General features: G+C 44.2%; 5 protein-coding genes across 12 annotated transcripts; 2 read left to right on the top strand and 3 right to left on the bottom strand.

Annotated features, from left to right (window-relative positions):
- Positions 1–5,277: 5,277 nt before the first annotated feature.
- gramd1c (GRAM domain containing 1c) lies at positions 5,278–55,841 on the bottom strand. 2 transcript variants are annotated; one of them, XM_059970558.1, is made up of 13 exons: positions 55,505–55,841; positions 39,252–39,367; positions 28,362–28,533; positions 25,962–26,142; positions 23,483–23,626; positions 20,310–20,428; positions 16,136–16,278; positions 15,819–15,922; positions 13,809–13,958; positions 12,927–13,005; positions 8,605–8,724; positions 7,710–7,812; positions 5,278–6,291 (listed from the first exon to the last, which is right to left on the bottom strand). In XM_059970558.1, the coding sequence occupies exons 2-13, from the start codon at positions 39,338–39,340 to the stop codon at positions 6,214–6,216; spliced, it is 1,482 nt and encodes a 493-aa protein (XP_059826541.1). In that variant the 5' UTR covers positions 39,341–39,367; positions 55,505–55,841; the 3' UTR covers positions 5,278–6,213. The 2 variants fall into 2 exon arrangements, with proteins under 2 accessions (XP_059826541.1, XP_059826539.1); XM_059970556.1 differs by having other exon boundaries at positions 55,592–55,840.
- Positions 55,842–73,889: 18,048 nt separating this feature from the next.
- On the bottom strand, positions 73,890–119,707 carry atp6v1ab (ATPase H+ transporting V1 subunit Ab). The gene is made up of 15 exons (XM_059970555.1): positions 119,600–119,707; positions 100,812–100,903; positions 100,147–100,275; positions 98,894–99,108; positions 98,522–98,659; positions 98,020–98,171; positions 97,359–97,521; positions 96,541–96,649; positions 95,654–95,776; positions 89,733–89,847; positions 88,143–88,206; positions 85,591–85,794; positions 83,968–84,062; positions 78,372–78,543; positions 73,890–76,958 (listed from the first exon to the last, which is right to left on the bottom strand). Exons 1-15 carry the CDS (start codon positions 119,674–119,676, stop codon positions 76,866–76,868), a joined length of 1,941 nt encoding a protein of 646 aa, XP_059826538.1. The 5' UTR covers positions 119,677–119,707; the 3' UTR covers positions 73,890–76,865.
- Positions 119,708–120,557: 850 nt separating this feature from the next.
- naa50 (N-alpha-acetyltransferase 50, NatE catalytic subunit) lies at positions 120,558–171,481 on the top strand. 4 transcript variants are annotated; one of them, XM_059970559.1, is made up of 5 exons: positions 120,558–120,706; positions 139,898–140,034; positions 148,399–148,518; positions 150,097–150,163; positions 170,830–171,481. In XM_059970559.1, exons 1-5 carry the CDS (start codon positions 120,573–120,575, stop codon positions 170,999–171,001), a joined length of 630 nt encoding a protein of 209 aa, XP_059826542.1. In that variant the 5' UTR covers positions 120,558–120,572; the 3' UTR covers positions 171,002–171,481. The 4 variants fall into 4 exon arrangements, with proteins under 4 accessions (XP_059826542.1, XP_059826543.1, XP_059826544.1 ...); XM_059970560.1 differs by having other exon boundaries at positions 120,614–120,672; positions 139,901–140,034; XM_059970561.1 differs by having other exon boundaries at positions 120,670–120,811.
- A 3,867-nt stretch (positions 171,482–175,348) lies between these two features.
- LOC132394422 (basic helix-loop-helix domain-containing protein USF3) lies at positions 175,349–216,366 on the top strand. The gene is made up of 6 exons (XM_059970554.1): positions 175,349–175,896; positions 190,598–190,661; positions 193,196–193,224; positions 202,983–203,065; positions 203,563–203,659; positions 203,906–216,366. Exons 2-6 carry the CDS (start codon positions 190,618–190,620, stop codon positions 209,623–209,625), a joined length of 5,973 nt encoding a protein of 1,990 aa, XP_059826537.1. The 5' UTR covers positions 175,349–175,896; positions 190,598–190,617; the 3' UTR covers positions 209,626–216,366.
- An 8,178-nt stretch (positions 216,367–224,544) lies between these two features.
- Positions 224,545–258,769, bottom strand: si:ch211-214p13.8 (uncharacterized). 4 transcript variants are annotated; one of them, XM_059970548.1, is made up of 7 exons: positions 258,609–258,769; positions 254,964–255,070; positions 241,588–241,899; positions 238,038–238,079; positions 232,104–232,247; positions 231,960–232,012; positions 224,549–225,422 (listed from the first exon to the last, which is right to left on the bottom strand). In XM_059970548.1, the coding sequence occupies exons 3-7, from the start codon at positions 241,865–241,867 to the stop codon at positions 225,156–225,158; spliced, it is 786 nt and encodes a 261-aa protein (XP_059826531.1). In that variant the 5' UTR covers positions 241,868–241,899; positions 254,964–255,070; positions 258,609–258,769; the 3' UTR covers positions 224,549–225,155. The 4 variants fall into 4 exon arrangements, with proteins under 4 accessions (XP_059826530.1, XP_059826529.1, XP_059826531.1 ...); XM_059970547.1 differs by lacking the exon at positions 254,964–255,070 and having other exon boundaries at positions 224,545–225,422; positions 232,104–232,193; XM_059970546.1 differs by lacking the exon at positions 254,964–255,070 and having other exon boundaries at positions 224,548–225,422.
- Positions 258,770–288,358: the final 29,589 nt, after the last annotated feature.

Genomic DNA, 288,358 nt, shown 5'->3' with positions numbered 1-288,358 from the left:
CCCCCCAACCCCAGTGAGTTCTGAGTTCCATTCAGGCAGGAGGCATTTAGACTGATGAAGCCCCTTGGTGCATAATTGGTGAGCCTGGAGTTTCCCGGTGTCAGGGGTGTGTCTGGAGTTTGAGGACCAGTGGCAGGGGTCCTGTCTGGAGTTTGAGGACCAGTGGCAGGGGTCCTGTCTGGAGTTTGAGGGCCAGTGGCGGGGGTCCTGTCTGGAGTTTGAGGGCCAGTGGCGGGGGTCCTGTCTGGAGTTTGAGGGCCAGTGGCGGGGGTCCTGTCTGGAGTTTGAGGGCCAGTGGCGGGGATTCTGTCTGGAGTTTGAGGGCAAGTGGCAGGGGTCCTGTCATCGGTGTCTGGAGTTTGAGGGCCAGTGGCAGGGGTCCTGTCATCGGTGTCTGGAGTTTGAGGGCAAGTGGCAGGGGTCCTGTCTGGAGTTTGAGGGCCAGTGGCAGGGGTCCTGTCTGGAGTTTGAGGGCCAGTGGCAGGGGTCCTGTCTGGAGTTTGAGGGCCAGTGGCGGGGGTCCTGTCATCGGTGTGTCTGGAGTTTGAGGGCCAGTGGCAGGGGTCCAGTCATCGGTGAGTCTGGAGTTTGAGGGCCAGTGGCAGGGGTCCAATCATCAGTGTGTCTGGAGTTTGAGGTCCAGTGGCAGGGGTCCTGTCATCGGTGTGTCTGGGGTTTGAGGGCCAGTGGTGGGGGTCCTGGCATCAGTGTGTCTGGAGTTTGAGGGCCAGTGGCAGGGGTCCAGTCATCAGTGTGTCTGGGGTTTGAGGGCCAGTGGCGGGGGTCCAATCATCAGTGTGTCTGGAGTTTGAGGGCCAGTGGCGGGGGTCCAGTCATCAGTGTGTCTGGAGTTTGAGGGCCAGTGGCAGGGGTCCTGTCATCGGTGTGTCTGGAGTTTGAGGGTCAGTGGCAGGGGTCCAGTCATCAGTGTGTCTGGGGTTTGAGGGCCAGTGGCAGGGGTCCAGTCATCAGTGTGTCTGGGGTTTGAGGGCCAGTGGCAGGGGTCCAGTCATCAGTGTGTCTGGAGTTTGAGGGTCAGTGGCAGGGGTCCAGTCATCAGTGTGTCTGGGGTTTGAGGGCCAGTGGCAGGGGTCCTGTCATCAGTGTGTCTGGAGTTTGAGGGCCAGTGGCAGGGGTCCTGTCTGGAGTTTGAGGGCCAGTGGCGGGGGTCCTGTCATCGGTGTGTCTGGAGTTTGAGGGCCAGTGGCAGGGGTCCAGTCATCAGTGTGTCTGGAGTTTGAGGGCCAGTGGCAGGGGTCCTGTCATCGGTGTGTCTGGAGTTTGAGGGCCAGTGGCAGGGGGTCCTGTCTGGAGTTTGAGGGCCAGTGGCGGGGGTCCTGTCATCGGTGTGTCTGGAGTTTGAGGGCCAGTGGCAGGGGTCCAGTCATCGGTGTGTCTGGAGTTTGAGGGCCAGTGGCAGGGGTCCTGTCATCAGTGTGTCTGGAGTTTGAGGGTCAGTGGCAGGGGTCCAGTCATCAGTGTGTCTGGAGTTTGAGGGCCAGTGGCGGGGGTCCAGTCATCAGTGTGTCTGGAGTTTGAGGGCCAGTGGCAGGGGTCCTGTCATCGGTGTGTCTGGAGTTTGAGGGCCAGTGGCAGGGGTCCTGTCATCAGTGTGTCTGGGGTTTGAGGGCCAGTGGCAGGGGTCCTGTCATCGGTGTGTCTGGAGTTTGAGGGCCAGTGGTGGGGTCCTGTCATCAGTGTGTCTGGGGTTTGAGGGCCAGTGGCAGGGGTCCTGTCATCGGTGTGTCTGGAGTTTGAGGGCCAGTGGCAGGGGTCCTGTCTGGAGTTTGAGGGCCAGTGGCGGGGGTCCTGTCATCGGTGTGTCTGGAGTTTGAGGGCCAGTGGCAGGGGTCCAGTCATCGGTGTGTCTGGAGTTTGAGGGCCAGTGGCAGGGGTCCTGTCATCAGTGTGTCTGGAGTTTGAGGGTCAGTGGCAGGGGTCCAGTCATCAGTGTGTCTGGAGTTTGAGGGCCAGTGGCGGGGGTCCAGTCATCAGTGTGTCTGGAGTTTGAGGGCCAGTGGCAGGGGTCCTGTCATCGGTGTGTCTGGAGTTTGAGGGCCAGTGGCAGGGGTCCTGTCATCAGTGTGTCTGGGGTTTGAGGGCCAGTGGCAGGGGTCCTGTCATCGGTGTGTCTGGAGTTTGAGGGCCAGTGGTGGGGTCCTGTCATCAGTGTGTCTGGGGTTTGAGGGCCAGTGGCAGGGGTCCTGTCATCGGTGTGTCTGGAGTTTGAGGGCCAGTGGCAGGGGTCCTGTCATCGGTGTGTCTGGAGCTTGAGGGCCAGTGGCGGGGGTCCAGTCATCAGTGTGTCTGGAGTTTGAGGGCCAGTGGCAGGGGTCCTGTCATCAGTGTGTCTGGAGTTTGAGGGCCAGTGGCGGGGGTCCTGTCATCGGTGTGTCTGGAGTTTGAGGGCCAGTGGCGGGGGTCCTGTCATCGGTGTGTCTGGAGTTTGAGGGCCAGTGGCAGGGGTCCTGTCATCAGTGTGTCTGGGGTTTGAGGGCCAGTGGTGGGGGTCCTGTCATCGGTGTGTCTGGAGTTTGAGGGCCAGTGGCAGGGGTCCTGTCATTGGTGTGTCTGGAGTTTGAGGGCCAGTGGCAGGGGTCCTGTCATCGGTGTGTCTGGAGTTTGTCAGTGGCAGGGGTCCTGTCATCAGTGTGTCTGGAGTTTGAGGGCCAGTGGCAGGGGTCCTGTCATCAGTGTGTCTGGAGTTTGTCAGTGGCAGGGGTCCTGTCATCAGTGTGTCTGGAGTTTGTCAGTGGCAGGGGTCCTGTCTTCGGTATGTCTGGCGTTTGAGGGCCAGTGGCAGGGGTCCAGTCATCAGTGTGTCTGGGGTTTGAGGGCCAGTGGCAGGGGTCCAGTCATCAGTGTGTCTGGAGTTTGAGGGTCAGTGGCAGGGGTCCAGTCATCAGTGTGTCTGGAGTTTGAGGGCCAGTGGCAGGGGTCCTGTCATCGGTGTGTCTGGGGTTTGAGGGCCAGTGGTGGGGGTCCTGTCATCAGTGTGTCTGGGGTTTGAGGGCCAGTGGCAGGGGTCCTGTCATCAGTGTGTCTGGAGTTTGAGGGCCAGTGGCAGGGGTCCTGTCATCGGTGTGTCTGGAGTTTGTCAGTGGCAGGGGTCCTGTCATCGGTGTGTCTGGAGTTTGAGGGCCAGTGGCAGGGGTCCAGTCATCAGTGTGTCTGGAGTTTGAGGGCCAGTGGCAGGGGTCCAGTCATCAGTGTGTCTGGAGTTTGAGGGCCAGTGGCAGTGGTCCTGTCATCGGTGTGTCTGGAGTTTGAGGGCCAGTGGCGGGGGTCCTGTCATCAGTGTGTCTGGAGTTTGAGGGCCAGTGGCGGGGGTCCTGTCATCAGTGTGTCTGGGGTTTGAGGGCCAGTGGTGGGGGTCCTGTCATCGGTGTGTCTAGAGTTTGAGGGCCAGTGGCAGGGGTCCTGTCATCAGTGTGTCTGGAGTTTGAGGGTCAGTGGCAGGGGTCCAGTCATCAGTGTGTCTGGAGTTTGAGGGCCAGTGGCGGGGGTCCTGTCATCGGTGTGTCTGGAGTTTGAGGGCCAGTGGCGGGGGTCCTGTCATCGGTGTGTCTGGAGTTTGAGGGCCAGTGGCAGGGGTCCTGTCATCAGTGTGTCTGGGGTTTGAGGGCCAGTGGTGGGGGTCCTGTCATCGGTGTGTCTGGAGTTTGAGGGCCAGTGGCAGGGGTCCTGTCATCGGTGTGTCTGGAGTTTGAGGGCCAGTGGCAGGGGTCCTGTCATCAGTGTGTCTGGAGTTTGTCAGTGTCAGGGGTCCTGTCATCAGTGTGTCTGGAGTTTGTCAGTGGCAGGGGTCCTGTCATCAGTGTGTCTGGAGTTTGAGGGCCAGTGGCAGGGGTCCTGTCATCAGTGTGTCTGGAGTTTGTCAGTGGCAGGGGTCCTGTCATCAGTGTGTCTGGGGTTTGAGGGCCAGTGGCAGGGGTCCAGTCATCAGTGTGTCTGGAGTTTGAGGGCCAGTGGCAGGGGTCCTGTCATCAGTGTGTCTGGAGTTTGTCAGTGGCAGGGGTCCTGTCATCAGTGTGTCTGGAGTTTGTCAGTGGCAGGGGTCCTGTCATCAGTGTGTCTGGAGTTTGAGGGCCAGTGGCAGGGGTGCTGTCATCAGTGTGTCTGGGGTTTGAGGGCCAGTGGCAGGGGTCCTGTCATCGGTGTGTCTGGAGTTTGAGGGCCAGTGGTGGGGTCCTGTCATCAGTGTGTCTGGGGTTTGAGGGCCAGTGGCAGGGGTCCTGTCATCGGTGTGTCTGGAGTTTGAGGGCCAGTGGCAGGGGTCCTGTCATCAGTGTGTCTGGGGTTTGAGGGCCAGTGGCAGGGGTCCTGTCATCGGTGTGTCTGGAGTTTGAGGGCCAGTGGTGGGGTCCTGTCATCAGTGTGTCTGGGGTTTGAGGGCCAGTGGCAGGGGTCCTGTCATCGGTGTGTCTGGAGTTTGAGGGCCAGTGGCAGGGGTCCTGTCATCGGTGTGTCTGGAGTTTGAGGGTCAGTGGCAGGGGTCCTGTCATTGGTGTGTCTGGAGTTTGAGGGCCAGTGGCAGGGGTCCTGTCATCGGTGTGTCTGGAGTTTGAGGGCCAGTGGCGGGGGTCCTGTCATTGGTGTGTCTGGAGTTTGAGGGCCAGTGGCAGGGGTCCTGTCATCGGTGTGTCTGGAGTTTGAGGGCCAGTGGTGGGGGTCCTGTCATTGGTGTGTCTGGAGTTTGAGGGCCAGTGGCAGGGGTCCAGTCATCAGTGTGTCTGGAGTTTGAGGGCCAGTGGCGGGGGTCCTGTCATCGGTGTGTCTGGGGTTTGAGGGCCAGTGGCAGGGGTGCTGTCATTGGTGTGTCTGGGGTTTGAGGGCCAGTGGCAGGGGTCCTGTCTTCATCATCGACGATAACCGAGGATTGCAACCCAAAGGTTAATCAGAGGTCTGGAAGTCATAGCTCGATGGGTCTAAGTGTTTGTGAGTCCACTGGGGAAATGGAGGCCGGAGGCAGCTCGTGCTGAGGTTGGAGGAGTGTGAGTGAGTGATTGTGGGGCTTGTTTTATTGCTGCTGCTGTTGTGTGAACATGGTAAACAGGCTGCACTGGTACTGGGAATGTGTGGCAACGTCTGTGGGCTGCCACCAGCACGTCCTCATGTTGTGTTGGTTGCTAAAGCAAATGACATATTTTGTTATGTTTCTATGTATGCGTAATAAATTAATCTGAGAGGTACATGATCTTCTGCACTCAATAAACGTCTCTAATTTTCTTCAAATACTTCCCTTGCCCGTTTGCACCTCAACACAATGAAATCAAGTTACTTGAAAATGCTTTATTTTTTCCATTACATGTAGTGTTTTGACAATGAGCCTTCATGACTTTAAGTTAATAAAAATATTGTTCATTGTAATGGACAAGAACCAGTTAATGCATCTGTTTGACATTCCTATGGGCACCAGCGGGAACAAGTGTCTATCCTTTCTGGTGCCTGCTCAAGAAGGGGGAAAGTAAAAAGACCACAGCAGAGAGGTGTAACCTCAGCCCTCAGCTATCAGGAGAAGTCATTAAAAATATCTATGCAATCACAGGTGTCCATATTGTATGTGGTAAAATGTAAACAGTATAACAAGAAACCCTGATAATGCTACTTGTGAAGTCATTCATATATAAAAACCTTTGTTGGGTGATGTGCATCAAAAATAACCTACGTATATATATTTTAAATATAGATTTTCTTTTATAAATTGCATTGGATTTAATCCATATTAATCTGGAATTCAATTAATTTCAAGTATGTACAAGTTCATCTAGCTTTTGTGTGCAAAGGGACGTCGGTTCCTACAGTAAAATTAAATAGCCTTAAGAAAGTGAAGCAGCGGTGTTTAGAAATTTCCAGGGCCAAACAAGTCTTGGAATCGTTAAAAAGTGGAAAGTAAAGTTGCTATAAAGAACAGCTGACACTGTTATCAAAGTGCAATAATTGAATATCAAAGCACTTAAAAAACATTCGGTCCAGAAAATTTACAAAACATCCATTACAGTCAAATATGGCTCAGTAGAATTTCCATTCGATACAGAGTTTGTGTGCTTTGTGGTGCTGGGCATCAGCTTGGCTGATGTGGAAGCACACTAACCTGAGGCAGAGGCTGCAGATTGATTTATAACTGGGCACAAGTTTCCCGGATCGCCCCTGGAGGCAAGGGCACCGTATAAACATGTAGTTCAATTCTGTGTCTTCACTGCTGATGGCTGTTCAGATTCCACTTGCGCTCATCACGGTCTGATTGTGGAGTTCAAAACTCTTCTGAATTGCTGCTAGGGAATTTTTCAACTGCAAAACAGAGAGGGATCATGACCTGACCCTGTGCTCCGAGCGCCCCTCACTTTAGCTCAAACGTTCTGTGAAGGTTTGCACCGGTTCATGCATCGCCACTTCCTGCAACACGCTACACACGCTCTGCCCAACCCACACGTGGCAAGCAGTAGTTCATGTGGCAGTGTGAACGCTGGATCTTAGAGGAGATTAATTTCATCCAGTCTGGGATGTAATCCCCCATCAAGAGTGCAGGCTTAAGGGCAGGAGACGGAGAAGGATGTGGTCCAGGGAGACTTGCTCCTTTACACAATGCAGGCCCTTCAGCTCACCACACCGTGCCGGCCTTTTAACCTACTCTAACGCTTTCCTCTTGCATAGCCCTCCAATTTCCTTTCATTCATCTGCCTATTTAGGAATCCCTTAAATGTCCCGAGGTGTATCTGCCTCTAGCACCACCCCCTGGCAGCACGCTCCACTCACTTTCCGCTCTGTGTGTAAAACATTCCCCTACACTTATCTCATCATCTGAAAACTATGCCCCTCATGCTAGCCATCGCCACCCTGGGAATAGAGCTGTCCACTCTATTAACACCTCTTTTCATTATTCACACCTACTCTCGTCCTCCACCACTCCTTAGAGGAAAGTCCTTGCTCGCTCAACCCATGAGGAAGGCCCTGCCTGGCTCACTCAATCTATCCTCACAAGACATGCTCTCTAATCCAGGCAGCATCTTTGTAAACCTCTTCTGCACCCTCTCTAAAGCTTCCACATCCTTCCTATAATGGGGCAACTAGAAATGAATACGATACTCCAAGTGGGGTCTAACCAGAGCTGCACCATTGCCTCGTCACTCCTGAACTCACTCCACCTCCCTCTGGATAAACTCAGCTTGGGGACTTGGGGGGATTAAAAAAAAGTGTCAAGGGAAATGGAGCAAAGACCGGAGCTCCATTAGTCTGTGCAATAGACCTTGGCTCACTGTTGTGTCATCTCCTAAATCAGCAGCTGGCCGTGATGTTTCTGGAACTTCCCAGTTATAGTCAAATACACCAAGAGTGTAATCAGCCCAAGAGAATCCCTGACACACACAAGGTAGTTAGACCAGGGACCACAAGCATGTAAAAGAGCAGTGAAGCTCTGTGTCATGTGCCTGGGACCTTGACGCTCAGAGGGTTCCAGGGCTGGAGGAGGTCACAGAGACAGGGACGCAAGGGACACCTAATTTAAAGGTGCAGTAATTGTCAGCTCGGAAGAATCCACAACTGAACCAGTTCTCAGAAACCCTGGGCCAAGCTGTTATTCTGAACTCTAAATAATCAAAGGAACCTTGAACTACGGTGACATGCTGATTATGGGATGCTGGAGCGGTTCACAGATCACCTCGGCATTGACACAAAGGGTGGGCGGCCTCAACTGTTCCACGTAGTTGTACCTGTTCCAGCAGAACAATGGAATCATTGATCACCGCCCGCAGCTCCTGAAGTTGACGAGGACTCTTATGTTTTGCTTCCTGCTCTAGCGTCTCGTGATCCAAACTGTGGAAAACCGGAAAGTAGCGTCATTTCAGTGAAATACAAGCGGGTCTCCAGTCGGAACTTACTCAGGACACAGGCCAGTGCATTCTGGGCACCTGCCACCTTTCGTGTAAAAAGAAACCTGCCCCACACACCTCCTTTGAACTTCTCTCTCTCAGCTCAAATGCATTCCCTTTGGTATTAGGCACTAAGACCCTAGGGAAAAGTTACTGGCTGACTACTCTGTCATTGTCCCTCAATCTTATAAACTTCTGTCTGGACCTTCTCAGCCTCTGCTGCTCAGAGAAATCTACCCTCGGTGGATTAATGTTACATTAGCACAATTGGGAGTTGATGGTCAGCAGTGGCTCAATGGGCTGAAGGGCCCGATTCTGCACTGGGCATCCCTGAGCTTCTAAAAACCTCATCCAAACAGCAAGCGTTCAGAAACTGGGATTACAGTTGATGCAGTAATCAGAAATAATCAAAGACAAGATGTTGCTAGCTGTCTAGAGGGACGGGCCACACAAGTGTAGTAGTGGGGGGGGGGGGGGGGAATGGTCCCAGAGAGTGGTGTGGGGGGGCTGGAGGCTGTAGGGGGTGCCACAGAGTAGTAGGGTGGGTGGACCCCAAGATGAGAGTATGGTAGGGTTTTCATACCTCATTACTGGTTAGGGAACAAAGTCAGCATAAATGGCTTTTCCCTGAACCCACCGGGGCCGGGGTCAGGGTTGGGGGGCATAGTGAGTTGAAAGGCTGTGTCGTTTGAAGTCCTTTCATTCAATGCATCATGTCTACTGGAGCACCACCTACCTGACACTCAGCTTTTCAGGAATCTTCAACTTGCTTGACAAATGGACCTTTTGGGCCACAACTTCTACATCCAGAAGCTTAAAAAACAGACCCAAGTTCAAGGCAGCTAGGATAAGCAGGCTGAAACACAAGGACATCGAATCATATAACACAAAACATATAAACACAAGATGCAACTCAAACACCCCTTCTGTCTGTCCATCCTTTATTCTCCCAAGTTAAACACGCTTTTAACTTCAATTTACATTTACTACCCCACACCATCTCCACAAAATGTCCAACATACACAAACCTTGCTTGTGATATTAGCAGGCCAAGCAATTACACTGAACCATTACTGATGGGCGGAGAACAAAGTTAAGAGTTGGAATAATGTGCCCAAATTCCTGAACAAGTCCCCTCCAGGATGACGAAGGGTCTTGTCCCGAAACATTGACTGCTTCTTTCAACGGATGCTGCCCGACCTGCTGAGTTCATCCAGCTTTTTTTGTACCCATCAAGGATGAGACTCCATTTAGGAAGCAATATGTTGTGTCAAGAAGTTTTGAACTGGGTGCTTGTCCAAAATACTGGCGTCGCTTCTGATTTCCATAAGATCATAAGACACAGGAGTTGGTTTAGACCATTCGGCCCATCAAGCCTGCTCCACCATTCAATCATGGTTGATCCTTCCCCACCCCAATAACCTTCGATGCTGTGTCCAATCAAGAACCTATCAAGCTCTACCTTCAATACACCCAGTGACCTGGCCTCTACTGCTGCATGTGGTAATAAATTCCACTACCTCTTCATCCTCTGGCAAGATAAATTTCTCTGAATCTCTGTTTTAAATGGACACCCCTCTATCCTGAGGATGTGCCCACTCGTCCTAGACACCCCCACCATGGGAAACATCCTTTCACATCTACTCTGTCTAGGCTTTCCAACATTCAAAAGGTTTCAATGAGATCCCCCTCATCCTTCTAAATTCCAGCGAGTACAGACCCAGAGCCATCAACTGTTCCTCATACACAGCCTTTCTTGGAATGATCCCTGTGAACCTCCCCTGAACCCTCTCCAATGCCAGCACAACTTTTCTTAAATGAGGAGCTCAAAACTGTTTACAACACTCAAGGCGGGGCTTCTCACAGTGGTGCCAGGATAACAGCCTCTCCCTCAATGGCCAGAAAACAAAAGAGCTGATTGTGGATTACAGGAGGAATGGAGACAGGCTCAGCCCAATCAACATTAATGGGTCTGCAGTTGAGAGGGTGATTAGTTTCAGTTCCTCGGTATACACAGCACCGATGATCTCACCTGAACTGTACACACCGGCTTTGTGGCAAAAAAGCACAACAGTGTCTCTTCCACCTGCATGAACCCCCAAATCCTCAAGACCTTCTACAGAGGCACCATTGAGAGTATTCTGACTGGCTGTATCACTGCTTGGTAAGGGAATTGCACCAACCTTGATTGCTGGGCACTGCAGAGAGTGGTACGGACAGCCCAGCACATTTACGGATGTGAACTTCCCTCCATTGAGGACATTTACAGCAGCAGAAGGCCTGGAAGATCATCAGGGACACCAGTAACCCCAACCATAAACTGTTTCAGCTGTTTCTGTCTGGCAAATGCTACTGCAACATTAAAGCCAGGACCAACAGGTCAGCTTCTTTCTACAAGCCATTAAACTTATAAATTCACATGTCCGTACATTGCAACGGTGTCATAACGCAAAGATTTTTACTCCCTCACGTTGTGGCATGGATGAAAGATTTAAATAAATTTATCAGTGCCTTCTGAAGCCTCAGCATCACATCCTTGCTCTTGTATTCTAACCTCTTGAAATTAATGCCTTCCTCGCCACCGACTTGACCCGCAAGTTAACCTTCAGGGTGTTTTGCATAAGGACTCCCAAGTCCCTCTGCATCTCAAATTTTGGAGTTCCTCCCTGTTCAGAAAATAGTCTGCACATTTATTTCTACAATCAAAGTGCATGACTATGCATTCTCCAACATTGTATTTCATTTGCCACTCTCCTGCCCATTCTAATCTGTCCAAGTCCTTCTGCATCCTACCCGTTTCCTCAACATTACCTGCCCCTCCACAAATCCTCATATCACCTGCAAACTTGGCAACAAAGCAATCTATTCAATCATCTAAATCATGGATATAGAGCATAAGAAGTGGTCCCAAAGTCCAAATATACAACATCCACTGCATTCCATTTATCTATCCTACTTGTAATCTCCTCAAAGAATCCCAACAGGTTCATCAGGCAGGATTTTCCATGGAGGAAACCATGCTGACTTTGTCCTATGCCACTGAGTACTCTACAACTCATCCTTAACAATCGAATCCAACATCTTCCCAACCACTGAGGTCAGGCTAACTGGTTTATAGTTTCCTTTCGTAAAGAGTGGAGTGACATTTGCAATTTTCCAGTCCTCTGGCACCATGCCAGATTTCAATGATTTTTGAAAAATCATTACTAATACCCCTACAATCTCTAACGCTACCTCTTTCAGAACCCTAGGATGCAGTTCAAATGGTCCAAGTGACTTATGCACCCTTTGGTCTTTCAGCTTTTTAAGCACCTTCACCCTTATTAACTGCACTCACTTCTCTTCCCTCACACCCTTCAACATCTGGCACAGAGTATCTTCCACAGTGAAGACTGATGCAAAATACTCATTTGGTTCATCTGCCATCTCCTTATTCCCCGTTATTATTTTTCCAGCCTCATTTTCTGGTGTTCCAATATCCACTCTCATACTTATGATCCACTTTGATATTGCTTGCTAGCTTGCTTTCATATTTCACTGTTTCCCTCCTAATGACTCTTTTAGTCACTCTCTGTAGGTTTTTGAAAGCTTCCCAATTCTCTGTCTTCCCACTAATTTTTGCTTTGTTGTTTTTCTTTAGGTTAAGGTCTGTCCCTCTAGCCTACACCCACCCCTTTCCTTTAACACTCTCCCAGGCTGAATCTGCTTTGCTTTTCTGTCAACTTGTAACTTTCACCATCTGGTTTACCTGCTCGCACCTGTGAAATCACGCCCACAATCCGGATCACTCACTTTCCCACAGTAGTCTTGGGCTTTCTTACTCTGCTATCTATACCGTTGCTCTCTCACTTTGGTCAGAATTTAATTTTTGCTTCATAGGCAGTCAAAGATGAGCCAGTAGTGAATAATGACTGCAGTATCAGCAGTTCCTCCAATCTGCCAAGCCCTGGACATCCTCTCTAAATCACTCCAGCCTCACTCATACCCCACTGATACCTTAAGTTGCTCTCATTTCACAGAACGTTTGGTGGCTATATTCAACATCCCTACATCCTACTCAACAATTCAGTTTCATAACTTCCCTATGGAGTGCAATGCGGCGTCGGGGAATGCAAGGCGGAATGCGGAGTGAACATGGGGAGGGAGTTTCCTATATGGGTGAAATCGAGGTCTAGAGGGCACAGCCTCAGATTTAGAGGGATGGACCTTTAGAACAGAGATAAGAAATTTCTTTAGCTGAAGGGTGTTGAATCTGTGGAATTCAATGCCACAGACAGCTGTGGAGGCCAGGCCGTTGGGTATATTTAAAGTAAAGGTTGCTAGCTTCTTGATTTGTAAGGATATCAGTTTATGGGGAGAAGGCAGGGGAACGGGGTTGAGGGATACAAAAAAAGCCATAATGGAAGACAGAGCCTAATTCTGCTACTAGATCTGATGAAATGCCTTGGTCTACTGTTATAAGCTCAGTGGCTACTTTATTAGGTACAAAACATGGCCACTGAGCGTATTTCCACATGCTGCAGTAGCTTATCCACTTCATGGTTCGAAGTGTTGTGTGTTCAGAGATGCTCCTCTACACACCGCTGTTGTAATGCTTGTTATTTGACTTACTGTCGACTGGAACCTGACTTGCCATTCTCTGCCCTCTCTCATTAATGAGGCGTTTCCACCCACAGGATGTTTTTCTGCTCTTTGCACCATTCTCTGTAAGCTCTAGAGACCGTTCCGTGAGATCAGCAGTTTTTGAGAAACTCAAACCACCCCGTCTGGCGCCAACAGTCATTCTACGGTCAAAGTCACTTAGATCTCGTTTCTTCCCCGTTCTGATGTCTGGTCTGAACAACAATTGAACCTCTTGACCATGTCTGCATGCTTTTATGCATTGAGTTGCTGCCTCATGATTGGCTGATTAGAGATTTGCATTAACGAGCAAGTGGCCACTGAGTCTACATTAAGCTGCCACATCACTGATAATGGTTGATGTTTCACCACGAGATCTGTAGTTTTCAGCCTCCTCCGTGCTGCTCATGAAGACAAGCCTTCCTTAAACGTACTTACATCACACTCATGCTCAACACAAGCTTTGACAGCTTCCAATTCTGCTTTGTTGGTTTATCTTCCAAATTATTTCCTTTATCTGCAATAAGAGGAAAAGGAAAAGAGAGGAGGTCAGGAAACCTCACTGCGATCCATCACCAACGTACCAAAAACCCCATCAGGACCAGCATGGGAGAGCAGGGGTATAAACGCAGCTTCTAATCTGCAGACCCGCGATCATTTGGGGCCCATTTTCTAATGAACAGCTGTGTCCATAAGCCCCATCTCAGACTCCAATAAACCCCAAACCAGACCCTGAAGTCGAATTTCTGTAATTCTAACCAGCAACGTCCCCTGTAAGGTGTGTGTGCGTGGACACACCCCTTTGCTACTTGCGCAAAAAGGAATTTAAACTGTGCACAAAAGGTTGTCGTCCTCCACCTCGTTGGCATGTTAAGTATATTTCACGATGGTACACAATCACATTTCCTTTTCCGGTTTCTGATGCGGACCGTGTGGACAATCTGGGGTCTGTGACGATTTGTCTGCCGATTTTAGAACTGGTTTATTTATACTGTTTTTAGTGAAGAATTATTCGTTGCGCACACATGAATTTGCACAGCACAAGATTTTTGCACATATTGGTCATTACAAATTAGAGGGGACATTACTGACCAGAATAATCCAAACCTCAATCTTGAATTAAATCCTAATAACCCCAACCCTGACCCTAATCACCCCTACAACCCCCAACACTGATCCCAAACCCAATAACTCTGACCGTGACAACCTTGACCCTTGCCTTGACAGAGGCAGCCTTTTCTCACATTGAGGTTTCAGGTAAAGTACCAGTCACCTGTGCCACAAGCCGCCCATGCAGAATAAGGGTTACCAGCGCAGTACCTGCATAGCCTTCCCTCGTGCCAACATCGCGGTTCGGAGAGAGGTCGGCAAGTCCCCGGTTGAAGCCCCTGCGGCGGCGCCGATGGCCCGGCTGACCGGGCTCAGCGGAGATGGGGTTGTGTAGAACCTCCTCAGTCAACAGGTCAGATTCTGTGGAGAGAGAACGCCCAGAGCTGAAGCCCTTTGCAGATTTTCAACTGTTACGAACCCCGTAACTGGGTTACTTATCAGCAAAGATAGAGAGGCCCATTGAAGTCTGATGGTACTATTTTTAAAAGTATTTATTGAAAAAGGGGCACAAAAGTAAGATTAATGCAAACATACAGATAATATACGTCGTCAATACTAAATCTAAAAGCGCGGGTATAATAACAATCAAAAAGAAATAGTTCTATCGTTGTCTAGGGGATAATGTATTGTCCGATGGAAATATAAGTCATTGTTAGTTCATTCAAGCTGCAGCATTTTGGGTTTAAGAGAGAGACGGTTTAAACTTGCCCAGGTCTCTTATGATGTCAATCCTTTGAGTCGGGGGAGTAGGTTTCCCCGCTGTTAGCTAAAAGCCGTTTTCCGTGGTACCAGCCGCCAGTCCCAGGCAATGGAACTGAACGCACGTGGCCCCCTTCAAAATGGCTTCCCCAATTACGGGAGCACTAACATTTCTTCTGGTGTGTCTGAGGGGCTGTTCCCACAGACCCTCTTTTATCCTGACTCTCAGGGTCGCAGATGTCAATCAGGTTGGGGGTGATGCAATCTCTCCCTCAACCAGCCCACGTAGTACAGTCTCCAATCCACAAAATTTGCCTTCCGGAGACAATGGCCATGTCCCGTAGCTTTACATCGCCAGGGGAACGAGACATTCCGCACGTCTCTCTCTCATTTCCTGGGCCCCCTGACCCAACCCAACAGTGAGCCTGCGATTCTCATAAAGGAGGGGGCTGCAGGCGTAACACAACCCAGGAAGCTGGTGGCTTGTCTGTTTCTGGGCTGGATCAGACGTGACATCCGTGAGCCACAGTGGATCGAGGGGGAGATATGCTGGGGTATCCTGGTCCACCTCAGCACACAGGCTGGGTGCTCACCCAGCGCTTGGACCAGGTTACCCAATAATACGCAGACTGCGCACCTCACCCGGTTCAGGTACGCCTGCCCGTATCTCACCAACGGGGCCCGGAGTCAGCGAGCTCGGCAAAGCTCCAGGGTGCAGGGGTGGCCAAATTCAAGCTCAGTGGCACAGGAGTCACTGAGCTATCAGTCAGGGCCAGAACCCAGGCTGATCGCCCAGCTCACTCCAATGGGTGCAGTCGGGAGCAGCCGGCACCTCTGGTCGGTGTAGGCGAGATGTGGGCAGGCAAACCTAGAAGAGCTTCCCTTGCCAAGAGCTACTTCGTCACTTTATCATTTGCTGCCAGAGTCACCTTACGTTCAGATGCTCCTGCACCTAGCGTCACTCTACGCACATACAATCAGTCCACGTACGGAGCTAACCTTACATAATCAACCACACTCAGCAGTTACCTGTAGTGGTTTACCAGATCGTTTTTATATTTATTGTGTTTTTAATACTTATTTTTTGTATTTTTATGCTGCATCGGATCTAGAGTATGAATCATTTCTTTCCCCTTTATACTTGTGTACTGGAGAATGACAGTAATCCCCAATCTGGGAGAAGTGTGTACTCCAGGTAACCCATCGAGGGCAGGTCACGGCCAGAGAACCCTGATCTCTTTTGGAGCAGACTCCATGGGCTGCGGGCCCAACTCTGCTCCCCTGCCCTATCATCTTAAGATTTCCTCTGAAAACTACTTCCCCCTGGTGCCGGGAATTTCTTCCCGTGTTTTTCCACCTTCCATCTTGTTTACAATGGGGTAACGTGGTCCAGACTCAGTTGGGTGTCCAGACCGTGCACCAAGGTGGACCAGGTCACTCCACAAAATCCACAGGCTGCTTCCATTCAGCCCGGACCTACCAGCTCTCCTGACTTACTACGTGACAAAACAGAATACAGACCCAAGTGCTTGAAGTAGTCCTCCAATCCGCTCCAGGAGTTTTTCTGTATGAAGGACTTCACCAGTCCCCAGGGCTGCTTCCTGTAACAGACGTCCGTCGAGACTCTGAAGCGAAAGTAAAGGGAGAAGAAATTACTCGAAAGTAAAAGACCCAAAGGCGAATCAGAGTTGTACTCTGCATACATACTTCGATAATAAAGGTCCCTCAGCCTTGGAATATACAGAAAGAAAATCCCTGAAGTTGGGAAGTAAACAGGAATGCAGACGAGGCAGATTAAAGAAATGATATCCTCTGTGGACAGTAGCAAAGCACTTTACCTGAGTCTACACTTGCGCTTTGAGGTCTGAATGATGCAGTATCTGTTGTGCGTGTAGAAGTAGTCATGGTAAGGCACATCATGTGTGGATACCTCTGCATCAATCACATAGTACTGGCCAGGCTGGCTGTCTTTCGACATGGTCTGCAAAACCAGAGAGACACCGCAGTGATCAGTTACTGACTGATCCCAGGCAGGAGCAGAGGTCACGTCGCAACGGCAGTGAAGGTGGAGGAAGGCTGCGCCCACCCCATGCCACTGGACCCCATCGAGGAGCCTGTGCGTCAGCCTCCCCACATCGAACAAAGTCATGCGCAGGCATTCTCCATTAAGGGAACCCACACCAACACTCTGGATGAAGCTCTGTGGCGATCAGCAAGTGGCACCAGCCACCCGAAGATTCACCAACGGGGCAATTTACTTAGGAGAACAATCACACTACACTTGAGTGATCACAAGACTACTACTACAGGCTGCAGCCCAACCTGCTGTATAGCCTTCCCACTCCCCTCCAAATATATATCCAATATCCTTTTAAAACACCGTTTTTGTTTCCAGTACTAATTCCAGTTGGATCCACACTGAAAGAAACTATACTCTTGGATATGTTGATTGCTCTTCTGTACTGATGTACAAACCTTAAGAAAGCTTTCTGACTTAACAACTTGAAACACCAATTGACCACTTCAAGCAGAACCTCTCAAAATCTATCGACAAAGTTTAGTGTAAAGTTGTAATTGAGCTTCCTTTCCTGGTATCACCTGAAAAAACTTTTGTCACCATGTTCTCTATAAACTGGACTATTTGCTCGCTGACCATATTGTACTTTTCCCTCCCAATTTATAAAGGATAAAGATCGATTTTTATTAACTTTGTATTTTCACCCGAAACGTATGCATACACCCAACTTTGTGGTCCTGTACGTCTCTTAATGTACTTTGTGTATACGTTTTGCTGTCAAAGCATTGTACTGAGAATGATTCCAGTAGTTTCTTTGACACTTAATACAGTCAGCCCTCCTTATCCGCCGATTCCGTATGCGCGGATTCAACCAACCGCGGATCGGGAAAACCCGGAAGTTCTTCCCCCAGCATTTGTTGCTTAAGTATGTACAGAATATTTTTTCTTGTCATTATTCCCTAAACAATACAGTTTTACAACTATTTACATAGCATTTACATTGTATTAGGTATTATAAGTAATCTAGAAATGACTTAAAAGTACAGGCAGTCCCCGGGTTATGAATGAGTTCCATTCCTGAGTCTGTCTTTAAGTTGGATTTGAAGTCAGAACAGGTACATCCACTATTATTTAGCGTCAGTTAGTCAAAAACGTTTTTCTTAGTATATAGTACATATTTTACTTTTCTATTCATATAAAACACTTAAGAAACATACGTATTTCAATAATTAAACCACTGTGTTGCTGCGTAATAATTGTAGCTTTCATTGGGGCAGGGCCTTTCACATGCTCCATTAAAATTGTTCCAATCATTGACCGACTGTAGCCTAACGCTTTTCCAATGGCTGATGGTGTTTCACCTCTTTCCGATCATTCTATTATTTCCACCTTATTTTCAATCACGATCATTTTTGTGAACAGAAACACTGCGGATTCAGAGCTGCACCGCCAGGTCCCAATGTCCACCGCACGGACAGATGTTAAATAAAGTCTGGGGTTCTGCTGGGTCCTAAAGACCACCTCACTGATACATGTTAAATAAGGGACTTGAGCATCCGCGAATTTTGGTATCCACGGAGGGGTGGGGGTCCCCGGAACCAATCCCCTGCGGATAAGGAGGGCCGACCGTACACTGGTTTTAACACATTTCCACCCTCAAAGGTCCTTGGCCCACAACATAGACCATTTCTCTCCCCACAGTTGCTGCCTGACCCACTGAGACACCAAGACCACCAGGTTGATACAAGATGCCCTGATAAAATTGATCAATACCAGATTGTTGCACAGACTCAGTTGGTTCGGGGGAGACCTGTAGTTCTTCCTTGCTCTAGTTTGCATGTGACTGCAGGCCCTTCTGTTGTTGGCCACCCTCTGACATGACCTTGTAGGATCGACTATCGGCTGGAGGAGTGCAGTGGGAGTGGCCAACTTGTCTGTGCATGCACCATCTACACAATGCACTGCATACACTCATCCTGGGCCACTGACACAACCCCCAGCCCAACGAGAGGACAGGTGAGTGTATGGGAACTCCAGCTATGCAGGGAGGTCCAAGCACTTGACTTTTGGTTTCTGGTCTCAGCAGCACCTCTAACCGAAGCTTTTACATCTCCATTGTTTTTACCTTCTTTCTCTAATTACCCCTCTAACCTGTTAGCCGGATGGTACCACGAGCGTGAGAGGAAAGTCACCCATTAAAGGAAGGATGTGGAAGCTTTAGAGGGTGCAGAGGAGATTTAGTAGGATGCTGCCCGGATTACGAGGAAAGGTTGAGAAAGCTGGGGCTTTTCTCTTTGGAGTGAAGGAGGATTTCAGGAGATATGTCCGTACATGGCCTCCTCTACTGCCGTGATGAGGCCAAACTTGGGTTGGAGGAGCAACACCTCATCTACGTCTGGGTAGCCTCCAGCCTGGTGGTATGAACATTGAATTCTCCAATTTCTGGTAATTCCCTCCCCCTCCCTCTATCCCAGGTCCCTCTCTGCCCTTTCAACTTTCTGCTCCTTTATCTCTACAGTTCTTTCATGCTTATCCCCTCCCCCCTTTATCTTTCCTCTGATTGGTTCTCCACCTGGCACCTCTAGGCCCTACCCCCTCCCCTATCTCTATTACTGGGCTTCAGCCCCCTCTTCTCCCCCATTCCTGATGAAGGGTCGTTGGCTACTCTTTTCTCACGGATGCTGCCTGGCCTGCTGAGTTCTTCCAGCGTTGTGTACGTATTCCTTGATCCACAGCACCTGCAGCTGTATTTTTGTGTTTGGATTTCAGGAGACTTGGTAGAAGTGTACAAGGTGACAAGAGGCATAGACTGAGTGGACAGCCAGTGCATTTTTTCCCCCAGGGCAGAAATGGCTAAAATTGGAGGACATAATTTTAAGGAGATTGGAGGAAAGTACAGGGAGGATGTCAGAGGTAGGTTTTTTTTTAAAAAAACAGAGAACGGTAGATGTGTGGAGCGTGCTCCCAGGGGTGACGGCAGAGGCAGATACAGTAGAGACATTTAAAAGACCCTTAGATGAGCACACAGATGAAGGAAAGACAGAGAGCTGCAGTATTTGGGAGGGAAGTGTTAGAGCAGGTTAAAGATTGGCACAACTTCACAGGTTGAATGGCCTGTGCCGTGCGGTACTGTTCTGTGTTCTGTGAACTTCAGAGTCGGCTGGGCTGCATTCTTACAGAGGGACTTCCTTCGTCCTGCCCATCCCTGCTGCCTATTCCGCAACCCAGACTCTCCCAGTTCACGAGGAGCCTCAAACCCGAAACCCCAGCCTGCTTCTCTTCCCACAGAACAGTCAGCGCTAGTGTGCGGCACTTTGCCGAGGAAGGAATTCCATCAGACTTTGATCTGAAGGGATTTGTTTAAAGACAGCAAGTAGGAAATAGAAAGTTCTGATGCTACAAACACCCCATGTGCTGTGCCACTTGTTATTGTCACCAACACCAAGGAAGCATCCACCTGCCTTGGGAAACAGCTCTTTGAAAAGTGCACCGTCCCTTTGGTGTTGCAGTGGGGCATGTGTTCAAAGTATTGTCATTGGGCTTGAGTAGACTGGCAGTGGCAGAAATCTTACCCACTCAGTCTATTCTAGTGCTAGATACCAGCGCACTGCCTGGATTACAGGTCAGGAGCCATTAGGAGAGGATGGACAAACCCGGGTTGGACAAACCCTGGAGCAGCGGATGCTGGGTAGCCGCCAACCTGATGGCATGAACATCAGTTTCTCCAACTTCCAGTCATTTCTCCCCTCCTCCTCCTCTTTTTCCATTCCGTCTCACCCCACTCACCTGCCCATTACCTCCCTCTGGTTCCCTCCCCTTCCTTTTATTCCACACCCCACTGTCCTAGATTCCTTCTCCTCCAGCCCTTTACCACCCATCACCTCCCAACTTCATCCTCCTCCCCCCACCGATCCACCTGCCCCCTTACCCGGTCTCGAGACCAGGTGTGCCTTAAGGTCAGCACTAACCACAGGCCACTGATAGGAGGCCAGTACCTGACTCTCAGTTGCAGTGGAGAACTTGCCGATCAACGGGTTTGTGATGGTTATTACGTATTTCAGAGTCCGTTTCTGGGTACCATTCACATCTCTCTCCCATGAACCCATGACGAAATCTGGGGGAACAAGATTATATCGTCAGTGTGCTTGGTAAGTCACAAATAGATTCCAGCCATCTGGATGGCACAGATGTGCTGAGTCTCTGTGAGCCCTGTAAAGATGCAGAGACACTTCCCTACTTTGAAATAAGAGCCAGCCCTCCGTCTGTTTCCCTGCGACTTGCATGCTAGCTTACTGCATCTCCTGCACGAGGGCTTCACAAATCGCTTTCAGCTGCAGCTTCCTTCTCTTCAAACACTTCCCATTCTAAAATGAAAAGCAATTCCCACTCTTCACACCATTTGTCTACTTCCTGCCCACAAACTTCGATTTCCACCCTAAACAAGTACACATCCCCCTCATAGTGGCTCTCCCCACCTGTCTTTTGGTCATCTGCACCATACTCACTTTCTTCAGGTCATTAATCTACATTGTAAGACTGTTGTCCCAGCTCTGATCTACATGGTACAAACTGACCCCTCATCCATCCTTGCTACTTCCTGCCTGTCGATTGGTCAGTCACTTCCAACAACATCTCGCAACATCACCTTCTGTTCACCATCTTCTCAAAATCCACTTTCAATCTGGACACCGGCTCCACATCTCCACTCTCAGAACGCCGTCTGAGCCACACTGACTCTGCTCAGCTGACTTTCCAAGCTTCCAATCATTTCCTGGATTCAAACATTTTGTCGGCAAAGGAGGCCGGGCTATTTGGCTGAAGATTAACAACTCCTTTTTGTCTTCCCTTTTTGAACGGGAGAGCCACACTGGCAGTTTCCCCTCAATCCTCTGACACTTCTCAGGGGGTCAGGGAGTGCTGGAAGGATGATGTGTAATGCATTCACTGTACCAGAGGCCACGTCTTTTACAGAATCAGGATGCAGACCGTCCACACTTCACAACAAGTCAGCTTACCTAATACCAATCCTTCCATGATGGGGTGGGGTGGGAAGCATCTCATTCCTCCCCAGCATTATTCAGGGACAGTCATAATATTCCACATTCTGATACAGAGTATCTGGTTAATGCTCCATTTCCCAGTGACCATTCCCTTTCTGACATGTCAGTCCATGGCTTTCTCTTCTGTCAAGACAGGACCGTTCTCTGGTTGGAGGAACAGCACTGAGAACATTGACTTCTCCAACTTCTGGTAATTTTCCCCCCCTCCCCTCTTTTTCCATTCCCCACTCTGGCTCCCCTCTTACCTCTTCTCATCTGCTGATACCTTGCCCCCTAGTGCCCCCCTCCTTCCCTTTCTCCCATGGTGCGCTCTCCTCTCCTATCAGATTCCTTCTTCTTCAACCCTTTACCTTTTCCACCCATCAATTCCCAACTTCTCACTTCATGCCCCTTCTCCACCCACCTATCACCTTCTACCTTGTAGCCCTTCCCTGCCCCCATCCTTTCCTGTCCTGAAGAAGGGTCTCGGCCCAAACGTCGACTGTTTATTCCTTTCCATAGATGCTGCCTGAGCTGTTGAATTCCTCCGGCGTTTCTTGTGCGTTTTTCTGATTAACGCCTTTGGCCGCCACTCCTTGCCTTGCCCCTCATTCTCCCAGGGTCCCAGGTTCACTTGGACCTCCTCTTCCTGTTATACGATGTAAAGGAACTCTCCCTGTTGGTTTCTTTACCCCTCTTTACTTTGCCCCCATTGTTTATTTTCTCTCTGCTACTTTTCTCGTTCTCCTTTGGTGAGTTTATCCCAACGTTTGGGTCGACTGATGACTTCTGCCTCCTTGTTTTGGAGCTTTAATCCATCACCCCTGGCTGGTTCACCCTTCCTTTGTACTGCTCCATCTCACCGGGGGACAGTATTGTTCAGCTCCTTAACTGCAGGCCCTGGCCCTGGCCTGGTCTTTGCTGCCAGTCTACTGGCCCTGTACACACTAGCCAACTCTTTGTTTCCTGCATGAGATCTAACAGTAACCCACGATAGCCTTGAGCTGCTGCCTCACCAGCAGCTGCGGTCTGTCCACGCTCAAGGACAATTCCACATTTAATTAGTCACAGACTGGAACAAACGTGGCACTTCCATGCTGACTTTTTTTTGACCATCTACACAAATCTCACGCGCCCACATCAGGTCGGTAACCTTCTGTGCCTCGCCTATTTAAGCCATTGTCTACTTTCACCATAGTGATTGTACCTGCCTCCACCACCTCCCCTGGCAGTGAACTCCAAATACCAAACACTCTCAGTATACAAGAATGAACTGCAGCGTAGTGAATATCAACGCACTTGCTGCTGTCTGGGAGGAGTTTGCATGTACTCCCCGTGACCACGTGGGTCTCCTCCGGTTCCCTCCCACATTCCAAAGACTAGTGGGTTAGTAGGTTACTTGGTCGCACATGTGGAATTAGTCCTCACGTTTTGAAGATGAGAAGGTTGAGAGATTCAAGTGCCCAGGCGTGAACATTGCTGTTACCCTGTCCTGGTGCAAACTCGTCAACACCTCCACTTCCTCAGTAAGCCTACAGAAATTCAGCACGTCCCTGTTGACTCTTCCCAATACCTAATCGATGCACCATACTGTCTGCATGCATTATGGCAACTGCTCTGCACGTGACCACAAGAAGCTTCAGAGAGTTATGGACATAGGTCAGCAAATCACAGGAACCAGCCTCCTCTCCGTGGACTCTGTATATACCTCTCACTGCCTCAGTGAAGCAGAGAGCAGGATTATTAGAGGGCCCCCCCCCCCCACCATACAGACACTCTCTTCTTCCCTCTTTCATCGAGCAGAAGACACAAAAGCCCTAAAGCACCTATCACCAAGCTCGGGCAACTTCTATCCTAATCTAATCGTACAGTAAGATACACTCTTTACTTCACGATCTACCTCGCTACGATCCTGCACTTTGTTTACCTATGCTGCACTCTCTTGGTAATGTTTACACTTCATTCTGCATTGTTATTCCTTTATTCTAACTCCAATCACTATGTAATAATCGGATCTGTAGAAACAATATGCAAGTTTTTCATTATATCTTGGTAAAAGTGAGAATAATAAACCAATATCAATATGCATCACCTTACACTTGTCAGTAATTATGCAAAATTGCAGTTACCTGTAATTTTTCTGGCATTTATAAAATTCTGTAGAAATTGAGAGTAGCTGAAGAGAAGCTCAAACATCTTGTCTGCGTTCATGTTGAACACTCTATTAATGTAAAGTTTACCCTGGAGATCACTGCAAGAGGTTCCTTCTTCATCTGCACAGAATCAAATCATAGTCATTAAAGAATTCCCCAAGAAATATTTCTTCATTACAAAGCACTGTTGTATAAAATATAGATTGCCTTGCACATGACGTGTTACAGCTGGAATGTAAAAACATTACACATCCTTATGGTGTGAATTCCTGTACAGCCCAGGAGGTGGCGCTGTTGTCTGCCTACTCCAGCTTCCTCCCACCCCCGGGTCATCCCACTTTACCGCTGACAGATTCTCGAAAATGTGCCCTTAATCCTTAACCAGAACCTGATCCCGGGAGACGCTCCCTGTTTAACTTGTTATTAGCACCACAACTGTACGCTGAAAATGCTGGATATTCTCAGCAGGTCAGGCAGCATCTGGGAGAGAGAAACAGAGGTGATGTTTCAGGTCGAGAAGCTTTCAGAGGGTCCTGAAATTTTGTTCTTCTCCTTCAATAGTTGCTGCCTGACCTGTCAACTGTTTCCAGCAATTTTTCTTTGCACTTTGATGTCCAAACCCTTTAGTCTTTTTGAATCAAGTAACATGGTGATCACTGGTTAAATCCTGGAACCCATAGACTTGTTACAGCATGGGACCAGGCTATTCTGCCCATCTTGTGCTTGCTATCTCTGAGAAGAGGAATCCCCTCAGTCCCATTCCTCTGGTCTATCTATTCTCCATAGTGCTGATCCAGAACCCCCAGTCATCTCCAAAATGCTGGAGTAAATCAGCAGGTCAGGCAGCATCTATGGAAATTAATAAACAGTCAATGTTTTGGGCCAAGAGCCTTTTTCAGGAGCAAAAAGGAAGGGGGAAAATGCCAGAATAAAAAAGGTGGGGAGGTGGGGAAAGAGGCTGGCTGGAAGGTGATAAGTGAAGTCAGGTGGACAGGAAAGGTCAAGGGCAGGAGAAGAATCTGATAGGTTCTCATCACTGCTTCTGGCAGTAACTTCCGTTGCAGAACAGAACTGGTCATTGCATAAAGACGTATTGGAAGATATCTCCTCAGCTCATCTTTCTGGCTGCCCCCATTGTCTGCTTCACCTCACCATTCGCTGTCCCACACAGGCAACACCACAATGCTACTGTGCTGCCTTACTGATTGATGGAGGTTCAATCCTGACCTCAGGCGTCGTGTGTGGAGTTTGCACACTCTCCCTGTTATTGCGTGAGTATTCCTCCCCCACCCCCACGTGCTCCGGTTCCCACACACGGGGTAGTCATTGGCTACTCCAAACTGGACTTGTGTAGGTGAGAGGGAGCAGAACCAAAGGGGATGTGATGAGGTGAGAGTATAAACTGCAGGGAAATTGGGGGATTCAGGGAACCGATGGGCTTGCTGTGACCTGCTAACGGGCCACGGGCGACCAGCAGTGTTTGGGTGAAAGGGCTGCTGCACTTAGTCACAAAGCTTGTCAACTCCACACCCTGGACAGGCCGCCTTCTCATCACTACCATCGATCAGTAAGGCCGCACGGTAGCATAGTGGTTAGCACAACGCTTTACAGTACAGTTTAATTCCCACTGCTGCCTACAAGAAGTTTGTACATTTCTCTCTGCACACTCCCCCGGGACCACGTGGGTTTCTCCCGGGACCACGTGGATTTCTCCCGGGACCACGTGGATTTCTCCCGGGACCACGTGGATTTCCCCCAGGAGTTCTGATTTCCTCCCACAGTCCAAAGATGTGCTCATTAGTAGGTTAACTGGTCATTGTAAATGGCTAGGGTTAAATTGGAAGATTGCTGGGCAGTGTGGATTGAATGATCGGAAGGGCCTATTCCGTGTGGGATATCAATAAATAAATTAACCCACTGGTTCAGGAACCTGATGGTTGAGGGGTAATAACTATTCCTGAACTTGGTGGTGAGTCCAGAGGCTTCTACACCTTCTTCCTGATGACAAAAGTGAAAAGAGAGCCTGGCCTGCACGGTGGGGGTCCCTGATGATGCTTTCCTGCAACAGTGTCCCATGTAGATATGTTCAGTGGTGGGGAGGGCTTTACCCGTGATGGACTGGGCCGTATCCACCACGTTTTGTGGGAGTTTCCCTTCACGGGCATTGGTGTTCCCATTCCAGGCCATGATGCAGCCACTGTTTCCCCTTTGCACCAGTTATTTTTGGAAAATTGCATGTTTTAATGTCTTGCCCTGTGCTGCTATTACAAAACAAGTTTCACAATATCAGTGATAATAAACCCAATTCTGATTCTGAAGGTCCACATACACAAAAAAAAATTGTATGTGGGCAAGAAACTGAATGAAATAAAACATAACTGAAACCTTAGACCTTATGACCATGAAGAATAACGTCTAACATCAACACTATCGTTTGGAAATGATTGGCCACTACCTTCTACCATGTCAGGTGTGTCAGTCCTGTCCATGTGGGGCTCCTCATTGCCGTTGTGGTCCAAGCAGGAGGGTGATTGGATGGACAGTCCTCTGTGGCGCCCCCTGCTGCCACTCCTCTCAGACACCCCGGGGGCATGACTTCTCTCACAGTTCTCGCCTCTGGCCTCTTCTCTGGGGGGCTGAACACATTTAACAATTTCACTGTCAATTTCGTGAACAATCATCAGCTCAGCCCTTTTTTTTAAAGGCGACTCTGGGGAAGGAATGCTTGGTAACTACTGGTCTGGACATGCACGTGTAGGAGTATTCACTTGTCTCGCTTCTCCCTTTCTCATGCGCGCTGAGCACAACACATGCAGACAGACAGAGTGGGGAGCAGACTTAGCCGTGGCTCTAACCAGGACAAGGAAAGACAGTCTCACCAGGATGGAGACTGCAGTCACGTCTCTAACCCTGAACAAGGACAAACAGCACCACCCCCACCCCCAGGACAGACCAGTTGACAGAGATGATGCCAGTGGAACTGGAACACGAGAGGACGATAGTTGTGTACTACAGGAACTATAAAGGGAATTTCAAACACTGGATCGTAGAAGAAAGCCGCATCAAAACAAGGCAGTGCACATGGTTCCACGGTGAAGGAGGTCTCAGTGGAGACATTAGGATGCCAGTGGTACAAGGTCATGGTTGTGGGAGCACAGGGAAGCTCACTGGGGCAACCGTCAACGTTCTGTATTCCAGCCCGGAACATGGGCAGTGGGCGACGGAAAGTGCCAGGTGGTACATGGTCTGCAGGCTTTGGCCCTCAAAGGAGATGTAAACACGGGTCTTGTACTTTGTTCGTGGGACTGAAACTCAGCTGAAAGAAGTATGTATAGATCTGGTAACTGAAGGCACCCATTTCATTCTCTGAAGCCCAGATCTGGGCGGAGGTTCAATTTGGGGAAGGTGCTGAAATTGACGGTAAAAGGCCAGGCCTTGTCACTGAGTACAGAACCCCTGGTCCAATGCAGGAAAGCTTACACAGTTGAAGCATCATCAGAAGGAGTGGAATTACCGGTCATGAATGAATGCCAGTGGCAGAGGCACAGACACGAGGGGCATTTAGGAAACTCTCGTATAGGCCCATAGATGATAGCAGTATTTCTATTTTCTGAACGATGGCCTGCCAATCTGAGACAAATGCCACTGCATGCCCAGTTAAACCAACCAAGAGACATGGGATCAGAGTCAGACCATCCCTTCCAACTCTTCTGTTAAAAACGAGGCCTCGTAGGACAAGGCAGTTGTCTGAGCACTGTCGTGGTAACCCTAATGATACGAGTTTTATACTCCATAATATTTTTATACTCCAATAGCACCAGCCTGGTTTCGCAATCCCAGGAAACTGTCCGACCACATACGAACCCAAGATGGCATGGGGTTGCAGAATCTATCAAGGCTGTGGCTCACGTTTCATTGTTTCTTTTTAGGTTCATAGGGACGGTGGGGGGGGGGTAGAAGGTCATTTGTCCACGTTCCTCCAACAACTCACTAACCCTGGGGGGTGGGGAGGGGGGAAGGAAGGTGTGGAGCACCAGCCTCACTATGCTAACCTGTCGGACTGACATCCAACCACAGGAGGAACACGGACCAATGACCACCCCCGCCCCCCCCCCACCCACAGGCTAGGTTCACGAATCAAGATCTAGTGCCCAGGGTCCCAGTGTCGGTGAATTCAGAGTTCAAGGCCTGGTGTTTGGTGATCGGTGGGTCCTGGGGTCAATGCCGAATGGTGAGGGTCAAATAGGAAGTCCAGAAGTTGAGGCCCGTTGGCCGGGCCAGAGTCTGTGAATCTGCTGAGTCTATAGGGGAAGCTGAAGACTTAACATCTGCAAATCAGGGTCGAGCGGAAGCTGAAGATGCCCGTTCTGGGGTTAGAGGGCTGTGTACGTTCCTGGGTGGGAGGGAGGAACAGGGCTCTGTGTTGTTCGGCCAAGCATTATGGGCATGCCATGTTGGCACCAGAATGTGTGGCAACACTTGCTGGCTAGCCCCTGTTGGTGGTTAACACAAACAATGCATTTCACTGTATGCTTTGATGTACACTTGGATCTTCATTTCTCCGAAAATCTAGAACCACAGGGCAGGAAGAGGAGCTGAGGGCAAAGGGCAAACGTGCAAAGCACGAACACTCAATCTGAGGGATGAGGATCATTGACCTCGGAGTGAGGTCAGTTTCTGAAAGGACCAGAGCAGTGATTGCAGACAGATTACAGACACACAGGAGAAGTGCAGGAAAATGGTTAGAAGGCTTTGTTCTATCGGCTCAGCAGCGACTCACTCCATCGCTAAGGAAAGAGGTCATAAGATCCGGGGACGGTGGAGAGTAAGAGGGGGGTGGAGAAGACTTCCTTACCGTGGCTGGTCCATTGTCCTGGGTCGTAGGTGCAGGGATTATAAATGTGGTGTCTCCAAACGGAAGTGGGGTGCTTGAATCCTGAGCACACACGTTACTCCAGGGTACTCTGGGAGTATTTGCTGAAGACCCTTTATCATTATGGTCGGTGCAGACATCTTTTCCCACAGGTCTAAACAGGAACAACACAGTCATGCACCAGAAAGGGCTTCAACACATCACCTTTCACAACGCCTCTCTCTCTACATCACATTGCAAATAACTATATTCCGAACGGACAGGCATTCTTCTCTCAAATACCCATCATTTTTGAAACGGGGAATGTCAGATTTAATGCAATTGGTTGGTCCTATCTTCCCAATTAGTTTTGCAGTAATATTTGTATTACTACTATCGGAGAGGACGTACAAGGGGTCCTGACCTGGGGCTCACAGGCCCCTCGGTTAATGGTAGTGGCCCATGGCATAAAAAAGGTTGGGAACCCCCGATCCAGAATCCTGAGAAACCCAACTCAACAGCGTCTTCCCCTCTCCCTTCACATTTCTGAGTGATCCACAAACACTACCTTGTTATTCATCTTTTGCTCCATTTATTTTGTAGCTTATAGTAATTTTTACATCTTTGCACTGAACTGCTGCCACAAAACAACAAATCTGATGACGTAGGTCAGTAATAATAATTTTAAAAAACAGAATATAGAACACTACAGCAGAGTATGTGCACTTTACCTATTCTACCAGTATTTCAGGGTCAAAATAGAAACATAGAAAACCTACAGCACAATACAGGCCCCTCGGCCCACAAAGCTGTGCCAAACATGTACTTTCTTTAGAAATTACTAGGGTTACCCATAGCCCTAAGCTCTATGTACCTTTCCAGGAGTCTCTTAAACGACCCTATTGAATCCACCTCCACCACCATCGCTGGCAGCCCATTCCAGGCACTCACCACTCTGAGTAAAAAAGAACCTTACTCCTGACATCTCCTCTGTACCTACTTCCAAGCACCTTAAAATTACACCCTCTTGTGCTAGCCATTTCAGCCCTGGGAAAAAGCCTCTGACTATCCACACGATCAATGCCTCTCATCATCTTGTACACCTCTATCAGGTCACCTCACATCCACTGTCACTCAATCTGTTCTCATATGGCATGCTCCCCAATCCAGGCAACATCCTTGTAAATCTCCTCTGCACCCTTTCTATGGTTTCCACATCCTTCCTGTAGTGAGGTGACCAGAACTGAGCACAGTACTCCAAGTGGGGTCTGACCAGGGTCCCAGCTGCAACATTACCTCGCGGCTCCTAAACTCAGTCTCACCATCGATGAAGGTCAATGCACTGTATGCTTTCTTAACCACAGTCAACTTGCGCAGCTCAATAAGCCTTGCATGGGGTAACTTATCAAATGCATTGCTGAAATCCATATACACTATATCCACTACCCTACCTTCATCAACATGTTTAGTCACATCCTCAAAAAATTCAATCAGGTTTGTAAGGCACAACCTGCCTTTGACAAAGCCATGCTGACTATTCCTAATTGTATTATACCTCTCCAAATGTTCATAATCCTGCCTCTCAGGATCTTCTCCATCAACTTGTCAAACACTGAGGTAAGACTCACTGGTCTATAATTTCCTGGGCTATCTCTACTCCCTTTCTTGAATAAGGGAACAACATCCACAACCCTCCAATCCTCTGGAACTTCTCCCGTCCCCATTGATGATGCAAAGATCATCACCAGAGGCTCAGAATCTCCTCCCTCGCCTTCTACAGTAGCCTGGGGTACATCTCGTCCGGTCCCGGTGATTTATCCAACTTGATGCTTTCCAAAAGCTCCAGAACATCCTCTTTCTAAATGTTTATATGCTCGAGCTTTTCAGCCCACTGCTTGGAATTCCCTCCCAAACCGCACTGTGGGTGTACCCACACCTCAAGGGCAAGTAGGGATGGGCAATAAATGCTGGTTTAGCTGGTGATGCCCACATCCCGTAAATAAATAAATAAGGTACCCAAAAGCCTCTTAAATATACCTAATGTACACCGTCTATAAAAAGTATTCTCCCTCCCTTGGAAGTTTTCATGTTTTATTGTTTTATAACATTGAATCACAGTGGATTTAATTTGGATCAACTGAAAAAGACTCTTTCTTGCCAAAGCGAAAACAGATCTCTATAAAGTGATTTAAATTAATTACAAATAGAAAGCACAAATAATAGATCGCATAAGTATTCACCCCCTTTAATATAACACACCAAATCATCACTGGTGCAGCCAACTGGTTTTTGAAGTCACACAACTAGTTAGACGGAGATCACCTGTGTGCAGTCAAGGTGTTTCAACTGATTGTAGTAAAAATACACCTGTATCTGGAAGGTCCAACTGCTGGTGAGTCAGTATCCAGGCAAAAAACTACACCATGAAGACAAAAGAACATTCCAAGCAACTCTGAGAGGGTTATTGCAAAGCACAAGTCAAGAGATGAATACAAGAATATTTCAAAGTCACTGAATGCAGTCAAGTCAATCATCAAGAAATGGAAAGAATATGGCAGAACTGTAAATCTGCCTGGAGCAGTCCGTCCTCAAAACCTGAGTGACAGTACAAGGTGACCGGTGAGGGAGGCCACACCGAAAGACGTACGACAACTCTGGAGGAGTTACCAGCTTCAGTGGCTGAGATGGGAGAGACTGCGCGTACAACAACTGTCGCCCGGGTGCTTCACCAGTCTCAGCTTTGTGGGAGAGTGGCAAAGGGAAAGCCATTGTTGAAAAACACTCAAATGAAATCTCAGCCAGAGTTTGCCAGAAGGCATCTGGGAGACTCTGAAGTCAGCTGGAAGAAGGTTCTCTGGTCTGATGAAACCAAAATTGAGCTTTTTGGCCATCAGACTAAACACTATGTTTGGTGTAATCCAGACACCGAGTATCATCAAAAACGCACCATCCCTACCGTGAAGCATGGTGGTGGCTGCATCACGCTGTGGGGATGCTTCACTGCAGCAATCCCTGGAAGGCTTGTGAAGGTAGAGAGTAAAATGAATGCAGCAAAATACAGGGAAATCCTAGAGGAAAACCTGATATGGTCTGTAAGATAATGCAACTTGGGAGAAGATTTGTTTTCCAGCAAGACAATGGCCCAAAACATAAAGCCAAAGCTACACTGGAATGGCTTTAAAACAACAACGTTATTGTCCTGGTGTGGCCAAGTCAAAGTCCAGACCTCAATTCAGTTGAGAATTTGTAGTTGGACTTGAAAAGGGCTGTTCACTCGCGATCCCCATGCAATCTGACAGAGCTTGAGCAGTTTCATAAAGAAGAGTGGGGGAAAATTGCAGTGTCCAGATGTGCAAAGCTGATCGAGACCTATCCACGCAGACTCAAGGCTGTAATTGCTGCCAAAGGTGCATTTACTAAGTACTGACTTTAAGGGGGTGAGTAATTATGCAATCAATTATTTTGTGTTCAATAATTGTAATAAATTTAGACCAATTTGTAGAAATTTGTTTTCACATTGACACCAAGGAGCCCTTTCTGTTGATCACTGTCAAAAGAGCCAGTTTAAATCCACTGTGAATCAATGTTGTAAAACAAAAAATATGAATAAGCACTGTATATGCCTCCCCAACTCTCCTGGCTGCATGTTACACACAACCCCCACCCCCCCATCATTGACCATGGGGTCTGTGAACCCCAAGATGGAAACCCTTAAAACTATGTTAAGAAATGTTAAGATGAGAAATTCTACAGATGCTGAAAATTCAAAGCAACACACACAACATGCTGGAAGAGCTGGTGTCAGGCAGCATCTATGCAAATGAACAAGCCTGAAGAAGACCTTGGCCCGAAACTTTCACAAACATCACAAAAAAAATTCCACAAAGACAAGACCATAGCAGGAAGAATTGGTGTACTTGTGCTGAGGGAGGGAATTTAAGATCGTGTTTAATCCAAGGCAGAGATTTATTAAGTTCGAGAAATGACTGAAGGTATAGGTCTGAGGTGGTTCATAGTTCAGTAAAAGAGGCCTAGGAAATTGATAAGGTTGGGAATGCAAGTAAACTGACACAAAACCCAAAATATAAAAAAAAAATCTAGAGATATATGAAAAGGTAAAGACCAGTGTGGGCCCCTCACACACTAAGAAAGAGAGTGTTCAGTGAGGAATAAAGGAAATTATTATTTTGGAAAAACCATGCAAATGCAGGAGGAGTTCAGGGAGGATAAGGAAACAAAACAGTTTAAAAAGTACCAGGGAAATTGACACTGAAAATCTCAGGAGCCTAGTGATCTAAATCCCAGAATTTTCAGAGAGACTGTAGAGTCAGGGAACCCCTATTATCAAACTGAAAATGGAGCTGGGTGCAGGGTCAGCTTTGTCCATAATTCCAGAGGTTGACTATAAGATACCATTAGAGAAGACCTCAGTGATGCTAAAGACTAACACAGGCAAAGAAAGAGTTCCCCAAAGGCAAGCTGAACAAACTAAAAGTAAATGTGATGTATGGAGGCCAAACACAACAGCTAGAACTCTATGTACGGAAAAGTGGAGGGCCAGCACTTCTCAGATGTGAATGGTGGAGAAAAACTCAACTAGATTGGCATCCGGTCAAAGCTCTCAGTGTGGCATCAACAGGCAACAGCAGCAGAAACGGTAGCACGAACCAGACACTGACACAGCTGCTTAATGCTAATATGATTAGTAAACTCAAAGGCACAAAAGCCAGAATTAAACTGGGTGAAACAGCAGCTACAAAGCATGTCCAGTGCCTTGCACACTGCATCCTAGAGTGTTGCTGAACGGCAGAGCATGGAGGTGTCTGGAACTCTCTCCAAGGTTGAGTGCAGCGACTGGACCACACCCATTATCCCGGTGATCAAGAAAGGGAAGGCCAGAGCTGTTTGCATTTGTGGGGTTTACAAGGCGAGCATCAACCCAGTGCTGTGTTCTGTGCAGTATCCCCTGCTACAAGTAGAAGATATTTTTGCACCTTTGGCAGGCGGGGAGAGGTTTTCAAAGATTGGCTTGTCACAAGCCTATATGCAAATAGAGATTGAGGAGTCAAGCAGGAAATTCCTCACCATTAACACTCACAAGGGACCGTTCCAGCATAATCATCTGGCCTTTGGGCATCACATCAGCTCCAGTAACTTGGCAAAGGCCAATGAACCAAGTACTCCAGGATGTCCCCGGAACACAATGTTGTCTTGGTGACATCATCATGACTGGCAAGAATGGTGAACAGCACCTCCAGAACCTTGGCGAAGTGTTTACTAGGCTGAGTGAGCATGGTCTGCGTGCAAAGAGAGAGAAATGAGTTTTTCAAGAACAAAGTCTCATGTTGTAGACATGTCATTGACAAGCAGGGCTTATACAAGAGAAGACTGAAGTAGTGCTACAGGCACCCAAACTGGAAAATGTGTCACAACTTATATCATTCTTGAGCCTTGTAACCTACTACATCTGGCTTCTCCCAAACATTACTACAGTGAACGCACTGTTACAGACAGGTGCAAAGTGGGAATGGTCAGAAAGATGTGAAAGAGCATTCGGGGAAACTAAGAGTCTTGTAACATCTGTTGAACTGCTCACCCATTATGACTCATCTCTGCCCATGAGACTGGCGTATATGTTCTGGGGCCGTTTTGTCAAACGTAATAAGAAAGACGGATCTGAATGTCCGATTGCATTTGCTTCCAGGTCACTGACGAGCACAGATCGACCATGAGGCCCTTAATCTAGTCTGGGGAATAAAGAAGTACCACCACTACTTCAACAGACAAAAGTTTGTTAGTGAGAGATCACCAGCCCCTTGTGTCCATCTTTAATCCCAGGAAGGGAATTCCAGTGATGGCTGCTACACAGTTACAATGTTGGGCACTGTTCCTAGGAGCCCACTCTTATGACATTGAGTTCAAGGGTACCAAACAACACAGTAACACTGACAGCTCGTTACATCTTCCAGTATTGGCAACTGAAGAAATGCCTTCATACTGTGACCCTGCAGAAGTGTTCCACACTGGACTGGCAGACCAGTTGCCGGTAACAAATTCTGAAATAGAAAGGGAAACAGGGCATAGCCAAACACTGCCAAAAGTATGAAATCGCCATGCAGATGGTCAGCTCATGGTAACCCTATGTTTCCAGAGTTCTCAGCGAGACGGAACCAACTGTTGGTATGTCTCATGTTGTGGCTCCTTCTAAACCGCACACCAGAGTGTTAGAAAATCTGCATGAATACACCTGGGTACGGTCAAGATGAAAAATCTCACCCAGAGCTATGTGTGGTGGCTGAGAATAGATCAACAGATTGAAGGCTTGTACGAGATGCCAAAAAGTTCAAAATGCACCCCCACATTTTACACCTGGGGAGTGGCCATCTTCACCATGGCAAAGAGTACATGTTGACCTTACTGGGCCATTCATGGACTCCATGTTCCTGATTGTTGTGGATGCTCATTCCAAGTGACTGGAGGTTATACCAAAGAAGTCAACCACCTCAGCAAAGACTGTCTCCGTCCTGAAGACCACCTTCGCCAGAAATGGCTTATCAGGACAAATTGCGAGTAACATTATAATAATTCAGACTGCTCATGAAGTAAAATGGCATCAGAAATTTCACGTCAGCTCCTCACCACCTAGCAACAAATAGGTTTGCTGAAAGGTTTATCCAAACCTTCAATAAGTCCATTAAAATGATGGACAAGAGGGACATTTCTCTAGAGCAGTGGTTCCCAACCTTTTCTATGCCCCACATCCCTAGGAAACGTTTGATTAATGTTCGCACCCCCTACAAAAGTAATATTACATTTGAAGATGAAGAAGTCTAATTTCTAACTTTTGAACCACATGCAATACTGCGGGTGGACAAACTGAACTTAAAAAAATAAGCTTTTAACTCAGTGCATAAAATGCAAATATAAATTGAGCAATTAGATTCTAATTTATTCAGAAAAAATTGTAAACAGTAAAATCAATTCCAATTGTGAACATAAAATTCAATGACTTCTTTGCTCCTGATTCTCATTCATGATTTTGTCAAAACATGGAACTTTCTTGCTGACTGCGATCCGCAGGTCTGCCTGTGGATTCAGGCGATTCCTAGATTTTGTCTTGATTGACAAGAGAGAACTGAATCCAGATTCACACAAGTATGTTGTTGCAAATGGAATGAGGACACAGAGTGCTTTTCCACCAAGTCTTGGGAACATATCCAGTGTTGCACACCAAAACTCCTCCAAAGTCTTGCTTTCAAATTGCATTTCAAGAGCTTCATTTGTCCGCAAATCAGTAAGATCTTCCTTCAGCTCTTCATCATCTGACATTTTCTCCAAATTGTAGGAATATGGGTTCATGATCCATTCTTCTGAAATCTTCAAGTCTCCAGCAGCAAAATATCCATCAAACGATTCTGACAGCATTTGCAAATGAGCCATAATTTCTTCACATACAGTAGGAGTTATGGATCCACCATCATCAACCATCTCTTCTAGTGAAGGAAAATTTGAGAGACTGCCTCCTTTCATCCTTTGACGCCAAAGGCGTAACTTTTCTTTGAAGGCATTCAATTTTTCACAAGCCTTCAATATGTTTATCCCTTTTCCTTGAAGAGGAACATTCATACGAGTGAAAGTGTCAGCTAAGTAAGCCAGCATTTGGACAAATTCCTGTGATTCCATTGCCCCAACCAGATCATATTCACGCTCCTCCAGAAAAACTTTGATTTCTTCCCGCAGTTCAAAGAAGCAGGTTAAAGCTTGTCCTCATGACAACCTATGGAATTCTGTGTGGAATTCCCAGATCCTCACAAAATGATTTGAAGATGCGATGGTTCAAAGCACTCCCCCGATCCAGTTGATGATCTTCACACAAATATCAAGGACTTTCTTCAAATTTGGAGGCAATGTTTTTGATGCCAATGCAGAAAACAATGGGTGACTTGCAAGTCTGGAATCTCTTTTTTCATCAATGCAGAAAAGCCACATTCATTTCCAAGCATTGCAGGTGCCCCGTCAGTGCACACAGAATCAATTACTTTGATATCTAAATCATGTTTGGCAAATAAGTCTTTCACCAGCTGCATCACATCCTTTGCAGTTGTGTTTGTTTTCAGATTTTTACAAAACAGGAAATCTTCCTTCACAGCACCATCATTGGCATACCTCACTAATGTGATGAGTTGAATCCAACTGGAGTCATCAGTTGACTCATCCAACTGAATAGAGATTTTAAGAGGACTAGCTCTGACATCTGAGATGACTTGGTCCAAAATATCTTCACTCAAATCACTGATACGGTTGTGAATGACATTATTTGATAGGGGCGCCTGTTCAAATTTTTTTCTTGCTTCTTTGCCCAGGATAATTGTTGCCATTTCCAGTGCACATGGCTTGATGAGATCTTCCGCAATTGTATGGGGCTTCTTGGATTTGGCCACTTTATATGCCAGTTGGTATGAAGCAAGAAGTAGTGGTTTTTCAACAGAAACGAAACCTAATTTTGGAAGAGTTCCTTGTGAATCAAAATGAGCTCTTTTGATTTTCAATGACCCACCATCATGTCCTTCAACATCAGCTCTGCTATGCTTGTTTTGAAGTGCTCTTGAAGCATGGATGGCTTTAGATTTGAGTTGGAAAACACAACGCTACAAAGAATGCACTAGGGTTTTTGCAAACAACATTTCCTGTTGTGCAAGTGAAGCCAGAGTACACATAGTCATCATTCCATCTTCTTTTTGACATGATGAAGGGTTAATGAAGGGTTAAGGGTGAAGAGAAAAATATGAGCTAATATGAGAAAAACTATCTGACTAAGTCAGGGATTACGGCTTTACTCAACTAGACACGCCTATAACAAAGTATTGCGAGAAATAAGTTTTCAGATATTATATTACGATATTATCTGCGGTTACGCCAAGATAAATTGTCAGGTGGAAATGCTACGGGGATGGGATGCGACTTAATAGGCTACTCTTTACTGAATTTACACACCTATTTCCGATTATTACCGGAGATATGAACTCCCATCACACGATTCAAAGTCCTCGGTGCTAACCATGATACCTCCGCAACTAACACAATTCAAAATTATCAACGATTCAAGAAAAAAAAACCTTTGAAGAGGAAAAAACCTTCAAAATTCAAAAACTTCTTTAATGCATTGAGACAAATACAAATGAATGACTTCAGCTGCTTTTTATCAAAATGTGGCTTTTTAAAATTTTATAATTGAATAATTTACCTACTGTCTGCGGATTTGGTTTTAATGCGAAGTTGTTACTCGATGGTTGATTCAGGATATATAAAGATTTTGGCATTATGAGATGATTTTTAACTCTGAGATGTAACCTTCTAGCTACCATTGACGAGACTCCTCAACTCTGAGGTGCAACTCCCAGGTAACACTGACGAGACCCCTCAACTCTGAGGTGCAACTTCCGAGCTAACACTGATGAGAATCCCCAACGCTGACTCGGGTAGCAGGAGACTGGAGAGTGCTTGGGACAAACGTTACTACCGCTTCTCAAGGCACACTGGCAGCTGGCTGAGTGATGACTCGTGACTTGTCACTCAAGCACACAAGCCACTCTTTGTCACACCCCCTGAAATTCCATCTCGCACCCCAGGTTGGGAACCCCTGCTCTAGAGCACAAGGTGGATAACTTCCTTTTTGTGTATCGGAATTCTGTTTATGCAACGGTAAAAAGCCAAACACCTGCAATGCTGTTCATGAGCAGGAGTCTGAGATCTCACATGGACCTTCTGAAACCAGATCTACAGAGGGAAGTGCAGAACAAACAGTTCAACCAGTTGCCAAGCAAAGCAGCAAGGAGCTTCAAGGTTGGACAGGAAGACCTGGTGTGCAACTACCGAGGGGACGAGTGGACATAGCTACAAGAACAAGACCACTGATGTACACAGAGGATGCTGGAGATCAGACAAGGAGACGTCATGTGGACCAGACACTGGATGCTCAACCGAAGAAAATACCTGTGTTGAAGGCATCCAACAAGACAGATACATTACAGTCACCTGACCTGCCTCTCAGTGATGATCACGTCAGACAGCAACGTGACACCAGAAACCGAGAACGTTGTCTTAAACAATACACCTGCCAAACCTGATGGCACTCCACAGGTCTAGGAGGAGCTACGAGAACATTATTGTTGACAAGACACCCACCAGACCTGATGGCACTCCACAGATCCAGAGGCATTATCCTGAAAGAAACAGAGCACCACCCAAAAAACTGAACCTTTAGAACTGTGAAGTTAGTTCTGGACTGCTGTTGTGAGAGCATGTTTATTTGGAACATGGGATTATGAAAGGGGAATTGAATGTTTTGTATATACACAGTTTTAAGTTGCATTAATCTAAAGGGGGAGGAACTGTTAAGTATGGATCCATTTCTTTTAGAGCAATGACCCCCCCCCCCCCAGTGCTACGTATTGATCTGTTGTCTGCGTATGCGCTGTAGCGTACTCATATGTATTGTTCTCTCTCTCTCTGTCTGGCTGCAATCTGAATACACCAGTTAAAGGTGTCTCCCGTGTGAGTGTTTTTATTTAATTGGTATGTAATTGTGCACAGACACAACAGATGGGACCAGTAAGTTTCTAGTAATTAGATGTAAAATTCACAAATTATCACTGTCAAATGTTACACACTAGTTTTATAGGAAAAAGAGTGACACTTATCCACACGGAACAAACTTCATTATGAAGACAACAAGATATCCTCATCATTAATTGGTTTCCCTTCCAAAATCACTAAATGAGAAGAGCAACATATCAATCTTCAGCTGATCATGAATAAAAGACCAAAATTATACCATTGCCTTTGATTGGGGAATGGTCTAAATCCCAGTTTACAGTGCAGACATTTCCTTACCCTGACATCTGGCCAGTCTCACTGGATAGTCGGTTGTCCATTTCATGTCTCTTTAATGCCTGATCAGTGCCGTAATCCAATCGTACCATGCTATAGAGCTGCTAAGCATTCGCATGCTAGAAGCACAAAGGATGTGAAAACAACAAAAGGAACTTGAATTACTCAATCTTTGATTACGAAGCTAACTCCAGACAAAAAAAAGTTGTTGCCAGAACTTGTGAACTGAGTTATAGGGAAGGTTGAATAGGTTAGGACATCCCGCCCCCCGCAGAGTAGGAGATTTGATACAGGTATACAAAATTATGAAGGGTATAGATAAGTTAAATTCAAGCAGGCTTTTTCCACTGAAGTTGGCTGGGACTACAACCAGAGGTCACAGGTTAAGGGTGAAAGGTGAAATGGTTAAGAGGAGCAGGAGGGGGAACCTTTTCATTCAGACAGTGGAATGAGCTGCCAGCGGAAGTAGTGGGCGCGGGTTCAACTTCAACATTTAAGAGAAGTTTGGATGACTACGTGCACGGGAGGATATGGATGGCTATGGTCTGGATTCAGAGTGATGAGACTAGGCAGTATAATAGCTTGGCACAGACTAGATGGGCTGAAGGTCCTGTTTCTGTGCTGTAGAGCTCTATGACTATAAAGGAGTGGAATTAGATGTTCAAGTATTTAGTGTAATTTGATGGAAATGTGTATATCCATCGGTTAATTGATTCCACCCAGACCTTGCACTGTCCACTATACAGAACCAAAACATGAAACTGGATGATGATGAATTCTCTTCTTTCACTGAAATAAAGATAGAACATGTGGGAAGTTCTCAACAGGTCAGGCAGCATCTGTGGAGACAGTAATAGAGTTAACGTTTTGGGTCAAGGACTTTGCTCCAATTCAACACCTGCAGTTTTTTCCCCCCACTGAATAATTAGGATCAACATGTGGGAGAACTCTCCCTTTGAACCACAATGATCCCGTTACACCCTGTGAACACTCTCATCCTTAGCCGGCTACCTGGGGACAGAAAAGAGAAGGAAGTGAAAGGTACAAGCAAGGGAAGACGTCTGTGGATTTTCAAAAGGCTTTTGACCAAGTCCGACATAAAAGATTAGTTAGCATAATGGACAGTGTAGATACGTAATTACCACAGCTTCAAACTACAGAGAGCTGTGGTAAAGACATTTCTGAAATGGAATAGTCAAGATTAATAGTAGGATCTCTGTTTTTTTATTGACCAATGTTAATGATTTGGATAGAACATGGATATAAGCCCTTTGGACCAGCCAGTCCATGGTGTCCACCCAATAGTCCCAATTTCCTGCATTCATGCCATATCTCTCTAAGTCCCACCCACCAAGAGCTTTTTAAAATGATATTATTGCCTCAACCACTCCCTCTGACAACTCATTCCACGTAGTCACCACTCTTTGCATGAAAAAGTGCCTCCTAATTCTTTTTCCTCTCACCCTAAACCTACACTCAGTGGCCACTTTATCAGGTACCACCTTCAACTTCCACTCACAGGATTTCTTTTTGTTTCTGATACCATTCTCTGCAAACTCTGTTTGTGGAAATCCCAGGAGATCAGCAGTTTCTGAGATACCAAAACTCTCCCGTCTGGCACCAATACTCTTTCCACAGTCAGAGTCACTCAGAACACATTTCTTCCTCATTCTGAGGTTTTGGTGACTGAACCTCTTGACCATGGCTGTATGCTTTTAGGCACTGAATTGCTGTCACATGATTGGCTGATTGGATATTTGCATTAATGAGCAAGTGTATCTAATAAAGTAGACATTGAACGTATGTTAGACTTCCCTACCCGGAGGAAAAAGACAGTCACTATCCACCTTATCTACATCTCTCATACTTCTAAACATTTCTAAAAAGGTTGCTCCTCATTTTCCCAAGTCCAAGCCCGGCCTAACTCTCCCTATAACTCAGGCCCTATAGTTCTGACAACATCCTTTCCAGGACTTTACCCAGTTTAATCTCATCTTTCCTATAACAGAATGACCAAAACTGTATATGGTATTCCAAGTGCAGCTTCACCAACAACTTATACAATTGCAACACAAGTTAATAGTTAAACTTTAAAATTGCCTTCAAAGTGCAAGTCAAAATTTCAAAACATGCAAAGTGGTAGATTGTGTGGAAGGCTGAAATAGAGGCAAAGGTTGTCTGGATGACTATGTGGACAAAAAGACAAATGAAATTTAATAGCAAAGAAAATGCATGAACTAGATGGGCCAAAGGGCCTGATTCTGTTTCTATCTATTCTGATAGATCAACTGTGATACACCTCAAATTTGTATGGGGGACTCTGGCATGTTTAGATGGTAGAAGATGCTGAGAAAGGGGTTAGTAAAGAATTTGGATGTTGGGCTTGGTAAACAGGGCCGCAGGAAACAACCACTGGGAGGTTATAGGTCATAGGTAAACCACTGGGACATTGCATTGAATTCGGGTCACCAAACCTGGTGTGCTGATCCCAGAGAATGCTTGTTGGAGATAAGTGATCAGAGAGGTCAGTCATGAGGTTGGAGTAAAGGTTACCCTTCTTGGGGTAGGGACCGCAAGACCACAAGACATAGGAACAGAATTAGGCCATTTTGCCCATCGAGTCCACTCAGCCATTTCAGCATGGCTGATCCCAGATCCCATTCAACCCCATACACCTGCCCTCTAACCATATCCCTTGATGCCCTGACCAATCAGGAATCTATCAACTTCCATTTTAAATGTATCCACAGACTTGGCCTCCACCGCAGTCTGTGGCAGAGAATTCCAGAGATTCAACACTTTTTGACAAAAAAAATTCCTCCTTACTTCTGCTCTAAAAGGTTGCTCCTCAATTCTGAGGCTGCACCCTGTAGATATGGATACCTACCCCCACCAGAGGAAACACCCTCTCCACATCCATCTTATCTAGTCTGTTCAACATTCGGAAGGTTTCAATAAGATCCAAGTATTCTTCTAAATTCCAGTGAGTACAGACCCAAAGGTGGCAAACGTTCCCGGAATCATCCTCGTGAACCTTCTCTGGACTCTCTAATGACAACACATCCTTTCTGAGATATGAGGCCCAAAACTGTCAACAATACTCCAAGTGTGTCTGACTATGCCTTATGCAGTTTCAGCATTATCTCCTTGCTTTTATATTCTTTTCCCCTTGAAATAGCTGCTAATATTGCATTTACCTTCTTTACCACAGACTGAACCTGTAAATTAACCTTCTGGGTGTCTTGCATGAGGACTCTTAAGTCCCTCTGCACCTCTGATGTTTGAACCTTCTCCCCATTTAGATAACTGTCTGCACTATTGTTCCTTTTACCAAAATTCATTGTCATACATTTCCCAACACTGTATTCCATTTTTTTGCCCATTCTTCCAATTTGTCTAAGTCCTGCTGCAGTCGCATTACTTCCTCAGCACTACCTACCCCTCCACCTAGCTTCGTATCATCCGCAAACTTTGCCACAAAGCCATCAATTCAATTATTTAAATTATTAATGAACAATGTGAGTAGCAGTCCCAACACCAACTCCTGAGGAACACCACTAGTTACCGGCAGCCATCCAGAAAAGGCCACTCGCTGCCTCCTGCCTCTCAGCCATTCCTCTATCCATGCCATTATCTCTCCTGTAATGCCATAGGACTTTATCTTGTTAAGCAGCCTCACATGAGGCACCTTATCAAATGCCGTCTGAAAATCTAAGTAAATGACATCCACTCTCTCCCCTTTGTCCACCCTGATTGTTAAATCTTCAAAGATTTCTAACAGATTTAACAGGCAAGATTTCCCTTTACAGAAACTGTGCTGACTTTGATTTATTTGAGAAGGTATCTGATACTGCAGACATTGAGCAGGTACTTGATATTGCACGCATACTCAGCATCCCGAGTCAGACTGGAGCACCTGAAGACCGCTCCTTCTGTACCAACCTGCTCCACAGTTGGTGGGTCACTGGCAACTGGGACATTTGATCTAAAGCTCCAACTCTGTCAAGACTTCAAGAATGGGTTGTTTCTCATCTAATCTGGGACTGATTCTTGATACCCTGAGAGGCCTTTGCCAGCCATGGCCTGGCCTTCTCGTCACAAGTCAAATTCAAATAAATTTATTTTCAAACTATGTTCTGCAGGCAGCCAGTACGCAAGTTCCATTACACGGAAGGTACGGCAATGCCTCTACTTTCTTAAAGTTTGCACAGGTTCAGCAAGTCATCTGAAACATTGACAGACCTTCACAGAGTATCCTAACTAATTGTATCAGGGCTTCCAATGGGAAAACCAATGCCCAGGAACAGCAATCCTACAAAATGTAGAGGATGCTGCAAAGCCCATCATTGGAAAAGCCTTCCTAACACTAAGCACATCCACAAGCAGCGCTAACTCAAGAAAGCAGCATCCATCGTCAAGGCCATGGTCTCTTGCTGCTGCCATTGAGAATGAGATACAGGAACCTCAGGTTCCAGGAACTGTTCAACTATCAGGCTTCTGAACCAACGTGGATAAATTTACTCATCTCATCACTGAACTGATTCTACAACCCATGGACTCGCTTTCAAGGACTACAACTCATGTTCTCAATATTATTTACTACTTATTTATCATTATAGAAACGTAGAAAACCTACAGCACAATACAGGCCCTTCAGCCCACAAAGCTGTGCCGAACATGTCCTTACTTTAGAAATTATCTAGGATTACCCATAGCCCTCTATTTTTCTAAGCTCCATGTACCTATCTAGGAGTCTCTTAAAAGACCCTATCATATCCACCTTCACCACCGTTGCTGGCAGCCCATTCCACGCACTCACCACTCTCTGCGTAAAAAAACTTACCCCTGACATCTCCTCTGTACCTACTCCCCAATACCTTAAACCTGAGTCCTCTTGTGGCAACCATATCAGCCCTGGGAATAAGCCTCTGACTATCCACACAATCAATGCCTCTCATCATCTTGTACACCTCTATGAGGTCATCTCTCATCCTCCGTTGCTCCAAGGAGAAAAGGCTGAGTTCACTCAACATATTCTCATAGGGCGTGCTCCCCAATCCAGGCAACATCCTTATAAATCTCCTCTGCACATTTTCTATGGCTTCCACATCCTTCCTGTGGTGAGGCAACCAGAACTGAGCACAGTACTCCAAGTGGGATCTGACCAGGGCCCTATATAGCTGCAACATTATCTCTCAGCTCCTAAACTCAATTCCACGACTGATGAAAGCCAATGCACCGTATGCCTTCTTAACCACAGAGTCAACCTGCGCAGCTGCTTTGAGCGTCCTGTGGACTTGGACCCCAAGATCCCTCTGACCCTCCACACTGCCAAGAGTCTTACCATTAATACTATATTCTGCCATCATATTTGACCTACCAAAATGAACCACCTCACACTTATCTGGGTTGAACTCCATCTGCCACTTCTCAGCCCAGTCTTGCAGCCTATCAATTTTCCGCTGTAACCTGACAGCCCTCCACTATCCACAACACCTCCAACCTTTGTGTCATCCTTCCTAACTTCCTGTAGTCTGTTTTCAGGACCTCCTCCCTTTTTCTACCTAGGTCGTTGGTACCAATATGTACCACGACCTCTGGCTGTTCTCCACCCCACTTCAGGATATCGTGGACGCGATAAGAAGCATCCCATACCCTGACTCCTGGGAGGCAAACTACCTTCCGTATTTCTTTCCTGCGTTCATAGAACCACCTGTCTAACGCCCTAAGTATAGAGTCCCCTATCACTGCTGCCATCCTCTTCTTTCTGAGCCACAGGGCCAGACTCAGTGCCAGAGACGTGGCCACTGTTGCTTCCCCCAGGTAGGCCGTCCTACCCAACAGCACTCAAGCAGGAGTACTTATTGTTAATGGGGACATCCACAGGGGTACTCTCTAACATCTGATTCTTGCCCTTCCCTCTCCTGACTGTAACTCACTTATCTGCCTCCCGAGGCCCCAGTATGACTCCTATCACTTCCTCACTCTCCCTGACCAGACGAAGGTCGTCGAGCTGCATCTCCGGTTCCTTAACGCGGTCCCTAAGGAGCTGCAGCTTGATGCACCTGGCACAGATGTGGCCGTCCGGGAGGCTGGAAGTCTGACCTCTGACACCGAGCACAGAACACTGGCCTCACGTACTTCCTGTCTGTATTCTACACAAGTAACGTACCTCACCTCAATCTAAAAGCCTAAACCTAAAAACCTCGCTAAAGCCCCACTGAGCCAAAGCCCTCCTACTCTGTACCATAACGTCCGGTCTATAAAGCTGTCTCCTTTAAACTCTTTTCGCTGTTCTAACTGGCTGACATCCACACTCTTGTGCAGTGGTGCCTCGACTATTAATTCTTAGATTTGTGCAGTTTGCCTTTTGCACACTGATTATTTGTCCATCTTTCTTTGTGTGTAGTTTTTCATTGATTCTACTGTTTCCTTGAATCTACTGTGAACACCTGCAAAAAATGAATCCCAGAGAATTACATGGTGACACGTACATAATTTTATAATAACTCTACTCTGATCTACTACCTTCAGAGTCATTTTCTTGCAGGAAAATTTAAAAATAGAATAGAATTCATGAATAACTACAAAGAAAGACTAACAAACAAGCAACCTGCCGAAGACGACAAACTGGTGCAAGTAACATATGTAAATAATTCTGAGAAAGTCGTTAAAAGTGAGTCTGTAGGTTGAGGAATCAGTTCAGTGTTGAGGTGAGAGGAGTTCTCCATGCTGGCTCGGGAGCCTGACGGTTGAAGGGTAATAACTCCTTGAGCCTGGTGGTGGGGATCTTCTTCCCAATGGTGTAAGTGAGACGTGAGCGTGGCCTGGATGGAGGGGGTCCTTGATGATGGATGTTGCTTTCAGATGCTCCGAGCACTGGTTACTTTCCACGACCATGAGGGACCCCCTACACTAGAAACAAAGGGCTCACAGGCCAACCTGCCACCGGTGCCATGACGCGCGTTCCTTGGCACCACACTTCCTCTTCCAAACGTTCTCCCAGGGGAGTCATGGAAAGGCCAAGACCCAGTTGGCAAACAATGGCATTTTAGGGCATAAAATTCAGCTGGAAGCTGACACCCTTGTATGCTGCCTCTCTGCTTACAAGGACGTAAATGGCAAATGAGGAAAACGATACCTGTATTGAGCCACTATAATTACAGAATGAAAGGAACTCAGCTTTGCACAGGATTTCATTTCTGCTTCATTCTCAGCCGCCGGCATTATCACTTTATAAAAACTACTCACATTCCCAGTTTATCGCTCATAATTTGTCCTCCGAATAATTTATTGCTTCCAATGATGCCCAGTTCCTTTGTACAACTGGTAGAACAGTCGGTGCCAGTGGCTAAAAGGGGTGAGGCACATTTATTAAACACGGGTCAATTTAGCGGAAGCTGTGACTGGCAACAGAGCAGTGAGACGCCGGGGTGAAGCTGCCTGGAGCAGCTCTGTCTCTGCAGCCCTCTCACCAGTGACGTGGAAGCTCAGGGAACTGAGTAATGGCAGGTTTGTTAATGTGCAATCAGTCTAGGAACTGGACTCACAACACCTGAAGCCTCTGTGATGCCAGGTCACTGACAGTGGGGAGTCACTCCTTTCCAAGCAGAGCAGTCTGCTCCACTTCTCTCTACACGAAAGGGATAGCTTTCATTGCCACAGGCCAGCAGGCCGTGAAGGTTATTTACACAGTTGTAGAGAGAAGGGTACAGCACAGAGCCCAGCCTTTCAGCCCACAAAGTCTGTGCTGACCATCAACCCTCCGTTGATTCACTTGTGTTTTTAATTTCCCCCAGTTTACCCATTGACCTGCACACCGTCGGGATGCGGAAGAAAACCGGAGCACCCTACAGAACATCGGCGGCTCCTCGGTAGAGATCGTTAAGAGCACCAAATCTCTTGGTGTTCACCCGGCGGAGAGTCTCACCTGGTCCCTCAACACCAGCTCCATACCAAAGAAAACCCAGCAGCGTCTCTACTTTCTGCAAAGGCTGAGGAAAGTCCATCTCCCACCCCCCATCCTCATCACATTCTACAGGGGTTGTATTGAGAGCATCCTGACCAGCTGCATCACTGCCTGGTTCGGAAATTGCACCATTTCGGATCGCAAGACCCTGCAGCGGATAGTGAGGTCAGCTGAGAAGATCATCGGGGTCTCTCTTCCCGCCATTACAGACATTTACACTACACACTGCATCTGCAAAACAAACAGCATTATAAAGGACCCCACGCACCCTCATACAAACTCTTCTCTCTCCTGCCGTCTGGGAAAAGGCACCGAAGCATTTGGTCTCTCACGACCAGACTATGTAACAGTTTCTTCCCCCAAGCTATCAGACTCCTCAATACCCAGAGCCTGGACTGACACCTTACTGCCCTCTACTGTCCTGTTTATTATTTATTGTAATGTCTGCACTCTTTTGTGCACTTTATGCAGTCCGGGGTAGGTCTGTAGTCTAGTGTAATTTTTTTTCTCTCTGTTGTTTTTACGTAGTTCAGTGTAGTTTTTATATTGTTTCATGTAGCACCATGGTCCTGAAAAATATTGTCTCATTTTTACTGTGCACTGGACCAGCAGTTATGGTCGAAATGACAGTAAAAAGTGACTTGAACCCACAGGGAAACAGACAGTGCTGGAAGTCAGGACTGAACCCAGGACTCTGGCACAGTCAGGCATTACCAGCTTCGCCACCAAAAGTTTATGATGTTGCAAACAACAGAAAGTGACAACTCTCAAACTGAGATGTACTTGTCATACGCACACTGAAACAGAGGGAAATGCCATGACCACACTCAAGGTGGTGTTGGGGCAACTCACTAGTGTCAGTGCACAGTCCAGCACCAACAACAAAATAAAGAAAACAACAGCAGAACAAACTCCTTTCCCAATGCCCCACCCATCCACCCACACACAGACAGGCCTTCAGCCCCAGGACAGGCAACCTCCTGTCCTTGGCCTCGTTTTCTCAGAGTTGCAGACATCAAGCCTCCAACTTCAGACTTTGCCACCGGACTCGCCCACCATGGGCTTGACCGCTGGGCGCTGAGTTCCGGACTCCACGGACCTCTGACCCCAGTGACCTGAGGGAGTGGGGAGGGCTGGGGGTCACCAGCTGTCATGAGTCGCACCCATACCTTAGACTTGCACCCCGTACGGGACCTCCAACCTGGGTCTGGGACTCACCGATTGGAAAGATTGCCTCCGTGATCGCTGATGTTTGCCTGCAGACTCAAACTCCTGCCCAGAGTCTTCACTTACCACCCTGACCTCTAACCCCCCCCTCATCCCTGACCCCCAACTTCCTGCTCTGTCCCCCAAAACCATCCCTACATCCCTAAGAGGATGAAAGTACACATATCTTCATATATGTGTGGGCATTCACAGTAGATACAAAGAAGCACAATTGAATCAATGAACACAACATACGGAGCACAGTACAATCTCACTGCCAGCTAACACGAGGAAATCTGCAGATGCTGGAAATTCAAACAACACACACAAAATGCTGGTGGAACACAGCAGGCCAGGCAGCATCTATAAGGAGAAGCGCTGTCGACATTTCGGGCCGAGACCCTTCGTCAGGACTGCTAGCTGTAAGGAGTTTGTGCATTCTCTCTCTGTGAGCAAGTGGGTTTCCTCCCTCAGTCCACAGTAGGTTAACTGGTCACTGTAAATTGTCCGATGATTAAGACAGGGTTAAATCGGGGGCTGCCAGGCATCATGGCTCGAAGGACCGGAAGGGTCTACCCCACACTACATCTCAATAAAATAATTTTAAAAAACTGCGCACAACACTTTATTGGGGCCTTTCAACATTCAGTAGATTTCATTGGGATCCCCCATCATTCTCAGTTCCAGCGAGTAAAGGCCCAGTACCAGTAGTGAAGTACCTCACCATGTCCAGCACTAACGCAGGGGAACAGAGGAAACTAAGTCTGACACTTCATTTCAGTGCAATCCTTTCAGAAACGCTCAACTTTTTAAAAGGTGTTGACTTTGGATGTTTCAGTTTTGTCGAGTACTTGGGTGAGCCAAATTAAAGAAACTCATAAGATTTTATAATTATATATAATAATATATATAACATATAATTATAACTCATAAGATAAAGAAATTCATAAGATTTGCACTCAATCTACTTTCATGGAATTAAAGAAAAGAATCAGTTCAAAAATGCATTTTGCAAGATTAGGCAACTTAATTGTCTGCATGTAAAACTGTCTTGGATTTATTCTGTAGAAATACAAGACAAATGCCATTAATTTTCAGGAGGTTCGCATGATAATTGAACAAAGTCTTGGCTGCTAGTTCTATGGAACTCACGAGAAATGCCTCTGTTGACTGAGTCCCTTTGGTTTTTGCAGCACAGGCTTGAGGTGCAGCTGTGTTGATGGTCAGCAAGGAGGAGATGTTGTTACTGATCTGTACAGACTGAAATCTGCCAATGAGGAAGTCAATGTTCCAGTTAGAGTGGAGCTTTGCGATTAAGTAAATGGGATTCGTTTAAATTGACATCATGATTAGCACAGATATGATGGGCTAAAGAGCCTGTTCCTGTCTGTTCCATCTTTGCCAATGGAGAAGAGGGGTTTATATCTTTCAATGAGATAACCTCTCATTTCCAATCAACTCGAGACTCAGAGCAATAGTCATACAGCACAGCCCAATTCACCCATGCCTACAGCGTTGGCCAGCAAGCTTGTCCCACCTGATCTCCAGAGAGGTAAGAAAGCTCTCTCTCCTCCCAGTAGAGGTTCATCAGGATCAATGAGGAATGAACCCAGTGAAGCTCTGCTGCTCTCTCTCCGTCACAGCTAACTCCTTCCTAAGACTCGGAGACTTGAAGGAAGCAACATTCCAGTTAAGGTCTCACTTCGGCGCCTTGCAGTTGGTGGAAGACTTTTCTACTTCTGCACCAGAATACTTCAGCACTGAAGGCCAGCAAATCATTTGCCTTCCAAGCCACATGTTTTACAACACACTAATACTCAGCAATGTGTGTACAAAGACACCCAGCTCCCTGTGATACCAACACCCTTCTGTCCTTCACCACTTGAGAATTAATCTACCTTTCGATTTCTCCTACCAAGGGATGTTCCAAAAGAACTTAAACAAAAGTGGAAAGGTGGCCATTTGGCCCCTCAATGAGGATAGGCTGTGTGAGCTAGGGCTTTTCTCTTTGGAGCAGAAGACAAGAGGAGACCTGATGGAGGTATACAAGAGGGCAGTGCATAACAGGTGACTTGATAGAGGTGTACAAGATGAGAAGAAGCATAGATAGAGTGTGTGGTCAGCGCCTTTTTCCCAGGGTGGAAATGGCTAATACAAGAGGGTATGATTTGAAGGTGATTGGAGGAAAATATAGGGGAGGGGTGATTTCAGAGGTAGATGTATTTTCTTTTACATACAGAGTGGTGGGGTGCATGGAATGCATGGCCAGGAGAGGCAGATTCATTAGGAACATTTAAGAGTCTCTTAGATAGGTACATGGCTGATAGACAAATGGAGGGCTATGGGGGAGGGAAGGTTTTGATTGATCTGGTGTAGGGTTAAAAGGCTGGCACAACATTGTGGTCCAAAAGGGCCTGGACTGTGCTGTACTGTTCTATATTCCCTCCTCTCTTAAACAACTGCTAATGTCCAGTCTGGAGAAACTGCTCTAGAACCTGTGGAACTTCCAGTGCATCCCCCTTTCTGCAGAGCTGCCTTCTACAAAACCCCAGGCATGGGGTCCCAGCGATGCATCACCTTTCCCTCTGATCCACTTCTGCAACAGTACTTTTTGTATTAATGCTAAAACCTCTGGAGCTGGGGCACCCAACCTGGGGTGCACTGACCCCTTGGATAATGGTAGGGGTCCATGCCATTAAAAGAAAGATCGGGAACTCCTGCTCAGATGTGCAGCCCACCGTAATTCCTGGAGGTTCACTGCTTCCTCTGAACAACGTGCTCTCTCTCTCTCTCTCTCTGAGCCATCGACTGCTGTTGCTTTAGCTTGTATCAGCCCAATGTACTGGTGTAATGAATTGATCAGTACGAACCGTACACAAAACCAGCTTTTCACTACATTTCACTGCTGTGGCAATAATAATCCAATTGCAGTTCTATATTCGCCAGAAGAATACCTCCCTCCCCCTCCCCACAGAAACTACTATTTTCCTGTTCACATACAAGTGGAAGAAGGTTTTAAATCTGTTTCTATCTTTGGTAGCACACCAATGCTTTCCCCCTTCTTTATCAATAACTTGTTCCTTTGCTTAATTCTGGAATATTCCCAATCCTCAGTCTTCCTGCTTATTTTGAAGACATTATACAGTTTTACCCTGCCATTAAATACCCCACCACCGAGGACACCCTCAAAAGGCAATGCCTCAAAAAGGTTTCATCCATCATTAAGGACCCCCACCGCTCCAGGCATGCCCTCTTCTCATTACTACTATCAGAGGGGAGGTACAGGAGCCTGAGGGCCCACACTCAACATTTCAAGTACAGCTTCTTGCCCTTCGACTTCAGATTTCTAAATTGACTACAAACCCATGAACACCACCTCACCGTTTTTTCTCTCTTTTTGCACTAATTCATTACTTTAATGTTTGTTATTGTAATTCATAGATCTTTAATGCTATGCACTGTACTGCTGTTGCAAAGTAACACATTTTATGATAATGTCAGTGATAATAAACCTGATTCTGATTCCTTTCATCTAATACCATCTTTAAATTATTTAGTACTCAGTTCCCATGGAGTAGATTATAACATTGTTAGCTCTCCCAATACTCAACGTCACAGCGTTCTGCAACCAATCACCATTTAGATTTAATACATTTAATTTTTCTTGCTGGAAGTTTTCCTTCATAATACAGTTTGATAGATCTTTGATTAATCTACCTGTCAATATGCCTCTGCAGCCTTCTGACAAACTGTTCACAATATACCTTTTTAACCTATCTACATGTCACCAGCAGAATGAGCAAACACACCTTCATGCCAATTGTACACATAATCGTGAAAGTTGAAGCCTTGGTTCCAATGATCCCTGCAGTTCCCTGGCTCGTTACATCCCACTGAGATACAGTTACACTTGCTCTCCATTTCCTGCTCTCCAGCCAATCTTCTCTCCACCAATCTCTGCTGAGGCTTCTTAATCCACAATGACGTCTTGCTGCCACACCTCAAATGCCTTTGGGGAAACTGATGCACAGTCACCGCCTCTTCATTCCACCTTCCCCAGAGCTCCAATAAATTGGTCAAACTTCATTCCTTTCTAACAAAACCCTGTTCTCTTTACCTGACCACCTTGAATATTCATGTGAGCCAAAGCAACACCTTTAATAAAAGCTTCTTATAGCTTCCTTGAGATGTTAAGGTGACTCCCGCCCTCACTTTTTGATATAGAAGTAATTCATTTTCTATTTTTCACCAGAACTTCCTCAAGTCCAGGGAACTTTAGGGAAATTTAAATCAACACATTGACAGTTTCACCAGACCCCACACACAAAGTGCTGGTGGAACACAGCAGGCCAGGCAGCATCTATAAGGAGAAGTACTGTCAACATTTCGGGCTGAGACCCTTCATCAGGACTAACTGAAGGGAGAGATATCCTTTCAAATCTCTTAGTATCTCTCCTTTCAGTTAGTCCTGACAAAGGGTCTTGGCCCGAAACGTCGACAGTGCTTCTCCTTGTAGATGCTGCCTGGCCTGCTGTGTCCACCAGCATTTTGTGTGTTGTTGTTTGAATTTCCAGCATCTGCAGATTTCCTCGTGTGTGTTCACCAGACCCTTCTGTTTAGACCCTGGGATGAATTTGACTAGGAGTTGAAAGCCCACCTATCCCATTGATTCCTCCCTGTCTCTTCCAGTTTGTGAATTATAGGTGTCTGTGATACTATTTACACTATCTTTAGAGAGGAATACGGGGGGGGGGGGTGCAAACAGCCTTAGAGTCAGAGGATGACTTGTTTTGATTGTGCAAACTCAGTTACACCGATGAGGGGACCACCGACAGGACATGACGAGGCCGAAGGGGCGAGTCGATGGTTTGGGACGTGATCTCCACTGGGTTTCTATTGAAGAGATGGGACCTTGGCTGGAACCCTGAAATCACCTCCTCCATTCTGAGTGCTGGTGGGATTCACTGCGGTCAAAATGGCTGAAGAAGCTTTTCTTCTCCCTGTAAATCTCTTGCCAGGTCGCAGTTTTAGATGAGGCATCTATTTCAGGAATTTGGACCAGGTACGATTGAACACACAATGGAGTTGCCTAAACACAAGGAGAGCTGGATGACAAGGGCATTGCATCTCGCTTACCTGGCCAATGGGACTGGAGGATCATGTGGAGACAGTGTTGTCATCGATAAAGTGCCCAGAGTAATGGTGTTCACTGCTGCACAGGGACTACCAGCTGTGCCAAGCCTGACCAGTTGCTCCTCAAACAAAATCTGTGCTGGCATGTTAGTGGGGAATATATTCATTGATGTCAGTCCCAGAAACGTGGTTCCTGAGATATAGTATTGTGTACAGGTCTTAAGCTCATATATACTGTACGGTTAGGGTGCCCGAGACTCTGCATGGTACTGTATTTGTCATCGTGGAGCAGAAAGTCTGTAAGTCAGGTGGGAACAAAGGATGTTGGGAATGGCGAGGGTGGAGAGCTGTGGGAGGGGTGTGGGACAGGTGCTAGAGCAGTGGTGTAGGTGCAGATACACCCAGCCCTGAGATACCAGGCAAGGTCACTTGTTTCCAAACAACTGGTTCATTGATCATTACACAATGTCTCTCTGGCATTCCCCACTCCCTCCCCTCTCCCCCCCCCACTTTTCCCAACCATGATTTCCCTCTCCCTGCCCCATCTCAGTCTGCAATCCAGACCCGTATCAGAATCATCACTCACATGTCATGAAACTTGTTTTTTCTGTGGCAGCTGTACAATGAGGAACATAAAATTCCCACAGTGCTGTGCAAAAGTCTTAGGCACCCTAGCAATATACGTGTGACTAAGCCTTCCGCACAGCACTGCATGGGAAATGGCTTTCGGGTTTTGAGTCTTGTCATAGGCCTTTGTTTACAGGTGGTGCCTCTGAGCAAAAGGGGGCAGGCTGGTAGAGGCTATTATTTACAGATGACTCATTCATTGGAGTATCCCCAGTGATTCAGAGCTTGTAACCCTGGCGACAGAGAGGAGGGGAAAGTCTGCAGTCACATCTCCCGTTGATTAGCTCCGCTCCAGTGGGGAGATGGCGGAGGGACACCTTGTTTGACCCACTGGTGGGCCTGTTTTCATGACCTAATGGCTATCGTTTCTCTCCACGTGTGAGATTAAGAGAATCCAAGGTGGTAGACAACTGGTTGATGTCCACGCATATTCCGGGACAGACCGAACAACTCCATCATGCCTCAGGTTTGTGCTCCAGACTCAAAGAGCAGGAGCCTGAGGATAAACACAAGAGAGTCTGCAGGCGCTGGTAATCCAGAGTAAACCCTACACTCCACATACTGAGGGAACTCAGCATCAACAGATGTCCTGATGTCGGCTCTCAGGCCAAAGCATCGACTTCATGGATGCTGCCTGGCCTGCTGAGTTCCCCCAACATTTTGTGCCAGTGTTGCTATGGATCTGTAGGATGTTACTGATGGGGACACGGCAGCCAAAGGGAAGTTATATGCAGTGAAGGGAGTGATGGATTTGGTTCGACCCAAGTGTGAGTCAGAGTATGGGTTTAGTTCGATGCAGTAAAAACATAAACAGACGCAGAACAAAGTGCGCCACACGTTCCAGAATGGTGTTTGTAACACACACATACAGTCATTTCACTTGAACAAAAGGAACCATTTCAACATTAGATGGACCTGCTGGCAGCAGTTCTCCCGGTGACAACTCTGCCATATTTAAAACAAAAGTCACTTCTAAACGCTTATAATAATCGCCGCAAAGTATCCTTCGTGGCACTCGGATATCACAATTCTCAGAAGCACGCGAAATAAAGCGGCTCAGACAGCGCAGGGAGAGAGAGGGAGTGTGTGTGTGAGTTTACACGAAGGGATTGATGCATCAACTACCTGTAGCAGCCCCACTTGCCACCAGGATACCAGCTAGCGTGCCCCTCCCTCACACAACTCTAGTATCAGGCAGGCTGTAGTGCAAATTAAACACAGCTTCTGCACAACTTAAACACAACTTCAAGGACTCCACAACCTCACAAAAGACAAGCCAGTCTTCGTCAGGTTAAAATACGGAAACATTATGAACACTTACAGAACACGCACCAAGCCGCTTAAACTTGCAGATTAACAACAGTAGGATTCTTTAGCTTCTCCTCAGACCGTATAAACCTGTATTTACCTGGGCGGCCGTGACCTGCCGGCCCTTACCACCGCGGCAGACCAACTGAATATGGAAGCGAAGCAGCTGAAAGTTGTCGTGGGAGGTTTATAAGGGTCAAAGTTCAGCGTGGTGCCGCCTTTTCCTGTGAAGTTGTGGTAAGTTCAGGTAGATCCAGGTTGTTGGGTGTGTGGTGACACAGCGGCACGGTCCCGACGCGCACTTCGGCCAACAGAGGGTCCTTTAACCACTCGTGATAAAACAGCTTGTTGAGGCTGCACTTCCCATTGTCTCTTAAAGTAACTGTGGCTGAACCAGCTTCCTAACTTTTAAATGAAAAGTCTATCATTTTTTAAAGGATGATTAAGTTTAACAAGCTGATATTTAAAAGTTGAACTGTGTTAAGTGTCAAAACAATTTTTAAAAAATTAACCCTTTGAGAACTGGAATTTGTATAGTCTAAAATGAATGCATTGTAAGATGTCATTACCCCCCCACACACACACACACCTATTGGTTATTGGTGAAGGATTGAAACAGATTGGGCAGGTTGCAGTTGTGAGATTTACAGTCTAATTTTCCTTTGTTTGAAGTCATGTGTGTCTTAGCAGGAAGATCCTCTAATTCTTTTCCCTAATCAAAGCAAACAGTAGCAATGTCAGTTCAAACCTTGCCTGAAAATAAATCAGAAAATCTTAGGAATCCCTTAGTTTTCCAAGCCGAATAAGCTTGATCTATAATTGAAGGGTGGGAAAAGCAATTAGATACAATAGGAATATTTAAAATGAATTGGGTCAACCCGAAAAACTTCCGAAATTGAAACCATATACGTAAAGTATGTTTAACTATCGGGTTGTCAATTCGTTTCGGCAATTTTGAAAGAGCAAAAGGGAGAGAAGTTCCTAAAATAGAACCCAGAGGATAACCTGGTACCGATTTAATTTCCAAACTCACCCAATGAGGGCCAAAAGATCCATCCCAATCTTTCAACCAACATAACAAATATCTAATATTAACTGCCCAATAATAAAATCTGAAATTAGGTAATGCTAACCCACCTTCCTTCTTTGTCTTCTGTAAATATATTTTACCTAACCTGGGATTTTTATTCTGCCATATATATGAGGAAATTTTTGAATCAACATTAGTAAAAAAAGATTTCGGAATAAAAATTGGTACCGCTTGAAAAATATATAAAAACTTAGGTAAAATAACCATCTTAATAGCATTAATCCTACCTATCAGAGATAAAGATAATGGTGACCACTTAGTAAACAAACCTTTAATCTGATCAATTAAGGGTAAAAAATTAAACCTAAATAATTCTTTATGTTCCTAAATAATTTTCTGATTTATTTTTGGAAAATTGTTTTATGTCTTTTGAGCAATTATCTAATAAATATCATTTGCCTAGATTTCATTTTTTTAGATATTTACAGATTAGGCATTTTTTAAGTACTGTACTTCCTACGTTTCCAAATTTTGTGTCTTCAGATATTTTGGAGAGTTTGTTTGAATTAAACCCTTTTCAAAAAGGGCTTATATCAAAACTTTATAATATAATTATGAAGATAAGTTCAGAGCCCCTTTATAAGACAAAAAATGATTGGGAAAGAGAGCTTAATCTTATTATTCCTATTGAGAATTGGGATAGAATTCTTCAATTAGTTAATACATCTTCTATATGTGCCAAACATTCATTAATACAATTTAAGGTCGTACACAGGGCCCATATGTCCAAGGATAAATTAGCTCATTTTTATTCTTATATAAATCCTATTTGTGATAGATGTCAATTTGAAACTGCATCTTCAACTCGTATGTTTTGGTCATGTCCACTTTTGAAAAAATATTGGAAAGATATTTTTGATATTATCTCTGCTGTATTGAACATCGATTTACAACCCCATCCTATTACCGCAATTTTTGGTTTACCAATGATGGACTTACTGCATTTATCTTCTTCCGCCTGTGGAATGATTGCATTTCTCACTCTGATGGCTAGAAGATCTATTTTGCTGAATTGGAAGGAAATTAATCCTCCCACTGTATTTCATTGGTTTTCTCAAACTATGTTATGTTTAAATTTAGAAAAAATTAGAAGTGGTGTATTTGATACTTCTATTAAATTTGAAAAGATATGGAGACCATTTATTCAATATTTTCATATGATGTAATATGACCCTGTTCCAGGCTTATTTGATCTTCCAGCTTTAATCTTATTTATGTTGAGAGGATTGGAGTTGATGACACTGATGATTTTGTATTTTTGTGAGATATTATAGACAGCCCTTTTTTTCTTTTTCTAGTTTCTCTTTCTTTTTTTCCTTTTTAAGCTTTTTCTTCTTTATTAGCTATTAGATTAGTAGTTTAGTTATTTTTGCATAATTTTTTTTCTTTTTTCTGTGTTTTTTTTATATTATATATTATGAAATACCTAGATTTACCTTGTTTATACATATACTGTATGGTTCATGTTTTGGGAAAACTCATTTATATTGTAATCATTATGTATTCTTTCATGTGCAATGGGAATTTGTATGTTTGTAATCCCTTTATTAATATATCAATTGTATTTTGTTCATTTAATAATGATAATAAAAAGATTGAAAAAGAAAGAAAGAAAGAAACCTTGCCTGAGCTGGAGGCACACGGCGTACAGGAGCTCTGAATAACCTCCACCAGATCGAGAGACACTCAGACCTTCACCCGCTTCAAACCCTCCCCCCACATACAGATCTCAAACCAGAGGCTGGCACCAGCAGTCTGTTAAATCTGGACACCTGTTCTGCATTACTTTAGCCTAACTATACTGGATCATCAATCACAGTCTACCACTATAAACACGAGATTCTGCCAATGCTGAAAGTCCAGAGCAACACACACAAAATGCTGGAGGAACTCAGCAGGTCAGGCAGCATCTGTGGAGGGGAATAAACAGCTGATGTTCTGGGCTGAGGCCCTTCATCAGGACTGGAAAGGAAGTGGGGAGGGAGGGGGCAGAAGCCAGAGTGTGCAAGGGAAAGAGGTATGTGATGAATGAGTGGGTGGGGGCAGTGTGGTGAACTACATATACCTGTCTGGACACGCCCCCCCACCACCCCACTGACTGCTCCTGTGGCTCTTCCCACAGACCCCGGTATAAAGGTGATTGGAGCCACAGACCCTTCCTCAGTCTCCAGGATGTTGTGTGATGGTCACTTGCTGCTTGTGCTTTCTTCCAGCCAATAAAAGCCTACCTTAACCCACGTCTCAGAGTTATTGATGGTGCATCAGGCAGGCAGAGAAATGAAGGAAGAAGCTGGGAGAGGGATAGGTGGAAGAAGTAAAGGGTTAAAGGAGAAGGAATCTGATAAGAGAGATTCAAAGATTCAAGGTATATTTATTATCAAAGAATGTATAAATTATTCACCTTGAGATTTGTTTGCTTATAGGCACCCACAAAGCAAGAAACCCAAAGAACCAAATTAAGAAAAAGACTAACCAATGCACAGAAAAAGAAGGAAACACACACAAAAACAACAGAAACAAATGACAGCCTTCCAAACCAGATTGAGTCTGTTGATCCGCTCCTTGGAGCAGCTGGAGTAGGCCGAAACCCCGACCTCAGTTCGTCATGAAACTCGCAGGGACAACAGTCGCCGGAGACGTTCACAGCCTCATCGCTGCAGAGAGGAATGAACATCGCAAGAGAGTGAGCGAAGTCAGCCTCACTGATTCAGAACATGCAAGAAAGGGAAGGAGGAGGGGAAATGGAGGTGACGAGCAGGTGAGGAGAAGAGAAAGGGTGGAAGGGGAACTACAAAGAGGAATGGGAAAAAGAGAACAAGGGAGGGGGAAGAGGTTACTGGAAGTTAGAGAAACCAATGTTCATGCTCTCAGGTTGGAGATTATCCAGGTGGAACACGAGGTGTTTCTCCTCCAGCCTGCCTTGGGGCCTCATCGTCTCCATGGAGGAGGCCATGGCCATGTCAGAATAGGAATGGGAAGTCAAATTGAAATGGGTAGCTACTTTCACCATAACACAGCAGAACCACAGATCCTGCCTGCCCTGCTGAATGTTTCCTGGATACATCACATGTTGTCCCCTCACTGACGAACATGTTTTTTTCCAACACTCTTTGCTGGGATTGGGTGTCATTGTCCAGGCCAAGCCCTTTCTTTTTAAATCTTTTTATTAGTTTTAAACAAACATAAATGAAACATGAATACAAAATGTTTGAGAGTACATAATTAATAGTTTAAATAGACATTCAGATATGTAATAATAAAAATATATAACCTCTCAAACCCAGAACAATAATGAACAAAGAAGTAAAAAGAGAAAAAAAAAGAAAAACCCCAAAAAAAAAGAGAAAAAAAAGCAAAAAAAACACTAACCAACATGGGCCATTGAATAATATTAAGTACATTTACTGTAGTGCCAATAACTCCGAACCTCCATCCAATTGATTAAGGATAGTGTAAGTAAGGTTTAGGAAAAGACAATTCAACTCATGTGAAAATGTTGAATAAAAGGTCTCCAAGTTTCTTCAAATTTAACTGAAGGTTCAAAAACCACACTTCTAATCTTTTCTAAACTCAAACAAGAAATAGTTTGAGAAAACCACTGAAATACAGTTGGAGGATTAATTTCTTTCCAATTCAATAAAATAGATCTTCTAGCCATTAATGTAACAAATGCAATCATTCGTTGAGATGAAGCAGATAAACGATTATTATCCGTCATTGGTAAACCGAAAATTGCAGTGAGAGGATGAGGTTGAAAATTAATATTTAAGACTTTTGAAATAATACTGAAAATATCTTTCCAATAGTTTTGTAAACAAGGACAAGACCAGAACATATGAGTCAATGAAGCAACATCAGAATGACATCTATCGCAGGTTGAATTAAGATGAGAATAAAATCGAGCCAGTTTATCCTTAGACATATGAGCTCTATGTACAACCTTAAATTGTATTAGGGCATGTTTAGCACAAATAAAGGACGAATTTACTAATAATAAAATTTTTTCCCATTGCTCAGTAGATATAGGACAATGCAACTCTTCTTGCCATTCCTTCTTAATTTTTTCTGATACATCTAACTGTAAATTCATGATCGTCTTATAAATGATGGCTACTAAACCCTTTTGATAAGGATTAAGGGCTAAAATTCTATCTGTAATGTCCAATGGACATTCTTTCGAAAAAGACTGTAACTCATTATACAAAAAATTTCTAACTTGCAGATATCTAAAAAAATGGGTTTTAGGTAAATTATATTTATTAGATAGCTGTTCAAAGGACATAATGTTATCATCCAGAAACAGATCACGAAAACATGTTATACCATTTGTTTTCCATAAAAGAAAAGCTTGATCCATAGATGAAGGCCGAAAAAATAATTAGATATTATAGGACATGATAAAATAAATTCATTCAAACCAAAAAATTTACGAAATTGAAACCAAATTCATAATGTATATCTGACTATAGGATTAGTTATCTGTTTATTCAATTTGAATAAAGAAAAAGGAAGTGAAGATCCTAAGATTGAAATCAGCGAAAAATCTTGCACAGATTTACATTCCAAATTTACCCATTGTGGGCAAGTAGCTATAGTCCATTCTTGTGTCCAGAATATTAAATACCATATATTGACTGCCCAATAGTAAAATCTTAAGTTTGGTAAAGCCAAGCCGCCCTCCTTCTTAGGCTTCTGTAAATATTTTTTACCCAATCTAGGATTTTTGTTCTGCCACAAGTAAGAAGATATTTTAGAGTCAATAGTATCAAAAAAGCTTTAGGAATAAAAATTGGTAATGCTTGAAATAAATATAAGAATTTAGGTAGTATCATCATCTTAATAGCATTAACTCTACCAACCAATGACAAAGATATAGTGGAGACCACCTAATAGCAAGTTGCTTAACTTGATCAATTAAAGGTAAAAAGTTAACCTTAAATAAATCTTTATGTTTTTTAGTAATTTTAATACCTAGGTAAGTAAAATAATCTGTAACAATTTTATATGGCAAATGTTTATAAATTGGAACTTGCATATTTAATGGAAATAGTTCACTCTTGTTAAAATTCAATTTATAACCAGAAAAATTACTAAATTGAGCAAGCAAAGACGAAATAGCAGGGATAGATTTTTCAGGGTCAGATATATATAATAACAAATCATCAGCGTACAATGATACTTTATACGTCCTCTCCCCACGGGTAATACCCAGAATATTAGGTGATTCACGAATAGCTATAGCCAATGGTTCTAAAGCAATGTCAAATAGTAAAGGACTTAAAGGGCAACCTTGCCTTGTACCACAAAATAGCTGAAAAAAAGGGGATCTTTGACTATTGGTAAAAACCGAAGCTAAAGGTTTATGGTATATTAATTTAATCCATGATATAAATTTTGAACTAAAATTAAATTGTTGCATTGTAGTAAATAAATATGGCCATTCAACTCTGTCAAATGCTTTTTCAGCATCTAAAGAAATAACACGTTCTGGTATTTTAGATGAAGAAGTATAAATAATATTAATTAATTTTCTAATGTTAAAAAATGAATAGCGATTTTTAATAAATCCAGTCTGATTTTCAGAAATAATTCGAGGTAATATATTTTCTAATCTAATAGCCAAAATTTTACTGAAAATCTTAAAATCCGTATTTAATAAGGATATAGGTCGATAGGATGCACATTCAGTAGGGTCTTTATCTTTTTTAAGAATTAAAGAAATAGAAGCTTCATAAAAAGATTGTGGTAATTTACCTACACTTAATACATCATCAAAAATTTTACAAAGCCAAGGAGAAAGTGTAGGAGAAAAAGATTTAAAAAATTCTACAGGAAAACCATCTGGACCAGAAGCTTTACCAGAATTCATTAAAAAAATAGCCTTTTCTATTTCAGACTCCGTAATAGGTGTATCTAAAATTACATTATCCTCAACAGTTACTTTTGGAATATTCAATTTCCTTAAAAATTAATTTATTATAGAAGTGTCCTTAGTGAATTCTGATTGATATAAGGAGTTATAAAAATCTTGAAAGGCTCTATTTATCTCTTTGTGGTCGATCGTCAAGAGTACCATCTTGTTTACGAATTCTAGTAATCTGTCGTTTATCCGAAACAATTTTCAATTGGTTAGCCAATAATTTACCAGACTTATCTCCATGCATATAGAATTGAGTTTTTGATTTAATTAACTGACTTTCAATCGAAGAGGATAATAATAAACTATGTTCCATTTGAAGTTCCACTCTTACTTTATAAAGTTCTTTACTAGGGGTCATTGAATAAATTTTATCAATTGCTTTGATTTTATCAACTAATGTTAATATTTTAGAATTAGTTCATTTCCTAACTCCAGCAGAGTATGAAATAATCTGTCCACGAATATATGCTTTAAAAGTATCCCACAAAATTCCACTAGAGATCTCTACTGTAGAATTTGTTGCGAAAAAAAATCAATTCGTTGTTTAATAAAGTTAACAAAATCTAAATCCTGCAATAAAATAGGATTAAACCTCCAAAATTTAGCATTGATATATGAATCCGTTATTTTAATAGATAACTTCAGAGGTGCATGATCAGATATGGTAATACAGTCATACTTACAATCAGTAACGTCTCAGGCCAAGCCCTATTGCCTATTTCAAGCTAAACCTTAGGAAGATGGAGTGAGTCACCTGAACCACTGCTGTTTGTCCAGTAGAGGTTCTCCCTCAGTGCTAGCTTGGGGGAGCAACACCTTATACTCCACCTTGGTAGCCTCCAACTGATGGTGTGAATACTGATTTCTGCTCCTGGTAGAACATCCCCCCCCCCTTCTATTCCCCACTTGGCCCTCACGCCTCTTCTCACCTGCCTATTACCTCCTTCTGGGTCCTCTCCTCCTTCCCTTTCTCTTATGGTCCACTCTCCTCTCTCATCAGATTCCTTCTTCTCCAGCTCTTTATCTTTCCAACCCACCTGGCTTCACCAATCACCTTTAGGCTATCCTCCTTACCCAACCCCCCACCCCCAACGTTTTATTCTGGCATCTTCCCCCTTCCTTTCCAGTCTTGAAGGAGGGTCTCAGCCTGAAACATCAACTGTTTATTCATTTCCATAGATGCTGCCTGACCTGCTGAGTTCCTCCAGCATGTCGTTGGGAACTAAGTTCCAGGATTTAGACCCAATGACTGGCGATATAATTCCAAGTTAAGACATGTCTTGGAGGGAGTCATGAGGAAATCTGAAGATGCTGGAAATTCAAGCAACACACACAAAATGCTGGTGGAAAGCAGCAGGCCAGGCAGCATCTATAGTCCTGATGAAGGGTCTCAGCCCGTAACGTCGACTGTGCTTCTTCCTATAGATGCTGCCTGGCCTGCTGCATTTCACCAGCATTTTGTGCGTGTTGGAGGAAGTCCTTTGGCTGGTGCTGTCCTCATGTGAATGTTGACTTGGTCTTCCTGATGGTAGAGAGTGGAGGTTGGGTGGGGGGATGGGGTGCTGTCAGAATAACCTGGGTGCTTAAACACAGTGCGTTGTGTAGGCAGTGCACATTTTTGTTGTTAAATAGTTGAATTCTGCATCTTGACCCTGCCATTCCCTGCCAATACATTGTTCCATCGTATAAATCAGTTTACTATTGACACATGTACTAAGGTACATGGTAATACTTGTATACCGTCCATACAAATCATTTCATTACATCAGTGCATTGAGCTAGTACAAGGGAAAACAATAGCAGAATGCAGAATAAACTGCTACATTTACAGAGAAAGTGCAGTGCAGACAGACAATAATTGTGAGGTCAAGAATCTATCCAGGGAACCATTCAATAGGCTTCTAACAGTGGGATAGAAGCGGTCCTTGAGCCTGAAGGTACGTGAAAGAGAGAGCGTGCTTCAGTTATTGTGGGCTGTTTGTTGACCAGTCCTCAATCCATATTATGTTCTCTTTATCCCAGAGTTAAGAGCCTCACATTTGAACAACACTTGCTGTGGAAGTTTGGTAAATCATTTTCAGCTCTCTGTTGAGAACAAATAGCAAAGAAAACACAAATTAACCTTCTGCTAAATGGCCTGTAAAGCAGGGAACCAGAATTGAAACCGCCTGACCTCTCGATCTTCTGTCTTCAGTCAACCTTAAGTTAATCATTACCTGCACAATTTCAAAGTCAGCCTTAACCAGGCATTTTTTTTAAGATTGTTAACTTCCAGATTGAACACAAGAGTCAAAAAGTCAGCTTAGTTTCTCAAACAGTTCAGAGGAAACTTGGTAATGGATAATGGAACATTGCTCTCACTGCATTTTGAAACCAACCTACTCATCTTGTTAGGGGAAAAAAAAATTATGTGGTGCCACATTTAAGTTCAAGCGTTAGATGAAAATCAGTACTTTGCTACTGCTTCAGACTTCGTGAATTCCAATGGCAAGGTCACGAAAGCATGGAATAAGTTATCAATGACAAAGAAATACTGACTAAACACAAGAAGTTGCACAGATGCTGGAAATCCAGAGCAACATACCCAAAAAAGGGTGAGCGATTTCAAGTTTCTGTGTCAACATCTCTGAGTATATGTCCTGCGCCCAACATATTGATGTATTTACAAAGAAGGCTCAACAGTGGCTGTATTTCAGAAGGAGATTTAGTTTGTCACCAAAGGCACTTGCAATTTTCTACAGATGTAGTGTGGAGAGTGGAGGGGGGGGTGTCAATACCTCAAAAAGGTGGCATCCATCATTAAGGACTGCCATCAACTACGCCTACATTTTGTTTGATGCCATTCCTATTGAAATGCTGGAGTTGTTATAAAGTGATCTATAAAATTCGGCCTTTGAACATTATGAATAAGCACGAGCTCAGAGTAATCTCAAACATTTCAAAACTTGAGGGCAAGGTGGGGAAGGTCCACCACTATAACAAGTTAACTTAGATAACCTATACACCAAACTTATACTGCAGAAACAACTACCTTCTCACTGGGTAGGTCCCACACCACCAGGTTCAGAAATAGTTAGGTAGGCTCCTGAGCCAGTGTGGACAACATCACTCACCATAACACTAAACTGATCCCCGAACACAACTTATGGACTCACTTTCAAAGACTCTACAACTCATGTCCTCAGTGTTATTTATTTATTATTATTATTATTTGTGTTTTTTGTATCTGCACAGTTTGTCTTCTTTTGCACATCGGTTGTTTGTTAGTCTTTGTGTGTAGTTTCTCATTGATTCTATTGTATTTCTGTATTCTACTGTGAATGCCTGCAAGAAAGTGCATCTGAGGAATTCATCTAAATGGCATGTAACAACTTTGGTAATAAATTTAGCTCAAACAGTCTAACAGAAGGGGGCCATCACTTTCCCAGCTATAGGCTGACTCATTATAGAATGGTTGAGGGTAAGAATGACCTCACATAGCACTTTTTGAAGCAGGACAGTTGTCTTAGTCTGTTACTAAAAATGTTCCTCTATCAGCTAAGATGGCATGCAGCTGGTGAGAAACATTGTCCAGAATTGCCAGGTTTTCTGGAGGGTCCTTTGTTCTGTCACACCCTTTGGTGTGTCCAGTTTGACTCCTGTAACAGAGCCAGCCTTTCTAATCAGTTTATTGAGCCTGTTGGCATCACCTGTGTTGATGCCATTGCCCCAGAACACCACCACAAAGGAATTTGCACTGGCGACAACAGACTGGTAGAACATGCGAAGGAGAGGTCTGCATACTCCAAAGGACCTCAGTCTCCTCAGGAAGTAGAGGCAACTCTGGCCCTTCTTGTACACTCAAGTTGGTCATCCAGGTGCACCCCCAGGTACTTGTAGTTCCTCACCACATCCACGTCCTCACCAACAATAGTAACAGGGAGCAGTGTAGGCTTAGTCTTCCTAAAGTCCATCACCATCTTCTTTGTCTTACTGATGTTGAGCTGCAGCTGATTCAGCTTGCACCATTTGACAAAGTCCTCCACCGGGGCTCTGTATTCATCCTCCCATCCTCCCTTTATACGCCCAACTGATGCTGAGTCATTAGAAAATTTCTGCAGATGACGTGACTCAGTGTTGTATCTAAAGTCCAAGGTATCCAGGGTAAAGAGGAAGGGAGGCAATACAGCCCTTTGTGGGGGCCCAGTGCTGCTTATAGCCCTGTCTGACACACAGCTCTGAAGCCGCTCAAACTGTGGTCTGCTAGTCAGGTAGTCCGTTATCCAGGATACAATGGAACCTGCATTGAGTGGAGCTTTTCCCCAGCAATGAGGGCTGTATGGTATTGAAGGCACTTGAGAAATTAAAAAAACATGATCCTAACAGTGCTGCCCTGCTTATCCAAATGGGAGTGACTGTAATCAGCTCAGTATTGTCCAGTCCTGATTTTACTGATTTATGTGACTCTGAGTCCAAATCACCTGTAGACAACCTTTCCCCTGCCTTCACATCTGGGTCATGTGAGATGAATGAGAAGTAAGAGAAAAAGATTTGAAGTTACTCTTGCAGCCACTTTATCAGGTACATTACCTCCTGCACCTAATAAAGGAGCCATTGAGTGTACGTTCGTAGCTTTCTGCTGCTGTAGTCCAAAGCTTCAAGAATTTCCAACGTGTTGTATGTTCAGAGATGCTCCCTTCTGCACACCACTGTTGTAATGTGTGTTTCCTTGAGTTACTGTCACCTTCCTATCAGCTTGAACCAGACAGGCCATTTCTTCTCTGACCTCTCAAAAACAAGGTGTTTTTGCCCCAGAACTGCCACTCACTGGATGTTTATTTTTGTTTTTCGCACCATTCTCTGTAAACTCAAGTGCGGGGGTTCCCAACTTTGGTTAATGTTAGGGGTCTATAGCATAAAAAAGTTTGGGAGCTCCTACTCTAGAGACCATTGTGGGTGAAAATCCCAGGAGATCAGCAGTTTCTGAGATACTCAAACCACCCTGACTGGCACCAACAATGATCATGGTCAAAGTCACTTGGATCACATCTCTTCCCCATTCTGATGTTTGGTCTGAAGAACAACTGAATTTCGAGACCATTTTTGCGTGTTTCTATCCATTGAGTTACTGCCCCTTGATTGGATATTTGCATTAAGGATCAGGTGTAAAGGTGTGTTGAATAAAGAGACTACTGAGCCTAGACTGTGTCTTACTATTTACTAATTGCAAAGTCAACTAATTACTAATAAAGTGTAATTAAAGAGTTGCAAGTATAACAAGGAGAACAAGCAGACAAGTCTTTGTCAGTAGCAGACAAGTCTTTGTCAGTAGCAGACCAGTGACCAGATACTGACCCAAAGGTCGGTTCCCCATCAGTAGGACAATACACACTGTGTAGGAGTGGGTTGGAACTGCATGCTTCTGCTGAACTTTGCCTCCACTCTCAAAGCTGAAAGGGTTGCCCAGGAGCTGCAGCTTGCTACTGATACTAGCAGATAGTGGCTGAGCTGAGGCTGTGGGAGCATAAGCCAGCTGGAGACACTCCTGTAAGCTGCTGTGGTGCCCTGGGTCAGGCAGACAGGGCTCCCTCCCAGTCACACAGATCCCTCCTTCCAGCCTGCACCACGCTAGGATTGATTTTGCAAGAAGGTGCAAGAGGTGCCTGGGTCCTGTTTGCCTGTGGACTCATTTTTGGAAGACCCTTCGGTTCAGGTTACATGTACTTCTGGATTCTAGTTACTCTTTTTGTTCTATTTTGTGTGATTTGATTGGGGCACTTCCGAGCAGACCGGCTCTGCGGCGTGCAGTCAAAATGCTAGAGTGAGCTGATCTTTCCTAGACTGTTCCGAGGACTCTGCAGTCTGATATGTAATATTCTGTGTGTTATTCACTCACTGTAGCCGTTGGCATGATTTGTTCTTCGTTCACGCATTGGTTGAATCTTTGATTCCTGAGGGATGGTTATCACAGCAAGAATTTGACACACCATGCTTACAGAGAAGGGGTGAGGGGGTTAAGAATGCATCTGGTCGGACAGGTGGGGTGCAGGCTTCAACCTGACTTCGTTGGTATGAGGGGCGAGCTCTGGGGGAAGAGGGAGAATGATTGGCAGCTGGAATGGGATTCATGTTGAATTTGGGGAAGAAAGCTGGTGGATGAGAAGCCCAGTGTGTTGTTCAGTGCGGGGGGATCAGCTCAGCCCCACAGAACCTGCAAGTACTGAAGGGAAGTCAGCATGCTGCAGAGTAATGGTCTGATTCTGCTCTTTTTTTACATTTCAGGCAACAGAGAAATTCTGTACCATTCAGTAACTGAATTGCACAGTGAGGCACTCAGAAACAGTTATCACCATCAGGTGATTAAATCTCTGGAGCTCTTCACAAATAAATTCATCAACATAGGCACATTTAGTCATTATTCTGACTTTGAGGACACTGTAGGTAGTTTTATGCACAGACTTGGCTGCTCTGTGATGCCCTGCTGTCTTTAGCTATCAGAGCTATGGTTAACATCAGCCTCTCTGCCTAACCAGGTTATTCAGCACTTCCCTGACAAACGGTTTGTCCATTCTGTGCTTGGTGGATCTATCGGGCAAAGTACAGTATATACATAAGAACATAAGAAATAGGAGCAGGAGTAGGCCATCTGGCCCATCGAGCCTGCTCTGCCATTCAATAAGCTCATGGCTGATCTGATCATGGACTCATCTCCACCTACCTGCCTTTTCCCCATAACCCTTAACTCCTCTTCTATCCAAAAATCTATCCAACCTTGTTTTAAATATATTTACTGAGCTAGCCTCCACTGCTTCATTAGGCAGAGAATTCTACACATTCACCACTCTCTGGGAAAAGCAGTTCCTCCTCATCTTCATCTTAAATCTACTCCCCCGAATCCTGAGGCTATGTCCCCTAGCTCTAGTCTCACCTACCGGTGGAAACAACTTTCCTACCTCTATTTTATCCATCCCTTTCATAATTCTATGAACTTTGCATATCTCTTGTTTTCCTTTCCCTATTTCCTTCCATCTATTTAATCCTTGGTCATTTCAGGGAAGCCATGTTCCCTCTCTATCTGGTCACGGAGTTCCACCTGAATGAATGAGTTCACTGATCTCACGTTACTCTGGCTGTGGATAATTTTTGAATGCAGGAGCTCTAGATCATTTTACCTGCAGTGTAGATGGGATCACACACACCCTGGATCTTAGATAAACCTGGACCCTTGCATCTTAGATGAGCAGATGGGCCAATGCAACATGTGGTCCCAGTACCTACTTCCATATAGACATCCCTGTAAAATTCAGTCTACTTCCATTGGAGCTAACATGCTGAAACATTGTGTGTGTTGATAGAAGTCCGGATTTTGCAGTATCTGTGTAGAAGACTCACTCAGCAGAAACCTAGTCTGTTCCCAGTGCACTTTTTACTTGAGCTGTATGAACAGGTGTGCAGAGGCAGTAAACAGAGTAGATGTGAAATTGCGAATGTCACTCCACTCTTTAAGAAAAAATACCAGAGGCAGGAAATGATAGGCCAGTTAGCCTGACTTCAGTAGTTGGGAAGATGTTGGAGTTGATTGTTAAGGATGTAGTTTTTCGGGGTACTTGGAGGCACAGGTCAAAATTGGCCAAAGTCAGCATGGTTTCTTTAAGGGGAAGTATTGCCTGACAAACCTGTTAAAAAATTTTTGAGGAAATAACAGGCAGGATAGACGAAGGAGAGCAAATGGATGTTGTTTATTTGGATTTTCAGAAGACCTTTGTAATGTACGAATCTATTTCTTTTAAGGCAATGACACCCACCCCCTTAGCACTATGTATTGATCTGTGGTCTATGCATGTGCATTGTTTTCTCTCTCCTACTGCAATGCACTGTGACATTATTTTCATTCATTTATTATGTGGAAATTGGTCGAAATAAGATATTGCATATAATGATTACTTGTCTTATACTCTGATTACCAACATTTCGTACACAGTCCCAGTTGACAGTAAGGAGTGATTGATGAAGGCACTGTTTGGAAGTGAGTATAGGGAATTGCAACCAATGATCCCTGAAGAGTTATCATCACTTTTTCCAGGATAATTTGTGACTTGAATGGGAACTTGGAGGAATTGTTGCAACAACTTTCATTTCCATTCTAGTGTAGTAATTCTCAAATTACTGAGAATTTGGTTAAGTCAATTCTCAGTAACAAGCCATTACTGTCTAGGGTTGACTTTCAAGGGACTATTTAGATAATAGAGATAAACTTTTCAAGTTGTAACATACAATATATTTAATTCAGGCAAAAGGGATTACTACTCAATTCTTTACAGAACTGATTTTATAGAAGGTAGAATGTGGATTGTAGAACACTACAGTACTGTATAGGCCCTTTGGCCCACTATGTTGTGCCCACTTTTTAAGCCTACTCTAAGATCAATCTAACTCTTCCCTCTTACATAGCCCTCCTTTGTTCTGCCTTTCTAAGAGTTTCTTAAATGCTCTAATGCATTTGTCTCTCCCATCAACGCCACCCCTGCAGGGTGATTCATGCACTCACCACTCTCTGTGCAAAAACCTTGAGCTCTGACATCTCCCAAGATATTCCTCAAAGCACCTTAAAATGATGCCCCCTGGTATTCTCCAGTTTTGCTTTGGCTACCCTCTTGTCATCTTTCAACCTCTATCAAGTCACTTCTCATCCTCCTCCACTCCACCCCAAAGAGAAAAGCCCTAGATTCTCTGCATATCCTCATATGACATGCTTTCCAATTCAGGTAGCATCCTGGTAAATCTCCTCTGCACCCTCTCCTATAATGAGGTGACCAGAACTAATACACAATATTTCAAGTGTGGTCTAACCATGGTTTCATAGAGCAGCAACATTACCATGAACTCAATTCCCCTATTTAATGAATGCCAACGTGCCATATGCCTTCTTAACAACCCTATCAACTTGTGTGGCAACCTTGAGGAATTTATGGACCCCTGTCCCCCACATTGCTAAGAATCATGCCATTAACTCTGTACTCTGTCATCAAATTCACCCTTCCAAAGTGTATCACTTCACTTCTCCAGGTTGAACTCCAGGGTTTAAGGATAGTTTTATGGAGATCTTTATTCAGTAATAAAAACAAAAATTGTTTACTGCCAGTTTCAAGGAGACAGCACAAAAGATTTCAATGCAAACTAAAACATAATCATGTTAAAATGGGAACACTAGAAGAGTGGATTAATGTGCCAGAAGAGGAGAGATTGCCTTTTCAATATTACTGGGCTGGGTGGACCTCCTGTTCTTCTCTTGCTTAGCCATTTGTATTCAAAGTTCTCTCCAGCAAGTTGTTCTTGCTAATGTTGTGTCAGTTTCCATGTATGCTAATGGTACTGAATTCTGTATTACAGATTTTCAACTTTTGCTGATAGTTACCTCAGGGAAGGTAGAGACCTTGCATGCACTCGATAAACACTTCACTGGGTACACCTACTTGGTAATGCAGGTATCTAATCAACCAATCGTGTGGCAGCAACTCAATTGAATAAAAGCATACGGACTTCGTCAAGAGATTCAGTTGTTGTTCAGACCAAACATCAGAATGAGGAAGAAATGTGATCTTAGTGGCTTTGACCATGGAATGATTGTTGGTGCCAGATGGGGCGGTTTGAGTATCTCAGAAACTGCTGATCTCCTGGGATTTTCAAGTACAGTAGTCTCTAGTGCTTACAGGGAGTAGTGCAAAGAACAAAAATAAAAATCCCGTAAGTAGCAATTCTGTGGATGAAAATGCCTTCTTAATAAGAAAGATCAGAGGAGAATGGTTCCAGCTAGCAGGAAAGCAACAGCAACTCAAATCTATCAGGAGGTACCTAATAAGTATCAATTGAGTGTACATTTACTGAGATAGCATTTATATCTGATTAAATTGCTTCAGTCTGGGTTCAGTTTACACATATCATTTCCTTCCTCGACTTTATTTTGAAAAATCTCATCAATTGTTGCCGGATCTGGCCATGAGTTTCAGTGATATTATTGGATTTTGAAGGATTCTTGTACCACACCAGAAAATGCCTTGGCAATAAATAATCACACATAAATTTGGACGAGACGATTTTGAATTTCCAGTGACGTTAAGCTCCTGCCATTTCCAGTCATCCCTAAGGACAGTACACTCAGGACTCCAGACTTGTGTGTGAAAGTATATTCCCACAGATTTCCTTTGCACCTCTAGTCTCTTGTCTGACACTCTCCCATCATGGGAAAAAGATAGCAAATATCTACTATATCCATGTTAATTCTGCTTATCTATCAGTACCCCAGCCTCCTTCCCTCCAAGGAAACAAGTCCAGCTTATCAAATCTCTTCTCATGAAGCACTACAAACCAGGTAACACTTTCCTCTGCACCCTCTCCATTGCAGTGTCATTCTTCCTATAGCGTACTAACCAGAACTGCACACAATTCTTACCAGATACTTTATAAGTTCTCTTGATGCAAAAGGAGTGTTGTTTTGTGGGAAGTTCTGAGCATGATAGTTAATGTTCAGCTAACATGACTCATTGATGATAGTGAGAGTGAAACCGTATCACAAAAGGCAGACCTGTTTATTTTACTGCCTCATACTGTGGAATGATTACTCAAGCATTTCTGGCAGTGGTTAAGGATCAATCATATAGAATTAGATCAATTACTGTTAATCTCAGTTACCTTTGCTTACCCTGGAACAAATTAGAATGGATTGGGAGGATGAAAGGTGACTTGATAGAGGTGTATAAGATGATAAGAGGCGTTGATAGAGAGGACAGTCAGCGGCAGGCAGAAATGGCTAACATGAGAGGGCATAATTTTAAGGTGATTGATGGAAGAATAGAGGGGATGTCAGAGGTAGTTTATTTTGTTTTACAGAGTGCTAAGTTCATAACACGAACTAATGGGAGTGGTGGTAGAGGCAGATATATTAGGGACACTTGTCAAGACTCTTAGATAGACATATGGATGTCATAATGTGGAGGGCTATGTGGGAGGGAAGGATTAGATTCACTTTAGAGTAAAGGTCGGCAGAACATTGTGGATGGAAGGGCCTGTATTGTGTCCTGTTCTATGATGGCATGAAAACAATGTATTTCACAATATCTTGCTACAGGTGTTAACAATAAACCAACTATCCAGCCCAACTTTTCCTCTCCCAGTAAGCCAATTCTACCAACCAGCCCTTCACGCATAATGGAATGCTTCAGAATAACTTCAAGATCATCTGGCATCAAGTCACAAATCAAATTAAACCTACCCTTTTGCACTGTTCCTCAGATCTTTATCTCTGTGGATTATATCCTGATGTTCCTAGCATAAGACTCTGTTTCAATAATGTTGACAGTGTTTTATTTAGGGCAAACAAAGCCCATGGCACTGAAAACAGATCACTACTGATCATTGAACACAATTACAATTTTATTTAGCTCATTTTTTTTTTTACAATTTTGCACGACTGAATTTTAAAAACATAACTATCCTGTGCACAAGAAATCATTTCTTGAAAAGTAAATTAGAAAACAATTATTGCCTTACATTAATCACAATGTTATTTTATCACCACTTTAAATTCCAAATATACTTTTAAAATCTGATAGAGCGATAATTACACCCACATATCATTTCTATTTGCTGCATTAGGATTTCAACATGAATTGAATCAGCAGGATTGAATGAAGTGCAGAAACTAGCTGTTTTCTTACTGCAGGAATCAGAATTACATGCGCTTTCTGTTTACAAAAATGGTGTTATTTAAGGAAACCACCTTTTCTGTTCCAGGTCCTTCATTTGCCGCAGGTATTTATTATTTGCACTTGTTTTTCCTTTTTAGTCAAAGATCCAATATTCTAGGCCAAGCTAGCATAGGTCAGACAGATTTCCACTGGCTTGATTCCTTTCAGTAATTTCACAGTGTAAGTATTAAACATTCTTTACAAAGCTACTGCATGAACATCCTTTCAATTTTTTTGAAAAAAATCATGAAAGCACCAAGGGCCAAATCCAAAGTTATTTACAACATTGACTTAATTTCTTTGACCTTCGACAATTGAATCCTGGACATTTAAGTGAACAATTGACCAATGAATATATAACTGAAAGTGATTTTGATAGAATCTTCAAATCAAGTTTTTAAAAAATGTAGTCTACATTCCAAGTTTTATTATGATAATGAGTATTGCACATTTAAGAATATTTTCCAGTTGGTAAAATATTGGAAATATTTTTAATCTATTTTGAAAAATACAGATTGGTTGTCAAAACTGGACTGAAACAAATAGACAATTCTTACCAACAGTAGATTTATAACATAAATTAGTATATCGAACTGGCAAGAGCTTTAAGCATGGCAATGTTCTTGATCCTGTGCAATGAACACTAATTCCATATTAATCATAGTGATTTCTTGTTAACCTTGTATGAGAGTATATGGGACTTCAAAATATTAACCTGCACATTAACTATTTAGCTTACTAGCACTAATTTTCACTCTAAACTCTGCTCACTTTGTTCTCAACTCTGAGAGGAATGCTTTAACCTGACTTTCATACATCTTTTGCTTTATATTTAAAAATATCATACACATTACTAAAAGCAAGTTTCTTTTACCAATCAGAATTTTAACAACTGAGAGCATTAGGAGTGTAACGAACAGTTCCAAACATCACATTTTAGGTAAAGCAGAGCAAGCGCAGAATCCTTCCACTAGACGTAAAAGCAATGAGATAATCTTTTTTTTAGTAACACTGGACTCATTATCTTCAAAATAATATATCCTACTGTAGGTTTGGAGATCCAGTAACAATACCAACAAATGAGAAACCAACACTCAGTTCAGACTTGAGCTTGTTTACCATGAAGTTCAGTGTTTCAGTACCAGACTAGTCATACCTCATGAACCAACATTAACCCGTACAGACAGAAAAATATTATCCATCAGTTAAAATTCAGAGAGAAAGGCCATACTTTTGATGGTCAAACAAAATGAAATTTAAGAACACAAATGTAGTTACTGAACAACATGGGTAAAAACAACAAAGCGAACCCAGTTTTAAACAGGTTTGTTGTTGCATGTTCCAAACATACAAATTCTGTAACCTCTCCTCAAATCCACCTTTCTGGTTTGAAAAGTTTGTCTCACCAAGTTAATGATGGCGTCATTGTATTTCTACATGCAGTGCCAATTATTCCTTTGGTGCTGTTTTCTGAAGCGCACCCTTGACTATTACATAATCCAATTTACCTATTTCTCACCAGAAAAACAGATTGTGAAATTGAAAGTACCTTTTTTATTGCCATAATTTTATATTTTAAACGGCTTTCCAAAGCCTCCTTGGCCAAGTAACATGCCTTAGAATCAATCTCACAATCCAAAACAAACAAGATCAGTTCATATTTGACAGGTTTCTGAAACCTAGAGATGACTTGCTGTAATGGTAATGTAGTATTAGGCTCTTCTTCATATGGATAAAAGTGGCTCCTATGAAAAGGCCACTGAAGAATCAGATTCTGAAAACACAAAATGTACTGTAAATGAAGATAGAATCAGGGCAGAATGCCAAGCCCTGTGCTTTGTATAAAATCCAAAGGTGGAAAGTTATGCAAAGCTTACATTACCCAGAGACTAAAACTTATCTTGGCCAACAAATAAAATATCTGAAAGCCATCTTTGGTTCTGCGTTCAGGGTTTGGAACAGATCTGTATAGAGTTGGTCAGTTATTGGAATCCAACAAAGATAAATTCTCCATGTTTCTCCTTAACACAAACTAAAACATCTGGTGTTGAGAGTGGAGCTGGCAGATCTGCTATTACTGGACTTCCCCTTCCCCACAATTTCATTCTGGCAAAAAGTCACAAGACTGCATCACACATTGGTGATTGTTTCACAAAAGTGCTCCATGCCAAAACAGTTAATTCTGAATGCTTTGATTTCAGTCAATGAAACTACAATATTAAAGCTTTATGATGATGACTACTCTGAACATGTACAAAAGCCTAATATAACAAGGATACCTTACAGCTCACATATGCTAGTGGCTTATGAAATGAGAGAAGGTGGTTACATTTACACTAGCAGTGGTTAAAAAGTGAACTCGACTTGTGAGTTATAGAAAATAAAAAGCATACAATACCAGTTATGGCAGAGACAGGATACTGATACGTGTTTCACTACTGGTAAGCAGACCGCACATTTGAACCAACACATCCAGAATAAACTATATCTATAAAGGATGTCTGAACAGAGAATTAATAACCAGACGTTGAATGCAACATATGTGTTAAATACAGAAAAGGAATGCAAAGAAACAAAAATAAAACATAAATACTGGGGAAAAAACAGGTTTTCTTTCAAGTATTCTCAGTGAAAACCCATTTTAATCTTCTAGACTACGGAATGCAGTTTGCATGTCTTCATAAAGTTGTAGGTAGTCTGCTTTGATTTTTGCCTCACCATCCTTCACTGGGTCCTAGAAGAAAAGATTATTCACATCAACAGATAATTTAATTATGCTTCACAAGTAGCAAGTCACAAGTGAAATCGTGTTTCATGTCCGATTTGGTACTTATTTCTGAATGTCCTAAAACTGCATTTTTAAAAATCTACAACAGGGTACAGTGACATTGTTTTTAGGTTACTGATCTGATACAAGGGCCTGAAATGTAGATCTAGGGACAAATATGAATTGCAATAGGAAATTTAAATTTAAATTGGCATACTGTTTATTATTGTCATATGTACTGATACGAAATACAAAACAATTCATTATAACAGTGCATTGCGGTAGAATGAGGCAGTGCTGAATAAAGTGCTATAGTTACAAAGTGTAGTGCAGGTGGACAATGAGGTACAATGTCATAACCAGGTGGATTGTGAGGTCGTCTTGTTCTTATAACAATGGGATAAAAGTTTCCTTGAGTCTGGAGGTATGAGTTTTCATGCTTTGAGATCTGTCTGATAGAAGGGGAGGGGAAGGAAAGGGTAGGCAAGGACTGATAAAGTTGGCTGTTTCTCTGAGGCAGTGAGGAGTGCAGACAGAGTCCAAAGAGGGGAGACTGGTTTCTGTGACGTGCTGAGCTGTGTCCATTACTCCTTGCAGTTTCTCGTGGTCACAGGAAGAGCAGTTGCCATGCCAAGCCATGGTGCATAAAGATTGGTCAGGGTCAAAGGGGACACGATGAAATTGTTAACTAAATTTGGAATAAAATGTCAGTATCATCTAATTGTGAACATAAAACTACTGACTATTTTTCCTTATTATAGTCTCTGATGTCAGGGCAGAGTTGCATCAGACCCATTTGGGACACGATGTCCCATACCTGCCATTTATCCCATGACATTGACACAGAATGCCAACTATCTTGTATTTCTGGAGGCTGAGGTAAAGCCAAGAGTCTCTAGTGCAGTAATTCCTTAAAAGATGATTGTAAAAATCGCCTCTGCCACGATCTGCTGTCTATCCAGTTCCCACATCTTAAGTGATGTTGGGCATGGAAACCCAAGTTAGATTTTTCACTGGCACTGACTAATCTTAAATAACTTATTAAAAAAGATTTATTAAAGGCATAATGGACTGAAATATTCTTTGCCTTGGCCTCCCTTCCTGATGAGACGAATAAATATAGATAAACCTGAGGGATTGCCCTGTAAGCAATGAAGTATTTTTTCAGATTGGCCAAGGAGACACCGTGTATATCTTCTTAGCTGAGGAGTTTGAAATGTTTGCCCCAAATTAGAGAGTGATGATGTAGGTTTGTGAAAACTAGCTTTTATATATTTTACCTTTTAGATTTCATGATCAGATATCAGGAATGGGTAACTAACAGATTTTATATAAGCATAGGAGAAGGCAGGAGAAAACCACATTTATTTTCATGGTTACCTTGAATTTCATGGAGCTCAACTTGTACAGAATCTCTCCCATGTGCTCACGGATAATTGACCATGTGATCTTGTTATCACTTTGTGCGGTTGACTCCACTGCATGTCGAGCCATATCATAGAAGCCAATCATATTTGACAGCATACCGACTGTTTTATAGAAAGGACAAAAGCTTGGGGAAAATAAGAGAACTTCGTAAGAATCCAACAACAATAATCTTACTTCCAAACTCATGGTTTAACAACTCTGTCATTAAAAATAGAGTACAGGACTTAGCCATTTGATGCCTTGCGCATGGCCAATTTTTTTAATATAAAAACTTTATCGCAATTTTATACCAACCCCATAATTCTTAGTTCCTTCAGCATGCAAAAATCTATACAGGTCTTGAATATACTCTGACTGAACTTCCATAGCCCTTGGATGGAGAATTACACAGACTCATGACCCATTTTGGTGAATAACTCTTTCCTCATTTCAGTCGTGAATGACTTTAGTTATTTTGAGACAGTGGCCCCAGTTCAGGTAATCCCAGCCAGGGAAACAGGATCCCTGTATCTCTCCTGTAAAGGTCCATTTGAATTTTGTATGTTTCAATGAGATTACCTGTCAGTCTAAATACCATGTACAAAACCTAATCTACTCAGTTGCTCAGTATGGGACAATTTCCTAGTCAAAAGCATCAATCAGAATCAGGTTTATTATCACTGACATATGTTGTGAAATTTGTTGTTTTGCAGCAGCACAGAATATATAACTGATGAAAAGAAATATATACAAAAAAAAATAATTATAGCACTGCCGCCCAGATTAATATCATCAGCAAACATATACATATTAAACTTGATCCACTCGGTCAATCACTGAACACCTGGGACTCCAGCACCACTTTCTGTGTTCCCCAATTAGTTAAAGTTTCATGTAACACCCTGGGTCGCCTCAGGCTCGCTCAGCTCGTCCTCGTCTAGGGGGAGCAGCCTTCGGCCCCGCCAAACTGGGTAATCAGCTGGTGTGGATGCTGTGTGATGTCCCCGCCTCGCCCAAAAACAGACAGTACACCATATGCGATTAAATGAGTACAATTTATAAAGGTTACTATAACTAAGTGATTAATAACGATACAGTATATATGAAGAGAAAATTAAAGAAAAGGCGCCAAACTTATCAAAGTCCAAACCACTTCGTGCACAGCCGTTGGAGCTCAATTACTGAAGTCTTCTGGCCACCATTCGATCCCCTCCGAACTCCTCGACTCACAGCTCAGGACCCTCCGGGTGGTCAACCAAGCACATCTAGCTTCATTCCCCCCCCCCCCCCCTCGGAGAATCTCCCGGCCTCGGACCCCCCTTTGGGGTCCGATCCTCGCCCAGCTTAGAGCATTGCGTCCTCTCTCTCGACCCCCTCGCGCCGATCTCCCCAAAAGCCCGTCAACAAAAGCTTACAGACTCAGAAGAAAGAACATTAATCCCCATTTGGTTTACAAAGGAATACCATTCTCGTTATCAGTAAATTAGCATTCCTGCTAGTTAACAAAAGGAAATCCTTTCCCATCAGTAACAAAGAAAAAAAAGAAACCCCCTTTACATTCATAATGCAAAAATGACCCTTTTATTCCTAATATGTATCTCTCCATTAACAAATCTTTAGCTGATACTTCCAAACTCTTAAAGTAATTTTATTAATAACCTCACATGGCATCTTATCAAAGGTCTTCTCTACATTCATGGTCCATCTCTCATCTCATTTACAACTTCAAATCAAACTACAGACTTCAAATATGAGTTTGCTATAACAAATCCATGTTGAGTCTTTTTAATCCTATTATTTTCTAAATATCCCATCACCACTTCCTTAACAATAGTTTCTAAAACATTCCCTGCCATTATAACCATATAACAATTACAGCACGGACTAATAGCAAGCTAACTAGTCTGTAGCTCACCCATTTCTTCCCTTGTTAAGGAACAAAGCTACTTTTATTACCTTTCAAATCAGTAAACAAATCGCTTGGACAAAACCATACAATAATGCTCTACAGTACTGGTTGCCAACCTGTCGATTGTGATCGACTGGTCGATCTTTGAGATTTCCCCCAGTAGATCCCGAAAAAAATTAAAAATATATACACAGATACTGTTGAGACAACAACACGCACAAAATGCTGGTAGAACACAGCAGGCTAGGCAGCATCTATAGGGAGAAGCACTGTCGACGTTTCAGGCCGAGACCCTTTGTCATGACTAACCGAAAGGAAAGATAGTAAGAGATTTGAAAGTAGTGGGGGGAGGGGGAAATGCGAAATGATAGGAGAAGACCGGAGGGAGTGGGATGAAGCTAAGAGCTGGAAAGGTGATTGGCGAAAGTGATACAGAGCTGGAGAAGGGAAAGGATCATTGGACGGGGGGCCTCAGGAGAAAGAAGGTGGGGGGGAGGGAAGCACCACAGGGAGATGCAGAACAGGCAAACAATATATCAGGGATGGGGTAAGAAGGGGAGGAGGGGCATTGACGGAAGTTAGAGAAGTCAATGTTCAGAGAGACTGTTGAGAGATTGTTTCCGGGTTGCGGGGTTTTAGTTCTGTTCTTTCTGCCCAGTGTGCATGCGTGTAGCTACCCGCACTACACAGTGTACTTCAACACGTACAAACAAGCTGGATGAATTCAGCAGGTCGGGCAGCATCCGATGAAATGAGCAGTCAACCTGCTGACTGCTGAGTTCATCCAGCTTGTTTGTACGTGTTGATTTGACCACAGCATCTGCAGTGCACTTTGTAATTACACACAGTGTAATTCAGTGGTCCCCAACCCCTGGGCCGCGAGGAAACAATACGAGTCAGCTGCAACTTTCCTCATTCCCTGTCTCGCCCACTGTTGAACTTGAATGACGCGAGATCATCAGTTGCCTAAACGCAGTGACACCCTCGTGCCAGTGTTCGCCTCGTGCGGCTGGCGAGAACCGCTGATGCTACCAGCCCAGAGCGCAGCCGGCAGGAAGTGCCATTCCTACTTTCGGGCTCAGGGTTCCGTAAGTATCAGAGCAGCTACCGTGCTGTGATCTACTAAAACAAACTTTTGTCGGCTGATAAACCCTACTGGGGGGGAGGGGGGGGCGGCGGGTAGGCCTGTCAATCTCCTCGCTCAGTAGCTGTCTCCGGACTGGAACCGCCATGGCTCCGGCACGGGGACCTCCGGCCCTAACCTTGTCCTCTCACCCTACCCATGACCAGTCGCACCTGGCCGAGGCGTATGGCAGCGGGCAGGCGGAGGCCGTCTAATGAGGCAATGAAGCCCTCAAAACTGCTTCAGTACCCTGAGTCCAAGCACCCTGCACTTAAAGCCGAACTCGATGAGTTTTTTCAGCGGAAAAAACATGAGCAAGCGGGACAGAAGCTAAGTGCTGAGAGCTGCTAAAACTACATTGCAGAATAGACTGGGCATAAGGAACCTGCTTTGAGTATCGGTGTATTCCGGTTGTCTTTAACAACACCCCCACACCTGTCGGCCGGTCTGCAAAAATATTGTCAATATTAAAGCGGTCCATGGTGCAAGAAAGGGTGGGTACCCCGATGTTTATACATTATTTCCACTTCCGGGTAGCAGGGTTTTTATTTCCGGTCTCTTCTGCCCCGGTGCGCATGCGTGTAACTAATCGATCGGGGGCGGGGGGGGGGGGGGGGGGGTTGATCTCGCCTTTGACTATGGCCGAGGTAGGGGATCTTGAGCTTAAAAAGGTTGGTGACCACTACTCTACAGAATGTTGACCAGTGCTATCTACTCCCTGACATCCTTCCTTCAGTAAAAGTAGCAGCAAATCAAGCAGTTCATTGTCCAAGATTATGGCTTCAGCAGTCATCCACAATCATGACCGCCATCATTCAATCCCTTTTTTCCCCTGCTTTCCATCACAACGCCTAAAAAGCAAATTTAAACATAATTTCCACAATTTAATCCCATCAAGCACCTGTTCATTTGTACTTCCTTCAGCCTTTTCTCATTGGAAAAACTTCCCAATCACCTCATATCCATCTCATTAAATTCAGGCAGTTTTGAATAGTCATAATATAATCATTAGAATTCCAGTCAACTGCTACACCATTAAGAATCCCAACTTATTTCTTCTCTCTAAAACCAGAAAGAATGATTGTCTACAACTTCTTTAAGAAATAACTCTATAAGAAAGTGGAGATAGTAAAAAGAAACACTCTAAACTAAGACCCGCAGTGGTATTCATACAAACAACAATCACCACTTCTGGCATCTTGGTTACCAAATTGGAAAAGCCAGCTCTATACTTGCACAGTTGGGTGCTTCAACCCAACTCATCTAAACTGATCAAAATGTGTTCCTGAACTAGTCCCATTTGCCTGTATTTGGCCAATATCCGTCTAAACCTTTCCTATTCACGCACCTATCTAAATAGTTTTGAAATGTTGTAATTGTACTATTATTATTTCCTCTGGCACCTTGTTCTAGGTACCCACCCTTTGTGATAAATTTGCCTCAGGTCTGCCCTCTAGCTTTTAGACTGCCCTTACCCTGGAAAAAGACTGTCAACCCATCTTATCATTGCCACTCACCTATTCGGTTTGTTTGATCCAGGGAAAATTGGCTCAGCCTATTCTGCTTTTCCTTACAAGCCAAGCCAACAGTCTAGCAACGTCCATGTGGACTTTTTCTACAAACACTTGGTTAATCATATTCATCCAATAGTAAACTGAGCACCATCTTTAACACCTTGTCCACTTGTGACACTGCTTTCAGAGAATTACGAACTTGACAATGGTCTCAGGGTTCTCCAGGGCCTTATTATTTACCGTATATATCCGGCCCTAGTATATCTTTTCAAAATGAACCACTTCACAAGAGTTAAATTCCATCTGCCACTCCTCGGTCCACTTTTCCAGTTGATCAATAACCTGTTGTAACCTTAGACAACCTTTTTTCACTGTCCACCACATCACCAGTTTTGGTGTTATCAAGCTTCCCATGATGGTCATGGTAATTCCAGGCATGGCTAACATTTCAGTTCTCACCTCTACAAAAAAAATGTCAATCCCCAGACATCTGTCTTTGGCAATATCATTAAATAATTAGTGACATTCCACATAAGTCATTGCAACAATATCTCTTTAGTAAAACAATAATTCAGAATTGTCTGAGACACTATAGAGGGAAACTAGACAAACTTTCCAGTATTTTGAACTATCCAGCAAATGCTTTCATTAACACTGGAAAAAAATTTGGAATAGTCCAGAGCAGAAAACCTTTCTCTCATCACTACCAATCACTTCAACTATGCAACAGAAACAAATAAGCTACAACTGATTGCTAAATATTGCCAAACAAGTTTATAAGCAGAGTAATAACAGAAAATACTGAACACACGAGTCAAACAGCATCTTGAAGTGTTAACATTCCACTTCTCACACAGATGAGAAACACACTTTTCACTTCACCCTCTAGACATCCTGCTTTATGCAGGAGTTTTGTTTTATTTTGGATTTTTAGCATTTCATTTTTGTACTGGATGTTATTCTCAATTAAAACTTCACTCAAAAATAATTACATCATGCATTTGTTGGGATTGAGACACTTACCGATCATAGGGAGTGTATCCATTCTGTTGTAGGAAATCGTCCTTTATCAACTTTGCTACCTCCAAAGTTATTTTGTCTGTCTCTGCCAGAGATGCCTGCATAGACATTTAGACATTGGAAATAACTATCCAAATCCAGAAAAAATTGTCTGAGATCATCCCTTCAAATCAGGAGCCAAAGAAATTTAGTTTCACTTAAAACATATATTGTAAAATGAACAAAAAGAAACTGCCTAAAATAAAGCTGACTATTATACTGCACAGAGTATGAAACTTCAGTAGTCTTTCAGAATCCAAAACTTCTTTTAAGCCATAAACCAGAAGGAAATAAAGCAGCCTTATAGCACAAATACTTTAGAGGAAATGATAGTTCAGTTAATTCAACTTTAAGTCACTATGAAATGACTTTAAAATGAAAAATAAATTCAAACTTAACTTCTCAAGCTACTTTTAGGCTAAAATGATTGAATACAATCACCATTCCAATCCACTTCCATGTGCATTGCTCCGATGTCACAAAGTGGAAACTCCACACTACGGAATGATAATGTGGTGGGATAGGTGACTTTATGATCTGGGAGACAGGCAGCATTAATGTAGCACAATAATGTATACCCAGAGGGTATACTGCCAATAGCCAGTGCAAGGGCAAGGGAGTGACTAGTGAAGTAAGTTGTTGTAGTACACTTTAAAACAAACAAGTAGGGCAAGGTCCGAGATCCTGTAAGTGTTCTTGCGTCCAGATTACAATTTAAAAAGCAGAACCTACTGGCTCAACCTCTTGTCTTTAGCACAAGGACAGGGTATACCAACCAAACCTAGTGTCCCGTAGAAAGGATCAGTAAAAGGTTAGAATGTGCTAACTGTCTTAAGCTAGTAAGAAGTGGATGACCAAAAAGAAAAACAGGGATGACATTTCAGGTTACTAAGCTTTGATCAGTATACTGATGAAAGAATGCCCACCCAAAATATTTATTGCTTCTTTTTCTGGAGGTGAGACCTACCCTGCTGAGCATTTCCACATAGAGTGGTTGATGCGAATGGTATGGTTGAATGTAAGACACTGAAAAGTATACAAGGTAGAAGGTAATGGAGGGAAAAAGCTTGAGTGGAACATAAATATCAGCATGTTCTGATAAAAAATTAGCTTTATCTGTCGTATGTTCACCGATACAGCGAAATTCCAGTTTGCATCAACAACCAACACAGTTTTTGAACGTGTGCTGGGGGCAGCCTGAAGTGTTGCCATGTTTCCGGTACCAACATGGCATGCCCATGAATTTCCTAACCCTTACTAATTCACATGGCTTTGGAATGTGGGAGGAAACCAGAACACCCAAAGGAAACCCTAGCAACCACAGGGAGAAGATGAATACTCCTCACAGACAGTGGTGGGAATTGAACCTGATTCCTGGCATTGTAAAGTATCATACTAACCCACTATGCCAACTTATTGGATCAAACTCTCTGATTCTGTACTGTATGTCCTATGAATCCTGTGCTTTTGGTACCTAGGATTTGTGTGTTATAAAACGGATCAGCTGGTAGGAAACTGGTTTGAGTATGCATGCTTCCCACTTCTACAATGAAGCCTCTAAAAGCCACTATTGAGAAACAAACTCACTTTTCCGACAAGCTGGACAATTTCCGCGAGGTCCTCTTCTTCCTGCAGAATCTCTTTAGCTTTGGTCCTCAGTGGCACAAATTCAGTGAAGTGCTTTTCATAGTACTCATCCAAAGCACGGGTATACTTGCTGTAGCTGATCAGCCAATTGACTGAAGGAAAATGCTTACGCTGAGCCAGCTTCTTATCCAAGCCCCAAAATACCTCAAGGAAAAAGTTAGCAAACAAAATGGTAAAGCCAATTTTCAGGATATCAAAATGTCAAAGAGGAAGACTGTTAACAAAACAGACTTTCCATTCCAAAGAGCTTCAATACTATACAATTGTGCAAGGGGTAAAAGAAAAAAACAAGTGACAAAGAAACCAAGAGCACAAGCTAAAGACGAGAAAATCCAATTGCTGTAGTCTGTAATCCAGAGAATTCAATCTGTTTTGTACACTATACCTCTTGATTAAATAAGTATCAAGACATGACACCAACATTATCCAATGCAATTTTTTATATGAGACATTAAGGGAAATCAGATATTGCAGATAACCCTGTGGCCATTCTTTGCTTTGGACACTGTTTTGTGCAATGACCTACCAGGGGAAAGCTGCAGTGACTGGTTTCTGGCACTGAGTTTGGGTCTGTGGCTTGTAAGGGAAGGGGGAGAAGAAGAGATTAGTGGCGATAAAGAATTCAATAGTTAGGGGAACAGATAAGAGATTCTGTGGATGTGAAAGAGACTCCCAGATAATATATTGTCTCCCAGGTACCGGGATCAAGGACAGTGTTTCAGATTGGTGGATCATTGAGATTTCTTCTAGGAGAGGTAACACCTGCATAAAACAGTCAGGTTAGACAGACATGAGCTCAGTAGGGACCAATATTCTTGCAGGGAGACTTGCTAGAGCTGTTGGGGAGGTTGGCAGGGGAATGGGAGCCAGTGTGATAGGTCAAAGGATGGAGCAGTTGTATAATGTAAGTGGAGAGAGACATTGAGAAAGGATAGGCAATGGATAGGGCATAATTGCAGTCAGTTGGATGGGTTGAAATGTGTCTATTTTAATGTGAGAAGTATCAGGAACAAGAGTGATTGAAGAACATGGATCAGTGCACGGAACGATGAGATTGCGGCCATTACAGACACTTGCCTTGGTGAAAAATAGAGGGCTGAGGGTAGAATGAGAGTAGGTCTGATTGATCAGCAAAAGAGGAAATGTGCCAAGATTCAGAAAAGGTAGGGGAGATCCTTAATGAATACTTTGTTTCACTATTCACTCATGAGAGGGTCCTTGATGAATGCAAAGATAGTCTAGAACAGGCTAATATGCAGGAACATGTCAATGTTAAGAAAAAATGTTTTCAAGAGTTCCAGCACATCCTATGTCCCTGGGGTCAGGTGAGATATAACCCAAGTTACTATGGGAAACGAGGGAAGAGATTGCTGCCCCTTGGTCAATGATCTTTAATTCCTCACTGGCTGCAGAAGAAGTAACAGAAGATTGGAGGGAGGCAAAGGTTATTCCTTTGTTCAAGAGAGGTAATAAGAATAATCCTGGAAGTTATAGATTAGTGAATCTATATCAGAGATGAACAATCTATTGGAGAGGATTCTTACAGACAAAACTTATGAAAATTTGGAGAAGCATAGGCTGATTAGGGTTAGTCTTCAAGCCTTTGTGAGGGGCAGGTCATGCCTGAATTCTTTGAGGAAGTGACAAAACATATTGATGAAGTAAGAGCAGTGGATGGGTGTATATGAACTTTAGTAAGGTATTTGGCAAGGTTCTCCATGGTAGACTCATATAGAAAGTCAGGAGGCACAAAATCCACTTTCAAATGAACTGATGATATACTTTTGAAGGCTGAACCTGAAGGCAGAGTACAGGGTTAATGGCAGGATTCTTAGCAGAGTGGAGAAACAAAGGCATCTTGGGATTCATGTCTACAGACACCTCAAATCTGCTGCACGAGTTGATAGGATGGTTAAGAAGATGTGGGGTGTAGTGGTCTTCATTTGTCAGGTGATTGAGTTCAAGAGTTGGGAGGTAATGTTGCAGATCTATAAAACTCTGGTTAGACCACACTTCGAATGGGTGAGCTAGGGCTTTTGTCTTTGGTGTGAAGGAGGACAAGAGGTTACTTGATAAGGTGTATAAACGATAAAAGGCATTGATAGAATGGACAGCTAGCACCTTTTCTCCAGTAGTTATAATATTAAGGTGATTGGAGAAAAGTATAAGGGGAATAGTTGGTCAGCACAGTACTGAAGGGCCCATACTGTGTTCTATAGTTTTTAAAACACAGTTAAGTGCAGTTATTCCAGTAACACATCTAAACAACCCAAAAAAGACAAAGGAAGAATAACTGCAAGAATTAAAAATATTCTACCTTGAGTAATGTTCATTTTGGATGATAAACCACCATATATACTGGGTCCCAATCAATTACCAAGAATGCATTTGATTATTTCTTTTGGCAGATTAAAACAAATTCTATTAACTTCAGCTTTATTGATTGCTAAAGGAGTGGTATGACAAGAGAAATGTTAAGGTTGTTTTGTTACCTGCACAATGCCAAGTGTAGCTGATGTCACAGGATCAGAAAAATCACCACCAGGGGGCGAGACACTGAAACAAAACACCCAATAATTTGAAGCAACCAGTTTATCTAGGTGCAACACACACAAAATGCTGGTGGAACACAGCAGGCCAGGCAGCCTGCTGGAGAAACACTGTCGACGTTTTGGGCTGAGACCCTTTGTCAGGACTAACGGAAAGGAAAGATAGTAAGAGATTTGAAACTAGGAAGGGGGAGGGGAAAATGCGAAATGATAGGAGAAGACCGGGGGGGTGGGTGAATCTGAGAGCCGGAAAGGTGACTGGCAAAAGGGATACAGAGCTGGAGAAGGGAAAGGATCATGGGACAGGAGGCCTAGGGAGAAAGGAGGAGGGAGGGGAGCACCAGAGGGAGAAGGAGAACAGGCAGAGTGATGGGCAGAGAGTAAAAAAAGGAGGGGGGAAAAAACTAAATATATCAGGGGTAAGAAGGGGAGGAGGGGCATTAACCGAAGTTAGAGAAGTCAATGTTCATGCCATTAGGTTGCAGGCTACCCAGGTACAACTTCCATTCTGGAAGTATTGACAAAAGGAATTGTACTAAGAACTAATGAGTAGAGAATTTGAGTGTAAATGAGGGCATAACCAAGAAAAATGGGAGGAATATATACAGATCCAATTATTAGGTTTCCTGATACACAAGAAAACTTCTGGAATGAACAACAGTCCTGATGAAGGGTCTCAACTTAAAACATCAGCTGTTTATTCATTTCCTAGATGCTACCTGATCTACTGAGTTCCTCCAGCATTGTGTATGTGTTGGATCTTGAACATCCACAGAACCTTGTGTTTTAGAATGAGATCAGGTTGGATATTATCAGTTTGAGATATCAGCAACATGGTAGAACATACATATTCTCTCTCATGGTCATTCCCTCTATAAAGTGGACAAGCATCGTAACGGTGATTGAAAGTGTGTCCCATACCACCTACCATTGTTTTCTGATAGATTTAGGAATTCTGAGGTAATGACGGGTGACTGGCAGCTTTATATGCTCACTGACTGCAGAATAAGGGGACAATACTGAGCAGTTACCAAGTAGAACCTAAATGTGCACTTACTCCGAGCTAACCAAGGAATGTTTCTCCATTGTTGCTGAATTTATCAACTGTAATGCCAATGAAATATCAGATCGTGACCTTACAAAAAACAATAATCTGGTTACACCAATCTCCTCTGGATTATTTTGCTGCTTTGCTCATGTAAATGTGGGATTTTGTGTAGAGTTCTTGATTGCAAGATTATATACTATAAGCAACTGTTGAAAAAACGATGGTTTCCAAAAGGTAAGAACAATGGGCCAAAAGTACATTATTCTCTGATTTCAGCTTTTATTTTTATGAAATTCTAAGTGTTTGAAGGAAATTCTCCTTCATATTCTGTTCTGGTACCAGGCCAATTTCACTTTATTTAGTATTGATAAAAAATAAGATCCAATAATTGCCAGAGCAAAATGGATCATTCTCAAAAACAAACCAAGCAGTTTCCCTTAAAGGCATATGAGATAGATATTTTGAGTTTCTGTGGAAATACTTACGCTCCAACAATGCTGACACTGCCCTCTCTTTCAGGGTTTCCCAGACACTTGACACGGCCTGCACGCTCATAAAATGAGGCTAAACGTGCACCCAGGTAAGCAGGATAACCACTATCTAAGGAGACAAAAAAGTTAGAAATGAACATCAGGCCAAGTATGCTGCAAATACAAATCAAAGGCACTTAGTTCCAATTGCTCTTTTTGGATAACTAAATACAACTACAAATTTTGCATAAAATTTCACATATGTGTAAAAGATGCTGACTCTTAAAGAAGTAGCTCAAACCTTGGATATCAGAGTGTACAACCACTGCAGTGTAATAGCTCAGCATTCAACATCATAATTCCCTCCAGGCTCGATAAGAAACTCATCGAGACTTTGGCCTTCACCCTGCCTTGTGCAGCTGGATCCTGGACTTCCTGTCAGACTGTCGGCAGGTGGTAAGAGTGGGCTCCCTCACCTCTGCTACTCTGACTCTCAACAACGTACCCCTCAGGGCTGTGTACTGAGCCCCCTTCTTTACTCTCTGTATACCCATGATTGTGTCGTCACCCACAGCTCCAATCTGCTAATTAAATTTGCTGATGACACTACACTGATTGGTTTAATCTCAAATAATAATGAGGCATTCTACAGAGAAGAAGTCATCACCCTGACACAGTGGCATCAAGAAAACCTCTCCCTCAATGTCACAAAAACAAAGAAGCTGGTTGTGGACTGCAGGGGGAATGGAGATAGCCTAACCCCTATTGACATCAATGGATCTGGGGTTGAGAGGGTGAACAGCTTTAAGTTCCTCTACATACACATCAATACGGATTTCATGTGGTCTGTGCGGTGAAAAAAAGCCCTTTTCACCTCAGATGGTTGAAGAAGTTTGTTATGGGTCCCCATATGAAAGGAAACTGGCAACTACTATCAAAGACGATACTAAGAGCTTTTTTAAGTAAATAAAAAGGTAAAAGAGTCGAGGGTAGATATAGGCACAATACAAAATGACGCTGGAGATATTGTAATGAGAGATCCAGAGATGGCAGAGGAGCTGAATGCGTAATTTGCATCAGTCTTCACAGTGGAAGACATCTTCAGTATACCAGACATTCAAGAATATCAGGGAAGTGAAGTTTGTGCAGTGAAAATTACAACTGAGAAGGTGCTCAGGAAGCTTAATGGTCTGAGGGTGGATAAATCTCCTGGACCTGATGAAATGCACCCGTAGGTTCTGAAGGAAGTAGCTGGAGAGATTGCAGAGGCATTAACGATGATCTTTCAAGAATTGATAGATTCTAGCACTGTACCGGATGACCGGAAAAATTGCAAATGTTACTCTGCTATTTAAGAAGGGTGGGAGGTAGCAGAAAGAAAACTATAGACCTGTTAGCCGGACATCAGTGGTTGGGAAGTCGCTGGAATCAATTGTTAGGGATGAGATTACGGAGTACAGGTGGCCCGTTTTTCGAACGTTTGCTTTACAACACCTCGCTGTTACAAAAGACCTACATTAGTTACCTGTTTTCGCTAACAGAAGGTGTTTTCACCGTTATGAAAAAAAATGGCAGCGCATGCTCCAAGTAGCTAAGCTCCTCCCCCAAACTGCATTCTAGCCGCCATTGCTTAGACACGTGCCTGTGAGCATCTGTGCTTTATGTCAACTTATTTTGTGCATCCATTAGCAAAATGAGTTCTGAGGTATTGGAAAAGCCTAAGAGAGCTCCTAAACTGGACATAATTAAGCTTTTCAATTAAGGGTGTACAAAGTGTGGTGTTCCATTAAGTTATCTTATACTTAAGGAGAAATCAGTCAGTCGTGTTAATAAGCTGAAACAGAAAGCACTGGACAACGGTGATGAAAGTGTTGTGAAAGTGGAATTTAAAGGTAGTCATGGGTGGTTTGATTGGTTTCTGAGACGAGGGTAGCTTCATAGCTTAAAGTTTACTGGAGAGACTGCCTCAGCTGATACTGAAGCTCCCAAAAATTTCCCAGCAGAACTGAAGAAAATAATTACAGAAGGTGGTTATTCATATAAACAAGTGTTTAACTGTGACGAAACTGCAATTTATTGGATAAAAAAATTGCCAAGCACCCCAACCTCCGATGAGTCAGCCCAACACACCATCATCAGTGTGCTTGCTGTCTTCCCGATTCCGGTAAATTAAACTACACTCTACATACATTATTTCTACTTGATATAGGCTGTGTATTTTTATGTGTTATTTGGTATGATTTGGCAGCTTGGTAGCCTAAAGGTTACTGGAGAGACTGTTTCCATTACGTAGTGAGATTATATGCTACGTTAAGACAGTGCTGCAATGATTGCAGAAAAGTATTTCTACTTTATATAGACTGTGTATATATATCATTCTTGCTTTTACTATATGTTACTGCTATTTTAGGTTTTATGTGTTATTTGGCATGATTTTGTAGGTTATTTTTTGGGTCTGTGAATGCTCACAAATTTTTCCCATATAAATAAATGGTAATTGCTTATTCACTTTATGACATTCTGGCTTACAAACTGTTTCATAGGAATGTTCTACCTTCGGATAGCGGGGGAAACCTGTATCTGAAGGCACATGACAAGAAAGACCAAAGCCAGCATGGTTTCCTGAAAGGAAAATCCTACCTGACAAACCTACTGCAATTCTGAGGAGATTACAAGCAGGGTAGACTAAGAAGATGCAGTAGATGTGTTGTCTTGAATCTTCAGGCGGCCTTTGACAAGGTGCCGCATATAAGGCTGCTTAGCAAGATAAGAGCCCATTAAATTACAGGGAGGTTACTAGCACTGGTGGAACACTGGCTGGTTGGCAGAAAACAGAGGGTGGAAATAAAGGGATGCTATTCTGGCTGGCTGCCGGTTACCAGTGGAGTTCCACAGGGGTCGGTGTTAGGTCCGCTGCTTTTTACCATGTATGTCAATGATTTGGACTATGGCATTAATGGATTTGTAGCTAAATTTGTCGATGATACAAAGATAGGTGGAGGAGCGGGTAGTGTTGAGGAAACAGAGAGCCTGCAGAAAGACTTAAATAGTTTAGGGGAATGGGCAAAGAAGTGGCAAATGAAATACAATGTTGGAAAGTGTATGGTCATGAAGAAATAAACAGGCAGACTATTATTTAGATGGAGGGAGAATTCAAAATGCAGAGACGCAAAGAGACTTGGGAGTTCTTGTACAAGATACCCTGAAGATTAACCTCCAGGTTGAGTGGGCTGTGAAGAAGGCAAATGCAATGTTAGCATCCATTTCTAGAGGTATAGAATATGAGCAGAGATGTGATGTTGAGGCTCTATAAGGCACTCGTGAGACCACACTTGGAGTACTGTGTGAAGTTTTGGGCTCCTTATTTTAGAAAGGATATACTGACATTGGAGAGGGTTCAGAGAAGATTGACAAGAATGATTCCAGCAATGAAAAGGTTACCATATGAGTAACGTCTCGCAGCTCTTGGGCTGTATTGGAGTTCAGGAGAATGAGGGGGGATCTCAAGCATTCTGAATGTTAAAAGGTCTGAACAGATTAGATATATGGCAAAGCTAATTCCCATGGTAGGGGATTCTAGGACAAGAGGGCACAATTTCAGGATTGAAGAACGTCCATTTATAACTGAGATGCGGAAAAATTACTTTAGTCAGAGGGTGGTAAATCTGTGGAATTTGTTGCCATGAATGGCTGTGGAGGCCAAGTCATTGGGTGTATTTAAGGCAGAGATAGATAGGTTTTTGATTAGCCAGGGCATCAAAGCGTATGGGATGAAGGCAGGGGAGTGTGGATGACTGGAAGAATTGGAACAGCTTATAATTGAATGACAGAGCAGACTCAATAGACCAAATGGCATACTTCTGCTCCTATATCTTATGGTCTAAACTAGTAGTCGCCAACCCGTCGATCACGATCGACTGTTTGATCTTTGAGACTTTCCCAGTAGATCCCGAAAAGAAATGAAAAATAAATACACAAATACTGTTGAGAGATTGTTTCTGGGTTGCGGGGTTTTAGTTCTGTTCTTTCTGCCCAGTGCGCATGCGCGTCGCTCCCCCACACTACACAGTGTAATTCAGTGGTCCCCAACCACCATGCCGTGAGGAAACGATATGAGTCAGCTGCACCTTTCCTCATTCCCTGTTAGCCCACTGTTGAACTTGAACCCACACGAGGTCATCAGTCGCCTAAACGCAGTGATACCCTCGCGCCAGGGAGCACTGGTTGGCCTCATGCGGCCGATGGGAAGTGCCGTTGCTACTGGCCTGGAGTGCGGACAGATGGGTGCTGCCTCTGAACCTGTTTACCACACTGAACGTTTGTGGGGAACCTGGTGCTAAAATATTTGCAGACGACCTAATTTGGGCTCAGGGTTTCGTCAGTAGCAGAGCAGCTACCTCGCTGCGATCTACTGAAGCAAACTTTTGTCGGCCGATTGATCCTACAAGGATGGTGGGCGTGTGCCCTGTTACACTCCTCGCTCGGTCGGTCACTCTCTCCGGACTGCGACCGCCGCAACCCCAGTACGGGGACCTCCAGCCCTGACCTTGTCCTCTCATCCCACCCACGACCAGCCACACCTGGCCAAGGCGTCTGGCAGCGGGCAGGCGGGAAGGTGGAGTTCGAGCCCGGAGGCTGTCTAATGAGGAAATGAAGTCTTCAAAACTGCTTCGGTGCCTTGAGTCCAAGCACCCTCCACCTAAAGACAAACCCGTTGAGTTTTGCGAGCGGAAAAAATGTGAGCAAGCGGGACAGAAGGTAAGTGCCGAGAGCCACAAAAATTAAATTGTGGTATAGACTGAACATAAGGAACCTGCTTCAAGTATCGCTGCATTCCCATCGTGTTTAACAACTCCCCCTCCCCCGTCGTTGGCCAGTCAGCAAGAATATTGTCAATATTAAACCGGTCTGCTGTGCAAAAAAAGGTGGGTATCCCTGATGTTTATACATTATTTCTACTTCTGGGTTGCGGGGTTTTACTTCCGGTCTTTTCTGTCCCGGTGCGCATGTGTGTAACTAATCGATCTGGGGTCGATCTTGCCCTTCACTAAGGCCGAGGTAGGGGATCTTGGGCTTAAAAAGGTTGGTGATCACTAGCCTAAACCCTAAGGACTTTTTACAGGGGCACAATTAAGAGCATCCTGACTAGCTGCATCACTGCCTGGTAAGGGAACTGTACTTCTTTCAATCATAGGACTCTGCTGAGAGTGGTGCAGACAGTCCAGCACATCTGTAGATGTGAACTTCCCACTATTTAGGAGATTTACAGAGACAGGTGTCTAAAAAGGATCCGAAGGATCATTGGGAACCTGAGTCACTCCAACCACAAACAGTTCCAGCTGCTACTATCTGGGAAAGGGTACCACAGCAAAAAAGCCAGGACCAACAGGCTCCAGGACAGCTTCTTCCACCAGGCCATCAGACTGATTATTTCATGCTGGTACAATTGTATTTATATGTTATATTGACTATCCTGTTGTACATACTATTTATTACGAATTACTATAAATTGCACATTGCACATTTAGATGGAGACGTAAAGATTTTTACTCCTCTTGTATATGAAGGATGTAGATAACAAAGTCAATTCAATTACCTACAATGTAACTATTACATAGAGTGTCAAGATTTCACAAGCTTCTCTGATCTCATTTGTAGATATTTTACATTCAATGATTGGGAGTGCAAGTCTTCTGATATCACCCCCCTGATACGTTTGTTTTTGGAAAGTTTAGAGAAACGTGACCTAGATTGCAAGTACACCTCATTGCTATATAGATGATCCTGGGTTGATACAGAACAATGCAAGTCAAGCTACGTAGTAGACTCTAGATAACTTAGAGTTACAGTTGCCAGTCATGAATTGAATTGCCATCAACATTGGAACAAGTTTTGAAATTATTTGTTAACAGTACTACTGTTAAAAGAAAACTTACCAGCAGGCATCTCTGCCAGTCGTCCAGAGATTTCACGCAAGGCCTCGGCCCATCTGGAGGTTGAGTCTGCCATCATGCTAACGTGATATCCCATATCCCGGAAATATTCCGAAAGTGTAATACCTTTTCAAAATAACATGCCAAATCAGAGGAAGGAATTAGAATTAAAATTATGTCACTGTTATAGATAAAGTGTGGCATTTTTCTGTGTGAAGGTAATGGGAAGAACTTTGGCATTACCATTTGAACACTTCACTAGGAGTCACCAAGATAGAGAGAGAAGTAGGGTGTACCAGTGAGGTACTAGTGTGAAATTTATACATAGGGATAAGGACAACTAGTGCAGAAATGTTGTGCTTTTTTTTGTGCATTGAGAGCCAAGAATAGAGTCAAGCAAAGGTGATGCAAAAAATAGACACTAAAGCACAGAAGGTTATGTTACAAATAGAGAGACAAGAAACCGCAGATGCTGGAATCTGACGGACCCACTGAGTTCCTCCTCCCACTTTTGTTTATTGTATTATGAAAGTTTACATACTGACAATATATTGAGATTGTGCAGTGCAAGATTGCCTCAGATGTAGCTGCTTGTGACTTTGGCAACTTGGAAAGGTGGGAGTCCTGACACAAGAGATTCACACAGTTTTATCAAACATGTGAAGGAACAACATCTCCTATGTAGCATTAAAAAAGGAGTCAAAGATAGGTTTTTAAAGGGTGTGATGATCACAGCTGTTGTGAAAACATTTTACAATCAATCGGGAAATCAGGAGTTTACTTTATAAGTTTGCTTTCAGAAGCAGTCAAGATTAAACATATACAATGAGAATGAGAGGATGGTGCAGGAAGAGTGTTTTTAAAATAAATACACACACACACACACATACCGGTATAGATGGAAGCTTCCCTGGCAGCCACAGGCATGTTGGAAGTATTAGCTACCAAAGATGTTCGCTTCATGATGCTTTCTACTTTACCATCAACTTCCATCGTCAACTACAAGAGGTAGAAAGATGAAGGCCATTAGCAGTGATCCAAAGAGTAAGTTTAGAGAGTGGTCATTTAGCCCAAATGATGTCTGAATGCAGCCTTCTAGCAATATGAATAACTTGACTTGCTCTTAAGAGTAATAGTAAAATCTGTAACCTCAAATTCATGCTAGTCCAACAACCATATTTTCTTTATAACAGAAAGAGACTAACAGAGAGTTGAAGGAGATTCCTGGACGAGAATACTATCTAAGACTGAGCACTCAACTTTAAGAAATTACAGGTGTTGAAAAAGCATCCAAATGAAAGAGATCTTTGAGTTACTCTGACATTATAACAGGGTAAGGACATAAAGATATCTTTCTTTAGACAACACATCCAAACAAGCTGGATGAACTCAGCAGGTCGGGCAGCATCCGTTGAAATGAGCAGTCAATGGTTCAGGCCGAGACCCTTCATCAGGACTGCCGCCATAGCATCTGCAATGTACTTTGTGTTTACTTTAGACCTCTGCTCTTGTCGGTGGGAAGTGCCCCAGGAAGAGTTTTGTTCAGTAGAATAAATTTTAGTTTCTGGGTGGAAGTCTCTCAGGAGAATAGTTATTTTTCATTTAGTCTTTGCTTTTGCTGAATTTGGAGTTTATGCCAAATTCTCAGGATATTTTGCAATGTATTCTTAAACAGCAAACTTTTTCTTGAAGGCAATTTTAAACCAACCTCTGGGAAATCTCTCAGTACTTCAGACATTTCATTGCCACGCTCCCCACATCCGACGTAGATGATCACATCACTATTGGAGTACTTTGACAGAGATTGAGAAATCACAGTTTTACCACAACCAAAGGCACCAGGGATGGCTGTTGTTCCACCTTGTACACACCTTTAACATAACAGAACAAACACTGGTAAATGAATCAACTCTCAGCTAACTTTCTAATCATACAATCCAAGTAAAGATAGGAGACTATTCTTTTCTCATCAGATGTATTAGTTATTAAAATAGCTGCAACAGCATGTAGAAAATGTTAGTGAATAACCCAAGGTCCAGAGTATGGAGTCTTTTTTAAAGATTTGCAAGAGTCAAGAACATAGGTGAAAATCAAGGTGGGCGCATCTAAAAAGAGGGAAAAGGGTGGAAGCTGAAAACCTGCAGCTTACATTCAAACATTAGATATGCATAAAGTCTACAAGACCAGAGTCTGTTGCATCCTCCTGTTGAATTTCAACATATCCTGTAGAAATGATCTCATTATCAGCCACTAAGAGACACCGTGCCCATAGTGATTACATAATCACTAACTTATGGCAGCTAGACTATTCTGACCGAGTGGGGCCAGGCTTTACAATATTTAAAATATTGGACTGAAGATAAACTCACGGGAAAAGTGCATCCAGCACTCTCTGTCCTGTCAGTAGAGGGTGACTTGCTGGAAGCTTCTCAGTGACTGGCCTGACTTGGCGGACAGGCCAGACCTGAACCATGGTGAACTTCTCTTTAATTCCTTCAAATTCAAGTTCCAGCACTACATCCTTCAAAAAGGGAAGAAAAACATGAAATTGACAATTAGACTTGAACACTGTCATCGTCTAAAGGGATTACCATTTCTGCATACCCATACAAACTCCCCAGCTCACAATGATCTGGGATCCCCTGCTGAAATTTTCACCTGTTCAACACTTCCAAAGAAGGTCCTTTAGGGATAACTTTCATTATATTTCTTTCTTCATGCTTTTAACATAAGGAGCTTCACAAGATTAGATATGTATTGAAGCAAAATGAAGCGAGATGTCTACCTAATTCAGTTTCATAAAGTATATTTAACTGATAACTAAAGATAATTTTGATCAGATTTATGACACAAACTATCGCAAATACTTACAGAGACATCATAGTTCCCTGCTGGGGCAATGTATGTCACTGTTCCTCTGTTTTTTGGAGGAAGCATGATCTTGTGCTTAATAAGAGAATTTTCAAACACGAAGCCATATATATCTCCACCAGTGATGTGACTACCAACCTAAAAAATAAAAGATACGTATTATGACTAAAAAAGACATTCCATACATCTTTTGATATTATCCATCCAAAACCCCAGTCTACATTACAATTTACATAATTAAGAATGGTACAAAATACAAATTCTCAAACTAATTACACGAGTCAGAATGATTCAAATTAGATCTTATAACTGCTAGAAAGTAACACAACTAAAAAAAACAATTTTTATAAACTTGTTACCAAGAGCTCTTACCCGCATATTCTTGGAAGGTGTAAACTCCCACTTTAGGTCTCTACTTAGAGCATTTACATTGACCCCACGGGGGATGTAAATACTCTGTGTCAGCTTATTGATGTCCTTTAGGGGTCGCTGGATTCCATCAAAGATGGCTCCCATAATGCCAGGTCCCAGCTCCACAGATAAGGGCTTCCCTGTTCGCAACACAGGATCTCCAACAGATACACCCGCTAGTGGAGACAGCTCAGGATATAGGGCTTAAAATATTGCCAATAATGAAGCAATGGCTACCTTCAATGGCTTTGAACCTACTAAGTGAGGAAACCACTGCTCATCAACACCTGTAGCCTAGTTATTCTGCTACTTTGGCCAGGCTGTTCATTTGACTGTAACCAGATCCCTGAAAGAGATATTCAATTCATAAAAAGAGGTTACTAGGCCATAGAGTAAATAATTCATGGATGTTCAAAGTATCATCCCCACCAATTACTAGTCAATGACTGTTCGAAGTGGGAGTAGTAGTATTCTAGATGGTACAGACAAACTCCAATTGATGCACTGGGGGCACCACACTGAATACCCATCTGTAAAAGACTCAATAATTCCCACATTGACATTATCAGTCACCTCAGAACCTACTGAGAATGTTATTATAAGAAAAGGTAGCACTTCTATCTTAAAAGGAGAAGATTCCAAGTTTAACTGGACTTCAGGGATTCTAGGCTGACACAACCAATGCAGCACTCACAGGGAGAAGGTTGGGTGAGACAATAAAACAAGGGCAATCTCTCAGATATATATAAAATACCCCATGAAACTATTCTAAAATATCAAGGGAACGTTTACCAATATGCTGACCATTAATCATTCTTTTATCAATGTAATTACTAAGTTACATTGCAATTTGTAGGAATCTGCTGTAGTCAAATAGTTGTTTTATTTCTTACATTTTAAAACTATAATTCAAAAGTATTTCATTGGCTGTAAAATGCTTGAAAACAAGTGCTTGAACACACATCTTTCTTACATTCTGTCCACACAAAGAATAACTCCTTGATAAAGTTACAATATATGGAATTAAATCATGGAATCATGGGTGTTTTTAAAGTTATTTTTGTCTTATTGACCCTAATTTTTCCTGCTGATCTCAAGAGATTAACCTGATTCTAGGGGATGGATGTCTGGTCATGTTAGTTCAAAGTAAATATGATCAGAGATGTGCAATTATGAGCATATCACTCAAATTTTCTGTTAATTAGAAAGGATACAGGTTTCTTCATAGACCTGGATTGTGGCCATATCTCCCTCCAAGCGAATAATCTCACCAACCAGCTCAGAGTGACCAACACGGACCAGCTCGTACATTGCTGCTCCAGCCATATTTGAGGCAGTGACAACTGGAAAATACAAACGGTGAAAGGAAGTAAATGCACCCCTCCAGGTAAAAGAAAATCTTGTCACTTTTCTTGCAAAATGAGCTGAGAATAGTCAGTGTTACCAAATGTCAGGAATTGACAGGAACAGGGTTGGCTAGTTGTATTTTAAAGAATCAGCTCATCTTTAAGGTAAATTTTAAAATGCCCAGAAGCAGATCCATACTCTTGAAATTAAGAGGATGATAAAGAATCTGATAAAAAATGCAATGCACAAGAATGCTTATTTATAAATGCCGGTCAGTAAATGAATTTGTAGAGAACACATCTTTCTTCTACTAAGTTTGCATCAGTTGCTATAAGATGTCCGTGTAATTTTAGCAGTCAGATGCTTATGTCTGAGAATGAAACATAGAAACAGAGAAAACCTTCAGCACAATACAGGCCCTTCGACTCACGATGCCATGCCAAACGTACTTATTTTAGAAATTACCTAGGGTTACCCATAGCCTTCTAAAATGCTTTCCTGTTCCACAACAGTTCTTTATCAGGATACTCACCTGGTCCAGAGACACCATGAACAAATCCAACCATCGTCTCTTGCTCCACATCTTGTATTTTGCGAAGTTTGCTGAAATCCATCTTGATCGATCTGAAAATATTTTGTTGTGATCAGTATACAAGTAGAAAAAAAAAGTGCCAATTAAAAAGAGGGAAACTAATGGCTCCCTATAGAGATGGGAAAGTTTATACAGAGATTAAGGAAATAACCAAAGAATTAAATACTTTATAGCTTTATCACAGAAGGAAAAAACTTTCAGTAATATTAAAATCAATGATCTAATGCAAATGAAAAAGAAATTAGCGTAAGTAAAGAAATGCTGCTAGAGACGTCAATGACCTTGAAAACTGCTAAATTCCAAGGACTTGATCTACATTTGGTTTTGAAAACAGTGGCTATGGAGTTAGTAAATGCTCTAGATCATGTCCCAAAATTCTATGGATTTGCTACATTTCCTATAGATTGAAGGGTAACAAATATGACAATTTTTAGAGGTGGAGAGTGAAAATGGTGATAAACTACAGAGGACTAATATCAGTAAAATGTAAATTACTGGAATCTATCATGAAGTATGTGATATCAAGGTACCAAGAAAATGTACAATATGGATTAAGAAAAGGGAAATCATGTTTGAATAATCTGTTTGAGTTCTTTGACAATACAAAAGAGAACACCACTGGATATCATCTATTTGGATTTTTGGATGGCTTTTGATAAGGTCCCACATTGGAGGACAGGACACACGAGGCTGGCATAATAATATATTTCTATGGATTAAAAGTTTACATAGTAATGAACAGACTTATTTAAGGTTATGGCCAGTGAGTTGTTGCAGAGATTGCTTTGATCCAACTACTTAAAATCTACATCTAGTTGAGAGGAGTTATGCATATCTCTAAGTTTGCTGTTGACCTGAAACCAAGTAAGAATGTGGATAGCAATGGATTACAGAGAGCCTTCAGAGGAAATATAAACACAAACTGAGTGAATGTGAAACTTGGCAAATGGTCTATAGGGAAGAAACAGATTATCTAGCTCAGTAAAACAAACATAAATTTTGACACAATCAGAAAATGTTGCTATCTTAAGGGACCTGTGTATCCTTGTACAGAAGTTACTCAAAGCTATGTGCAATTGCAGCGGGCAATTCGACATGACAATGGCATGTCGTGCTATATTGAAACAAGATTTTACCATGACATTATGTAGGCATCTTACTATAATTATGTAGTGGTTTAGACATGACCAGGCCTGGAATACTTTTGGAATAATTTTGGTCTCCTTTACTTAAAAGATACCTCAGTGACAGAACTGAAGGTTTGGACAAAATCTCCAATTTGAAACATTGATTCTATTTCTCACAGCTACAGCCTGACATGCTCACCATTTCCAGCATTTCATCTTTGTTTTAGATTTCCAGCACCTGTCTTTTGTAAACTTTCACTATTCTGTGGAGTTTCGAACTACAAACCCCATTTCCAGAAAAGTTGGGATATTTTCCAAAGTGCAATAAAAACAAAAATCTGTGCTATGTTAATTCATGTGAACCTTTATTTAACTGACAAAAGAACAAAGAAAAGATTTTCAATAATTTTACTGACCATCTTAATTGTATTTTGTAAATATACGCAAATTTAGAATTTGATGGCTGCAACAGACTCAACAAAAATTGGGACAGAGGCATATTTTCCGTTGTGTTACATCACCTTTCCTTTTAATAACACTTTTTAATAATTTTGGAACTGAGGATACTAATTGTTGTAGATTTGCAATTGGAAATGTTGTCCATTCTTGCTTGATGTAAGACTTCAGCTGCTCAACAGTCCATGGTTTCTGTTGTCTGATTCTCCTCTTCATGATGCGCCATACATTTTCAATAGGAGTTAGATCTGGACTGGCAGCAGGCCAGTCAAGCACACCCACTCTGTGTCCACAAAGCCACGCTGTTGTAGCCCGTGCAGAATGTGGTCTGGCATTGTCCTGCTGAAATAAGCACGGACGTCCCGGGAAGAGACATCGCCTTGATGGCAATATATGTCTCTCTAAAATCCTAATATACACATCAGAGTCAATGGTACCTTCACATACATGCAACTCACCCATACCGTGGGCACTGATGCACCCCCGTACCATCAGAGATGCTGGCTTTTGCACCTTTCGCTGATAACAATCAGGATGGTCAATTTCATCTTTGGCACAGAGAACTCGATGCCCGTTTTTTCTGAAAACTAGCTGAAATGTGGACTCATCTGACCATAGTACAAGGTTCCACAGTCTTTCGGTCCATCTGAGATGAGCTCGGGCCCAGAGAACTTGCTGACATTTCTGCATAGAGTTCATGTATGGCTTCCTCTTTGCGTAATACAGTTTCAAGTTGCATTTCTGGATGCAGTGACAGACTGTGTTAAGTGACAATGGTTTTCCGAAGTACTCCTGAGCCCAGGTGGCTATAATTCTCACAGTAGCATGACGGTTTCTTAGGCAGTGCCGCCTGAGGGCTCGAAGATCACACGCATTCAACAGTAGTTTCCGACCTTGCCCTTTACGCACTGAGATGTCTCTGAATTCTCCGAATCTTTTCACAATATTATGTACTGTAGATGATGAAAGACCTAAATTCTCTGCAATCTTGCGTTGAGAAATGCTCCTTTTGAACTGACTAACAGCTCTCTCATGAATTCTGGCACAAAGGGGTGAGCCACGACCCATCCTTGCTTGCAAAGACTGAACCTTTGATGGATGCTACTTTTATACCCAGTCATGATACCTCACCTGCTGCCAATTAGCCTGCTTAATGTGGAGTCTTCCAAACCGGTGTTACTTGAATATTCTGTGTACTTTTCAATCTTATTTTAACTCTTATTTTGTTGAGTGTGTTGCAGCCATCAAATTCTAAATTTGTGTATATTTACAAAATACAATTAAGTTGGTCAGCAAAACTATTTTCTTTGTACTTTTGTCAGTTAAAGGTTCACGTGAATTAACATATCACAGATTTTTGTTATTATTGCATTTTGGAAAATATCCCAACTTTTCTGGAAATGGGGTTTGTATAAGATGAACACATTCAAATGTACAAAATTCTTAGGGTAGATATAGAGAGATCATGTCCCTTGGCCAAAAAGTCCAGAACTAAGGAGTTACTGTATCAAAATAGCAAGCAAGCCAGCTAGGACTGAAATGAGGAACAATTTCTTCGTTTAGAGAATACTGACACTGTGGAATTTTCTAAACAGAAATGTGGAGGCTTGGTCATTGATTTCATTCAAAGCCAAGTGGATTTTTTTAAATTTTTTATTTTTTAAACATCACAGAATCAAGTGATTATGGGGATAGGATGGAAAAATGGTGCAGAGATAAATCAGCCAGGACCTTTCCATATAATTGAAGGATCAAATGGCCTGTTCACGTTGCAATTTCTAATTTTTTGCTAAGCACAAAATTCAGACCTGAATTACATTCACATGAGTACGTTCTTCTGAAATGGTCCATAGTTACAAACACTGTAGACCAGTGCTTCCTAAAGTGTGTGATGTCGACCCCTGGGGAAACTCAATAGCAAGGAGGGCAACTGAGGGATTACAAGATTAATTAAAGAACTAAATTACTTAATATAAACATTTGATCCTAGTGCCTCATTATTGATTATAATTGATACCTCATCTCTTGCTAACATAGCATTTTCTTAGACTTTGCTTGAAGTGCATTACTGTTGCTGAAAAGCATTGTGATACTTCAATCTTTGGCATATCATGAAAAATCTGGACTGAAGAAATGGTGCTATTTCCAGGCTGGCCCGCATATTATTGCCATTCATTTCTAGTAGTGTTAGCTAGTATGATACCCAAACTCTAATCATGCAATGACAATTCCTGGTGCTATTTCCAGGCTGGCCTGCACATTATTGCCATTCACTACATAGTAGTGTTAGCTCGGATTCCCAAACTCTAATCGTGCAATGACACAATTCCTGAGAATTAGGGAATGGTGTTCAATGGGGTAAAGTTCAGAATCTGCCCTTTCAAATGGACTAGTCTCAAGCGCATGGTCCAATTAAGATATTTCTGCCCCACTTTATGTACCTTCAGGCAGAGAGTCAGGTTTTGCCTGATCTATGATGATATCATAACCTTCTCCTCTATGGATCACAGTGCTTGAGGTTGGACTTAAACAATAGGCAACAATGAAGATGTCAGAAGCAGACAAGATGAAAGAGAAGACAATATAGTGTGGAGTATCTTAAGTATGGATTTATATCAACACCAAAAACAGCAGCAGCCAATGTCTGTTGTACGCAAAAACTTATTCAAATGAAGCAATGAAACTGTCCAGACTCATAGAAACAAAGAAAACCTACAGCACAATACAGGTCCTTTGGCCCACAAAGTTGTGCCGAACACATCCTTACCTTAGAAATTGTTAGGCTTACCTATAGCCCTCTATTTTACTAAGCTCCATGTACCTATCTAAAAGCCTCTTAAAAGACCCTACTGTATCTGCCTCCACCACCGTTGCTGGCAGCCCATTCTATGCACTCACCATTCTCCGAGTAAAAAACTTACCCCTGACATCTCCTCTGTACCTACTCTCTAGCACCTTAAACCCGTGCCCTCTTGTGGCAACCATTTCAGCCCTGGGAGAAAGCCTCTGACTATCCACATGATCAATGCCTCTCATCATCTTGTACACCTTTCATCCTCCATCGCTCCAAGGAGAAAAGGCCAACTTCACTCAACCTATTCTCGTAAGGCATGCTCCCCAATCCAGGCAACATCCTTGCAAATCTCCTCTGCAACCTTTCTGTATCTTCCACATCCTTCCTGTAGTGAGGCAACCAGAACTGAGCACAGTACTCCAAGTGGGGTCTGACCAGGGTCCTATACAGCTGCAACATTACCTCTTGGCTCCGAAATTAAATTCCATGATTGATGAAGGCCAATACACCATACGCCTTCTTAACCACAGAGTCAATCTGCATAGCTGCTTTGAGCGTCCTATGGACTTGGACCCCAAGATCCCTCTGATCCTCCATACTGCCAAGAGTCTTGCCATTAATACTATATTCTGCCATCATATTTGACCTACCAAAATGAACCACTTCATACTTATCTGGGTTGAACTCCATATGCCACTTCTCAGCCCAGTTTTGCATCCTATCAATGTCCCGCTGTAACCACAGACAGCCCTCCACACTATCCACAACACCTCCAACCTTTGTGTCATCAGCAAACTTACTAACCCATCCCTCCACTTACTCATCCAGGTCATTTATAAAAAATCACAAAGAGTAAGGGTCCCAGAACAGATCCCTGAGGCACTCCACTGGTGACCGACCTCCATGCAGAATATGGCCCATCTACAACCACTCTTTGCCTTCTGTGGGCAAGCCAGTTCTGGATCCACAAAGCAATGTCCCCTTGGATCCCATGCCTCCTTACTTTCTCAATAAGCCTTGCATGGGGTACCTTATCAAATGCCTTGCTGAAATCCATATACTCTACACCTAATAATCTTCCTTCATCAGTGTGTTTAGTCACATCCTCAAAACATTCAATCAGGCTTGTAAGGCACGACCTGCCCTTTACAAAGCCATGCTGACTACTCCTAATCATATTACACCTCTCCGAACATTCATAAGTCCTGCCTTTCAGGATCTTCTCCATCAACTTACCAATCACTGATATAAGACTCACTGGTCTATAATTTCCTGGGCTATCTCAACTCCCTTTCTTGAATAAAGGAACAATATCCATAACCCTCCAATCCTCGGGAACCTCACCCGTCCCCACTGATGATGCAAAAGTCATCACCAGAGGCTCAGCAATCTCCTCCCTCGCCTCCTACAGTAGCCTGGGTTACATTTTGTTCAGTCCCGGTGACTTATCCAATTTCATGCTTTCCAAAAGCTCCAGCACATCCTTTTTCTTAATATCTACATGCTCAGTCTGCTGCAAGTCATCACTACAATCACTAAGATCCTTTTCCATAGTGAATACTGAAGTATAGTATTCATTAAGTACCTCTGCTATTTCCTCCGGTTCCATACACACTTTCCTACTGTCACATTTGATAGGTCCTATTCCTTCACGTCTTATCCTCTTGCTCTTCACATACTTGTAGAATGTCTTGGGGTTTTCCTTAATTCTGCCTGCCAAGGCCATCTTATTGCCCCTTCTGGCTCTCCTATAATCTTCTAGATCTCTAACATTACCCAACTCTCTGAACCTTTTGTAAGCTTTTCTTTACTTCTTGACTAGATTTATTACAGCCTTTGTACACCACGGTTCCTGTACCCTACCATAACTTCCCTGTCTCATTGGACCGTATCTATACTGAGCTCTACACCAATATCTCCTGAATAATTGCCACATTACTTCCGTACTTTTCACTGAGAATATCTGATTCCAATTTAAGCCTCCAATTTCCTGCCTGATAGCCTCATAATTCCCCTTAATCCAATTAAATGCTTTTCTAACTTGTCTGTTCCTATCTCTCTCCAATGCTATTGTAAAAGTGATCATAATTCTATCTCCATCTCCAAAATGCTCTCCCACTGAGAGACCTGACACCTGACCAGGTTCACTTCTCAATACCAAATCAAGTACAGCCTCTCCTCTTGTAGGCTTATCTACATACTGTGTCAAGAAACCTTCCTGAAAACACCTAACAAACCCCACCCAATCTAAACCCCTTGCTCTGGGGAGATGCCAATCGATATTTGGGAAATTAAAATCTCCTATCACGACCACTCTTATTATTACACCTTTCCAGGATCTGTTTCCCTATCTGCTCCTTGATATCCCTGTTACTATTAGATGGCCTATAAAAAAAACACCCAGTAGAGTTATTGACCCCCTTCCTGTTCCTAACCTCCATCCACAGTCTCCATAGACAAACCCTCCATGGTGTCAATCTTTTCTACAGCTGTGACACTATCTCTGATCAACAGTGCCACACCCGCACCTCTTTTGCCTCCCTCCCTGTCCTTTCTGAAACATCTAAAACCCTGCACTTGAAGTAACCAATCCTGTCCCTGACCCATCTAAGTCTCTGTAATGGCCACCACATCACATCTCCAAGTACTGATCCACGCTCCAAGCTCATACGCTTTGTTCATAACACTCCTTGCATTAAAATAGATGCATCTCAAACCTTTGGTCTGAGCGTGTCCCTTCTCTATCACCCGCCTATCCTCCCTCTCGCACTGTCTAAAAGCTTTCTCTATTTGTGAGCTAGCCTCCTCTTCCCCAGTCTCTTCAGTTTGGTTCCCACCCCCCCCCCCAACAATTCTAGTTTAAGCTCTCCCTAGTAGCCTTAGCAAACCTCCCTGCCAGGACATTGATCCCCCTGGGTTTCAAGTGCAACCCCTTGAACATGTGAAGAGAACACACTGATAAAAGAAACAAGAACCTTGGGTTACTTTCAGTCACTTTGTGAAAACTTTTAGAAATGGGAAACACTTCAAAACATGTTTGCCAGCATTCCACAACAGTGAAATACAACATTTCATTGCTCATTGCTAAATGTGGAGAGCTCCATGGAATTGGAGAAGAACTTATTCGCCGGCAGTAAGGGAGGTTCTGAGTAAAGTTTTACATAAGTCACTAGACCAAATAACACTGGACAAGAAAGATTTTGCCTCCTGGATACTTTTAGGTGTATCTCACGATTTTGGACAGCTGATCATGAAAATTACCATATAATTTCCGTATCATGCACCTTTTCTTTGGGAAATCGCCTATATTTGTCATTTCGATGCATAATTCAATTCAATTAAAATGTTGCCCACAATACAAGCCAAGAAGTTTATCTTGTCCAGGCATGCCTAGATACACTTAGGCAGGGCGGATGCTGCATGGCAGGACAGGTTTTAGAAAGGCAAAGAAACATCACACACACACCATTTTATTCATTGCATATACATGTATATCAGTTTGTGATCTCATAGTTAGTGATCCACCCGCATAGTATATTGGGCGTATTTTTAGTATTTGTGATAGCAAAATATCTCGCCAATGTTGCAACAGCCATGACACTTTTTGTTATACTTGTGGCAAATATACACTGAAATCTCAAAAATGGAGCGCGAGCTCTACTTCGGATGCAAAATTGGCAATCAAGATAAAGCCTAGGCTCCTCACATTTGTTGCATTACATGTGCTGTCAATCTTAGAGCTTGGCTCAGAGGTACTTGAAAGTCAATAATATTTGCTGTCCAGGTGATATTGTGAGACCAGAAGGATCATGTGACACACTGCTACTTCTGTCTGTCCAATGTCTAGTTTCTCCGTTAAAAACAAGAAATCCATTGAACACACCAATTTCCCTTCAGCCATAAGACCTGTACCATATGACAATAGCCTTCCAATGCTGAAGCCACCAGAGTCATGGTGCCCAGAGGAGGCAGACAAAGATGCTATGATACACGAGCCAGGAATGGAAAACAACACTGATGCAGGAACAGATTTTGAACCTTTTATGTCAAGTGAGCATCTGATAACTCAATCTGAGTTAAATGATCTGGTCAGAGACTTGGGCTTGTTAATGTCAAAAGCAGAATTACTGGGTTCAAAACTGCAAGGATGGGATGTGCTGTCATCAGGTACAAACATTTCCATGAAGGATTCAATATTTGAGACAGATATATCCCACAATACCTGATGCCAAGATTAAAAAAGGTATTTTTGTTGGTCCATAAATTAAACAGGCCACCAATGACAGGCAATTTGAAAAACTTCTAGTGGGAGTGGACAAAATCGCATGGAAGGCATTCAAGGATGTTGTTGAAAATTATCTTGGTAACTACAGAGCACCAAACCAAATGCAGCTGGATGACAACATGTTTCAAGCATACAAAACCATGAAGTGCAACATGTCACTATAGAGTCATTTTCTGCATTCCCATTTAGACTTTTCCCTGAAAATCTTGGCAAAGTCAGTGATGAGCATAATGAAAGGTTTCACCAGGACATTGCGGTCATGGAGAAATTGTATCAGGGTAATAGGAATCCAGCAATGCTGGCTGATTATTGCTGGATTCTTAAGTGAGAAGCTGCAGACACCGAAAACAAATGAATATCATCAACAAAACATTTTTAGCTTTATTAAACAACTGCAAAGCATCAGCACTGTTATGCAATTAAACATATTAAATTCAATAAAAGTTAATTTCTTGTTTCTTCAAATTTCTATGTAACACAAGTAGTCTGAAATAATATTTTTGTTCAGCTTCAAGCAGTCCATTATAACCACAGAAAGATTCTGAGGAAGCAATACTTTAAAAAAAAAAATGCCGTCCAATGTAATTAAAGAGCTTCCACTCAGTAACAACTCTGTTCAAAGACAAACAGATGAAATATCTAAGAATGTGGAAGACACATTGTGCAATAGAATAGACTCTGCAGTTGGATCAGTCAACTTTGCTAAGAAACAAAGCTTTGCTTCTTGGTCCTGTTTGCTTCATAAAAGATGAAAGCATGGTTCAAGAGTTGTCATTTACAAGGGGACTAGAATCAGATGTAAAGTGCGAGTCAAGAGTTTTGGGTTGTGGAGAATTTTTTTTTAAATAGAGAAGGACATTTCACTCACCATTTTTCTTGCTTGCGAAACAGATGGAGCACCATCTATGACAGGGCACCACTGAGGGGTTTTATGTTCTTGAAGAAAGCAATACCTAACATATTTACCATTCACTGTGTAATTCACAGACAATATCTTGTCACAAAAGAAACAAGTGATTGGTTGCACAAAGTATTAAATATTGTTATCACAGTGGCAAATAAAATCAAGTCCCATGCACTCATTTCAACTATTTCGAGAGCTTTGTATTGCAAATAATGAACAGATTGAATGCTTGCTGTTGCACACAGAAGCCAGATGGCTCTCAAAAGGAAACTGCCTGAAATGCTTTTATGCACATTTTGAAACTGTGATAAAATTCTTTGGTGACTTGAATGCTTCAACTCCAGAATATTAGGCTACGTCCACACTACACTGGCTAAATCTGTAACCGAAGTTTTTTCTCTTCGTTTTTACCCTCTGTCCACACTAAAATGGCATTTTCCTCCCCTGAAACCGGAGCTTTTCAGAAACGTTGTCCAGGGTGTGTAATTTTGAAAACGCTGCTTGGGCAGATCAGTGTGGACAGGGTAACATGAGAAATCTGAAAACACTGTCAGACGGCAGCGCACCATTTCATTGTTTTCCTGAACACAACTCCCTACACAATCTAACAATTTCAGAACAGACAGCAACAAGACTAAAGCCAGAAGAGTTGGAAATATACTCACCAAATACTTTGACCCATAACTTACTGAATAAATAAGTATACTCTCTTTGCCGTTTTCTGTCCTTGCTTCTATGAAGGTGGTTTACCTATTTATGCAAGTACTTCTCTGACATAGGTGTGTAACAGCCTAATGTAAACCATGGAAATACAAGATAACACTGATGTAGGCACGTTTTATACATTTAACAAGGTGCTTTATTAACACAACAGAGTTAGTCAGTTTTTCAATGTTCATCTACAGCCGGTTCATACTGTCTGTGAACTCCTGGTCGGTTGCCTCCATACGCTCCAGTATTTTTTTTTTAACTTTTAAGTCATCCTGTGCGAGAGCCAACAGCTGCTCGTCGTTTAAGATTTTTAGTCTGTATCTGCACAAATGCACACTTTCACAGCGAGAGTCAACACCAAACATGTCACTTGTATTTGGTAGATGTGTCCTGTGCATGCGCAGGAGGAGGAGATTTGCCGAAATCTCCGTTTCAATGTGGACAGAGATATTTTTAAAAACGCCTAGTATGGGTGCCTATCGTTTTTATGCGAAACCGGTGTTTTCAAAATTATCCTGTCTAGTGTGGATGTAGCCTTAGGCATGACACTCTTTATTTGTCTGAACTACTCACAACACTTACAGAAATGAATTTTCAATTGCAAGGAAATGATGTGAATCTTATCAAAGTCCTATCAATTGTCTCCACATTTCTGTCAAAGTTAACCCTATTTAAACAACATTAGCTGTCACAACCTTTTCCAATTTCCAAGCCTCTCTGAGTTGGAAGAGAAAGAAAGAGTAGCTTGATGATGATCTTCAAATATACTGTGCCCATCTGGGTGAGCTGTAATCCAGAAAGATTTCAGAATTTCTCTCGATCCAAATTCCAGGTTGTGTAATAAATACATTCCTAAACAATCTTAATGAGAAACTAACAGGAAGAATGGAGGATGAATTGATCTCACAACAAAATAGACTTTGAGCTGAAGTTGTGGTTCAAAAAAAATCACATCAAAACTTTTGGTTAAAGAAAGAAATTTCTGATCATTATGCTGCACTGTAGAAAAAGGTCAAGTTGGTTTTTTCTAACATCAAATTTAGTGGAGCATGGTTTCAGTGCAGGCACCCAACTTCTTTCAAAGCAATGAAACAAACATCAATGACGGATCGTGGGGATCTGAGACTCCTTCTGAGTGACATTCAGCCTGATGTTGAGAAGTTGATATCACTGCACCAAGCCCATGCATCTCCTTGAAAGGTGAAAAATCAGTGAAGTAGTGAGTAGTTGGACTACAAATGTATGCTCTAAAATTGTTGAGGAGAAAACTGTTTTTACTGTATTAAATAAAAACTATAATGGCTTTTGATTCTTTATGTCATGGTCAAAAAGGGAGAGTATAGTGCTGGGGATGTGGTCTGGGAGACAAAGCCTAAAGAAGTTTGAGAACTACTGCTGTAGACTGTGCTGGTTGAATTATGTTATAATTTCAAAGCTAAAAGAGTATTGAAGATTTTACAGAAATATATGGTTCACATAATGGCTAACTGAGCACACATTGTGTTTCTTGTAGAAATACTTTAAGTTGTAAGTGAAAAGGATACTGCTGTTGTGCAGCTCGTGGAATTTAAATAAGGACTGAGCAACTACAGTGCCCTCTAGAGTACATGTCCTTAATTGGAGAAGGATATGAAATAATTAACATTCTACTTTCATTGCACAAGATTCTGGGATTATTTTAGACTCCAGTCAAAGTGAAAAATCAAGAGTTAAAATGTACAGGATTGAGAAAACTTTCAAATAAAATTGTAGATACTTTCAAATAGGTTACAACATAATCCTTTCACTTCTGCAATCTTAAACTAACTTTGGGACCTGTTTCTTAGTTGTTTGTGCAATTTTGGTTTAGTTTCCAGGACAGCAAAACCCAGATTTAAACAAGGGTCACTGTTATTTTGCTGACACCATTCCCATCCAAATTTATCAATCTTCCCAACAGCAATTCATTGTCCCAATGAAACATATTGGAAGGCTAAGCATTCATCATCATGGGCAAGGGGAGAAAAATTCAACACTTTTGGTAAGGTTCCTAAACAGAAGGATCCAAACGATGAATGAAGAATATAATTTCTGATTACTTCAATTTCCCCCTAGAAAAACAATTCACTAATTCTTATTCAAGTTATATCTTGTTCAGTTGAGACTAAAAAGGACAGCAACCAAGTGTCTATAACTATCCAATTATAATTCAGTTAGATGACCTGAATAAATAAATGATAAATAATCAGTAAAATGCCCTTATTGACTGACTAACCAAACTAGTCAGCAATCAGAAAGCAAACTCTGAGCAGTGAACTAATGCAGCATTGGAGAAGGTTTATACTTTTTTGTTCCTGCTCAAGCTAATTAGCAAGAGCTTCATTGCTTTCCCTTTTGGTGTTCGTACTGCAGTCACAGCAGGGTGGTTTTGCCCAAGGCACTATTTTTCTGGAGCTAGAAACGGTAAGGCAAATGCATATCAAAATTCTTTAAATCTTACGTTTTGTTTTGGATTGTCATATTGATAAAGAGGGAGTAAACCAAATTTTTATATTTAAACTATCCTTTTATACAAGCATGAACACAAGAGATCCTGCAGCTGCTGGAAATCCAGACTAACACACACAAATGCTGAAGGAACTAAGCAGGTCAGGCAGCATCTATGGAGAAGAATAAAGAGTCGACAATTTAGGGGCAGGACACTTCATCTTGACTGCTTTTATATATGCAATTTACTTCAATGACATGTATTCAGAGCTTTTGAAAACATATCAAATTTCAGAGACCTGTGTGGGGATACCTCACTCCTACACAATAACCACAGATCTTTTATAACATTTACTATTCACAATTTTAAGGAATAACTGCTGAAGTTAAGGAAGTAAAATATTAACCATTTCTCAAACTCAAACTTACTGAAAAGTAACATCTAAACAACAGTTAACGTGCCTAAAACAAAGCTCAGTTGAAAGTCCAATTCTAAGTTGGCAAAATTACTTAATAAAAATGTTTGTTAAGTATCATGATGTTAATATTTATACACACAAACATGCTTATGATTTTCAATATAAATTTACTTGCATGACCTGTCTTATTTTTAAAACTTGAGCGGAAGCAATACACTTATTCATGTATAGTAATTCATGACAATGTCAACTGTTTGCTTTTATAAAATAGACAAGAGTAAGACTAATTAAATTTGATAAAGATCTTTAAAAGGATTAACTTTGAAATGACCCATTATACAGAATTATACAGTGAGCAAGTTAGTGATGCAATGGTGACTTGCGCAATGTTAGTGACATTCCACTTATGAGAAATCTTACTCAAGTAGATCAGTCACACCAGAAATTCCTCGCTTCTAAGCTTCTGAAGAGCGATACATTTAATGCTAAAAAATATACTGCTCCTCCAATCTAAAATAGTTGAGAATCTAATCGTAGTCATCAAAAGCACATAATGAATTGAGCGAATATATTACATTTAACAGTTTAAATGAAAAAAAATGATAGTGATGAATTTTGTAATTGGATAGAATGCAGTTGGACAATATGGCCCAAAAAATGGCAGTGAGCAATCAGCTCTAATTGCAAGACAGTACATTTTATGATATAAATCTGTAGCCATATTTGAAAATAAAGGCAAACAGCCTGTAGACGTGCTGATTTGCACTTTGATTTTGGAAAGCATCATGTACGAGTATACTTTTAAATGTAATTACTGTTGTTTATTATGGGTGAATCGCTTAAACTTTTTAACCTGAACAGCAAATTTCAATTGTGGATATCTTCTGATTCTGGCTGGGATATTACATTTATTTTGTGGCTGTGCTCTGACTTTGGACTCTGCATGGAAATCTTATGATGAAACAGGTGGTTGCTCAGCAGTTACTGTACATTGGAGAATCTGCTCAGATCCTGGCGTGTGTTATACTATGGCGCAGGATCTGCAGGCACATTCTTTGGAATGAACTGTATGGCTGTGAAATATTTTATGTTAAGTTATAATGTGAAGGCTTTTTTTTAAATTTTAAAGTTTTTTTGCATAACTTCTTTCTTTTCTGAATGGTAGGTGTTGCAGGGAATGCCAGGAATATTCAAAAACTTGACAGCTTAGATACTTGGCAAAGCCAGGGAAGGTGGCTTGTTTTCTTCTAAGGGTACCTAGCAGAGACTTGCCCTGACCCAACAACATAATGCACAAGGTTCAGGTAATCCCTGGCTTGTTTTAACTAAAAGAAAATCTGCTGTATTGATTTGGATCTAGCAAGTTGGGGATTGTGTGGCACACACTTAAGTATTTCTTGAAAAGTAGGCCAAATTAAAAAAGTTACTCCATTGCAATTATTTACACATTTTGCTTAATGTGCATGAATCCTGGTTATGAGTTTAAAACTTGCATGGAGTACAGAACAAGACAGCATGGATACACATCCTTTGGCTCACTGAGTCCCGACTGACCAGTCCCCACCCTGCCAGGACTAATTTTCTGTGTTTTGCCCACATCTCTTGAAGCCCCACCCCTTCATGAACATACCCAAGTGCTTGTTAAATGATCCTACCTCACCACTTTCTCCAGCTGCTCATTCCATATACTCACCACCCCTGGCCTTTATAAATCTTTTCCCTCTCACCTTAAATCTATGCCTCCTAGTTTTAGTCTTGCTGCCTTTGATAATTTTAAATACTATAAAGTCACTCCTCATTCTCCTATGTTCAAGGAATAAAGACACAGCCTGGGCAATCTCTCTCAATTCAGGTTCTCCACTCCCTGCAATAACTTTGTAAATCTTTTATAGACATAGAAACATAGAAAATAGGTGCAGGAGTAGGCCATTTGGCCCTTCGAGCCTGCACCACCATTCAGTATGATCATGGCTGAACATCTAACTCGGAACCCTGTACCTGCTTTCTCTCCATACCCCCTGATCCCTTTAGCCACAAGGGCCATATCTAACTTCCTCTTAAATATAGCCAATGAACCAGCCTTAACTGTTTCCTGTGGCAGAGAATTCCACAGATTCACCAGTCTCTGTGTGAAGGAGTTTTTCCTCATCTCGGTCCTAAAAGGCTTCCCCTTTATCCTTAAACTGTGACCCCTCGTTCTGGACTTCCCCAACATCGGAAACAATCTTCCTGCATCTAGCCTGTCCAATCTCTTTAGAATTTTATATGTTTCAATAAGATCCCCCCCCCCAATCTTCTAAATTCTAGTGAGTACAAGCCTAGTCAATTCAGTCTTTCTTCATATGAAAGTCCTGCCATCCTAGGAATCAATCTGGTGAACTTTCTCTGTACTCCCTCTATGGCAAGAATGTCTTTCCTTAGATTAGGGGACCAAAACTGCACACAATATTCTAGGTGCAGTCTCACCAAGGCCTTGTACAACTGCAGTAGAACCTCCCTGCTCCTGTACTCAAATCCTTTTGCTATGAATGCCAACATACCATTTGCCTTTTTCACCGCCTGCTGTACCTGCATGCCCACCTTCAATGACTGGTGTACAATGACCTTACGCACTTTTTCCAGTTTAACCACACCTTTCCTATAAGAGTGGCCAAAACTGTACTAAGTTCTCCAAGTGCAGCCTCACCAATGACTGACACCACTATAACATAACGTCCCAACTCCTAAACTCAATGCCCAGAAAGATTGAAGCCAGTGTACTTTAGCCTTTTCACCACACAGTCTAACTGTAATGCCATTTTTAACAAACTGTGCACTTGTGCTCACATATCCCTCTGTTTCATTACACTCATTTGTTCATAGCACACGTCCTTCACTGGTTTGACATTGCAAAGATCACCTTACACTTATCTGTATTGAAACCCATTTACTACTCTATCTGTCACATGTACAGTGTAAAAACACAGAAATGTGTCAAATCAGATCAGCGAGGATTGTGCTGGAGGGAGCCTATGCTTCCAGTACCAATATAACATGCCTACCATATATCTTTGGAATGTGGGAGGAAACCCACGCAGTCACAGGGAGGACGTAGGAATTCTTTACAGACAGTGGCGGGAATCGAACCCCAATCAGTGATCACTGGCGGTGCAAAGCAATTTCACTAACTTCTATGCTACCGTGATTAAGATCCTTTTATATATGATAGCCTTCTTCAATATCAACAAACTTGATTAAGCTTTGTGCATTTGCATCCAAATCATTTATATAAATAATGAATAAAAGTGTCCCAACACAGGTCCCTGTGGCACACCACTAGTTACCAGCCTCTATTATGAGAGAAAAAAGATCTTCAACTACTTCCTATTTACCTAACCATGAGCCAATTTTGATCCACCTATCTAGTGCTTTCAAGATTTCATTGGGAGCTTCCAGACCATGAACATAATTTCTAAAATCCAAACAGACAATATCTTCTACCCTAACCTCTTCTACCTTTTTGGATACTTCAAAAAGTTCAAAGGTTTGTCAAACATAACTTCCCATGCATAAAGCCATGCTGACTCCTCCCATCCAAATGCTAGTAGATCCTGCCCCTCAGAATTCTCTCCAATAACTTTCCTATTACTGATGTCAGGCTGACCAGCTGTAGTTCCTTTGCTTGTTCTTGCTATCCTTTTTAAACAAGGGAAAATCATTAGTCTTTTGAAACTTCATCAGTACCTAATAATGAAGCAAATATCTCCACAAGGGTCTTGGTGATTCCCTCTTTCACTTCCCACAAAGCTCCAGGATGTATTTGGTCAGGTCCTGGGGATTTAGCCACTTTCATGCTTTGAGATGCAAATATCTCTTCCCTGGTAACAAGAACACCCTCTCAAACATCTCCACTTGCTTCCCATGTTTTCCATATCATTCCAAGTGTTCCCCATTTTATGACAAAATTGGTTTAGTTCCTTTGTTGCAGCTAATATATTTCAATTTGGGCCCAATGCATTTCGATATACTCTCACGAATTTAGTGATAATACAGATCTTTGCCACTGAATAATAAAAATGCAATATTGAATGCAATTTTTTGCCCAATCATAAAGGAAACAATAAGACTAAAGTCTGGGATAAAAATGGAATGAATTCACATTTCTGCCATGGTGCAACCTGTGAAATTTATGAGATGTGCACAAAGGTACAAGAATCATTTGGTTACTAATTCGCAAAAAACACTAGTGAAATAGATTTTCAATACTCACCACCATAACTTTAACCTTAGTTAAATGCAAAATATTCTAGTGCATTTCTACATTGTTGGTTGCTTAGTCACCGACTGTCAATAAGGATTGTTTAAAGGAAAAACAACATTTTTTTCCCAGCCATAAGCTCCCTGAGAAATGGTTTTAGATACACATAGCATGGTAAGGCACTGCAGAGAACATCAAGCCAGATCAAGTTGGTGGCAAATTTCTGACTTTGACAAGTGTTAATGAATCTATTGAATTTGTACAATATAAGATCACTTCCTGCTCTTAGCCAAAATATCAAATAAATGCAATGCAGTTTGTCACAGTTGGATTGTACATATATATGCCAGTCCTCTATCATTCACGTCATCCATACACCCATTAAACATTCAGGTGAGAGGTGCGAAGGAAGAAATTGAGAATAAATGAAACAAAATAACATGAATCTGACTGAATCATATGCAATATAAAAGCTTTTCACTGTATCTCATACAAGTGAAAATAAACCAATGTCAAGATTCATCAAACAATGATTGGTCACTACATTAAGTCCTCCCACATTAGTTGTGAAACTCCTGTTTCATTTCCTAAACTGGCACAGCTCTCATCCAATTTTCCCTGGGTGACTGATAATTCAGCAAACCTACAGCCAATTCACTTGGCAATACACAAAAGACGTCAAAGCTGATAGGTTTGGAAGAACGGACAATGGAGATTGTAAATGTGAGGGAGACAGTGTAGCGGACAAGATAACAGCGTCCGAACATGTGGAAATAAAACAGAACGTAATCAAGCTAGTGGGGAGAGATTAAAATCCAGTTTGGTGCAGAGAGGGGGAGGATGCCCTCTCCCTCTCAGAATTTGATTTATTATCAATGACATATTGTGAAATTCTTTTGGATTATACACTAAAATATTATAAATCAAAAATAGTGCAGAAAAAAGGAATTAATGTCATGGGCAGCTCATAAATCTGATGCCAGACTGGAAGATGCTGCTGTCTTCTTCACTACCTCCCAACCCTCATCGGCCTCTGACTCGCTGCCCTCTCCCACCCCAGACCGGCCCTGACTCGCTGCCCTCTCCCACCCCTGACCGGCCCTGACTCGCTGCCCTCTCCCACCCCAGACCGGCCCTGACTCGCTGCCCTCTCCCACCCCAGACCGGCCCAGACTCGCTGCCCTCTCCCACCCCTGACCGGCCCTGACTCGCTGCCCTCTCCCACCCCAGACCGGCCCTGACTCGCTGCCCTCTCCCACCCCAGACCGGCCCTGACTCGCTGCCCTCTCCCACCCCTCACTGCCGCACACCGGAGCCGCTGCCCGTTACCTGCGTCTCTGCACCGCCTCGCCTCCGTCTCGAGCTCCCGCAGTCGGTTGACAGTCAGCTGACCACCCACCACGCATGCGCACCCTGCCGAACTGTAAGCGGCGGCGCTAACGAGGGCACTCAATTTCTCACAATTAATTTTTATTTATTTTTTAATTCCTCATAAAGATTAGGCTTTGAACGTGTACGCAAATGATTACTAATACATTATTTTCTTAAAAGAAAATGATATTTGGGATGCAATAACAACGGGCGTGACGTCAGCTTAGGTGTCTTCTAACCCGAATTATGAAAATTATTCATTATGAATACAATTTAATTTAAAGATTTGATTATTTGTCAAGGTGAGACGTTTTGATCCGATGATCGGTTTCATTTTCCCGTAAGATAAACTCTTTGGGGGGGGGGGAAAGAGAGAAATCACGGTCACGTGATAAGCGTTTTCCCAACAAATCCCTTTTCTCTTTAAAGCCGAAAAACATAAACATAACGATTGTTCAAATACAGTTGATGAATCTCCACTATGTGAAGATAAACGAAACATAAAGCAGGAGAGTATTAAAAGATGCATGGTTTCATTTTTTTCGCTCTTTTAACTCATTAGTGCATTGAAGCCAGTTTAAGGGACGTATCAAAAGAGATAAACATAAAAGAAGATGCAAACGGCTGCGAATCATTATTTCTGCGAGATTTGCTGTGTTCGGCTCGATTCGGGCCGGGTCGCTTGGAGTCGGCGAGACGCTTGACTCCGTCCGACAACGCTCGAGCCAGAATTGTTTAGATTTGAACAAATCATTGCAGATCCTGGAAATCTGAAATAAAACAGGACACGTTGGGAATATTTAGGAAGTTATGCAGCGCTTGTGGAGACAGAAACGAAGTTAACATTTCAGGTCGTGACTTCCGTTTGTGTTTGTTTCGGAAAGACTCGGGTTCCGTTCGGCAGGACTCGGAAAATCTCGGGTACGTTCGGATGAACTCGGGATCCGTCCGGCCGGACTCGGAAAGGTTCGTGTCTCAGTCGATGAGATGCGAACGGAGTGTTGGCTCGGAGGTGGGGTCAGAGGTCGGAGGTGAGAGTGGGTGGCGCGGAGCGGAGGGAGCGCGGTGAGTGGCATGTGTTAGAGGTTGAGGAGTCGGGCGATTACCTTCATCCCCTACCCCGCTCAGTTAACAGGTGAAGACGGACAAGTGCCCGCGCACCATGAAGGGGTGAGTGAGTGGGCCCATGGGCCCGTCCTGTCGGGCGTTCATTCGTGGCGGGAGTTGCGCGCTGAGTTCATAGTCAAGTTGTTGAAGTGGAGGCCTCGGGCCGCGGCCGCCTCGGACTGTGCAGCTCCCGGCCTTTTCCTGCTGTGACTCGGGCGCTATCTTCATCAATCCCCGAGAGGCAATATTGCCGCCTCACAAAAATCTTTCTTTACCATAGTTATTTTTAATGGTCCCCAAAGGACTCCCAAGAATTGGCCAAATTTGCTGAATTTGGGATCTACGCTTTTCATCTGTTGTTTGTACCTGTGTACGTCGACATGCTTGAAGTTTATTATATTGTTTACTTTTTTCTATTTTTACATAACTGAGCGAGACTGTATTTTTAATATCACTTTGTAACTGTTCATCAGTCTGTTGGAGGCTCGTAAGAATGTGGAGCGTATTCATTAGCATTTGGTTATTTTATATTACATTTTGGAATGGCTGATGTGAAGTTTCGGTATAATTATGTATCATTTCATAATACTGTTAAGAAAGTTGAAAAAACCCTCAAAAGTACTTTCTTTTCTAAAGTAGGAACAGTTTCTTTTTTTCGAGGGAGTAGTTACATCAAAGCAAAGTTTGAGAAACTTAATAGCTTAAACACGTGGAAGTTTGAGGTTATATGACAGGCAATATAAATAGAATGTTTTTTTAGCTTGAGGGATTAGTAAAATTCTGAATTGCTGATTTATATTTAAATTTAATATAACATCTACTGCGTATGCATTGACAACATTCTGCCACCTGTAGCTTACTGGTAGGCCCTGTTGTTTCTGAGCTGGAATGTTAGGGGCTCACATCTCACTCCAAAGACTAAGTGCAAAACATCTAGGCCAATTTTCCAGGGCTGTGGGGTACTCTTCTGAAGGAGGCACAATCTCTTGGTTGAGTTGTAAAAGCCCATTCATCTTGTTGCTCCTGGGTTGTTATTATAAATGAGTAGTGGACTAAATAAATGTAGGGCAATGCTTGTTCCCTGACCAACACTGCAAAAAGTTTTCTAGTCATCACAATATTGCTGTATGTGAGATCTTACTGTGTAAACTAGCAGCTAGTATTTTATTCCTCCAGTAATAATAACTTTAAAGATGACCTGAGATTACTGAAAGTATTATAATAGTCATTTGTTTATCCCCTTCTCTGGCAAATGAAGCTGACAACTGTGTTGACAGCTTTGTGGTGTGTTGATTTTGATGAGTTTTATGAATTATATATCCATTGCATCAATAAGTATCTAATAATTATCTACCTTTGCCCCTGCTTTAGCTCTGCTGCTGATGCCCTCTTACCTTTTAAGCTATTCCGATGCTCCTGGTGGGTAGGGGAGTACTTCTTTCCTACTTCAAACATGAAGTAATACAATTAAGCTGCTGATACCTTGACTTCTATTATGTTTCCTGTTGCTGACCTACACAGCCTCTTGGTTAAGCAATCCATTTCAAAATTTTCACTTTTGTTCTCTGCCTTCTCCCCGCTATTTATGCTGTTTCGGGACTGTACTTTATCTAAGCTTAGAACATTGAACTTTTGTGTTACTGCTGTATCATTGTGATTTGTCTTCTGCTACTGTTGTCCAAAGTTCTGGAACTTATTTCTGTTCTATTAATAAACATTAATAAACTCATTTACTAATCTGTCTTTGTGTAACTGGCCCATTTGGATTCCCAGCTTCTATGCAATTTAAATCTTTAACTGGGTCATTAGTAGGAGGACTGCATTGATAGTGAACCCTGTACCAGGCAGCAGAAGATCAACTGCAGTTCCTGTTCCTCGTCATACCTGGGGTAACAAACCAGTTCCATTTTTACAGACATCCATGAGTCAATTTTGTCCATAGGTTAGAAATTGCACAACAATCACTTTGTAATACCTCTACAGAATTGCAGTGATATCAAAAGTGCATAAAACTGATCGATTACTAGAAGTGCAGAGAGAGGAAAATAGTTCTGATTTTGATAGGAAGGAATTTATCTACACATGTTACACTACTGAATTTAGTATGGAGCTTGTTCCTATAGGGGTATCTGTAAGTCAGGTGTTGACAGCCCATGGATGGCCTGTACTGTACATCTAGTGGAATGTAAGTTTTGTCACTTTTGAACAACTTGTGTGCTTGAATAGGAATCATTTCCATGGTAGCTTTTTGGATGAGAAACCTGACTGGTCCCATTATCCATGAAACTGCTCAGTAACAAATAGTGTTTGCAGGAGAAGTGATGAGAGAGTGAAAAGCTTTGCAAAGTAAATCTGCAAAAAAAAATTAATCCATACTCATTTTGGATAAATCATAATCAGTGATCAACACTGGAATTTCATTTCTGAACAAATGAAAGCTAAATAAATTCAGAGTGCTTTTTTTTTAATTAAAGTCCCTCCTTGGCACTGGTCTTTCTAATCTCTATTATCCAAAATCTGCACTATTCCAGTTCTAGCATGCATAATTTCCTTTTCCCTAACCTCCCTACATTTCCATTACTAAGACTCTTTGGAACTCCCGTTTGCGTCTCTCCTTTACATTTTGAATATCCTTGCAATCTGCATGTTGATTCAAACTGAATCTCGTTCATCATAACGTTTCCTCTGACCTAGCATCAGTTTTTATTTGATTTTGTTTATGTGAAGTGTGTCATCTTGTGTTTAGTTAAATTGGATGCTATCGTTCTGAGACAGTGGTTAATTACTTAAGAGGACATAATGAAACACATAGGAACGAAGTTCAGACCACTGGTGTATTTGTTTAATATGAAGCTGAGTGACTTTGTTTAAAATGAAAGAGCACAAAAACTTGATATTGAGACGAGTTAATTGAAGTGCTGAAGAGAATGGTGTTATGTAAGGCATCATGTTACTTGGAATGGATTTCAATAAAAAGTGCTTAAATTAGGGAGGGTGTGGCATATGGTGATTGCATTTAATACAGCACCCAATATAATTGATCAAGGTGTAATTCTGTATGAAAAGATAATTTAAGAACCATTCCATTCACCACTTCTTGATTTTGTTAATAGGGTAAGCAAGAATCAGATGATAGGAATGACATGGGTAGCCCAAAATGGATACAATCTATTATCAAAGGTGTGAAAGCAAGTTCACTGCATAAGAAATGGGCCACCTTGACCAGTTTGTTCATTTGACAGGAACTAGAAATAAAACTGTGGTAATAGCACATCGACATGGGGGATTGCAGAATGTAATCAGACCTCTTGCTGTGAAAGGCTTCAGATGCAAGAAATACGAGCTATTGGAGGATTAGGCTACTTGACGCAGCAGTTAACACATTTTGGATCATTTATCCAAGAGTAACCATGTAGGAAACACTAATGAATGGTAGTGACCCAGGGAGTATTATGGAAAATGGGTTACAAGTACATAAACTTAAGGATCTTGGACAACTTGAAGTGCTGGGAATAGTATTGGTGCATTTAAGGGAAAGCTGAGTAAATACAAATGGATGATAGGGTATGTTGATGATTTAAGCCATGGCAGGGTGCAAAAACGTTGGCAGGTTCAGTTGAAATGCCTGTCCATGTGCTGTAAATGTACTAGATATTTAGAAGGTGAGCATCATTTCTATGGTGGGTGACTTGTGTAAAAAGCAAGCAAATAATCCAGGGAGGAATTCCAGATGCTATTATTGAACGATAAAAAAACATAGGATGAGACACTGTGGCTGCCATTTTGGCTGCCACTTGACTATCTTCCTGGGGTATTGATTAGCTTCTCTTTATGTACTTGCCAAGTATTTGTAAACATTTCTTTCTGCTGGCAAAGTTAAATCTGCAAATTAAACAAAATTGCTTAAACGTGTGGAAGAGAAAGTGATTATGAGGATCACAAGAATAAACCACTTATCTTTCCAAGGCAATTCTCCCACACTGTAAGAACATGACTTTATTTCATAGACTACCTTTGCATTGAACATTAACAATGTAGTTTTTCTTTCAGTGGGAGTCCCTGGCCAGTCACCTTTCATTGCACATTTCTACCTTCCAATTAAGCTGGTGGGCCTCTGCAGTCCATGTGCTGAAGACGCTCAATAGTGCAGCTGAGCTGTGTTTAACACAACAGTGTAAAGCAGTAGCAGTGCATTTTCAAGTTGGCATGATGTGGAACTGGAATTGATGGCACTTCCTTGCCCTTCTACCTGATGAAAGGCAATTTGAGAGGTGTTTCTAAAGAGGTCCCAGCGTGTTGCAGCTGGGCATTTCACAGATGGCACAGATTCAATCCTGTAGATGATTGAGGTTTATTGGTCTTGTGTGCTTTCATCCTGAGAGTCCAAGATTCCGTCACCAGGCTTGAGAGGGTCAATAATTTTAAATTCCTTGGTGCCATTATCTTGGAGGACCTGTCATGTACCCATCATATAAACGTAATTGCAAAGAAAGCACGACAGCACCTCTACTTCCTCAGGAGTCTGTGGAGATTTGGCATGTCATCAAAAATTTGGACAAAATTCTATAAATGCAGTGGAAAGGGTATTGACTGGCTGCATTATAGCCTGGTGTGGGAACACCAATGACTTTGAATGGAAAATCCTACAAAAGGTAGTGGTTGTAGCCCAGTGCATCACATGTAAAGCCCTCCCAACCACTGAGCACATCTACGTGAAATGCTGTCACAGGAAAGCAGCATTCATCATCAAAGCCTAGGCCAGGGGTCGGCAACATTTACCACTGAAAGAGCCAATATGGACCCATTTCCCACAGAAAAGAAAACACTGGGAGCCACAAAACCCATTTGACATTTCAAATGAAATAACACTGCATACAACGGTTTTTTTTGCCTTTATGCTATGTATAAACAAACTATAATGTGTTGCATTTATGAAATTGATGAACTCCTGTAGAGAAAACGAAATTACATTTCTGTATGCAATAAAAACATTTTGAACTCCGAAAAAAAGACGTTGGGTTGAAGGTTACTCCATAGATAGCCTACCTTGGATCGAAGAATTAAAAGAACCGCGCGCATTGGAGGGTGTCAGGCATTGGCAGTGGTGATGTATATTAATAGCGATAAAAAACACGTTGTAGCGGTGTAGTGCTACACGCAGCGCTAAAATAAAGACACTGCAGTCAAAGGTAACTTTATTTGAACTAAACAGCCTTGATTTAAAGCCTCCCTCAACCCGTCCCCATGGGCGCGGATGCTCCAAAAGACACGTACTCACAAGCCCCCGTAGGCTATCTCCCTTAGCCGGAACGGTGGCTAATTGTGAGCCGGTTCGGATGTGCCAGGAGATGGGGTCTCCACAACGTTTTTAGATTGTACAAGATCACCATAATCTTCAAATTTTGAATTACATTTCAAAAACTAACAAACTAAGGGGAGCCGCAGCACAGAGATCAAAGAGCCGCGGGTTGCCGACCCTTGGCCTAGGCCGTACTCTTTACATGCTGCTGCCATCAGGTAGAAGATACAGATATCTTGGGGTTCGCACTATTGGCTCAAGAACAGTTACTACCCTCAACCATTAGGCTCTTGAACAAAAGAGGATAACTACACTCATCTATTGAAATGTTCCCACAAACAATGATCTCACCTTAAGGACTCTATTTTGTTATTTCATTTTCTTGAGTTATTGCTATTTATTTATATTTGCATTTGTTGTTTGCTGTCTTCTATGCTCTTGCTCTTTCATTGATCCTGTTTACAGCTACTGTTCTATAGATTTGCTGAGGATGCCCACAGGAAAAGAATCTCAGGTTGTGACATGTTTGTACTCTAATAAATTTTACTTTGAACTTTGTGGAAAACTAGCTTTTGCAAGAAATGTTCCCTTACTACATTGCAAAATGTCATGATTTCTAAAAAAAATACTGAATATGTTGAGTCCACGACTTCCCTACATGTGTGTTCCTCTGCTCCATCTTAAATTTTAACTATTTAACTGTTTTAAATGCCAATACCTACCACACTGATTTTGCAGTAGTCAGTATCAGCTCTTGGGGCCATCATGTTCACACTAACTTCCATCCTTTCTTACGTATGGGGCACAAATCTGCTCACAGTCCTCTGACCAATGCCTTATAAAGCATAAGCGTTACACCCTTGCTTTTATAATTCTGGTCCTTTCAAAATGAATGCTTACATTGCATTGCATTCCTTGCCTCTGACTCAGCCTGCAAGTTAATCTTTAGGGAACCTGCACGAGGACTCACAAGTCCCTTTGCACCTCTGATTTTTGAATTTTCTCCCCACTTAGAAAATAGTCTATCCTTATTCCTTCTGCCAAAGTACATGACCATATACTTTGCCATTACAGATTCCAGCTGCCATTTTTTTTTACCCATTCTCCTAAACTGTCTAAGTTCTTCTGCAGATTCCCTGCTTCCCCAAAACTATCTGCTCCTGCAGCTATCTTCATATCGTCTGCAAACCTGGCAACAAAACCATCAATTCTGTCACCCAAATCATTGATACATAATGTGAACCGAAGCAGTCCCAAAACTGACTCCTGTGGAACACCACTAATCACTGGCAGTACACCAGAAAAGGAGCCCTTTATTCCCAATGTGTACCTCCTGCAACTTAGCCAACCTTCTATCCATGTAAAGTCTGCCTGTACTTCAAATCATCTCTAGTTTACTTATAATACCTAATACAATGTAAATGTTATGTAAATAGTTGTTATACTGTATTGTTTAAGGAATAATGACAAGAAAAAAAAGTCTGTACATGCTCAAATAATGAGTGCTGTGGAGAGAACTTCTGGGTTTTCCGATCTGCGGTTGGTTGAATCGGTGCATGCGGAACCCGCGGATAAGGAGCGCCAACTGTAATTGATTTGCCCTCTCAGTTAAATACTGTTCATTTAAAAAACAATGCTGCTTCTAGAAATTCCCTATAAAACACCATAGTTATAGAATGAGTAGGGTTTTATACGTTAAATCGGAGCAGGTACATCCAGTATTATTTAGCGTCAGTCAAATGTTTGCCTTAGTATATAGTATATATTTTACCTTTCTATACATGTAAAACACTTAAGAAATGTATGTATTTCAATAATTAAACCACTGCGTTGCTTAGTATTGTAGCTTTCATCGGGGCAGGGCCTTCACATGCTCCATTATTCTCACTTTACCCTTTAAAATTGTTCCAGCAGTTAGCCGACTGTAGCCTAATGCTTTTCCAATGACATTTCACTTCTTTCCGATCGCTTTATTATTTCCACTTTATTTTCAATCGTGATCATTTTCCATTAACGAAACAAACACTGCAGATTCAGCAGCAGCTGCAGGCGGCGGGTCCGGAGCTCTGCTGGGTCCTAAAGTCCACCGCATTGAGACAGGTTAAATAAGGGACTTGAGCATCTGCGTTTTTTGGTATCTGCGGGGGGGGGGGGGGGGCGGGGCCGGAACCAATCCCCTGCAGATAAGGATTGTGTAGCCTTATGTAAAAACATTACTTAACTGAACATTATTAAATTTTCTGCCACAAGTTATATATGTGGATTCTATTCAATGTAATCTTTGATTGTATAATATAATTGCTGTTATGCATATAAGAGTGGTGGACTTCAGAAATCTGAAGGAGGACTTGACTTATTGCATACTTAGGATCATAGGAGATATGTGGTCTGCTGTAGCCCATCCACTTCAGGGTTCAATGTGTTGTGCTCTTCAGCACATCACTGTTTAATGTGTGGTTATTTGGGTTACTGTATTCTTCCCATTAGCTTGAACCAGTCTGGTCATTATCTCTGACCTCTCTCATTAACATGATGTTTTTGCTGACTTGATGTTTTTGTTTTTCACACCATTCTCTAGAGACTCTTGTGTGTGAAAATCCTAGATCAGCAATTTCAGTGATACCACCCCATCTGGCACCAACGATCATTGCACAAAGTCACCTGGATCACCTTTCTTCCCCATTCTGAATCTTGGTCTGAACAACAACTGAATCTCTTGACCATATCTGTTTCTATGCATTGAGTTGCTGTCACATGACTAGCTGATTAGATATTTGCATTAATGAGCAGGTGTACCTAGTAAAGTGTCCACCGAATATCTTTTTTTGTAACTGAAATTGAACATTATATGTAGAAAATCCTCCAGTGAGCTTTCTTTTATCACATCACCTTTCTACGAATTGTATTCTTGGGTATGTTCATTTAACTTCCCCTCGAGTCCATTGATTTTCTGTTCTAGTCACTACCTTTGATAGCAAGTTTCATATTCTCACCTTGAATAGAGGTTTTGTGAGATTTATTAGTGATTCTCTTATACTTTTGTCTTTTTTGCTCCCCCCCCCCCCATGAAAATTATATCCATTGGAACTTATTTACAATGATCACTCTGTCATCTTTTTGGCTTGTCTGAGCCTGTTCAGTGTTCTCTGACAGGTACAACTTTTTTGTCTGGTGTTGTTTAAGGTTGCATGTGTTAACTCTATGTATTCCTATTCTATGTTCATCTTTTGCTCAAAGTTGAAGTTTATACAGTGCACAGAACAGCAGATTTAGAATTAGCCAAGTGAAATGTATACCTTTACACTAGATCTCATATTTGCATTGCTCATTTATCCTTTGCCCGTTGGGGCTCAGTGGATAGTGCTTTCATTTTTAACTTGAAACATTATGGTTTCAAGTCCTTCTCAGTCTTCCTCGTTCCACAAGAAATCCCAAAGCCCCTTGCAGTCAGTGAAATGCTTTTGAAATTCGGTTGTTGTAATGTAGGAATTGGTTGCTAATGAGACAGTGAATCAGAATCAGGTTTATTATCACCGGCATGTGACGTGAAATTTGTTAACTTAGCATCAGCGGTTCATAATCAGCAGAGAGGAAAAAGGTATCAATAATAAATAAAACAAAACAATAAATAAACAGGTAAATCAATTATGTATTTTGAAAAATTAAAAATGTGCAAAAACAGAAATACTGTATATTTAAAAAAAGTGAGGTAGTGTCCAAAGCTTCAAAGTCCATTTAGGAATTGGATGGCAGAGGGGAAGAAGCTGTTCCTGAATCACTGAGTGTGTCTTCAGTCAAGTCAACTTTTATTGTCATTTCAACCATAACTGCTGGTACAGTGCATAGTGGAAATGAGACAACGTTTTTCTGGACCATGGTTTACATGACACAGTACAAAAAACTGGACTGAACTACGTAATAGAAAAAACACAGAGAAAGCTATACTAGACTACAGACCTACACTGGACTGCATAAAGTGCACAAAAACAGTGCAGGCATTACAATAAATAATAAACAGGACAATAGGGCAAGGTGTCAGTCCAGGCTTCGGGTGTTGAGGAGTCTGATAGCTTGGGGGAAGAAACTGTTATATAGTCTGGTCGTGAGAGCCCGAATGCTTCGGAGCCTTTTCCCAGATGGCAGGAGGGAGAAGAGATTGTATGAGGGGTGCATGGGGTCCTTCATAATGCTGTTTCCTTTGCAGATGCAGTGTGTAGTGTAAATGTCCGTGATGGCGGGAAGAAAAACCCCGATGATCTTCTCAGCTGACCTCACTATCCGCTGCAGGGTCTTGCGATCCGAGATGGTGCAATTTCCGAACCAGGCAGTGATGCAGCTGCTTAGGATGCTCTCAATACAACCCCTGTAAAATGTGATGAGGATGTGGGGTAGGAGATGGACTTTCCTCAGCCTTCGCAAGAAGTAGAGACACTGCTGGGCTTTCTTTGCTATGGAGCTGGTGTTGAGGGACCAGGTGAGATTCTCTGACAGGTGAACACTGAGAAATTTGGTGCTCTTTACGATCTCTACCGAGGAGCTGTCAATGTTCAGTGGGGAGTGGTCGCTCCATGCCCTCCTGAAGTCAACAACCATCTCTTTTGTTCTCATTAAGAGATAGGTTGTTGGCTCTGCACCGGTCCGTTAGCCGCTGCATCTCCTCTCTGTAAGCTGACTCGTCGTTCTTGCTGATGAGACCCACCACAGTCGTGTCATCGGCGAACTTGATGATATGGTTCGAGCTGTGTGTTGTAGCACAGTCATGGGTCAGCAGAGTGAACAGCAGTGGACTGAGCATGCAGCCCTGGGGGGGCCCCGTGCTCAGTGTGATGGTGTTGGAGATGCTGCTCCTGATCCGGACTGACTGAGATCTCCCAGTCAGGAAGTCTAGGATCCAGTTGCAGAGGGAGGTGTTCAGGCCCAATAGGCTCAGCTTTCCAATCAGTTTCTGAGGGATGATTGTGTTGAATGCTGAACTAAAGTCTATGAACAGCATCTGAACATATGTGCCTTTTTTTGTCCAGGTGGGTTAGGGCCAGGTGGAGGGTGGTGGCAATGGCATCATCTGTTGAGCGGTTGGGACGGTATGCAAACTGCAGGGGGTCCAGTGAGAGTGGGCAGCAGGGTCTTGATATGCCTCATGACGAGCCTCTTGAAACACTTCATGATGATGGATGTGAATGCAACGGGACGGTAGTCATTTAGGCAGGACACTGAAGACTTCTTCGGCACGGGGACGATGGTGGCGGCCTTGAAGCACGTTGGAATGGTGGCGCTGCTTGGGGAGATGTTGAAGATGTCAATGGGAACATCTGCTAGCTGGTCTGCGCATCCTCTGAGCACTCTACCAGGGATGTTGTCTGGTCCAGCAGCCTTCCGTGGGTTGACCCTGCACAGCGTTCTTCTCACGTCGGCCACGGAGAGACGCAGCACCTGGTCATTCGTAGGAGGGATGGACTTCCTCTCCGCCACGTCATTTTTCGCCTCAAACCGGGCGTAGAATTTATTCAGCGCATTTGAGAGGGAGGCATCACCTGCACAGTCAGGCTTCTGTACCTCCAACCTGATGGTAACAGTGAGAACACCTGGGTGCTGGAGGTCTTTAATAATGGATGCTGCCTTTGTGAGACACTGCTCCCTAAAGATGATCTGGGTACTTTGTAGGCTAGTACCCAAGATGGAGCTGACTAGCTTTACATCCTTATGCAGCTTCTTTCGTTCTTGTGCAGTAGGCCCTCCATACCAGACAGTGATGCAGCCTGTCAGAATGCTCTCCACGGTGCAACTATGGAAGTTTTTGAGTGTATTTGTTGACATGCCAAATTGCTTTAAACTCCTAATAAAGTATAGCTGCTGTCTTGCCTTCTTTATGACTACATCAGTGTGTTGGGACCAGGTTAGATCCTCGGATCTTGATACCCAGAAACTTGAAGCTGTTCACTCTCTCCACTTCTGATCCCTCTATGAGGATTGGTATGTGTTCCTTCGATTTGCTCTTCCTGAAGTCCACAATCAGCTCTTTCGTCTTACTGACGTTGAGTGCAAGGTTGTTGCTGTGGCACCATTTCACTAGTTGGCATATCTCTCTTCTATATGCCTTCTCATCACCACCTGAAATTCTACCTACAAGGGTTGTATTGTCAACAGATTTGTAGATGGTATTTGAGCTATGCCTAGCTGCACAGTCATGTGTATATAGAGAGTAGAGCAGTGGGCTAAGCACTCACCCCTGAGGTGCACCAGTGTTGACCGTCAGCGAGGAGGATGTGTTATCACTAATCCACACTGATTGTGGTCTTCTGGTTAGGAAGTCGAGGATCCAATTACAGAGGGAGGTACAGAGGCCCAGGTTCAGCAACTTCTCAATCAGGATTTTGGAAATGATGGTATTAAATGCTGAGCTATAGTCGATGAACAGCATCCTGACGTAGATGTTTGTGTTGTCTAGATGATCTAAAGCTGTGTGAAGAGCCATGGAGATGGCGTCTGCTGTTGACCTGTTGTGACGATAGGCAAATTGCAATGGGTCCAGGTCCTTGCTGAGGCAGGAGTTCAGTCTAGTCATAACCAACCTCTCAAAGCATTTTATCACTGTCGATGTGAATGCTACTGGGAGTTGTTAAGGCAGCCCACATTATTCTTCTTTGGCACTGGTATAATTGTTGCCTTTTTGAAGCAAGTGGGAACTTCTGCCCGTAGCAGTGAGAGGTTAAAAATGTCCTTGAATACTCCTGCTAGTTGGTTCGCACAGGTTTTCAGAACTTTGCCAGGTACTCCATCAGGACCTTCTGCAGTTATGTTTGATGTTATGAGATAAATATAGGCACAAGGTGTTGAACTATTACCTTGTGATCTTAATGCTCACTTCAGAGAGTATCTGTTTAAAGTTCCATTACTAAGAAGACAGTGCCACTGACGGTGCCCAAGTTCTGTACTTACAACTCTAAAGTGGAACTTAACACTAACTTCTGAGTCAGACCTGTATTGTTCTAGACCATAACTGTCACTTTGCCTTGATGACCATTATGCACTTATTCCATTCATTGGTTCCTTTAGTTTGCCCTCCATTTAGTGGGGGAGGGGGGATCAGCTTTTAATCATTAAGCATTCTGATTCAGTCCCCACTTGCAGATTTGCAACCTTTTCCAATGATTGGATCAAAGGCATGGCTTAGAGCAAGTCTTCATTTTCAATACTTTTATATTTAACAAAAACATGGATCTTAATCAGCTGTAAATTCTGTACCGTACAATGCAGATACCTGGGAGGTACACATGGGTCTGTGATGCTGCCAGTTTAATTGCTTTTAAGTTTATGTTTGATACAGAAGGGTTCAGGCAACAGGGAAAGTGATTCTGATGTTCCCCAACTCTGGAATTTTGAGAAAATGACTTGCTCAAGATAACTGCCCCTTTGGCATTTAGCATAGTCATTGTTCTGTATATAGAAGTTAAATGATTGAAACAGTTACTTTGAAGTCCTTAATACATCAAAATACTTTGTATTTCATTTTTCTGTGTTTGAAAGCAAAGGAGGGAAAACCTATTCCTGTCAGCTGCACATATTGAAATCCCATATCATGATTCTATTTTAATGCTAACACCTGTTCAGCCTATCTAAATGTAGTCCTTTACAGATGTCACTGCAAACTCAGCATGTAATATGTAAAGACTAATAGTAATTTTATTAGCAAAATGCCCAAACAATCTCAACAGTTTGTAGTTTCTGTTATTTATATGTATTAGATTAGATTCCTTTATTGTCGTTGTGCTGAGTACAGATACAAAGCCAATGAAATGCAGTTAGCATCTAACCAGAAATGCTAAGAATAGTGTTATTTACAAAATAACTGCAAATAAAAAATGTTACAGCATACAAATATAAAAGTACTGAGACAGTACAATATGGGTGCAATACTGCATAGTGCTGTGATGTGAGGTTCAGCAGGGTCACAGCTTCAGGGAGGAAGCTCTTCCTGTGCCTGCTGGTGTGGGAGCAGAGGCTCCTGTAGCACCTACCGGATGGGAGGAGTGTAAAAAGTCCATGGTTAGGGTGAAATGCATCCTTGAAAATGCTTTTCGCTCTGCCCAGGCAGCGTTTATGGTAGATGTTCTCAATGGTGGGCAATTGGGTGCTGATAATGCGCTGGGCAGTTTTCACCACATGCTGGAGTGCTTTGCCATCTGATACAGGACAATTGCCATACCACACTGAGATGCAGTTGGTGAGTATGCTCTCAATGGAACAGTGGTAAAAGTCCGTCAGTATCCTGGGACAGAGGTGAGCTTTCTTGATGCTCCACAGGAAATAAAGGTGCTGTTGCGCCTTTTTGATCAGGATGGAGGAGTTCAGGGACCAGGTGAGATCCTTGGAAATGTAGACACCAAAGAATTTGAAGCTTGATACACACTCCATGATGATGAGCTAAAGCTTGGAGAAATTTTCACAGATGTCAATATAGAGCTTGTGGACAAAATGGAAAATGGGAGAATCATTGGTTAAAACACTTTTCCTCAAGCGTATTCAAAATAAACCAATATAAATTTTATTTTCAAATGTTGGCCATCATCAATCTAGTCTATGTCTTGAATGTTTCCTCATGTGAGTCATCTAAATTTATGGAACTGATGTACTGTGGTGTGTTACGAACCCCGTAACTGGGTCACTTACCAGCAAAGATAGAGAGGTCCGTTGAAGTCTGATGGTACTATTTTTAACAGTATTTATTGATAAAGGGGCACAAAATAAGATCAATGCAAATATACAGATAATATACGTCGTCAATATTAAGTCTAAAAGCATGGGTATAATAATAATCAATATGAAATAGCTCTATCATTGTCTAGGGGATAATGTATTGTCAGATGGAAATATAAAAGTCACTGTTTCGTTCAAGCTGCAGCGTTTTGGGTTTGAGAGAGAGCGACAGGTTAAACTTGCCCAGTTCTTTGATGATGCCATTCCTTCGAGTCTTTTGGGAGTTGGTTTCCCCGTTGTTAGCTAAAAGCCGTTTTCCCATGGTGAGGGCACCGGTTTCTGGGGCAAAAATGGAACCGAACGCATATGGCCTCCCCACCGGCATCCATTATTACGGGATCGCTAGCGTTTCTTCTGGTGCGTCTGAGGGGCTGTTCCCACAGACCCTCTTTTATCCTGACTCTCAGGGTCGCAGATGTCAATCAGATTGGGGGTGATGCAACCCACTTTGCCTGAGGGCTTCCTCGTAGCACAGTATTGCAATACACAAGTTCGTCTTCAAGAGACAATGGCCGTGTCCCGTAGTTTTATATCGCTGGGGGAACGAGACATTCCACACGTCTCTCTCATTTCCTGGGTCTCCTGACTGACCCAAATCAATAGTGATCTTGCGATTCTCACAAAGGAGGGGGCTACAGGCGTAACAGGTGTTACTGAAGTTTAGTGTAAATGATTTCAGACCTCGTGGCACTTTGAGAATCTGAATTAATTTTAGTCTGAAAATGAAAAGTTGCTTGCAGTAAAATTGACCAGAAATCTGCAAAGCACCAACTCATGTCCTTTAAGGAAGGAAGCTTGCTGTTTATAACAGCTTTGTAGCTAGATGACTATAATTCCCATCTATGTTGTCAATGATGTCAACGTCTCTGAGGATCTACCCTGGGCCCAGCATATTGATGCAATTATGAGGAAGGCATGCCAGTGGCTATATACCATTAGGAGCTTGAGCAGCTTTGGTATATCAACAAAGATTTTATCAAATGTCTGCAAATGTACTGTGAAGAGCATTCTGATTGGTTATCTCTGTGGAGAGCATTCTAATTGGTTATCTCACTGTCTCATATGGAGGCGCCAATGCATAGGATCATAAAAGGCTGCAGAGTTTATAACTCAACTAGCTCCAGAATGGGCGATGCCTCAAGAAGACGGCATCCATCATTAAGGACCCTCACTATACAGAACATGCCATCTTCTCATAGCCACCATCAGAGAAGAGGTAAAGAAACCTGACACCTTCAACATCTTAAGATTAGCTTCTTCTCCTCTGCCATCAGTCCATGAAAACTTCCTCACTTCTTACTCTTTTTGCAGCACTTATTTTTTTTAGTATTTGTAACTAGAGTATTTTTATGTATTATATCACACTGCTGCTATAAAATAACAAATTTCACAAGATATGCTAGTGATACTAAACCTGATTCTAGTTAACTCTTAATTACCTTTTGAAGTGGATTTTAAGCACCATAGTTAAGAATTAAATATATAAAAAAAACACACCTTGGAAGTAGGAAGTGACAACAATTTAAATAGAATTTGCATCTGATGCCTAAGCATTCAGTTTGTATTCCAGGCCATATCATATATTGTATATGCTGTCAAAGCTAAGACAACATCAGTCCTGTTTATTAGGATTGTTGTCCTCCACTTGCTACTTGAATTGACAGTGTTCAGTTCTCTTTCACAAGTAGATCATCTGATATTATTCTAATATATCTAGCAGTGTGTGATGCAGGCAGGTGCATCCCTTGAGCCTGTTTCTTCTGCTTTCTCCCATTTTGCTAGGTTTGTATCATGGAATTTTTCTTCCTTCATCCCATTAAAACTGGATCTTTGTAGATTCTGGCTTACTTAAGTTTTGAATATGGTTCTCTCCGACCATCTTATTCCACTTTCCTCTTTTGTCTGGTAGAGCTGGTATGACAATATGATTACCATGTATTCTAGAGGTTTTGAATAAGCCCTTTCTTGCAGGTGTTGTGCCATTTAGATTCCTCCTCTACCTTCTTCCATTCCCTTGACGTATGTTTCTCCTTTGTCTATTTTTTTTGCCATTTGAAATGTCCATTGAAACATCTCATCCTCTTCACATCATGTCCTTTATTGAGTGCTCTTCATGGACCATGTGTCTCCTTTAAGCTGGTGCTGAAAGTATATGTATCTTGATGGCATGGTTAGTACTTGAGTTTGAAAGCATAGAGGTGCAGAGAAAGTACAGTTATACGGTACAAGCACGTTAACGGCAATGCTGGAATTCAAAGTAAATAACGTATATCAGCATATACAACCCTGAGATTCACTTTCTACTGGGCATACTCAGAATCCAGTGACCATAATGGAATCAATGAAAGACCACACCAACAAATGGACAATCAGTGTGCAAAAGTCAAAAATAAATAAGCAATAACTATTGGGAACATGAGATGGAGTCCTTCAAGTGAGTCCAAAGGTTGTGGGAGCTTTTCAGTGAAGGGGCAAGGGGCAAGTTATCCTCTTTGGTTCAAGACCCTAATGGTTGAGGAATAGTAACTATTCTTGAACCTGGTGGTGTAAGTCCTGAGGCTCCTGTATCGCCTCCCTGATGATGAATGTTGCTTTATACTCCTCAAAATCCTCTCTTGGTCCAGATTCATCCATCATGTTTCCCTATCCTGAGCAGTATATCCATTATGTATCTTTTACAATTGTCAAGTAAAGACTGCAATATTCTACTCTTGGAATTGACAAGTATATGAATTAGATGGCATGGATGAAATTATTCTGAACTTTAACCTTCACAGTGCCTTGCTTGGTTATTTCATATTTGTTTTTGTTCACATAATTGCTCTTCAGTGAAGAGATGTTAAAGGTTGTCTAGGTATGGTTAAAAGTGGAGTAATCTGTTTCAAAAAAAAAATCTCCCATATTGGAGTTGGGAAGCTTTCGGCATGTCAACAATATCAATATAGTTGGGATTCTCCAAGCATTTTGAAGCAGTAAATGGAATCATTTTTAGCAGGTAGTGATACTGGGCACGAACATAGCTTGTTTCTGTCCAAACTTGGAGCAAGTACAAGTTATTTTAATTAGTATTATTGAACAACATGGGTGGCATCTGGGGTGGGATGTACAGTCAATTGCATGACAAGTAAAAACAAGGCATGACAAGGATGAAAGTTTATTGACTGCTCCTCTCTCCACTTGTGTTGCCTTATCTGAGTTTTTGCAGCATCTTCTGTTTTCATTCAGATTTCCAACATGTGATACTTTACACTTGCAAATGAAAATCAGACTGCCCAGAAACATGTGTATTAAATGAACAGAGGAAACAAACTACAGAAACCTCTCCCAATAAAAGCAGGATAATTTATTCAAAGATGACAGGTGGTGAAGAATAATTACATTTAAATTATTTGCATTAAAGTGGTGTTGGCTGTTTGAGAGTTGGGCAGCTTGATTGATTCTGGTCATAGACCATAAGCAACCAATAGGACTGATTATGCTGTTGTCGCCACTCAGGCTAGCTGTAGCAGTGCCACATAGAAACTTCATTGGAAACAACCTGTGAATCGAAGAAGCACATGCTTCCAAACATTGTTATTTTTTCATATTAATGTATTATCTTTGATCCTTGATACTTTAGGAAGGGCATGAATGTTCTGATGAGTACAGAGTTACTGGAAGGGGTGTGAATTATAATGATGTTGTTACGAATGAGGAGCAAATCTGATGGGCAGAAGGGTACAGAATCACCAATGCCCACCCCCCCCTTTTGAGAATCGCAAGATCGCTATTATTTTGGGTCTGATACCCAGGAAATGAGAGAGATACACATCATGTCAGTAATGAGAGAGAGATGCAGGATAACAGAAAAGGCAGTTATTGACAATGCAGGAATACACAAAAAGTAGAATGTCTCCTAACAAAAGCGGAACGGAACCACTGATTACTGCTACTGGCTCTTGGAGAAGGAATTGTGTATTGAGTACTGTACTATTCATTGAAACCCCTTGGGGTAGCCAGAGTGGTCTGGTTAGGGATTGCAACATCCCAACCTGATTGACACCTGAGACCCCGTGAGTGAGGATAAAAGCAGGGTCTGGGGAACACCCCTCAGACGCACCAGGAGAAATGCTACGAGACCGGTGGGGGCTTGTGTGTGTGTCCACCCTTGCCTGGGTGACGAGTCCACCATGGAATGGTCTAGCTAAAGGACGCGGAGGGGTCATACGTGAATGGCCACAACAACAACGAATCAAAGGATCCAGATCGTAAAAGGAAAGTTGGCGTTAATAGCTGTTCCTGCTTTTTCTCTCTTTCTCTCTCTCTAACAATTGCAACACCGCGAGCAACAACGCCTGCAGCCTGTATGAAATGAACTGAACTTTATATTTCCATCGGACAATTCATTATCCCCTAGACAATGATAGAGCTTATTTCTTGTTGATTATTATTATACCAGCACTTTTAGGTTTAGTATTGATGATGTATATTATCTGTATATTTGCATTGATATTATTTTTGTGTATTTTTACTAATAAATACTGTTAAAAAATAGTATTATCAGACTTCAACGGATACTCCTATCTTGGCTGGTAAGTGACCCAGTTACGGGGTTCGTAACAATGTAATGAATCTTACCTGGTGGATTGAAGAAGCTGGTGTTCTCCATAAGAGTAAAAAAAACTAAGGACCTATTTTCAGTTTTTAGATTTTTTAATTTATATGTTATAATTTTCCAATTCAAGCAGTCTTTGTAAACCTGAAAGAAGACACTGGCATTCTGGAAAGTAAATGAAACAGCTGCAAGTAGTGATGTGTCAAAACCTGAATAATTCTGAGGTCCAAAGCTATTGACTGAGTAAATGAGGAAACACTTCTTAGTGGCAGGAGGTGTGGTAACTATAGTAACTAGAGGGCAGTTTTAAGGTAACTGGCAGTTAACCAAATGACACACAGTAGCACCTTTGCAGGTTGGAGTGGGGGTAACTGGTTTGCTTCCTGGCATGGTCATGCAGATTTACATGGCCAAATGGCCTCCTTCCGTGCAGTGCTTCTAAATGTTTGATCTCTGTAGCGCTCTAAGTGCAGTTAAATATAATGTCTTTGTTTTGTTTCAGTAGCCGGATTGAGCTTGGAGATGTTACTCCACACAATATCAAACAGCTGAAACGGTTAAACCAAGTAATCTTCCCTGTAAGTTACAACGACAAATTCTACAAGGATGTACTGGAGGTTGGCGAACTTGCAAAATTAGGTACTTTTATTTTGCTTCTACTTCTGTTAATCTTGTTTAAATGTCTTTAGACAATTTGCTAATATTTTGCATGGGAATATTTTGATAGCATTGTATTTTCTGCTGCTACTATATTCAATTGAGTAACTGAGGATCAATTATCCATTTATCCGTATTACACAGATTTTGATTCACCTCATAAGATGTTATTTTGCAGAATTGGGGAACAAGAGGCAGAGTCCCCTAGGTATCAGTAATATTTTGGAGGGATTCACATCATAGGAGTGATGGTTAACAATTCTGTCTCAGGAATGAGGGGGTGGGAAAGAAGGTGGTGGTGGTGGGGTATGCTGAACTCAATTCTTGAAGGTGAAGCAATGCAGGACAATTCAGGGAGTGTCTGCTTGCATTCAAAAACCCCTCCAGAAATTCTTTGTTTCGGAATCTGGTACAGCAAATATGATTACTGTAATCCTTTCATTTTCTTTCAATGCCAGGAACGAAAATCAATTACATTCCTGTCATGTATTCAGCTGAAATTTGAAAGGATCTGTTTTGTGGGCATTTGGCATTTAACCACTTTCATTTGCAGAAGTGTGTTTGCTGCCCAAATTTCTACCACAAATAGTAGACCTTTCAACTTCTAAATGCTTGCAGTTATGTTACAGGGACACCAGAGATGGAATCCAGATTACATTGTTTAGGTTTGGCAAAGGCTCTGTTTCTGTACGATATTTAACTTGTGCTTTCTTGAAGTCCAATTCGCTGCTTATCTTGTGAAGTTAAGTTAGTTCATTGCAAAGAATAGCAAAAGTGAACCATGAAAACTGGCTGCTGTTGGAAACTAAAATGCCACATTTATTCCTTGGGTATCAGTGAGGCGATAGGAAGAGCCTTACTGAAACAGTTGCATGGTCCAGTTGGAGTGAATCCTTTTTTTAAAATGCATCACTTTCTAAAGTAAAAGCTTAAGCATGGTTTGTAACCAAGCCACAAGCTTGTGTACATTTTGTGAGTCTGATCTGTCAGTGGTAAAAGCATTGGGCTGATTCCACCAGTAATGGGATTGCAAGTATCTAGGCTTGACTAAAAGCAGTAACAGAAAGATAAGTACTGTTAGTGTAATCCATTATAGCTTCTGGAACTTAGTACAAAAATATCTTTGGGACCTAAAGGGCTACATAAAGTTACTAACACAAGAAAAATCTGTAAATGCTGGGAATCTGAAGCAGCATACACAAGATACTGGAGGGACTCAGTGGGCCAGGCAGCGTCTATGGAAAAGAAAAACAGTTGATGTTTCGAGCGGAGACCCCTCATCAGGACTAGAAAAAAAGACAAGAAGTCAGAGCAAGAAGGTGGAGGAGGGGAGGAAGAAGTACCAGGTGGTAGGTGATGAGTGACACTGGGAGGGTGAGGGGTGAAATAAAAGGCTGGGAAGTTGGTAAAAGAGATAAAGGGCTGGAGAAGGGGGAATCTGATAGAGGATAGAAGATCATGGAAGAAGCGGAAGGGGCACCAGAGGAGGTGATGGACAGGTAAGGAGATAAGATGAGAGAGGAGAACGGGAATGCTGAAGGGCGGGGGTTGGGGTAGGGGGACAATTACCAGAAGTTTGAGAAATCAATGTTCAAGCATCAGTACCCAGACAGGATACAAGGAGTTGCTCCTCCAACCTGAGTGTGGCCTCATCATAAGAGGCCATGGATTGACATGTTTGAATTGGAATGGGAAGTATAATTGAAATGGGTGACCAGAGAAGATCCTGCTTTTTCTGGTATAGGTGCTTGGCAAAGTGGTCTCCCAATCTACGTCAGATCTCACCAATATACAGGAAGCCACACTGGATACAGTAGATGACCCCAGCAGACTCACAGGTGAAGTATTGCCTCACCTGGAAGAACTATTTGGGGCCCTGAATAATTGTTTCACTTATAAGAATAAACACGAGGAGGGAGATGAGTGGAGAAGGATGAAAGGACAAGGGACTCGTGTAGGGAACAATCCCTGCCAAAAGTGTGGGGGGGGGGGGTCGGGGGGGAAGAAGATGTGCTTGGTGGTGGGACCCCATTGGAGATGGCAGAAATTGTGGGGAATTATGTGCTGGATGTGGAGGCTGGTGAGGCGGTGAATAAGGATGGAAGGAACCCTATTCCTAATGTGGCGGGAGGATGGGGTGAGGGCAGATGTGCATGAAATGGAAGAGATGCAGGTGAGGGGAGCATTGATGGTGGAGGAAGAAAAGCTTTCTTTGAAGGAGGACGTCTCAATTGTTGAATAAAAAGCCTCACCCGTGAGCGCAGATAAGGCGTAAGAACTGAGAAAAGGATGGCATTTTTACAAGTGAGGGTGGAAGGAAGTATAGTCCAGGTAGCTGTGGGAATTAGTGGGTTTATAAAAGATACCAGTAGATAAACTGTCTCCCAAGAGAAACATCGAAGAAGTGGAGGGAGCTGTTGGAAATGTACCAGGTAAATTTGAGGGCAGGGTGGAAGTTGTTGATGAAGTTGATGAGCTCAGCATGGGTGCAGGAAACAGCACCAATGCAGTCATTGATGAGGAGCAGGAAAAGTTGGGGAGTGTGATCACATGTGGACCCATGGTTACAACTTAAATAACTGGATGCTGCTTTTCATCAACTCTTGGTGCATAGTGACTGTGGGTAATAAGAACACTAGTATTCTCTACAAATTGGGAACTTTTGAACATTTTGTTCTTGAGCAGTTTATTTTAAATGTTTAACTGATAGTGAAAAGAGATTCTAGTTTTCAGCCTTGTCTCTGTGAGGTACTTCTCCATGGCATATTAGCCTCAAATGTAAAAATCGTGAGATCCCAAACCCAACTCATTTAATCTCTCTAGACCAGGGGTTCTCAACCTGGGATCCACAAATCCCTTACTTAGATATTGGTCTATGACTTTAGTGGTTAATCTGGATGCTTTAGTTATGGTTATAGCTCCAATACATCTTAAGTGGTTTTGAAAGATGATTCCAGGCAAATGAAATAGAACATAGAAACCTACAGCTCATTACAGGCCCTTCAGCACACAATGTTGTTCTAGCCATGTAACCTACTCTAGAAACTGACAGAATTTCCCTACCACATAGCCCTCTATTTTTCTGTGCCCTATCAAAGTCTCTTAAAAGACATTATTGTATCTACCTGCTGGCAGTGCATTCCACACACCCACCGCACTCTGTGGAAAAACTTACCTCTGACATCCCTATTGTACCTACTTCCAAGCATCTTAAAGCTATGCCCCCTCGTTAGCCATTTCAGCCCTGGGGAAAAAGCCTCTGGTTATCCACATGATCAGTGCTTCTCTTCATCTCATTTCTATCAGATTGTGATGAGGCCACGTTCAGGTTGGAGGAACTGTCTGGGTAGCTGCCAACCCAATTTCTCGAACTTCCATAATGGGCTCCCCTCACACCCCCCCCCCCTCACCATTCTCCTTCTCCCTTTACTCTCTCTCACCTTCTCTCCTTGCCTGGCCATCACCTCCCTCTGGTGCTTCTCCCTCCTTTTCTTTCATCCATGGCCTTCTGTCTTCTATCAGATTCCCCCTTCTCCAGGCCTGTATCTCTTTCCCCAATCAACTTCCCAGCTCTTTCCTTCACCGTTCTCCCTGCGGATTTCACCTATCACCTTGTATTTCTCCCTTCCCTCTCTCCAGTTGTTGTCATTCTAGACTTTTTTAAAAACGTAGTATTGTAGCTAGTGCACAGTACAGTCAGGCCAGCCTGTCCATAGCAGCAGTTATTTCTACTTCCACCTTCTCATATCAATCACAACCTCATATTCCTCTTTCTCTTGTAGCTGTCCAACTTCCCTATAAACCCACTGTATCTATGTCACTTGCTTCAACCGCACTGTGGGAATAGGCTCCACGTTCTCACTCTTTCTGCAGTGATTTCTCCTGATTTTCAGTTTTGCTGTTTATAGCTTAAGGAGAAGTATTTTTCAAGTAACTACCTAGTCAATACCTTCCATAATTTCAACTGCCTTTAGATTTTTCTTTTCAAGAGATAACTCTGCCTGTTCATCCTCTATAATTTTTCCTCTTCTTTGCTTTTTATCAGAACAGTTTACTTCAATTTGCACAAATGCTTCTGGGTTCCTCACTCTGCAGTTACAAAATTGGTCTGTGTGAGTGTTCTAATTGGGATGTAGAACAGGCAATCCCTGTGTGACTCGAAAATGGTTTGCACCGCGATTTCTCTTAATGTGAATCTGTGTCATCTGTGCATCCGTGAAGTAGCATGAGCTAGATTTACATTTTTCCTGCAAATTCTGTGAGAATGAAGTTTTATTCTGTCTCAATCTTCAAGGCAGTGATTTGCAAATTTGTAAGGCTAGATCCATTATCCGTACAGCCATAATTCAGTCACCTGTAATCGATAGAAACTTGATTGCATTGAAAGCAATGAGTAATTGCAAAACACTCAGTGTAAATCCGTGGCAAAGCCTTAAAGGGAGAGAATGTACACATTGAAGCTACAGATTTCCATGCAAAGACTACAGAAAGATTCATGTCCCGTTGTGTTCTGAAATTTTAACAGCAGGACCTTGAACACTTCAGCAGTATAAGTGAGTTTATGGATTATGAGCTTTCTGTGGGGCAGCAGAGGCTTGCGGAATTTTACAGTATTCCTGGTATGAAAAGTTCTTCATCTAAGCGTAAGATCCAAAAGGAGTTTTTATTGATCAAAGGAGGAAGCAAAAGAAAACTTTGACAAACTTTGGAAACATCAAGAATGGAAAAGGCTCCAAAAATTAGTGGACGATACAGCTCACTCAATCACAGGAAAAGCCATTCTCACCATTGAGCACATCTAAAAGGAGCAATACCACACAAAAATAACATTCCATACATGAACGATTCCCACCGTCAAGGTTATGCTCTTTCTTCTTGCTTCTGTCATCGGGAAGGAGGTGGAGAGCCTTGGGTCCCACACCATTAGGTTCATGTTCAGTTATTACCCCCTGAACATTCAAGAACTTGAACCAAAGGGAATAACTTCACTCAACTTTACTTGCTCTATCATTGAAGTTCTCACAAGCTATGGACTTACTTTCAAGTACTCTTAATGTGAATCTGTGTCATCTGTGCATCCGTGAAGTAGCATGAGCTAGAAAAGACAGTGGATCAGCAGTGGCAGATATTCTTGGGCATAATACAAAAGATGCAAATGCAGTTCATTCCAATGAGAAGGAAGGATTCAAAGAGGGGGAAGGGGCCACAGTGGTTGACAAAGGAAGTCAGAGATTGTATAGCATTAAAGAAAAAGAAGTAATACAGGGCTAAGATGAGTGGGAATACAGATGATTGGGAAAGTTTTAAGGAACAGCAGATCTTAACTAAAAAAGCAATACGGACAGAAAAAATCAGGTATGAGCTCAGTCTAGCCAGGAATATAAAAGGGGATAGCAAAAGCTTTTTTAGCTATGTGAAGAGAAAGAAGATAGTTAAGAACAATGTTGAAGAATGAATTGGGAGAAATTGTTATGGGAAACAGGGAAATGGCAACAGAATTTAATGCATACTTTAGATCTGTCTTCACCAGGGAGGACACAAGCAATCTCCCAGATGTATGGATGGGCCAGGGTCATAAGATATCAGAGGAATTGAGACAGATTGACATTAGGAAAGAAACTGTGATGAGTAGACTGGTAGGACTGAAGGCTAATAAATCCCCGGGTCCAGATGGTCTGCATCCGAGGGTTCTAAAAGAGGTGGCTCAGGAAATTGCGGATGCATTGGTAATCATTTTCCAATGTTCCTTAGATTCAGGATCAGTTCCTGAAGATTGGAGAGTGGCTAATGTTGTCCCACTTTTCAAGAAGGGAGGGAAGGAGAAAACAGAGAACTATCGCCCTGTTAGCCTAACGTCAGTCGTGGGGAAGATGCTTGAGTCCATTATTAAGGACGAAATAGTGGCACATCTAGATGGCAGAAATAGGATTAGGCCGAGCCAGCATGGATTTACCAAGGGCAAATCATGCTTGACTAATCTGTTGGAGTTTTTTGAGGGTGTAACAAGGATGTTAGATGAGGGTAAGCCAGTAGATGTTGTGTACCTAGATTTTCAGAAGGCATTCGATAAGGTGCCACATAGGAGATTGGTGAGTAAAATCAGAGCTCATGGCATTGGGGGCAGGGTTTCAACATGGATAGAAAACTGGTTGGCAGATAGAAAACAAAGGGTAGCAGTGAATGGTGTTTCTCAGACTGGCTGGAGGTGACTAGTGGGGTACCCCAGGGCTCTGTATTGGGACCACAGCTCTTTACGATTTATGTCAATGATTTAGATGAGGGCATTGAAAACTATATCAGCAAGTTTGCTGACGATACTAAACTGGGTGGCAGTGTGACATGCGAAGAGGACGTTCGGAGAATACAGGGAGACTTGGATAGGCTGAGTGAGTGGGCAGATACTTGGCAGATGTCATTCAATGTGAATAAATGTGAAGTTATCCACTTTGGAAGCTGGAACAAGAGGGCAGAGTATTGTCTGAACGGTGTCGAGTTAGGTAAGGGAGAAATGCAAAGAGACCTAGGAGTCCTAGTTCACCAGTCAATGAAGGTGAACTAGCAAGTGCAACAGGCAGTGAAGAGGGCAAATGGAATGTTGGCCTTTGTTACAAGGGGAATTGAATACAAGAGCAAGGATGTTCTTTTGCATTTGTACAGGGCCCTGGTGAGACCACACCTGGAATATTGTGTACAGTTTTGGTCTCCAGGTTTAAGGAAGGACATTCTGGCAATTGAGGAAGTGCAGCGTAGATTCACTAGGTTGATTCCTGGGATGGCAGGGCTGTCTTACGCAGAGAGATTGGAGAGATTGGGCTTGTACACGCTGGAATTGAGGAGATTGAGAGGGGATCTGATTGAAACGTTTAAGATAATTAAAGGATTTGATAGGATTGAGGCAGGAAATATGTTCCAGATGTTGGGAGAGTCCAGTACCAGAGGGCATGGATTGAGAATAAGGGGTAGGTCATTTAGGACAGAGTTAAGGAAAAACTTCTTCTCCCAGAGAGTTGTGGAGGTGTGGAATGCACTGCCTCGGAAGACGGTGGAGGCCAATTCTCTGGATGCTTTCAAGAAGGAGCTGGATAGATATCTGATGGATAGGGGAATCAAGGGATATGGGGACAAGGCAGGGACTGGGTATTGATAGTGAATGAATCAGCCATGATCTCAGAATGGCAGTGCAGACTCGAGGGGCCGAATGGTCTACTTCTGCACCTATTGTCTATTGTCTACTGTCATCAATACTTATTGCACAGTTTGTTGTCTTTAGCACATTGAACTCCTAAGTTGGTGTGTTCTTTCTTTGATTCTATTATGGTTATTCTGTTATGGATTTACTGAATTTGCCCACAAGAAAATGAATTTCAGGGTTGTATATGTGACATGTATGTACTTGAATAATAAGTTTTACTTTGAACTGAATTCCTGCAAGAAAATAAATCTTGGGGTTGTATATGGTAACATACTGTATGTACTTTGATAATAAATTTGAACTTCAAGCTTTTTCTTGTACAAGTGATTCCCCTTATAAACCGACCTGTTAGTAATAGTATCTATTTCTTCCACTTATGATTTGGAATAAAAATGTACAGGAAGCTATTTAGCCCAATGTGTCTGTCCCAAATTGCGAAAGAGCTCACCAATCAGTCCCATTCCATTCTCTTCTTTCCTTATAATGATGACATGTCACTTTTCGTATTTATCCCATTGTCTTAAAATCCAATGAACCCTGTTTCAGCTGCTTCAATACTGGTCTCCCTGTGAAAGCATTCTTAATTCCCCCACAAGTTCTTCTGCTGATCACTTTAAATCTATGTCCTCCAATTTCCAGCCCTTTGACCAATGTACATCTGTACAGTATCATCAAAATTCTTTTCTGTAGTAATTTGAATACTAATTTATTTGCACACCTTTCTCAACAACTTTCCTTATTTATTCTGCCTTAACATCATTTCTGGCTCTGATGCAGAGATGGACTCGATGAGATTGAATAAAGAACATATTTTCCTGAAAAGGGATTTTATAAGATCTGGGGTTTTGAAGAGTGGTCCTACATACTAATTAAGATTTGGAATTCCCACTTGACAATCCTCATTACATAGTCCTTGGGAGAGATGAGAGGCAAAAACAATAGTCAAACGGATCAAACTAAGTGGGGAAAATTTGGAATTTATAAAAATTTGGTATTTGAGAGGTAGTTAATCCTTGATACAGATTTTAGTCTCTGTAAAGTGGAATAGGTTTACAAAATTTGCTTTTGGGGTAATTTTTTTAGGGATTTTATGTATTTTTTACAGTAGCGTGTGTGGAAATATTTAAAAAATTGAATGGCACTTTGCCTTGCAGCATATTTCAATGACATTGCAGTGGGTGCAGTGTGCTGTCGAGTGGATCATTCGCAAAACCAGAAACGATTGTACATCATGACCTTGGGATGCCTGGCACCGTACCGGAGGCTAGGAATAGGTAAGCTCTTAGGGGGGTATTGCACTAGTCTGAGTTCTCAGTTACTGACTAATATCACAGTGTGAAGACATGGTTAGTTTTCTTTCCAGGATATGAGTTTGCAATCTTTAAAGGTGCATAAAAAGCTGGAATTTATTTGCCCACAAACAGTGATTGCAGATGCTAGAATCTGGATCAGCCATCTGCTGCAGCAACTCGGGTGAGCAGCATCTGTGTTTGACAGGAAAGAGTTATCGATGTTTCGGAATCAGCATACAATTTTATTGTATGGGTGAGAGAATTAGAGGGGAAAGAATTAAGTTATTTATATATTCACATTCAGGGAAACTGTGATTCAATTGGCCGAAAAACTTCTGGAGCCTAAAGGTCTCCCCTTTGTGCACCAATGTTCCTATAAATTTTCCTGCTGAAGATAATATTGTTAAATGTACTAGAGTTCTTTTTAACTCTAGAGTGTACTTACCCTATAGTCAGTAGAGATTGAAATTTCTAATTTTACTATTGTGAACCTAAAAATTAATCTTGAAGTGAAATGCATTTTGGATTGGGGCTGTTTTAAAACCATACTGGGGCCATTTGTGCTGCTTTGGAATTGAACTGATTTCACCAAGCATTTAAATTGGTTTATTATTGTCACATGTATCGACGTACAATGAAAAATGCCAGCCATATAAATTATTCTTTCTAACAGTGTATTGAGTTGTATAAGGGTGAACAATAACAGAATGCAGAGAAGGTGCAGTGCGGGCACACAACAAGGTACAAGGGCCCAAAAAGTAGATTGCAAGGTGACGAGCCCACCTTATTGTACTAGGGAACCATTCAATTGTCTTATAACAGTGGAATACAGGCTATCCTTGAGCCTGGTGGTACGTGCTTTTATGTTTGTGTATTGTCTGCCCATTGGGAGGGGAGGGGGAGAAGAGAGAATGTATAGGGTGGATGAGGTTTTTGATTATGTTGGCTGCTTTACCAAGGTAGACAGATTCCATGGAGAGCAGGAAGTTTTACATATCTTGCTAACACTAACAAGGTGCTTATGATATTGTTTCACATTGAATGATGGGATCTTAAATTGTGCTAGTGATAACCTGCCAAACTGCTTTGTCATGGCATTTTAAATTTCTGATTACAGCTTCTAATAAAAGAAAAACATTGCCTGCTTGATATTAACAACTGGTGTATTTCCAACTTTAAATTGTTTTGCTGAATTAAGCCATAAATACCACCTTTTGCATTAGAAGGTAAGGAGTGCCCAAAGATTTCTAGTCTTTACATTTCACTCTTATAGCTCCAAAGATACAATTTCAATGAAGTGTAGACCAGCTTGAATGGCAGGTGTACTCATTATGTAATTTAAATGAAATGTTTTTATGACCATAGCAGTTAGACAATCAGCATCTTTATTCTCGTTAGTTTTTTCCCGGAATGCACCAAGTGCAGAAGTTCAATCTCCCATGCTACTCTACCAGTATTCCCTACACTTGGTTCTTGCAAGTAACCTGTTGTGTTACTGGCTACTTATGATTCCAAAACATGTGAGCTATGCTTCACGTAACTTCCTTTTCCTTTATTTAGGAACCAAAATGCTGAATCATGTGTTAAACATCTGTGAAAAGGATGGGACCTTCGACAATATTTATCTGTGAGTATCTTATATTTTCTTTAAATCCAGTTCATTCACAGCATGTGTTAAGTTCGCTTAAGATTATGCGAGGGTATTAGCAATTCAGAGAGTATTGCTATTGCAGACTCAGAATATGTCAACTTAGTGGCTGCTAGCATTAAGAAATACTTGTTGTATTCTTCCATTGTGAAATTTGAGAGTCAAGGTTTTTATATTTATAATGTTTATGGTGTTTGTGCTTTTCTTTTATAAAGTTAAAATGTAATTTTATTTTCTGATGTAAAGTTTGGAACATTGCAGGATATTTTTGTTTTAGTAGATCAGTTATAGAGCAAGTGATCAATTATGGGTAAGTTGTGCAATTACGAAGACTGGCTTTATTTGTCACAGTGAAATGCATCGTTTGCATCAACAACCGACACCTTCTGAATATGTGCCACCATTTCTCTGGCACCAGCATATCATACCGACAACTTGCTAACTCCTTACTACTCGGCATGTCTTTGAAATGTGGGAGGAAATAGTAGCGTCATGTGGAGAATGTATCAACTCCTTACTGACAATGGCAGGAATTGAACCTGATCACTGGTGCTATGAACTGTTTCACAAGTCATTAAACTACCACGCCAACCTGAGTTATCTATGGGTATTGTTCACATAGCCAAAACCAGTCCTGTGGATTGTAGCAATGTACCAGTCCAAAGGAGCTAGCTGAGTATAATTAAGAGCTAGGAATGTTAGCCTGTGAGAGGATACAGAAATTGGCTTGCTTATTCTCATAGATAATTTGGAGAATTTTTTAGAGACAGCACACACAAAATGCTGGAGGAACTCTGCAAGTCAGGCAGCATCTATGGAGGAGAATAAACATTCAACACTTGGGACTGAGACCCTTCATTGGGTATGGCAAGGAAAGGGGTGGAAGCTAGAATAAGCAGAAGGCGAAGGAGTACAAGCTGGCTGATGATAGGTGACACTAGGTGGGAGGGGGAAGGTGGGTAAATGGGGGGGGAGGATATTGAAGTTAAAATCTGGGAGGAGATAGGTGAAGCAGAAGGAATCTAATGGAAGAGGACAGTGGACCATGGAAGAAAGCGACAGCGGACAGGAGCCAGAGGGAAGTGGTGAGCAAGTGAGAAGAGAAGGTATGAGAGGGTAACCAGAGTAGGGAATGGAAAGAGAAGGGGGCGGGGGGAAGAGAAATTATTGAAATATTGAAGAAATCAGTGTTCAATTACGTTACAGTGTGGGTGGCATCTTAGCAGGGCCTTGAGGTGTATTCCCAAAACTAGGCTCTGAAAATGGACATTCCAAGCTCTGCTATGGAAAGAGATGACTGGGCAGATACTGGAAAAGATCCTAGAATGTACTAAAGTTGTCAAGTCTGATATCCCCACTGACTCTTGGAATTCCCTGGTCCATTTACCCCCCCCAAGGAACTTCCTGAGGCTGTGCCACAACTTCACATGGAAGGAGTCCTTACACATTTGGAGAAAAAGGATGCTTATGTGAGAATGCTGTTCTTGGACTACAGTTCAGCATTCAACACCATAATTTCCTCCAGGCTTGACAAGAAGCTCAGAGACCTTGGTCTTCACCCTTCCTGTCAGATTGATGACAGATGTTAAGAGTGGGCTCCCTCACCTCTGCCCCTCTGACCCTCAACACAGGTACTCCATGGCTGTGTCCTAAGCCCCCTCCTTTACTCTCTGTATACCCATGACTGTGTCGCCACCTACAGCTCCAATCTGCTAATTAAATTTGCTGATGATACTACATTGATTGGCCTTATCTCAAATAATAATGAGACAGCTTACGGAGAAGAAGTCATCACTCTGACAATGACAACTCTGACAAGTCTTGACAATGATGTCAAGAAAACAACTTCTCCCTCAATGTCGCAAAAACAAAGAAGCTGGTTGTGGTCTACAGGAGAAATGGAGACAGGCTAATCCCTATTGACACATCATTGGATCTAGGGTTGAGAGGGTAAACAGCTTTAAGTTTCTCGACATCCGCATCATCGAGGATCTTGCGTGATCTGTACATAACAGCTGTGTGGTGGAAAAGGCACAACAGTGCCTCTTTCACCTAAGACTGTTGGAAGTTTTGTATGGGCCCCCAAATCCCAAGATCTTTCTACAGGGTCACAATTGAGAGCATTTTGACTGGCTGCATCACTGCCTGGTATGGGAACTGTACTACTTCCCTCAATTGCAGGACTCTGCAGAGAGTGGTATCTGTGTACAGATACACTAGTCCAGTGTATCTGTAAATGTGAGCTTCCCACTATTCAGGACATTTACAGAGATGGGTGTGTACAAAATGCCCAGAGGATCTTTGGGGACCTGAGTCATCCTAACCAAAAACTGTTCTAGCTGCTACCATCCGGGAAACTGTCATTGTCGTGGCTATCCCTCGAGGTCAAGGATGATGGTCTTCATTCAGTTGATCTTTTTATGGGCTCTCAAGTGGCTTTGAAAGTTCTTCCGCATTCAGGACAGGTGGTTCCAGCTGGCAGATCGGGCTTTGGTTGTTGCTGCCTCTCTTTCCATTTTCTTCTTTTTTCTTCTAATTCTGCACATCTGTTGGCTTCAAAAGTTGCTGTTCCTTCTCAGATGATGGTTTCCTGTCGGCATTGGTTTCCCAATTGTTGATGTCGCTGTTACATTTCTTCATGTTGGCTTTTAAGATGTCTTTGAATCTCTTCTGTTGTCCACCTCTTTTACGTTTGCTTTCTTTAAGCTGGGAGTAGAAGATTTGTTTTGGCAGATGTTTGTCTTTCATCCGAGCAATATGACTGCTCCATCTTAGTTGGTTCTTAATGACGTAGGCTTCAAGGCTTTTTGTTTTTGCTTCATTTAGCAAGCTGACGTTGGATCTTCTATCTTCCCAGCTGATATTTAAGATGTTTTGAAGACAGTGTTGATGGAACTTTTCAAGTACCTTCAGATGTTGTCGGTATGTTGTCCAGGTTTCTGATGCATACAAGAGCGTTGGGATCACCACTGCTTTGTACGTTAACATTTTGGTGTCTGTCTGGATGTCACGATCATGAAAGACTCTTGTTCGGAGATGTCCAAAAGCTGTTCCAGCGCATTTAAGACTATGTTGGATCTCATTAAGGTCAACATTGAAGGAGAGGTGACTTCCAAAATACGGAAAGTGATCCACATTTTCCAGGGTTGCTTCGCCAAGTTAAATTGTTGGTTCAATCTGATTTGTCTCAGTTGGTGACGGTTGGTAGATGATCTGAGTCTTCTTGGAATTGATGGTAAGTCCAAGTTTCGTGTATGCACATTTGAACGCAGTCAGAATCTGTTGTAGGTGGTTTTCTGAGAGAGCTGCAACACTGTTGTCATCTGTGTATTGGAACTTGATGAGGGAACTCGTGGAACTCGTGTTTTTGGACTTGAGACGGGCAAGATTGAAAAGTCTGCCATCTGTTCTGTAGACAATTTCGATTCTTGGGGGTAGGTCGTCCTTGATGTGGATGATTGTTGCAATGAAGATGGTGAACAAAGTTGGGGCAATCACACATCCCTGTTTTACTCCTGATCTGACTTGAAAAGGCTCACAGTTACAGTTGCTGACCATGACTGTGGCAAGCATGCCATCGTGGAGGAGTCTCTGGATTCGAATGTACTTTTCAGGGCATCCATAGGTGGATAGGACATCCCATAGGAGTTCCCTTGATACCGAGTCAAAGGCCTTGGTGAGGTCGATGAATGCCATGTACAAAGGTTGAAGTTGTTCATGACATTTTTCTTGTAGTTGTTGCATTGTGAAGATCATGTCGATTACCCCAAGTGATGGTCTAAAACCGGCTTGTGTCTCCGTCTCCAGAAGGATCTTCTCGGCTAAAGGCTTGAGCCGGTTGTTCATGATGTGGGTGAGGATCTTTCCTGCTGTTGCTAACAGGGAAATTCCATGATAGTTTCCGCATTCGGATCGATTGCTTTTCCTTTTGTAGGTGGTAACGATTGCTGAGTCTCTAAAGTCTGCTGGTATGTCTTCATATATCCAGATCTTGATGAGAAGTTGATGCAGTTGGTAATGAAGTGGTTTACCTACAATTTTGTAGACTTCTGTTGGTATTCCATTGAGTTCAGCAGCCTTGTTTTTTTTCAAGGTTTTGATGGCTTCCTTGACTTCTTCAAGTGTTGGTATTTTGCTTAGGGAGTCGTCAACGGGCTGTTTTGGGATGTTGTTAATCATATTCTTGTCAAATGAGATGGTCTGATTTAGAAGATCAAAGTGCTCCTTCCATCTGGAATTGATGTCAGCATTGCTGTTTAGGATGGTTGAACCATCTTTGCTTTTGAGAGGGGCTTGACCGTGAGTGGATGGGCCAAAAATAACTTTAGTTGCGTTGAAAAAGCCTCAAGTGTCATTGGCGTCTGCTAGTTGTTGGATTTCCTGAGCTTTCTTTCTCCACCATTGTTTTTCAGGCTTCGGGTGCTCTTCTGGACTACAGTCTTGCATTCCTGATAGCGTTTCCTTTTGGTAGCCGATTGTTGGTCATTTTGTAAGGGGATGAAAGCTTTTCTTTTCATTGATGAATTGTTGGAGTAGTTAGTCGTTATCATCGAACCAGCCCTGATGTTTTTTCATCTTGAACCCAATTGTTTCTTTTTAGGAGGTGATGATAGCGTTCTTCAATTGATTCCACTGTTCTTCCACAGATGGTGAGATTTGTTGAGGCAGTTCTTGAAGATTTTGTTGGAACTTCTGTACATGGTTGATGTCTCTTAGGATGTCAACATTGAATTTCTTAATAGTGTTCTGATTTTGGTGTTTCCTTTTGGGCTGAATCTTCGTTCTTATGATGGATAAGATGAATCGATGGTCTGTCCAGCACTTGTCGGCACCAGTAACAGCTCTTGCTATCAGTACATTTTGTTGGTCCCGAGATTGTACGATGATGTAGTTGATGAGGTGCCAGTGTTTGGAGAGTGGATGCTGCCAGGAGACTTTGTGCCTGTTTTTCTGGCAAAATACGGTTTTTGTAATCACCAGTTGTGTTCAGCATATCTGGTGAGGAGGAGTGTTCTATTGGCATTAACCTTGCCAACTCCTTCCTTGCTTATTATTCCAGTCCAGAGCCAATGATCTTTCCTGACTCTGGCATTGAAGTCTCCCAAGAGAATGATCTTATCGTTGTTGGGAACAGGAATGGACGTGGTCAAGTTGGGCGTAGAAGTTCATCTTTACTTCATCTTCAGCATCCAGGGTTGGAGCATAGGCGCTGATGACGGTGGCCTGTTGGTTCTTGACGAGTTGGATTCGCAGAGTCATGAGAATGTTCGTTGATTCCCAGTGGTTGCTCAGTTTCCACTTCAGTGGTTACTTCAGCTTCTGAAGTAGGCTGTTTTGGATGGCAAAACCTACTCCATGGATCTGCGATTGTTCAGGATCAAGTCCTTTCCAGAAAAAGGTGTATTGACCTTGCTCTTCCTTTAGTTGCCCTAATCCAGCTCTGCGGGTCTCCCTCAGAGCAACAATGTCAAAGTTGAATTTTTGGAGTTCCTGGGTAACAAAGGCCAGGAACTCCTCTCTGGTCGGTCTGAGTTTGGGTTATCCATCAGAGATCGTATATTCCAGGTTCCAAATTTCATAGTTTCACTTCTCGATGTTTTTCGACCGCATGATGATGATCCCTCTGGATGCAGCTTTCCAGATGGGATGGGGTGAAGCAGACTATTTTTAGGGCACCTTTTCCAGCCCCCTCCCAGTGCAGCGTGAGCAGAGTGGATTGTAAATAGGGCTGCTCAGATGTGAATACTGCTACCAAACAACTTCTCTGCTTCTGTCCAAAAGTTGAGGACTGAATCAAGTATTCACCATTTCTGTGCCGGTTCTTGACTAGGAGCTTCTAGCCATTACATTGTATGCTCCCGTCGCCCTCCCCCCGATCGCCGAAAGACTTGAAGATGTGGCCCACAGAGCAAAGATACCTGTGCGTGTACTTGTTTAATGTGTACTTGATGTTGCACTCCAAGAAGCACACGATATTTCACAAATCAACCAACTGATTCCAATGGCATGGAAACCGCGACGATTGGAGCTGATGGATTTGTTGCAGCCTTCATCCGCTTTCACAGCTGTTGAGTTTGAAGTAACTTTGTCCGCCTGTTCCACCGTTGAGGTCTTGGTTGGATTGTTCTTTGTGAGGGACCTCACCCTTAACCTTACTGCCGTGGGTGACCCTACCAGGAGCATAGCCCCAGACGGCATCGCTCTCGGGATCTCAGGACCACACAAGCTTCTCCATGGCAACAAAGTGACAATCCACGTAGAAGGGGAAACTCTATTGCAGCATAAAAGCCAGGACCACCAGGCTTCGGGGACAGCTGCTTCTACCAGGCCATCAAACTGATTAACTCATGCTGATACAATTGTATTTCTGTGCTATATTGACTGTTTTGTTGTACATGCTATTACAAATTATTATAAATTAGATGGAGATGTAAAGAATTTTACTCATGTATATGAAGGATGTAAGAAATAAGGTCAATTCAATTTAATTCAATACCATCTTAATGCACCTATTTGCTTGTGTCACTTTCCCATCTGTGTAAGAGCCTTTAGTTCACATATAGGTCTTGTTAAATTGGGTTTCATGTCATATGCTGAAGTACGGTGAGGTGTGGGAATGAAGGAAAACCTGCTTGCAGTAGCATCACAAGCAGTTAGATTCAGACAACACACAGAACAAATGCACATAAATTAGATAACACAGTGAAGAGATAAAAACTATCCAAAACCAGACATAAAAAAAAGCAAACCAGCAATCAGAGATAAGACCATGACAATGCAAGAGATGGTCCATAGAGTTCCATTGTTGAGGTAGGATTAGGGATATGTAGGTGAGTTGTAGGAATGCATCTGTTTCTGAACTAGTTGGCATGGGACTTCAGGCTTCTGTAACCTCCTGTCTGACGGGAGCAGCAGAAAGATGGCAGAAATTGCCAAGAGAGATGCTGCTGTCTTGAGCTGTGAATAATTGGCTGGAAAGTTTATTGATTGGCAAGGATCTGAAAGACCAAATGGCTACCAACTGTTCAGTATGATCCCAGTGGTTTTGCCCGGTGAAGGGGGGGGGGGGGTGGAGGTTTAACCCGTGTGGTTGCTTTGGTTTTGACTGCGGGGTGGGAGGGGCTGTGGAGAGAGAAACTTTTTGAATTGCCTGACCACGCATTAGGCAGAAATAGCATGCCCAATTCTGCAACACTCGGTATGGGGGGGGGAAACAAAGCAGCTAAATAAACAACGAGGGCTTTTAATTGGGAAGTGGCTGGGGTCATATTTTGGAGAGCTTGTTACTATTGAAGCTTTCATTTCTATAAACAAGGGCATAATCTCTTCCTGAAGTTTGACTCAATGGCTTGCAGCCACACTGCAGTTGGAGGTGTCAATTAAGTGTGCTGTGGGAATCCCCTAACACTTAACATGATCTGAGGCAACTTGCAGTAAGCCCTCCAAGATCTTTATATACTGTTCCAAAATGAAAAACTGACCTCTGGGCAGCAACATAGTGATGTATTCACGCCTGACCAGTTTAATATAGATTGGAAACATGATAAAATCTGCAGATGCTGGAAATCCAAGCAACACTTGCAAAATGCTGGAGGAACTCAGCAGTCCAGGCAGCATCTATGGAAAAGAGTATAGTCGACGTTTCGGGCTGAGACCCTTCAGCAGGAGGGTCTTGGTCTTAAATGTCGACTGTACTCTTTTTCCATAGGTGCTACCTAGCCTAATGAGTTCCTCCAGCATTTTGTGTGTGTTAATATAGATTTGCATTAACGCTCACACCAATGCATTAATGGAATCAAAGTCAAGTGAGAATTTCTTTAGGAAATTGTGCCTCACTTCACTCTGTTATCTAGATTACACTGTAACTATATTTTACCCCAGTGCCACAGTTGAGTATTTTTCAGGGCTATCAAAACTGAGCTCCAACCTTCTCATTTCTAGATTAGAAGCTTCATAGTATTAAATTGATTTCTTTCATCACTCTTCCATCTATAATGTACTTCAAATTTATATTTCAGCCCATCTTTGGTGGAGTGAGAATTATGAAATAATGGTCTGGGTAGATGTAAAAACCCAACTGGTCCCTGTGTTCATGCGGGGTGGGGGGGGGGGGGGGAAGTGCTATCTCTATCAGATCAGGCCAATCCCAATCCTTCATTGACATATCTTGCCATTGCTTTCTGAAGTGACCCATTAAAGGCATGCAGAGAACTCAGCAGAACTTGGGGCAACTGTGGATTGGCAGAATGGGCATAGAACCAGTGATGCCCACAATACATGCACATTCCTTTTAAATTAAGAGATTCATGATGAAGCCACCAAAATGCTTAACAGCAAATGAAATGCTGTTTTTTGAGATTTGGGCCAATAACTTTTCTATCTGTGAAACATGTTAACCTGAAATTTTGAAACTATATCTTTTCTTGTGAATACTGCCCAATCTTCTGAGTATTTTCAACCTTTTTTTTTTGGTTTTTGAAATACTTTTTAATTACAGTGTTACGTACCCCATAACTGGGTGTCTGGCCAGCAGAGAAAGAAGAATCTGTTGGAGTCTGGTGGTACTATATTCAAAAGTGTTTATTAGTAAAATAAGCAAATCAATACCAATAATACAAATATATAGATAACACAAGTTAGCAATAATAAACCTAAAAGTGTAGGAATAATAATAAGCAATAATAAACATGCTCTATCGATGTCTAGGGGTAAATGAATTGTCATAGAAAAGTATAAAGTTCAGTTCATGAGTGCTGAGGTAGTTATGGTTGTTGTGTTGTAATCGTTGGGGGGAGAGAGAGAGAGCAAGATGTAACAGCAGCTGTTGCGGCAGGCAAACCCTTTACTCCTTTCTTAATCCGTCGTGTCGTTGTGGCCATTCAGTTATGACCCCTCTGTCATTCAGCTAGACTGTTCTTCTGTGGTGGACTTGTCACTCTGGCATGAGTGGACACACACACAAGTCCCCAGCAGCCCTGCCGTAACACTGTGAGTTTAACTGACTGATCTCTTGGTTCGGTCTCCGATGCCCCCACCTTTACTGTGGGTTCCAACACTCAATCAGTGTCCACTGGTGTGTCTGAAGGGCGTCTTTCCAGACCTGTCTTTTATCCCTACTAACGGGATCTCAGCTATCAATCAATTTTGAATGACTGTGTCCATCAAACCAGCCCACTCCTGCAGTCCACTGAGGAATGTTAATGAGCCAAATGGTAGATAAATAACCCTTGCAGAAGTCATAATACAGTAAATCAACAAGTCTCTCTCCCCTCTCTTATCTGTAGCAGTTGTTCTTGCATGTTTTTCATCTCTCTCTCTCTCATGAGCAGCATAGCAACAGTAATGGTTCGTGATTCTCAGGGGTGGGGGGAAAAGTGGGTAACTCTGCACCTCATTGTCCATCAGATCAGTTCATCACTCATAACACCCCCATCCTTCTGGGAATTTTCACCAAGGTGAAAATTAACTAATACAGCATATTACACAATATGATTCAGGTGTGATAGAGTAGGAGGGGCCAGAGGAGGAGGTGTTGCATTGCTTGTCCAAGAAAATCTTATGGCGGTGCTTTGGAAGGATAGATTAGAGAGCTCCTCTCGGGAGACTATTTGGGTGGAATTGAGGAATGGGAAAGGTGTAGTAACACTGATAGGGGTGTTTTATAGGCTACCTAATGGGGAGCGTGAATTGGAAAAGCAAATGTGTAAGGAGATAGCAGATATTTGTAGTAAACACAAGGTGGTGATTGTGGAAGATTTTAATTTTCCACACGTAGATTGGGAAGCTCATTCTGTAAAAGGGCTGGATGGTTTAGAGTTTGTGAAATGTGTGCAGGATAATTTTTTGCAACAATACATAGAAGTACCGACTAGAGATGGGGCAGTGTTGGATCTCCTGTTAAGGAATGTGATAGGTCAGCTGACAGATGTATGTGTTGGGGAGCACTTCGGGTCCAGTGATCACAATAGCATTAGCTTCAATATAATTATGGAGAAGGACAGGACTGGACCGAGAGTTGAGATTTTTGATTGGAGAAAGGCTAACTTTGAGGAGATGCGAAGGGATTTAGAGAGAGTGGATTGGGTCAAGTTGTTTTATGGGAAGGATGTAATAGAGAAATGGAGGTCATTTAAGGGTGAAATTATGAGGGTACAGAATCTTTATGTTCCTGTTAGGTTGAAAGGAAAGGTTAAAGGTTTGAAAGCACCATGGTTTTCAAGGGATATTAGAAATTTGGTTCGGAAAAAGAGGGATGTCTACAATAGATATAGGCAGCATGGAGTAAAGGAATTGCTCGAGGAGTATAAAGAATGTAAAAGGAATCTTAAGAAAGAGATTAGAAAAGCTAAAAGAAGATACGAGGTTGGTTTGGCAAATATGGTGAAAGTAAATCCGAAAGGTTTCTACAGTTATATTAAAAGCAAGAGGATAGTGAGGGATAAAATTGGTCCCTTAGAGAATCAGGGTGGTCAGCTATGTGTGGAGCCGAGGGAGATGGGAGAGATTTTGAACGATTTCTTCTCTTCGGTATTCACTAAGGAGAAGGATATTGAATTGTGTAAGGTGTGGGAAACAAGTAAGGAAGTTATGGAACCTATGACAATTAAAGAGGTGGAAGTACTGGCGCTTTTAAGAAATTTAAAAGTGGATAAATCTCCGGGTACTGACAGGATATTCCCCAGGACCTTGAGGGAAGTTTGTGTAGAGATAGCAGGAGCTCTTAGGGAGATCTTTCAGATGTCATTAGAAACGGGGATTGTGCCAGAGGATTGGCGTATTGCTCATGTGGTTCCATTGTTTAAAAAGGGTTCTAGAAGTAAGCCTAGCAATTATAGACCTGTCAGTTTGACATCAGTGGTGGGTAAATTAATGGAAAGTATACTTAGAGATAGTGTTTATAATTATCTGGATAGACAGGATCTGATTAGGAGTAGCCAGCATGGATTTGTACGTGGAAGGTCATGTTTGACAAACCTTATTGATTTTTTTGAAGAAGTTACGAGGAATGTTGACGAGGGTAAGGCAGTGGATGTAGTCTATATGGACTTCAGCAAGGCCTTTGACAAAGTTCCACATGGAAAGTTAGTTAAGAAGGTTCAGTCATTAGGTATTAACGCTGGAGTAATAAAATGGATTCAACAGTGGCTAGATGGGAGATGCCAGAGAGTAGTGGTGGATTATTGTTTATCGGGATGGAGGCCAGTGACTAGCGGGGTGCCTCAGGGATCTGTTTTGGGCCCAATGTTGTTTGTAATATACATAAATGATCTGGATGATGGGGTGGTAAATTGGATTAGTAAGTATGCCGATGATACTGAGGTAGGAGGTGTTGTGGATAATGAGGTGGGTTTTCAAAGCTTGCAGGGAGATTTATGCCGGTTAGAAGAATGGGCTGAACGTTGGCAGATGGAGTTTAATGCTGAGAAGTGTGAGGTTCTACATTTTGGCAGGAATAATCCAAATAGAACATACAGGGTAAATGGTAGGGCATTGAGGAATACAGTGGAACAGAGAGATCTAGGAATAACAGTGCATAGTTCCCTGAAGGTGGAGTCTCATGTAGATAGGGTGGTGAAGAAGGCTTTTGGAATGCTGGCCTTTATAAATTAGAGCATTGAGTACAGAAGTTGGGATGTAATGTTAAAATTGTACAAGGCATTGGTAAGGCCAAATTTGGAATATTGTGTACAGTTCTGGTCACCGAATTATAGGAAAGATATCAATAAATTAGAGAGAGTGCAGAGACAATTTACTAGGATGTTACCTGGGTTTCAGCACTTAAGTTACAGAGAAAGGTTGAACAAGTTAGGTCTCTATTCATTGGAGCGTAGAAGGTTGAGGGGGGATTTGATCGAGGTATTTATAATTTTGAGAGGGATAGATAGAGTTGACGTGAACAGGCTGTTTCCATTGAGAGTAGGGGAGATTCAAACGAGAGGACATGATTTGAGAGTTAGGGGGCAGAAGTTTAAGGGAAACACGGGGTATTTCTTTACTCAGAGAGTGATAGGTGTGTGGAATGAGCTTCCTGTAGAAGTAGTAGAGGCCAGTTCAGTTGTGTCATTTAAGGTAAAATTGGATTGGTATATGGACAGGAAAGGAGTGGAGGGTTATGGGCTGAGTGCGGGTAGGTGGGACTAGGTGAGATTAAGAGTTCGGCACGGTCTAGGAGGGCCGAGATGGCCTGTTTCCGTGCTGTGATTGTTATATGGTTAATTACAGAGTTTAACAAAATACAGAAGTAGTCTTAACTACAAAAATCAAACTGATACACATTCAACTTAATATCTAGATAAACAATCAGCAATTACATTGTCACTCCCCTTTACATGTTGTATTTCAATATCGAATTCCTGTAACAACAGACTCCAACTTAGTAACCTCCTATTTTTATTTTTCACGTTAGCCAAAAATACCAAGGGGTTGTGATCAGTATAAACAATTAATGGTCTCTGTACTGAACAAATGTAGACCTCAAAATGCTGTTTCGCTAGGATAAGTGCCAACAATTCTTTTTCCACAGTGTAGTAATTTCTCTGATGCACATTGAACTTTCGGGAGAGATAACGCTACTGGGTGTTCCACTCCATCCCCTGCTTTCTGCAGTAGGACTGCCCCTGCAGCCTCATCACTTGCATCAGTCGCCAGGGAGAAAGGTTTAAAAAGGTCAGGTGCTTTTAACACAGGGTGGTGGCACAATATGGTTTTCAACTTCTCAAAAGCTTCCTGACCAGGACTGCTCCACTCAAATTTTTCCTCCTTCCGTAGGAGTTTTGTAAGTGGTAGGGCAATATCTGCAAAGTTCTTACAAAATTTTTGATAGTACCCCACCATGCCCAAAAACCTTCTCAGTGCCCTCTTATTTGTTGGGACAGGAACCTCGGAAATGGCCTGTACTTTAGCCTGCACAGGAGCCAACTGCCCCTGTCCTACCACATATCCCAGGTACGTTATTGTGGCATGGCCAAACTCACTCTTTGCGAGGTTCACTGTGAGATGGGCTGCAGACATTCTTTTAAACAGTTTTTCTACAGCCTCAGTGTGCTCATCCGAAGTGTCACTCCAAACTACTACATCGTCAATATAAGCCTTTGTGTTTGTTAACCCTTTAATCACGGCATCAATCATCCTCTGAAATGTCCCTGGCGCATTTTTCATTCCAAACGGCAAGACATTGTATTTGTAGAACTCAGATGAGGTGATGAAGGCTGAAATTTCTCGAGCCCTGTCCATTAAAGGAACACACCAGTATCCCTTTAGCAGGTCAATCTTGGTGATGTATCTCGCTTTACCCACTTTATCAATTCAATCTTCCACCCTGGGGATAGGATAAGCATCTGTTTGTGTGATGGCATTCACCTCTCTGTAATCTGTATAGAATCTTATACTACCGTCCGGTTTCGGTACAACAGTGGAGATGCCCATGCAGAGGAAGATTCACGAATGATACCAGCAGCTAGCATATGCTCAATTTCTTTCTCCACTAGCTTGCTCTTTTCCAAATTCATCCGATAAGGGGATTGTTTAATTGGCTGGGCCGAGGTAACAATAACCTCATGCTCTGTTACTTTGCATCTCCTGGGAACATCTGGGCATAAATCTGCATGCCGTTTAATTAGCTGTGTCAGCTGCTCTCTTTGTTCAGGGTCTAAATGACTGACTTTATTGGAAAAATTGGTTAAAATAACAGAGTTCTCTAGTCGGGTGGGTACTACGCTTATCATTTCAAAACACTCAGGCCCCTCCTTATCAATCTTTTCTGCTTCATTGGTCTTCGCGACAACACCAACCACTGTGGGGGTCGTGTCATGATAACCTTTCAGCATGTTAACATGAACCAACTGGCTCGGCTTTCATCTATCGGGTGTTTCAATTGCATAATTCAGAGTCTATTTTCTTGACCACTTTATACGGCCCTTGAAATCTTGCCTGTAGGGGGTTGGTAACTACAGGGAACAGGACCAAAACCTTATTGACCACTTGAAATTCTTGCTCTTGGGTTCGTTTATCATACCATTGTTTCATTTTAGTCTGGGAGTCTTTAAGATTTTGCTTTGCCAACTTGCAAACCTTATGGAGCCTTTCACGGAACCTCAAAACATAGTCAATCACATTGACTTGCACATTCGGACTAGACCGTTTTTCTTTGAGTAAGGTTAAAGGTCCTCTGGGCCTATGACCAAAAACGAGCTCAAATGGACTGAACCCTAGAGATTCCTGAACCGTGTCCCTCACTGCAAACAACAGAAGTGGTAATGCATCATCCCAGTCTCGAGTGTTTTCCTGGCAGTAAGTTTTAATCATGGTCTTTAAAGTCGCGTGGAATCTTTCCAACGCTCCTTGAGATTCCGGGTGGTATGCAGAGGCTAGAATTTGTTTAACTCCCATATGTGCCAACTTTTGCTGAAATGCACGGGATGTAAAGGTATTCCCCGATCCGATTGTATTTCTCTAGGTAACCCTACCATGGTGAAAAATTTAATGAGTGCCTTTACCACTGCAGGAGTCCTAATGTTTCCCAGGGGCACAGCCTCCGGGAATCGAGTAGCTGCACACATCAGGGTCATGATGTTCTGCCGCCCACTCGCAGTTCTGGGCAAAGGACCCACAAAATCCACAATGATTCGGGAAAAAGGCTCCTCAAAAGCGGGTATGGGTCTGAGAAGTGCCTTAGGGATAACCTGATTTGGCTTTCCTACCACCTGACAAGTATGGCACCTTTTACAATAGTCCGCAATATCCTTCCTTATATTTGGCCAATAAAAATCTTTCATAACCCCTATCTACTGTCTTTCTTACTCCCAAATGTCCACCTAGAGGTCCCTTGTGAGCTAATTTCAAAATTTCATCCCGATAAACCTTCGGAACTACCACCTGGTGTACCACCGCCCAGTCCTCATCCACTGGCACCATGGTCGGCCTCCACTTCCTCATTAATACTCCCTCCTTCAGATAGTATCCCTCTGGTTCCTTATCAATCTCTACTTCAGAAAGAGCTGATTCTTTCAACGCCACAAGCTCCTCATCATGACTCTGTTCCTTTATAAATTCCCTCCTGGCTAAGGGTAGATCTACCTCCTCTCCTTTACTCTCTTTAACCTCACTATTCTCCGCTTTACCACCCTCTAACCCCTCTTGGTACAGGGTCGGTAAAAACGTCTCCGCTAAATCAACACTGGACTCATTTAAACTGGCTCCTTTCTCAGCCGCCTTTCTAGACATGCTGCGAGTGATTGCGCAGGCGGGATAAATCTTGGGAATCTATGGGCGGGTCCTCAGCACTTACAGGCTTACTTGTCAGCTTTACTGCTGAATACAAGTCACCACCTGCCAAATCGTTACCAAGTAGGACGTCTACGCCATCCGTTGGTAGTTTTGATCGCACCCCTATTTCGACTGGTCCAGATACCAGGTCACATTTCAGAAACATCCTGTGCAAAGGTAGAGCCTCTGTCCCTTTTCTGATACCCCTTAACACAACCTCTCCAGTCTCAGTCTCCGGGCCAAAATCCAGCACCTTCTTTAGAATCAAGGACTGATCAGCCCCAGTATCTCTCCAGATCCCCACTGGAACTGGGGTTTCTCCTTCTTTCACAGACACTGTCAATTCCGAGATAAACTTCTCACGCCCCTCTTGTGCTCTATCTACTGTTGCCTTCCTCATCGATCTGCTGACCGACTCAATGCAACCTGTAGGGATTGCTGTTTTACCTTTTCCAGTCTCCTCCTTCGGAGCAAAGCACTTAGATGCTATGTGACCAGCTTTCCCACAATTATAACAGGTAAAGCTAGAAACCTTCCTGCCAGCCTGCTTTTCCTCCTCCTTACCTTTTCAACTAGCTCCCGGCTTATTCTCTGCCTTAGACGGTGGACTTTCTCTACCGTCCCTACTGCCTTTCTGGTAGCTCTTATTTGAGGAAAACTTTGACTTGTGGGTTAAGGCGTACTGGTCTGCTAACTTGGCAGTCACAGACAGAGTCTCTGTCTCCTTCTCATCCAAGTACGTCCTCATACTCTCAGGGATACAACCTTTGAACTGCTCTATCAGCATTAACATAATCATAATCTCCCAACAACCCCTTTTGAGGCGCACCAACGCTCACAATACATTTGCATCTCACGGGCAAACTCTAAATATATGTGGTTCCATGGCTTTCTCCAGTTCTGGAACTTCAGCCGGTATGCCTCTGGCACCAACTTGTAACTCCTCAATACAGCCCTTTTTGCTGCCTCATAATTCCTAGACTCATCCATGGACAATGCCGAATATGCTTGCTGAACCTTCCCCCTAAGTACGCTCTGTACCAGAACAGCCCATTGTTCTCTCAGGCCAGTTCTGATTCACAGCCACTTTCTCAAAATGGAGGAAGAACTTATTGACATCCATCTCCTCGAATGGAGGTACCAACTGAATCTCCCGACCAATCTTGAACCCCTCATTTGGATCTGCTGCCTGGTCTCTTCCCTGCTGTACCTTTAATTTCTCTATTTCCAGCTCATGCTGCCTCTCTTTCTCCCTTTCCTCCCTCTGCTTATCAGCTTCTTCCTTCTCCCTTTCAGCCTCCATCTCCTTTATCCGGAGCACATGCTCCCTTTTCTCCTTCTCAGCCAACCTTAATTTTTCTATCTGTAACTGACCCTCACCCGTGACAGGTTTCCTCTCAGGGAACAGGTCCAATACATCCGATGTGAACACACCCTCAGATACATAATGCATAGCTATTACTCTCTGTATATCCAACTTTCTCATCGACGATTTCACCGCCGAGAGATTTAATCGTTTTGCAACACTCACCAATTCCGCCTTCTTGGCATCCTCCAATGCCCCTGAAGTCGAATCTTTTAAAAAATTTGTCTATTTCCATCTCTGCTGGTTTCCCGCCTGGTTATCCACAGATCAGATAAGGGACTTTTATTCCGATTCACTGGTCCCCCAATTTGGTAATCAAATCCTGGAAGATGAGTCCCCAGTTTGTTACGTACCCTATAACTGGGTGTCCGACCAGCAGAGAAAGAAGAATCTGTTGGAGTCTGGTGGTACTATATTCAAAAGTGTTTATTAGTAAAATAAGCAAATCAATACCAATAATGCAAATATATAGATAACACAAGTTAGCAATAATAAACAAGCTCTATTGATGTCTAGGGGTAAATGAATTGTCATAGAAAAGTATAAAGTTCAGTTCATGAGTGCTGAGGTGGTTATGGTTGTTGTGTTGTAATCGTTGGAGAGAGAGAGAGCGAGCGAGATGTAACAGCAGCTTGCGGCAGGCAAACCTTTTACTCCTTTCTTAATCCGTCGTGTCGTTGTGGCCATTCAGTTATGACCCCTCTGTCATTCAGCTAGACTGTTCTTCTGTGGTGGACTTGTCACTCTGGCATGAGTGGACACACACACAAGTTCCCACCAGCCCTGCTATAACACTGTGAGTTTAACTGACCGATCTCCTGGTTCGGTCTCCGATGCCCCCACCTTTACTGTGGGTTCCAACACTCAATCAGTGTCCACTGGTGTGTCTGAAGGGCGTCTTTCCAGACCTGTCTTTTATCCCTACTAACGGGATCTCAGCTATCAATCAATTTTGAATGACTGTGTCCATCAAACCAGCCCACTCCTGCAGTCCACTGAGGAATGTTAATGAGCCAAATGGTAGATAAATAACCCTTGCAGAAGTCATAATACAGTAAATCAACAAGTCTCTCTCCCCTCTCTTATCTGTAGCAGATGTTCTTGCATTTTTTCATCTCTCTCTCTCTCTCTCTCTCTCTCTCTCTCTCTCATGAGCAGCATAGCAACAGTAATGGTTCGTGATTCTCGGGGGGGGGGAGAAATGAGTAACTCTGCACCTCATTGTCCATCAGATCTGTAACAACAGTTACAGAAGGAAATGCAGCAGTCAGTCAGTAGCATACAAAAATTGCTGGAGAACTCAGCAAGTCAGGAGGCATCTATGGAAATTCATAAACAGTCAACATTTTGGGTTGAGACCCTTCTTCAGGACTGTAAAGGGAGGGGGAAGGAGGGTGGCTAGAAGGTGATGGGTGAATCCAGGTGGGTTGGAAAGGTAAAGGGCTGAAGAACAAGGATGGGTACAAGGGAAATGTCAGAAGTATGTTTTTCAAAGTGGGGAGTGTGTGGAATGCACTGCCAGTGATGGTGGTAGAGGCGAATACAATGGGGTCTTTTAAGAGACTCTTAGATAGGTACATGGAGCTTAGAAAAATAGAGGGCTATGCAGTAGGGAAATCCTGGGCAGTTTCTAGAGGAGGTTACATGGTCGGAACAACATTGTGGCCTGAAGGGCCTGTAATGTGCTGTAGATTTCTATGTTCTTTGTCTTATGAGAGGAAAGTGGACCATAGGAGAAAGAAGAGGAGCAGGGGACCCAGGGGAGGTGATAGGCAGGTGAGAAGAGTTGAGGCCAGAGTGGGCAATAGAAGAAGAGGGGAGGGGGAGGATTTTTTTTATTATTGGAAGGAGAAATTGATATCCATACCATCAGGTTGGAGGTTACCTAGATAGAATATAAGGCCTGCACTTTTTTTTTGTGCACTTTATGTAGTCCTGTGTAGGTCTGTAGTCTAGTGTAGCTTTCTCTGTTTTTTTTTATTATTACGTAGTTCAGTCTAGTTTTTGTACTGTGTCATGTAACACCATGGCCCTGAAAAACTTTGTCTCATTTTTACTATGCACTGTACCAGCAGTTATGGTCGAAATGACAATAAAAGTGACTTGACTTGAGGTGTTGCTCCTCTACCCTGAAGGTGGCCTCATCTTGGCACAAGAGAAGGCCATGGACCGACACGTCGGAATGGGAATGGGGATTAAAATGCAAACACGAGGAAATCTGCAGATGCTGGAAATCCCCATAACAACACACACAAAATGCTGGTGGAACACAGCAGGCCAGGCAGCATCTATAGGGAGAAGAGCTGTCGACGTTTCGGGCCGAGACCCTTCGTCAGGACTAACCGAAAGGAAAGATAGTAAGAGATTTGAAAGCAGTGGGGGGAGGGGGAGATGCGAAATGATAGAAGACCAGAGGGGGTGGGATGAAGCTCAGAGCTGGAAAGGTGATTGGTGAAAGTGATACAGAGCTGGAGAAGGGAAAAGATCATGGGACGGGAGGCCTCAGGAGAAGGGGGGGGGGGGAGCACCAGAGGGAGATGGAGAACAGGCAAACAACAAAGTATGTCAGGGATGGGGTAAGAATTTCAGTAACATTGACTTCTCTAACTTCCGTTAATGCCCCTCCTCCCCTTCTTACCCCATCCCTGTCATATTTAGTTGTTTTGTCTGTTCTCCATCTCCCTCTGGTGCTTCCCCCCCCCCCCCCCTTTCTTTCTCCTGAGGTCTCCCGTCCCATGACCCTTTCCCTTCTCCAGTTCTGTATCACTTTCGCCAATCACCTTTCCAGCTCTTAGCTTCATCCCACCCCCTCCGGCCTTCTCCTATCATTTAGCATTTCCCCCTCCCCCCACTACTTTCAAATCTCTTCCTATCTTTTCTTTTGGTTAGTCCTGACGAAGGGTTTCGGCCCGAAATGTCGACAGCTCTTCTCCCTATAGATGCTGCCTGGCCTGCTGTGTTCCACCAGCATTTTGCGTGTGTTGTTATGGGGATTAAAATGCTTGTCCATCGGGAAGTTCCGCTCTTGGTGGCTGGAGCAGAGATGCTTGACTTAAGCGGTTCCCAATTTACTACGAGTCTAACCAATGTAGAGGAGACCACATCGGGAGCACCAGTCTCAATAATTGACCCCAGCAGGTTTGCAGGTGAAAAGTTATTTCACCTGAAAAGACTGGTGCCCTGAAAGGAGGTGAATGGGCAAGTGACCAATTATGCAGCTTGCAAGGATAAGTGCAGGGAAGGAGATTAGTGGGGAGGGATGAATGGAAAAGGAAATCACTGAAGGAGAGGACCCTGTGGAATTTGGGGGGGGGGGGTGGTGGAGGTAAAGATATGTTTGGTTAGATCCCTTTGGAGATGGTGAAAATTGTGGAGAATGATGTGTTGGATGAGGAGACTCATATGGTGGTAGATATGGACAAGAGGAGCTCTATCCCTGTAAAGGCAGCAGGAAGATGGGGTTAGTGCGAAGGTACGGGAAGTGGAGGAGATGCGGGTGAGGGCAGTATCAATAGTGGAGGAAGGGAAACCCTGTTCTTTGGAGGAGGAGGTCTCTGATGTACTGTAAAGGAAAGCCGCATCCTGGGAACAAGTGCAGTGGAGTCGAAAGAACTGAGAAAAGCCAATACAGGGGATGGGGTGGGAAAGAGGTATAGTCAAGAGATATTATTGGTGGTTTGCTGTGCTCAGATAGTTTTGAAATTAACATTTGAGGCTTTGAGGAATAAATGTTGATTTTGGATGTGGAGCAGAATACTGTTGTTCAGATTTGTCTATTTGAGAGGGCAGGTGAGGCCTCCTACAGTGCTGCGGGAGTACTGCACTGATGGATCTCTGTGTCTAAGTTTCTTTAGTGGAACTTGATTTAACAATATTTTGACGGAGTCATAGATGATATTAATGCTGGTGAGTTAGAAGAAGGTATCTTGATGTGGAGTTAATGATTCATCTTTTGACTGAAATGTATTTATTTCTAAAAGCAATGTGAGCATTAATGCTATGTTTACCTTTCCAGGCACGTTCAGATCAGCAATGAATCAGCAATTGAATTCTACAGAAAATTTGGCTTTGGAATAATAGAAACTAAAAAGAACTACTACAAGAGGATAGAGCCAGCTGATGCACATGTTTTGCAGAAAACCCTCAAATACATCGCTCCATCGCAGAGTGTGGAATGTCAGAAATGAAATTGTGGCTGATCTTGCACGTTTGTTGCCAAAAAAAATCTGTACAGACCGTTGGAGGGTGAGCGTCAAGAGGAGCCAATTCTCTACAGCGCTTTGTGGCAATAGGCTTACCACATTAACCAGAAACCACTCAAAATTATTCCCGCATAAAGCATTCTGTATCTTCACCAGTTAGAATTAATGTATCTGAGACAAGCAACCCATCCGCCAGGACTGTAATCAAAGCATGGGGTTTGGTCGTGTTATTATTACTTGCCAGGTCCTAGGTGGGACAGTTTTTGTTTTCGAATTCAAGCGTGCAAACAAGTGATCTGATTTTTGTATTTAAAAACAAAGACCTGTTCATGCATAGTTAATTTTTCCATAAAAGTTTAATTGGTACTTTCAAGAACTAATTGTCCTACAAACTTATTTGTGCCTATTGGAGTGATATCTCCCACTTTTCATTTTGTGGAATAAATATTTCAATTTTAAAGATGAGACTGGATCTTCTGTGGTTGCTCTTCATTTTGTTGGTTGGAGCCATGTCCTGCCCTGTCCTCCTGAAATTGTCTGGCCGCATATTTACCTCGATGTCAGTTGTCATAAAAAAAACCAATGGCTGCAGACCTCATCGGAATGGTTAATGGTTCAAAATGTTGTGACTACAAAAGACTTGTTGATTTATTTAATAAACAGGGCAGGAGGGAGAGTTGAAAGAACAAGTATTAAAGAAACCTCTTGGGCAACATTGAATGATTTCTGAGCTTGGAGGTGAGGTGAGAGAATTGGCTGCACTGAAGAAACAATTCCTTGCCTCCTTGCACAATCTTAAATTATCTGTTTCATTTAAAACCTTGAACGATTAAAGTCAAGCAAAAGTACGATAAATTAACAGAATCAACAGTGGTCACAGAGAAGGAACTCGTGTATCACAAATTTCAAGTTATCATTAATGATCCCCATTTTTCACTTTGAACTGATATGGCTGCATATGAATTAGTGTTACTGTGGCAGACAGTTGTCAGAATCATCTTGTACTAATCTCATTATTCTCTTCAATCAGCTGCATGTCCTCTCACCTTCAGGAAGACTGCATAAATTATATGGGTCATTGGGACCACACCCAGAATATTATAAGTAGGTCTGGCTTCCAAATGTTAGGAAGGATATGTTGACAGAGGATGGAGCAGTGTTAACCAGATTGTTTACTGAGATGGATGTGGTGGGTGGGTGGGGGAGGGGGTGGGTCCCTTAAGTGGAAAGGTTGATCAGACTGGGCTTTTAATCAAGTTTGCCAGCAGGAGAACATACAATATTCTTACATGGCAGATACAGTTCATACTTCCTCTGGCTAGAGTGGGTGGACCCAGAGGTCACAGATTCAAAACAAGAAGCTGGTCCTCAGGGCTAAATTAAGAAATTTCTCTGCCCAGAAGGTAGTGAATCTTAAGAATTTCTATCCAAGGTTGTAATCTCAATTATTGAGAATGTTCAAGACCAGACAATAGTAGACTCAAGTATATGGAGAATTTAAGTAGAATCAACGATATGGAGTGAGTGCAAGCAACTTGGACACAGGTAAGATATAAAGTTTGGTGTTACTAAATGGTGGAGTTGGTGCATAGGACAGAATAGTTTTCAGTTCTTAACCCTCGATTGCTCCTTTTTGTTCTCTGAATGTATTTGTATTGCATGTTACTATAGCTTTGCTGACAAATCTTGGTTCTTAAGTTTCAAGTTAGATTGTCTCTTTCACCTGGTTTCAAGCAGCAGTTGAACGTGACCACTCATCTCATGCTGGCCATTAGGAGGAGTTCTCCATTTGGCACTACTCTCCAAACCTTTCCATCTGGATCTATATAAAACACAAGATTATACAAATGCTGGAAACCCAGAGCAATGTATTCAAAATGCTGGAGGAACTCAGCAAATCAGGCAACTTCTCTGGAGAGGAATAAACAGTCAATGAAGGTTCTTGGCCCAAAATGTTGACTGTTTGTTCTTCTCCATAGATGCTGCTTGACCTGCTGAGTTCCTCTAGCATTTTGTGTGTGTGTTCCTCTGGAACTATAACAGTTTCCTTTTGAGAGTACCTGTTGAATATCCTTTCAAGACTCAACATCTTTTCCTGTCTGCTTATCTCAAAAAAGGCAGTGAATTTCTAGAAATCTCTGCCTCAGATAGTTGTGACCAGATCATTAGATATATTTACAATGGAGATGGAAATTAAGCACTGATAAATTGAGAATTATGGGAAAATGGCACAGCAGAGTAAAGCCAGTATAGATCAGCCATGATCATATTGGATGGCAGGGCTTCCTTGAGAGGCTAAGTAGCCTACTTCTGTTTTCTTGTGTTTATGTCATTTACCTTCAATTTGTTCTCATGTTTCATTCTGCTACCAGAAATGATCACTTAATTTACTGTATCAAAACTCTTCATTACCTTAAACTCTTGTATTAATTCTTGTTGGTTATCTTAAAATTGGAATTCCTTTATTACTGTGAACAATGAAAAGCTTCAGATCGTACATCTGCCCCAGGAGCTGGAATGCTTGTCCCAAGTCCTGAATCACTGACGGGTGCTCAACAACCTGTGGCAGGGCTGGAGTGCCATCACCTCTCACAAAGTGAAACCAAGTGACGTTGATGGCAAGGCTTTGCTTCCAGATGAAACCAATGCCTTTAATGCTTGCTTTGACTGTCAAAACATGAAGGCACCTTCACAAGCTCCCTCAGCCCTGATGACCCTGTGATTTCAGTTTCTAAGGCTGATGTGAGAGCATCCTTTAGGAGGGTGAACCCATGGTAAGTACCTGGCCCAGATGGGAGATGCTGTGCTGGTCAACTGGCTGGAGTGTTTAATCCTTCTTCTGAGGTACCCACCTGCTTCAGGCAGGCTTCAATTATGCTGATAACCTGTCTCAATGGCTATTGTTCAGCACTTACACCCACTGTGGTGAAGTGCTTTGAGGAACTCAGGATGAAACATTAATACCTGTCTGAGATGTGACTTGATCCTCTGACTCAATGCCAGCAAATTCAATTACTGACTTCAGGAGGAGTAAACGGGAGATCCAATCCTTATGAGGGTATCAGGTGGAGGGATTCAGCAACTTTAAATTCATCAGTGTTTTCACTTCAGAAGATTTGTCCTAGATCCTGCATTTAGGTGCCATGAAGAAAACGTGGCAGCGCCTCTGCTTTCTTAGAAGTTTGCAAAGATTTGGCATCTCATCTAAAGCTAAGAAACTTCTCTAGATGTGTGTTATATTGCTATTGTGGTACCACTCTGCCAGATTTTCAATTTCCCCCCTATATGCTGATTCATCACCACCTTTGATTTGGCAAATGACTGGTGTCAATTAACAAAGTTGTCATTGGAGCTGTGCTTAGCCCCACAATCATGCATATAAAGCGAGTAGAGTGGGGGGTACCACACAGCCTTGTGATGCACAGTGCTGATGAAGATTGTGGAAGAGATGTTTTTGACAGTCCAAACTAACCTGGATCTGCAAGTGAGGAAATCATAGATCAAGTTGCACAAGGGGGCATTGAAGCCAAGGGGGTGATAGTATTGAATGCCAAGCTGTAGCCAATAAAAATGCATATTTGCTGTCCAGATGTTCCAGGGTTGAGTCAAGAGCCAATGAAATGGCATCTGCTTGTTGACCTGTTGTGACGGTAGGGAAGTTCGCATCTCAGGCAGGAGTTGATAAGTTTCATCACCAACCTCTCAAGGCACAGTATGCAAACACCAATGCTTGAACAAAAAAAATGCCTATCAAAAGGTCACGAATACAGCCCAGTCCATCATGGGTAAAGCCCTCCCCACCATTGAGCAGATCCAGATGGAGTGCTGTTACAGGAAAGCAGCATTCATTACCAAGGACCCATATCATCCTGGCCAGGTACAGGAGCTTCAGGACCCACACCACCAGGCTCAGACTCCTGAACTAGAGGGAATAACCTCGCTCTCCCTACCACTGATCTTGCCACAACCTGTGGATTCACCTTCATAGACTTCATTCCATGTTCTTTATATTTATTGCTTCATTATTGTTGTTGTACTTGTACACATTTACTCTTTGAATCTGTCCCGTTCGGTGCAGTCATCAGTAATTCTTATATGGTGTTTCTTGCATTTACTGTGAATGCCCGCAAGAAAATGAATCTCTAGGTTGTATATGGTGACATATGTACTTTGACAATAAATTTACTTTGAACTTCTAAGTCCCTCCTCCAGAGGGATGCGAAGGCAGCGTAGTCAACCGATCAATCAACGATCGTCACTGTTGCCCCGCCCCTTCTAGCACAAACACTTCCGGCTCCCACTCAACCGAACTTGACCCACGGCTCCCGCCCATTGGCCCGTTGATGTCACCGCCGGCTCGGCGATAGGCCCGATCGCCATGACAACGGCGGGTAGCACGTTCGGCTGCATTGGGGCCTGATTCTGAGGGGGGGAAGGCCTGGGCCCGAGCCCCGAGCTTAAGTTAGAAGTTGCGGCCGTCTGGGAGTGAGAGCCTCCCCCCCCTCACCCCGCCCAGCCTAGCGCCCCGGAACTCCTGCTGGGTCTGAACCTCCACCTCTTCCTTCCTTCACCCCATACCCGTCTCGGTGGTCCTTGGGCAGGGTGGGTCTGGGGCTGGGCTGGGCTGGGCAGGGCTGAGTTGAGGCCGAGGCCCGGGCTTGTCTCTGGGGCGTCAGTGGGCCCAATGTGTGTGTGGCAGATGAGGTGAAGAGACCAAGACCCTGGCCGGCCCAGCCTTGGAGCCTGAGCCCCCCTCCCCGTACCTGCCCTCTCACTCCTTACCCCCCATCCCCAAACACAGTGGGAGGCGATGTGGGCGCCGATGTCCGAGGCCACCTGGGAAGCTGCTGCACTGGACACTTCCCCCGCCGTACCCTGAGGTAAGGCAGGACTTTGGTGGAGGGCGGTGGGCGGGGGTTCAGTGAAATCTCCACCTCACCTCAATCACACACCTCTCAGGATTGAGCCCAGAACAGTAACCAGCTGTGTTTTGGAGAAGAGGGGTGAGAAACACTCTCAAGCAAGAAGGTTGTAGATTGAAGCCTTTTTCCACAGAGCTGCTGTCTTCTGGATGAAATAGTGGTCTGACTGCTAACTTGGGCAGGTGTAAACGATTGCATCATAGTATTCAAAGAACAGGAAACTTGTGTTTAGTTTCTGTCTTATTAGACTTTGCTACCACCTTGGCACATTTATTTCACTGATATGTTTGTGATATTCCTCTATAAAAATAGATTGCTGCATTTCCATGTATGGAAAGGATTATACCCTAAGAATATTTCATTGGCTCTAAGTGTTTTGGGATGTTCTGAAAGACAATGAAGATACAGTAGATATGCTTCTTCCGTTTTATTTTCCTCTTTGGTGGTGTTGAAGTCACTTTGCCCTTCCAATGGTAACTGTTCCTTCAGTTTTCAAGATCGTAATCTATAGCCCTCTTGCCATAACATCCTTATCTCCTTTACAAAGTTCCTTAAAATCTATCTCTGATGGAGCTCTCAACATAAATCTAAACTTCTCTTGTGAGCTGCTGTCAGATTTTCTCTTAAAGTTGCCTCGGAGTTACTGGACCTTGGGATGGTTTACTCTATTAAAGTGTTTTGTAATAAAAAAAAATTGTCCAGGAAATACTCATCTGGTCAGGCAGCACCTGTAGAATAAAGAGTCAGCAAACTTTCAGAGTGCCAATTTTTTTCATTAGTGAGTTGACCCGCTGCTGATCTTTACGTTATTTGTTGTTGCTAAATTTCCAGGCTCCCGCTTCATCATTGCGATGTTGTAGTTATTACCTCTGGTAAAGTATGCTGGCCTCATCACACCAAGTAACATTGAGGTCTTGCTGTATTTGTTCCAGTTTGCTCAAGTGGGATTGTTTTTTGTCACTCTCTGACTCCTTGAGTAGAGAGGCAACTGCCACCTTATTAGAAGTTGAAGAGTTGTGTGCTTTTTGATGCTCCAATGAGGCAGAGTTGCATCGGCGTCACTGACAACAATCATAATGCTAAAGAGAGTGAGAGTTGGCCACTTAACCCTGTGGGTCTGCTCTAATATCCAACATCATTAAGCTGATCATCCTTTCCTTCTCCCATTGGCATTAAGAAATTTATTTACCACCTCGTATAATGACCTGGCCTCTGTTGTCTTTGTGGTAGAGAATTCTACAGGCTCGTTATAGTCTGGGTGAAGAAATATCACCTGACCTCTGTTCTAAATGACAGACATGAGGCTGAGACTCCTGGGTCTGGAATCTCCAACCATTGGGTACATCACACCTGTATCTTGTCTGTTTCTCTTGGGGACATTGGGGAGGTGGGGTGGAAATACATCTCTACCAAAGGAGGGGAAAGGCGCTGCTTCCCTCCATTAACTGAAGGTCACCCTTGAGCACGGTGTAGCAGCTGCTAAGCACCCTCCTTCCCCCCCCCCCCCCCCCCCCCCGATCCAGGGTCACATGAAGCCATGGTCGTACGAGCAGGTGGTGCATATCACAAATCCTGGTAATGCAACCACTGACACCAGGCAGACAATCTCTGAGGAGTATTGCTGATGACTGGGGGTCGCTGTCTTGTAAAGACACAGCCAGGAAGAAGGCAATGACAAACCACTCCTATAGAAAAAGTTGCCAAGAACAATCATGGAAAGTCCATGATCGCCTATGTCATATGACATGGTGCATAACAAACAAATAAGGCATACCTCTTATTCTTCTGTTGTCATGAATAATCCAAGACACTTTGTCCTGCAACCATAGGAGGCACAAACCTTGTCCTTACATCAACTCCCTACAACCTTCCAGAGATTCACCTGTACCTCCATCCTTGTCCATTTCATTTGGTGTTGTCACTGTGGTGTCCTGTGGAATCCTGGAGGTTCACTCCTGCAACTTTCATCATCCATTTCCTTGTACTTTCTTAACATTCTTGGGGAATTTCACAGACCATTATCCATCCTTGATGTAGCAACCTTCAAATATCTGTTAATTTCATGCTGTTTTTCCATTCTGTGATGGCTGTTTTAACAACTGACTATCACAGTGGACAAGAATGAACAACTTTTAATTCATGAATATACTATTTAGATATCTTCCACTGCCTATGTCAAACCTTATAGCTAATTTGTGCCTCATGTCTTTGCAGCTTCCTTTGTTCAGATTCAGGGCCTCAAATTCCAGTATTTCACTCTTCTTCTTGATGAAGAATTCTGTCATGTTCTGTCACTTTGCACTCAGTAACCACACATGAAAAAAATAATTATTCCCTTCCATAGCATCTAGTTTAGGATTGCCTGCTATCTAGTTGGTCTTCAAAGTAAAAAGTACCAAAAAAAATCAGTTAAAAGTAAATGTATTATCAAAGTATGTATAAGTCACCAAAGAAATACAATAGAATCATTGAAAAACTACACACAAAAACTGACAAACCAAAGTGCAAAAGAAGACAGGTTGTACAAATACAAAAAAACTAATAATAAACGAGTGAGTGAGGCCTCCATTGGTCCTAGTTGTCCAGATAGGCAAGTCTGGGTAGTATGATATGGAGAGCAAGCTGTTGTGCATGCCTTGTCACACAACTGATGAGCCCAAAGTGCAGCCGAGACCGATACAGTTTGGTACCAGCAGCTTTGCAGCAGTTGCTAGTTAGCATTGAACTCAATGTAGGGCTGCCTTAGGGACTCCAGCTCCAGATTTTATCCTCGGGGTTTATTCCCGAAGCCTTCCCCGTGTGTGGGAGTAGCCGCAAGGCGGTGGAGATTTGAGATCAGAGTTTTCCTTCCAGCTGAACTGCCAACCATGGTTAACGAGCCCCATCTGCATGAAGCGACTGGTTTTAAGGAGCTAGTCCCTTCTCCTGTCGGTAAAAATGTTTCTGCTGGGCTGAGTAACTAAGCCACATGTAAAGGCCAGGCGCTGGACTTGGTTGTCAGAGGCACATGCTGTTGGGAGCATTTAATATGCAGTGAGAACTTGTTCCCATTGTCACCCCCAGCTATAACAACCTTAAGGAACCAAATAATAATAAATAATAGTTGGAACATGACTTGTAGAGACCTTGAAAGTGAGACCATATGTTGTAGAATCAGTTCAGTGTTAAACTGAGTGAAGTTATCCATACTGTTATCTACCAGAAGTCAGTTGATTGAATGGTAATGACTGTTCCTGAACTTGGTGCTGTGGGACCTCAGGCTCCTGCACCTTCTTTCTGATGGCAGCAGTGAGAAGAGAACACAGCCTTGGATGGTGGATACTGCTTTCTTGTGGCAACACTCCTTGCAGATGTGCTTGATGGTGGGGAGTGCTTTTACTGTGATGCAATGGAAGAGAATTATTCCATGTTGCCAAATACAAAATGGTACTTTCTGAACCAAATCAAAATATTATTAATGTTGGTAATCATTGAAAAGCTGAAGGAAGTTCATTTTGGTCATAAGCATTGGTATTGCAAAATGTAAAACAAACTCAGAAAAAGCTGGACATAATCACTGGTTCAGGCTGCACCTGTGGAAAGAGACAGAGTCAACATTTCAGATCTGAACCCCAGAGATTCTGCAGATGCTGGAAACCCAGAGTAAACACGCACAAAATGCTGGAGGAACTCAGATCAGGCAGCATCTATGGAAAGGAATAAGCAGTTGATGTTTCAGGTTCTGACTTTTCTACCTACCGTGCTGTTCCTCACCCTCACTTTGGAAAGTCTGATCACCTGGATGTACTTCTACTCCCTGTGTATATGCAGAGACTGAAGACTGTGGAAACAGTAGTGAGGACCAAGAAGGTACGGACGAGGGTGGCACAGGAACACTTAGAAGACTGCTTTGCATTGGTGGGCTCTACTGTATTCAGGAATTCATCTTCAAATCTGGATGAGTATGCCACAGTTATTACTGACTTCATTAAAACCTGCGTGGTTGAGTGTGTGCCTATGAAAACTTGCTGTACATTACCAAACCAAAAGCTGTGGATGAACCAGGAAGTTCGTTATCTACTAAGGGCTAGATCTGTGGCATTTAAGCCTGGTGACCCAGATCTGTACAAGAAAACCAGGTATAACTTGTGGAAGGGCTATTTCAAGGGTAAAGAGACAATTCCAAGTGAGGTTGGAGGCGACATTGGATGCATGACAACTCTGGCAGGGATTGCAAGACATTACTTCGTACAAAGTAAAACCCAATAGCATGAGTGGCAGCGATGCTTCACTACCAGATGAGCTCAGTGCCTTCTTTGCCTGCTTTGAAAGGGAGAATATAACTACAGCTGCGAATATCTCTGCTGTGATCTCTGTCTTGGAGGCTGATGTCAGGCTGTCTTTAAGGAGGGTGAGCCCTCGCAAGATGGCAGACCCTGATGGAGTACCTGGTAAGGCTCTTAAAAACTACTGCCAACCAATTGGCAGAAGTATTCAAAAACATTTTCAACCTCTCACTGTTACAGTTGAAAGTTCCCACCTGCTTCAAAAAGGCAACAATTATCCAACTGCCTAAGAAGAATAATGTGGGCTGCCTTAATGACTATCACCTAGTAGCACTCACATCTACGATTATGAAGTGTTTTGAGAGGTTGGTCATGGCTAGAATGAACTCCTGCCTTGGCAAGAACCTGGACCCACTGCAATTTGCCTTTTGCCACAGCAGACACAATCTCATTGGCTCTTCACACGGCCTAAGATCACCTAGACAGTACAACACCTGTGTCAAGATGCTGTTCATCAACTGTAGCTCAGCATTTAATACCATGATTCCCACAATCCTGATTGATAAGCTACAGAACCTGGGCCTCTGTACCTCCCTCTGCAATTGGATCCTCGACTTCCTAAGCGGAAGACCACAATCTGTGCAGATTGGTGATAATATCTCCTCCTTTCTGGCAATCAAAACTGGCGCAGCTCAGTGATATGTGCTTAGCCCACTGCTCTATTCTCTATATACCCATGACTGTGTGGCTAGGTATAGCTGAAATACTATCTATAAATTTGCCAGTTAGACAGCCATTGTTAGTAGAATCTCAGATGGAGATGAGAGGGTGTACAGGAGCAAGATATACCAGCTAGTTGCAGCGGCAATAACCTTGCACTCAATGTCACTAAGACCAAAGAGCTGAAGGGTAAGACAAGGGAACGCAAACCAATCCTCATTGAAGGATCAGAAGTGGAGAAAATGAACAATTTGAAGTTTCTGGGTGGCAAGATCTCTGAGATCTAACCTGATCCCAACTTATCGATGCAGCTATGAAGAAGGCAACACCTGGGCTATATTTCATTGGGAGTTTGAAGAGATTTGGTTTGTCAACTGAAACACTTGAAAACTTCTATAGCTGTTACATGGAGAGCATTCCGACAGGCTGCATCACTGTCTAGTGCGGGGGTGGGGGGGGGCAGGGAAGCTACTGCACAGGACCAAAAGAAGCTACAGAAAGCCATAAAATTAGTCATCTCCTTCTTGGGTACTGGCCTCTGTAGTACCCAAGACACCCTCAAGGAGTGGTGCCTCAGAAATGCGACGTCCATTATTAAGGACCCCCATCACCCTCTTCTCATTGTTACTGTCAGGAAGGAGGTATAGTAATCTGAAGGCACACACTCAAAGATTTTGGAGCAGTTTCTTCACCTCTGCCCTGGACATTGAACCCATGAACATTACCTCACTTTTTTTTTAATATATATTCTGTTTCTGCACTATTTTAAATCTACTTAATAAAGAAATACACACACACACGCACACGCACAGCAGTTGTACTACTGCTGCTAAGTTAACAAATTTCAAGATGCATCCTGGTGATAATAAATCTGATTCTGGTCAGGATTTTCAGATCTAAGCCATGCTTTACATTCAGTGCAGATATTAACTGGACCTCTGCAGTTTTTTTTTAATGGGATTGGGCCCAGTATTTATTTTGATCATTTTGTTCACTGGTGAGATGGTCAGTAATTGGATAACATTTTTAGGATAATCAGTTTAGGTTTCATTTTGTCTGAGTTTTTAACATTGTTGTGATTTATTAATAGTCATCTGATTATAGATAACCTCTAATTGTATTACTGTTTAAATTGTAGAGGACATCCAAGGACTAGACAGGACCACCCCTCTTCCACTGTTTTTGGATGAGAAAATGGCTAATTTGTCTTGAATTCCAGTTCCTGAATTATTCTTTACTCACAATTTGTCAGTGTGGGTTTTGAGATTTACAATGAACTTCCAGTGTCTAGCTGCTTAGGAATTTGGGGTTTGTGAACACATATTTGAAAAGAAGAAATTTGTACGGTAATGGGGGAAAAGGCAGAACTGTTGGATGAGTTGAATAGCTGTTTCATTGCCAGCACAGGAGCAGTGGAACAAATAGATCCCTTCTATAAGAGAAGCATCATCTGAAAAATGCTTTGTTCTGCTGACCATACTATTAATAAACCTTTTGGTTTCATACTATGTCAGTTATCTCCAGTAAGGAACATAATTAAGAACTTGGTTGTTTATTTTCCAGATACTTTTAATCATCATATAGAATTTTCTAATTAATCTGGTATCCTCCCCTGTTTTTGGGTTACTGACTGCATGGTTGGTTCCTGTTCTTTAGATCTTACTGTGCATTTGTTGCAGACCTCTGAATTGTAGTCAAAGTTTGGCATTACTTGTTATGCATCCAATTCACTATTTCAACCAATATGTCAGTCCATGGCCTCTACTGCTGTGATGAAACCATACTCAGATTGGAGGAGCAACACCTTATATTCCGTCTGGGTAACCTCCAACCTGATGGCATGAACATCAATTTCTCAAACTTCCAGTAATAGCCCCTCCCTCCTCTCCTTCACTGTTCCCCATTCCTTATTTCTTTACCTCCCCATCACCTCCCTCTGGTGCTCCTCCTCCTTCCCTTTCTTCCATGATCTTCTATTGTCTCCTTATCAGATTCCCCCTTCTCCAGCCCTTTATCTCTTTCACCAGTCAACTTCCCAGGTCTTCACTTCACTTCTTCCTCCCCTCCCGCACCTTCTTACTCTGACTTCTCATTCTTTGCACAATCTTAGCCTGAAATATCGACTGTTTACTCTTTTCCATAGATGCTGCCTGGCCTACTGAGTTCCATGTGTTGGATCTCATTGAGCCATGCAATATTCCAGGAGAGTCATAAACACAAGGAGTTCTGCAAATGCTGGAAATTCAGATTAATGTACACAAGTGCTATTTCTGCTCAGCAGGTCAGGGAGCATCTTTGGAGAAAATAAGGAGTTGACGCTTCAGGTCAAGACCCTCAGCAGGATTAGTCTCGTAAAGCAGTACAGCAGGGCTCATCTACCAATGCAACTTGAACTTCTGCGTAGTCTCACATTGACCATATCCCTCCAAACCCTTCCCATCCATGTACCTATCCAAACTTCTCTTTGAAGATGCTGAGAGGTTATTTCCCTTGGCTTGACAGTCCCCCCACCACCAGAAGCAGTGGAAGTTTTCAAGGGGACAGTGGGGGTTGCTCAGTCGCAAGGGGAACACCTGAGGGATTACAGGCTTAATTTATGAAATGAATTACTTATTATAAGTATTTGAACTAAAGTGTCTCATAATTAATTACAATGATCACATAACCACCTCATCTCTTGCTAACTCACTGCTCTTTTGGACTTTGCTAGAAGCGTGTTATAGCTGTTGATAATGTGTTTGGCATATCATGAGAAATCTGGAGTGATGAAATCGTGTCATTTCTGGGCCTGGTCTGCATATTATTGTCATTCACTATTTAATACAGTGTTAGTCAGTACTATTCCCATTCTGTAATCATGCAGTCCCAGTGAAAGAGGGTATGACGTTGAGCGGAGTAGGGTTCAGAATCTGCTCTTTTGAATGGTCTTGACCATATTTCTCGAGCCTGTGGCCTAACCAAGATTTTGTTGCCCCTCATTATGTATCTTCAGGCAGAGAGTCAGGTATTGCTTTAGCTATGACGACTTCATAATTTTCCCTTTTATTGATTGCAGCACTTGAGGTTGGACTTAAACAAGAGGTAATGACCATAGACATTAATCTATAATGCAAAATGAAATTGCTTATTGATAAATCTAGACAGCCCCATACAATTGGAGAAAAGCTGATTCTGCCAGCAGCAAGGGAAGTTCTGAGCATGGTTTTGCATTAGCAGGCCGAATAATCAAAGCAATTCTACTCTGTTCAAAGACAATAGATGAAGTGCCTGAGAATGTGGAAGATATTGTGTAACAGAATTTGGACTACAGAATACTTAGAACAACAGAATTTGCTCTGCATTTGGATGAGTCAACTTTGCCAGGCAATGAACCTTTGCTTCATGGTTATGTTCGCTTCATATAAGATGAAAGCTTGGTTCAAAAGATGCTATTTGCAAGGAGTCTGGAGGCAGATTACAAAGTGGGAGTCAATATATCAGGTTGGTGAGCAGTTTTTCAAAGAGAAGAGCATTCCACTCACCAGCATTCTTGTTGTGCAACAGAAAACGTAGAAAAAGGATGGTAGGGTACAGGAACCATGGTATACAAAGGCTGTTGAAAATCTAGTCATAAAGAAAAGAAAAAGTTTACGAAAAGTTGAAAAAACTAGGTAATGATAGAGATCTAGAAGATTGTAAGGCTAGCAAGAAGGAACTTAAGAATGAAATTAGAGAGCCAGAAGGGTCCATGAGAAGGCCTTGGCAAGCAGGATTAAAGAAAACCCCAAGGCATTCTACAAGTTTGTGAAGAGCAGGAGGATAAGATGTGAGAGAATAGGACTAATCAAGTGTGACAGTATGGTGTGTATGGAACCAGAGGAGATAGCTGAGGTACTTAATGTTTGCTTCAGTATTCACTATGGAAAAGGATCTTGGTGATTGTAGGGATGACTTGCAGTGTATTGAAAAGTTCAAGCATATAGGCATTAAGAAAGAGAATGTGCTGGAGCTTTTGGAAATCATCAAGTTGGATGAGACCGGACAAGATGTACCCCAGGCTATTGTGGGAGGCAAGGGAGGAGATTGCTGAGCCTCTGGCAATGATCTTTGCATCATCAATGGGGACGGGGGAGGTTCCAGAGGATTGGAGGGTTGCAGATGTTGTTCCCTTATTCAAGAAAGGGAGTGGAGATAGCCCAGGAAATTATAGACCAGTGAATTAAGTTGATGGAAAAGATCTTGAGAGGCAGGATTTATGAACATTTGGAGAGCCATAATATGATTAATAATAGTCAGCATGGCTTTGCCAAAGGCAAGTTGTGTGTTATGAGCCTGATTGAATTTTTTGAGGATGTGACTAAACACATTGATGAAGGAAGAGCAGTAGATGTAGTGTCTATGAATTTCTGCAAGGCATTTGATAAGGTACTGCATGCAAAGCTTATTGAGAAAGTAAGGAGGCATGGGATCCAAGGGGACCTTGCTTTGTGGATCCAGAATTGGCTTGCCCACAGAAGGCAAAGAGTGGTTGTAGATGGGTTATATTCTGCATGGAGGTCAGTGTGCTTCAGGGGTCTGTTCTGGGATCCCTTCTCTTTGTGATTTTTATAAATGACCTGGATGAGAAAGTGGAGGGATGGGTTAGTAAAATTTGCTGATGGTTTAAAGAGTGGGGATGTTGTGGATAGTGTGGAGGGCTGTCAGAGGATACAGCAGGATATTGATAGGATGGAAAACTGGGCTGAGAAGTAGCAGATGGAGTTCAACCCAGATAAGTGTGAGGTGGTTCATTTTGGTAGGTGAAATATGATGGCAGAATATAGTATTAATGGTAAGACTCTTGGCAGTATAGAGGATCAGAGGGATCTTGGGGTCTGAGTCCATAGGACACTCAAAGCTGCTGCACAGGTTGACTCTGTGGTTAAGAAGGTATACGGTGCATTGGCCTTCATCAACCGTGGAATTGAGTTTAAGAGCCGAGAGGTAATGTTACAGCTTTATAGGACCCTGGTCAGACCCCAGTTGGAGTACTGTGTTTAGTTCTGGTCACCTCACTACAGGAAGAATGTGGAAACTATAGAAAGGTGCAGAGGAGATTTACAAGAATGTTGCCTGGATTGGGGAGCATGCGTTATGAGAATTGGTTGCGTGAAGTTGGCCTTTTCTCCTTGGAGTGACGGAGGATGAGAGGTTACCTGAAAAAGGTGTATAAGATGATGAGAGGTGTTGATCGTATGGATAGTCAGAAGCTTTTTCCCAGGGCTGAAATGGTTGTCATGAGAGGGCACAGTTTTAAGGTGCTTGGAAGTAGATACCGAGGAGACGTCAGAGGTAAGTTTTTTTTTTACGCAGAGAGTGGTGAGTGCGTGGAATGGGCTGCTGGCGATAGTGGTGGAGGCAGATACAATAGGGTCTTTTAAGAGACTCCTGAATGGGTACATGGAGCTTAGAAAAATAGAGAGCTATGTGTAACCCTAGGTAATTTCTAAAGTAAGTACATGTTCAGCACAGCATTGTGAGCCGAAGGGCCTGTATTGTGCTGTAGTTTTTCTGTGTTCCTATGTTTCTAGATGGGCCACCAATAACAAGATGCCACCACGGGTATACTGGCTGTGTGGTGAAAAAGACACAACAGTGCCTCTTTCACCTCATACGGTTGAGGAAGTTTGGTATGGGTCCCCAGATCCCAAGAACTTTCTAGAGAGGCACAATTGAGAGCATCCTGACTGGTTGCATTTACTGCCTGGTAAGGAAACTGTACTTCTCTCAATTGCAGGACTCTGCAAAGAGTGGTGCGGACAGCCCAGCACATCTGTAGTTGTGAACTTCCCAGGTGTGAAAAAAGGGCCTGTAGGATCATTGGGCACCACTTTAATCGGAGGCTGTGTCCTTGGGGTTTAGACTTCCCCACCATAGGAAACATCCTCTCCACATCCACTCTATCGCGAAATTTCAAGATTTGATAGGTTCCAATGAGATTTCCCCCCCACCCCCATTCTTCTGAACTCAAGTAAGTACAGGCCCAGTCATCAAATGCTCATCATTTAATATATCTTTCAATCCCAGCATCATTTTCATGAACCTCCTTTGAATCCTCTCCAATGTCGGTACATTCTTCTTGGATAAGCCCAGATTTGCACACAATAGCCCATGTGAGGCATCACCTGTGCTTGATAAAGCCTCAACATTACATCCTTGCTTTTATATTCTAGTCCTCTTAAAACGAATGCTAACATTGCATTTGCCTTCCTCACCACAAACTCAACCTGGAAATTAACCTTTAGGGAATCCTGCACAGGGACTCTCAAGTCCCTTTCTGCCTTAGTTTTTTTGAATTCTCTCCCCATTTAGAAAATATTTATGTAGTTGAGTGAGTCTTGAAGTGAGGTAGGATGTAGACAACATAGCAAGTTAGGAAGTAGGCAATAGAGTTTAAGATGAGCTGATTTTTAGTAAAGGTAGAAGCTGTGGTGCTGGTCAGGGCCAATTAGGTCTGGACCTTAATAAAGTCCTCGTTAAGATTTGAGCAGCATATAAGGGCAGGCATTAAAATGTGGTTTCCTCTAAGTCCCAAAAAATTGATTGAAGTTGCAAGGAAAGCCTAAAACTTCTTTCCAAATGGTCTCCAAAGCACAACATGGCTTGCCACTCATTGCCTGGTTCTTGAGAGTTGAGCTAATTCATTAAAAGCCAGCTTTTCATATTTTAGACATAGCTTGCAATTTTCTTTTCCAAATCTATGAATACATCAGCACTTCTGATGTATTTTATTTTTCAAGTATAGATTACGTTGTGTCCTATAGTTCAATAAGTGATATTGTAAAGAGTATTGTAAAGATCCAGGCGCAGAATTGGTTTGGGTACACTATGTTATTTTGAGCAAGGTCCTGGAGGTCTCAATAATGAGACAAAGTTTGTTCATGTGGGAACATGTAAATGAGGTGTTGTAGGGGTTCAAAGTCAAAGTAAATTTATTATCAAAAAGGCTATTCAATCCAACTGGACCATGTAACTGTTTAGGATCCCCTTAAAGCTCTTTCTATCCCTTTAGTAGTGGCAAGAGGATAAACGTGGCCTTCTGTGGTTTCCTGTGGATCTCTCCAAAAATATTACTGGAACCTCTTGCTCCCCAATTCTGCAAAATACCATCCTATGAAATGAATCAAAATCTGTGTACATAGATAATTGATCCTCAAACAATCAGTTAATCAATTGAATATAGTAGCAGCAGAAAATGTATTGCTTTCAAAATATTAGCAAATTATCTAAAAACATACCATGCATGGTTCAAGAAAGTAGAAACAAAAACAAAATTTTCCTAATTTTGCAAGTTTGCCAATCTCTAGCACATCTTTGTAGAATTTGTCATTGTAACTTGCAGGGAACCTTACTTTGTGTAGCAGTTCCAACTATTCGATGTTGTGTGGAGTAATATCTCCAAGCTCCATCTGGCTTCGTGGTGCAGTCTGTGTAGTGCCTGGGGTTTCCCTGCGTCCTCCAGTTTCCATTGCACAGTCCAGAGATATGCCAGATCAGTTAATTGGTCATTGTAAATTGTCCTGTGATTCGGTTAGGGTTAAATCAGTGTTATCGGGTGTCGCTGGATGGTGAGCCTCAAAGGGCGAAAGGGCCTATTTTGTGTTGTATCTCTAAATAAATAAACTTAAATCAATGTGTGTACAGTATATATCACCGTATGCTACCTTGCAATTTTACTTGCATGCATTTACGAAAATGAAATACAATAAAACTTCTGAAAAACTATACATAGAGACTGGCAGACAATGTAGAAGGCAAATTGAGCAAATAGTTTTAAAAAAAAGGTAAATAAATAATGCTGAGAATATGACTTGCAGAGTCCTTGAAAGTGAGTCTATAGGTTGTGCAGTCAGTTCAGTGCTGAAGTGAGTGAGTTAGCCAGGATGGCCAGGAACCGGATGGTTATAGGGTAATAACTGTTCCTGAACCTGGTTGTGCGGTTTACTTACTCTTCCAAAGTTCTAGACCATTGAGTTCATCCCACTATGGTAACTGGGGAATTCAAATTCAAGTAATTAAGGCTGGAATTTAATTCATAAAAGGAACAATAACTATGGAACTGTTAGATTGTTGATAGATAAGCACCTGGTTTATATAATATCCTTCAGAGAAGGAGGTAAGCCATTCTTTCCTGTTTTGGCTTATGTGACTCCAGGCCTGCCCTACCAAAGTGGCTGATTCTTAACTGCTTGTAGGGTTTGGGGTGGTTAAGAATGGTCAACACATGCTGGATGTCATAGGAAATCACTCCTAGCACTGTGCTGCCTCCTCGGCTCCTGTGACCCGAGTTTGATCGTGACTTCCACTGCTGTCTGTGTGGAGTTTGCATGTTCTTTCTGTGATATCATGAGCTCCTTGGTTGTTCCAGTTTCTGTAAGGTGTGCAGGCTGGTTGTTATATAATTGGCTGTAGGATGCAGTAATTTATTTTTCCATAATCTATTTGTTATGATAGGAGTGCTGTCTCAATGCAGAAATCATGGAAAGCAGGACAGTTGATGGGTGTGCAAGAGAGAATTGGCTTCAGGAAAATCAGTTGGGGAATGGGATCTCTGAGAGATAGCATGGACTTAGTGGGCTGAACAGACTCCACCAATGTTAGAATCCAACCACCTCAGATTTACAATCATCCATTGCCTTTAGGTAAATCAAGTTTCACATTTCTACCACCCTGTGTGCATAGTAGAATGAATTTTAAAGTTTGAGAACAAAAGGGAGGTATGATGAAGAAGTTAACTGAATGAATTAGACAAATCAAGTACAGAATGTAACAGAAGCAAGAAAGTGACAAAGTAAAAGAAAGATATTAAAATTCTGACATTTCTAAGAGTTGACTACACAGGAATGTGATTGCATAATTTTTATGCAGCAGATACAAAGTACTTGAGAATCTCAGCAAATTTGGCAGCATCCGTAGTGGGGGAATAAGCTGTTGACATTTCAGGCCAGAAACCTTCATCAGGACTGGAAAGGAAAAAGGGGGCAGAGGCCGAAATAATAAGAATGGGAGAGGGGAAAAGTACAAGCTGGCAGGTGATGGGTGAGGGGAAAGTTAGATGGGTAGAAGAGGGGAAGACATATTCATAGAACAATACAGGACAGAAACGGGCCATTCAGCCCACCTAGTCCATGCAAAACTATCATTCTGCCTAGTACCATTGACTTGCACTTGGACCATAACCCTCTGGATCCCTTCCATCCATGTAGTTATCCATATTTCTCTTAAATGTTGAAATGGAACCCACATCCACCACTTTCACTGGCTGTTCATCCACACTCTCACCACCCTCTGAGTGAAGAGGTTTTCCTCATGTTCCCCTAAACATTTCACTTTTCACCTTTAACCTATGACCTCTAGTTGTCTTACCCAACCTCAGTGGAAAAGCCTGCTTGCATTTACTCTATGCCCCTCCTAATTTTGTATACCACTATCAAATCTCCCCCCCCCCCCATTTTCCTACATTTATTTCCTGGAAAATAAAGTCCTAACTTATTCAACTATTCCCTAAAGCTGAGGTTCCTAAGTCTTGGCAACATCCTTGTAAATTTTTTCTGAACTCTCAATTTTATGGATTTCTTTCCTTTAGGTAGATGACCAGAACTGCACACAACATACTAATATGCTATTACCTTATTTTTTTGTAATTGTTATGATAGGAGTGCAGTCTGCAGTCACAATGCCAGAAATGACAGAGAATCAATTGCTGCGCAGAACTCACAGGTGAGTGTGGATTGATTTTAAGCAAATGCGATAGATGATTCTTTCAGGCTCTAATGCATCCTTTGTATTCAGAAGCTTAGAGCTAGTTGAATTTCGATCCTTGTTTAAAATATCTCTCGAGGGCCATCCTTTCCAGAATGATCAGAAGTTTATAAGGAGAGATTGAATAGGCTGGGTTTATTCTCACTGTAATTTAGGGGTTACCTTAGAGATTTACAAAATCATGAAGGGCCTGGAGTCTTTTTTCCAAAACAGGAGAACCTAGAACTAGTGGGCACAGGCTTAAGATGAAAGGGGAGAAATTTAAAGGCCATCTTAGAGACAAGGTTTTCACAAAGAGAGTACTGGCAATCTGCAGCGAGCTACCAGAGGAGGTAGTTGAGATAGAGAAAAAATACATTTAAAAGGTATTTGAACAAGTATTTGAAGGGTCTCGTGCAAGGAAATGAGATTATCAAGGAGGAGGTGAGTTGAAGAGCCTATTTCTGTGCTGTATGATTCCCTGATTTTATGAAAACACTGGTTACTCAGCAGGCCAGGCTGCATCTGTGGTGAATAGAGTTAATGTTTCAAGTCAAAGACTCTTCATCAGAAATGATCAGGAGACATAAAAAGCTTGTTAAACTGTAGGAAATTTGTTAGGGAGGTGTGGGTAGGGTTGTGGGGTAAAACCTGGGATTAGCTGGGGGGCTGGGGAAGGAGTCCAAGCTAAGTTTAAATTCAAGTTTAATTGTCGTTCAGCCATACATGAATACAGCCAAACAAAACTAGAGTTCCTTTGGGGCCAGGGTGCAAAACACTGTACTGAGTCACGCATAACACATACATATAACTACGATAGCAGTAAACGTACGGTCACCAAAAGAATATAGACCAAGACCCCGAATGTCATGTCCTGTAGACTGATGTGCATGGGATGTTGTTCTGGAACCACATTTCTGCAAGAAGGTGATAGGTGAAGCCACAATCAAGAGAAAGTCTGCAGATGCTGGAAATCAAAACAACGCACACAAAATGCTGGAGGAACTTAGCAGGCCAGACAGCATCTATGCAGGTCCTGATGAAGGGTCATGCCCCGAAATGTTGACTGTTTACTCTTTTCCATTGTGGCTGCCTGGCCCGATAGGTGAAGTCAGGTAGGTGGGCAAAGGAAGTAAGAAGCTGAGAAGTGATAGGTGGAAAAGGTAAAGGGCTGAAGAAGAAGGAATCTGATTAGAGAGGAGAGTGGGCTATGGGAGAAAGTGAAGGAAGAGAAGCACAGGAGGGAGGGGGAAGGTGAGGAGAAGAGAGGGGAGAGTGGAGCTAGAGTGGGGGATGGAATAAGTGGGAAGGTGAAGGAGGAATATTACTGGAAATTAGAGAAACCAATGTTCATGCAGTCAGGTTGGAGGCTACCCAACCATGACCTCCTCTACTGCCAAAATTAGGCCACACAGTTTGGGGGAGGAATACCTCATATTCGATCTGGGTAGCCTCCAACCTGATGGCAGGAACATCAATTTAGGAATGGTTAGAGAGAGAAAACATGGACTAAAGAATGTAGACAAACGAATATTGGAATACAAGTGCAGAACACCAAGGCAGACCCAGCTGATCAGGTTAAAAATAAAGGACAAAAGGCTGAGCTATGTCACAGACGAGGATGAAGAAGTGGCAAGCAATATTTGTGCTGGAACAGTGCCTGGCAATGACACTCTCTGATGAGAGAAAACCCAAGTTTGAAGTTCAATTGCATAACCGTTCTGAGTCCTCTACCATCAATATCTTCAGGGCGGGGGGGGGGGGGGGTGTGTGGTGGTGGTCATTATTGATCAGAAACTCAGCTGGACCAAGTACTTAAATACCACAGTTGTGAGGACAGTCAGAAGTTAGATAATATGTGGCAAGTGACTTGCCTCCTGACATTCCAAGGCCTTTTCACTATTCATCAGATACAATTCAGGTGTGCAGTGGAATACTCTCCATTTGCCTTGATGAGAGCAATGTATCAGGAAGACACAAAATAAAGCAGCCTCATTAATCAGCACACCATCAACCACCAAGTATTCATTCCTTCCATCATCTGCACACAGTGACTGCATTGTGTGCCATGTATAAAGTTTGCTGTCATTACCCACCCAAATTCATGGGCAGCAGGTGCATGGGAACATCCGCTCCAAGTTTCACATCATCCAGTTTTGCTGGGTCTAAATCCTGGAATTTCCTGTGCAGCAGCACTATGTGTGAAATCCACCAGAACAACTTAAGCAATCCAAGAAGATGGATCAGCACCATCTCCGCTCGAGTAACATAGAACTGTTGTGCCATCCTTATGACCTAGTCCAAAATCAATCTAACCCTTCCCTTCTACATAGGCCACCATTTTTCACTCATCTCTTAAAAGCCCCAGATGTATCTGCTTCTACCACTTACCACTTGTGTTTTTAAAAAAAGAATGGCAGTTAATACTGGCCTCATTGATGAGGTCTAGACCCCAGAAAAAAAGATGTATTTACAGTATAATGACTTACTCTTTATTTTTCTCTTGTACATAGGAAGAAAAATAGAGAAACTCACAATGCAGGTAAGTGTTGTGACTGCTGATGATTAAGTATTACTCCCTTTTGGTTGTGAAGGGGAGTTTGAGAACACATTTCTTGAATCCCAGGGGACCAATATCCTGGTGGGGAGGTTTGCTAAGGCCATTTGGGAGTGTTTAAATTAGAATGGCTGGGAGGTGGGAACTGAACTGAAGAGACGGAAGAAAAGGCAGTTGGCTCACAAGTAGAAAGTTTGGGGACAGTGCAAGCAGGAGGATAGACAGGTGATAGAGAAGGGACACGCTCAGACCAATGGTTTGAGATGTGTCTATTTTAATAGAAGGAGTATTATGAACAAAGCTTAGGGTGTAGATCAGTACTTGGAGCTCCAATGTGGTGGCCATTGCAGAGATATGGATGGCTCAGGGACAGGAATGGTAACTTAGAGTGCCAGGCTTTAGATGTTTCAGAAAGGACAAAGAGGGAGGCAAAAGAGGTGGGGGCGTGGCTCTGTAGATCAGAGATAGTGTCACGGCTGCAGAAAAGGAGGAAGTCATGGAGGGATTGTCTACGGAGTCTCTGTGGCTGGAAGTTGGGAACAGGAGGGGTCAATAATTCTACTGGGTGTTTCTTATAGACCACCCTGTAGTAACAAGGGCATTGAGGAGCAGATAGGGAGACATTCTGGAAAGGTGCAATAATAACAGGATTGTTGTGGTGGGAGATTTAAATTTCCCAAATATCGATTGGCATCTCTCTAGAGCGAGGAGCTTAGATGGGGTGGAGTTGGTTAGGTGTGTTCAGGAAAGTTTCTTGACACAATGTGTATGTAACCCTTACCCAACAGGCTGGTATATGTCTAGGGGAAAAGGAGATCCAGCCACTCACCCGTACACGCAGGTGCTGTGAGAATCAAGTTTATGCTGCGCGTACCACACAATATCAAACAAACTAAAAGAGTACTATGCAATACAGTATATATGACGCCAACTTATCAAAGTTCATTCAGTTTAGTGCACATCGTTGGAGCTCAACCATTGAACCATTCGACCCCTTGTCACTTTCCTCCGACCTCCACGTCCTTGCACCTGGGACCACCCCCGGTGGTCGACCGAGCAGTGCAGCGCACGTCCACCTTCCTTGGCGTCTCCTTCCCGCCTCTCCTGAAAAGACCGCGAAATCCCCCAAGCTTCCAGCCCCACAAGACAAAATAACATTCCCCATTGGTTAAAAAATGAATACAATCCCCACATCAGCAAGTCCAAAGCTAAACAACTGCGAGAGAAAACACTTATCAAACATAAAAGCATTCCTACTCTAGCAAACCAAAGAAGCCATTTTGATTAACATACACAGTACATTGTATATTCTCCCCCCACCAGCTCATGACATCACCAGAGTTCCCCAAGGCTTCTTGCAACACACAAAACCCAACCCAGGTGCAGAAAGCAGCGACATAACTACCTAGAGCAGTAGAAATCACACTCGGTTCTCCTGGCACCACATATGTCAACCGCTCTGGGGAGCGCCTACTCCTCTGAGATCTCCGTACCTCTTCTGCCCACCCTTCCGCCTCACTGGGCTCCCTCTTCACCTGCGAACCCTCTACCTCGGACACCACAGGTATACCTGTCAGATCCCCACTCCCTCCCTCACGGGGGTCCCCCTTCACCTGAGAACCCTCTGGCTCATGTTCGGGTTCCACCCCCTCTCCCCCCAACGCTGGCTGTCTCTCCATCTGGCCATCAACACCTTCCCTCCTCTCGCCTAACTCAGTAGGGGAAGGGCCAGGAGCCTCCTCTTCTGGTACTGAAACGCCAGCGAATGGGAGCAGGGGCCACTCATCTGAGTCGTCATCTTCCGAATCGGTATCCATTCCTGGGTTAAGGACCCGTCTCGGCTCTTCAGCAGCAGCCTCTTCCCTCGCTCCGCACCCTCGCAGAGTCCTTGTACTAGGCACAACCTCCCAGTCTGGCTCCTTGTCCACCTGCACCGCTTGACCCAGGGGCAGCAGATGATTCCGATGGAGTACCTTGATAGGCCCTTTCCCATCCTCAGGTTTCACCCGGTAAACTGGTAGATTCGGCATCTGGCTCTCTATTACATGGGGGCTGGCCGCCCATCGATCTGTCAACTTGTGCTTACCAGGGAGTCCCAAATTCCATAAAAGGACAAAGTCACCCGGCAATAATTGGGCAAACTTCACCTTTTGATCATATCTCATCTTATTCCTCTGATTTTGTTTCGTAGCCGCCGCTTCGGCCAACTCGTACGCCCTCTGAAACTCCCTCTTCATATTGGACACATACTTTAGATAGGGCTTCCCGGGTAATTCACCCACTTCAGCCCCAAAAGACAAGTCAATGGGCAACCTCGCTTCCCGCCCGAACATCAAATAATAAGGCGAGTACCCTGTAGCATCATTGTGAGTACAATTGTAACAGTGAACCAATTGTCCAATATGACGACTCCACTTATTTTTCTGCCCAATCTCCAGCGTCCTGAGTGTATCCAACAGGGTCCTGTTGAACCTCTCTGACTGAGGATCACCCTGTGGGTGATAAGGGGTAGTCCTGGATTTCTCAACCCCAAGCGTAGTCAGTAATTCATGGATAAGGTGGCTCTCAAAGTCCCGCCCCTGATCACTATGGATTCGCCTGGGAAGGCTGTAATGAACAAAATACTTCTCCCATAACACCTTCGCCACTGTCGTCGCCTTCTGATCCTTGGTGGGAAATGCCTGAGCAAAGCGAGTGTAATGAATGGTGATGACTAAGACATTTGCGGTGTTGTTGGTGTCAGGCTCAATCGACAGAAAATCCATACATACCAAGTCCAGAGGTCCCGCACTCTGCAAGTGTGACAGTGGAGCCGCCAACGCTGGCAGGGTCTTCCTCTGGATGCAACGACTGCATCCCCTACAGTATTCTTCGACCTCCCCCCTCATCTGGGGCCAGTAGAACCGGTCTTTGAGTAATCCATAGGTCTTTTCCACCCCCAAGTGTCCGGAATCATCATGTAAGGCCTGGAGTACAGTCTGCCGATACTTCTCCAGCAGGAACAGTTGCCAGCAGCGGGGTTGGTCCTGAGGTGCTGTGACCCGGTACAAGATTTGGTTCTTTAACTTTAGCCGAGACGACTCCTTCAACAACAGAGTCACGGACGGGTGTTTCGCCTTCTCAGTTAACGCCACATCCCCCTTCTCGACCGCTCTCCACACAGTGCCAAGACCCGGGTCATTTTGCTGAGTAGCTGCCACTTGCCCCGGACTCAGTTCCGGCAACTGTTTAGTCCGCAGTGCGGTCAGGTCACAGTAAGCTAGGGGTATGGCATCGTCAAAAACCCCCAAATGGTCCACGGCTCGCTCCAGCCTTCCTCTTCCCTTGGCCTTCACCGTGATAGAAAACTGACACATAGCCTTCACTCCAGGGGCAGGGACACTCTCCCACTCCTCGTCCTTCTCCTGTTCCCCCGGCTCCCGAGATGACAAAGCATCTGCATCAACATTCTTGCTTCCTGGGCGGTACCTCAGGCTGAAATCATATACCGACAAGGCCGCCAGCCACTGATGTCCTGTGGCATCCAGCTTAGCCGAAGTCAAAATATGAGTGAGAGGATTGTTATCCGTTCTCACCTCAATCTTGGCTCCGTACAGGTAATCGCTCAACTTGTCCACCACCGCCCACTTCAGCGCCAGGAACTCCAACTTGTGAGTGGAATAGTTTCTGTCAGATGGCGACAAGCTTCGGCTGACAAACACCACCGGTTTCAATGCTTTGCCATGCTCCTGGTACAGAACTGCCCCGAGACCCTCTTGGCTGGCAACTGTGTGCAGCACATATGGCTTCTGGGGATTGGCAAAAGCCAACACTGGGGCCTGGGTCAGTGCCCTTTTCAAAGATTGGAACGCCTCTTCACATCGATTATCCCATCTCGAGCCAAGAGGTTCCGCCGGGTTCCAGTATCCTCCAGCGCCTTGCCTCCGGTCCCCCTTCCTTTTCTTTCCCACCAGGGGATAGCCACACAACAGGTGACACATTCTGGCGTATCCTTTCACGAATCAGCGGTAATACCCACAGAACCCCACAAATGAGCGCAGAGTGCTCACGTTCTGGAGTCTTGGCCAGGTGGTCACAGCTTCTATCTTGGTTGGATCAGTAGCCACTCCCTCTTGCGAAATGATATGGCCAATGTAGCTGACCGACGACTTGCAGAACTGTCATTTGTCAAGGGAAAGCTTCAGCCCTTCCTCCTTAAGCCGGCTTAATACCTTTAACAGCCGCTCTTCATGTTCCTCCAAAGTCGATCCGAACACTATCAAATCGTCCAGGTACACCAGCACCTCCAACAGATTCATATCTCCACAGTCCTCTCCATGAGCCTCTGAAAGGTGGCTGGGGCCCCCAATATGCCTTGGGGCATTTGTTCGAACCAGAAGAACCCCAGAGGGCAGGTAAAGGCCGTCTTCTCTTTATTGCCCTCACTCATCGGGATCTGGTAATACCTGCTTCTTAAGTCCAGCACACTGAAACACTTCGCTCCACTCAGACAGGCCAACGCGTCCTCGACCCTCGGGACAGTATATTGATCAGGGACAGTTCACTGTTTCAAAGTCCTGTAGTCAACACACATGCACACCCTTCAATTCTTCTTCCGTGCTGCCACTTTTGGGGATGCATAAGGACTTCGAGACTCAGCTATGATTCCAGCTTCCTTCAATTGGCACAAGTGCTGCCGCACGTCCTCAACATCCGCTGGGGCCAGCCGCCGGGATCTCTCTTGGAACGGGGTGACCTCCGTCACCCAGATGGTGTGGCGAGAGCTTTTGGAGCAGCCAACATCAAACTCGCCCTGAGAAAAAACAGCTTCCATCTTCAGCATCTTCTCCACTAGCCTGCGTTTCCACTCTGGCGACACTGGAGAATCCCCAAAGTTAAAGGCTTCAGCGGTCAGCTCCCTTCGGTGCTCCAATCCCTCCCCGTTAGGGGTCCTCACTGGTGTGCTAGACATTACCGTCACCGGGAACAGATGTGCCAGTGGCATTCCCCTCTTAAAGGTGATTTCTCTTGCCGTAGTGTTCCTGACACTTACGGCTATACGCCTCGCATGTACCACTCCTGGTCTCTGCACTTCGGACCTCACCAGCGCTCCCGCCAGAAATCGTGTCTCCCCTTCAAGATCGTCTGGGGCGTCTACTAACAGGGCTCCCTCTATCTGTAGGCACACACTGGCACGGGGTCCTACCAGCCCATCCAGAATAGAGGTGTGGGTACCCAGTGGTCCCCTGGCTGATCTCTGGGAATGTGTTCCTCCAGAGGCTCCAGTCCGTTCCCTCACCGAGCCTCTCCTAAGTTTCCCGACACCTCTCCCTTCTTAGTCGCGGGGGGGGGGGGGGCTTGCCCTTTGTGGGGCTCCTTGTCTCTCACAATCCTACTGAAAGTGCCCCTCCTCTCCACAGCTATAGCACACCCTCAGCCGCCCACAGTCCTGCCTGAAATACCCCTCTTTCCCACAGTTAAAGCACATGCTGCCTGCCGCCCCTCCTCACCCGGGATGGCCCCTGCTCCCAACCCACTGCAACGCCCCCGGGAGTGAGTACCTTCCCTGTTCTTCTCCTCCAGAGAGGGGTCCCTACTCCCCTGGGGGTTTTCAGTCCTCCACCCAGCCACCACTTCCTGTATCGCTGAGGATCGCTCCGAGTGGCCTGAGCCCCTTTTCTGCCCCAACGCTCTCTCTTCCTCCTGCACCTCTCTGATCAGTTGCCCGAAGGATGGAGGGGAGCCCTTCCTATAAACCTGCTGGATAGTCCACGCCACCTTGTCCTCCTCCAGAGAGCCACTGAATATCTGACTCATCCTCACACTAGCCACATCAGGCGCCTTCACTACCCCCCGGCGCCGCAGCCCCGTAAGCATCCCCTCCATCAGAAATATGTACTCGGAGAGCTCCGTTGTTCCAGGCGTTGGAACTCTGCTAAAAGCAGCCAGGATTCCCCTGACAACCCAAACGCTCCCTCCAAAACTTCTATGCATTCCTCCACTGAAGCTCCAGGCTTCTCAGCTTTCAACTACCGGACTGTTTTGGCTGTTGAACCCCTCAAACTTCCCACCAATCGCTGCCTCTTCTCCTCCTCCAAGCCTGGCCACTCCTCTAACATCAAAGACGTATGCTCGATCCAGGTCTCATAATCCACCTCCCCATCCAGGGTAGGCTTGGCTCCGGAGAACACCCCCAGCTTCAGCCGTGGCCTCTCGGCCACCCCCACCAGGGAGTTAAGTGTGGCTGCCAGCTCCGAGGCTTCCCCCCTACCTGGGGGGCGGGGCCTAGTTACGCCTTCCCCCTCCGACCAGCAAAACTGGATGATGTGACCCCCCTCTCACAAATTTTAGGTGAAGTTGCCTCACCTCTCCATGTCCCCCATAACTTCATCTCTCTTAATAGGCATGTACTAATTGTGTTAGTTGGTTGCTAATCCAGAGGCCTAAATTAATAGTCTGAAATACACAAGTCTCACCATGACAGCTGGGAATTTAACCCCTTTACCATGTATAAAGTACTTTATACATTGATTTATTGTTACAATGACAACTACTCTCATATCTTTTTCTTAATTATAACCAACCATTAGAAGTAGAAATGATCATATTTATTGATCAAAATTGTTGTGGTAATGTTTATTGTAAACATTACAATGACACTGTAGTTAATTTATTGGCCTGGATTTTTCAGTTGCAAAGTTAGAGTAACAACTTGTGCTCAGCATCACTGTTCCTTGTAACTGACAGCAGCCTCAAAACATGAAAATACTCTGATGTCAGTGATTCAGTACTCCTTCATTTACAATATGCAATTTTCTCCAATGCCGTCAAGCTGAAATTCCTTGAACTGACATGAATTTAAACATTTTACCAAATTAGTTGTATTGTTAAAGAGCATGGAAATCCCACAGTAACAATAGTGTTGGAAATTCACAGCAGGTCAAAGAGGTGAAAGAAACAAAGTTAATGTTTCTGCTCAATAGCAGTTGATGAGGACATCTCTTGATTAATTTTATCAGCTCTGAACATTTTTAATTTGCTTTCCAAGCCATAACAATTAAACAGTCTGTCCCTTGATTTCCATACATAAAATTAGTTGTTATTTCCTTTTATGTTTATTTCAAACTACAGAAGTTTTTGTAGATTTCTCCTTTGTGGTGATATTTCTTCTACTTTAGTCATTTGTAAATCCAGTCTCTGTTTAGAATCAGATTTATTATCACCGATATGTGATGTGAAATGTGTTGTTTTACCACAGAAAGGCAAAGATTTATTAATTAAAGATCTAAAAAATCTATAAATTACAAAAATAACTAAATATTACAAAAGGAAAGGAATGTCAAGCTATAGTGAGAAGAGGGCACGCCCCGATTAGATGATACTAAGCTGGGTGGCAGTGTGACATGTGATGAGGATGTTAGGAGAATTCAGGGTGACTTGGATAGGCTGGGTGAGTGGGCAGATACTTGGCAGATGATGTTTAATGTGAATAAGTGTGAGGTTATCCACTTTGGGAGTAAGAACAGGAAGGCAGATTATTATCTGAACGTTGTAAAGTTAGGTAAGGGAGAAATACAAAGAGATCTAGGAGTCCTTGTTCATCAGTCACTGAAGGTGAATCAGCAAGTGCAGCAAGCAGTGAAGAAGGCTAATGGAATGTTGGCCTTTATTACAAAGGGAATTGAGTACAAGAGCAAGGAAATCCTTTTGCATTTGTACAGGGCCCTGGTGAGACCACACCTGCAGTATTGTGTATAGTTTTGGTCTCCAGGGTTAAGGAAGGACATCCTGGCTGTAGTGGAAGTGCAGCGTAGATTCACAAGGTTAATTCCTGGGATGTCTGGACTGTCTTATGCAGAGAGGTTAGAGAGACTGAGCTTGTACACGCTGGAATTAAGGATGAGGGGGATCTGATTGCAACATATAAGGTTATTAAGGGATTGGACAAGATAGAGGCAGGAAATATGTTCCAGATGCTGGGAGAGTCCAGTACCAGAGGGCATGGTTTAAGAATAAGGGGTAGGTCATTTAGGACAGAGTTAAGGAAAAACTTCTTCTCCCAGAGAGTTGTGGGGGTGTGGAATGCACTGCCTCAGAAGGCAGTGGAGGCCAATTCTCTGGATGCTTTCAAGAAGGAGCTAGATAGGTATCTTATGGATAGGGGAATCAAGGGATATGGGGACAAGGCAGGAACCGGGTATTGATAGTAGATGATCAGCCTTGATCTCAGAATGGCGGTGCAGGCTCGAAGGGCCGAATGGTCTACTTCTGCACCTATTGTCTATTGTCTATTAAAGATAATGAGGTTCCTTAGTGATGGATACTGCCTTCTTTAGGCACCACTTCTTGAAGATGTTGTTCATGATGTTTAAGGTTGTGCTCCTGATGGAGCTGGCTGAGTCTACAACTCTCAGCACTTTTAGTACTGATGTTAAAATGTAAATTAAAGTGTTCTGTAGTTCTCCTTAGAAATTGTTACACATGATCATATGTTTGGAAAGCTGATTTCTGACTTGATGTTGGGAATGGGTATCTCTAACGTAAGATTATCCACCTGTAACACATTAGTTTTTGTTTCCACAGTTGCTGACTAAGCACTGGGTATTTCCAGAATTAGTTTTTATTTCAGATTTCCAGCAGCTGCTTATTCTACTTCTCTCTTTTTACTGCTCCCTGGGCTTTTCTCATTTATTTATCTTATTTACCTTCCTCTAGATGGATCAGCTTTTCCTCCTGTGACACTGAAATAACTGTAATCATGTGGACAACCTAACACACATTCCCATTTTCAGCCCTCCTTTTTCCACTCTCTACATGCTTATTTTCTAATTTTTCAGCTCTGGTCATTGACCTGGAATGTTAACTCTGTTTCTCTCCCCTCAGATTCTGCTTGACCTGCTGAGTATTTCCAGCATTTTCTTTTTTATATATTTCTGATGACTTAACTGATACTGGCCTTCAGGAATCCTTTTGAACTGATATCTGATAGAAGCAGTCATTGGAACATGGCAAGTTCTCTTCAAGGAGATTGCTTGATATTTGTTGGGATCTCTTTCTTTTTCCCCCTCAATAAGAAGCATAGTTACTGTAGCTGTGACTGTAAATTCTGAGGCACTTTATTATACTAAGGTAATAGTCATATTCAATATACTATATTTTTGCAGAAGTTTCAACATAATTGTGTACTATCTGTTTTTGTTATTGTTAGTTGAATAGTTTTACTTATGCAGTTTTGAAAATGAATGATCCAGAATTGTAGTTGTTCCTCCAATAAAGATAGCAATATCATTGCCTTCACTTAATTACTAACGTTGAGATACAGTCTTTCCTGTGACTATGAAGAGGGTTAGAGTTCCATCATTGAATTGAAATATACCATTGTGGTGACAGAAATGAGCACGAAGCCAAGGACAGAGTTATGCGGTGGGGGTGGGGAGAGTTTTGGTAATCTGGGTGTAAGTTAAATGCTGAAGCTTGCTGTGTCTGCCATTTGATCGCTGAGTAACAAACTTATTGAACACTAAGGACAGTGGTTCTTAGATGTTTAGCAACAGTAGAAGTGTCAGGAATCCATTTAATGGGCAGCACATAGCAATTTCATTGTCATATGCTTTCGAGTAATGTGTATGTAATTTCAACTTTCCTATTACAATATTTCTGAGCCTTGCTGCATGTGGATCTGTTACTGGAAAGTTAAGTATAGCAAATAAGGATTAGAAATTCAGTTCCTTCAATTTTTAAATGGAAAAATTCTGATTTTCTAGTTGAAAGACATCGAAAGAAGAAGATTAACTCTGGAATAAACAAAATTGGAGAACTTATTCCGTGCTCTCCTGCTTTGAAACAGGTAAAACAGTTCCAATTTTGTACGGCTCTTTGGATTAAAAAAATTAACAAATTGGAGAGACAATGCAAGTTTATATCCAATAAGGACACAGCCACGAATCAATCCAACCATTAACCTTCCCCATGTGATTCCAGATGCTGATACATTTCTTCCAAGTTTCTAATTCATGACCCTGTTGTGTAATACTGGATGGTGGTGGGGGTGGGGGGATGTGGAGTGAGGAAATAAAATGTCAGATGTATAGCAGAAAGGACGAGGGGCTCCTTTGAAATAAAGAGCAAAATTCCAAATTTCGCTTGGGTTCATTTGTATGCTTGCATAAATAATTTATGTACTTGGGAAATCTCTCTGCTCGGAATGATTTCTATTCCTTTGCCATTTAACTGTGTCAAAGAACCTCTAAAACACATGTTTTCTACAGTCCTTTTTCTTTGTACCGCTTTTAAAAGCAGCAATGAATACAACTTTGTTAAACTATTTTTTTCTCTTGTACACAGAGTAAAAATATGATACTAGATCAAGCGTATAAGTACATTTCAGAGCTGAAGAGGCAGAATGATGAAATTCTTCTGAATGGAGGAACCAAAGAACAAGGTGAGCGTATGATAAGATAATCTGTATATTCAGTCTTTTCAGCCTTACTCAGTAATTGTTCTCTTCACTGCCCTCCCTATCCCCCATCGTATTTTTGTGCAATGCAATGGTGAAGATTTTAACCGTGTTTTATCATTGCTATATGTGAAGCTATCACCCCTGATCCTTGATCTTATAAACATAATTTAGCCACACAGACTCTCAAGTGGATGATTTGTTTGTAACTTAATTTGTTATATTCTGCAGCTGAAGAAATTGTCAGACTGCGTAAACAGCTGGATGATCTACAGAAGGAAAATGACCGTTTTGTGGAACTACTGAAAGCTAATGACATCTGCTTGCATGATGACCCTACGATTCACTGGAAGAGGAAATTCAAGGGCACTAAAACTACTATGATGATTTCTCCCAACCAAGTGCAGGAAGATATACTCATCTACACAAACGGAAACCAACTGAATGGGAATTGCCACCAAGCTGCAGTACAGAGTTCACTGGAGCTGACTCTGAATACCCTGAAGAACACTACTCAAGAAGCATGTCTTGATATAATGATGCCAATGGCAATACCTGACATCGGCCAAGTGGTAAACGGGATCCAGCCTCAGACACGGATCTCTCAGCAGAACATGCCCGAATGCCTCCCTACGACTCAGAATTCTCTGAACACTGCACTATGCACCACCACTGTGGGCACGGTCCAGAGTGTGCTGAATGTCTCTACTAACAGTTCTGGGCCAGTGCTTCTTCAGTGCCCCGTAAGCACCTCTGCACAACTTGTGCTGGAGTGTTCACAAGCCTCGTTTGGGCGGACCACCTCAGGAGTTGCCAGTTGTTGCCCCGTCCTGAACATTGGTGGAACTTCTGCCAACACCTGTCCTGCTTTACCTTTGCCCCTACAGCAGATGGGGTCGATGTGCATGGGTGTGGAGTCTTCTCACCAAACTGTTCTGGGGTCCACGCCATCCTGCATCCAGAGTTCCGAGTTCCGGTCAACGAAGTGGCCGGTTAGTGAGTGCCCACAGGGCGCGATGGTGCCAAACGTTTGCCAGAATCCACCTGGGTCGGCCCGTGGCTTGCCACCACCTTTCAAAGCTGGGACAATGTGTCAGGGTGGTCTGGTGTCGTCCTGTCCCATCACCAGCTTGTGGACGATGTCCTGCCCAGCTTCCACCTACACCTGTGCTGCTGACACGAATAGCCTGGGTGCTTTTACGTGCATGACCTTCGCAGGTAACACACGGACAACCTGGACCACACTGCAACTGGCAGGCAACACTGTACAGCCTGTCAGCCAGGTGAACTGCAGTGCTTTGCCAACTACGTTAAATGAAAATGTGAATGCCAGAGGCTCCTTCCCTGCTTCCGTTGCCGGGCACGTAGGAGCAGCATCCTCTGCTCCCTCCACACTTCATGGCGTGTCCGTCTGTTCTGCCCACAGTCAGCTGAGTTTCCAGACCCCAGTGCAACCTCTCCCACTGCAGCCAGTTCTGGCGCAGCCCCACACTCCCGCCCCAACTGCCCCCAAGGTGGTGTCCCTGCTGCCCCCTTTGCAGGTGATTCAGATGGCGCATCCCCCAGGGGCCAGCGACCCATCCTCCCCAAACAGCCAGAAGCTGATTATCCTGCAGCCGGCCAATGCCAGCTCGCCGGCCATGGTGAGGGGGGCCCTTCACAGCCAGAGGCAGGGTCAGCAGATCGTCATCATACAAGCAGCCGGACAGAACCCGGTCTCGGTGGTTCCCCCTCCGGGCAACAGCAGGGCAGCCCCCTCTCTCGACTCTGGTCAGGTGGGGTGTAGCAGTGGCAGTCAGAGCACGCCCAGCATTCAGACAGTCGGAGGGAAACACCTGGTCCACATCTTGCCCCGGCCCGTGCCCGCATCTGCCCCCGCCCCCAGCAGCTCGCAGTCGGCAGCCACCACCACTCCCGGCACCCCGCAGAAGACGATTTCTGTCAACGGGCAGCTCTTTGCCCTGCAACCGGTGAGGCCAGCTGGGGGCTCCAGCCACACCACCATGCACGTCATCCAGCCCACCACCAGCGCTGACCCCCACACCAATGTGGCCCTGAATGCTTTTGGAGCACTAACCAGCCTCAGCCAGAGTGTGTCCCAGATGGCAGGCAGCAGGGCGATGCCCACAGCCCAGTGCACTGCTTCCACTGGCTCCAGCGGGCAGGTTCCCTGTGCCCCCGTCAGCAGCTTGGCTGCTCCCACTCCTGGCAGGCCCTCCCACGGGGTGCTCCAGCCCTCCAAATCCAAGAAGACCCCGAAGAAGCTCCTGCCTGCAAAGCAGGGCCTCCCCAGGAAGGGCTGCGCCACTGGGCACAAGCCACGGGACTGCGCCCCCTCTCGCCAGCCCAGCCCATCCGAGCGGGTATCCCCAGCCGAATGCCCCGCCGCACCTCCACCCTCCTTCACGAACCACATCCCGGCCGGGGCGGCTGCCACTTCTGCCTCGCCGGAACCAGCCCCCTCCAGGCCCCCGGTGCCAAGCGCTAGCGAGGATGTACCTGAGGGACCGTCAGAGAGCAGCACACCCTTGGCAGCCCCCTCGACTCCGACCTGCCTGGCTACAGATGGTGCGTGCGCTGTCACAAATACTGCTCCGTCCCCATCCCACTGCTCCACCTCGCCCCTACCAGGGGCAGGAGAGGTGGCAGCTGGGGAATTCCAGGTGGCCACGCCCACCTCTTGTGGCATCAGCAGCGTTTCCCAGCAGCTGGAGTCGCTGGCAGCGGCGCAGTGCCAAGGGTGCGGAGATGTGGCCGGGGGCACGGAACGGGGTGGCATGAGCACTCCTCCATCTCCTTGCAGACAGCCCCGGGAGGCCGGGCCGTCGGGAGACCAGCTTCCACTGTGCATGCCGGAACACGAGAGTGCAGGAGCGCCAGCTGGAACCCAGCGCCACACTGACTCGCCCATGTCCAGCAGCTCGGGCAGCGGCCGAGGCTTTTCTGTTGCCTCCCTGCTGCCAGACAGTGCGCGGGAGGACTGCACCTTCAACGCCTACAGCCTGCCGGACCACAGTGACATTGTGGCCCTTGCAGCTCGGGCCATATTCGAGCAGGAGAGCCCGGAGAAAGGCGCCGCAGCAGAGGATGCGGTGCTGAAGCCGGAGAAACAGAAGCCCCCGAGTGCAGACAAAGACAAAGGCCGGGATTCGAGCCTCCAGCCCGAGCATGACATCGGAGTGGAAGGGAGAATGCAGGAATCTGTGCTTCCAGCCCAGGGCCAAACCACCCACACCTCGTCTGCCCAAGAAACGCCAAGCCTGGCGTGTCCAGCCCTGCCTCCTTCCAACCCATCAGTGCGAAGCCAGGGCCATAGCTGCCCACCGCTGGCAGCCGACCCAGCCACCTACCCGGAGCAGGTCGAGCACACGGCGGAGTGCCCCTCCAGAGCCCCTCCGCAGCCTCCTGTTGGCCCGAAGCAGAGCACTGAGGTGCGCAAAGATGCAACCAAGCGCAACGGACCAGCAGATCACTTGATCTCCACGGCCAAACGTCCGAAGCAGTGTCCGAGCGGTGCGGTCCGTCCAGATGGGAAGCCGGGGCCGGGCGCGCTGGTGGAATCCCCGTGTGAGCGAGAGCAGCCATTCCTGGTTCAGCTGCCGGTCAGCTCCTCCAGTGCATCACACGGCCACAACCTGGGCACCTTGTTCCCCACCGCCAACTTGCTGGGCTCTGGCTCGGTACCCCTGCCAAGGAGCGCCGAGGGTCACTGTGGCGGGACGCCAGCCGGGCAGTTAGCACAGCAGCATGGGCTGGTGCAGGCCAATGGGTCGGCGCAAGGCGGGGTGCCGCTGGCCCACGGACATTCCTACTATAAACACCCGCAAGGCCAGCTCCGCGAGCGGCACCTGTACCAGTTACAACAGCAGCAGCACCTTCCGCACGCCGAGAGCCTGGCACACGGCGTGCCCCAGGACACCCAACTGCAGAAGAAGCGCGGGCTGGTGAGGACAGGCCAGACGCTGGCCCTGCCTCAGAAGCAGCAAGCGGGGGCCAGCGGGCAGAGCCGCCACAAGGGTTCCCAGCAGCCGCCGCTGCTGCTGCAGCACTGCTTTGGTGGCACACATCCAGAGAAGCGATGCGAGAACCCAGTGGGCGGCAGGAACACGCATCCACAGAGCCTGCACGGCCCGGACCTCCTCCCGCACCAGGACAGCGGCCGCTGTGGTCCCTCTGCTGAGCAGGTGGCCGGACATCCCCGCGTCCAGAGGCTGCTCACCTCCAGGCCGCTGGAGCAGCAGCTGGGGCCCAAAGGCAGTCCAGCATCGCGGCCGCCCGACCTTCACCGCCCGGAGCGGAACCGCATTTCCAGCTACTCGGCTGAGGCCCTGATCGGGAAGCCATCCAGCTCCATGCAAAGCCCCAGGAGCAGCACTGAGCAGCCCGAGCTGCGCACGTACCTTGACCTGTCTGTGAACAAGAGCCTGCCCGTGCACGGGCTCCAGTCCAAGCTCTCCCTCGACCACTGCATGGCTACCGACGTGGCTGATTGTCCCCCCTTCAAGGCCAGCGTATCTGCCCAGTCAGTCGGCACCTTCGAGGCACAGTCATCCCGGGGCAGCGAGATGGGTGGTGGCATGGCGGGACACAGGGGGATCCCGGCCCACAGCTTCAGGCTGGCCCAGGGGACGGGGGTCGAGCGCCAGGGCCGGCTGCCCTACCTGCCTGTGCAGGGCATCTCAGCAGCGGGTGGGGCTTCGTTGAGGGATGGGGAGGGCTCCTGCCACCAGAGTTTCATGCAGGGCTTACTGCCCCCACCCCTGGGTGAACAGCTGGGCGGCGGACAAAGGTCGGGCCCCGATCATGCCAGGAGCACTCAGTGTGCACCGGTTGCCAGCATCGAGTATCCGTGCGCGCCGCTCCGGGAAGCAGTGCAGAGCCGGGATGGCTGCGATCTGAGCTTGGGCACACTGGGACCCCGGGGCATCGCGTACCCAAACCCCTCGTCGGTGCCCGAGATCCAGAGTCGCAACAGCAGCCCAGGTGTGGCACCGCAGAAAGCGACGCTCGGAGCTGGCAACAAGTGCCACACTAGTTCGCAGGTCTCCAATCCGCATGGAGGTCTGCGGGCGGCCCTGGGGCATGGGGCCGAGCGGCCTCACTCTCTCCAAGCCGGTTCCACGGTGTTGCAGAGAGCACGGCACCCGGCGCACGGGGGCTCAGCCGGCAAGCTGCGCCAGAGTGACCGGCCACGCTCAGGTAACCATCGGACTGCCGAGGTGCTGGAGCGTGGCCTCCAGCTGCCCTTGCCCTCGGGCGGAGGTGTGATGCTTGCGCGGCAACAGCCCAGCACCAGCCGCAACGCCAGCATCGTGCGCTTCGTGGCTGACAGTCAGCAGGTTCCGAATGAGAACTTGGCCCCAGAGCAGCACTCTCTGTCTCAGAGCTTCGGCTTCCCTTTCATCGCGGAGGGCGGCATGAACCCGCCTCTCAATGCCAATCCACCGTTCATACCCCCAGTAACACAGCCAGGTGCTAACCGGACCCCCACCCTCATCCCAGTCGAACCACAGAATCCGCTGCCTTCATTCTATCCTTCCTACTCACCAGCACACCCCACCCTCTCCAACGACCTCTCCATCCCCTACTTCTCCAACCAAATCTTCACCAGTCCCAGCACGGAGAAAGCAAGCAACCCGTTTGGTTCCATCCTTTCCCCGCCCCGGCCGGTTGGCTTTCCACAGCCCAGCTTTCCTCTCCTGCCCGACATCCCTGCCAGGCCGATGGCCAACAGCTCCAGCATCACCCCACACCTGTCCAACTTCAACCTGACCACCCTGTTCCCCGAGATTGCCACTGCGCCCCTCACTGCCGACACCCCAGCCATGCCCATGTCGCCTTTGTTGCCTTTAACCAACCCTGCCCTCTCCGACGTTTCCAAGCAGCACTCCAACAGGTCAGCGCATAACATAAGCCACATCCTAGGCCACGATGGCAGCTCTGCCGTGTGAAGCCAGCCACTGTGCTCTCTACCCAATGAGTGGGCTCGGGTCTCCCTCCACATCCTGCGAGGGGTGCAAAGGAGCCCAACAGTCAGTCCGTTCCATCAGCAGGTCCTGTCAGGTGTACAGGACGCTTTTTCTCCAGTTCCCTTTGTAGGAGTGTGAGGGAGGGAGAGAGATGGTAAGGGTGGGGATGCCAGGCGAGTGTGGTGGACAAGGGGAGAACCACGGGTGCATCACAGCCATCCAGCTGTTCCCATCACTTCCAGAGTACCAAAGTGTTCCCAATCCTAGTGGCAAGGACAGACCTTTCAAGAAACTGTAGGTACAATAACCTGTATTTCCACAGCTGCCGATAGATACAGAGTCTTACTACATAATAGAAGATTAATAAATGAATATAAATATACACAGATGGAAAACAAACTGTTTCAGAAACCAGTGTCTGTTGGGTTTGATGTTATCCATTGCTTTGAGCGTGGAGCTGGGTAGTAGCTTTTTCGCCAAGCAGGTTGGCTCTCTGCTGTTCTTACCCACAGGAAAGTGTACAGGAGCAAGAAGTAATGTTAACAGGGGTGCTCCCATGTTTTCATTAATGTCTTGATTCATTCCCCAAACTGCCATACAATCTGTTTCACAATGGGGTAAATCTCATGCCCATCGGATCTAATTTACCCAAAAAAAGTGGGTAATTTGACACCACCTCTCCACTTACCCCATATATCTAAGGTACAAGGTGACGAATTAGGCAGAGGTGAGATAAAGGCGTATTCTGTGTTTTATTTCATGGATGAGGGTCTGAATTTGCATGTGTACAAATATTTAAATAAAAATTCTAGTTAATTTCTATATAAATGTATTTTAGTTTGCCTTATTGTAAGGTACTTCAGTATATTTGTTTTAATCGGAAGTAGGTTGGCCTCTGCAAGAATCTTACTGAAATTTGTCTTGAGCAATATTTAAGTTTGATGGTGCTTGCAGCCACATTTACCTTTAAATGGCAGCTTATATCAGCGTGACTTACTGGCACTTTAAAGCAATACATCTGCTCAGGAGGTCAGGTCACTTGACTCACTCTTCTTGGGCATTCCTCATCTTGGAATTTCTGTGCTATCTTGTGTACCTCATTGTCTGAAGCAGAATGTGCAGTGAACGAGTATGTTTCCCCTTCACCTCCATCCTCTTGATTGTGGGCTTATAGGAAAGGTTTGGTCCTGGTTTGTAATACATGTCAATGTGTCACTTGACAGGCCAGAGGGTATGGACGGTGGGCAGAGAATAAAACTACATGCTATTGCTGCTTCAAATGCTAGATTGAGGTTGGGGGTTCAATCTCAGTTTTTTATGGGTTGTTTCTAACTTGGGAGTGTTGTGATAAAAGTTCAGAAAAGGAGCTCTTCATCAACAATGTGTGCCAAGAAATTTGCCTAAAGTTGTAAATATTAAAGTGGTCTGTGACAGGTAGCTTTTCACTCAGCCAAGTTTACTACTATTGAACAATATATGTAAATCAGAGATAATTAAAGAACAAATTTAATATACAGATTCAGTCCCCATTGGTATCAGATACCTCAGGTGACTTTTTCTCTTGGACAAATTTTACTTGCTTCAATTAGATCATTAGAAAAGGCCTGTTTAGACATCTATTATATGGGCTAGTTCTGGTGTTTCTCTTTGTTCAACATTCTAGTTGCTTTGTATCAACATAAACACCTTGTTGGGTAAAGTGGAACACGAGCAACTACAGGGGTAGTTTAATGATTTTATTGTGTTTCACTGGCAACTTGGAATCACTGTTTAAAAATACAACAAAATTACATGCACCTCCTTTATGGAGCTCATAATAGAATTTATTCAGAATGCAACTTCTCAAGTAAGTCTTGATACTTTCGCCCTGTTGTTTTTCCAAATATATGCAATGCTGAGCATTAAAGAAAGAATTATCTATACAAAGACTGACAGGCAAATTCTACTGCAATAGCTATTATGTCTGGTGGTAGTTTGAGCTAATGTTAAGTTGGCTCCTTGAATTATCTTAAACTGATAATAAGCATAGCCACGATGTTTTGAAAATCCGTCCACATCTGTAAAATAAAAGTGTTCTAAAAGTTGCAAAATCAGATATTTAAAGGTAACGGATTTACTGGTAGTCAAAGTCTGAATAAACTCTTCTCATCCCTTATCATCTTGTGCACTGATGTAGCTTCCTTGTGCATCCTTCCTTTGATGCTAGTTCCTTTCTCTTCATCAAATGTAAACTCCCACATCTCACTCTAGCTTCCAGCCTCTTGACCTGAGCTTTGTCTTGTAGGAATAACTTTGCTAACAAAAGGTGGAGCAGGAGGAGCCTTTTCTTCTAGCACATAGAATCACATTCTCAGAAACTCATGCTCCAAGTTGCATCTCTTGGGATTTGGGTTGTCCATGGAACATTGAGAATTTGCACTGGTACAAAGGAGTTTAGGGTGAATCAGTAACTGGCTTTGCAGGCTGGTCGATCTTCATTTCCATAGAGGTCACAAGTGAAGAAAACTGTAGAACAGTTGTTATTGTGTGAGAAGCCCATTTCACACCTATTGCACAAGAAGAGACCGCTTAGCCCATCATGGCTGTGCCAGTATTTTGTAAGAACTCTCGAACTAGATTCCATCTATTTCCTCATGGTGTGTAAGAGAAAAGAACTGCACATTCCAACCAACCCCTCACTACTCCCCACTGAATGTTAAATCTGTATTTTCTGACTATTAATTCTCACAGTAAAAACAGTTTCTTCCCATCTCCTGACAAAAGTTCTTATACATTTGATGACTTCAAATCTGCAACTCCTCTTTAGAGAACTTTGACATTTTGTCTTTCTGAGGGCTGATTGTTGCTGCTGAAGACGGTTTTGTGAGTGTGAATGCCTGCACTTCTACAATTGAATGTATCCCCCACATTGGTTTTGTTCCTTATAAAGATTTAAATCCTCATTTTAATTCCTTGATCCTTTGCCTGTGACCTTTTGTCCTATGTCTCTGTTTTGTCATTTTACCATTAGTTATTTTTAGTGGCCTTGTTTCTAATGCATCCTCCTGGACATCTCCCTTTCCTCCCTAAGGGCCATCTGTTTGCTAGACCTTTCTTCACTTCAAATACTATTTCTAGCACTACCTCTCCAAACCCAACACCCGTTGAAACTTTTTTATATGTAGGTATTAAAGTCAGAATGCTTCCAATAATTTATTCACTGCTATTGGTCTGTTTGCAGCAGCAATAAATTACATTAGATGAAGTGTTGCAAATGAGAACAAAATAAAGGGCATAACTAAGCTGCAATTTTAAGCCTTTCTTCTATACGCAGAATTTTAATGCTAACACCACATCAGTCAGTTTCATAGTAAATTCTGCTATCAAGAATTCAGTTTACATAGGAAACAAAGAATGGGAGAATCAGTAACCAGAGTAACTTCCAGTAAAAGTCAGGAATTTCTCCTGAATAATAAAGCGAGTAGGAAATGCTTACATGTAAATCTAATCTATAAAAACATTGAACAAAACGGTTAACAGTGGAATGACTTAATTGTTTCCATTCTGAATGACCATATCATTTTCACTACATACAACCTTATCCAGTTAAAACTATATCCTGGGTCTTTTATATTAAAACCAGTCCAAATTCTAATGCATCCACCTGATTTGTACCTAAAGCCCCTGACTTTGAGGGAATAATGCAAATACCCAGATGTCATTAAATATTATTCCATGGAAACTGCCTTGGATTCGTTTTGTATGATTATTATAGAAATCTTAGTGCTGGGGAATGAAACATTTTCTACTGTATTATCAGTATCAAGATCTTTCTAGGTCAGGTACACCACTGTGAAGGTACCTCTATTCCACAATGTACTCTATAACCTACTAAGCTGATTCTATTCTTGATTTTTCTACCTACCCCCCTCAGTTGACCTGTTTTGAGTGTCATGATAATCAAATGGAAACAGCTTTGCTCCTGCTAATTACAACTCACTTCATGATCCAGAACCCAAAAGGCAAACTAATCTGTCATCTGACCATTCTGGGGTTACTTTTCAGTAGGGATCCTGGGCAGTGAAAGATCAGCACTTAGTATCCTCTAGTTCTAAATAGCATTGCTAGCGTGTGGGTTACAGACAGGGGCTTAGTCTAAACAAAATCGTTTTCTTTGTAAAAAAAAACCTGGTATGGATGAATGATTCCATGACACCCATAGTACACTATTGCTGAACAAAACTGAAATGAACTTGGACTATTCACATCATTTAGATCTTATGTATCATCAGTTCAGATTCAGAATTAGGTTTAATATCACTGGCATATGTGAAATTTATTATTTTGCAGCAGCAGTACATTGCAAAACATACTAATAAAACTGTAAATTACAATAGGATATATATTTAATCAAGTTCAAAAAGAGTGGAAAATGGGTAGTGTTCATGAAATCATTGTAGAGGGGAAGAAGCTGAAACGTTGTATGTGTTGTAGCTCCTCCTTGATGGTAGCAATGAGAAGAGGGGAGGTCCTGGGTGATGGGGTTTTTACTAATGGATGCCATCTTTTTGCATCACTCTTTGAAGGTGTCCTGGATTGTGGGGAGGATAGTATCCATGATGGAGCTGGCTGAGTTTACAACTGCAGCTTTTTCCAATCCTGTGCAATGGCCTCTCCATACCAGATGGTGATGCTATCAGTTAGAATGCTCCTCATGGTACATCTGTAGAAATACAAGCTCGTGACCTTTGGTGACCTACTGTACCAAGTCTCCTCAAACTCCAAATGAAATATAGCCACTGCCTTGCCTTTGTAATTGCAGCAATTTGTTGGGCCCAGGATAGATTTTCAGAGATGTTGACCTGCTCACTTTTCCCACTGCTGATCCCTCGATGAGGACTGGTGTGTGTTCCTTTGACTTCCCTTTGCTGAAGTCCACAATCAGTCTGTTGGTCTTACTGACATTGAGTGCAAGGTTGTTGTTGAACCGTCACTCAACCAGCTGATCTATCTCGCTCTGTATGTGCCTTCTCATCACCATCTGAACTTCTGCCAACAATAGTTGTGTGGTCAGCAGATTAATAGATTATGTTTGTAGTGTGTCTAGCTATGTAGTCATGGGTGTTGAAAGAGCAGAGCAGTGGGCTATGCACACATCCTTGGGGTGCACCATGGTTGATTGTTAGCAAGGAGGAGATATTATTTCAGATCTGTACAGATTCTGGTCTCCTGGTGAAGAAGTCAAAGATCCAGTGGCAGAGAGAGATACAGAGAACCAAGTTTTGGAACATTGATTAGAACTGAGGATATGATTGTGTTGAAAAGAGAGCAGCTTGATGTAGATATTGGTATTGTCCAGGTGATCCAAGGCCAAGTGGAGAGCCAGTGAGATGGCATCCCTGTATAGGTAAATCACAGTGGATCCAGCACCTTGCTTAGGCAAGAGCTTATTCGAGCTATAACCAACCTCTCAAAGCACTTTGTCACACATTAGATGTGAGTGTCAGTGGGCAATAGTTGTTGAGGCAACTGGCTCTGCTCTTGTATGATAGTCACTCTACCCTTTGAATGTTACATTTATCAGCTAGTACCACTTTTTGTGAATAGATACTTAAGCAGTATCCACAATACAAAATGTTTAGTGTCTGTGAGCAACGCTCGACACTATTTAATGCATTGCTGGTTGTGAAGAAGCAACTTTGAAATTTGCAAAACCATTTTATCTGAGTTAAAATCAAAACCAGCTACTTGCTCCTTTAAGAGTTTCCATTTTTGACACTGGTGTAAACATAGAAAGCCTTTGCAGAAGTGATGCAGAGTTAGAGTGGACACAAACTCATTAATAGTAAAATAAACCTGGTCCTTACATATCGGGTTAGAAGAGTTCAACGAGTCTGGCTAGTGTGACTTCAACACTGAAGTAGACTTCTCCTTCAATGCTCAAAGTTCCTTGAAACATCATTTCCTTTTCCAAAGTAACTTGCCCATGTTAGCAACTGAAGGTGACAGATTACTCCCTTATCACCTAAACTAACATGATAGAAACAAACTGGTTGAAAGTGATGGTGTAACTACGGGAAATAACCCATCATCAAAGATTTGTATTAGATTTGAGCTATGTAGCACTTGCAAAGTAAAGCTACAAAATGGGTTAAACATTCAAAAGTATATTTTTAGCAGATGTTTTATGACGTTTAATTTTTTTAAATGATAATAATGCTGTTCAGGCAAAAGAAGGCTTTGATAAAGCCTGTTGTTAAAGAGCTTTTGACCCCAGTCTTCACCAAACAGATGCTGCTAACATCTGCAGCTTTTTTTTTAACGTTTTAAAGTTAGACAATTTGCTAATGTTTAAAAATCCTTCATTCAGATAGTGTGAGTTCAAAGAGAAGTTATCTAAAATTTCAAGACATTGAAAGTTTTGTGGGGCTGGTGGGGGGGGGGGGGGGTTGTAAGTTGGACTTTGACACCTGCACAATTGTACAGTGACACTTTAGGAGAGTGGATGGTGTACATAATGCCTTTGTTATATATTTGTTCTTTAGTGTCTTTAGCACTGAAGATCTTGCAATGTATAACAGTCACCACTCTAACCTCCATGTCGATCAGCTTGTGAATATATTTAAATATTTCTAAAACAGGTGACATACTTGATTCTGTATGTATTCAATTATGTTAATTTTATTGGGAAATTTTCTATTTTGTTGTAAATACTTGTGAATAAAAATTTGAATTTGGTTATAACTGGGAATTAATATTGTTGCACTGTCCAGACATTTGACTGAATATCTGCAGTTTGAAACTATACCAGCTATCATATAAATATTATAGAAAAATTGGGATTCTCCATTTTTATGTTCTTGTTAACTTGCTACGTTTAACGATATCTGATAGTAAATCGCTACATTTTGTTGTTCCTCTGCCCTATTTACAAAATGCAGCATCTCACCATTACTTCTGTTGGTTAAATCACAGACTATGATCCCACCGCCGATCTTGCCAGACTCCACATCCCACCTTTTGCTAAAAGCCCTCAACCATGACAATTAACTGTAATTCCCGATTCCAAATCCATGTTAAGAAGCACAATTAATAAAATCATTCAAACATCCCCTAATGTTGGCAGGACCAAGAGAAAATTTATAGTACAAAAATCACCCTTTTATTCTTGCGTTGGCCATTTATTGCAGAGAGCCCTAAGCGTACTGCTGACTGACCCATCATGGTCGCCTCGGAATCTAATTCATTATTGCTGACATATGTCCTGTTGTTTGTTGTTTTATGGCAGCAGTACAATGCAAGACAAAAAATTACTGTGTTGCAATATAAATAAGTAGTGTAAAAGACAATAGCGAGCTAGCGTGGAATAAGCACGTGGGCATGAACAACTATTTTAGTTTGACTTTTCCCTGCCCTGAACCTAAAAATTTGTATAGGTCTTCCAGGCAAGACTGAATGAATGTACGATATAGGCTGTTTTCGATAGCATCACTATTGAAACCAAAGTCACCTCACGAAACAAGCAAGCTAGAGTTATCTTCTGACGTGGTACTGAGCCCCATCATCTAGAGGGACTTGAGTGCACGCTATCCTGATAACACAGAGATGACCTGACTTTGCCTGATTTTTCTTGAGCTTGAAATCAGGGTGCTCATCACTTCTAAACTGCAGGCTGTGCCTTCAGCTGCTGGGGCCCGAAATTCTGCGCACCCTCTAAATCTCTTCGGCTCTCACTTATCTTGGCCCGAAACGTCGACAGTGCTTCTTCTTATAGGTGCTGCCTGGCCTGCTGTGTTCCACCAGCATTTTGTGTGTGTTGTTTTAAAGTAACTCCTTGGTTAGCCATCTCACTGTCCTTCGATGAAACACAAAGCTGCATTGTTGCACGAGAACATGCTTAATGCATTAGTGCTATATGATGCAAGTTTCTTATTTTTAAAATTAATATTTCTAATGCCCCAGTTAATGAAATTTCAGTGTGAAATGCCATTAAAGGTACATCGGGAGATTTGGTGATTATTTCCCACGGTGATTCCGTTGAAGTATTAGTGAGTGAACACTAGATGGCGTAAGGTATCTTCCACTTAAATTTCCCAATCTGACAGTTGCAATGAAATAATTCGGATGAAGGGTCTCGGCCCGAAACGTCGACTGTACTCTTTTCCAAAGATGCTGCCTGGCCTGCTGAGTTCCTCCAGCATTTTGATGTTCCTGCATCTGCAGATTTTATCATGTTTGAATTAATTTGGATTCCTCCCATCCCTGCCCATTTGGCAGGATTTAAATTCTCATTTGCATCTTTTGGATGAGTCGTTCAAGCTACGTGTGAAAGATCCCACGATGGAATTCAGATTGGTTGATTATATAGTCACAGAGACCCTAGTACAATGAAAAGCCCGTCTTGCATATGTTCATACAGATACACTAATTGCACAGTGCATTGAGGTGGACAAGGTAAAGCATTAATAGAATGTAGGATAAAGTATAACAGTTACAGAGAAAGTGCAGCGCAGGTAGACAATAAGCTACAGGGTCATAACAAGATGGATTTTGAGGTCAAGAACCCATCTTATCCTACTAGGGAACCACCCAATAGTAGAACGGGCAGCTCACCTCAACACCAGCCTGAAATTCATCCTTCAACCACTATCACTGAAAATTTGATACAATCGTTCTTAATGTCGTTTTATGTGCACACCTTATCCGCTGCCGTTGCAGCACTGCAACAGTGACTACGCTTTGGAAATGCGGTACTTCATTTGCACAAACACAAGCCTTTCGTTGTTTGAACGTAGCTGTTTATCAGCACACTCGGTTTGACATGAATGATCTTTGCAATAGTTTATGGAACAATTTTCTTTACTGTGACATAGGGCTAGAGTTGTACAGGGCAGAAACAGGCCCTTTGGCACACTACATCTGTACAAACCATTTTGCCTGGCTAAAGTAATCCCATTTACCGGCACTATTTCCAAATCCCTCTACAATAATTTGTCCTGATGCCCCTTAAATGTTATTATTGTTCGTGCCTCCACCATCTCCTCTGACAGCCCATTCTAGATACCAACCACTCTGTGTTAAAAGAAATTACCCTCAGATCCCCCTTAAACCTGTTCTTCCTCCCCCTCCCCCCACCACTATAATTGGAAACAGACTCTGGCTAATTACCCTATCTATGCCACACTTCCACACTTCTCTGTCTATCATTTAACCTCTCAACCTCCTTTGCTCCAGGGAAAATTGTACCAATTTATCTAATCTCTCCTTACAATTCGACCCTTCCAGTTCAGGCAACATCCTTGAGATGGTTTTCTACATGCTCTCTAGTTTAATTCTAGTTTAATGCGCTGTCCAGAACTGCTCACAATACTTAAAGTCCAGCTTAATTGTCAAAAAGGTGGCGTCCAAAGTTAAGGACCCCTATCACCCAGATCATGCCTTGTTCTCACTGTTACCATCAAGAAGCCTGAAGGCACACACTCAACACGTCAGGAACAGCTCCCCCCCCCCCCCCCCCACCTTCCCCCTGTTTTCTACATTGAACCCATGACCACTACTTCGCCACTTTTTTTATTTCTATTTTTTTTCGCTACTTATTTAATCTAACTACTTACTGTAATTCACAGTTTTTCTCTCCTGTTATGTATTGCATTATACTGCTACCGCAAAGTCAACAAATTTCACAACATATGCCGGTGATATTAAACCTGATTCTGGTTCTAACTCTGATATATGATTTTTAAAAAATTTTTACTAGATGCATAGATAGGAAAGAGAGAATCTTTTCCCCAGGGTGAGAGTGTCAAACACCTGGGGACATTCAGTGAGTGATAGGTGCATCAAATGAGACAGAATATAGACCAGTACAGTACAACACAGTACAGGTCCTTTGGCTCATCATGATGTGCTGACTTTTAAAATCTGTCCATGATCAGTCTAATCCCTGCCTCCTACATAACATATTTTTCTTTCATTCATGTACCTAAGAGTCATTTAAATGTCTCTAATGTATCTGCCTCTATTGCAAGCCCTGGCAGTATTTACCACTTTCTAGGTAAAAAGAAACATCTTTGACATTTTTTTCTCCACTCACCTTAAAAGGAGGTCTTCTGGTGTTATCTATTGCCACCCTGGGGAAAAGGCACTGGCTGTACCTATCTAGTACTCTTATCATCCTATGCACCTCTATTATGTTGCCTGTCATCCTTCTCTACCGCAAAGGGAAAAATCCGAGCTCATTCATAAAACATACACTCTAATCCAGGCAGTATCCTGGTAAATCTCCTCTGCACTTTTTCTAAAGCTTCCACATCCTTCCTATAACGAGGTGACAAGAACTGGACACTGTACTCCAAGTGTGGTCTAACGAGATCTTAATAGAACTGCAACGTAGCTCTTCAATTGTATCCCCTGACTAATGAAGGGTTACCATGGGTGATAGTGGAAGCAGATACCTTGGTGGAGTTGAGACTTTTACGATAGACACAAGCAAATGAAGGGAATGGAAAGATATGGATGAGACACAGGAGGAGGATACTTAATCTGAAATGGCATCCGTCATGGGCTGAATGCTCTGTTCAGTGACCTACAGTTCCGCTGTTCATCTCTCTAACAATGAAGATCACCTACAACTTTAATAGTGGAACCAGAAATCAATGTACATGATAAAATGCTTTCCAGGTTTAGAACCAGACTTGATCAGAGGTAAATTGGTACAATTTCTATTATTCTGTTTGGCATTTCTCATGAAGTAGTTTTTTTCAGCCACATTAAGTGATAACTTGAGGGAATTAATCTTTAATGTGTGTATTCACTTAAAAAAAGATTTCAGATGTGGAAGAAAAAAGTCTTCACCTTTGGTCACTTGACAGCTGGAAGAATGACCTCAGTGTGTGCACAGCAAGCTCCAAAAATTGTAATGTGATAAACAACTTCGTTTAGGACACTGAGGTGAACTCTCCAACTCTTTCAACGTTGGCTCCGGAGCAAGCAGAATTCTGAGACCTTCCAATTCATGTGACAACCGTGAATTTTCCTCAACCTTGTCCCACTGAGTGGGGCTGACATGCAGAGGTAAGCCCATTCACTGAACACAAAGTGGCTGGCCCCTTTGCAAAAATTATTTGAATATGATATGCTCAACTTACAAAAAACAAATGTGCTGAGTTTTCTGCTGCCTAAACCTCAGGCAGCTTCTGCACAGTGAGGTAGATTAACCACAGGACTGATGCTCTAAAATCAAATGTGCTCGTTCCCCAAGACACGAAGCAATCCCCTTTCCAACAGTGCAACTTTGACAAGCGTGCCTTGTCCAGTCGTTTCCTCCCTCTGGTTACTCTCCTCTGCCCAAGGATGAATTTCAGTGGTAGATCTGCTTTCTGTGCACTCTCCCGAGGGGAAAATAAAACTGGTATTCCAAGTGAGTACAAGAAAGAACTGTTTAGCAATCAACCAAGATTCTTCCTGCCTGCCTGTGAAACAGTGCAATCAAACATGACGTGAAGAACAGAGCATCTGCTTGTAAAATGGAACCATTTCATTTTTGCAGAAAGCGTGACACCCACATTCTAAGCAATGTGAAAATAGGAACCAGGCTGTGAATACCTTGTTCAAAAGCATACAGGTGGCAATGTAACTTAAAATAAATTCATACAGATTTCAAACTGTTATAGAAGGATGGTTACTCTCACAGATCTGAGAAGTGATGGTGAAGCCAACTTTTCTACTATATCTTTTAATTTGTCATGGATGCAAGATCTAGTGGAGATTGTTATACTCGTGGAAACAGGCTCCCCTGGTCCATGCTCATCCAAGCTAGGCCTATTACTAGAGTTAGACCCATAACCTGAACCTTTCCTGTCAATTTATTTGTTCAACTGGTTTTTAAATGTTGTATCAAATTCAACCTCTTCCTCTGAACATCCTGCACTGTCCACACGTCAAACTGCCTCAGTGAAAGCAGCCAATGTAATCATAGGCTCCACTCACTCTGAACATTCTCTCTTCTCCCCTCTCTCATCAGGCAGAAGATGCAAAAGCTTGAAAACACACATTACCAGGCTCAAGGACAGCTTCTATAATCACTTTTATAAGACCGTGGATGATTACGTTCATATGGATTCTTGAACTCAATCTATCTTGTTAGGATCTTACATCTTATTGTCTGTCTGCACTGCATTTTCTCTGTAACTGTAGAACTTTATTCTGCATCTGTTATTGTTTTATCTTATTCTGCCTCAGTGCACTGTGTAATGAATTGATCTGTATGAACTGAATGCAGGGCAAGTTTTCCACTGAAACTCAGTTCATGGGACAATTTACCAAGCTATATAAAATTATGGCAGATATAGATAGGGTGAATATTTGCAGACATTTTGCCCTCAGGTTGATTGAGACCAGAACTAGAGACTATGTGTATGAGGTGAAAGGTGAAATATTCAAAGGGAATCTGAGAGGGGTCTCCGTCACTCAGAGGATGGCATGAGTGTGAATTGAGCTGCTGAAGGAAGTGGTGGATGTGGGCTTACTTATAACAATTAAGAGATCTGGTTAGGTACATGGTTGAGAGAGGTATGGAGGGCTATGACCCAAATGCAGGTAGGTGGGACTAGGCAGAAAACCAGACAAACATGGAGTAGATTGGCCAAAGAGCCTTCTTCTGTGCTGTAGTGCTCTACAAGACTATCACATAGATATCATTGTACGGCCCTCAGACACCTCTAAAACCTTTCCCATCCTGCACGGCTCCCAATAGTAGGCTCATTTAGAAAGTCAGGAGATATGGGATCCAGGCTGCATGGACACAGAATTGGCTTGCCCACAGAAGGAAGTGGGTGGTCGTAAATGGAGCACATTCTGCCTGGAGATCGATGACCAGTAGTGTTCCACAAGGACCCCTGCACTTTGTGATTTGTATAAATGACCTGGATGAGGTGGGTTAGTTAGACTGAAGATGACATGAAGGTTGGTGGTGTTATGGATAGTGTAGAATATTGTCGTAGGTTACAACGGGGCATCGATAGGATGCAGAACTGGACTGAGAAGTGGCAGATCAAGTCCAATTGGAAAAGTGTGAAATGATTCACTTTGGAAGATTGAGCTTGAAGGCAGCGTATCGGGTTACTGGTAGGGTTTTTAATAGCGTGGAGGAACAGAGGAATCTTGGCGTTCACATCCATAGATCCCTCAAAGTTGATAGAATGGTTAAGAGATATGGTGTGTTGGCCTTCACTAGCTGGGGATTGATTTCAAGAGCTACAAGGTAATGTTCAGCTCTATAAAACTCTGGTTAGACCACAGGTAGAGTATTGTGCTTGCGTCATTATAGAGAGGATGTGTAGGCTTTAGAGTGGGCGCAGAGAAGATCTACCAGGATGATGTCTGGATTAGAAAGCATGTCTTATGAGGATAGATTGAGCAAGCTAGGGCCTTTCTCTTTGAAGAGAAGGAAGATGAGAGGTGACTTGATAGAGGTGAACAAGATAATAAGAGGCATAGATCGACTGGACATCTAGAGATTTTTTCCCAGGGCAGAAATGGCTAATACAAAGGGGCATAACTTTAAGGTGTTCAGAGAAAAGTATAGTAGGGATATCAGAGGTAGGTTTTAAAACAGAGTGGTAGGTACATGAACACACTGCTGGGTGTGGTATAATGAAATACATTCGGGACATTAAAGAGACTTAAATAGGCACATGGATGAAAGAAAAATGGGCAGATATGTGGGAGGGAACATTTAGATTGATCTTGGAATAGGTTAGAGGGTCAGCACAACGTTGTGGGCTAAAGGGATTGTACTGTCCTATTTTCACCTTAAACCTATGACTTCTAGGTTTTTATTCCCAAACCCTGGGGGAAAATCTGAGATCATTCACTCTATCTATACCCCTCATAATTTTATTCACCTTAATAAAATCACCTCTCAGTATCCTATAGAGTACCAGCCTGTCCAACCTCTCCTTATAACTCAATTCCTCGAGTTCTTGCAACATCTTTGTAAATCTTTTCGTCACTCTTTCCAGTTTAGTAACTTCTATCCTTTAGCAGGACAACCGAAACTGAACACAATACTCCAAGTGCAGTCTCACCACGATCTCCGTCCCAACTTTTAAACTCATGAATGTCACCCACCAAAGCTTTCTTCACCATCCTGTCTACCTGTGGCTCCACTTTCAGGGAGCCAGGTACTCCAAGGCCCCTCTGTTCTGTACTCCCCAGGGACCTGCCATTCACTGTGAAAGTCCTAACTGGATTTGACTTTCCAAAATGCAACATCTCAAACTAAACAACATTAAACTCCATTCGCCATTTCTGCACACACACACACACACCACTTCAGCTCATCTAGATACCCCACAACCTTCTTCATTGTCCACTATGCTATCTATTTTAGTGTCATTTGCAGACCTATTAACCACGCCTTGTACATACTTAGCTAAATCATTGACATAGATAACAAACAACAAGCTTGCAGACAACTATGTAGTCTTCAATCTTATCTAGAGCAGGTCAGGAAAAGATGACAGATTTCTCCCCCCCCCCCCCAAAAGGACATCGTTATTACTGACACTAGCTGTAATTCCAAATGCACAGTATTCAGTAACTGAATTGATGTCCCCAATTGCCACATTGGAAAGGTAACAATGCCTTGATCAATTTGTGGTAGCCTAATGAAAATATAATAACCCTGAAGATGTTTGAAATACTCAGCAGGTCAGGCAGCATCTGAGGGAGGGGAAACTTAGTTAATATTTCATGTCGGAGCCTCTTTGCCACTCTGACAAGGGGGTTTATTTCACCTAAAACCTTAACTCTCTTTCCACATATGCTGTTGACCTGCAGAGTGTTTCCAGCATTTTCAATGGGGGGGGGGGTGCTTTCCATGCACAGCAAGCTTCCACAGACTGTAGCGTGAAAATGATCAGGTGATCAAGTTAATGGTGATGTGGAGTAAGTGAGAGATCTGTGTCAGGAATGGAATGGAAACAATGGGACAGTCCACCTCCTCTCTCTCTCTATGCAAGCTACTTTGAGAATCAAGAATTTATTATTTAACGCAGAATAAGTTGGCTAAAAATTTATCCATTTTATATAATTAATTAAAATATTTGATTTTAAATGCATTATTTAAATAAACATTCTGCAAGTCCACTTTGAAAAAAAAAGGGGAGCTTAAAGTTTTCCACTTGTAGCAATTTCTCACAAGATGCAAATCATCAAAATTGTACGTTCAGAAGTCCTGGTAAACCCATTGCCCGACTTAGTTAAAACAAAAAAATACATAGAAGATGTGATCAGCTTTGGCCAAGAGGGACTGTTTCCATGAGAGCAGTATCCTGCCTCCTGTAAGTTAGTCTCTGGCATGTGAGTAGATCTCAGCTACTGTCGTGAAACGTCTCAATGTGCTCCGTGTTAGTATCAGCAGGAGCAGCCCTTGTCTATTGCACGTTTTAGTACCAAACTGCCCAGCAAGCAGTGGAACCATTATCTGGAAGTTGTCCTTTCTCCTGGGGTGTCTCTCAAACCCATTCCACCTAATGTTTAATATTAATGGCAGCATATTCTGTGTCTTCATTGTTAGTGAACTTCAGAGATGATTTTCTGCTTAGCACAGATTCACTCAGTGAGGCATAGATGATGGTATCTTGCTGATCTGTGCAAGAGGGCTTTTCTCTCTTCTGACTTTGACGTGGAAAGGACTCATTAACAGTCAAAGGATTGTGACTTGAAGAGCTGACACCTTCAGAAAATTCATTCATATTTTCATAAATTGTAGGTTTCTCATTAATTTCAGTCATATTCTTAAAAGAGAAAAAAAGAAGCAATGAGTTTTGAACACAAAGACATGCTGAATTACAACTAGAAGCTGAGTGTGGCTCATATGCTTCAGACAGACACATTATTAAGGTATTTTGCCACTAATATTTTATGTTAAAGTCGAGCTAAAAGTATCACAGATATCCCACGCTCGAGGGAGTGTGTGGGTCAACTAAACTGCATTTCTTCCTCTGTCATGGGAACAGATGGAGGTTGTCCAGCACCTCTGCCATGTTGGGTGAGAGGGACCATGGCCCTTGCTCCTCGTCCCCAATGCTGTGGTGCCAAGTGTTTGCCCACAGTTGTTCTGACTCCCTCAGACCCTGACAAAACAACGAGAAACAGCCCAACACTCAAGTCCAGTCACCAGACCATTCTTCTGGCTTCAAATACAATCATTTGGCACCTTAGCCCAGCTGTGGTTGAGGGAGGGCTCTGCACTGGAGTAAGGATGAAATTAAGTGAAGCCTCTAGGCTGGACACTAACCAACAGCCAGGCAGGCATAGGTTACCCATTCTGAACCCACTCCCTGTACCCTTTAAAGTCCCACAGTCTAATCCACTCTATTCTCCCTCCCACACCCTCCAGTATCCCACTCACACCCCTTCTCAATCCCCATAGACCCTCTCTCTCCCCCTTTAACCAAATTTCAGGTCAGAGCCTCTTTACAAATCTGCTGAGGGTTTTTTCCTAATCCAAAACTTTAATTCTCTTTCCACAGATGTGCTGACCTGCAGAGCGTTTCCAGCATTTTAATGTGGCCATTCCATGCACAACAAGCTTCTACGGTCTACAGAGTGAAAATATTCAAGTGGCTCATGTTCGACATTCAAAGTGAATTTATTATCAAAGTACATATACGTACAACCCTGAGATCCGTTTTCTTGTGGGCATACACAGTAGATCCAAGAAACATAGTATTAGTCTTAATGGTTGGGGATCTGTGTCAGTGATGGAATAGACACAAAGGGGCAACATAGTATTAGTCTTAATGGTTGGGGATCTGTGTCAGTGATGGAATGGACACAAAGGGGCAAGATTACCTCCTCTATGCCCTCTTTCTCTCTCTATGGTTCTTTGCAAGCTGTCTTGAGGACATCTCCACATTCAAACATATGGAGATGGCTGTTGACTGTTGACATCAATGGATCTGGGGTTGAGCGGGTAAACAGCTTTAAGTTCCTTGGTATCAACATCGCCGAGGACTTCGCATGGTCTGCACACACCAGCTGTGTGGTGAAAAAGGCACAACAGTGCCTCTTCACAGACAACTGATGAAGTTTGGTGTGGGCCCGTAAATCCTAAGAACTTTCTACAGGGGCACAATTGAGAGTATCCTGACTGGCTGCATCACTGCCTGGTGTGGGAACTGTACCTCCCTCAATCGCAGGACCCTGCAGAGAGTGGTGTGAACAGCCCAGCGCATCTGTAGTTGTGAACTTCCCACTATTCAGGACATTCACAGAGACAGTTGTATAAAAAGTGCCCGTAGGACCTTTGGGGACCTGAGTCACCCCAACTGCAATGTAGTCCAGCTGCTACCATCCGGGAAATGGTACCGCAGCATAAAAGCCAGGACCAACAGGCTCTGGGACAGCTTCTTCCACCAGGCCATCAGGCTGATGAACTCACAGTGATTTGAGTGTACTTCTGTGTTACATTGACTGTTCTATTTATTATAAATTACTATGATTGCACATTGCACATTTAGATGGAGACGCAACATAAAGATTTTTTCTCCTCATGTATGTGAACGATGTGAGTAATAAAGTCAATTGAATTCCTCATTTTACCATAACCTGCTGTTTCTACTTCATTGTTTACTTCTTTGATGAAACACCATCTGTTGTTTCTGTTCTAGCAGGAAACCTTTGTCCATAAGTGTGTAGGCCTCCGTTAGTCTTGATAGACCATAGATTTGTGCCTTGGAAAGTTTCCAGGGCGCAAGCCTGGGCAAGGTTTTTTTTAATGGAAGACTGGCAGTTGCCCAAACTGCAAGTCTCCCCTCTCCACGCCACCGATGTTGTCCAAGGGAAGGGCATTAGACCCATATAGCTTGGCACCGGTGTCGTCACAGAGTAATGTGTGGTTAAGTGCTTTGCTCAAGGACACACACGCAGCCTCAGCCAAGGCTTGAACTAGCAACCTTCAGGTCACTAGACGAACGCCTTAACCACTTGGCCACATGATGTAGGTGCAGAATTAGGCCACTTGACCCATCATGTCTGCTCCACTATTTGATCATGGCTGATCCATTTCTCTCTCGACCCCATTCTCCCGCCTTCTCCCCATAACCTTTTACGCCCTGACATCAAGAATCAATCAACCTCTGCCTTAAACACCTCCAGTGACCTGGTCTCCACAGCTGCCAGTGGCAACAAATTCTACAGATTCACCACCCTCTAGCTGAAGAAACTCCTTCTCAGCTCCATTCTAACTGGTTGAGCCCTCTAGTCCTAGACTCCCCCCACTATAGGAAACCTCCTCTCCACATCCACTCAACATTCACCATTGGACAGGTTTCAATGAGATGCCCCCTCACTCTTCTAAATTCCACTGAGTACAGGCCCAGCACCATCAAATGCTCCTCATTTGATAAGCCTCTCACTCCTGGAATCATTTTCGTGCATCTCCTCTCCAATGTCAGCATCAGGGGCTCAAAACTGCTCACAAAACTCCAACTGAGGCCTTCCCAGTGCTGTATAAAGCCTCAACATTACATCCTTGTTTTTATATTCTAGTCCTCTTGAAATGAATGCCAATATTGCATTCCCCTTCCTCACCACCAACTCAACTTGCAAGTTACCCTTGAGGAAATCCTACACGAGGACTCCCAAGTTCCTTTGCACCTTGGATTTTTGAACTTTCTCCCCATTTAGAGAATAGTCTACGTGCTTATTCCTTCTACCAAAGTAAATGACCATACCTGCCAACACTATATCCCATTTGCTACTTCGTTGTCAATTCTCTTAATTTAAGTCCTTCAGCAGACTCCCTGCTTCCTCAACCCTACCTGCCCCTCCACCTGTCTTTGTGTCATCTGCAAACTTGGCCACAAAGCCATCAATTCCGTCATCCAAATCAATAATGTAAAAGCAGGTGGTGTCAACACTGATCCCTGTGGAACACTGCTAGTCACTGGCAACCAGCCAACCAGAAAAGGCTCCCTTTATTCCCACTCTTTGCCTGCTGCCAATCAGCCAATGCTTTATCCATGCTAGTATCTTTCCTGTAAGACCATAGGCCCTTATCTTGCTAAGCAGCCTCATGTGTGACACCTTGTCAAAGGGCTTCTGAAAACCCAAGTACGCAACATCCACCAATACTCCTTTGTCTACCCTGCTTGTTATCTCCTCAAAGAATTCCAACAGATCTGTCAGGCAAGGTTTTCCCTTAAGGAAACCACGCCAACTTTGCCAGTGTGAAGATGTCCAGCAGTTCACCGCTTAATATCAAAAGCGGCACCAAAATTCTCAACACTCTCTTATCATTAATGTGTTTAAATGGGCTCATGGTCCAGCGGCAAACTTATTCGAGATTTAGTAAGAGAACTAATGCTAACATATATATCTAAGGGTCTCTGCTCTATGATAAAACCTGGTAATGCAGCACCTCAGTCTCTCAATTCCTCTCAATTCTCTGCAGATTTACTTCGATGATACTGGAAGCAAAGTTTAAGAAGTGTTATTTAATAGTCATGGCATAATTGTGATAAGTCGCGAGTCCCGGCCGGACAGGGGGATGTGTAGTGATGTGCAAAGTGGAGTGATGGGTGTGGGAGGGATAGAGTGGTGTAGAGAGGGGAGGAACGGAGTGGTGTGTGTGGGAGGAGCAGGGTGGGGTGTGGGGAGAGACAGGTTGGAGAGGGGAGGGGAGGAACGGAGTGGTGTGTGTGGGAGAGCAGGGTGGGGTGTGGGGAGAGACAGGTTGGAGAGGGGAGGGGAGGAACGGAGTGGTGTGTGTGGGAGGAGCAGGGTGGGGTGTGGGGAGAGACAGGTTGAAGAGAGGGAAGGGGCATAATAGTGTGTGTGGGAGGAGCAGAGTGGGGAATGGCAGAGCAGACTCAAGGGGCCAAATGGCCTAATTCTGCTCTTATGTCTTATGGCCTTGTGTGGGATGTTTGATGGTGTGTCAGGTGGTTGTAGAGTGCGTGTGGGGAGAAGCAGGGTGGTGTGTGTGGGAGGGGTAGAGTGGTGTCAGTGAGCTGTGGGGATGTATGATGGACGAGCCAGGACAGGTGAGGATAGATGCAGTTTGTCACTGGATCGAGGTACAGACCGTGGGAAATTCCAGGGTTACCGACAGAAAGCTGTGTCGCGGTTCAGTTAGAGTAATTCTTCAAGGAATTAGCTCAATGAGTCACCTGGTCGTTAAATCTGCTCCACGCCCACCTTCCATCACCCTGTTGCCCTCCTTACCGCGTCCTTGCGCTTGATAGTTTTATGGCTGGATAAAGATGAGGCTTCACTCTCAGACCCAACGTGATGACCGACCGCGCATCAGTTCAATATTGTGGATGGGAGACTGACTAGACTCTCCGACTGTGAGCTCTCGTAAACCTTAAGATGTTACAGGCACAGAGCGGTGGGCTGATAGCAGACTCGGACGATCCGGAGTGCACTGGGTAAACCGTGCGGATCCAGCACGGAGGAGTGAATTCAGGCTGCCTGGAAGGAAGGCGGCAGCATGGAGCCCGTGCGGACGCGAAAGGGCGGTGACCTCGCGGACCGTGTAGGGTGAACCAGGTGTAGGGTTGGTCACACCGAAGGGGCGACTGACTCAGGAATGCACGACCGTATTCGGCCGTGGGGTGAAGCAGGGAGAGCAGGGCGATTGTTAGTGGACCGGGAAATATGAAAAGGTTGTGGTAAAGTGAAGCAAAACGCGGCGGAGGGAAATTAGAATTATATAGGAAGGCGGAATGGAAATCGTAGGTCGAAGGAACTATTTCTGTCCTATACTACCCCACGACTACCGAGGAAGTATCACACTGTGAGAGGGGCTGTACTGGAAATGACACTGTCTGAGAGGCACGTTGCTGTGGGAACCTGGAGCAAAAATGAATAATACGAAAGCAGGAGACATCAAACCTTCAAGAGGACCACAACTTTGTCGTGGCTTGGAGGCTTGTGTGCCTCAATGACCCAGAGAGCTATGAAGGCTGGAGTTGGGGCTTTATGCTTTGTCTCTTGGGAGAGTCACCCATGCCAAACAGGTCAAAGGGTAGAGGACAAACTAAGAGTGGTCCACTGGTCCTCCTGATTCGGGAGGTGCAGCTCAGGGCTAATGACCCTGACCGGTAAAACGAAACTTTTAGGGAAACAGTAATGAAAAAATCCTTCTACGTCCGAGTGTGACGGTATTTCATGAATCTCCACTCGGGACTGACAGTAGTGAAAACTGAGAGGAAGCTACTGACGTGATGAAGGAAGCTCTGAGCGCGGCCAGAGATGGAGGACCTTCATTGCTGCCCTAAACCCCAGCGGCATAACGGGCAGGGGGTAAGTAGGAGACATCGAAGTGTCGGGCTCGGGGTCAGGGGGCTGGTGGCAAGGATTCGTACAGAGGCAGCAGGATGATGTGGGGTGAATCTGGCCAGAGGGATGCGGACCCAGTAGGGCGGAGCTCCGTGGAGTGGCGAAGGCAGGTGTGGACGTGAAAGAGTACAGCAGCCTATGCGGACCTGAAGACCCCTAATCCCTGGGGTACCTACCCAGCTCTGTGGAAGCATGATCCTGGCCTGACCGGGTACTGTGGCCTTGGGACCATGTCCCTTCCCAAGACTTTATCTTCAGCGCTCTCTGTTTCCACAGGCGCTGGGTCATGGCACTGCCTTAGGGTTCTCCTGCCTCAGCACCTCGCCTATGATACAGGACAGGGTGTGACTTCTGAGAATGCTCGCAGCTGCCAAAGGTCAACTCTGGTCCCGGGGAGGAAATGTGTCACACCGCCAGCCACTGGACCTCTGACCACGGACCTCAGCCTCTGGACCTCAGACCACGGGACCTCAGCCACTACAGCTACCGTTGTCCTGACCTTCCTCCACCTTCCCCGTTTAGCAGTGGTGGTAACTCTTTCGGGGCAAGGTAAGTTAGGTTGGGGAGGGAAGTCAAGTGGGACAGAGATATCCAAACTCACACTGTTCACTGACGAGATAAAAGAGGAAGAACTGTCTCCAAGCACAGCAGAGTGAGTGACTAGAGGAGGCCAAAGCAATTGTCAGAAGAACTGGGGGCGGAGGGAGAGGAGGGATGTAGCTAACGCTGTCATCTGGGACTCGCTGCCCATAAGGGTGTTGAGATGTAGAATTGGTGTGAAGTTTCAGAAAGGATTTGGAAAAATGCTTAAAGTGAGGAATTTCAGCAGGGGACCAGGAGTGATTGGACATCCTTCCACAGAGCTAGCACCGGGCTGATGGGCCACATGGCCTGGCATGGTTCTCTGGGAGGAGTTCGGCAGGAGAGTGAGAAAGCCCCGGCTTGAACTTCCGACCCACACCCTCTGAAAATCATAGACTCACATGGTACTGGGTCCGTTGGCTGTTGGCACTAGGCTCGGCTGTCTCCAGGGGCTCTGGAAAACATGGAAGAAGCCAAGTTATGGGCCAGGTGTGGAGGGTAGGGTGTGGAGGTAGAGGGGCAATGCTGCCGAGCCGGGCACTCACCGTGGAAGTTCCGGATGCAGAAGTAGGTGATCAATACAATGATTACGACAGCGCTCACAGTCCCCACAGCAATAATGATGTAAGAGACCCCTGAAATGGAGTTGACAGGACCTTGAGTCATCATTGTAGAGTTTGTTGGTATGACTGCAAAATAGAGACCGGAGTGGTCAGAATCCATGCACTGGGATAGAGGGCAAATCCACCCCCCACTACCCCCCACTACTCTGCGGGAACATGAAGACAGACTTGGCGTTCCTCTGCTGTTTCTTTGTTCTCCCATTACGACCTCTCCAGTATCATTTTCTAGGTCTGATATCCACTCCTGTCTCTCTTTTACTCCTTATATAACTGAAGAAACTTTTTGTATCCTCTTTTATATTTTTGGTGAGCTTACCCTCATATTTCATCCTTTCTAACTTTATGGCTTTTTAGTTGCCTTCTGTTGGTTTTGGAAAACTTTCCAATTCTCTACCTTACTAACCACTAACCCTTACCATATTATATGGTCCCTCTTTTGCTTTTATGCTGAGAGGGTGCAGAAGAGATTTCTCAGGATGCTGCCCAGATTAGAGGGTATGCACTATAAAGAGAGGCTGAACAAACATGGATTGTTTTCTTTGGAGAGGTGAGGCTGAGTTTTGTAAGATTATGAAAGGTACTGATGAGGTAAACATTCAGAATCTTTTCCCCAGGGTATTAACGTCAAGTACAAGAGGACAAGCACTTAAAACAGGGGTGGGGTGGGGAGTTTAGGGGAGATGTGCGAGGCAAAGTTTATTACACAGAGAGTGCTGGATGCTTGGAACAGGCTGAAGAAAGAAGCAGATACAATTGTGGCATTTAAGCTGCTGTTGGGTGGACATGAAAATGTCGGGAATGGAGGGATATGGATTACATACAGACAGAAGGGATGCAGTTTAATTTCACATTGTGTTTGGTACAGGTATCATAGGTCAATGCACCTGTTCTTCTGCTGTACTGTTCAATCTTCTATGTCATAGAAGTCACAGAACACTACAGCACAGAAACAGCCCCTTTGGCCCATCTGGTCTGTGCTGAACCATTAATCTGCCTACTCCCATCGACCTGCACCCACCCTCAATACCCCACTCATCCATGTACCTGTCCAAATTTCTCTTAAATGTTGAAATCGGACCCACATCCACTACTTGCGCTGGAAGCTCGTTCCACGCTCTCACCATCCTCGAGTGAAGAAGTTCCCCCTCATGTTCCCCTTAAACATTTACCTTTCACCCTTAACCCATGAACTCTAGTCGTAGTCTCTCCCTAAACAGTGGAACAAGTCTGCATGCATTTACCCTATCTATACCCCTCATAATTTTGTACACCTCTAAAAAAATCTTCCCTCAATCTTCTACATTCTAGGGAATAAAGTCCTAGCCGATACAACCATTCCCTACAAATCAGGTCCCCAAATCCTGGCAACATCCTCGTAAATTTCCTCTGCACTCTTTCAACCTCATTTATATCTGTCCTGTAGCTAGGTGACCAAAACTGCACACAATACTCGAAATCAGGACTCACCATCTTATACATTTCAACATAACATCCCATCTCCTGTACTCAACACATTGATTAGTGAAGGACAATGTGACAAAAGCTTTCTTTACAGCCCTATCTACCTGTGGTAGAACTGTAGACCAGTATTCCCAGATCCCTTTGTTCTACCACACTCCCCAGTGTTCTGCTACGCACCATGTAAGACCTACTCTGGCTGGTCCTCCCAAAGTGCAACATCTCACACTTGCCTGCAATACATTCCATCTGCCATTTTTCATTGCACTTTTGCGGCTGGTCCAGATCCTGCTGTAAGTTTTTATAGTCTTACTCACTATCCACGACTACACCTCGGTCTTGGTGTTATTCATAGATTTGCTGATCCGATTTACCACATTGATATAGCTGACAAACAACAGTAGACCCAGCACCAATCTCTGTGACACACCACCAGTCACAGGCCTCCAGTTAAAGAGCAAACATTTATTAACTCTCTTTGGCTTTTTCTAGGAAGCCAATATCTGATCCAATTTACTACCTCATCTTGAATGCCAAGCAACTGAACCTTCTTGAACAACCTCCTGCTTGGGACCTTCTTAAATGCCTTAATAAAGTCCATGTAGACAACATGAACTTTCCTGGTAACTCCCTCGAAAAACTTCATAAGATTGATTGGACATGACTTACCATTCACAAAATCATGTGACCAGTCCTAATAAGTCACTGTCTATCCAAATACTTATATTTCTGGTCCCTTAGAATACCTTCCAATAACCTTCCCAGTACTGACGTCAGGCTCAGCAGCCTATAATTTTCTGGTTTATTCTTAGAGCTTGCCTTAAACTATGGGAAAACATTAGCTATTCTCCAATCCTTTAGTATTTCACCTCTGGCCGAGTATGTTTAATTATCTCTTCAAGGGCCCCTGCAATTTCTGCCGTAGCTTCCCACAGGGTCTGAGAAAACACTTCGTCAGGCCCTGGGAATTTATCCACCCTAATTTGCCTCAAGACAGCAGCCATCTGCTCCTCTGTAATCTGTGCAGAGTCTATGACCTCACCGCACCTCCTCACATCTGGAGACTATGCGTCCCTAGCTATTCCCTTGTTCTTAATAGATCTGTAGAAGCTCATCGGGTTCTCCTTTACCTTGTCTGTAAGGGCAACTTTATGTCTTCTTTTAACCCTCCTGATTTCCTTCTATGGTCTTCTTTTGCATTTCTTGTACTCCTCAAGTTCCTCATTTATTCCTACCGGTCCATACCTGCTATGCATATCCTTTTTCTTAAGCAATATGTCTTGTAAATCAATATTCTATAAACTTGTTACCTTTGCCTTTTATTCTGACAGTAATGTATAAACTCTGTACTTTCAACATTTTACTTTTGGAGGCCTCCCACTTAGCAAGTACACCTTTGCCAGAGAACTAGCTATCCCAATACAAACTTGCCAGATCTTTCCTGATGCCATCACCATTGGCCTTTCTCTAATTCAGGATCTCAGCCTGACCAGGCCTATTCTTTTCCATAGTTTATGAAATTAACAGCATTGTGATCACTAAATGCCAAGTGTTCTCTCATCTGCCCTGTCTCATTCCCTAATAAGACTCCAGATATCACACTCTCTCTAGTTGGGACCTCTACATACTGATTAAGGGAACTTTCCTGAACACATTTGACAAACTCTTTCCCATCTAGCCCTTTTACAGTATGGGAGTCCAGCCAATATGTGGAAAGTTAAGATCACCTACAATCACAACTTTATATTTCTTAAAACAGTGTGTGATTACTACAAATCCCATGCACTGTTAGGTGATCTGTAATATAATCCTATTAATGTCGTCGTACCTTTTTTATTCCTCAGTTCTCCCCACAAGGTCTCACTAGACGAGCTCTCCAGTCTGTCCTGACAGAGCACTGTCCTGACATTTTCCATGACTAGTAATGCTAACCCTCTCCCCCCTGCCTTAATCTGTCCCACTCTATCACATCTAAAACAAAGAATCCCTGGAACAATGAGCTGCCAGTCCTGCCTCTCCTGCAACCAAGTCTCAGTAGAGGCTACAATATTGTAATTCCACATGCTGAGCTCATCCGCCTTTCCTACAACACTCCTCGCTTTGAAATATACACAGCTCAGAGCATTAATCCCACCACGCTCAACCTTTTGATTCCTGACTTTGTCTGCAGGCTTAATAACGTCTTCCTTCACAACCACTCCACTATCCAGTGCTCTACTTAACCCCCCCACCCCCACTGGCTGCCAGGACATTAGTCCCCCTTCAGTTCGGGTACAAACTGTCTCTCCTGTACAGGTCCCTTCTTCCCTGGAAGACAGCCCAGTGAACCAAAAATCTGAAGACCTCCCTCCTACACCAACTCCTTAGCCATGTGTTAAACTGTAAGATCTTCCTATTTCTGGCCCACTAGGACATGGCATGGATTGCACTCCTGAGAACACAGCCCCGGAGATCCTGCCCTTTAACTTTGCATCTGACTCCCTGAACTCACTTTGCAGGACCTCATCACCCTTTCTATTCACGTTATTGGTACCGACGTGGACTATGACCTCTGGCTGCTCACCCTCCCATTGAAGAATGCTGTAGGATCAATCCGAGATTCCCCTAACCCCTGCAGCTTAGGCATGTCTTCCTCCTTGTGGTTCCTATCCATCACCTCCTCATTTCCCGTATAAGGCGAAGATAACTAAGCCGCAGCTTCAGTTCCTTAACACGGTCTCTAAGGAGCTGCAACTCGGTGCATGTTGTGCAGATGTAGTTATCAGGAAAACTGGAGGTTTCCTGAAGTTCCCACATTTCACATTAGGAACCAATTCTCTGGACCAATTCTCAGTGCACTACCTATGTAATAACAGAAGTTACTAGAGCCTCTGCCTGTGTTTGCCCAAACCTGTTGAGCCAAAGCCATGCCACTCTAATACTGCTCCGCTCACCCAATGGCCACTCCATCAAATGAATAGTGGCTTGCTCCTCCCACGGTTAGACACTGTCTCGCTACCTCCCCTCCCCTTAGTACAGCCCCTCACTACTGCCACTCCCACAATTTAATGTTCTCTAAGTACTGCCCCTCCCACAGCACCCCACCCATCCAAAACTCCCTCAGTACTGCCCCCTCTCAGTATTGCTCTGCTCATTGGAGCCATTAATCACCAGGGAAAATGACAGGGATTCATGCTGTTCCTATGGTTGTCAGGGGAAAGTGAGTGCTGTGTTTTCGGTGTTATGGTATAAATTGAATGCTGCGCTTTGTACGTTAAGAAGTGTGATAAGTTTATTGCAGACAGAAGCCAAAACACCCTAGGGGTATGAAGTGTGAGAACAGGAAACGTGTTGAGGGCTGTTTTGCACGAGGTGTTATCAAAGGCTGTGGCTTCACACTGGGATAAGATCTGACGGCCCTGGGACCCAGTCACAGGTCCAGACGGAGCAGACCAGCTTGTATTCCTTTCACCTTTCATTGATAATAATATTGTTTTATAGATCAGGGTGGTTCTTCTAGAGGAACCTGGTCACCAAAGGGCTCAGAGAAAGAAGGAGAAACAGAGTTCCCTCCACTGAGGAACCTACTCAGCACCCTGTTAATCAGTCAACACTCTGTTAATCAATGCTAAGATCCCAGAGGGTCACTGGAGTGGGATTCCTCAAGTCCATTAACTGTTCAACTCATCACCATCTCCACATTGATTCCTCAACTCAAACCCAACAGAAATCTCTCCGACTATCCAACTTTCCTTCAGCCCTTCCTTAGAGTATTTGGGGGAAAACATTGTGTGCGGGGAGGTGATGCCAATATCAGTCCTGAATGGGTTGGGTTCTCATTTCAAGGATGTGCTCCTCCCCCCCCCCCCCCCCGCCCCACCTCCATCCCCAGTTGTGGGCACCCCCACAACCTCCCAACAACCTAATCAAACCATTCAATCATGTTAAAATTTCGACACTGTCCTCCGCTAAGTGTCAACACTCCGGAAACTACAAACATAGCCCTGGGCAGCACATTCTCTGAATTTAACCCTTTGAGTTCCTGTATGTTTCGACTGACTCCTGCCTATCTCTGGAACCTTTCTCCGCACTTTGACCCCAAAGGAACTGAAGGCAGCTCTTTGGCGCAGAGCTCTGAACATTCCTCCAAGCCCATCTGCTCAGAATGAAGGCCCACGGACCCAAGAAACCTTCTGTATCTGGTTACATCAGAGAATTACTCTGGCATTGCTAAGCAACAGGGAACAGCCAATGACAATGGCGAAAGAGCCCCTGGTTGGTACCAGCACAGATTGAAGATGATTAATGGTCTCATCTCAGGAGAGCCCTGATAGTTTGAGACCAGGACGAGTCACAGTTTACCAACTCCCCGCAGTAAGTACTGTCTTTAAACAGGAAAGGAAAATCAGCCAAACTCACATTCACCAGTGGTGCTGGGCTCATGAGTAGTCACTTTCACACCTTAGGAAAGAGATAAAAGCCAATTAACAAAACTGTCTTGAATTTTTTGCTTGTAATAATCATTTCACTTCTTGCCTTTTACATCCAGAGGCCTGGATTCTGGTCGTGAAGTGAGAAACAAACAGGTCAAAGCAACACTGAGACACTGGAATTCAGAAAAACTGCCCGAGATAATAAACAGAAGGCGTTCATTCTGAACTATCTTTTTAATTGCAGATAAACCACTTCCTCTGTCACCTTTAAATACGATGCCCCCCCCCCCACTGGCACACAGTGCCTGCTGGGTGCACCGTCTATGAAATGCAATGCAGTTACTCGCCCAGGTTACTCCCACAATACCTCCTAGTCTACAAAAGTTGCAGCAGATGAATGGGACACCATCCCTTCAACTCCCATTTCTTCGTTGTCACTGGGCCTAACTCCCGGAATTCCATCCCCAACAAAACAGTGGAAGCACCTTCAGGAGAAGGTAACTCGCTCCTAACCTTCTCTGTGGGAATTTGGGGATGGGTAATGCTGCTGATACACAGATCCCATATGTTGATCAAAGAGAACCAATCTCACCTGCACACCAGAAAGATTGGCCGCGGTAGAATGTGGACGTGCCTTAATACAATGACCTGAGCGTTCAGGGACCCAAACGGGAGATCCTCTGATGACTGGCCCGACCCTTTCAGAACATGAATGGACCTGGAGCCTAGTCCACGTCACTTTCGTGAAGTGTGCATGGGCTGGTTATCATGGGGAACCACGCTTATTGTGATATCATCAGCATTCGCATCATACGAATAACCCATTCTGATGCAACAATGAAGGAACTCGTGGGGAGAGAGAAGAAAGGGGCAGCTTGCAACCGTACCCCGTTGGGACACAAATGTTATCGAGTGCAGGGTGAAACCATCTTTGAGTACTGGGCCCAGGTAGAACATGGGGAGTAACACGGTGATGCACCATCAATAACTCTGAGACGTGGGTTAAGGTAGGCTTTTATTGGCTGGAAGAAAGCACAAGCAGCGAGTGACCATCACACAACATCCTGGAGACTGAGGAAGGGTCTGTGGCTCCAAACGCCTTTATACCGGGGTCTGTGGGAAGAGCCACAGGAGCAGTCAGCCGGGGGGTGGGGGGGGGGGTGTCCAGATGGGTTTAAGTAGTTCACCGCACACGGACACAACCAAGATTGTATAGTGGCTAGCCTGATGCCATCACAGCTCCGGCACCATCCTGTAAGGAGTTTCTGTATATCCTTCCCATGGAATGTATGGGTTCCCCCCGGCATCTCAGGTGTTCTCCCACAGTCCAAAGACATAATGGGTAGGCTAATTGGTCATTGTGTGCTGGAATGGCATGGCTGGAAGTGCCAGAAGGGCCTACGCCACACTGTACAGCTAAATAAATAAAGAAAGTGTTGGAGGAACTCAGCAGGCCAGGCAGCATCTATGGAGAGGAATAAACAGTCGATGTTTTGAGCCAAGACGCTTCACTAGAACTGGGAAGGAAGGGGGAAAGAACCCAGAATCCCACTGGGAAATTGAGAGTTTCCTATTTCCCTCAGCATCCGCTGGAGGCATTCCCGGTCCTACCAAAGAATTCCTTGATTCAGGAGATCTGGGCATCGCAGGCAAGGTTGGGGTTGCCAGCTTGAAACATTCAGTCATTTGATGAAGGTGTTTCCATGGTGCGGTTGGGGAAGGAGTTTGAGGGTTTGAACACAGTGATGGTGACAGAACGATAATACATTTCATGGATGGGACTGTGTATGGCTTGGAGGGGAATCTGGCTGCCCAACCTATCTCAGTGGTAGAAAGGATGGATTTGTGAGGAGCTGTCTCAGAAGACAGGGGACCTTGACTGTGGTGGGTGTGCAACACCCACACATCCCCTCCTTCTGACCCTCATGTTGTGCGCCAGTGGCAGGGGGAAGGGGGTGGTTTTAGAGAGGTGGGTGGGGAGCTGGTCATGTGGGCTGATTTGTCCTGGATGGTTTTAAGATGTCTTGAGAGTTTTTGGAGCTTGGATAGCTCTGTGGAGAGTGTCCCATCCCCCTCCTGACTTTGCCTTCTGGGACCTTGGCGTGTCAGGAGGTGAGTCAGTTGCCGCAGGATGCCGAAGGACTGAGGCTGGTTTGTGTTGGTGATGGAGGGGAGGGGTGGGGTGGAACAGCAATGGGAATGCAATGGAATGTGGCAGGTAGGTAGTCACTGCCTGGTCAGTGGTGACGTGGTCAGCCCATTCCTGAGTGTGGTCCAGGTCAGCCTGCAGAGGAGAGGCACACAGCTCCCATTCACTAGAGACCCCTTCTGATCTTATACAATGCAAGGACGATCAACGATGAGGGGTTGGGTGATCTGATAGTTGTTGTGCGAGGGAGGGGTTGGGGGTATTATGAGCTACAGAGATTCCATGATTGACCACTAACACCCACACACCCCCTCCTTCTGACCCTCAACTGTCGTGAGCTCTTTGAGCTTGTGCTGTGAGCTGCAGAGCATTGACTTTTTCAGAGCATCAGAATTGTTTAAATGTTGTTTAATAAGATCCATTAATCATTCAAAGTTCTTTGCATATTTCTTGAGCAACTGGTTCTTTGTAATGCGGTCTCCCGGTGCCTTCTGGCTAAGCTTATTTAGTTTATTTTGATAGGCTTGGGGATTCCATATTACTTGTATTTTTTAAGCTGACGCCCAATTAATGCTAATCATGGGGTCCTAGTTTGGAGAAGTTACTCCTCGCGGTATTGCTCAGCTAAGCCACCGATGTTTTTGTTTGGAATTATTATGAATAAACTCGTGTTGTTATCTCTACATCGAGCCTGTCTTTCCTCTGCACTTGGGTTCCGATATTGCCAACGCATGCCGTAACACCAACCACTGGAGTTGTTGCCCGATGCCCAAGGACCTTCGGGCTTTTCTGGGCTCCTTGATGCCAAACTCAGTCGAGGGTTGTCGACGCTAGAGTCCAGCTCTTTAGTCCATGACTGTGATGTGGTCAGGAGCCGAGAGCGAGATTGTGAGGAGGTTGTTGGGAATAAATGGCGACACGGTCGAGCAGCGGTTAATGTAACTCTACTGCAGCACCAGCGACATGGGTTCAGTTCCTACTACTGCCCGTAAAGTGTCAGTACATTCTCCCCGCGACCACTTGGGTTTTCCCTGGGTGACCCAGTTCCTTCCACATTGCAAAAACGCACGATAGGAGGTTAATCGGTCAGGCTGGTGATCTTAGCAACTGGAAGGGCCTGTTACCTGTACCACTTTAAACAAACAAAATGCTGTTTGACAGCTCTGTCGGTGACTCCACGTGTGTAGAATGGAAGCAGGTGGGAGCAGGCGTGGGACGTGGCCAAGGGACGTACAATGTTGGCGCCTTGGTCAGCTAGGATGGTGAGAGGGGGTAGAGGTGAGATTCAGCCCCAGGCAATACATAACGTGCAGTGTAATTAACTTACTTCAGCACAATAATGTTACAATCAATAACTTTCCACAGTTAAAGAACTGTCAGTACTCACCATGTACATTCACTGTGATGATGTGTCCTTTTACCATCTCATTATTTCGTTTGGCTTGACATTGATATTTGCCGCTGTCAGTCAGGTTAATGGAAGGGACTGTGTAAACTATAAACATCTTGTTATTGTATGTCTCGTTTTCGTTTGACAATGGTTCGCAACTGTTTCCACGCCGCTTGCACCAATCTGCGAATAGTGGCTTTTTTTCACAGAACTGCACTGTACAGTTCAAAGTCATAGCGTCCCCAATGGAGTAATTGAACGTAGCTTTACGATACATCACAGAAAAATCACAACCATCGCTTTCATTCGCTGCAAGAGAAAAGTGGAGATCTTTAGAAAAAGGATCAGTCATGATTGAACGGCGGAGCAGACTAGATGGGCCAAATGGCCTAGTTCTACTCCTATGTCTTTTAGAAGTCAGAGATGAAGAGAGAAAGAGGGGGAGGGTGAAGAGGGAAGAGGGAGATGTGGAGAAGGTGTCATGAAGGGGTGGGAAAACGTAAAACATCGGACAGTCCACAACGTTGTGCCGACATTTTAATCTACTCTAAGACAATCTAACTCTTCCCTCCCCATAGCCCTCCATTTTTATTTCATCATGCGCCTATCTAAGAGTCTCTTAAACGTCCCGAATATATCTGCCTCTACCAGCAGCCCGGCACCCAAAACTCTCTGTGCAAAGATCGTGCCTCTGACATGGCCCCTGTACTCTCCTCCACACCTTAAAATTACAGCCTCTCGATTTAGCTGTTGTCACCTGGCTGTCCACTCTATCGATGCCTCTTTTCATCCTGTACACCTCTCATCCCCCTTCGCTCCAAAGAGAGGTTATACTTCCAGATACACTTCTGAACTGCGATTGATTGTAGCCTGTAATTTCCCCTTTAGTTTTGTACTTTCGATCCGATTAAACGATCTGGTGCTCTTGCAGTCTCCTGCGGGATACGGTGACCTAGACTTTGATGAGTGCAGGTAGGACAGGGGCGGGACACTGCACCGGAGAAACACGAACCCAATTAATGCTGCGCCGCTGGCTAGAAGCGCCCAGCGTTAAAATTGTCGAGGATGAGAGCAGAAAATGCGTCTGACCATTCCCCCTCTCTTCTCGCTGCTACCATCAGGGCGGAGTTGGTCCCGCACCGCCAGGTCCCGGGGCAGCTGTGCCCTGCGGCCGCCGGGCTCCGTGTCGCACGGACCATCACTCGCCGTGGCCGTTCCGAGTTGTGGGCTTTCTTTCGGGGACTCTGCGGCTGATGTTCTGCATGTTATTTGTTTACTTTTTATTATCTGCCCGATTTGTTCTTTACCATACATTGGGTGTTTGGCTGCCCTGCTGTGTGGGTTTTAAGAACGGGTCCTGTTGTGTGTAACCTCACCGGGCTCGGACACAATCTTGGCTCTGCTAATAGCCACGTGACCAGGCCACCTTTCGCAAACAATATACAGCTCGGGTCGGCATGATTTGGGGTTCAACCGAGCAAGAACATCGTGATTACGGAAACCTCGATGAGAGTGAAAGCCGTGTAAATGCTGCCCGTACAGAATTGTCGGTCGCTAGAAATAACAGGCCGTACACCGCATACAACTATAAAGAAAGTATATTTACAAATTTTAGCTATCAAACGGTTAATATGAAAAAGAAAAGAAAAGGGCGCAAGCAACGCACACCAAAAGCTGAAGGAGCTCAGCAGGCCAGGAAAAGAGTACGTAGTCCATGTTTCAGGCCGAGACCCCCCAGATGTCGACTCTTTTCCATAGACGCTGCCTGGTCTGCTGAGTTCCTCCAGCATTTTGGGTGTGTTGCTTGGATTTCCAGCATCTGCAGGATATCTTTTGTTTATAAAAGGGCCCATTAGAGTTAAACCAGACAAATGCTCACGAGAAAGTTGGAACTTGTGTAGGTGGTGTCTTTTTCTCATGTGCTGGACTGTATGAAAGCACACACCACATTCCGAACTTCCCTGCCAGGCAACTCCAACAATCTGGCTCTCTCTCAGGAGTCTTCCTTGGAGCCAGTCATCTGCACAAAGCACTCCATGCAAAGGGGACTGTCCTCCGGAGGCGGCTTCCCTTCTGTCCCTCTCTGCAGCTCCCTCAAGAGCCTCCAAACCAGACTACCCTCCTTCAGAAAACTCTTCCCCACAATCCTGACTCACATTCCTGAGCTGACCAACCGGCCTTCTTAACCTAGCCGAAACCAAAACATTCTACCGGCAGGACACACAGCTTTTGCGGACAACTGCTGAAATAAAATACCTACAATATAGCAGTAGAAATCTTAACCAGGGCTGAAAGCACTCCCCACCCCCCCCACCACAAAAATAGTCATGTCTTCATGAATTCATGAATGTTGAACTTATTAAACCACTATTAATAACACGTATTCAAATGAATTTTGTGTTTTCAAGACCCTCAATCCATTGGTAAATGAAGGTAGCATATCTCACCATGGAAATGGACAGACCACTCTGCTTTTCAGGTCCATCCTCTGCCAGCCTAGCTAGGGGTTTCCTGACTCTCTGGGACCTCCTTATCATCTTCAGCTTCTCCAGCTTCAGCCACTCCTTGTGACCGTTTCTGTTTACTGGAGGATGCCTCTCCGCTGTCTGATGGCTCAGGTCCCCATGCTTCATGATTAAACTTAGCTTCCTTCAGTTCAAGCAGGTGCCGCTGAACATCTTCAACCTCCATTGGTGCAAACCAGTGAGGCTTCTCTTAGAAAGAGGTGTCCTCAGTCACTCTAGCAGTGTGGCCAGCACACTTCGAGCAGCCAACATCAGACTCGTCGGTAGAACAGACATCTTCATGTTCGAACATCTTCTCATTCAATCTCCTTTTCCATTCCTCGGGTATTGGTGATTTACCGAAGTTGAATGATGTTGAAGTCAACTTCCTTGATCCAGGAGACTTTCTCTTCTGGTTCCCCCAGAAATCTTGTCACTACCATCGCAAGAAAAAGAGGGGCAATCAGGATCCCACATCTGAGGGTAACATCTCTTCCTGAGGTGTTTCTGACAATCACTGTCAACCTGCTTGTGGAGACAGTCAAAGATACCTGTAGTTCAGGTGTCACCAGCACCCCTGCAGGTAAGCGTGCCCCTTCCTCCTGATCATCAGGACTAGCCACCTGGTGGGCCGAGTCCAAGTTTGGGGGCTCCTGTCACTCCAGCTACTCCTCCAGGATGTAACACAGGCTTAGACTGGGCGTATTGCCCAGTTCCTCATTTCTGCTCATGAACCTGCTTAGGAGGAACTTGCCCCTTCCCTAAAGCAGTTCTATACTCAGGGTGAGTGAACAAGATTTTCACAAAGTTCTCTCCATTCCTCTCCTTGAATGCTCCCACGTATAGCATAGGAATCTTAACCAGGGCATTATATGTGTTTCTTTGTTTTTTTGGCGGCCTGTAGGAAGACGAGTCTCAATGTTGTATACGGTATACATTCTTAGAAAATAAATGTACTTTGAACTTCGAAGAGAAAAGTCCCAGCATACCTTATAAGACATGCTGTTTAATCCAGGCCATTCTGATAAATCTACACTGTTCGGAAAGCTGCCAAACTTTGTTGTCATCTGGAAACTTCCACTTCCTTATCCAAGTCATTTATAAGGATCACAATGAGCATAGGTTCCTAAACAGACCTCTAAGGAACTCTTCAAAGTTCAAAGTAAATTTATTATCAAAGCACATATATGTCACCATATACAACCCTGAGACTCATTTCCTTGTGGGCAAACTCACTAAATTCAAGACACATAATACAGACAAAAATACAGACATAAAAAGAAAACACCCAACAGGATGGACAAACAACCAATGTGCAAGATGCAACAAATTATGCAAATACAAAAGAAATAGAGAAATAATAATAAATAAATAAGCAATAAATATTGAGACCATGAGACGACGAGTTCTTATAAGTGAGCCCATAGGTTGTGGGAACAGTCAGTGATGGGGTGAATGAAGTTGAGACAAATTATCTCCTCTGGTTAAAAAGCCTAATAGTTGAGAGGTAGTAACTGTTCCTGAATCTGTTGGTGTGGGTCCTGAGGCTCCTGTACCTTCATCCTGATGGTAGCAGCGAGAAGGGGGCATGGCCTGGGTGGTGGGGGTCCCTGATGATGGATGCTGCTCTCCTGCAACAGCGCTCTGGGTAGATGTGCTCAGTGGTGGGGAGGGTGCTCTCTGTGATGAACTGCACTGTAGGATTCTTCATTCATGGGCATTGGTATTTCCACAGCAGGCTACAATGCAACCACACATCTAGAGATGCTTGCCAAAGTTTTAGATGTCACGCTGACTCTTTGCAAACTTCTAAGGAAGTAGAGATGTGCTTTCTTCGTAACTGCACTTACTGCCCGAGACAGATCCTCTGAAACAATAGCACTGAGGAGTTTAACCTTGCTGATTCTCTCCTTCTCTGATCTTCCGATGATGTAGGACTGAAGAACAGTCTGGAAGAAATTACCAGTCACCGCGGGGACAGAGACAAGCGCAATTTCATCCATCGTGTTGCAGACTTCCAACCTCACACCGTCCGTGGACTGAGGACGAGTTTGTCCACGTCCCGAGAATGGATGAGCTGAACCTTGCTTCGGTTAAATCCTGAGAAGCGGCTGCTTCCGGTTTCTGTTGCAGAGCCTGTCACCCAATCTCCTGCGGCTTCCCAACCTGGGGGGGCTTTAGACTGGTCTCCAAAGAATTGCCTGCTCAGACCTCACCGGTGCTCTCCAGCCCTGTCACTGTTGTTCGGCTTCTGGTCGTCGTCCAGCATCTCTCCACATTGGTCAATCTGCTGTCGTGTCTGAAAACCTGACTCTGAACTACCCTGAGGTAATTCACTGTTAGGTTCAACCTGTTGGTATATATCCACGTGTTTATTACAACAAAATCTATTTTCCAGTGCATCACCGTTCACGTACATTGTGGAATATAATTAACTCATCACTTCCCCTGTCCTACCACTGTAAGAATTTGTGGACTCTCTATTAATTGCAGGCATGTGCTGTTTGCATTTATTCAGCACATTACACAATTATGGGGGTGGGGGGGGGGCAGTTTGTGCCTTCACTCTGTCTCACTCGTTGCTCCTTAAGGAAGGTCCCTGCATTCAGATGATCTCTATGCCGTTGGAGGGTGGGTGGAGCGACGCGGTTTGTGGATTGGACTCTGCAGTTCACGTTATGATGTGTTTCTGGCTTCTGGTCATGCCTTTTATTGTTGCTATTTTGGGCGATTTTGAATAGGGGTGGTTTGCAGATAACGAACACTGAGCTGAAATGAAATATGCCTGGACTCTTTCGATTTTGTGTTTTATATTCTGTGTATTTCGCTTGTTATTTTTGTTGCTGTTTGCGTGATTTGTTTTTTTCTGTATTGGGGTGGGGGGGAATTGATGTTTTTCTTTGAACCTGTTCCATTGGTGTTTGTTTCGTGGCTGTCTGTGGAGAGGATGAATCTCAGGGTTGTATACTGTGTACATATTTTGATAAGAAATGTACTTTAAATCTTTCAATCTTTCACTCTTTGAATCACTTATCACATCTGTGCTGCCTTTGGCTGAAGACAGGTTTGCACACACTGTAAGCCACATATCTCAGCTGTAAAGTAAAATTAGAGCTAAACTCATAGATTCATAGCGGTCTACAGGACAGAAACAAACCCTTTGGTTTATCCACTCCATGTCAACTTGTTATCCTGCCTAGTCCCAGCGACCCACACTTGGACCACTGCCCTCAATAACCTTCCCATCTATGTACCTATCCAAACTTCACTTAAATGTTGCAATCAAACCTGCACCCACCACTTCTGTTGGCAGTTTGTTCCACTCTCACACTCAGTGAAGAAGTTCCCCCTCAGTTACCCCTTGAATATTTCACATTTCACTCTTAACTCTAGTCTCACCCAATGTCAGTGACAAAAGCCTACAGTACTTACATTTACCCTATCTATACCTATCATAATTTAGTATATCTCTATCAAATCTCCCCTCATTTTCCTGTGCTCCAGCGAGCATATCCCTACCCTATTCAATCTTTCCCTTTAACTCAGATCCTCAAGACCCAGCTACACCCTTGTAATTTTTCTCTGTACTCTATCACTCTGTACTCTGTACACTATTAATGTTGGAGCGTGGGCAAGGCATCAGACTAGTAACCTGAAGGTCACTGGTTCGAGCCTCAGCTGAGGCAGCGTGTTTGTGTCCTTGAGCAAGGCACTGAACAACACATTGCGCTGCGACATCACCGGTGCCAAGGTGCATGGGTCCTCGTGCCCCTCCCTTGGACAACATCGGAGGCGTGGAGAGGGGAAGGCCCGCAGCTTGGGCAACTGCCGGTCTCCCATACAACCCTGCCCAGGCCTGCACCCTGGAAACTCCAGGCGCAGATCCATGGTCTCTCGAGACCGACGGATGTCACCATTACTCTATCAATCTCTCCTGTAGCTAGGCCACCAGAACTGTGTACCATATTCCAAATTAGGTCTCACCAACGCCTCACACAACTTCAACATAACATTCCAAATCCTATACACAATACTCTGATTTATGAAGGCCGATGTACTCTCGTTATCTCCCTGTGATGCCACTTTTAAAGAATGATGGATCTGTATCCCCAGGTCCATAGCAACAAGAAGTAAGAGCCGCTCATTTGAATTTACACAAACGTGTGCCATACAGTTATAACTCAACCTGCATGACACTCAAAATGCAGTGTTTTATAGTGTTGCTGTTAAATTCATTTTATTGAGACAGCATTGGCATAAATCAATATGTAAGTGGTGGTGGAATCTGCAGGGGAGGAAACATGTGGAGAATATTTTCCAGCAGCCAGCCAGAAGCTTCAAAGGTTTGGGCTGGATTATTCTCTGATTGCGAAGAAAAAGCATTTCAGGATGTATTATATTGTACATATTTCTCCGACCTTAAATAAAACCTTTGATTATTGTTTCCCCGTCTGTATAATCAGTGGGTTTTATTTGCTCATAATCCTCAAGAGAGAAAAAAAAGGTAAAGCAAGTGGTTGCAGAAGCTTGCACGTTTGATATGGAGGGCCACAGAATGGAACTTCGTCAGGGCGTAAGTGTAAATAACAGGCAACATTTTACTTTCAACATTAAATTCTTTGTCTTAACTCCTTCGTTGGTCTCCAGTCTGGGGCTTGACCTCTGAAGTGTATTTTCCATAGGCTTGAGTGATAAGTTATATCATTTACCTTGACTTCATTCAAAGAAATAGAACAGGATGTGGGATAGTAATGCTCATTACTCCCTCTAAAGCCAGTCACAACAACTTCCTACCAGCCCCGGTTTCACCAAACCTCTCTCTGTGCCTTTTACTTCACCAATGTTTCCACTCTGGTTCCCCCAAGCTCACTAGTGACAGCCTCACATCACTACAGCCTCGCAGTTGGTTTGCAAGCAAGCAGCTTACACCCACGGAATCTCTCTGGATCTTAACTTCTGTGTAGTAATAATAACGCGAAAGCCACTTAAAAGTGAAAAACTCATAACGCAGATACAGAACGGTCTCAGTCGGTGTTTAGGGAGTGAGCACCGAACCTTGGGGTGAAGGATGAAGGGAGGTCGGGGCATGGTCGATTCTCACGGGCAATAACAAAGTTTGGAAGAGAAGGAATGTAAAAAGAGAGAAGAGTAAGCAAATGAATGAGAAAGAGAATGTGAAAGGGAGAGAGTGAAAGAGAAACATGAAGAAGGCAGAAGTGTGAAGAGGTGAGAGACTGTCAGAGTGATGTTCTCACACCAGCTCCCATTTATAAACCGACACTGACGGATCCTGCCACCAACACATACCTTCAGAAATGTTCTCTGGCGTTTTCTCTCTCCCTCCTTTTTCAAAGATTGGCGTTGCCTTAGCTAACCTCCAATCCATTGGTAGTGTTACTGAGCCCAGAGGAAGTTCAATGCCAACCCTAACCCTCCTTCTGGTACTCTTGGATGTGGACCCCAAGGTTTTATCCATCATTTATATTGATTTCATTCAGTTCCCCCCTCTCCCTCACTTGGATCTGATCACTTGGCTGTCCTCCTACCTGCAATGAGGCAGAGGCTAAAGAGCAAGGCTCCAGAGACAAGGACCTCAGAGCGATGCTTGTAGGAGGCAGAGGAGTGCTACAGGATCGCTTTGTGTCATTGGACTGGGCTGCGTTCGAGGACTCAGTACAGGATCTGAATGAATACACCACCGTTGCATCAGACTTTATAAAAACAGTTGTACCTCCCAAAAATAATTTAGCGTCTTCTTTAACCAGAAGTCTGGATGAACCATGAGATCCACGATCTGCTCAGGGCCAGGTCAGTGGCTTTCAGGTCTGATGGCCAAGTAGGATACAAGAGGTCCAGGTACCATCTCCAGAAAGCCACCTCACGGGCGAAGTGGAGATTCCAGAACAAACTCGAATCACTGAACAGCTGTGGCAGGGCTTGGATGCCGTCACATCACATAGAGTGAAGCTAAGCAACATAGGTGACAATGCTTTCTGTGTTCACTTTGACCATCGAGACATAGAAGCACCTTCAGGAACTCCCGCTGCCCCTGATGGCCCTGTGATTTCAGTCTCTGCAGGCGATGTGGGAGTACCCTTCAGGAGGGTGAACCCATGGAAATCATCTGTCCCAGATCAGGTTCATGGCTGGGCACTAAAGACCTGTGCTGATCAACTGGCTGGAGAGTTCACTCAGATCTTTAACCTCTTGCTTCAGCAGTGTGAGGTACCCACCTGCCTCAAGCAGGCTCCAATTATACTGGTGCCTAAGAATCATCTAGTAACCTGCCTCAGTGATTATCACCCAGTAGCACTTAAGCTCACTGTGGTGAAGTGCTTCGAGAGGTTGGTAATGAAATATATCATCTCCTGCCTGAAAAGCGACTTGGATCCACTCCAATTTGCCTTCTGGCACAATGGGTCCACAGCAGATGCCATTTCATTGGCTCTTCACTCAACACTGGAACACCTGGACAGCAAAGATGCATACTTCAGGATGCTCCTTAACGGCTGCAGCTTGACATTCAATACTATCTCCCCTCAAAACGTGGAGATCCCAATCGGTTGTTTTTGCTTGTGCTACCTCGGATATGATGATCAGTATGGAGGGTATGCAAAGCACAGCTTTTCCCTGTGTCTACAAAAAGTAGTGGACACAAGCCAGTCCATCACAGTAAAGCTCTCCCCACCATTCAGCTCTGTCACGGGAAAGCAAGGAGCCCCACCACCCAGGCCATTCTCTCTCTCTCGCAGCTGCCATCAGGAAGCAGGTGTAGGAGCTTCAGGACTCTCACCACCAGGTTCAAGAACAGTTCATACCCCTCAACCATCAGGCTCCTGAACCACTGGGGATAACTTCACTCAACTTCACCCACCCCATGACTGGTCTGTTCCCACAATCTATGGAAAGACACTTCATCTCATATTCTCGATATTTATTGCTTATTTATCTTGTATTCGCACAATGTTTTGTCTTTTGCACTCTGGTTGTCTGTCCTGTTGGGCGCAGTCTTTCACTGATTCTATTACATTCCTTGGATTTACTGAGTATGCCTGCAATAAAAATGGATCTCAAGGTGGTAAATGGTGACACATACGTACTTTGATGATAAATTCACTTTGTACTTTGATCTTTAAAGTGAGCACTGGATTGCAGAATCACTTCAGAGCAGTGGTGAATGAAGTTATCTGTACTGGTTCAGGAGCCCGATGGTTGTAGGGCAATGACTGCTCTCCACAGTACACTTGTAGAGATTTGCGAGAGTCTTTGATCAAGTCTTTTCAAACTGCTAAACCCTTTCTGCTGCTGAGCCCTGAACGAGGACGGGTGTGTGCTCCCTTGACTTCCTCTTCCTGAAGTCCACAACCAGCTCTTTAGTCTTACTGCTGTGGAGTGCAAGGTTGGCGTTGTGACACCGCTCAATTAGTCTTCCGTTGAGGAAGTCAAGAATCCAGCTGCAGAGAGGGGTACAGAGGACCAGGTTTGGAGCTTTTTGGTTAGAACTGAGGGAATTTCTCACCTTCTGTATGCCACCTTGCCTGAGTAGAGGAGCCCTTTCAGTAATAGATGAAGCCTGATGCCTTGATGGTGTGCCTGGTTGGGCACCCTGTTGAAGGATGTTCTGATGTCAGCCTCTGAGACAGAGATTAAAGGGACATGGGACTCTGCAGGGATTTGCACAAGTCTCGTTTTGTTCCCCCATTCAAAGTGTGCATTAAAGGCATTGAACCTGGATGGGAGCAAAGCATCATTGCCATTCATGAGGTTAGGCTTTGCCTTGGAGAAAGTAATAACTTGCAAATCCTGCCAGATTCTGCGTATCTGATTTTGTTTCTAACTTCAAACAAAATTTTTTTTTTTGCTCTAAAATAGCTTTCTGTAGGTCTCAAAGTCAAAGTCAAAGCACATTTATTATCAAAGTATGCATTCAGTGTACAACTTCGAGATTTATCTTCTTGCAGGCAGCCCCAAACAAACACCATAGGATCAAGTTAAAGAAAACCCCACACAACAAGGCCATCAAACGTGCAGAAAAAGAAGAACGACTCGTGCAATGACAAAGAGTGAACAAGTAACACACTGAACATTAAACCTCAAACTGCAGAGTCCCCAGACGTGAGTCCACAAGCTCGAGCCGCCGAGGTAAGTGAAGCTGGTCCAGGAGCCGATGGCCACGGACACAGTCAGTTAGTTCAGAGCTGTGTCAATGGCTGCAGGCCACAGCCACGGTTCCGTGCCGAGGCGTCTCGATCGAATAGTAAAGAGCGTTCAGTGCTGAGGACGTTAAGTCCATTAAAACATCAAACCGCAGAGGAAAGTGGGTCCGGAGCCATGATCGCCGAGGCGATTGAACCTGGTGGCGCGGGACCCGGGGCGCCTGACTCCGGCCCCAGCGAGAGGGAGAGCGGTCAAACAAATGCAGACTGCACCGGGCACACACCCGTTCGTCTTTGTCCTCATCGATTTCAATCTTGCTCGATGCTAAGTGAAATTTGTTGCTTTGCAGTGGCAATGGAGCATAAATTACAATGATAAATGCCGTCGACAAGTGGTGCCAAAAAGAGAGCAAGGTAGTGAGGTCATGTTCATGGGGTCATTGTCCATTCAGGAATCTGACTGCGGAGGGGAAGAAGCTGTACCTAAATTACTGAACTTGGGTCTTCAGGTCTCCTGCCTTCCTGATGGCAGTAACGAGAAGAGGGTAACCCTGCATGGTGAGGGGCCTTAATATTTGACGCCACCTCTCTGAGATGTCCTCGATGATGGGGAGCCTGCTGCTCATTTACCCTCTTGACTGACCCACTTTCAACGATCAGTACACTCTCAGCTCTCTGTTCTTATTGCCCTGTAGGATCTGTGTCCTCTAGTTCATATAGCCTCTTCTCAATCTCCTTACCAAAGATGTAAACATTGAAACATAGAAAAACTACAGCACAATACAGGCCCTTCGGCCCAGAATGCTGGGCTGAACATGTCCTTTCTTTAGAAATTACCTAGGCTTACCCATAGCCCTCTATTTTTCTAAGCTCCATGTATCCATCCAGGCATCTCTTAAAAGACCCTATTGTTTGCGCCTCCATCACCGCCACTGGCAGCCCATTCCACGCACTCACCACTTTCTGCATAAAAAACTTACCTCTGACATCTCCTCTGTATCTGCTTCCGAGTACCTTAAAACTATGCCCTCTCGTGCTGGCCATTTCAGCCCTGGGAGAAAGCCTCTGACTATCCACACGATCAATGCCTCTCATTATCTTGTACACCTCTATCAGGTCACCTCTCATCCTCCGTTGCTCAACCTATTTCTCATAAGGCATGCTCCCCAATCCAGGCAACATCTTGTAAATCTCCTCTGCACCCTTTCTATAGTTTCCACATCCTTCCTGTGGTGAGGCGACCAGAACTGAGCACAGTACTCCAAGTGGGGTCTGACCGGGGTCCTCCATAGCTGCAACGTTACCTCTGTAACCCCTTTGTTATCAGCCATTGGAGGATCCTGCTCTTTAGGGTGAGGATGTTGTTGGTGACATTATTTTCCAGTTAAACTCAGAGCAGTAGAAGAGCAAAGTAATGAAAGTGTGTGGAGAAGTCAGCTCGTTGTCAGGGGAACAGTGAGTGTACCCGTAGAAATCCACCGCGGCTTTTAACCAGCAGAGCTTTCAGACAGCTAAGGTCACGGATCGTGCACCATGAAGGAACGCCTTTCAGCATATTCTGCCTCAGGCCTTCAAGTTTATCTTTCACATGCACAATGAAATGCCTCACCTGCACTGGCAAACAACCTCCCCAAGGGTGAGCTGGGGGCAGCCCGCAAGCATTGCCACACATTCGGGTGCCAACACTGCACGCCCACAGCGCTCAGCAGAGCAGCAACAGCAAAAGCAACCCGTGCAAAGACATCGTCCCGCAACCCCAGTACGGGCCCACAGCTCCAGCCTCCGGCGGACACAGTCTCAGGCTTCCAGACTCCAGGCTTCAAACTTTGCAGCAGACTTGCAGATTTAGCTCTTGTCCAACAGGCCTCGACTTCCAGATTTCTGATTCGTCCTCAGGCTTCGATCCCGGGACTCTCCGAACACCAGGCCATGAAATCTGGACTAGCTGATGCTGGGATCTCAAATGCTAGGCCTCGAGCTCTGGTCTCACTGACTTGCAAAGCCAGGGGGCGTCTGACCTCATTCCTCTTGCCCTCGTCTCTCACATTCCGGCAACATTCTTACAATCCTCTTTGCACACTTTCCAGTGAGATGACACCTTTCCTAAAACAGGGTAGCCAGAGCGGTGCACAAAACTCCATACTAACACCCGCCCACTTTAGTCCTCCTTCTCGTTTCCTTCTCCAACCACTTCGTCCCCCTGTAACCACATGCCCAAGTTTCTCCGACAGCTCCAGACCCGACACAACTCTGCCTCCTCTGCTTTTGAGTTTTCCAGTGATATTGAACCTATTGACTCAAGCCAGTGACTGCCTTGCCAGGACAAAGAGTCACTGCGCCCCGTTCTGCCTGTGCCTTCATAGCTCTCGACTCCCCGAGGTCTGTTGCTCTGATGAGAACCAGGCACCTTCCCCACAAAGCTGAATCCCCACACCTCCCGATCTCATTCTGGAAAGCCTGCCCTCTCAGGACTGACATTTTGGAAAGTATGCAGTCTGGAACTGGATGTCCTCCCCAGATGGAGCCACATTGACGACTTACACACGAACAGACCTACGTATAATGGTGTGGCTTCCCCTGCTCTCTTAACAACCTAACCTAGTATCTCAAGGATTTAATTAACAAACCATTTTCCGTTGATGTAAGTGGTGGTGACCGTATATAGGAAAGTGCAGCTGACAATAGGCCCTTCAGCCCACAATTTTCTACCGACCTTTTCATCTGATCCTTCCCCTCTGCCATGTCAGTCCAATTCTCCTTCATCCATCTGCCTACCAGACCTCCAGGTTCCGGGCTTCAGCTCAAAGCTAACAACCCTGACTGGTAAAACAGAATTGTTATGGAGACAGCAATGAAGATCGTTCTACGTCTGAGTGAGACGGTATTCCTGAGTCTCCAGCCAGGACTTGCATGACTGACAGTAGTGAAAACCAAGATGGAGCTATTGGCATGACGAAGGAAGCCTGAACACTGCTGGAGATAGAGGACCTTCATTGCTGCCCTCAATGCCAGCAGTGTTACAGGCGGTAAGTAATTATGTGCCTATCTACCAGTCTCCTTAATGTATCTGCCTCCATCACCACCCCTGGCAGTGCATGGAACCTACCACACTCTATCTCTGACATCCTCCCTGTACTTTCCTCCAAGCCCCCTTGTATTCACCATTTCTACCCTGGGGAAAGGTCTCTGGCTGTCCACTTTATCTAAGCCTCATGTTTTCTTGTACAGATCTGTCAAGTTACCTTTCATCCTCCGTCACTCCAAAGAGAAAAGCACTAGCTCCACTCAAACTTTCCTCGCAAAGCACCCCCGTCTCCTCTACACCCCCATTAAAGCATTCAGGGGTAGACAGGGTGGTGAAGGAGTACTTAGCCCACTGGCCGACATCAGTCAGGACACTGACTACTCAAGCTCAATTACGTTGCAATTGTATGAGTCATTAGCGAGGCCGCACTTGGACTAAGGTGTTTGCTTTTGGTCATTAAAATGGAAAGAGCGCAAAAATCTATTTACAAGACGTTTGCCTGGACTGAGTTAGAGGGGGAGTTGGGGCAGGCTAGGACCTTTTTCCTTGGAATGCAGGTGACTGAGAGGCATAGGGTGAATTTATTCAGTCTTTTTCTGAATCAGGAACTACAGGGCGTAGGTTTAAAGTGAGAAGTGAACGGTTTAAAAGCAACCCGAACGGCTGGTTCTTCACACAGAAAGTGGTATGTACAAGGACCAAACTGCCTGCCATAGGAAGTGGTTGACGCAGATTCAATAACAACATTTTAGAGTCAATGGGACATGTGATGAGAAAGCATGAGGGGCATAAGGGTCAACTGTGGGCAAATGGGACTAGCTTTAATGGGCATCTTGGGCAGCTCGGGGTAGCTGGGCCGACGCGCCTGATTCCAAGCTGTACGAATCTAGGACTCTATTGCTTTGCTCTCGGTCAGTGTTAAAATTGAACGACTGAGACGCTCAGGCATCTAGCTAGGGGAAAACTAGATTCTGAGATCCCAAGATTTGATCATTTGGAAATTAGCGGTAAGTGGCCATCGGGATACTTACAGATCGATGGCACATCTCGAAATCGATTGATGTACCTCAGAGGCACATCGTTAGAGGCCTCACTAATGTTCAGTCCAGGTACAGTGGGTGTTATACAGTTCAGCATGTGGCGGCAGTGACCATTCTGGTGGGAATTCATCAGGAGACCCTAAGTGCTTTGTTCAAGCAGACAGATTACAAGGCGACTGTGTTCATTTTTTAGCTGAACCAGACAACCTGACTCTTTTCTTCAGCACCCCTCTTCTGTCAGAAACTTACTAAACTCTTGTTTAAGTTCAGCTATATCTCTGCCTCTCTTGGGCGCTGCTCAGTTCCTCTTTGTGAAAGCATTCCTGCCAAAAAACGTACTTCCTTTTCCTGCAGGGAGGTGTCCGGCTGATTGCAGAAACCGGATTTTTTCGGTCAGCAACTTCGACTCTTATTTTCAGCTGATGTACTGTTCGGGATGTGAGGGAATTTTATCAGATTCACTCTTGAGAGGTTCTTCAGTTCAGAGATGGCTGGGGGGAGATTTAGTGGAAGTGTCTACAATCAGGAGGGTTTCTGAGTAAGTGAGACATTCTGAGAAGGGGAGAGTGGGCGGCCAGAGATGAAGGAGATCAACAGAAGAAGGAGGAGGAAGGGAATGTTTTCGTACAGCGGGCTGCTGTGATCTGCCATGTTCTATCTGAACGGGCAGAGGGAACGGATTGTGCAGAAGTTTCCAAAAGGGAACTGATAGACACAGAAAAGGAGAAGTTCAGTGGCTGGTAGGGAAGTGTCTGGTGAGATACACTGGGGACTCTGGCCCTGGGTTCTTGGCCACTGTTGTAGAATCAATGATTCCTAAAAACAAGAGACTCTGCAGATGCCATAAATCTCAATTAACGCACAAAATACTGGAGTAATTCAGCAGGCCAGACAGCATCCATGGAGGGGAATAAACAGCCGACATTTTGGGCTGAGATCTTTATCAGGACTCTGCCTGACTCACTGAGATCCTAGTTTTGTGTGTGTTGCCTAATGATTCTAAAGGCAGTGAAGACGATGAACAATTGGACTGACCATCAGCTCTCTGTCAAATGCACAGCCCTTCAGAACCTGTGTGCCCAGTTTTTCAGTATTTCACCCTGACTACAATCACACAGCTGGTACCATTTCACTCTCTCTATAAATTAATATCTAAAGGTAATCTAAATAATCTAGGAAAGTGCTTCTTTAATCTAGGAAGGTGCTGATCGTGACTGCCCAAAAAAAAAACGGGGCAAAAATAGAGGTGTTGAAACCTCCATTTCAAGTGTTCCGGCCCATGACGTTGGCTCTTTATTCCTCTCCATACATGTTGCCTGACCCACTGAGCATCTCCGGCAGAATCTTGTGTGTGTTCTTCGGGATTTCCAGCGTCTGCAGAACCTCTTATGTAAGAGCGGTTGAAAATCAGGCAAGGTTGCAGAAATCTTCACCAAAAAATGACCCTTTGGGAGGGCTACAGCCACCTGTAACTTTGCCACTGTCGGGCAGGAGGTGTAGAAGCCTGAAGCCCCACACCACCAGCCTCAAGGACAGTTATTTCCCTTTGACCATTCGGTTCCTGAAGCAACCAGCAAAACCCCAATCACTACAGTTTAGCAACACAAAGAACACTTCGATCACATCGCACTAAAGTGAACTTTGGATAATTGTTCCCTTTCTTATAAAAACTGCCTGTAATTTATGAAACACGCACAAAATGCTGATGGAACACTGCAGGCCAGACCCTTTGAAGGGTCTCGGCCCGAAACACCGACAGCGCTTCTCCCTATAGATGCTGTCTGGCCTGCTGTGTTCCACCAGCATTTTGTGTGTGTTGCTTGAATTTCCAGCATCTGCAGATTTCCTCGTGTTTGCTGCAATTTATGACTTTTCTTGTGAACGCTGCTTATCTGATGCTGCTACAAGTAAGTTTTTCTTTCTGCCTGTGCCCACACCTACTTGTGCATATGACAATAAACGAGATTCTGCAGAAGCTGGAAATCCAGAGTCAAACATAAAAAGACGCCAGAGGAGCTCAGCAGGTCAGGAAAGGAATAAGAGTCGACGCTTCAGGCCGAGACCCTTCATCAGGACTCGGACAATAAACCCAACTTTGACTTTAACAATAAAAGGTAGAAATCCAAAAGGACGAAGAGCTAGCTCCATGTGACACCTGTGTTAGTATATTCTCGTGTTGTTACAGGATTACTGAACGTCTTGTGTCTGGGGGCCCTAATTCACCAGTAAAACTCTGCACGCCCCTTACAGAACAGACTGGCAACATATTTTCCCCCCGCAAGGAGTTTCTTACCTTGCAACTGCATGGCGAAGGGGAGCAGAGCAATGAAAAGGAACTGCTTGAGAGTCTTTACAGAACACATCTTTCTCCAGTAAATCATCATTCATCCATTAAGGCGGTGGCCTGGGACTCTCTCCACACTGATTACGACGGAGCTAGTGGGACTGCTGAGTTCTAACATCGTACAGCACCCACTGCCAGTAACATGTGAACAAGCTGTGCATTCCTAGCACCAGAAGTGACGTAACTCTGTGGTTAGTTCTGTAAACTGATGAGCTGTAGATCTGTGATTAAAATTATATTTACAATCAGGTTGTCTGTTGTGATTAGAATTAGTTTATTAATGAGTGAGCGAATCCTGCAGCTCTCTCTGCTGCCGAGTGTGGTTCTGTCTCTCTGTGACTAACCTCCACCCCTCCCCGCTGTATGCGGCCTTGCCAGAGTACCATTGACTGCTTTCTGATTTAAAATTTGATAGCGCTGGGCTTGTATTCACTGGAGTTTAAAATAATGAGGGGGAATCTCATTGATTCCTAATGAACATTGAAAGCTCTAGATAGAGTGTTTCCAGTAGTGGGGAGAGTCTAGGACCAGAGGGCTCAGCCTCAGAATAGAAGGAAATCCCTTTAGAACAGAGATGAGGAGGAATTTATTTTGCCAGAGAGTTGTGAATCTGTGGAATTCATTGTCACAGATGGTCGTGGAGGTCAAGTCATTGAGTATATTTAAAATAGAGGTTGATAGAGTCTTGATTAGTACAGGGAGAAGGCAGGAGAATGAGAGGGAAACTAAATCAGCCACAATAAAATGGCGGAGAAGGGTTGATGGGCCAAATGGCCCAATTCTACTCCTCTGCCTTATGGTTTTAAGGGCTTATGAACCACTGCCATTTGTCAAGAGGCCACGGCTTCTCTGATTCCCTCAGAGCTGACTCTCAGAGTCCTCTTCCCCACCTTCTTATTCTGCCTTGCAACCCCTTGTTTAGTGGTGTAGTGTAACTTTGTGTATATATAGTGTACCTTTGCATGTGTATGGTGTACCTTTGTGTGTGTATGGTGTACCTTTGTGTGTGTATGGTGTACCTTTGTGTGTGTAGTGATGTAGTTTATGTGTGTGTGTGTGTGTGTGTGTAGTGTAGTGTATCTTTGAGTGTGTTTGAGTGAGTTTATGTATTTGTGCATGTCGATAGATTGAAGAGATAACATGAGGCTCAGTTTTCATTTGATTAAAAGTAAAGTGAGTTTGCAGGGTACGTGGGTGGACTGAGGATAACGTAGGAAGGGGTGAATGGAGTGTAAGGAGCGGTGGTGTTAAGGAATGATTCAAACAAGCCAGTGATTGTCTCTCTGTGCCCAGGTACTCACTGCTTGATCACACATCGACTCTAAACAGCCGTGTTTACAACCTCCCACACATTTTCCACCTCAATGCACAGCAGGGAAAGTTACACTGAACATGTGTAACCACAAACTGTAACATCCAGGGCGCGTGCCGAAAGCCATTGCTGCTCTTGACAATGGCATCTTCCTCAAGCACTGGTATACACAGGCGTCTCACACATCGTCCGCAATTGTGCAATCAAACACACGGGATTTGCAGAAATATGTGAACTCTTGTATAAGATATAAACTCGCACACAGGAATACACAGACATGCATGCACGCGCACACACACACATTGTTGCATTGACGTTTAAGGGGAACTTGAGGGAGAACTTCTTTACTCAGAGGATGGGACAAGCTGCCAGAACAAGTGGTGGATGTGGATTCTATTTCAACGTTTAAGAGAAATTTGGAGAAGTACACGGATGGGAGGGTTGTGGAGGTACAGGTTGGTGGGACTAAGGAGACTAATAGATTGTCATGACTAGATGGGCTGAAGGGCCTCTTTCTGTGCTGTAGTATTCTATATTCTATGACTCACTCTATATATACACATGTGGACATCCATACAATACACTGTAGATATAAATTAATGTTCTGTAAACTTCCCAATGAAGTTGTTAAGTTTCAAGGGTGCACCTTGAAACATCCCCTGGTGGGCCAGGTGCTGAAACACCTGAGGTTTGAATGGTCAGCACATTATTGGAGTGCTAATGAACACACACAATTGAATATAAATATATGGGAACAATTATACATACACTATAGTCAAGAGGGTGAGGAGTTTCAAATTCCTGGATATGCACGTCATTGGAGATCTCACCTGGACTGTACACACCAGTTTTGTGGCAGAAAAGCACAACAGCGTCTCTTCCACTTCAGACAACTGAAGAAGTTTGGCATGGGCCCCCAAATCCTCAAGACCTTCTACAGGGGCACCATTGAGAGTATTCTGAATGGTTCTATCACCCCCTGGTAAGGGAACTTCACCAACCTTGATCGCTGGGCACTGCAGAGAGTGGTACGGACAGCCCAGCACATCTGTGGATGTGAACTTCCCTCCATTGAGGACATTTATAACAGCAGGCACAGAAAGAAGGCCTGGAAGATCATTGGGGTCACCAGTAATCCCAACCATAAACTGGTTCAGCTGCTTCCATCTGACAAATGGTACCACAGCATTAAAACCAGGACCAACAGGCTAAGGGACAGCTTCTTTCTACAAGCTGTTAGACTTATAAATTCACATGTCCGTACATTGCAACGGAGTCATAACACAAAGATTTTTACTCCCTCACGTTGTGGCATGGATGTAAGATTTAAATAAATTCAAATTCAAATTAAATTCAAAAATAGACACCATTACAGTTATATGCAGATATCTGTGTGCACACAAACACACACACACACACAAATATACATCACTGTTACTTACACAACATCCTGTGGTTCCTGGGCACAGTTTACACATTCCCACACACATGGTTCAAGGCACTACACCACTCACCTCCACCTTCTCAGGGGAAATTAGCAAAGGAAATTACTTGCTGGCCACTTATTGATCAATGAATAAAAAAAATTACAAATTCCTGCACGTAAATGCGCATTACACAGAAACCTCATTGTGAAATTACACACTTCCACCCCGACCTAATCTCAAACCGATGGTAAACCTGACACTCTACTCTCTGCCATCTCCTCCAGAGGGTAGGGAACTGAGGGTAAGGGGCTGATCCATGGGGAACTCCACTGGTTACATTGTCCAGGGTGGAAAAGATTCGCTTCCTTCCATTCTCTGATTGTACATGACAACCAGTCATCTATCCACACCGGCACCCCACACCGCAATACTACCTGCTCTAGCTGCTCTATACCAGCTGTTCACACGGAACCTCGGCACTCACCTCCTGGAGATCTAAATACTGACTGTCCGGTAACAGACGGGTCCTTGAGTTGATTTTGTCCGTAAGTTACTAAGCTTGACTAATCTATTGGAGTTTTTCGAGGATGTAACCAGGAAGTTAGACAAGGGAGATCCAGTGGATGTAGTGTACCTCGAGTTTCAGAAGGCATTTGAAAAGGTCCCACATAGGAGATTGGTGGGTAAAATCAAAGCTCATGGCATTGAGGGGAAGATATTGACATGGATGGAAAACTGGTTGGCAGATAGAAAGCAAAGGGTAGCGGTGAATGGGTGTTTCTCGGAGTGGCAGGTGGTGACTAGTGGGGTGCCACAGCTGTTTACAATTTACATCAACGATTTAGATGAAGGCATTGAGAATAACATCAGCAAATTTGCTGATGATACTAAGCTGGGTGGTAGTGTGACATGTGATGAGGATGTTAGGAGAATTCAGGGTGACTTGGATAGGCTGGGTGAATGGGCAGATACTTGGCAGATGACGTTTAATGTGAATAAGTGTGAGGTTATCCACTTTGGGAGTAAGAACAGGAAGGCAGATTATTATCTGAATGCTGTAGAGTTAGGTAAGGGAGAAATACAAAGAGATTTAGGAGTCCTTGTTCATCAGTCACTGAAGGTGAATCAGCAAGTGCAGCAGGCAGTGAAGAAGGCTAATGGAATGTTGGCCTTTATTACAAAGGGAATTGAGTACAAGAGCAAGGAAATCCTTTTGCATTTGTACAGGGCCCTGGTGAGACCACACCTGCAGTATTGTGTATAGTTTTGGTCTCCAGGGTTAAGGAAGGACATCCTGGCTGTAGAGGAAGTGCAGCGTAGATTCACAAGGTTAATTCCTGGGATGTCCGGACTGTCTTACGTAGAGAGGTTAGAGAGACTGAGCTTGTACACGCTGGAATTAAGGAGATTGAGAGGGGGTCTGATTGCGACATATAAGATTATTAAGGGATTGGACAAGATAGAGGCAGGAAATATGTTCCAGATGCTGAGAGAGTCCAGTACCAGAGGGCATGGTTTGAGAATAAGGGGTAGGTCATTTAGGATAAAGTTAAGGAAAAACTTCTTCTCCCAGAGTGTTGTGGGGGTCTGGAATGCACTGCCTCAGAAGGCAGTGGAAGCCAGTTCTCTGGATGTTTTCAAGAAGGAGCTAGATAGGTATCTAAAGGATAGGGGAATCAAGGGATATGGGGACAAGGCAGGAACCGGGTATTGATAGTAGATGATCAGCCATGATCTCAGAATGGCGGTGCAGGCTCGAAGGGCTGAATGGTCTACTTCTGCACCTATTGTCTATTGTCTACACAAAGTCACTGGATGCGGTAACCAGACCTCCACCATAACGTTCTGAAGGGCTTCAAAAGCACTCAAGGTACAATTACTGAAACTAGTCCTAAGGATCATAGGAATGATCATATGTATGGTGTTGGACTTTTGTGTTTATTAATATTACGGGAACTCATTTGTACATGAGGGTGTCTGTATGTTGGTTGTACATAATGAGCTATGGTGTGTACACTAACCCTCTCAACTCTACTTGTTATTCCCTGAAACACCTTCAGCAAGTTTGTCAAACAGGGTTTTCCTTTCATCAAACCTTTGGTTTGATGACATGAAGCTTCTTTAAATAGTGTTGCTTCCTTATAGACTCATCTTACACAGATGCCCATGCACAGATAGATCTGTGGTACCTCCTGTACCTAATAATGTAGCCACTGTGTGCATGTTCATAGTCTTCTGCTGCTGTAGCCCATCCACTTCAAGGTTCAATATGTTTTGCATTCTGTACACCACTGTTGTAATCCGTTGAGTTACTGTCACCTTCCTGACAGCTCAAATCTCTCTCATTAACAAGGCATTTTTGCCACAGAGCTGCCACTCACTGGATTTTTACTTTGCTTTTTGCACCACTCTCTGTAAATTCTAGAAGCTGTTGTGTGTGAAATTCCCAGGAGATCAGCAGTTTCTGAGATACTCAAACCGCCCTGTTTGACACCAACAATCATTCCATGGTTAAAGTCACTTGGATCACATTTCTTCCCCATTCCGATGTTTGGTCTGAACCTCTTGATCTTGTCTGCATTGCTTCTATGCATTAAGTTGCTGCCACGTGATTGGCTGATCAGGTATATGCATTAACGTGCAGGTGTCCAGGTGTACCTGATACAGTGCCCACTGAGGCGACGTCCACCCTAGACCGGATAATTTTGAAAATGCCAGTTTCGTATAAAAACGACAGGCGTCCACACTATGCATTTTAAAAAATATCTCTATCCACATTGAAATGGAGATTTTGGCAAATCTCCTCCTCCTGCGCATGCGCAGGACACATCTACCGAAAACAACGACATGTTTGGTGTCGAATCTCGCCATAAAAGTGCATGTTTGTGTAGTTACAGACTAGAAAACTTAAAACGACGGACAACTGTTGGCTTTTGTGCAGGAGAACTTAAAAATTTAAAAAAACAAATACTGGAGCGTAACGGAGGCAACCGACAGGGAGTTCACGGACAGATTGACCCGGCTGACAACGAACATTGAAAAACTGACTAACTCTGTTGCATTAATAAAGCACCTTATTAAATGTGTAAAACACGTCTGCATCAGTGTTATCTTGTATTTCCATACAATGTTACATTAGGCTGTTACACACCTATTGTCAGAGAAGTATTTGCATAAATAGGTAAATCACCTTCATACAAGCAAGGACAGAAAACAGGGCAAAGTGAGTATACTTATTTATTCAGTAAATTATGGGTCGAAGTATTTGGTGAGTACATTTCTAACTCTTCTGGCGTCAGTTTCATTGCCGTCTGTTCTGAAATTGTTAGGTTGCATTCAAGAAAACAATTCAATAGCGCGCTGCCGTCTGACAGCGTTTTCAGAAGTCTCCAGTTACCCCGTCCACACTAATCCAGCCAATCTGGCGTTTTCAAAAATACACACTTTGGGGAGCATTTCTGAAAAGCTCTGGTTTCAGGGGATGAAAATGCCATTTTAGTGTGGACGAAGGGTAAAAACAAAGAGAAAAAGCTTTAGTTACGGATTTATCCGGTCTAGTGTGGACGTAGCCTGAGGGTATATGCATACACAGAGACACATATACCTGCACTTCTGCAGGCTCGGCACAAGTACTTTAGCAGAGACTCATGCGCATACACATTTCCATCTCCTTCCTCCTTAACTAAACACATCTCACCAGTTTTCTATAGCCTACACCCCGCAGTGAAATGGCCAGATTATCACTCCCATCCAGAGGACAGAGAACGTGAAGGCAGGCCATTGATACCAGCTCAAATACATCAAGAGAATGTTGTGTGGCTTTTGTCCCGATTTGAAACCATCTTGCTTAAATCTGAGTGGCTCCAGAAGCCTGATTTAATATTTGTACAAAGAAAATGTGGAAGTAGTGCTGCTCAGATTTGGGGATGAATTTTGAGGAAATGAGTGCAAACAGAAAGGTAGTGAAATCGAGACCCATCTGCGTCCTGAAAGTATTCAGCTCACGTTGAACAAACATGGGTGCCACAGTAGCACGTGAATCTGTCGCAGCTCGAGGTGCACTATCTGTACGGAATTTGCAAGTTCTACCTGTGAATCTTGGGGTGCCCTCCAGGTGCTCCAGTTCTCACCCGCGGCCCATTGGCATAGCGGTTAGTAGGTGAATTGGTCCTGTGATAGGCCTCATGTTAAATAGGTGGGTTGCTGGGCAATGTGACTGTATGGCTATATAAAAAAATAAATGAAACGAAATGTCCCCAAGCCAGTACAGAATTAAATAAAGATGGAAAATTCTGGAAATACTGGGTCAGGTAGCAGAAAGCAAATTCAGTGCAGTGGTTTGGGTGGCCCTGGGGGAAGTTGGGAGGGGTGATTCTTTGAAGAAAACTTGGCAGATGTCTTCAGCAGCAAGACCTTCGCCAGCACCCCAGCAGAGCAGCAGCGAAGGAGTCAGGTGACAAACACCGTGGTCAGACTGGCCGGAGAGACCCCAGCTGTCCCTCGGAAGAGGCTGGCTGTCGCCCCATGCAGGTGATGGCTTCGGAGCGAAGGGGCAGCTTTGACAGCTGTCTTGAGAGAGCTGGCACTCAGACTTACCTTGCTGGAATGAGGAGAGCCTCTGCAGTCTTTGATTGCTCTGTGATGCTGAAAAAATACCTGTTGCACGAATCAGGAAAGCCCACGTAAAGGACCTCGTTTTGAAACCCTTTAGTACCAAGTTTAAACCCAGCTGGAGCACAGGATTGCTCAGGTCCTCGGTTTATCTGCAGAGGCCAATGCCAAAGTGGTTTTTAGATGTGTATGTATTAAATAATGTGTAATATACTGTACATTGTCTGCATTTCATTCTGAAATTCATATGGGATCATCAAAAAACAAAGAGCAAATAAAAAGGGGCGGTACTGAGGGAGGGTCACACTGTGGGAGGGTGGTACTGATGGAGGGTCACACTGTGGGAGGGACGGTACTGATGGAGGGCATACTGTGGGGGGGTGGTACTGAGGGAGGGACGGTACTGATGGAGGGCATACTGTGGAGGGGTGGTACTGAGGGAGGGTCACACTGTGGGGGGGTGGTACTGAGGGAGGGTCACACTGTGGGGGGGGGTGGTACTGATGGAGGGTCACACTGTGGGAGGGACGGTACTGATGGAGGGCATACTGTGGAGGGGTGGTACTGAGGGAGGGTCACACTGTGGGAGGGTGGTACTGATGGAGGGTCACACTGTGGGAGGGACGGTACTGATGGAGGGCATACTGTGGGGGGGTGGTACTGAGGGAGGGACGGTACTGATGGAGGGCATACTGTGGAGGGGTGGTACTGAGGGAGGGTCACACTGTGGGGGGGTGGTACTGAGGGAGGGTCACACTGTGGGGGGGGTGGTACTGATGGAGGGTCACACTGTGGGGGGGACGGTACTGATGGAGGGCATACTGTGGGGGGGTGGTACTGAGGGAGGGACGGTACTGATGGAGGGCATACTGTGGAGGGGTGGTACTGAGGGAGGGTCACACTGTGGGGGGGTGGTACTGAGGGAGGGTCACACTGTGGGGGGGGGGTGGTACTGATGGAGGGTCACACTGTGGGAGGGACGGTACTGATGGAGGGTCACACTGTGGGAGGGACGGTACTGATGGAGGGCATACTGTGGGGGGGTGGTACTGAGGGAGGGGCGGTACTGATGGAGGGCATACTGTGGAGGGGTGGTACTGAGGGAGGGTCACACTGTGGGAGGGTGGTACTGATGGAGGGTCACACTGTGGGAGGGACGGTACTGATGGAGGGCATACTGTGGGGGGGTGGTACTGAGGGAGGGACGGTACTGATGGAGGGCATTCTGTGGAGGGGTGGTACTGAGGGAGGGTCACACTGTGGGAGGGTGGTACTGAGGGAGGGTCACACTGTGGGGGGGGGTGGTACTGATGGAGGGTCACACTGTGGGAGGGATGGTACTGATGGAGGGCATACTGTGGAGGGGTGGTACTGAGGGAGGGTCACACTGTGGGAGGGTGGTACTGATGGAGGGTCACACTGTGGGAGGGACGGTACTGATGGAGGGCATACTGTGGGGGGGTGGTACTGAGGGAGGGACGGTACTGATGGAGGGCATACTGTGGAGGGGTGGTACTGAGGGAGGGTCACACTGTGGGGGGGTGGTACTGAGGGAGGGTCACACTGTGGGGGGGTGGTACTGATGGAGGGTCACACTGTGGGGGGGTGGTACTGATGGAGGGTCACGCTGTGGGAGGGGCGATGCTGAGGGAGGGTCACGCTGTGGGAGGGGCGGGTACTGTGGGAGGAGTGGTACTGAGGGAGGGTCACGCTGTGGGGGGGGTGGTACTGATGGAGGGTCACACTGTGGGAGGAGTGATACTGATGGAGGGTCTCGCTGTTGGAGGGGCGATGCTGAGGGAGGGTCGCTGTGGGAGGGGTGGTACTGATGGAGGGTCACTGTGGGAGGAGTGATACTGATGGAGGGTCACGCTGTTGGAGGGGCGATGCTGAGGGAGGGTCACGCTGTGGGAGGGGTGGTACTGATGGAGGGTCACACTGTGGGAGGAGTGATACTGATGGAGGGTCACGCTGTGGGAGGGGCGATGCTGAAGGAGGGTCATGCTGTGGGAGGGCTGGTACTGATGGAGGGTCACACTGTGGGAGGGGCGATGCTGAGGGAGGGTCACGCTGTGGGAGGGGCAATGCTGAGGGAGGGTCACGCTGTGGGAGGGGATGTTGAAGGAGGACACACTGTGGCACAGTGGCTGAGGGAGCACAGTACTGCGGGAGGAGTGGTATAGTGAGAACTCTATTATAAGTGGTATATCATGCTGTGTATAGTACATATTTTTTCTAATGTAGGTTGATATGATGGAGACAAACACAAGAAAATTTGCAGATGCTGGAAATCCAAGGCAACACATGCAAAATGCTGGAGGAATTCAGCCCGCCGGGCAGTATCTATGGAAAGGACTAAACAGTTGACAGTTCAGGCCCCTCATCCCGATGAAAGACCTCGGCCTGAAACGTTGTCTGATGTAATGGTGTTACAACATAATGAAGAGGGTGGAGTTCTCTACAAAGTCCTGGCCAAAACTTTACTTTCAATAACATGATGCTAACATATTTCTTATAACCTCCTTATCTGTACTCCAGACTCGAGAACGACAGTGAATTAGATGGAATAGCTTGAACCAGTGTCTTCAGAGCTGATCTGTACCGGGGGCTCTGTGTCCCTACATGTATCCTTGGCCCCAGGTACTTCCTTTGGGAGGGTCTCCTTTCTCCAGATCCCTTTCCCTCTTGTCTCCATTGTGTGTTAGTAGTGTGAGCAAATAAACAGAGGTCGAGTTAGCAGAGAGCGTCATTTATTGAAGTCAGTGATTCCTGCTCATACTACACAGTATTCTCTGGTCCTCAAGGTATACCAGACTTGTCCTCCATTAGAATTCATTGCCAGAGACAGCTGTGGAGGCTGAGTCATTGGGTATTTAAAACAGAGCTTGATAGGTTCTTGAATAGTAAGGGTGTCAAAGGTTGCAGAGAGCAGGCAGGAGAGTGGGGTTGAGAGGGTTAATAAATCAACCATTATAGAATGGTGTAGAAGACCCAGTGGGCTGAATGGCTCAGTTATGCTTTTATGTATTATGGCCTTGTGCTTTTAGAATAACAAATACAAATATAATTAATTAAGCCTTTGCACACATGAAATAGTATAAGCACTGAATTATTTGTGAAGAAATTGTAATTTCAACATTATGAATTCACTCAGTCTTGGTCTCTTCATTCACTGAAGTCCTGATAGCTTTGCGTCCGGCATCTGGTATCTTGAGGTGACTATATCCTCAGGTGCTTCCCACTTACATCCAGGTCTCACCAGCCTAGAGGACAATGTATTATTTCAACGTTAACTGTCTTGGTAATTTGGGATAAATATAGTCATAGTGACATTGCAGAGTAACTCTGATTTACCTGCTAGAAGTTTAACGTGGTGATGCTCTGCTGAAGGACAATCCAAATGCCAAGTGTATGTGCAGACATCTCCAGCACGTTGGATGCACCATTCCCATTGGTTGGGTCCACTTCGGGCCTTACTATGGGTTCTGTGAAAGTGGAAAATGAGTTGAGTACGGCAGATGCCTTGGGGAGATGAGGTGACTAAATGAATTAATGGCTGAGGGTTTAGAATCCCAACGTTAGACTTCGGCTTTCATATGGTCAAATGAAAGTTTTCAGGCCTGGGTACTGCTCTACAGATGAAGGTATTCTGAGGGTATCCACACCTATCCACTACAATGTGGAACCAGGTTTGGCGGTCCCTCTGCCTATGCTGGGGTTCCTGACACACATCTTTTCCACTGTCTCCACCCCCTCTCCTTTATGTATTTATTAGCTCCCCCTTAGACACCCCAACACCTCCCTTTTTGGGGGTGAGTTCTCCAGTCTCCCCTTTATCTAGGGCAGGAAGCTTCTGAGTTCCCACAGTATCATCAGGCCTCATCAAGTGGACACAGCTGCCCCGTGGCCAAGGCAGGAGATCTTTCTTTACCCTCAAAGACTTGTCTGGGATCACGCCACAGTGGTCTGTATCCCAGAGTAGAGGACTTCAGCCCGCTCAGTCTAGTTGATGGGAACGTTGTAACCGAAGGGTAAACGCCAGTGGCTACTACCATTAAATCTTGCAGGTGGAGACTACTCACTCCGAACTCTGATGGTGATGAAGTGTCCCTCGGCTGAGATCCGTTCAGAGCTGGTTTCCCAGGCCTGACACTGATATCGGCCTCCATCTGACTGGTTCACGCTTAAAAACTGAAGGCTCACCAAATCAGCAATGGTTTCACCCTCTTGACCCTTTACTTCTGTGAAGATGATCTTGTGGCTATAGTCGTCTCGCATCGGAGAGCACCCCTCTTTTCCTTTCTTGCACCAGCTGATATTGGGCATTTTGTCATTTAAACTGTACCGGACAGTACAGTTTAGATTTAGCTCATCTCCTTCGGTGACCTCCAGGTGCTGCGATGGGTAGATAACCTCCAGCGAGCCTTCAGAATCTGTAAAACACCAGGCAGGGGTGGTGATTGGCCATGGAGAGTGGGGTCAGAGGCAGAATCAGAATCAAAGTCAGCTTCATTAGCACTGGCATATGTTGGGAAATTTGCAGAGACAGTCCAATCCAATGCATGAGATATAAGAATTAAATAAGATATAGAAATACATACTCAGTGGTCAGTTTATTAGATACACCTGTACACCTTGTTAATGCAAATATCTAATCAGCCAATCAGTGGCAGCAACTCAATGCATAGAGCATGGAGACATGGCTAAGAGGTTCAGTTGCTGTTCAGAACAAACATCAGAATGGGGAGGAAATGCGATCTAAATGACTTTGACCATGGAAAGATTGTTGTTGCCAGATGGTGGTTGGATGTCTCAGAAACCGCTGGCTGTCAGGTTACTTCTGTTTAAATGTACTGTGAGTTAACAGTAAAGGATCATATTCTGGGAGAATTAGAGAACTTTTATTTACAGTAATAAACAAACACGTCCTAACCCAGCCACATGCTGAAACGTTCTGGCAACCCCGCGCATGGTCAGTGCTCTGTCCAATCGTGTACTGGCACATCATTGTACATTATATCATCACAGCTTCCTTTCTTTAAAAAGAAAAACAACTAACAACGTTAACCAGTAAACAAATCAGCTAACTGAAACTCTGAAGTTGGCTCTTCGTTATCTGAGCCATCACTCTTCTTGTGCTTCTTCTTTTTCTTCTTCTTTTCTGCTTTAATCTTTTCTTTATGTATCTCAACTAAACTTTTTGGTATACTCTCACATCTCTCCTGGTTAGAATCTGGAATTTCAGGTAAGCAGTTCACACTATCCTCCTCAGCAATCTGCTTCCCTGCTTCTGTTTGGACTGTATCTTTCCTAATTCCTTCCATTCCCATTTGTAATGAAATACAAATCTTTTTTTCTTCATCTAATTCATTCATTAACTGTGTAATCTCTGTTTTATACTGAGACTTCATCACTTCAATAGAACTTCTCAATTCCTTCACTTGTGCTTTCACTTCTTCCTTACACTGTGCCCACTGTGAGCATTCTTGCCCTAAATGGTGATGAAACTGAATCTCATATTCTCTCAGTGTCTCTTTCCTTATCACTTGCATTGAAGCAAACTCCTCCTCCCATTGCTTTTTCATATCATCAACAGCCTCCTGTTTGGTCACCTCAGAAACTGCAGCTACTGCTTTTATATACTCCATGTCAGCATTTTCATAAAGCGCATCTATATAAGATTCCTCACATTCATCTTCAAGCACAGCATTTACTTCTTCCATTTTATTTTTCTTCTTTCTACTTCCACAACAGCACGAAAAATGATTAACCTTACTGCAGTTGTAGCAAATTTTGCCATATGCCAAACACTGATTTGGGCGATGTTCCCGTGCACAGCATATGTTACTTCTGTTTAAATGTACTATGGGTTTATATGTTACTTCTGTTTAAATGTACTAATGTACATTGCATGCGATATCACCACACTGATAACCTGGGATTTTGATGCACAGCAATCTCCAGAGTTTACAGAAAATGGTGTGAGAAACAAAAAGACACAAACCAGAGCAACATGCACAGAATGCTGGAGGAACGGCAGTCCATGCAGCTTCTGTGGGAAGGTGACAGCAACTGAAATAACTACGCATTACCACAGTGGTGTGCAGAAGAGCATCTCCGAGCGCACAGCATGTCAAACCTTGAAGTGGACGGGCTACAGCGGTAGAAGACAACACTGGGTTGCTCTCCTGTACCCAGTAAAGTGGCTGCTGATGGTGATAATGAGGAGAGGGCCTGTCCTGGGTGGTGAAGGGCCTTCATGATGGATGCCGCCATTTTGAGGTGTCGCTTTTTGAAGATGTTCTTGATGGTGCGAAGGCTAGTGCCCATGATACAGGACTGCCCACTGTAGGAATTGGCCAGTTGACGCTTGAGCTCTCCCTAGGGTCAGGGTAACTGTGTCTCGGTCACTACCATCCTGGGTCCTGAGGCTTCCATTCCAAATCTCAGCCCAGGAGCCACAGTCCAGTGTGATACCATTTTGGCGGTGGAAGGTGGATTTTGCCGAAGTTCCAGCTTGCAGCCCGAAGACCCGCCCGCCAGTCACGAAGGTAGTTGGATTTTGGTATGATGGGGTTTTAGTTGGGAGGGGGAGCTGGAACTGTGCGGAGACCTCCAGAGGTTGTTGCTGCTGGCTTTGGCGACAGGGAGGATGGAGGGTGCTTTTAAAATCAGGGTGACCAGAAACCAGTGTTGGGGAGCCTGGGGTAAAGGGAGGTTACGGCAAGTTAGCAGATGATTAGATAGCTGCTGGAGGCAGTGTGTGATATGGGTTTCAGAGGACAGCAACAAAAGCCTTGAATTTTGGGCGTTGAAGTTGCAAGCGATGAGAACATTACCTGATAAGACTATTCTGTGGAGTGGCTGACACCACCGACGGAAACTTCCCAAATCATTAACCAATTATCAGTTCCAAAATCTCCAGTCAGGGAGTGAGGAGAACGATCCCATTCCCAAAATGAGCAGGGGAAATGTCAGACGTATTCCCAAAGGAAGGGAGTGAAGTGAACACCCTGAGGTACTGCAGTACTGAGGGAGCACCCTACTGTGGGTCGGGCTGTACTGAGGGAGCACCCCACTGTGGGATGGGCTGTACTGAGGGAGCACCCCACTGTGGGATGGGCTGTACTGAGGGATCACCCCACTAAGGGATGGGCTGTACTGAGGGATCACCCAACTGTGGGATGGGCTGTACTGAGGGAGCACCTCACTGTGGAATGGGTTGTACTGAGGGATCACCCCACTATGGGATGGGCTGTACTGAGGGAGCACCCCACTGTGGGACTAGCTGTACTGAGGGATCACCCCTCTGTGGGATGGGCTGTACTGAGGGATCACCCCACTGTGGGACGGGCTGTACTGCGGGATCACCCCTCTGTGGGATGGTATGTACTGAGGGATCACCCCACTGTGGGATGGGCTGTACTGAGGGATCACCACACTGTGGGATGGGCTGTACTGAGGGATCACCCCTCTGTGGGATGGGCTGTACTGAGGGATCACCCCTCTGTGGGATGGTCTGTACTGAGGGATCACCCCACTGTGGGATGGGCTGTACTGAGGGATCACCCCTCTGTGGGATGGGCTGTACTGAGGGATCACCCCTCTGTGGGATGGGCTGTACTGAGGGAGCACCCCACTGTGGGACGGGCTGTACTGAGGGATCACCTCTGTGGGATGGGCTGTACTGAGGGATCACCTCTCTGTGGGACGGGCTGTACTACGGGATCAACCCTCTGTGGGATGGGCTGTACTGCGGGATCAACCCTCTGTGGGATGGGCTGTACTGCGGGATCAACCCTCTGTGGGATGGGCTGTACTGAGGAATCACCCCACTGTGGGATGGGCTGTACTGAGGGATCACCCCACTGTGGGATGGGCTGTACTGAGGGATCACCTCTCTGTGGGATGGTCTGTACTGAGGGATCACCCCACTAAGGGATGGGCTGTACTGAGGGATCACCTCTGTGGGATGGGCTGTACTGAGGGATCACCCCTCTGTGGGATGGTCTGTACCGAGGGAGCACCCCACTGTGGATGGGCTGTACTGAGGGATCACCCCACTGTGGGATGGGTGGAACTGAGGGAGAGCACCACTGTGGAGTGATCTGTACTGAGAGAATATCCCTCTGTGTGACAGACTATATTGAGGGAGGGTTGCATTGTGGGATGGGTGGAACTGAGGGAGAGCACCACTGTGGAGTGATCTGTACTGAGAGAATATCCCTCTGTGTGACAGACTATATTGAGGGAGTGTTGCATTGTGGGAGAGCTGTCCTTCAGAAGACACCTTAGACCTGACCAGCGACCTGTGGAGCCGTCTCTGTAAGGTGGTTGAGTATGTTCTTGGTGACAGCCAGCTGACTGGTTCATGCTGGGGTGTTTTGCATTTGGGCGATGTGGGTATGAGAGTCTTCACTGATGGCAGAGACTGAAAGCCTTGTAGACAGCAGGTGGAAGCAGGTATTAAAGTGCTGACGGAGGCAGAGACTGTCTGATTTCAACGGTGAACAATATTGAGTTCCAGAGAGAGCAGGTTGACAACCAGTATTAAAGAACTTACTGCTGTCCGCTTTGGGCAGACTGTCTCTGGACATTGGACCTCTGGAGGAAGGTCAGTCTGTTGGGACCTGGCTCTGACCTACAGCCAATCAGAGATGAGATGGAGCAAGTAACAGTGTGGGGAGAAGACATCTTCGTCCTGATATAATCTCCACAGGCCTCACACCCTCCCCTCCTCCATCTCTGCATCCTCCTCCAGCCTCATCCCCTTCTCACTCCTTCCAACCCCACTGGCCTTTCTCTGTCCCCGTCCACTCCACATCCACTCTCTGTCCCCTCCACTCCACGTCTTCTCTCTAACCTCTCGACCCCACACTCTCTCCACCCACTTCCGCTACACCCAACACCCCCCTCTCTCTCTCTCTCTCTCTCTCTCTGGGTTGTTCGAGGTATTATTGGATCTTGGGCAGCAACCACCCATCTGCCATTCCGGCAGTGCATCCAGGGGTTTGATCTGAAAAGACGGGTGGAGACATCTTCCATTCGAGCCGGAGAAGGAGTGAGGCACTTGCTGTGGTTTATGGGAACCTGGAAATCTCAAAACCACCATGATATGGAAGATCTGTTTGTGATTAAGGGACTTGTCTAGGAACATCAATCCCGAGGTACACAGAGATCATTAGATAGTTTGTACATTTGCCACTGAATATGTCCTTTTGTACATGTCCATCTCACAATCTCACAGTCGTACCAGTGTACTCTCTGCATCTTTCCCCAGCCTCCGTATTTGAGTACAGACAATTAAAGTGGATTCACACCACCAGGTTCAGAAACAGTTACTCCTCCTCAACCACCAGGCTCTTGAGCCAAAGGGGATAACTTCACTCAACTTCACTTACCCCATCACTGAAATGTTCCCACAACTATTGAACTCACTTTCAAGGTGTCTTCATCTTGTGTTCTCAATATTTATTTATTATCATTATTTGCTCAGATTGTTGTATTTTGGCACACTGGTTGGATGCCCAAGTTGGTGAGGTCTTCCATTGATTTTGTTATGGTTATTATTCTATGGATTTATTGAGTAAGCTCGCAAGAAAATGAACCTCAGGGTTGTATACGATGACATATATGTACTTTGATAACACATTTACTGTGATCTTTGAACTTTAAATCTTGTATCTTTCTAGCTCTAATGAAAGTTCTCTCTGTTCCTCTCCCCAGAGGTGCATTTCTATCATTAGTCTTGATTTCCAACACCCACGGTGTTTTGCTCTGTTAGTCTCAGACCTTGGAATTGTTCTCTAGAATTAGTGTGTCTCCATGACAGTTCATCACTCACACCTTCCCCACAACCCCACATCCATTCCCATTCCCATCTGAAGTCACTGAATGACTTGATCAGTTAGTTCCCAGGCATAGAACTCTGGAGCGTGGTGAAAGGTTTTCTCATAACCCCTGACATCCTTTGTCAGTGTGAATCTTCCTCCAACCGTCTGTGACAGCTTCCCTCCACTGACTCTCTCTAAACTTTACCTGAACTTGTCCATCGAATATCTCCCTATTCTCCACCTCCCCAAGATAAACGGCCCCATCTTCTCCCGTGCAGCTGACAAGTCCTTCAGCCCTGAAGTCACTCTAGTATTGAATTGACTCTATTTCTTACATTCTTTACATACATGAGGAGGAAAAATCTTTACACTGTGTCTCCATCTAAATGTGCCATGTGCAGTCATAGTAATTTATAATAAATGGAACAGTCAATGTAACATAGAGTACACTCAAATCAGTGTGAGTTCATCAGTCTGATGGCCTGGTGGAAGAAGCTGTTCTGGAGCCCGTGGTACTGACTTTTATGCTATGGTACTGCTTCCCAGATGGTAGCAGCTGGTTAGGTTGATTTAGGTTCCCAATGATCCCTACGGGCCCTTTTTACACACTTGTCCTTGTAAATGTCCTGAATCATGGGAAGTTTACAACTACAGATGAGCTGGGCTGTCCGTACCACTTTCTGCAGAGTCCTGAGATTAAGGGAGGTACAGTTCCCACACCAGGCAGTGATGCAGCCAGTCAGAATACTCTCAAATTTGCCCCTGTAGAAGGTTCTTAAAACTTGGGGGCAAATACCAAACTTCCTCAACTGCCCGGGGTGAAAGAGGCGCTGTTGTGCCTTTTTCACCACACAGCTGGTGTGTACAGACCACATGAGGTCCTCGGTGATATGAATGCTGAGGAACTTAAAGCTGTTCACCCTCCCAACCCCAGATCCATTGATGTCAATGTCTTCACCCTGTCAGCCATGTCCACATCCTTCCTGTGGTGGGCAGTCAGATGCTGTCACCTTGCAGCAGGGCTTGGTGTTCAAACAGGTCAGCACAACCTCTTCGACAGTTTCATAATTAATTGTGTATGTGTGATTGGTGTTATTTAGCTAAAAGAATCATCCCACTGATTAGACCTTCAAGATTCAAGATTCAAAATTATCTATTATGTGTACATGAAAAGATACAGTGAGATGCCTTCTTTGCATTAACAGCCAACACAACTGAGGGAGTGCAGGCAGCAGCCTTCAAGTGTGACCACATGGTCTGGCACCAACATAACAGACGCACAAAGATCAACACAGAACCCAACACGCAATGAGACAAAAGCAGTGAAACAAGCTCTTTTCCTTGCTGCCACCCACCCACACACACGTGGACACAGTCCTTCAACCCCAGGACAAGCTGCCTTCAGCCTCCGCTCCACCAGACCCAAACTTGGAGTCGCAGGCACTTCCCTAAGCCTGGTTAACTTGGTAACCACCAGTAATGACTGATCTCGTGTGGGCTGAGCTATGTGAAGGAGTGGAGATTTGAGGCTTTGACAAGGGATGCTTCGATGAGAAGAGGCAGAGGACGAGTTTGTTCCCAGTTAGTCTTTACAATGCCTCCTGAGACGGTGATGTGCCTCTCCTGTGAGATGTGGCAGTCTTGGGGGAACTCCCCTCTCCCGCAGAGTCACATCTGCCAGAAGTGCTTGCGGCTGGGTGATGTGGAAGTCCGTGTGAGGAATCTGGAGCAGCAGCTGGATGACATTCGACTCATAAGGGAGAATGAGACAGTCATAGATGAGAGCTACAGGGAGGTAGTCAAACCTAGGCTGCAGGAAGCAGGTTGTTGGGTGACAGTCCGAGGGGGGAAAGCGAAGGAGAGTCGACAGGTAGTGCAGAGCACCCCTGTAGCCACTCCCCTGAATAATAAGTTTGCCGTCCTGGATGCTATTGGTGAGGACGACCGACCAGGTGTGAGTCACGGTGGCAGAGCCTCTGGCACTGAGTCTGACCCTGTGGTGCAGAAGGATGGGACGGAGAAGAGGAGAGCTGTTGTCATTGGAGACTCTATAGTCAGGGGAGCAGACAGGAGATTTTGTGGATATGAGAAGGACACCTGCATGGTTTGTTGCCTCCCGGGTGCCAGGGTCCGGGATGTCTCTGACCAGGTGCATGACATCCTGTTACGAGAGGGAAAACAACCAGAAGTCATGATACATGTTGGGACCAACGACATAGGCAGGAAGAGGGATGAGGTCCTGAAGGGTGAGTTTCGGGAACTAGACAGAAGGCTGAAGAACAGGACCTCAAGGGTGGCGTTCTCAGGATTGCTGCCAGTACTACGTGATAGTGCTGGTAAGAATTGGAGGAGATGGCAGTTGAATGCGTGGCTGAGGAGTTGGTGCAGGGTGCAGGATTTTAAATTTTTGGATCATTGGGATCTCTTCTGGGGAAGGTGGGACCTGTACAGATTGGATGGGTTGCACCTGAACTCGAGGGGGAGCAATATCCTTGCAGGTAGGTTTGCTAGCATGGTTTGGGAGGGTTTAAACTAATTTGCAAGGGGGATGGGACCCAGAGCGATAGAGCGGTGAAAGAAGTGCATGGAGTAAAGCCAGATCTAACATATAGAGAGGCTTTGAGGAAAGAGCTGCAGAATACAGGGTGTAAAGGTAGTAAGGTAGAAGGGCTAAAGTGTGTGTGCTTCAATGCAAGAAGCATCAGGAACAAAGGTGATGAACTGAGAGCTTGGATACATACATGGAATTATGATGTAGTGGCCATTACGGAGACTTGGCTGGCACCTGGACAGGAATGGATTCTCAATGTTCCTGGAGTTCAGTGCTTTAAAAGGGATGGGTGGGGGGGAAGGGGAGGAGGGGTGGCATTACTAGTCAGGGATACTATTACAGCAGCAGAAAGGGTGGGTAATGTAGCAGGATCCTCTTTTGAGACAGTATGGGTAGAAGTCAGGAACAGGAAGGGAGCAGTTACTCTACTGGGGGTATTCTATAGGCCCCCTGGTAGCAGCAGAGATACCAAGGAGCAGATTGGGAGGCAGATTTTGGAAAGGTGCAAAAATAACAGGGTTGTTATCATGGGTGACTTTAACTTCACTAATATTGATTGGCACTTGATTAGTTCCAAGGGTTTAGATGGGGCAGAATTTGTTAAATGTGTCCAGGATGGATTCCTGTCACAGTATGTTGACAGGCCGCCTAGGGGGAATGCCATACTAGATCTAGTATTAGGTAATGAACTGGGTCAGGTCACAGATCTGTCAGTGGGTGAGCATCTGGGGGACAGTGATCACTGCTCCCTGACCTTTAGCGTTATCATGGAAAAGGATAGAATCAGAGAGGACAGGAAAATTTTTAATTGGGGAAGGGCAAATTATGAGGCTATAAGGCTGGAACTTGCGAGTGTGAATTGGGATGATGTTTTCGCAGGGAAGTGTACTATGGACATGTGGTCGATGTTTAAGGATCTTTCGCAGAATGTTAGGGATAAATTTGTTCCGGTGAGGAAGATAAAAAATGGTAGAGTGAAGGAACCATGGGTGACAAGTGAAGTGGAAAATCTAGTCAGGTGGAAGAAGGCAACATACATGAGGTTTAGGAAGCAAGGATCAGATGGGTCTATTGAGGAATATAGGATAGCAAGAAAGGAGCTTAAGAAGGGGCTGAGAAGAGCAAGAAGGGGGCATGAGAAGGCCTTGGCGAGTAGGGTAAAGTAATACCCCAAGGCATTCTTCAATTATGTGAAGAACAAAAGGATGACAGGAGTAAAGGTAGGATCGATTAGAGATACAAGTGGGAAGATGTGCCTGGAGGCTGTGGAAGTGAGCGAGGTCCTCATTGAATACTTCTCTTCGATATTCACCAATGAGAGGGAACTTGATGATGGTGAGGACAATATGAGTGAGGTTGATGTTCTGGAGCATGTTGATATTCAGGGAGAGGAGGTGTTGGAGTTGTTAAAATACATTAGGACAGAGAAGTCCCCGGGGCCTGACAGAATATTCCCCAGGCTGCTCCACGAGGTGAGGGAAGTGATTGCTGAGCCTCTGGCTAGGATCTTTATGTCCTTGTTGTCCACGGGAATGGTACCAGAGGATTGGAGGGAGGAGAATGTTGTCCCCTTGTCAAAAAAGGTAGTAGGAATAGTCCAGGTAATTATAGACCAGTGAACCTTACATCTGTGGTGGGAAAGCTGTTGTAAAAGTTTCTTAGAGATAGGATCTATGGGCATCTAGAGAATCATGGTCTGATCAGGGACAGTCAGCATGGCTTTGTGAAGGGCAGATCGTGCCTAACAAGCCTGACAGAGTTCTTTGAGGAGGTGACCAGGTATATAGATGAGGGTAGTGCAGTGGATGTGATCTACATGGATTTTAGTAAGGCATTTGACAAGGTTCCACATGGTAGGCTTATTCAGAAAGTCAGAAGGCATGGGATCCAGGGAAGTTTGACCAGGTGGATTCAGAATTGGCTTGCCTGCAGAAGACAGAGGGTTGTGGTGGAGGGAGTACATTCAGATTGGAGGGTTGTGACTAGTGGTGTCCCACAGGGATCTGTTCTGGGACCTCTACTTTCCGTGATTTTTATTAATGACCTGGATGTGGGGGTAGAAGGGTGGGTTGGCAAGTTTGCAGACGACACAAAGGTTGGTGGTGTTGTAGATAGTGTAGAGGATTGTCGAAGATTACAGAGAGACATTGATAGGCTGCAGAAGTGGGCTGAGAAGTGGCAGGTGGAGTTCAACCCAGAGAAGTGTGAGGTGGTACACTTTGGAAGGATAAACTCCAAGGCAGAGTACAAAGTAAATGGCAGGATACTTGGTAGTGTGGAGGAGCAAAGGGATCTGGGGGTACATGTCCACAGATCCCTGAAAGTTGCCTCACAGGTAGATAGGGTAGTTAAGAAAGCTTTACATTTCATAGTGTTAGCTTTCATAAGTCGAGGGATAGAGTTTAAGAGATGCAATGTAATGATGCAGCTCTATAAAACTCTAGTTAGGCCACACTTGGAGTACTGTGTCCAGTTCTGGTTGCCTCACTATAGGAAGGATGTGGAAGCATTGGAAAGGGTACAGAGGAGATTTACCAGGATGCTGTCTGGTTTAGAGAGTATGGATTATGATCAGAGATTAAGGGAGCTAGGGCTTTACTCTTTGGAGAGAAAAAGGATGAGAGGAGACATGATAGAGGTGTACAAGATATTAAGAGGAATAGACAGAGTGGTCAGCCAGTGCCTCTTCCCCAGGGCACCACTGCTCAGTACAAGAGGACATGGCTTTAAGGTAAGGGGAGGGAAGTTCAAGGGAGATATTAGAGGAAGGTTTTTCACTCAGAGAGTTGTTGGTGCGTGGAATGCACTGCCTGAGACAGTGGTGGAGGCAGATACACTAGTGAAGTTTAAGAGACTACTAGGCAGATATATGGAGGAATTTAAGGTGGGGCAGGGTTTGAGGGTCAGCACAACATTGTGGGCTGAAGGGCCTGTAATGTGCTGTATTATTCTAAGTTCTATGTTCCATGTGAGGCAACCAGGAGCCCTGCAGCCCCAGAAGCCCCGGAAATGACCTCCCCAATAGGGCGTGCATCTGTCCGTTGCATCAGTGATCTCCCCTCGGAGGGGGTCTGATTAGGAACAACCTCCATGGCATTTTCACAGGTAAATCTCATAGGAGAGACTTACAGAGATGTTGCCTGGGTTAGAGGGACTGAGTTGTACGGGAGAGGTTACACGCTGGACCTTTATTCCCTGGAGTGCACAGAATGAGCGGTGATCTCATAGAAATTTATGAAATCATGAGGGGTGTGGATTAGGTGAGTGGTCACAGTCTTTTTCCCAGGGCTGGGGAGTTGAAAGCCAGAGGGCAGAGATACAAGATAAGAAGGGGGAAAGATTTACATGAGACCTGAAAGGTAACTTTTTTACACCCAGGGTAGTGTGTACCCAGAATGAGCTGCCGGAAGTGTTTGAGGTGGGTACAATTGGAACACAGTGGATTCTGGTTAATTGGGACATATCAGGACCAGTACATTTTAGCCCAATTAAGCGGCTGTTCCAATTAGCCAAAGTTTCATGGATATAGCGTAAAAGATGTAAAAAAATCAAACTATGCTTAACTGAGTAACAGATTATGTATTTAAGTAAAATAGAGAAAAAAATTAGAATGGTACCAATACTACTACAATATTATAAAACTGAGTATTAGTTCCTAATAGTTATCGATGGAGGAATTCATCCAGTGTATGATGCTTTGTTCTTTTGATTAACTGTAAATGAACAAATTCAGCACAAACACTTAGTGCAGGTCATAGACTGCCTTCATACAACGCTATTGACTATTGCATCTGCCAGATCTTCACTTTCATTGTAATATTCAAGATAGTTGTTGATATTTTCAAATTCTTCATAGTTCCTAGCTTGCTGAAGTAGAGATATCACTTCATTTTCACTCCTGACTGTTTCTGGCATCTCCAAGCATGAATGTTTGAAACCGTAGTGAACGAAACGGTTCTGAGTTGTCTTACTGCTTATTTCTTGCCAACTATCAGTGACAAAAATCACTGCTCTTTGAACACAAACACATGTAACTGACTTTATTTATAAGCGCAGTATGGCGCCACACGAATGCACATGACTGTCACTTGTGAGAAGCTGTTAAGCAGCAGTCTCCTCTTCCGATTACGTGGCATGGTGTCCCAAATAAAAGAAGAGAATCCTGGCTATTTTTTCTCGATTAGTTTTGTTCTTTAAGCGTTTTCCCAAGTAAACAGCTGCCCCACTAAGCCGATGGCCCAGTTAACTAGATTCCGGTGTGTTTAAAAGGCATTTGGAGGGTTATGAGCTGAATGTGGACATCTGGGACTCTCTGATAAGTATTGACCAGAAGGACTGGATGTCCTGTTACGGTGCTGCAATGCCTGTAACTCTATGACTCTATGGTGAAGGATCTGTCTGCAGCAATCTCTCCCACCTCTGACTCTGCCTCACTACCTTCCCGGTCCCATTAACTCACCCCACCCTTAAAACCTTTTCTATAGCCAGACACTTACAGTCCCAGGATGAAAAAGATGGTGACAAAATTCAAATTTGTCTTTTCTCAGTTTCAGTTTGACAATTTGTGCACTACTTGCCCCTCCCCTTTTCTTTTACAAAACTATAAAAGTTTATTTACAACACATATACATAAGGTACAAACATTCAATATATACAAGACAGTAAGTGTACTCAAATTAAAATATGTCTTGTCTGGTTCATACTGCACCAGCTGCCACCAAATGTGCAGGAGCAGTGTGTGGATAAGTGCCTTGCTCAAAGACACACACACTGCCTTGGCTGAGGCTTGAACTAATGACCTTCAGATTGCCAGCCCAAAGCCTTAACCAGTTGGCCACACAGCACTACTGTCTGTAAAACAGTCAATACCCTGGGGGGCCCCACTGCTCTTGGAAATCCCCCAGTGTGTCCATTTCAACTGCGTGCTCCCTCTCCAAGGACAGCTGGGCATGAACGTTTCCTTGGAAAAGGGGCAGGCAGTTGGTCCAGGCAGTGCCCTCCGCCCGCCACCTAGACCCGTGGATGGCCAACCTGGGCAAATCCAGGACCAAGCCCACGAGGAGATCCTCCTTATGCCCCACCCCCTTCCGAACTGGGCATTCCACAGTGTGGCCCTCCCTCAGTACTGCCCCTCACTCAGTGACTGTGAGGGTGGATTCAGTCTGCCCTGAGCTCAGTAGATTTAGCAGTGATCTCTCTGCACTGGCTTCTAACGCAGTGTTTCCAGTGTGGACCCACCCACCATCATATGAATATCCACAGACCTATAATTAGTCAGCTCTGCGTCGTCACCTGCAACCTACACAGCAAGGTGTGAAGCAACAGGGTTACGGCAGATGACTCCTCAGTTCCAGCCTATAACTCTTTGTATTTTCCAGGGTGGGGCTCTCCCCATCACTGGGGCTTTATCAGTTACAATAACGTCCGGTGTTACATACAGTTGCTTCTTAAAGATACAACCACTCGTTTCAATGACTTGAACGCTGGTTCGCCTCATAAACTGAGAACAACAGCAGAGGGCCAGGCCTTTCTATCCCTCCGCCCTGCTTCTATCTCTTCCAAATCCTCTCCATCTCCTTCCATCACTCTCTTCCTACCCTTCCAATGTTTCTCCAGCTTCCACTGAAGCTGCTGCCAGCCCTCCCAGTGGAAGCCAGCGTCCTATTCTCCCAGCTCCTCTGGCAGTGGGCTGCTGGACTCACTTTTATGTTCAGGTCCTTGGGCCTAGGCTTGACATCTACCTAAAACGTTAACTCTTTTAACATCTTCAGGGTAACTATCAACTCCCCCCAAAATGCACAATCCAGCACCAACGTACTTTGCAGAATGATGCAAAACACAGCAAACCGAACCCAACGAGTGGCAAAATAACCACAGAGAAACAACCCCTGTTCCCACCCCCACCACACAAGCACACACTAATCCCAAGACTGCCTGTATTTTTCGGAGGGGTCGCAGCTCAGCGCCATCTTCGGCATATATACCCTCCTAATCTGGCGTAGGTGACCGTGAGGCGCTGCAGCCCGACAGGGCTCGTGGGGGGGGGGGGGTGGGGAACGTTTCCCCTGCTTTAGGCCTTGGTGAAGGTCCAGTGCAATGGAAAGGGAGAGCCCACACCAGCAAGGAACAGGCCTCTGATATTTTCTGCAATGCTCAGAAACAGCTGGAGGAGCTCAATGGGCCACAATACTTGACAGAACAGCACAAAACACAGCAAAGCAGAACCCAACAAGCCACAGAAGAACCGTAGCAAAACAGTTCCTCTAATGGGAAATGTACCGTTGACATGAGATCCTTCACCTTGTGTCTCCCTGATACCTTCTGCTTAGGCAGCACCTTGGAGATGTGGTTCCACGCTGCTTCCCAGGGTCGCCATTGGCAATTAGTTTGTTTTTGTCACACGCACCAGGACACAGCGAGCATGCCTCCATTCCATTTAGACAGATCAATCTGTCCACAAATGCATCGAGACAGCGAGGAAACAGAATAAACTGTTACAGGGTAAGTGCGTTGTGCAGGCAGAGAACAGCGAGGAAGGAGGGAGAGGCAGCTCTGACGCTCCCCTCCTCCTGATAAGCTACATGGCCTTACTCTGTCGGAAACTATCCACGAGGGCATCGCCATCAATTGAGCCAAGGGTGGCGACTAGCCATTGCAGGGAATACTGCCACGAGCCTGACCTCCTCTGCTTCTCCATCAAACTTTTTTGGAGGTCTAAAGGACCCCCAAAGGAAGCTGTTATCAGCCAGCGAATCGCAAACAAACTGACCCTGGCCAACAGAAATGGCAGAGAGTCCACCAAGTCTGGATTGTCCTGAAGTCTGTCTGTGAAGATGCTTTTGGCTTCCACCTGAAAAATCCACAACCAGTTCATGATAAAGGCCAGGAGAGCCATGAGTAAATTAACCACAAACACACAGCATTCTTGGAGTGGAAACTTCTCACCTCACAGATAAAGAAATGACTCTACAGGCACCTGAAGAGCTAAAGTTCAATAGGAAACCTATGACCTAAAAAGGACAGCGCCAGAGGTGCAGCGACTTGCTGATATCCATGACCTTTGTTGGGGCCAATGATGGCCAAAGCACCCAAGGAATCACCTCACTGAGAGGACAGGAGGTGAAGAAGTTGTCTGGAATGGTGGCCTCAGGGCACTAAAATAGGAGCTGGGAAGTTATATTGTGGTCACTGGTGAAACTATGCTTGGAATATTGCATGCGGTTTTGGCCATCCTATTATAGGAAAAATTTTATTAAACTAGAAAGAGTTGAGAAGACAAGGTGTTGCCTGGACTTGTGGGGGTCTGACTTACAAGGAGGCGCTACGTAGACTAGGACTTTATTCCCTGGAACATAGAGACTGACAGATGACCTGATAGAAGTTTATTAGATCATGAAGGGCACAGACAGGGTGGAAATACTGGGACTTTTTCCCCAGAGGAGGTGCAAAAAAGCAAGAGGGCCAAAGGTGAGAGGTTTAAAAGGGACCAGAGCAGCTTCTTCATGTAAAGGAAGGTGTGTATTTGGAATGAGCTGCCAGAAATAGTGGTTGAGGAGGACACCGTAGCAGCATTTAAAAATCTCTTAGATTAGTACATGGACAGGAGAAGTTTAGGGGCAATGGGCAGGCAGAGCTCTCTGCCAGGAACTCTTCGAGCACCTCTGACCTTGACATGAGCACCCTTGACTCTGTTCCGCAGCAGGCTGGCCAGTCCGGTCTCACCTACACTCTCGGCTGATGAGTGAAGGGCTGCACGCCAACTGAGCAGATGGATTCTCACTGAGGTTCTGAAAGTCAATGGAGAGGAACTTCAAAGAGCCCACAGCCTCGTTATCCGAGGCTGGAAGGAGCAGGTTATTCCCAGGACTTCAGAGATGCCATCATCACGGCCTTCCTCAGAGGGAAACAAATCTGTCTGTGGTAAATACAGAGGGATTTCCTCTGTTAGCAGGAGGGAAATTGATTAAAGGGTGCCTTTGATTGCCTCCTTCCAGCTGCTCACTGAACCATGGGAAACCCTACAGAGATTTATAACATCAAGAGTGGTATGGATAAGTGCGCCTGGTAATTCTGTCTGAGGTCCCCCCTCAGTGGGGACGTGCGTGTGGGAACAACCTCCGTGGCATCCCCATCGTTCATACCCAAACCTCATGGAAGAGGTTTACAAGGGTTAGAGGGTCTCAGTTATATGGAGTGGATCTTTATTCCCTGGGGTGCAGGGCAGTCGTAGACTTTCCCCAGGGTTGCGAGTCCAAATCTAGATGGCACAGATACAAGATAAGTTGGGGAGAGACTTACAAGAGATCTGAGAGGTGACTTCTTTACCTCGAGGGCACTGGGTACCCAGAATGAGCTCTCGGAGGAAGTGGTCGAGGCGGGTAGAGTTGCAATATTTAAGCAGGGATTGGATATGTACACGGAGGGGAGGGGTTCAAAGTGTTATGAGGCAAACACGGGCAAATGGGACTAGCAGGGAAGATGGGCCTATTTGTATGACGTATGACTCTGACACGGTGTGGACTCTGTCCACCCAGAGAACATGTCCAGGAGAGATGCGGGGAGCAGTACAAGGACCTGCTTTGACTTCACTGAAATCTTAGATTCACAATTAAGAGAGACTGTCGTGTTCTTCTGAAACTTACAACGGCCAACTTTTGCTTCCTGTTTATGTCTGTTCCAAAAGGCTTGCCAAGTGGTGATCACAACGGGTCAGCTTGGTGCAGACAGGAAGCAGGTGCACTGTGCCATTGTCCCAACTCTCTCTTCAGTACAATGCCGCCCCTCACCGCAATGGAGCTCCAGCTGAAATTGAGACACGTGACACTGTGGATACTGGAATCTGGAGCGAAAAAAAAACTGACGGAACAACTCAGCGGGCAGAGCAGCTCCTGTGGGAGGGAAAAGGACTGTAGCCATTTCGGGGCCTGAAATGTCGACAGTTCTTCAGCACCCCCGTCACGGATGGGTTGAGTTCCTCCCGCAGGTTGTCTGTTTGCGCCAGTTCCCAGTATCTGCAGTTCCTTGTGTCTCTGTCTTTGGTTTAAGCTGACTCTAGCTGGTGAATCCTCTGCATTCTCGTTGACCCTCCCGTCCTGGCCTCTTGCTCGTCTCCGTTCCTGGTCACTCCCCCCCCACTGGCAGCTGTGCCTTTTCAGCTTCCTGAGCCCTGAGCTCTGGAACTCCCCCCCAGCTGAAATTCTCACCTCTTCCCCCCATCTCTCTGCTGTTTAGACACCACAGGAAGCTAAAGCTGTGACTAGGCTTGGTCACCGCCAAACACCTGCTCACCTGTCTCAGCGCTAGATCTTCTTTGATAATTCTCCTGTAAAGCTGCTTGGCTATTTTTCCACATGAAAGGCCCGATATAAATGTGGGTTGTCATAAGAGTTGGATACAAAGATACGACAGCTTTTCCTTCTCAGAAACCTACCACCTGGCTTATCTTACTTTTAGCAATAATTAAATCCCACAGTTGTTCATGAGAAAAGCAGACATGTCTCAGTGTGTGACTGAAAGGTGTTCGTTACCACATAAGACAGAGATTCGATGCTCGGGGCTGCGTTGTACACAGGAAACTGTTGGAACAAAGGCATGAAAGGTACTTTATTAAAAGACTGAAACAGCCACTGTCTCCACTCTTCCTGTTTGCAAAGCCATGGAGAAATGGTGCTGTGGTTTAATCATACAAGTGCCACCTGATTTCTTGCTCAAGATCTCGAGCAGAAAGCAGCCTCTTAACAAGTGTTAGGAAAGAAATTCAAGTCACACCATTTGCAACGCAGGCGCAAGTACTTTTTGAGTTATGATACACTTGTTCCCAGTAACGTCCCACAAGCAGCAAAGTGATAATGGCCAAATAATTCAAAGGGCAATTGTTGCAGACTGGGATTATGAAGTGAAAACTAGAAGCACTTTACAATTCGGTGGTACCCTTGGTCAAAAAGCAGGCTGTCTGATCTGGTACA

This window comes from Hypanus sabinus, chromosome 5 (assembly GCF_030144855.1).
Source record: "Hypanus sabinus isolate sHypSab1 chromosome 5, sHypSab1.hap1, whole genome shotgun sequence".
NCBI lineage: Eukaryota > Metazoa > Chordata > Chondrichthyes > Myliobatiformes > Dasyatidae > Hypanus > Hypanus sabinus.
Note: the sequence above shows the minus strand (reverse complement) of the source record. Positions and strands in the feature narration are given on the sequence as shown.

Excerpts from the sequence above, each read along its gene's own strand:
- naa50 (XM_059970559.1), top strand. The coding sequence starts at position 120,573 with ATGAACTCGGGATCCGTCCGGCCGGACTCGGAAAGGTTCGTGTCTCAG. Across the intron at positions 120,707-139,897 it reads CGCGGAGCGGAGGGAGCGCG|TAGCCGGATTGAGCTTGGAG; the intron begins GTGAGTGGCATG and ends GTTTTGTTTCAG. Across the intron at positions 148,519-150,096 it reads GTACCGGAGGCTAGGAATAG|GAACCAAAATGCTGAATCAT; the intron begins GTAAGCTCTTAG and ends TCCTTTATTTAG.
- gramd1c (XM_059970558.1), bottom strand. The coding sequence starts at position 39,340 with ATGGTACGATTGGATTACGGCACTGATCAGGCATTAAAGAGACATGAA. Across the intron at positions 26,143-28,361 it reads AGGACAATGGACCAGCCACG|CCCCCCAGAGAAGAGGCCAG; the intron begins GTAAGGAAGTCT and ends AAATGTGTTCAG. Across the intron at positions 8,725-12,926 it reads GTGTTGAGCATGAGTGTGAT|CCTGCTTATCCTAGCTGCCT; the intron begins GTAAGTACGTTT and ends CTTGTGTTTCAG.
- LOC132394422 (XM_059970554.1), top strand. The coding sequence starts at position 190,618 with ATGCCAGAAATGACAGAGAATCAATTGCTGCGCAGAACTCACAG. Across the intron at positions 193,225-202,982 it reads TAGAGAAACTCACAATGCAG|TTGAAAGACATCGAAAGAAG; the intron begins GTAAGTGTTGTG and ends CTGATTTTCTAG. Across the intron at positions 203,660-203,905 it reads TGGAGGAACCAAAGAACAAG|CTGAAGAAATTGTCAGACTG; the intron begins GTGAGCGTATGA and ends TATATTCTGCAG.
- si:ch211-214p13.8 (XM_059970546.1), bottom strand. The coding sequence starts at position 258,699 with ATGATGATTTACTGGAGAAAGATGTGTTCTGTAAAGACTCTCAAGCAG. Across the intron at positions 232,248-238,037 it reads GCCCAGCACCACTGGTGAAT|TCATACCAACAAACTCTACA; the intron begins GTGAGTTTGGCT and ends TCTATTTTGCAG. Across the intron at positions 232,013-232,103 it reads CTGCATCCGGAACTTCCACG|AGCCCCTGGAGACAGCCGAG; the intron begins GTGAGTGCCCGG and ends CATGTTTTCCAG.
- atp6v1ab (XM_059970555.1), bottom strand. The coding sequence starts at position 119,676 with ATGCGTGGTGGGTGGTCAGCTGACTGTCAACCGACTGCGGGAGCTCGA. Across the intron at positions 85,795-88,142 it reads CTACACTTGGCATTGTGCAG|GTATTTTGGGGCTTGGATAA; the intron begins GTAACAAAACAA and ends TTTTTCCTTGAG. Across the intron at positions 76,959-78,371 it reads TGAGCTCCATGAAATTCAAG|GACCCAGTGAAGGATGGTGA; the intron begins GTAACCATGAAA and ends CTTTTCTTCTAG.